Raw genomic sequence first — 262,893 nt, 5'->3', positions numbered from 1 at the left:
AAACTTCAGTATTTTTGCTAATACAGAAAGAAGAACTATCCAGACAGACAGAAAGACAATGTGATACTGCAAGGAAAGAAAGAGGAAGTTGAACTGTCAGAGGAGTCCATCTGGAATGCAGACAGTAATTTAGAAACAGTTTAATCTGTCTCTAAAGCAGAGATTAAAATGAGGAATTGACATTTACTTTCATCAATGTTTTAAGAGAGAACAGAACTTATAAAACAAACCCTGACATCAAATGCCCTCTCTAACCTCTTCTACTGAACATGACAGCAAATGATATTTGAAATCTTTGGCAGAGGGGAGGATTTTCAGTGAACGACGACTTAATTTGGCCCTGTTCGTCACACAAAGCTATCATATGACTTCAGAGGACCATATTTATGGTGTGGTTTGTCATTAGTGTCCCCACTTAAATGCAGCACTCTATATATTCTGAGGTATATCATCTTTTGTGATTAATGGAAGAAAAAAAAAGTCACAGAAGTTAGGACAACAAACCTGCATGTTTCATTTTGAAGTGATCTGTTCCTTTAAGTATTCACACAAGTCGATTTTGGGTGGTTGGTGTACCCAACACTTTAACCCTGTGTATGTATGTGTGTGTGTGTGTGTGTGTGTGTGTGTGTGTGTGTGGATTAGTGGTATTGAGTAGGATGTTTTCTTTTCTTTGTAAGAGTCACCATTATTGGTTGAGCTCCAGCTGATGATGTCACCGGCTGTGATCTTTGCAGCTGGTCAGCAGATTCAGCATAACCAGCCAATGACAGCACAGGTATGTGAGCGGCCCTGGTGATGTCACAGAGGAGACAATGCAAACAGAGGAGGAATCGACCGATCTGATTGGTCGTGAGACTAACTGTGCCTCCACAAGAGAAAACAACCACCCAAGTGTCCTAATCCCGCTGTTTCCCAGAGCTATGTGTGTGTGTGTCCGTGTCCTAGTACAGTGTATACTGCATTGTGATTTTTGTATGATGCCACTCTGATTGCCATTCCATTGCAGTTAAATAAAGAGCAGAAACCATGAAGTGATTTATATTCAACATGAAATCAAAACTGACCTTACAGTTTTTACATTCTTATTAATATTTGAGGTTGTATTGAGGACAATTTATAAGTACAGGTTATCTTGTATTTGTAATCATTCATTAAAACATGACCGTTACTACCATTCAAAGGTCTGGCGACAGTGAGGGTTTTTTAATGTTCTTAAATGAAGTCTCTTATGCTCACCAATGCTGCATTTAATTGACTAAAAATACAGTAAAAACTGTACAATTTTAAAGTATTATTACAATTAAAAAAATATATATATTTTCTGTTTGAATATATTTTAAAATGTAATTTATTCCTGTGATTACAAAGCTGAATTTTCAGCATTATTACTCCAGTGTCACTTTTGATCAATTTAATGTATCCTTGCTGAATAAAAGTAATAATTTCTTAAATAATAATAATAATAAATAATCCTAAAATTTTGGTAGTGTTTTAACCTGTCTCACCTCTAAAAGAACAATACTTTTTGCATGACTTCTCAAATCCTTATTTTTCAACCCCACTTGACAGCATTTTATATATCATATACATAATTGTCCACTTTTCACAATGCAAACGATTCCCAATGTATAAAATTAAGTCTTCTACCATATTATTTTGTGTTAAACATCCTTTTCCTAAAACAGTACAAAAGGCTGCAAGTTTAAAAAACAAAATGAATCAGACATTGTGTCTTACATCATATATAACGAAATAGACATGATAATGACTCATATTATGCCAGTTTTAAATGCTAAGGCTTTGGTGATTGCACAAGTGTGTGTGCGGTGTACTATGGAATTTTATACGTTTTATATTTGGAAACCATTTCCTAAAGTTGCTAATTTCAGACTTGCCTGTGCCAGTCATAGCACAAGAGCTGAAACTTATGGGCACCACATGAGCATGTTATTTTAGAGCGTCTCTATGTGTCACTTCCTCATAGCCCTCTGTCTTCTCTCTCTCACACACACACACACACACACACACACACACACACACACACACACACACACAGTGCTCACCCACAGTAAGCGCAGGCTGGCAACCAACATACACAACTCAAGAAACTTCCCCATTGCTACCGCCATTTTAGTGTGCACACTATGACTGAGTCAAATCATGCAAATACACCCTCAGATAGAGAAAAAGAAAGAGAGGGAGGATGAATGACAGAAAAATTGAGTGATGCTAATCATTGAGGTGAACACACACACAGTCACTCAAAAAGAGAGTGAGTGGGACGTGTTTACTGACAGAGGAAATCCCCTTCACAATATCTCACATCTGTGGCACTAAGCGATGGTGCTGGTGCTACCAGACTTCAGCAGCGCGGCGCAGCGTAGCAGAAGCAGCACTGCAGGCAGAGTTCTACAGCGGAGCCTGTTTTTTGCTGCAAGTTGCATAGTCGGTTGTGCAGAAAATGCACATGCAACACAATATTTTGAAATATAGACTATTATAAGCAATGCAAGATTATTCAAGACTATTTTAAACAATGCAATAATTATTCACCACTCTGCTGAGCAAGTTCTGCAAAAGTTTAGATATGTGAGGTTAAGACTGAACTGACTCTGCAATGAAGAGTTCAGACGTGAGCATACAACGCATGTCATATTTTAAAAAATATTTTACACCAAGACTGCATTTATTTGATTAAAATCAGTAATATTCTGAAATATTATTACAACTTAAAATGAGTAAAGTTTGCAAACAAACTTTGATGCTGTCTTGACAAGGCCTTGTTTGAAACTTTGAAATAACTTTGAAAAGCTTGAAGTTTGAAGATCACTTGAAACCAATAAAATTAATCTTTTTAATGTTATTAACATGTTCTAGCACATTGCTAAAATGTTTAAGCAAGTTGCTAACACAATTTAACATGCTGTTAACATATTGTGACATTAGTATGTAGTTAGTATGATTTAGCACATTGCGGGCATGAATTAACATGTTGCTAGCATGATTTAATGTGCTTCTAGCATGTGTTCACATGTTTCTAACGTGATTTAACACAATGCAGCATGTTTTAACATGTTGCTAACCTGTTTTATGATGATTAGCATGTTTTTACAAGTTTTTAGCATGATTAGTATGTTGCTAACATGTTTTAACACATTGCTAGCATGAATGTTACACATTTTAACATATTGCTAACATGTCTTAACGCATTGTTGACATGATTAACCTGTGGCTAGCATGTTTTAACACATTGTTAGCATTATTAGCACATTGCTAGCATGAATTAACATGCTATTAACACATTTTAACATATTGCTAACATGTCTTAGCATGTTTTAACACATTGTTGACATGATTAACCTGTGGCTAGCATGTTTTAACACATTGTTAGCATTATTAGCACATTGCTAGCATGAATTAACATGCTATTAACACATTTTAACATATTGCTAACATGTCTTAGCATGTTTTAACACATTGTTGACATGATTAACCTGTGGCTAGCATGTTTGAACACATTGTTAGCATTATTAGCACATTGTTAGCATGAATTAACATGCTATTAACACATTTTAACATATTGCTAACATGTCTTAGCATGTTTTAACACATTGTTGACATGATTAACCTGTGGCTAGCATGTTTTAACACATTGTTAGCATTATTAGCACATTGCTAGCATGAATTAACATGCTATTAACACATTTTAACATATTGCTAACATGTCTTAGCATGTTTTAACACATTGTTGACATGATTAACCTGTGGCTAGCATGTTTTAACACATTGTTAGCATTATTAGCACATTGCTAGCATGAATTAACATGCTATTAACACATTTGAACATATTTCTAACGTCTTAGCATGTTTTAACGCATTGTTGGCATGATTAGCCTGTGGCTAGCATGTTTTAACACATTGTTTTATTGTTACTTTTGATCAGTTTAATGCAACTTTGCTGAATAAAAGTATTGATTGCCAATTTTGTACTCCTTGTTTTGCACATTTACTATAGCCTACTATTTATTCTCTTACTTTTTTTATCTGCTACTTACTGTTGCTGTACTTATGGTTTTTGAATATTTTAATTACTATTTTATCTTAATCTAATATATATAATGTACACTCTTGAGTACATTTTACTGCAAGTGGTATACAGTAGTATATACATGTTCTCTTCTTGTCTAGTGTTCATACAGTATGCGTGCTGGTGTTTCTGCAGATGCAGGGCACACTGGCTCTGTTGAACTGTAGTCTCTTTGTTCAGTGTGTCGAGGTAATAATGGATCATTGAATCTCTCTTACGAACATGCTGCTGAATGATTAACTATCAAACCATGGCTGAAAGAGAGACTGTGTTTAACAACAGGTTGAACGTTCAAATATTCATGCAGAGAGAGAGAATGATTTCACTGAACTTGAACTTGTGGGAAGTGAGTTTGTGTGTGTGACTGCGTGGTGAACTTAAACTGAACTTAAACATTACATTTTCCATTCTTATGCTGAACACCTTTTGTGATGAATTGGAACAGTGAATCAGACTCCATTACCATTTAGGGGTAAATAAGGTAGAAATATGTACCTTAAGCTTTTGTACCTTTTCTTCTGAGCATGCAGAAAAGACTCTTTTCTAAACTGTTTCTACAAATTTGGAAGTCCACAATGTCATTGCACAGTGTAGCATTAAGATTTAGGATCTGGATTACTGGAATATTCTAACCCGTTAATTAGAAGGGGTGTTCACATACTTTTGGCCTGCGGATCCTGCCAATACACTATTTTGAATGACATATTTTGATCACTCAACAAGTTGTGTATTTACTTTTGTGGAAATACATCTTTAGTGTTTACACACATCCAAACCAGGAAAGACATCAAAGTTGATTGTTTCATGAGTCACTTTTTCCACATTTCCTGCACTGATTTTAGGAGAACATCTGCAGTGATTTTAAATATGGCGAGATCATGGGTTCGATTCCAAGGGAAAGCAAGAACTGATAAAATGTAAATGTGTACATTGAATGCAATGGATTTTCCTTAAAAACAAATTAAAATTCAGTCTGTTCTTTTTCTTCAAAAAAAAAAAAAGTCCATGCCCTGTTGTACTCAACAACAGAATCCAACAAAAGAATCCAGTAAAATATTTGTTTAGAACTATTTTTGGACTGTTTTAGCTTGTAACGGTGCTTGCTCTGTGCATATTTATCTCCTGATTTAGACAAACTTTTCACTGGAGAAAACAATATTACAGATTATGGACTATGATGTTTTACCTGGAAGCAACGGTTTGAAGTTAAAAGTGTCTTAATGAACTGATGGACTGGAGTGGTGTGGCTTACTTGTGTATTATTGTGATGTTTTTATCAGCTGTTTGGACTCTCATTCTGACGGCACCCATTCAGTGCAGAGGATCCATTGGTGAGCAAGCGATGCAATGCTAGACTTCTCCAAATCTGACGAAGAAACAAACTCATCTACATTTTTGAAGGCCTGAGGGTGAGTAAATTTTAATTTTTGGGTAAACTATTCCTTGAAGGAATTTGTTTTGGACTGACTTTAGAAATATTTGCGGTATTCTAACATTCTAAAATTGAATTCACACCACAGTGTAAGGCTGTAAATATAGTTAAACTGATTCTTGTCTCTCTCTCTAAATATTCCCAAAATGATTATTAACATTTTCTCAGTATACAGAGATTAATTTCAAGTATATTAACTGTGACACTTAACAGTCTTATAATTATCTCTCTCTATAATTGGCCACAGCAGTGAGTATCTAAACCAATTTAAATGAGCGTGTAAATCTTTACGGACACACAGTAAACCTTGCTGATGAAGCTGAGCTGACATTAGTTTCACTGGTACATGAAGCTCCACGCTGACCGCAGCCCACTGCATTATGATGAAGCAGCATTCCAGCGGGTCTCACCCCAGCAACCAGAATCTGCAGCGAGCTGTTAGCTGTTTTTACAAGGGCTCGTAAAGACCCCCACTTCCTGTTTTGAAGCCCTGTGCCGGATCAGAGAGCTATGGCATCCCTCTGATGAATGTATCATAGAATCTAACATTTGTTAACATGGCTGAAAACATCAAAGTCAAGCTTACTGTATGCGCCATGTTTAAAAGTGGAAAAGATGATGACAGTCAGAGTTTTATGGGCTGTCTATGGAAGATCATTTCCACCATGGAATAAGAATAAATAAATAAAACTTTGCAACTTTTTAATTTTAATAAATAAATGCAACTTTTTAATCTCCCAATTCAGCCGTTTGTCCTCACAATTCAGTTATTCAGTTATAAACTTATTAGGTTATATACAGGTTTACCTTTTGAAACATTTTCTGAGAATTCTGACTTTACATCAGTGGTCTCAAACCCAATTCCTGGAGGGCCACAGCTCTGCAGAGTTTCGCTCCAACCAGCTCCAAATCACACCTGCTTGGAAGTTTCTAGTGATCATGAAGACCTTGATTAGCTGGATCAGGTGTGTTTGATTAGGGTTGGAGCTAAACTGTGCAGAGCTGTGGCCCTCCAGGAATTGAGTTTGAGACCAATGCTTTACATCATACAATTATGACTTTTTTCTTCTTCTTGGAATTCTGACTCTACATCTCACAATTATGACTTTTTTTTCTTAGAATCCTGACTCTACATTTTACAATTATGACTGTTTTTTTGCAATTCTGAGTTTACATTTTGTAATTCTGACTTTTTCCTTAGAATTCTGACTCTACATCTCACAATTATTACTTTTTTTTGGAATTCTGACTCTACATCTCACAATTATTACTTTTTTTTTTTTTATTCTGACTCTACATCTCACAATTATGACTCTTTTTTTGTAATTCTGACTTTGCGTCTCACAATTATGACTTTTTGTAATTCTGACTTTGCGTCTCACAATTATGACTTTTTTGTAATTCTGACTTTTTCCTTAGAATTCTGGTTTCACAATTATGACTTTTTCTTGGAATTCTGGTTTCACAATTATGACTTTTTCTTGGAATTCTGACTCTTCATCTCACAATTATAACTTTTTTTCTTGGAATTCTGACTTTGCGTCTCACAATTATGACTATTTTTGGAATTCTGACTCTACATCTCACAATTATGACTATTTTTTTGTATTTCTGACTTTTTCCTTAGAATTCTGGTTTCAAAATTATGACTTTTTCTTGGAATTCTGACTCTACATCTCACAATTATGACTTTTTCTTGGAATTCTGACTCTACATCTCACAATTATGACTTTTTCTTGGAATTCTGACTCTGCATCTCACAATTATGACTTTTTGTTTTGTTATTCTGACTCTACATTTCACAATTATGACTTTTTTTCTTGGAATTCTGACTTTGCATCTCACAATTATGACTATTTTTGGAATTCTGACTACATCTCACAATTTTTACTATTTTTGGAATTCTGACTTTTCCTTAGAATTCTAGTTTCACAATTATGACTTTTTCTTGGAATTCTGACACTACATCTCACAATTATGACTTTTTTCTTGGAATTCTGACTCTACATCTCACAATTATGACTTTTTCTTGGAATTCTGACTCTATATCTGAAAATTATGACTTTTTTCTTAGAATTCTGACTCTACATCTCACAATTTTACTATTTTTGTAATTATGACTTTTTCTTGGAATTCTGACTTTACATCTCACAATTATAACTTTTTTCTTGGAATTCTGACTCTACATCTCACAATTATGACTATTTTTGTAATTATGACTTTTTTGGAATTCTGACTACATCTCACAATTATGACTTTTTCTTGGAATTCTGACTCTACATCTCACAATTATGACTTTTTCTTGGAATTCTGTCTCTACATCTCACAATTATGACTTTTTCTTGGAATTCTGACTCTGCATCTCACAATTATGACTTTTTGTTTTGGAATTCTGACTCTTCATCTCACAATTATAACTTTTTCTTGGAATTCTGACTTTGCGTCTCACAATTATGACTATTTTTGGAATTCTGACTCTACATCTCACAATTATGACTATTTTTGTATTTCTGACTTTTTCCTTAGAATTCTGGTTTCAAAATTATGACTTTTTCTTGGAATTCTGACTCTACATCTCACAATTATGACTTTTTCTTGGAATTCTGACTCTACATCTCACAATTATGACTTTTTCTTGGAATTCTGACTCTGCATCTCACAATTATGACTTTTTGTTTTGTTATTCTGACTCTACATTTCACAATTATGACTTTTTTTCTTGGAATTCTGACTTTGCATCTCACAATTATGACTATTTTTGGAATTCTGACTACATCTCACAATTTTTACTATTTTTGGAATTCTGACTTTTTCCTTAGAATTCTAGTTTCACAATTATGACTTTTTCTTGGAATTCTGACACTACATCTCACAATTATGACATTTTTTCTTGGAATTCTGACTCTACATCTCACAATTATGACTTTTTATCTTGGAATCCTGACTCTATATCTGAAAATTATGGCTTTTTCTTAGAATTCTGACTCTACATCTCACAATTATTACTTTTTTTTGGAATTCTGACTCTACATCTCACAATTATGACTTTTTGTTTTGTTATTCTGACTCTACATTTCACAATTATGACTTTTTATCTTGGAATCCTGACTCTATATCTGAAAATTATGGCTTTTTCTTAGAATTCTGACTCTACATCTCACAATGACGACTTTTTTTTCTTGGAATTCTGACTCTTCATCTCACAATTATAACTTTTTTTCTTGGAATTCTGACTTTGCGTCTCACAATTATGACTATTTTTGGAATTCTGACTCTACATCTCACAATTATGACTATTTTTGGAATTCTGACTTTTTCCTTAGAATTCTGGTTTCACAATTATGACTTTTTCTTGGAATTCTGACTCTACATCTCACAATTATGACTTTTTCTTGGAATTCTGACTCTACATCTCACAATTATGACTTTTTCTTGGAATTCTGTCTCTACATCTCACAATTATGACTTTTTCTTGGAATTCTGACTTTTCCTTAGAATTCTGACTCTACATTTCACAATTATGACTATTTTTGTAATTATGACTTTTTCTTGGAATTCTGACTTTGCATCTCACAATTATGACTATTTTTGGAATTCTGACTACATCTCACAATTTTTACTATTTTTGTAATTATGACTTTTTCCTTAGAATTCTGGTTTCACAATTATGACTTTTTCTTGGAATTCTGACTCTACATCTCACAATTATGACTTTTTTCTTGGAATTTAATACACGAGTTTCACAATTTTAGTTGAATTACTGAAATAAATGAACTTTTCCACAACATTCTAATTCATTGAGCTGCACCTGTAAATACTAATAAATGGTGAGAATTGGTCCTTAAAGTAAAAAAAAAAAAAAAAAAATGTTGCCTAAATATCATCACTCCTTTTGTTTATTTAGTAAAAAGCAATGTGGGAAAACAAGCTTGGATTATTTTTAACTAGATTTTTCCTGTATTTTACTTGCATATTCATTTTGAATCTACTAGCAACTATGGCTGATTGGTTGAAATGATGTTCCTCTGTTTTCATGAACATACACAAACATACAAACCACAACCATCTGTTTCAAAACACTAGGGTATGGTGACAGAACTAAAATAAAACTGACATATACATACAAGATCATTGTGATCTTTATCTTCTCCAGATGTGTACTAACAGTGCTGAAAATATGTTTATTTTGCACTGGAGCTCAGTGAAGCTATAATTCCTTGTCTTTGCCTACATGGATGACTGCAAAGAGAACGTTACCAGATCCCAAAGTCAACATGGGCCCAAATACCACAGAAGAGCCGAAGAGAACGTTTCATTTTCTCTCTATCCACCGCTGGCTTCTTAACAAATGTTTGGGCTGCATTATGTGTGTGGGTAGTAGCCAATCTCAGTATTATACATATCACTGTATTTATGAATTTGCTCTGAAATTTCTTTGCAAATTTGATACAAATATTTGATATAAGAAGCAAAAATAATTATGGAATCTCTTCCACAGCCGGTTTCTTTGGAGGGGCTAATGAAACAACAAGAATATTTAATAATTTATATGCACCAATATAACTCTACATACTCATAAACTCCAATATTTACATACAAATATCTTAATACATTAAAAATGTTACATTGTTGAGTGATGTTGCAAAACAAATTGCTGCGTTTAGAAGCAATTCATTGAAACGGACAGAAATGATTTAATAAAAATATTGTAAATGTTTTTTTTTTTTTTTCATAATTTCCTTTTTCGGCTTAGAGGTCATATCTTGCAATTCAGATTGTTATTTTTATTTTTTTGGCTTAAAATTATGAGTCTATATCTCACAATTTTTTTTACTTGGAATTATGACTTTACATACTGCAATTTTGAACTTTTCTTATGTATAATTATGCGTTTACATCTCAAAATTCATATTTTTCTTCTCACAATTGCAGATTTACATCTTGCAATTCAAACTTTTCTCCTCAGAATTCCAAGTTAACATCTGGCAATTCCTCCCCCAAACTGCTAATTAATATCTCACACTTCTGAGTTCTGACATTTTGAACTCTAACAGCATTTGTGCTGCTGAAGTTTAATATAATGCTTGCAAACTCACAAGACACTCCTAGTGTAATAACACAAACTTTAGCCAGTGTAGAGGACAAAACAAGTGTTAAAGTCATAACAAATATATTGTGAATGTTCAGTCTAGCTCTAGTTGTGTGTGTGTGTGTGTCCGTATGAGAGTTGTAGAGCATCAGACACTCCACTAATCCGGTATAAATTCCCACAATCCCTTTCAGCTGTGTCCTGCCAAGAGCCTCTTCTTCCAGCAGAGCTCTGACCCCGCATTCCCACACCCAACTACACAACTAAATCTCCCTCTTTCCTCTCATTCCCCCATTTTCTTGCCCTCTTTCATTCCCACACCCCCTTTTTTAAAGGGCTCTTTCTCTCTCTCTGAACCTCCTACTGCACTGCACTTTCTCTTTTGCTTACTTTCTTCTTACTTTCCCACCATTCACTCATTTCCAACCTCTGCTCTCTCCATACCTCTCTTGTATTGTTCATATTGCTCTTTCACCCTGCTGAAAAGACCGGCTTAGACCAGAATGAATTCTCATGCTGGTTTTTTAGACCGGCTAGTCTGACTACTGGTATAAACTCTGGTCCACTTTGTAGTTTATTCTAGCCAAGAACCACCCATTTAGACAGGAAGAGATTGACTTAATGACATATACAGTGATCAACCACAATTACTTTTTTTTTTTTTTTTGTGCTGTTTATGTACATTGAATTAAAATTATATTTGGGCCTAAATTTAGGATTTACTGTATGCATTTGAATTGCATATAAAAATATTCATCCTTTTGGATTACATTTTTAACATGAACTAATAAACTTAATGTCATGCATACAAACATTAACAATCAGGTAAAATTTCAGCATTCAAAGAAAAAAAAAAAAGTCATGGCGTAGTTTAATATTATAAAAATGATGTGTAGGCATCTCCACAACATTATGAAAAGTACCACTGTATTTGAAGGATACAACTTGAAGAAAATGTACACGTTTCCTTTTTAAAATGTCAGTGACGTGCCGAGTCTGCAATAAATAGGCTATAGGCCTATCTGTTTCCACTAAAAATAGTGATCAGCAAAACTGCATAAATTTAATTTGATTTGAATTGTTTAAAACAATTTAAATACTATTTGGACAGTGTAAAACAATGAGATCAACTGTTCTAAAATGTTTATCTAATAACTATTTTAAAACTGTTTTGTTTTTATGGATATTTTTATATATTTATTCTAAAACATAACAAGGATATTGGATAACTTTTAGCAATAAAAAATAATGGCATTTATAGTCCACATCTCTGTATATTTTATCTTGTGATGGTGTTAAACATGGTGTCACATGGATGGGAATATGCATGGAAATGATATGCAGATGAGGTTATGCATAGTTAAATTAGGCGTTGCAAGCTCGATATATGGTGATTTCGGGGAGGAGTCGGGGTGGAGATGCACATAGGCACAATCTTCCTCTGACTGGGATTTATGAAGGGATTTTTGCACAGGTTCTGGCTTTTGTGCGTACGTACACTTTTAGGATGAAATATACGGAGAGTTTTATACATGAAGCCCCTGGTTATTGTGTATTTAAAACAAGTTTAGTTTATTAGTACAAGTACAGAAATCTGACCTGTTTCTTACCCGTTTCATTTACTGTATATATGGCTGACAAATATGTATCACATTAATTTATTAGATAAATATTAATTAAAAGAGAAAGATACATATTAGTTAAAACTGGATAATTATTAACATTTTCACCGTTATATATATATATATATATATATATATATTTTTTTTTTTTTTTTTTTGCAATTTAAATACATAAATCTTAAATTTAGTCATACATATTCTTTGAGTGTTGATCTTTTGAGTGATTTTTAAAATCCTGTCATAATTTACCCATCTTTATTTTGATCCAAACCAAAGATAATTTTCCATACAATGAATGAAATTTCATGGAAAAGCTACACAAATCTCAATGCAAGCTCTACACATAGGTGGTCCCCATATTTTATATTATAAAAATAACTTGAAATCATGCACTGATAATATTCCCCTCAACTAAAGCTCTCAAATCTCATTTACAATCACATTTTGATAATAATACAGCACATCAATGCATTCCACTTCTCAAACCTTGTGATCAGCATCATTTTAGTGGAAAAGGGCTTTCTCCAGTTCAAAACAAGAACAGACCCAACTTACAGTCTGCTAAGGCAATATCTTTAACCATATGATTATGCATTAGTAGAACAGAAGAATTCAGTTGCAGTAGCAGTGGAAGTAATGGTGTGATATCGAGTAACTCTCTTCAGATATTTGACCTCACGCATATAGAGCTGTCAAAACATTTATGACTCTCATATTTCCCTGCACTGCATTTGTTTGAGTGTGAAAGCAGCAACACGCTGGCCTTAATCAGCTTCACTTCTGTAAATATAACCCTTACATTCACACTCTCTCTCTCTCACACACGCACACACACACACACGGTTGCTTTTCTATCATAGTGGGGACTTTCCTTCAACTATTGTTGTTATATAAAGCTAATAACATTTTCTATCCCCTAAACATAGCCCTGCACCTAAACCTGATCCTCTCACCTGTTATTGAACAGGTTTAAAATATATTGCAAAGAAATAAAACAATACAAATCTAGCTAGAATAATGTTTGCACAAAATTATTAGGCGGCGCAACTGTTTTTAACATTGGTAATAAGAAATGTTTCTTAGGCAGCAGAATGATTTCTGAAGCATCATGTGACACTGAAGGCTGGAGAAATGATGCTGAAAACTCATCTTTGCATGCAATTTGACAATATATTTAAATAGAAAACAGTAATAACATTTCACAATGTTACTGTTTTTACTCTATTTTACAACTACTTACATTCATTTATGGAGACAAATTAAAATATTCCATAATGCAATATAACAGGAACATTGGTGCCATATCTCATTAAATTATGATTTAACCAGATGTTTGAAAGCTCTGGGTAGTAATAAAGTAGCCATCAACAAAAGTAGCATAACTATCTTAAGTATACCACAAGAGGAAGTTTTATTTCACATCACAAGGTCTAGTGGAAGTCTAAGCACTATTTAAAGGTCAAAACAAAGGTCTTCAGGAAGTTCACAAAAAAAGTTGTCTCATTTCCTCTTGGCTCTGTTTCATCAGCTGGAAGATGAAAGCGCAAGTGCTGATGGTTGCGTTGCGGTTCAGGGTTTGGAACGGTAAGTCAAAGTTTGTTTCCAGAGCGATTATAATACACACTGAGTAGGACTGAACATGTCCTACTGAAGGAATAATTCACCCATGAAAGAAAATTTGTTTACCTACCCTCATGTTGTTCCAAACCTGTATGACTTTCTTCCATGGAACACAAAAGATGCAGCTGCATTTTAAGTGATCATGAAGAAGAATGTCTATTTGCGATTGCATGCATGCATGCAAAAAAAAAAGTGCATTTTTGCGTTGTACAAGATTTGTTGTCATTGGATTTGATGTGCATTGCAACTGAACTCGACATGCCAGTTCATATGCATGAGTAGCGATTCATCAAATGTTGGTCTTTTCCTCACACAAAGCTACAGTAAGACATCTGACACAACCTAGATGTCTAATTTCTAACGAAACATGAAAGTTTTAAATGATATTGGGACATTTTCTAAAATATCTCTGTAAGAACTGCAAACGTTCCATCTATCTATCAATCATCTTTCAAAGACAAATATACAGTACCCAGCATGACTGTACCCTTTAACCGCAGCAGAAAGCAGGGGGGAACCATCTCAAAATGTCATATTCATTGATCTAAGGAGAACGTAAGCCACCGCCACAAAACCCCCTTGAGAACTCAATTCATTCCTCTTCAAATGATTCATTTCAAAATATTCAAACCATGTTTCCCCCACACATGCAGAATGTTCCACGCGTGAATCACCCTGCGAAAATATGCCAGCACTTCACCCGTGACCCCATTTGTCAGACTTTAAAATGCAAACAACGCCACAAACATATTTACAGGGCACTTTAAATCTGACTGCAGCACATTCTCAGCAGTCCGTCTGTCTGAGTGTCTGATTCAAGCAGATAACAAAACACAGCTTATTCACAGCTAAACACAGTTAGGTGACATGTGTTTTCCTGACGGTGAAATGACTCTAGGGGAAGTGAATCGCACTGCATGATGTGTTAATCTGACACTAAACATTTCGTTTTATCTGTCCCTGTAGGAAAGAAAATTCACAAATTAAATCAGACTTTCAGAAGCAAACTCAGCAAAAATGATTGTGACTCCAACAGTAAAAGACTGTAAATATGCTACAGTAAAAACCTTGCCTGAATGGTAAGTTCAGTATAAAACTGTAGATCTAATGGGACTTTTCATGTAATTTTACAATAAAATGCTGTTATATGTACAGTTTTTGGAAGTGAAAACGAACAATTCATCTTAATTTACTGTGAAAATCCGACATTCCCAGAATTCTTCACATTTAATGGTTTTTCATTGAAATAGTTTCTTCTTAGTTTTCATTTATGTACATCAGGATTTTATGTTACACATTATGTTGTTAAATTAATGTTATGAGAATTATTTTAGTGTTGTGGTTTATCATATTTGTGTGTATGATAACATGCACCTTTCATATATTAGCATTTACCTCAGCTTGTGGAAAAGCTACTTGTGATGAACTTTGATTCATCCCATGACTTACTCTTTACAACCTGTGTTTTAAGGTAGTTGTCAGTATATTATAAAGGTAAAAATAGATTTGCAATTTGGTATATTTACATTATTTCTGGTAGTGAAACATTAGTTTATAGTGCAATCCCCAACACAAGTACACTTTACATACTTAGTGTTTCCACAAGGGGCGCTATAGCAAGGCATTAAAGCCTGTCCACCCAAAGAACGATAACTATGAAGATATAATAATAACTATTAGTTATCTAGCAGATGATAACGTTCTGTTTGATAGGGTTTCTGCAGGTTTTATGAAGGTCTTTATTTTGCATCTCAAGCTAATGTATGTTGATTTAAAGGGGTCATATGATGTGATTTCAAGCTTTCCTTTCTCTTTGGAGTGTTACAAGCTGTTCATGCATAAATGAGATCCCTAAAGTTGCAAAGACTAAAGTCTCAAACCCAAAGAGATATTCTTTATAAAAGTTAAGACGTGTATAGTTAATCCTCCTATTTAAGATCTTTTTAAGTCCTTAATTTGTGGAAAGGCAGAAACCCTTACTGGATTCTGATTGGCTGTCAATGTTTTTATCTTTCCTTTAATCGTAATCATTATAGTTATCGTTCCTGGTGTGAATGGGCTTTTACCGTCTAATACAGTTTTCTCTTTCAGCTCAACTCTTGTTAGGGCAGAGCAATAGTTTGAAGAGAAACTAAGCTAAGTTAGTTAAGGTCAATATGGTTAGAGCAACTTCCCAGAATAATCACATCTGCTTTAATAGCACAGACAAAGGGAAACTGGATTATCCCCTTGAGTGCTGAGATTTGTTACCGTCAGACCAGTGCAAGAGCGCTTGCTAGCCATGTTCAAACGGACTAGGCGATGACAGTCTGTATGTTTCATGAACATCGCAAAAACATCTGCCGCATGTCATTCTAACATTCAACAGGGAATGTATTGCAGATGAGCAAAATGATCTTCCAGATGAAAAAGCACACTTGAGATAGATGTAAGCGTATCTTTTCTAGACTCCTCCAGTGGCATTAGGCCAACTCCAACCTTAACGGACCACTGAATCAGCATCTCTGTATGGAAAACCCAAAGGAAGAAAGAAAAACAATTTCCTGTTTCATCCGTCAATCAAACGCTTTACTGCGCCTAGACTCCACCGACGCAGGAATGCATGCCGTGAGCCCAGAGCTGCTAAACACCAGACCTTAGCCAAGCTCTTTAAGAGCGGGTCGACTTCCCCTGGGATGGAGCCAGATGGGAGCATATGGTTAAACACACACATGCACACACGCACACACACACACAGCTGTAATCATATAGCTCCAAAGCATCCAGCATGACTGAGAGGAGTATTAGAAACAGCTGGAGATGCCTGGGCCATGAGAAAGATTGAGAAGGAGAAAAACTGAGAAGGTACAGAAGAATGTTCTCACGCTGGGTGGTACATGTGTGAGAGAGAGACTGGGCTTCAGGTGAAGAATGTATGTGGTTTGAGTTCTCTCCTGTCATATATTCTTCAGTATGCACACAATCACAATCATCTAAGAGATTAGTCACACATACATAGTCATTTGGAATAAAAATCCAAGTAGAAGTTAAGGTAGTTGGAGTAAATGGGAATAAAATCTCACCAAGCAGCAGATGTGAGTCAAAAGTTATCTTTGGTGGTTAAAAGTAAATATTAATTTCCAGTTGATCTGTAACTCTGTTAGGAACTGCAACATAATACATAAAACATCTGTTGCGACTCAAGAATCTTCTAATGAGTTTTAAATCAGCGGAAAATTGACCATCATATGTTTATCTTTAGATTTTAGACTTTTTATTCAACAAACTTAAGATATAAAAGGAATCTGTCTTGCTGCAGATGGACAAACAGTACAAAACAATCATTGTCACTGTCATAATTAAAAAAAGGACAACTAGATAGAAAAATATATATATATTTTTTTGTTTGTTTGTTTATGCTATTATTACATGTTTGTTGGGTTTGTTCAAATACCTTTTTAACATATCTTTAAATAAAAAAAATACATACGAAAAATTAATGGCCAGAAATTTGAACCCTGAATACAATCAGATTAATTTATTTCCAAATAAATAAATAAATAAGTAAATAAATAATAAAAGAAATAAATAACCTTACTGACCCCAAACTTTTGTATATTAGTGTACATTTTTGTATATTTTTTTTTGTACATTTTTTTTTTTTTTTTCCATTTCATTTATTTATCAATCACGACATGTCTATTTTTTTTTTTCAAGAAATGAATACTTTTAATTTACAAGGATGCATTAAATTGATCAAAAATCACAGTTTGCTCAATTTTTACAAAGATTCTGCTGATTTACCTTTGCTATCACAGGAATAAAATACATTTTAAAATACATTCAAATAGAACCTTTTATGCTACAATACTACTAGAATTTTCACAACATTACTGTTTTTACTGTATTTTTGAGCAATTAAAAAGTATTTTAACAACAACAACAACAAAAATAAAATAAAAAATCTTACTGACCCCAAATTTGTGAACAATTTTTAGCTAATGCTGGCAAAACTAGTTATTCTGATTTTTCATTTGTAAAACACCTACATTAAAGTGTTCATATGATGTTGCTAAAACGAACATTATTTGGTGTATTTGGTGTAATGCAATGTGTTTATGCGGTTTAAGGTTCAAAAAACACATTATTTTTGTCAGTCCTCTGTCATGAGTGTCACGTGTTCCCGCCTCTTGTTTCCTTATTTGGTCATGTTCCTGTCCTTGTTCTGTGTGATTATTACTTTATTCGGTTCAGGTGTGTGTAATTATCTGTTATTGTCATGTGTATTTAGTTCCTGCCTGTTTAGTTAGTTTTGGTCTGGTCTACTCGTTATTCCCAGTGTTCCTGTGTGTCTGCCCTGCCCTGCCCTGCCTTGCCTTGTCGTGCCCTGTCTGTTTGGATTCATTAAAGACTGTATTTTGAGTTATCCTCGTCTCCTCGTTCCTCCCTGCTGTGTGCACCGTGACAATTTTCCACATACTGTACATTATTGTTGCTCCTCTATGCCCCCGCCTTTCTGAAACGTGCCGATTTTTACAAAGCTCATTGTTCTGAGAAGTGAGGCATGCTCTGATTGGTCAGCTACCCAGTGCCTTGTGATTGGCCGAATACCTCAAGCGTGAGACGGAAATGTTACGCCCCTTACCATATTGTGATGCTGTGTCCCGGCGCGACAACACAAAAACAATAAAACCCATTACAAACGAGGCATTTATTGCATCCAGTGGGGACATAATTACTGATTATAATGACTCATACTGTCTTTTTACGCATTGCACCGCGTAAACATTACCATTTCTGCATTTGTGATCGGAGAAATGACAAACAACAAGCACTACGTACTCTACACAGCTCAAAACTTGCATTTGAATAGTCAGTGGCAAATTCTTTAAATATGAAAACATACTTACAGGCTGTGAGTCAGAAGCGCCATACTGTCCTTGCAAAGTTGGAATTGCCCCACATTATAGAAACAGCCTTTGAGCACAGCTGGCAGGCTACTCCCAGGTTCAGGAAATAGTTCTCCGTAAAATGTGCTGCACGCACTTGAATATGTGGGTTGAACTGTTCTGGAACAGTGTTGTAAATACAACTTAATCACTGATTTCTAGTTGTGTCCTCTTTTGGAAGCCCAAACAAAGTAGTTTCGCTTTCGCAACGAAACACAGCGTCTCCATGACATGGCACCAGCGGCAGCAACAATACTACAGCGAGAATAAAAGTCTAGCCTTCTTTCTTTGCATATACATTTGGGCGGTGTTTTGAAAATTTCCCCACACCATGACGTAGACATGTGGGGGCATGTTTGAATGAGCCGTTTTAGGGGTGCGTGGCCGAGTCTTCACTTTTATAAAGAATATCTCTTTGGTTTTGATACTTTAGTCTTTGCAACTTCAGGGATCTTATCTATGCACAAACAGCTTGTAACACTCCAAAGAGAAAGGAAAACTTGAAATCACATCATATGACCCCTTTAATTAAAGTGTAACAGGTTACAGCCACATTTGCATAACCCATGGTTAATCTTATCATTTGTGATGTGCTGGTGAACAGTGGTTGCGAATGCAGGAATAGGACATAAAATCTTGAGCTGTATTGATCTTCAGTAGGAGAGAAGAAAGGAACTCTTCAGAAACTTCTCACGTCTGTCAGAGAGCTTTTTGAATGCAAATGTAAGTAGAAAGTTTTTGGTAGTGAAGTTTTCTTGCAAGTAAAGGCTAATGTTTATGTATTTGCTCAGCGTGAAGTCTGTCCAAAAAATTCTTTCAACTTTATCTGTTTTTCTGCACAACAATCTCTTCAGTGGATTACAAACTGTTTCTGAAGAATGAGAGACTGTTTTGAGCCACGGGATTATCTGGAGAGAGTGTTCAAATCATTTTATGACCCACTCAGTCTCTCTCTCTCTCTCTCTCTCTCTCTCTCTATAGTGTGTTGACTGGGATCCGTCCTTGTTTATGCTGGAAGTGAAATCTAGTGACCTTTAACTGGCCTGACCGTCCATGTCCACCGGTGCAGAAGAAATCCGCTCGATAAAATCTGTGCTGTCTGTCACTTTAGGGGTGTGTCTGTAAATGTACAACAGCATGTTTGTCAGTATGCTCTATTATTGCTTTCAATACAGTCATTAAAGCCATCATTTAACAAATTTGGGGTCGATAAGCTTTTTTAATGGTTTTGAAAGATGACACCTGCTCACCAAGACTGCATTTATTTGACCAAATTCAAAATACAAAAATATTTCAAAATAACTGCTTTATATTTGAATATATTGCAAAATGTAATTAATTGCTGTAATCAAAGCAGAATTTTCAGCATCATTACTCCAGTCTTCAGTGCCACATGATCCTTCAGAAATCATTCTAATATGCTTTACTACTCGGGAAACATTTCCTATTATTACTGATGTTAAAACAGCTGTTGTTGTTTTTTTTTTAAATAGAAATAATTTTGTAACATTATAAATGCCATTACAGTCATTTTTGATCACATGAATGCCTCCAAACTGCACTTGACATCTCAATGAAATATTTTAACATGTAACAACATGATTTAAACATTCACAATCTTGGCTACCTTTCACTTTATAAGCATTAAGTTGAAAAATGTTCAAGCCTGATGCATAGCTCACAGAGAATGAATTAGAAAAGCCCACTCAGCTCTGCACCTGTGGACATGTACTGTATGGTGAGGGTTAATCTAACATCACTGAATCATTCAGACCTACACCCACACACCCACACACACACACACTTTGTGCTGATATAGCAGCATCATGATTGAATTATTCTGTTATCGTGTTATTAATCTCACTGAAAGCTTGTAATGATATAAAAAAGCTAATCTAAATCTAAATTATATACTGCTGCCAAAGAGACTGCAGGAGTTAAGCTTTGAAAGAAAGAAAGAAAGAAAGAAAGAAAGCAGCCCTAACAATGGAAACATACAGTGGTCTGGGCATGATTTCCACTCTAAGGGTCAAGGGTCAATCTTAAAGTCTTTTGGAGTTTACTGGAGAACCAGTGTAAATGCAGAGTTATTCAAATCTAAGAGTTTTAAAGATCTGTACAGATAAAATTAATACTGTATATCCTTTTTTTCATCCAGAAGTATACTTATGTTTCCATTCTTCTAACATTCAAGATATTGAATAGATATTCAATATATTCAGGTTTTTTATGAGCTCACATTTGATCAAAGTGAATGTAAGACTTTTAGGGACCCATGGGGAGCCTGGAGAAGGATTAACAACAGTGATAGAGATTCACTGCATTCTGACACACAGAAGAACAGATTGGATACAGTACAGTCTACAGAGAGAGAGAGAGAGAGAGAGAGAGAGAGAGCCATTACAGGAAAACAGGAAATAGCTGCTCCAGTGAAAGGGGGATGTGTGAATGACAGAAGGAAGGAGAGTGAAAGTGTACATTCAACAGATGCTCTTTTCAGAGCGTGCGCTTCTTCAGACCAGAGCTACAGTATGTTTGATGCTCCAGCTGAGATTACAGCCACCTCAGCAGATTCTAACACTAGACGCACCGGACATCTGTCTATCATCTGTCTCTCTATCAATCTATCTATTATCTATCCTTCTATCGATCGAATTCTATCATCTATCTTTCTATCTATCTATCTATCTATCTATCTATCTATCTATCTATCTATCTATCTGTCTGTCATTAATATGTTCTATCTATCTATCTATCTATCTATCTGTCATTAATTTGTTCTATCTACCTATCTATCTATCTATCTATCTATCTATCTATCTATCTATCTATCTATCTATCTATCTATCTATCTATCTATCTATCATCTATCTATCTATCTATCTATCTATCTATCTATCTACCTATCTATCTATCTATCTGTCTGTCATTAATATGTTCTATCTATCTATCTATCTATCTATCTATCTATCTATCTATCTATCTATCTATCTGTCATTAATTTGTTCTATCTACCTATCTATCTATCTATCTATCTATCTATCTATCTATCTATCTATCTATCTATCTATCTATCTATCTATCTATCTATCTATCTATCTATCTATCTATCTATCATTAATTTGTTCTATCTATCTATCTATCTATCTATCTATCTATCTATCTATCCCAGGGTGAATTGCCTGTATTCGTTGTAAGGCCTTCTGCACCGAACCGAGATGCCCGTACCGTGACGGTTCGGTTCGAATACATGTATCGTTCCACCCCTGATTGATTGATAGATAGATAGATAGATAGATAGATAGATAGATAGATGGATAGATGGATAGAACGATAGATAGATAGATGGATAGATGGATAGATGGATGGATGGATGGATGATAGATGGATAGAAAGATAGATGGATGGATGGATGGATGATAGATGGATAGAACGATAGAACGATAGAACGATAGATAGATAGATAGATAGATAGATAGATAGATAGATAGAACAAATTAATGACAAATAGATAATCCAGAAGGGGGCGCCCGCAGTTATGCAACGCTGTTTGATAACCGCCAGCAGATGAACAGCGAATGCCATGAGTTGCGCACAAAGCCCCCAGACAGTGACTATGTGCTGATTCTGAATGCATCTCTCACATAGACTGACAAAGGAGTATACTTTAAAGGCTTGCACACTCAACTGTTTGCAAAATGGAGCTTTAAGCTCGTGTATCCTACCTCTCTCATTTGGCACAAATCCAAATATTCCATAATATGTCCATATTTGCGATGTAACGTATCTGAATGCTAAACTATTATTTATTATGTAAATGATAGGCTTTGTACTTCAGTCGCATTCCAACGGTGACACATAGGCGGGCGCGCTGATGTTTGGTTCACTATTTTATTTTGATAAAGTACCAACTGCACTGTCAATTTAGCAATGCTGGAACTGATGTGTTTTTGTGTGTGTGTGTGCGTGCGCTCCGGTGTGATCACTTCAACTGTTTCCTTATACCAGCAGAATCAACTTTAAACACTTATTGTCTTATTAATAATGCATCAATGTATAAAGGTCTGCTTTTATTTGTGTACACTCACAATGAAAACTAAACGTGCTTTTGTAAAATAAGGAAAACAAATAGGATGTAGCTTTCTGCTATTTGAGTTTCCTTTCTGTGAACAAATTAAGCGTGTCACAAAAATTAACTGAAAAACTCAGCACATGTGTTGAACTGTTTTTTCCCCCTTGTTTATCTGTAAACTAGATCAAATATATTTCAATAATTTATTCCTTGTATGTATATATGTGACCCTGGACCACAAAACCAATCTTAAGTCGCTGGGGTATATTTGTAGCAATAGCCAAAAATACATTGTATGGGTCAAAATTTTCAATTTTTCTTTTATGCCAAAAATCATTAGGATATTAGGATATTAAGTAAAGATCATGTTCCATGAAGATATTTAGTAAATTTCCTACCATAAATATATCAAAACTTAATTTTTGACCAGTAATATGCATTGCTAAGAACTTCATTTGGACAACTTTAAAGGCGATTTTCTCTGTATTTAGATTTTTTGCACCCTCAGATTCCAGATTTTCAAATAGTTGTATCTCGGCCAAATATTGACCAAAGTTTATTTATTCAGCTTTCAGAAGATGTAGAAATCTCAATTTCAAAAAATGTACACTCATTATAATTTATCTATAAGGATTTACATTTGAGATGTTGACATGTTGATATTAAACATGAACAGATTGAATTCTGATGTATGTGTGGGTGGGTGTGAGTTGAAATGTGTTCCAGCAATCCCTGGGTGTGTGTGTTAAGGATGCTTCTTTGACTGTTTTCCAATGAAAAGACGGGGTACGGCACATGTAATCCATCTAAAACCTCTCCATCGCTGTCCAGTGTGTTTATGTGAGTGTGACCCACTGTAAGGGCGTAGACAGACTCACAAATCTGCTTCTGATTAACCCACCACCCCAAAACAGGCTCCAAGCAGGGTGTGTAAGAAGGACGTTTGGGAGTGGGATCGGCCACATTTGGAATTGGTTATGAAAGCGAGAGAGGGGAGAAGAATAAGAATGGAATGGACACTCCGATCCAACAGGTTCTCAGAGGAAATCCAAAGACCTCCGCAGCCAAGAAACCACACTAAATTATAGCAAACTCATACGGATGTGGATATATAATCAGATTAAACGCCTGGAGAAATACGATTGACGATTTAGAAGCAGTTTATGGTAATACAGCGTGCATTTACACTTTATTAAGCAAGCGAGAGCAGGTTTTCTTTACTCGTGACCCATGGAAGATCTTTGTCCTTCTAGCCATTTCAAACACAACCTGGATTTAAGCCGGACCAAAAGCTTTTCCATCTGTGGGAGGGTTTTGTTTCTGCAAGTGTTTGCTGAAATTGGTTGGATTCAGCTTTACTCTGGACCGGAATGACGTGACTTCATTTGAAAAAATCTGAAACTGAGAATTATAATTTCACTCAAGAGAGCACTCCAGAAGATTACAACAACATCCACAGGCTTGCAATAAAAACACTAGTCCATGAAAAAGACTGACTGCTCCTCTCTGTCTAGATCGCTGAAGTGATGATATTTTAAGTGTTTCATTAACCAAATCATCGAACCAAACCGACTTATCAGCACCTGAGACTTATGACATCATCACACGGCTAACGTTAACTGCTAAAAAGAGCAGCTCAATTCAAGCTTACATTTTTACTGAAGTGAAAAAGAGAAGCGTGAAATCAACTAACCTTTAGGGTAAAAAAAGCCAATTAAAGAAAGTGAAAACTATTAAACACGTCACAAGTAATATGCAAATAATGGTGTGGTTAAATATCCTGATATAGCTACTAAATTTAGGACGCATATGCAAAATCAGGCCCATTTCCTTGCATCATTGTGACAGTAGGCAGACCAAAAGAATAACAAAACTCTATTTGCATTTCCAGAAGGAAACAGCAGTGCTCGCAAAGCATAGTGTTAGGTAAGCTGAATTTGGTTCTGATAAAATGAAAAGTAAAAGTTGCATAACAGCTGTTATCATGACATTTGTGTGCACCATGTCTTCTGGGTATGCCAATCAATATATAATGTCACACCATATTTGCAGTGTAAAGGCAGCTATAGATGATTAAAAAGATGTGCTGTTAAAGATGTGAATTCAGTATGCAAATTCTGTCCTCACTGTCAGTTACACTTTTGAATAACTTTTAAACATTATAACAATGTAATTCACTGGGCGATTTTAAACATACATAAAAAATAAAAAATAAATAATAAATTTATATATATATATATATATATATATATATATATATATATATATATGATGCATTGGTTTGTTTAGTACAACTGATAAAATGACTGTTTTTGTTGGTATTTTAATTTATAGTTTAGTTTATATTTTCTGTTTTTACTTTAATATTAAAGTTTTAGTAATTTTGTTGCATTCTTGTAATTTGTATTAGTTTTGTTTTTAAATGTCTATATCAGGGGTCGGCAACCTTTTTGGCTGACGTGCCATTTTTATTTTTTCTGGTTAACCACTGTGCCAATACCACCACAGAATATGCATTCTGTATTTATACAGTACATAAACATTTTTAAATGATACGAGAAAAAAAAAATGTATTTTCATGGAAATAAATAGTTTTTTAAACATTTCAAAAGTTTCTTGAATAACAGGTATACAGTGTGACCGTACTGGACACCACTGTATTGTATGTGTGTGTGAGACAAGGCCAATGCATTAAAACCGTTCAGTTTAATCACCGTTCTATATTAATGCGCTGCTTTAATGGATGCGCGCGCGCACACATACACCACTCGCACACAGAGAACAGAGATCACTATGCGCAAAAAGTAACATTCAGAAGCTCATAAAGTTCTTGTCAGTGCTGCCACGCGACTTTTATTAATCGATGCTGAATCTCAGCAACGAGGGGGTAAAACGCGCTGTTTTTTAAGCAACAAAACTCAGCTTCATTCTTTGTAGAAAGAGACACAGACGCAGACAATTCTCTCTCTCTCTCTCTCTCTCTCTCTGTCTCAAAATGGCCATATTTGAGAAAAAAAACATTCAAGTAGTCTGCATCACTGGATATAGCTGTTGGTCATTTAACATTGCTATCTTAAAACAGTTGACTAATATGAAATGATTTGCAGCTTTATCTTACCTCGCTCTCTTTCAACATTAAACGCTTCGCGCTCAGCATCTGTGAATGGTAAACCCTGCCTACTTTGATTTGATTGGCCATCTCAGTCATTTTGACATTGACGAGCGCCTAGTAGGCTATGTGCAGCGATCACGCGCGCATCTGTAGACTAGCGCAAGTTAATTATCACACGTTAATTATCACACTTTAACAGTATTTATAGCTCCTAACAGGCTATGTGACTATGATAATTTATTACATCAAAATGTACGTCATTATGCAGTTTTCCCTATTGCTAGCGTGCCAGCAATTATCCCTCTGTGTGCCACTGCTGGCACGCGTGCAGTAGGTTGCCGACCCCTGGTCTATATAATATTTATTAATTGTTATTTATTCATTTCAGTTTATGTAATTTCAGTTATTTTAGTACTTAAACTAAATGAATTGGCAAAAAAAATGAAATTTATTTAAGGATTTTTTTTTTTTTTTTTTTTTACTTTTTTTAAGCAAATGTTAGTGAACAATAATAACCCTGATATGATGACAGCATGTGAAATCCAGCAAGAATTCAAATGGTCCTGTTCACTAGTTGATTATATACTAATCTAATATACATAATTGAATCGTCATGCTAATGTCTTGTATTTGACCAGCCAAAATCAAAGTTAATATGCTGAGAATAACCATGCTGGCTCATTTTTTCACAACTGAAAATGAACCTGGGACTTGTATTGCATATTGCGGCAGATTTTAAAGCTACAACATCTTCAAGAGATCTTCAAGACCTTCTGTTTTGTGCCACAAACTCCAAACATGTTCTGATCTGTATATGCTGACAATGGCATAATAATTCAAGACATCAAAAGAATTACGTGCAGAAATTTTCAATAGACGTCTATGAGGATATTGGATCTTCAGCTACATTTCCAATCAGAAAAAGATATTGCTGAAGGTTCATACAGAGGTTGGTGGACATTGCTTGAAAGCACTATGGAGGAGTTACAGTAGAGACATTTGGTTTTGGGTTAGGAAGTTTGAAAAAAAAAAAACACATTTGTACAAAAACAGTAATGATTTATGATAAATTGCTTATGCTTTTCTGATTTGTAAGTCACTTTGGGGAAAAAACGTCTGTTAAATTAATGCAAAAATTAAAGATTTAATTTCAGTGTCTGTTTTTCACAATATTTGTGATCACTGATTTGTTTTAAAAGCTGTTGCAATGTAACACTGTAATATATACAGTACGAATGGATAAAGAGAAGGAGGGAAAGTTGGGGCGTATGAGTATGAAAGCTAGTCTCAGTGTCTCCAGCGTTTGATAAACGGCCCCCAAGACTCGCTGTGTGCAGATGGGTCACAGATGCCTGTGTGTGCGTATGTTTCGCAGCTGGCCGACCCATCCGAACGCCAATGAGGCCAAGCCATGATGAATAGTTGGACTAGTTCAGAGGTCACGATTTCAGCTTCCTGGTATGTGAGCGAGTAGTGTTTCTGTGCGTATGTGTGTGTGGACTCTGCTCCAGAATCCAGTCGCCTGACTTTCAGTATTTCTGTCATCATAAGAAACCCAAGGAGAGTGCTGCGGGATATTCCTACTACTTCATCTTCAACCATAAGGATCTTCCGGTTCCTGATGCTCAGGAAATGACATGTATAAAGAAATAAACTGCAACTGCAGGCTATGCCGTGTTCAGTTATCAGAGAGATTAATATGTGGTTCATTACATTGCACATCTGCATTTTGCAAAATCAGGGTTTTAGGTTTCCAAACAAGTTTCCAAGTTGGAAGTCCGACTTCAAGTGGCGTTTCACTACACTGTTCCAACTAGGAAGTTGTGCATTCCAACTTTCCGAGTTGAATGGAATGTGAATGAGAGTTCCATGCAGGGGAAAAAACCCAATAGATTAAACTACCCTAAAGAGGTTTGCTGGTCTTAGCTAACCACCAGGCTGGTTTTCACTTGTCAGGCTGGTTTAGTTTGATGATTTTAGAGCAGTGAATTTCCACCAGAGGAGCCATGGACTCACTAGGGGGCTTCAGTGCACTTCCAAACGGGCTGCAAGATGACTTAAAATGATTTACAATAAGACAAAACAAGCTTTAAAATAAGCTAAAACAGCTGACATTGTGTTTCTCAGTTTAATTCCCTCAACAACTATCATTTTATATAATAAATCCAGGAATCTCACAGTCTCGAGAAACCTGGATATGTAAGGGAATTTTGATTTCTAGGTCTGTAAAAGTCATAGAAATTAATAAAATCTTTAAAAAGTCATGGAAATTAATAAAAAGTCATGGACATTTTAATAGTTATGTCAAGCCCTAAAATACTTTACTCTGTAGAAATGGCTGAGAAATTTAAAAAAAAAAAAAATAAAAAATAAAAAAACACTGTCACAAATGATTAGAAAAATAATTTAAATTAATTGGCAATTAAAAGTGTAAGGGCTTAAGAACATTCAGCTAATTAAACCTCTGGAATTGTATCAATGTACTACTGCTACTACTAATATCTGTTGTTGTTTTGTTGTTGTTAATATTTTATTTCATTGCATTGCCACTCCTTGTTTTTTGGACATAAAAAAGATAAAACCAGCAGCTTCATCATTACAGCAGAACCAAGTACCAAATACCAAAAGTATTTTGGGGGCTTTTGAATAATTGTCTTTGGAGTCAAAAAGGCTGAGGATGCAGTTTTAAAGGAGGTTTTGGCTTACTGACCAGCTAAATCAGCTTAAACCAGTAAGCCACTTTAGGCCAGTTTAAACAGGGTTAATGTATATGTGTGTGTTGGCAGTGGCCCGAGTTTCATTAATGTCCATTGTGAGTTTAGAGGGCAAAAGTGTATATGAAAGATTTCACGGCTGTCTTCCAGAAAGAATATAGAGTAATGGATCTGACTACTGTCCACAGGGTCCACAGCCATCACACACACTTGCCGTTAAAGCCTGTCCACACCCTGTCACAGGGCCCCTCTGGCCCACAGCCTGGATGTGATTTCCTTTGTGTGCAAGTGTGAGTGAGTGTGTGTGTTTGGCTACTCTTGTGGATGTTATTTCATTTAAATACCTAGTCTCAGACAGAAGGGGCAACAGGGGGTGACATGAGGGGCCCGGGGTGACAGCATGTATGTTTGCATTTGTGGGTGTTACGGCTGGACCATATGACATTATATACTGTGCAGAGGCAGAAATGTGTCAGCCCGCAGTTTTTGCTATATAATTTATAGCTATATTTGCACAGTTATCGTGGGTAAGACTGTACATTATTTATCCATATAATGTACAATATGTGTGTACTGTGTTTGTAAAAAATACCTATCCCAAGCAGTGTTATTTTTGTAGCACTGATATACTATTATAAAATATATATATATTCATATTTTGAATTAATTTTATTTTTATTGTTTTTTAAATGTCTATATACTTTTTCAATTTAATTGTATTTTATTTTATTAGTTATTAAAGTGCCCCTATTATGGATTTTTGAAAATGACCTTTCATGCAGTGTGTAACACAGCTCTAAGTGAATGAAAACATCCTGCAAAATGTTTAATCTGAAAGTGCACCGTGTATAAAATTATTGTCTCTCAAAAGAAAGAGTCGACTCTTGAGTCATTGAAACTAGTCGTTTTTAAAACGAATCCCAAGCGAATATTGCCCGCCCACTTGTGCCGCGCGCAGACCTGGGAAAACTCGATTTTCGCGTTGATCTTAATGAAAATGCAAATTCATTCTTTGCCACTAGGTGCAGCTTTTGGAGCGTTAAAAGCTCACAGACATGCATATTATAAGACAATGAAAGTGTTTTTTGACCGTGCATGCATGTCGACCTGTTGTTGGGGACTCCCAAAATCAAAATATGAACCTTTCAAAACCCATAATAGGGCCACTTTAAATCTATTTTATTAATTTTTTTTATTTATTTTAGTATGTTTTTTTGTTTGTTATTTTAGTACATAAAATAAACAAAATGAACATGAAAAATGCTGCTTTTGCAACTAGCTGGAAAAACTGTCTGAAAACAATAATTATTTCTGCAATTCTGTTTATGACACTAATGGAACAAAAAATACACACTTCACCTTTACTTTGTGCTGTTTTGTTCTAAAACAAGATATTCATTTACAAGAGAATCAAAATGTTTACAAAATGCAGGCCATATTATGGAAAAACCTATTAAATATTCTCTTTTGAAATAGTCTGATAAACAAAAAGCATGCGTCATGGCCCCTTTAAAAAACAATGGGTGAGATAGAGAGAGGGAGAGTGAGAGAGAATAATAAGTTAATGGTGTGTGTCCTGAAAAACTCAATAACATTTACGGACTATTTGATACTGCATCCATTCATCTTCCTAACATAAAATATCTATCTACCACTATAAGGTATGATTATGAGTGATGTATAGTCCTGTTAAATCCATAATGGCCTGCATTACCCCGCCGCCCAAGGGCGACACGCTCAGCTCTGAAATACTACTGCTCTAAAGTGACGCTCAAATACAGACAGATATATTTCACTTCACACTCGTCATTCAGCCTGCAGGCGCTGTAAATTACAGACAGTGAGTGTGTGAGAGAGAAATCTCATTTACAGCTAATCAATGAATTATCTGTCTCTTACAAAAGCATGCTTTCATTATGTAATGAAGCTAAATTTCATAAACCGACTGAGTGTCATTAGTCTAAATACTAGAAAATCAAATGAATCGTATACAGAAATGTAATATATGACACATACTGTCCTGTATCAAAAATGATATCGCCATACGTTACCTGTAAGTCCATATTTAATTTTGTTAAAGATTTAGATTAGATAACACTATGCACTGTTAACTAGTTGCTTATTAGCATGCATATTACTTGCATATTATTAGTACTTATAAAGCACATATTAATGCCTTATTCTGCATGATCATATTCTAGTTCCCTTAACCCTTCTCAAAACCTAAAATGAACAACTACAACAACTACCTTACTTACTACAAACAAGCAGCAATTTAGGAGTTTGTTGAGGAAAAACTCTTAGTTAATAGTGAATATGTGTTCCCCAATATAAAGTATTACCATATTTTTTTTACATAAATACATATGGAATGATTAAGTTATACATAATATGGTATTCAATATATGTATACATCCAACTTCATTAAAACAATTGAAAAAATCTGAATGTTTATGTATGTTTTTAAAAAACATTTTCAAAATATATTTTTCATGTCTTATATTTACCTATATAATAGCAACATGTATTGTCCTTTTAGGATGGATATACGACATACATGTATTACACATACATAAACATAAATATCTGTATGGGCTAGATATTAATATAGGTTAGTATATGAAATATTTCCAATTTCTAATCATATATGCCTTTACTGCATATATGCCAATGTATATCATATATTTCGTTTTTGTACATTTATTACATTTGTGTATGGCACATTCAATACTAGGATGTAGTGGTTGGTTGCCAGGGAATTTCTGTGCCATTGCAAGGGTGTAATATACATTCTGAAAAATAAAGGTTCTTTATTGGCATTGATGAGTCCATGAAGAACCTTTAACATCCATGGAAACTTTCAATTTCACAGAAGGTTCTTTAAAGCGGAAAAGGGTGATTTTTTTGTTGTTGAGATTATTAAAATGCTAGTCACTGAGAAAATAATGGTTCTGAAGAACTGTTCAATGAAAATGGTTCTTCAATGGCACTGCTACAGTATTAAAATGACCTGTACTGTGACCTGAAAGTCATGAGATCATCAGAGGTGAATGGCTGAGAGTAAATCACAGAAACGCTGGTCAGAGCAGCTTCAGTCTGTATGGTCAAATCTAATCGAGTGATGGGCTGAAATGTGACCTATTTCTCTTAGCATGATGATTTCTGCTGGTGTAGTGATTTTGTGAAGATATTTAGGTCACAGTCGGGCTGTGCGTCTGCACTACAGGCAGGGGCTTAGGCTACGCTACAGTAACCTCTACATCCATTTGATATGTAATTGAAAACATACAAATGGATTAACTGCAAAGGATTCGATGCCAGTGAGGGGTAATGGGGGTAAGAGAGAGAGAGAGAGAGAGAGAGTGATAAGAAGATATACATTGGGGGAAAATGCTGACATTTTTCATTGTAAGACTGACTATGAACACTTTTCAGTTTTCAGGAAAACACTAAATATTTACACGATTACACTAATGGTGCAGAATTTACACACTTCAATCTATTTTAACTTAAAAATGTACAACTTAAATTTTTAAGTATAATCAACTTGATTGTACAAGTCATTTCAACTGAAATAACATCAAATCGACTTGAAAAAAAAAATCAAGCTGAATTGCACATACTGTAACTAAGAAAGAGTTGAAATTGCTCAAATTATTTTGGCGATTTATTGTAAAAACAAAAAAAACAAAAAAAAAAAACATAAGTTTCCATACTGATCATATCATTTTTTACAGTGCTGTTTTGTTCTAAAGCAAGATAAATGTATTAATTTACAAAACAATCAGAAGCAGAATCATGATAGCAAGCAAACTAAATCCTTAGCATGAGTTAATGTTAATTAGAATTTATTTAAAAAAAAAAAAAAATAGGATTTTGTTGCAGAGTTAGGTCAGTAGAAGGATAACATTTATTTATTTGTTTATTTACAAAATCCCAAAAAAATCCATTTAATTTCAGGTTTAAATTAAATCAATGTTGTCTCAAACCTTTGCCCCCAACTGAAATTTTTTCATTAGTTAAAACATAAAAACATCCATTAAAATACTGTCTGTATAAACAGCAGAAAGCGACACAATAGATGTCAATACAATAGATTAGAGTGCATTAGACTAATCTGATGTTTACTAATCCTATGCCAATATGTGAGCACGCAAATCTAAAATCAGCCCTAATTCAGAGAGAACCTGTTTAACATGGATGGCTATAACCTTGGGTGTATATGACGCCTAATCTTCACAACAACTTCTATAAAATGTCAGGACCAAATTTATCTGGCTCTAATAAAGGAATAAGCCAGGACTGGTCATGTTTTATAACCTTTTTACCATAGGTTAGGAGTGTTCTTATGCTGCTTTCACAAGCTTGTCAGAAGAATCTACTTCCCATTTCTAGTCGAAATTACACAATGTCACATTCAAGTGCTCTGTGGTAAAAACAACAACAAAAAAAAAAAACAGGAAACTAAGTAGCTAACTTGCTGACAATAAAGGAATTTATATCCAATAATAACTGCATATTTAAAAACTGGCACTACTGAAACTGACCTCTTCTGTATACAAACTCAGAAATATATCTGAAGTGCCCAGTTGTAAGTCAGATATGAAGAGGCCTTCATGTTTAACCATTTATTTTGATCACCTTCAGTAAAAGACTTTATTTATACTGAATCCACTTGTTAAATGATTGCTTGTTCAGAAACTAACCATAAGTCAGATTCACACGTTTTGTTGAGTAAGTAGTTTATCTTCATCAGTGTTTCACCACAACATACACTATGAAAAGTAGTTCAGGCAAATATTTCTTTTTTCATAAACCACTAAAGGAACACTTCTCACAAGAAGTTGAGCTGAAATGATCTGAGAGAGGTGTGATCAAAGCATTAAATAAAGCGACCGAGTTATACCTGCAAACATAGTGCCAAACCTCACGTCAAAACTGCTTACAAAGACACAAACAGACACACAAACTGCATAAACATACAGGCCTTGCTGCACTTGTATTAAAATAAATAAATAAATATAAGTAAATAATTTTATTTAGGGGATATTTTTTGTTTTTTATCAAGGATGCATTAAATTGCTCAAACGTGACAGTAAAGTCATTTATAATGTAACAAAATATTTCTGTTTCAAATAAATGCTATTTTTGAACACTATTCATCAAAGAATCTTGAAAAAAATTATCAAAAATATGATGCTGCACAACTGTTTTCAACATTGCTAATAATCAGCGATGTTTCTTGAGCAGCAAATCAGCATATTAGAATGATTTCTGAAGGATCATGTGACACTGGAGACTGGAGTAATGATGCTGAAAATTCAGCTTTGCATCACAAGAATAAAATACATTATAAAATATATTTAAGTAGAAAAAAGGTTATTTAAAATTGTTTTAATTTTTCAGAATATTCCTTTTTGGATCAAATAAATGCAGCCTTGGTGATCATAAGATAATTCTTTCAAAAAATAAAAAATAAAATCTTACTGACCCTAAACTTCTGAATGGAAGTGTATTTCTTTGTATGAGAACAACCTTTAAGTTGAAAATGTACCCATTATGCCATAATGCTTCCTACATAGGTAGCTCACTAGAAAGTGTGTAAATTCTGAGAGACAGAGGGGAAAAAAAGTTTTGATTTGGAGCAATTAGAAAACACTTTTCACTATTAACAAGTTGCTTATTAGCATGCATATTACTAGCGTATTGGCTGTTTATGAGTACTTATAAAGCACACATTAATGCCTTATTGGCCATATTCTAGATCCCTTAACCCACCTAACATCTACCTTACTTACTATCAAGCGGCAAATTAGGAGTTTGTTGTTTTTTTCCCCCCTGCATTTTTCCTAAATGCAAAGCATGCTGTGGCAAATTCTGCAGATGGCACAGACCCGACTACTTTTACATGCAACACACCTCGCCACACCACCAAGAAATGGAAGAGCTGGTAGAGCCGTTCACACAGGGTCCATTCAAAGACATAGACAGAGAGCAGCAAAAATGACACAGAATGCAACTACTTTTACATCCAAACACAGTAGTGCTCATGGTTAATAATACATTAACAGTAGATCTCACAGAAAAAAAAGAAGCAAAATAAGACCCTTCAGTTTTCATCATTTGTGTAAAAAAATTGATATTTGTTATAGTTCATTGATCATTATTGTTTCATTGACACGTCTGCTTGATGAAATGAACGAGGGAGTGACGCTGAAGCCGTCTGCGTGTTTCATCACAGCATCTGTGACCTAGATTCCTGCTTTTCCCCAGATATCCCTCTCCTTCACTCATTCCTGCCTCCCCCTTCATCCCTCGCTCATAAATGTTTGATTATTTATCCTACAATAGCTGTATGTATGACATAGCACACACTCTGACTCTGTAGTAAAGCAGGAGAGGTGACCGAAAGGAAGGTGTTGCATGTAATCAGATATTGTCATGTCAGGTCTGTCTATCAAGAGACGGTTGCATGAGTTTGTGTTTTAGTTCAGTATAACACTGCTCTGTGTCTCTGTTCTGGGGTTCAGACTTGACAATTTTAGCGCACGAGACTTTGTCATGCCCTGGATGCGGTTGTCATGGTTACAGTGCAGCAGAGACGAGCCTGTCTCCAGGGTTACCCAAGTGGATGCACATGCAGGAACTGAAGGGGAACCAGAAAAGAACTAAAAAAAACAAATAATTTAACACAAATGTGTCTCCGAATCTGTGATTTTCACTCTCTCTCTCTTACACACACACACACACGTACAGCTGTTAATCTCATTCCAGTAAGCAGACTGAACTGGCTCAGGGAGGTAATCTGCAGAAAACCTGCTTTTTGGACACACTGGGACAGCTGGCGTCAAATGCAGCCAATATACACACACACAAGCGCTCTCGTTTTTCTCATCCCTCTTTTTACAGTATATCTCTCTGCCCTCTTTCGAACACAAATACTGTGGAGTGAATTCACTAAACACTTTCTAGTGTGGTATTTCAGAGTGAAATCTTTTTCCATTCACTAACCGCTCACAATCCAAGTCAACCAAGCGATATCTGCTGCCGTGAGTATTTAAATGAAGTCAATATCATGTCAGCGCAAACACACACTCTTTTATATGCTAATTAAACTCTTTGCTTTACAAAAAATTAACATGATGCAAATACAGCCTGTGAAAAGCAAGCAAGCAATACACAAATTAGCATTTTCTACCAATTGTGGCTGCAGTCATACATCAAAACGATGATGAAATGATAGAGATGAGCTGAAAACTGGGCACGTGTCCAAAGCTGTGTGCAGCTGAGAGCACTTTCAGAATTTTAAAGAGCAGATTCAGGTGGCCGCTGTAGTCTGCTGCTGCTGCATCCTCTATAATGTTGTACTCAAAACAGCTCTGTAAGACAGGGAACTGCAGCGTGCAAATTGTATTCAGCACTCATTTTTTGGCCGTTTGTGCCGTTATACGATTTGCATAATTCCTTCAGTGAATCGGCTGCTAAAACAAAGCAGACTTCACATGCAAATAAACATTGCTATCAGCGAATGCAATTCACTGTTAGTGTACGACAGAGAGAGTATAGTGAATAGTGTATAAAAGTGAAAATTGTCCCCAAACTAAAGTTTGACCATATAATTGTCATGACTGACAGACAGATAGATGGATAGCTAAATAGGTTTTCCATTTCAGTGTAACTCATTCATTTTCTCCATCTTCCCCCAAACTCTCTCTCATACACTGTTGCTCTCGCTCGATGGACCAAATCATCCCATTTACACCTCCTGCCCCCTTAGGTTGCCTTGGTAACAGCCTGTGTGGTGCTAGCGACGGATTGGTTGCCGGGGGCAACATGCTTTCCAATCAAACCTGTTACTGGGGTCCTGAGTAACAGCCTCCCCCCCTTCACCCCGACACACGGAGAGAGGGGTGACGGCTGGAAAAGACAAAACCAGAGAACATGCGTTTGGGTGAGAGGAAGAGTGACCATTTAGGGCTCTGTTCCAAAACCAAGCAAACTGTCTTGTTGTCTGCCTTTTAAGGCAACATATCTTAACTGATACAAAACCTCATAAGTGAATGAATTGGAAAGCTCATAACATGATGCGTGAAGTGCAGGAAACTCAACCCACTGAGTTTATGTCGCTAACCTGGCTAAGCTAACAACATAAAACTCAGTTTACACCAAGAATGAAAAATATAAAAGACAACTACAATGATAACTTTATTAACCAACATCCACGCCAACAAGTGAGAATGTTTATTATAAACACACACTCTGCAACTTTAAATGCAGAATGTATTCTAATTGGCTGTCAGTGCTTCTAAAATCAAAATTTTGTCATCATTTAATTACCCTTAAGTGAATGTTGGTAACCAAACAGTAGTCCTTGACTTCCATAGTATTTTCTTCCATACTATGAAAGTCAATGGCTACCGTCAACTGTTCGGATATCAACATTCTTCAAAATACCGTCTTGAAAGAAAGAAATACCGGTTTGGAACGGCTGAACGTTTAATAACAGTCTATTGACCAAAGTGCTGTACAGTTTAAGGCCCACTTACAAAAACAATTACAACCATTAAAAAAGAAAGAAAACACACACACACACACACACACACACACAACAATAAACACACTAATAACACAAAATAGAATAAAATAAAACTCCAAGATGTAATTAAAGTGATCTGTCAAACAGTAATTTACAACACCAAAAGGAATTATTTTAAGTTGCGCCTAAAAACGCCTAATCTGAGGGGGTGAATACACAATGCTGTTTTCAACAAAAAACTAAAAAGTTTGGTAACACTTTATTTTGATAGTCCACATTCTAAACCTACCCTACTGAGAGTTAGTAGACATGTAGTTGCAAATGAATGAGAATTAGTTTACACGTAGTTACAAAGTTACTTATAGTTAGTAGAATGTCTAAAGTGGACTATCAAAATAAAGTGTAACCAAAAGTTTTTATGTGTTTTGGCCATTCATTATTACAAATGTTAGTTAATATTCATGAGCCAAGTGGAAATAGTTTTTAACCTGTCCCCCACATTTCCCCAGTCAGAGCAGAAAACACGAGAAGAGCGTGCAGATTTCACGTGGGCAGTCACAGGAGATGTGAAAAATGACATGCTGAAATGGCTGACAGCACACTGGAACAACTGTTAATCATACTCAGAGACACAGCGCCACCTAGCCACAACAGCAAGACAGAGAGACACACATGTGAGTGAATCACACACACACACACACACACACACACACACACACACACACAGTAGAATGTGCAGCGCTGCACATAGCAGAGCAGAACATTTAGCACTTAGTGGTTAGAGGACCGGTCCAATTAGGAAACATATTTCACAGTCTTTATAGGACTGACAAACACAACATCATTGCTCAGATTCCCATATGCCACATGTGTTACTAACAGCCCAGCGAGAAAATCACACTCACTTATTTACCACTCCACACTGGCTGATTGTTACGTTTGGTGAATTACAACACATCTCATTGTCACATTATTAACTGCAAAAGCATCCCATCTGCTTGGGTGAATCCAACAGAACTGTCAAGAATATATTCCACAACAAATTTTAAAATGAAAAATATATCACTCTTAAACAAAAAGGAAAAATCATTAAATAATTTTGCACTGTGACATTCACATAGTCTCAATACAGCAATGCACAAAAACGTATTCTCATTTTTGTAATGAAAAAAAAGAGATTTTAGAATACTTCAGTAATATCATCATTAAAAGACAATTAATATTCAGTAATATTATGCTGAAAACAGATGTGCTGCTTAGTTGCAAAAGTTTTCAGGAGTATTTAATGAGGAGAAAGTTCAGCATTTATTTGAAATAGAAATCTTGGTAAGAATGTATTAAAGGCTTTATATATATATATATATATATATATATATATATATATATCTCATGAATAATTGTAACCACAGTTATAACAATTATTTATACATTGTTACACCTTCAAAAACTGTAATGCATTAAAACACAACAAACAACCCTTCAAATGATATAATGCATTTTAACGACATTATCAATACCTTTACAATTATACATAATCTTTTGTAACATTCTAAATGTCTTTACTGTCATTTTTGATCAATTTAGTGCATCCTTGCCCAATAATAGTATTAATTTCTTGCAAAACAGTCGTACTTAACCCAAAATGATTATTATATTACATTAATTAATGGTGCAACTATGAATTTATAATAAATAAAGCATTTATTAGAAATAAATCACTGTGTACGTGGCCTGTGTGCCACTAAAGTTTCAAAAAGAAAGACTAACAAAAAAAACTCTAATAATTTAAAATAGCCATACAGCCTAATTTTAATTAGCTGGCAAAGAGCTTGAAGAGAAAAACACACAGAGCTTTTCAACACAATATTTCATTTCCTCTCAATGGAAACCACACACTGAACACACAGCGGCAGGCCAAGAGTCCCGATGAATCACTGTCCATCTCTGTCTCTCTCCTCATGTGAGGATCACTCATTATTAGAGCTGTTATAAACCTAGTGAGCTGCCTACCAAGGCAGCACTTTAAGGGGTTTCTTGACAGGAACAATAATAGGCAACCTAATTAATGTGCTTTCTAAAAAATGAGAAATGATGGATAATTTTACTTAGCCATGGATAAAGTGTGACACGGACACTAACACTCATAAGGAAATGAAAACTGGAAGTGTGTATATGTGTGCAGCTTCACAAATCCAAAATCTGTTCCTCTACAGATAAGCAAAACAACCTCCAACACAACGTTCATCCACTGAAGGAACAAAAGATGAGAGAGACACAAAAAAAGACATGAAAAGAAAGACTAAGATGAAATGGAAATAAACAATGGTTGCTTTTGGAGACGGTACATCAGAGAGAAGAAGACTTGGAAAGAGAGGAAAGGACACAGGCAGAGACACTCTTCATCTGCTGATCGTGTCATGAGGAACGAGTGCAAAGATAAGACCAAAGAATAACAGACGTGCAGATAGAGAGAGAGAGTCAGAGAGAGGGCACGCGTAATGGATAGCAGATGTTAGAGACGCGGTCAGCGGGGAAATCTGCCTTTATGAGCAAATAATTCCATCATTTGTGTGAAAAACACTGCATTTTTCCATCCATCACTTGTGAGTGGCCTTAATGACACAATTAAACATCTCCATGTGTGTGTGTGTGTGTGTGTAGAGGGATCACATATGGAGCAGCTGTGCGGCATCCATTAGCACATTCTGTTATGCCCCAATTAAGTAACTTTTATTCATTTTTCTAAACAACCAATACAACAGCATCAGCATCTGGAGCAGCCAAGAGATTACGTGATGTTTGACCAAAGCACAACATATCAAGTTGATGTTCTCTGGAAAATGTCAACGTTTGAGGTACTGTAAGTTCAACTAAAGTTTAGTCACGTGATCTCAACATGGCGGCCCCCATGATGGAGCAACCCAGCTTTTTCAACATAAACTATAGAGGAAAAAACAACATGTTAGATATAGATATGCTTAGAAACAAAAAAAATAATGTACATTAGTAGGCCAGAGATCAGAAACATCACAGGTTGGCTTTGATGTAACGATCAAAACTACTGTTCAAAAGTCTCTTATGCTCGCCAAGGCTGCATTTATTTGATCAAAAACACAGTAAAAACGGTTATATTGTGAAAAATTATTTAATGTTTTCGATTCTTATATATTTTCAAATGTAATTTATTCCTGTGATGCAAAGTTGAATTTTCAGCATCAGTCTTCAGTGTCACATGATCTTTCAGAAATCATTCTAATATGCGTTTCTTAATGTCAGTGATGAAAACAGTCGGTCAATCCAATGAAATTGCTTGAAACTAGATATTTAATGAGAAATATATGCTGTAATTTTGATAGAGGATTATTTAACACTATTTACTATTAATTACTTGTTTATTAGCATGCATATTACTTGCATATTGGCTGTTTATTAGTACTTATAAAGCACATATTAATGCATGACCATATTCTAGATCCCTTAACTCTACAGTACGGAATATGATATCAATGAGGAAAAAATTATTTGTGATGTTTTTCCTACTTAAAATTTGATACTATAAAAATATCAATAAACAATTTCATTATTTTTTTTTTTTTAAAGTTTGTTGCCTCAAGGTAACATCGTACCACAACGGAAAAATTTAAACATTTGACATTTTCATGCAGAAAAAAGAAATATATTTATTGAAAACATTAATTTCTTTAACCAAACTAGTTTTATGTATTGCACTTCTCATAGTTAATAAAAAGTAACATTTCATATCCGGCTGTTGTTCTCAGGCAACATTGTACCATCGTGGATCACAAGTATAACTAAACTTTCATATATGCTGTCATACCAAAGTATTATAATCAGTGTTGTTTCAAAGTAAAAAATTAAAAATCATAACCTTATATAGTACACTAATATGCACTTTATCCTTACAAGCATGCACATAAACACACAAGCAAATGCATGTAAAATCTCTTACTTCACTAATGACACCTCATTGCTTGTGAAAGCTGAGGAAACAATTAAACTACAAAAAAAAAAAAAAATCATAATATGTGCAGATATAGTATGAGAATTACTATTCTTGCACTTTTCATTGGACAAAATACGGAGTCATGTGACGTGCACATGTCCTGAAAGTGGAAACAAAATGGACCCCTGTGGGTCATGTGACCACTATTTTGTATGTTCATTTATTCTACTTCCCTGAGACAGCATTAATCAATTAAATGAGTGTCTCATTTTATTTAAAAAAAAAAAAAAAAATGTGTTGTGTTGCCTGGAGGCAACATGGTACCACAGAGGGTTAACTCTACCCAGTACCTAAACATAACTACCACAACAACAAATTAGGAGTTTATTGAGGGAAAACTAGTATAAAGTGTTACTGAGGATTATGGAGCTTTTTTTTTTTTTTTTTTAATTTAGCATAACATGTTCCAATAAATCGTGCACAATAAGATGGGGAACATGCATTAAAAAGGAAAATCATTTTAGAAGTATCTTGTTTCCTTCCTCTTTCATTTGTCTCTCGTCCTCTCACTCTGTGGTTTATCTGGCGGGTGAAAAGAGAGAGAATGTGCAGAGCATGCTCAGATTTCACATTTCTTCTGATCGTACATCATATCCAGAGACATGGTTTCATTATCTCAGACTCTCTCTCTCTCTCTTGGAGTGATAGAGCAGATAAACGAGTGCCATGACACAGGGGCTGACATTCCCTGAGGACATACAGACTCAGACGGATGTGTGTGTGGTCTCGGCTCTATTGTGTTATCACAAGAATCAGTCTTTATGAGGCTCAATCATAAGGCATTGTCTGTGATTTTTCACTCTGATTATCTGAGATAATAAACTGTTAGATAGCTACCCTGTTTGGCCGGTCGTTCTGAGAATCAATCATGCATTTATGCTAATGAGTTCTACACATACATTCAGCTCTATAAAATATAGCAGACGAAAAAGTTTTGTTTATTATAAGTGTGTGCAGCAGTTTTGTCGTCTGCCGATTTAAATGCTTGAGTTCTTTAAAGCAGGATGGATTCTGAACAGCTGTCAATATTTCTATTGTTCATCAGCTGCAAAAAAAAAAATATATATATATAAAATAGTTTTGAAATTGATACCATTCCTCTGTGTGATTTTCATTATAGTTGTGGTGTGGACTTCCCTATTTTTACAGTATTAGAATGATTATTAAACTTTAGAGTTAAAGTTATTGCTACAGTTACCATCCTTGGTGTGCACAGGCCTTAACTCTAGGAAAATAGTCTACACGACACTACAATAACATTAAAGACAGAGGAAAGATATCTTTAAGATCATTTTCAGAGCTTTTTTCCAGCTGATGAATGATTTGATGCTTTCAAGTAGGATGGAACTTGATTGGCTGTCAATGTTTTATTGACAGCCAATCAAAGTCCATCCTACTTGAAGGCGTTTGCTGTGATTAGTATGTTCAAAGAATGAATAAACAGAACATGATTGTCCAATGGTGATGCTAGTTATCGTTATACTTTCCTGGTGTGAACAGACATTAAACCTCTTTAATAGAAATGTTCAACCAAAAATGTATATTTTGTCATCGTTTACTCACCATCATGTTGCTCCGATTCCATCTTTTTTCTAAAGTGGTTCAATAAAACCAATAAAGATTCATAGTGATATACACTAAGTGAGACAAAAAACATCATAAAGCACCATTAAAGTATTCCCTATGATAATACTATCATATACTAAAATCTGTATTTGAAATTATTGTCTACCGTTCTGCCACAACTGATTTGCTTTTGTCAAATTTGCAGCATCATGATACGTCACATGATGGGCAAAAACCAACCACATCTAAATAGCTATTTTTAACTAACTGAACACAAGAAGATTCTAAGCAAAGCTGTGAAAATAAGACCCAATGTACCATATTTTCATGAGGAAGTGTTTTAACTGTATTTTGAATTATGCATTGCATTGTGTTGTGTCTTAGGGTTGAAGTAAATGTCCATAAACGGAAAACATAATTCCATGCCAGGACATCAACAGTTTTTTATTTATTGTTATTCTTACAATGCGTGAATGAAACTTTAGTATAACAAATTATAACCAAAAGACGTCTTAAGATGTTTGCTTATACTGTGCTTTAATGATGCTTTTTTGTACTTATCCACTTGTCCAGCTTGGATATCTTCCTAATATCTCATGATGAAAATAATACGGGTTGAAACAACATGGGTGAGTAAATGACAAAGTTTACATATTTGGGTGTACTATCCTTTTAAAGCTCCAGTGAAAGCTTCTGTAGGCACATATTGATCCCAGTGTAAACACATTATAGTGGATGAAGCAGAACTTGATATGTGCAATAATTAAATACTATTTTTCAGAGTGAAACTCCACAATTAACTGTATTCCAGTTCACGGAATTCTCTGATCAGCATAGCTTTGAGGATAAACTTCATCTTTGAGCGTTTCAAAACAGCTTAAACTTCCCAAACACATTCTCATCTTTCAGAGCACTTGGGACACACATAATACCCACAAAATCCTTGAAAATGGTGTCTCTGCCTTCAGGGCTTAAGAGGAGAGGAAAAGAGACTCTTTGTATGCCATTCTTGGCTGATTAGAGGAAACATTCCCAGGATTCCTCAGTGGCAAGCATGGTTCCATCGCCACTGGCAACATTCCTTGCCCCCATTCATGCTTATGGATGAGAAAAGAAGAGATATTGTGAGAAATACACCGATCTGGCACTAATACAGGCTCTGCGATCTATCAATAGACCTTTAAAGTGACAAAAATAGAGAAAAAAGACAGCTTGGAGCGCAGTACAAAAATGCCCAAACAGAGAAGTGTGACAAACTATTGAAGAAATGCTGAATTTCAGAATGTTAAATTAATAAAATATATTCTGATTTGGAACATTTTTATTGAAAGAAAAACTTTCTTACTCCTCTGTGCTGCGTTTCGTGTGCAGCACTCCAAATACAGCAAGCTCAGACATAAAAAAAACAATATGCGGATACTAACATTTTTCCATGAAGAAAAGCATACTAGTAGGCTGAAAAAAAAAAGAAGAAAAAAATCAACATGTTTGAGATGGATTTTTTTAGATAGTAGCTGGATTGTTGCTGTTCTTAATAATAATAATAATAATAAACAGAACTGAAAGTCATTAAAAAAAAATATAGATTTAGTATTTTAAAAAATGGCACTTATTTTAGCTCTCATTTACCAACATTACTAATAATCAGAAATTCCAGCCATGGACCAGCTAGAAAGCTTTAGAAGCTGGCTTTAACTGGATTCTGTCGCCACAGCTACGTGTACAGTTAGGAAATCTTGAGCACAAACAGGTGGCAATAAAAACAGCATCAATATAGCAACAGACTTGTCAGTAAAAAGCTTGTAACTCTATCCATTCCTGACAGAGCAGAGAAAGGGAGGACGCGGCTCGATTCTACAGTTTGTCTCAGGAATACAGATGACGCAAATCAGAATAAAGACGAGGAGCATTGTTTCTATGGTAACCATCCTCCCAGTCTTATCCGGGGCTCTGACTATACTGCCTCCCAGTTTGGAGTTTTTCTCTTCTTTTTTCTCTCTCAATAAAAGAACATGGACCACCTGGAGGGAGACCACACTAGTTAGCAACTGAAGCAGTGAGCTAAAACCAGGGTTCCCACACTTCATTTGTGATTACTGGATAAAGATCTTTTAAAAATAATTTTATAGTGATTGCATTTACAAGAGCAACTGATCTGTTGCTAAAACTTTGAAGGGTCATTTTCTAGCCAATGAAATATTTTACAGCCGAACATATTAGGATATTACCTAGTAGATTTTTAAGAAATGACACAAATTTCAAAAAGTGCAAGAATTACAAGGGTTGCTTGAGGGTTTCAAACTAAAGTTGTAAAAGGTAAATTTGACATCTAAACGGCAACAGGAGCTTAAAACATAATGACATTACATAAGAGTGATGCCAAACCAGTGGAGAAAATCACTGCCCTCCTCAAGCTCTAGAGATCTTCTCTCTGCCAAGCCACACAAACACGGTTCTCTGCTACGTCATCTACCTCACACTGATTACACCTAAAGCAAACATTGGCACAGGCATGGCAGGTAAATTAAACACAAACGATGCCGACCTCTGCATTGCAAACCCAAATGAGACGCCAGCCTAAGTGATGTAGACCGTGTGCCATTGCGCTCAGATCTGAACTACTACGCCAGATGCAAACCATTACACCAAAGTCAGCTTTCTAAATTTGTAAAATACGATAACCGATTCATTTTAAATGTTACTGGGGTATATTAAAGCCTCTTTCAGCACATTTTGGATCTCACAATGGCTTATTATCTTGCTATCTAATATACTTTCGTTTGGCAAAATTCAGGCATTACATGTTTTATTCACAGAGAATAATATATGCAACAAAAATATTGGGATTATTAATATTATTATGAATTATTTTCAATATTGTATGTGTTTCTCTCCATATTTTTTTTCTTTGAACATGTTGCAAAATTATAGAAGCCAAATTCCATCACTTCATAATCATTTTAAAATAAGTCATAACTAAGAGATTAAAAAGACTTGCCAATTATGTCATAATTAATAATAATGGTTTACCAAAATTAATAATTTTTTTTTTGTCATAATTATTACTTTTTACCATAAACTTAAAAACTTAAGATTATGACGTACTATCTCATAGACTTTGTCATCATTTCGACTTTATCCAATAATTATAATTTTCAAAAACCTTTTTTTTTTTTTTTCACTGTAAAAAGTGATAAGTTGACTTAACTTAAAAAAATTGAGGAAACCTGTTGCCTTAAAGTTAAGCAAATAATAATAAAAATAATTTAACACTTTTTACACTTTTTACAGTGTTCTAATACAGAAGAAACAGGCTTCAAAACACTCAAAAGAATGGTTTGTATGTATACTTTTACATAATTCAATATTGAAAAGTGGTGAGATAAATTTCATCAAATTGACTATTTATTATCCAAATATTGTTGGCTCTTTGTCGATTTGCTTTTGTTCTTCTTGTACAAGTCGCTTTGAATACAAGCATCTGCTAAATGCATAAATGTAAACACATTTAACCCAATATCGTACTCTTTATACTACAGTAGATATATTGCTGGCAGGACTGCTTTATGCTATTTTACATCTGAGTATGACAATGGAATGTGAAGTAACGCGAAAATACAGAGAAAGAGCCAAAGTTCTAGTCACTCATATGTCATTGTTCCTCTCAACTCTGATAAACCCAGTGAATACTGAAAAGAACAAACACAGGCCAACATCACCAGCACTCAGACAGAAACACTTCACAAACCTGCTGTTCAAAGCTCACGATCTGAAGAGCGATCAGGTGTGTGTGTGTAAAACAGTGAAGGACTCTTCAAGTTAAAACGCACGAGTGAAAAGCTGAAGACGGCTGAATTAACTGAAAGGGTTTTAGACTGACAGGAAAGTTAAAGAGTGATGAGAAGAGTTCATTAAGAATCTCATTATTTTTAATTGGCTTGGTTAAATGTCTAGGAATGGGATAACGAGCCGCCACGCCTCATCCTGTCTCTCTATTTCAATATCTTTAGAACTCACTACTGTTCAGATACTAAATCACACTTTCTCAAAACACATAAACATTTCTTGAAAGGCTTTTTGATGTCCCTCAAAAATTCTGGTCAGGGTTTGTTGTAAACCTCTAACCTTACATAATAAACTGCAGTTAATTCAACTTGAGCCACAAGTCTGATAGATAATCACCACCTTTATGTTTTTGCACCATAAACCACCTTTATGTTTTTGCACATTAGCCAAAATGTGCCGTATACAACATAACACACTGCTCAGAACAGTATCCCACAATGCAATGCATTCAACTAGAACTATGCAGTGTCCCAACTCACGTACGACCTGCCCTATATAGTATTTGAAATTAGTATTTGTGTCCTAAACTACAGTATGCTGAAATAAGTATTCCAAAGGTACCAGGATGGTCTACTACTAAGTGCAGATTCATGGACACTACAATGGCTAATATGGACCACAACCTACATTTTTGAAGGAAGATTTGGTTCAGAACTACAAACACAAATAAAATGTGTTAAAAAACAAAAACAAACATGGCATACAATTGAGACAGACGATTAGAAAAGTCAGGTTTAGATAAAGGGGTTTTAGGGTTTAATAATCAATATCTAACTGGATGACAAAATATTTATTTCATCTGCAATTACATAGTGAACTTTTATGTTAAGATATGTTATCTCATTAACTTTTAAATGCAGCCTGTTCCAAAACTTGCATGCTACAAGTAGGTGAACTGAGATATAGCTCTAGTGATAGTCAACAGCTATTCTACAACTATCCTTTTTTCTTTACTTTTTTTCAGACTTCCAAGAGTTAAGACACATACATTACATGACATTAGATTAAAAATGCAAAATAACCATTTCTGAGATGACACTGAATTAAACATTCACCATAGTGTGGCCTTGTGACAACAGTGTAGCAGTTTTTAAGTACTGTAGTACTGTACCATACACTACTTTTTAAATGTATAAAGCACACAGTAAGAAGCAAACAGTATGCAATAAAAACACAGAGCCAAACACCGCCATAGAGTATGCAATAAAATAAACCACTCCTTACTAACATCAGTAAGCTGTAAACTGAGAAACTGAGCTGAAATTAAACTCATCAACCAAGCCATAACTTAAAGGGGGAAAATAGATCACTTCCACAAACTACTAAAAAGCTTAACAACTTGTTTATTTTGGGGGGAAATGCTATGCACTGTACCTGCTCTGCATTTAACCAATAGCTTTAACCACAGGTTTGGGTCAAGTCTGCCATCTGCTGTCTCCAAAAGAAACTGCTATGTTTAAACTCTCATTTCAGACTACATTTAAAACGTATTGCAGCCAATGTCTGCTGCATTGATTAAAGCAACTAAAATAAATGAGGCTTATGTTTTAATAATGTGTGCTTAAAGATGTTTCTCCTGAAGGTATATTTAGATCACAAGTCATCGTCTCCCTGTTTCCAGAGAGTCGCAGGTGCCTGCAAGGCAAACCCAGCCTTATGAATATTAATAAGCATTTTGACACACTATTAATACCTTAATTAGATTTTGAATAGTTTAATAGCCACATCAATGCGATATGGGTCTCTTTTTTAAAGTAATCCTCTGGCTAGGCAATTTTTTTAATTGTTCTATGCGTCTGTCTGATGACTTCAGCCGCTGTTTTCATCATCTCTGGAAAAAAACATAGGCTACTTCATCATTTTCATTTGACTATATGTTCTGTTTCTGAATGTACAGGCACATACAGAAACAGAGCACATAGTCAAATGAAAATGTGTTTCACTGCGCTCAGTGTGATTACGTTTCATGTAGTTTGACTATCGGGGTCTTCATCATCATCATCATGTGTTTAGTTTTCATCCTGACAGTTCATTTGGAAAACTCATTATGCTTCTAAGCAACTAGATGTGAAGTCAAGCCTTAAAAAAAACAGTCAGATTTTACATGGTCTCCATTGTAAGGTCGATGTTGCAAAAACACAACACGCAAAATGTTCACATTAATGAAATTTGTCTATTGTTAATAGTGTATCGATGTATGAAGCACAGCTCACAGAAGTCACTTTCAAACAAAGCCTTAAGAAATACCAAACCAAGCAGCTTTCTGTTGGGAAACGAATTTGAGTGACCAGAAACCGTTGCGAAATCTGCGCGGGGAATTCTGTTGAAATGACTGGATTCTCCATGTATTCGTAAATGTGACCACATTTTAAAATAAAATAGCACGGTACTGCAGGAAAATCAAACTTAATTCTGAATGCTTCTTGCGCTGTTTAAAATACATGTCACATTAAACAGTTTACACACTTAAAAAAAAAATAAATAAAATAAAATTTAAAAAACTACTCATGCCATTCCAACCCCATCATAACTTCTGAAAAAAAAAAAATAATAATAATAATTATATATATATATTTTTTATTTATTTATTTATTTTTTACAGGTAGCATAAAAGGGAGTTGCATGCTATATTCAAAGTCTTCTAAGTATGTTCAATATAGCACAATATTGTGGTTTTAAATTTCCAAAAATAAAAAAAAAGGCTAATCAAACAAATCACCAATTTGCATGATATTGCTTTTAATGGTGATGTTCATTGGAAAAATAGAGGACAATATAACTGTAAAAAGTATTGACAGCTTGAGACCCTTTTTTTTTTTTAAATATGTCTATATGATTATGATCAAAGTAAAGGTCTAGAGAAACACTGTAGAGATGCAGCATGCAAGAGATTTATAGATGATATGAGTCAGTCTGGAGGCTGTATTCACCAAAAGATGAGCCTTACCTTAAAATAAATAAAAAAAACACCTGAAATATAGGCCTGCAGTTTAAACCTATATTGATACAAAGTTTTATTTAAGTGTCAAATAAATGGGAACTAAAATGATCTTTATATTACCTAGAGTAAGCCAAGTGACCCATGACCATCTGGATGAAATGCTAAGCACCTATATATCATATTTACAATTTCAGACTATGAGAAGATGAAGACAAGAACAGGGAAATAAAGTGGACAGCACAGGAAGCACAGGTGCATTTAGTCAAAGTTCTTTTTTTTTGTAATTTTTGCATGACATTTTTTTCATTCCACACAACACTGAACAAGGCCATGGAGCATCAGCAGAATGAATGAAGCGTCTCTCCATTTCCATTCTCAATGCTAGAATAACTTGCATAAGATTAAAGGTGTTAGCATTTCAAGAGAAGCTAAACTAAAAAAGAAGCCTATATGCCAAAAAAAAGAAACATAACTTATATATATATTTTTCATGTGAAGGATTATTTTCTAATCCTATAAGAATGATGAACAGCTTAATAGATTACAGCTAATCAGGAGCCCCGGCAGTTAATTTGCATTCTCCCACTGAAATCTCCAAAGAAGAATAACATTAATGTACATACGGCAGGTACAAATGGCATTGCGAGATGACCTCTCCTCATTAACTGATACGTGCTTTCTCTGATCAGTCTTAGTGTTTCACCGCAGGTCATTTTTAGGACAGCCAGAGTAAGACCAGATCACCTCATCACACTTCAGATCACTGCTTGGTGGATACGTGTTTAGCTAGCATGTAAATTTCATTCACAGGAGGTGACCCGCTCACTGGACTGGTTGAATGAGCAGGTGTGGCCGTAGACTAGGAGTTATATATATTAAGCATGGTTCACTTTGGGAACAGCAACGTCTCACGTCGATATCGGACCAGAATTTCCTCCACCAGATTCTCACTCCCAGTTCTCCCAGTCCTCATCTTCCAACTGGTAAAGAAATAAAATAATGAAAACTGAATTTATTACTGCACCTGGTATTGCCATTCCTCTCTGGTGATCACATCACAAATGGACAGCACAAAATCCGAAATGCCTTGTGATCGAACCGCTCAAAAATCATTTGAAGGTGGTCAGACAAGCTTATGACCAAAACTTTTTTTTTTTTTTATAAATAAAACTTTGGTTTTAAATAACACTTAATGAGTAACACCTAGGGCTGCATGATTTGGACAAAAAAAAACAAACAAAAAAAAAACCTAATTGTGAAATTTTGAAAATGTGATTTTATTTTTAGGGCTGCACAAAAAATTTTAGTCTTTATGTTAATATGACTAATAATAATAATTATTATTAATAAATAAAAACTAATTATTAAAATAAGAAATATTATCACTATATATTATATATTATCATAATAACATAATATCAATATAAAATAATAAAAATATTCAAAAATCTAAAACAATAGAATATAATATTTATAACAATATTGTTATTAATCATGTTATAAGCAGCTCAGACTCACAGCGCTTGTAGAGATGGAGCAGCATTTACTTCGAACCAAACTTGGACTGAATCGAGCTGAATAATGACACTATTGTCTTCTGTAGAAATTCTTCATAGCTGAATCTAGTTTGTTCAAAATTGACAAATCTTGCAACATTGACACTTATTGAACACTGAACTGAGTTGAGATAAATATCAACACTGCTGTCTTCAGCAAAGCTACGTATCACTGAACTTTAAACAGTTATTGAACTGAACTGAACTGAACTGTCTGGAGCTGAACAATGACATTTTGTTATTAGAGCTGCTTTACAGCAGAATTTGAATTTGCCTCATATTTGATGAAGTTTGCACGATTGTTTCTGTTCTTTTTCTGTTTTATACCGTGAAGTTGCTTTGAAATAATCTGTATTGTATAAAGCACTATAAAAATAAAGGTCACTTGACTTGTAAATGCTAAAGCATCCTGATGAGTCGCAGAAAACAGATAAGAGACAACCTACTCGCAAGAACTTTGAACTGGCCATGCATAAACATGCACAAGACATCTTAACTCAGAGAAACTAATTCTTTATCTTGGATAAAAGCATCTACCAAATGAATAAAAGAACACAGTCTAGTCACTGTCCAATCACAGCCAGAAAATATCAAGCAAAATAGTATTATTTCTAAACATGGTGTAAAGATCTTCACCATTTCTACTTGATTAACTGTTGTGAAGAACAAACCTCTTCTGTTGCGTCTATTTTAGACAAAGCCATCTGAACCTCCTCTTCTGTCATATCCAGATCAAAATCCTTTTCCCAGTCTTCACTCACATCTGTACTCGAACCTACATGTACACAAAAACACAGTACAGACATAACATCAGAATTCAACACTTCATTCATATCAGATTATATGCTCCGGTTTAAAAGTTAGCATTTATTTGATCAAAAATACAGTAAAAACAGTAACATTGTGAAATATTACTTCAATTTAAAATAACTTTTCTGTTTGAATATACTTTAAAATGTAATTTATTCCTGTGATGCAAAGCTGATTTTTGTGGATTTATTGATGAACAGAACGTTCAAAGGAACAGCATTTATTTAAAATAGAAATCTTTTATAACATTATAAATGTTTAGACAGCCACTTTTGATCAAATGCTATGTTTTGATGTTTAAAAAAATTATTTCTTTATATTATTATTATTATATATTTTATTTATATATATATATATATATAACATTTATTTATTCAAAAATAGTTTCACCTTTCTTGCCGTTATTGGAGGGTGTGGATTTGCCGCTGTCTGAGTTGAGCTCAAACACTCGGAGGTCTTGAGCTACGTCCTCTTTGACGGTCTCTTCACGCTGTGAGGGTCGCTCTTCTGGGAATGTCTCCTGTAGACTGGCCTCTGAGAGTTTCTGAGAGACCTCGTCTGCAGCGGGTGATGGCTGCGTGACTCTGATGGTGACGGAGTCCGCTTGATTCTCGATCTGGGTGGGGAAGCTGACGCTGTCGCTGCTTACGGAGGGAGTGACGTCAGATGCTACGTTGCTGGTGGAAACCACCACTTGAGAGGGTGAGGGGCTTTCAAGGGTGGCCTCTATCGTTACCGAAGGGACACATGCCTCTTCGACAGGTGGTGTGAAATCTAAGCGAGATGAAGACGTGGCTCCGAGAAACTCACCTAGAGAGAGAGAAGAGATAGTAATTAAGGAAAACAAAGGCTCTTGCCTTTTAAGGCAAATAAACAGTAAGGTTAAACTAGTTGGTATGCTTGACGCTTTTCACTAAAAATCCAAATAAACAGCACTAAATTATGCTAATTTTAGCCAAACCTTCTTCATCCTCTTCCTCCCAACCAAGGCTCTCAGAATGATCCGTCTGCTCTGCTCTCTGCTTCAGCGCTACTCTCCTGGCTTCCTCCTACAGACACACACATTTTTAATAAATAAGTTACAAGACGCTGTGCCATTTTATAAATATAATCACATTAAAGGGAGCTGTACAACCCCTTAAAATGCCACTATATATACACAGTAATGACGCCAACTCATTAAAACAAAAACCACATTAATTGGTATCCTCCTAGCACATATAGACCTGGAAATGTTTTACTGACCAGCTTTTGTTATTTACAGAAAGTTTTAGAATGACATAAGGGTGAGTAAATGACAGACTTTTAATTTCTGGATGAACTATTGCTTTAACTCTAACAAACACTTTTTCATGTTTATTCATTTGACTTGATTACTGCGATTTGATCATCAATTATTTTCAAAAATGCACTGAATGCTTCTGTGCTAGAATTCTGTATCTGGTGGATTTTTACAACCGAAAATGGTTATATTTTGGATACGACTTAAATGTCTAACACACCAGATATTATTATAGAAATTACAATAACTTATTAAATCCTATAATCAATACATTGGATGCACAGATGCATTTTTAGGACAATCAGGGGGACTTAGCAAACTGACAGGGTGACTTCAGTTTTATTTTCTTTATTTATCCTCTTTATTTTTTTTATAATTAAACTATGTATTAAATATCAAAAATCAAAAATAAATAAAAAAGAATAAGAATAATAGAAACTACAATACATATTTTTTCCACTCAACAATTGTTGTTTTTGCTGAAGAACTTACAGTTCTTGGAACATCTGGAATAACAAAATTGTAAACAGGCCTTATATAAGGGGTCTTTGATTACTGTATTAGCAATGAGGGACTCAATAAATAAAAATTTGCTTAAAATGTTCTTACCCTCAGTCAAGTCGAGTCAAGTCACCTTTATTTATATAGCGCTTTTAACAATACAGATTGTGTCGAAGCACTTAACAGTATCAAATTAGAGGATAGAGTGTCAGTAATGTATAATGATAAGATTAAACACTCAATTTTAAATTTTCAGTTAAAGGCATTTCATTATTGAATTCAGAGATGTCATTGTCTAGCTCAGTTTAGTTTAAATATTATCTGTGCAATCAAGTCGGCGATAATCGCTAGAAATTAAGTTCCCCCAACTGAGCAAACCAGAGGCCATCCAAGATCAGCTAAGTCTGTTCATCAGAACAGATTTGTTGTGGATTTTTTCGCTTGTAAAAAGTGCTTGATCTGTGACTATTTCTATCCTGATTCAGACAAGATGACTTTTTCAGTGAAGAAGACAATATTATGGAAAGAGGACTCAAATTTTTTTGGTTTGAAGTTAAAAACATCTTAGAAATGGATTTGTTTCTTACAAACATGCAGCTTTTCACTTGACAAGATGTTAATTGATGCACTGGAATTGTGTGGATTACTTGTGGATTATTGTGATATTTTTATCAGCTGTTTGGACTCTCATTCTGACGGCACCCATTCACTGCAGAGAATCCATTGCTGAGCAAGTGATGTAATGCTAAATTTCTCCAAATCTATTCCTAGGAAGAAACAAACTCATCTACATCTTGGATGGCCAGAGGCTGATTAAATTTTCAGCAAATTTTATTTTTTGTGTGAACTGTTCCTTTAAAGTTTAAACAGAACAGCTGCCCTATCCCTAAAGCCAGCAAACCAATTGCATATACATACATGACCAGCAGATGGCGCTACCATGTTAATCTTTAACTAACTTAATGCATGTTTGATAGCACACCTAGAACAAATATGAAACCTCAACAAAAAGTGTTGTGTGGGTAAGTTTCCTGTGACTCATACTGATGTCATTATGTTGTTTGAGCATCTGAGCTGTGTGTGTGTTGAGATAAGCTCATAAGCCTGATTTCAGCCCAAGGGTCAGTATTAGACACAGATCTGCTGTACCTGCTCCAACTGGAACACTTTATAGAAGTACCGCTGCCAGAACTCTGAATGAGCCACTGCTGCCGGCACCTGACATCAACACAAGCAAATTAATTATTTTATTATGTGGAATTACATGCACAGATGAATCGTGGTCAGTAAGGAAGTGCATTAAAGGTTGTCTCATACCATTTTAGTATAAAGAGCTCTTATGGCGGGGCTGTTGACCAGCAGTTCAGAGATGTCGGCTTTCCTCTCTTCCAATGTGAAACTGGACAACCAGGCATCAAACTGCTGTGGAGGGCCTGGAAAGAGAAAAATACATGGAATACACATTAAAACTCTCAAAACACATCCCTGTTTGAGATATAGAGAAAACATGAAGCATTTACACACCGTCAGGCTCATTGCAGTATGTAGCAGGGTCTGCTTGAAGACTGTAGAGTCGAGCCTGAGAGGAAATACAGCAGGCATGCATTTAATTATACATGTAATTATGCAAGTATGTATTTAACCTATTATTTATTTATATATTATTTCTTTAAGCTATGTGGATGTGGCTGACCTTGGTGCTGTCATACACCTCTGTTGTGCCTGCTGGAGTGGCTACCAGCGTGATGACGTCACAGTCGATGGTCTTGTCTGGGGGAGGGACCAAAGTGTCTGTGATCACACCCAGAATATTTGAAATGCCCTTCTTCACCTTTTCCGTGGCCTCTGATGAACTTTCAACCTAAAAAAGCAAAATAGCAAATAAACTATAATTTGTGGCTGGGGTTTGCGTCTACATAAACTAAACTTAAGGAATGATGACTGGCTTTAGCACTGAAGACTAAACAAGGTAAGAAGGTAAGCATTAACATTGTTTTTGTGTGTTGTAAAATTGTTTCCTTACTGCCAGTTTGCTCTTAATGGCATTCGCTGTTGCAACAACGGAGCATGCCGTGTCATGTTGGACCACACTGGAGAATTCTGTCAGGTCCCGTTTGATAAACTCATACGCCTCAGCTGACTGTTGAGACAACCCATCATTTTATGATTAGTATTTATATAAATATTCATTTTATAAACACTTATATTCATTAAAAAAAAAAAAAAAAAATTATATATATATATATATATATATATATATATATATATATATATATATATATATATATATATATATATATATATATTAATTCAAATAAACATGAAATATTCATATAAATATTCACAGAAATAATTTTTAATACAAATAGAGGCAGAGCTGAAACCAAATGGACACAAACATTTCATAAATTATTATTAAGTGTTCACGTAACTATTCATGTAAATATAAATTTTATGAACACTAATACTCATTTTATTCTTAAAAATTATAATCATAAAAATAAATGTTAAATATTCATCCAAATTCATTTTAATACAAATTTAGGCAGGACTGAAACCAAATTTGATGCAGAGTAATGGACACATTACGCGTCAACAAACATTTTTTGCAAAATATTACACGAGAAAACAAATGTACTAATTATGACTACATGCAGCTATCAGTAAAATTATTTGATCTATATTTGGGTTTAGAAATTTTGACTCCACATTAAAAATCTGGGAAGTATTTTCATCTAACTGGAATTCAACATCATTTCAGAATGAAATAAAGGTTATGTCATAAAAAAATAATAATATTATTATGCTAATTAATAATATAATTAATGTGTGAATAAATCATTTTTAATTCAATTTAAGGATGTAAAAAATTTGCATCTAATGGTTTCACAACTTCTACCGCTGCTTGTAAGCACAGATTAATCATTGCTTTTACTTAACACATTCCTGAGAGATTCCTAAAACATTTCAGCATAATCCATATGATATGTCCACACTGGAACTGATCTGGATTATGGTCTGGATTTGTCTCACCTTGTCTTTGACGGCCTGGAAGCTCTGTGTCAGCCAGCCTCCCCACCATCCTCCTTCCCTGCGATCATCAAACATGATTCAAATCATTAGTAACCATCACAAATTATACATACGGGTAACTTATGTTATGTAGTCTCCTTAGAACTCTATAATTTATATAAAAAATAAAAAAATAAAAAAACAAACAAACAAACAAAAAACATATGCCTGTGTTGTAATTTAAGGAAGCATTTATCTTTCTAAAGAACTATCCTCTGGTCAAACTCAGGCACTTAAACTTATTATATATTATAACTTATTTACACAATGTCAAGAAAACCGCATTATATCATCGTGATTTTAAATTCTTAAAAAATATATAAAAACGTTTTTATTAGATTTGATCTACGACATATTTGATGTGATTGTGAATATTAAAAAGTACAGCATAGGAATGATCCATATAATCGATCATCAATAATGTGTGAATAGTCTTATCACTCCAGCTCTGTCCACACTGGCAGTCTAGAACAATCTGTGACATACGAGCTTTATAAATCCTTCATTTCAATATCTGATCATGCCATTGCATCCCTTTACTGTGATATACATGATCTATGTCCTGTTTATGTTATATTACATGGGTTTACATGAATATTAAAATTAATAACGATGGCTGTAACATGTATGTTTTTGTTCATGACTCCGTGATATTTTTGTAAACAAACCCGTCTGACTTCCTCCTTCACATCCGCCAATAAAGCTCATCAATTCAAAAAGGTCACAAACATCTCTTTACTGCGGACATGCGCTCTTTAGAGTTAAATTAATGTTGCTAAATGACAACATGTTATTTATATCGTGCATTAAAACGATAAAGTGAACATTTATGTGATGTAAACTCACCCGTCTGCCATCTTCAGTGCATGACGACATCCGTATAGCCTGAACTCTGACCTCACCAGCGCGTCAAAATAATATTTATAAACACCACGTTAAACAAAGTGACGATAATTTATTAATGATTTTAAGAATTATATAAAGCAGTAACTTGCGCTAAAAAGAGAAAATGTGCATAAAATAGTTAGTTAAAATATGTTTCTTATTACACTGCGTAGTAAGGCAACCGCAAAGGATCAAGATTTGATGAAACGCGAAAACGCCTGTCATTGCACTGACGGCCTGTAGGGGCCGCCAAACAAATAATCAAACACCACAAGTAACTATTTCATGGATTAAATAAATGCTGTAAAGTACACTTGGTAGGCCTATATTATGTGTGTGTCAGAAAGAAAGAAAAAAACATTTTATCTGACCAATATTTGATTTTATATTTCATGAAATTTAAGAACTATAAATAAATATATCACATTTATATACTTGAAAAATGAATAAAAAATGTCTGACTAAATAAATAAGTGCTGTACAGTACTATTGTCATATTTCCTAAAGCTATATTTCTCATCTTTAGAACTAGTTTTAAAATGTATTAAAAAAAATTATCTGACAAACATTTGACTTTATATTTCATGAATTTTAAGAACTTTCAATAAATAAATGTATACAGTATTATAGTGTGTGTGTGTGTGTGTGTGTGCGTGGGTGGGTGGGTGGGTGTACATATATATATATTATATATATAAATAAACAGGATGATGAGAAAAAAAACATTCTAGTTTTTAAAAGATGTACAATAGCTTTAAACTGTTTTCCCTTTTGTTTCTCTTTTTTAAAAGTATGTTGAAATCTTAAATTTACTACAATTTTGGGCTTCATTTGGTAAAAATCAAGATCTTAGTTGGCTGTCACATAGTTTAGAGGACTGGAAAAAAATCATAAATGGCAGAAAGTCTCATGGGAGAGAGTTTGTCTCGTCACTCTGTTACACATAATCAAGAAATGAATTTGCTCATAATGGAATTGACACGAGGAGTTTATCACCTCATTAGAATTCAGAACAGCCCATATGGATTGAGTCCTAATGGGAGTGCTTAACTACACACCTGAGGCCCCGGACCCCTCACATTATATACACACGTGACCCCCGTCTCAGCTGTGTTTTGCTTGTCACTGAGCACTGAGCGGCTGACAGGAAGTGAGGTTTAACAGGATGTCACCGGGTCAGCGTTGCCGTCGGGAGAGCACCGCCTCTCTCTTAATTGAAGCCTCCCTGAGCAATATGTGCATGTGTTCCACAATATGTCCCCCAAATGCTTCCCAATCCCACTAATTGGGACCTTTGGTTCCCTAATTAACTCTGTCAGTCTGAATCTGGGGCCGCAGAAGGCGTTTTCATGTATTGATTAGATGATACCGCTATGTCACATTCAGAACAGATTGCAGAAGTATCATTGGGCACCATAAACACAAGAAGATTTAATGTAACCACTTACAGGCTGGACAGTTCAATCTCAGACAGATTTAATCTGTCTGTTACTATTTTAGTAACAAATACAGTTAATGGGGGAAAGGGTCAATGAAAATTGATAATTCTAAAAGTTCTGTCATTATTTACTTGTGCTTATGTTGTTCCAAACATGTATGATTTCTATATATACAAAAGAATCCAAACAAAACAAAACAAAACAACAAAAATGTTTCTATTCGTCAAACAATCTTGAGAAAAATCTGTCACAGTCTCCATAAAAAAAAATATTTTAAAAATTAATACATTTGTTTTCAACGTTGATAACAATATGAAATGTTTCTAGAGCAGCAAATCAGCTTATCAGAATGATTTCTGAAGGATCATGTGACACTGAAGACTGGAGCAATGATGCTGTAAATTCAGGTTTGCATTACAGGAATAAATTACAGTTTCAAATGTATTTTTAAAAAAACAGTAGTTTTAAATTGCAATAATATTTCACAATTTTCCTGTAGTTGTGAACAAATAAACGCTTTTTTTTTTTTTTTGGCATTTTTTGAATGCATATAGTGCATACTGCGTGCAGCTTTCGTAACCGAAATACTTTTAAGAAAAAACCTTAGAAAAACATTAAAAAAATTCTTAAAGAAAATATATTTATTTATAAAAGTCATTTTAACTTGTAATGGTATTTAACAATTTTACTTAATTTTCTGCTTTTATTTGATCAAAAATACAGTAAAAAAAAAAAAAAAAAAAACATTGAATGCTGTATGCAACATTGTTGAGCATAAGAGACTTCTTTCAAAAACATTGGAAAAAATATAGAAAAATGTAAAGTAGTTATTTTAAATGTAATAATATTTCAAAATATTATAGTTTTTATTGTAATTTTGAACAAATATGCATTTATTTGATTAAAAATACAGTACAAAATGTATTTATATTTCATGAGGCTTGATGAGAACATAAGAGACTTCTTTCAAAAAAAAAAACTATATATATATATATATATATATATATAGTTATTTTAAATTATAATATTTCATTACAATAATTATAATAATGTTTCACAATTTTACTGTTGTTACTGTATTTTTAAACAATTAAATACATTTATTTGATAAATATGGTATGGTAAAGACATTTTAAAAATCTTATTGTAAAAATATATGAATAAAACTGTTATTTTAAGTTACAATAATATTTTACAATATTACTGTTTTTGATTTTTAAAATAAAAAAAAAGTAATATTAGTGCATGGCATGAGAGACTCTTAAAAAAAAAAAAAAAATACTAGAAAACCTACATATGTTCATATGCTTGCCTATGTGTCCCTACCTTTCCCTAACAAGCATTCACATACAGATACATCCCCTGCTGTTATCTCTCTATGGACCGTTACCATCTGCCCCCAATCAGGAAACACCAGCTTTGCACAAGTCAATGTGTCTAATTATCCCTGTGCAGCAGGCCGGGCCACAGCTCCCAGTAATCCCCACAATGTGTTCAGCTTCCCATACCCACCTGTGCCTGGGACCTGGAGGGGGGGCCCCGACTCAGGGGGGCCGCAGGGACACGGGGACCCGCAGAGGGAGCTTCTTCTCCGGGCAGGATGGCAGCTGCCTCCCCCCGCTGGGACGTTCACCAGCTGACTGTGAGCAGGCCCCTGACAGGAGCTCTTTAGCGCTGTCAATGGGCCCATAAATAAGGAGCTAAGGGCCTTTGTGTTGCCGTTGGAGTGTCAGGGCCCTCTGCAGGCCGACCAGGCCGGTTACCGCATCGAGAAAAAAACACAAAAAGAGAGGGGCTGTGTTACGGGCTGCCCCCTGCGCCCTCTCTTTGTGCTCGAAGCGAGTGCTATTGTCTTCCTCCATTTAGGGTGAGAGAGAGAGGGAGGAGAGCAGAGGAGGAGAGGAGACACATCTCTTCATCTCTCCTCTGATCTTTCAGTTGTCTGTCCGGGATTCCTGCGAGGAGAAATGTGTATTTTTCACGCTTGATTTAGCTCTTGAGAAATACAGTCTCAAACTGCGTGCGTGTGTGTATAAAAGGATTTCGCACAAATGAAGATTTCAAGTACAAAACGCACTGGATTGCAGCATTTTGCATCCTGCGCACTAGCACTATTATGAAATACAATCTTAAAAATAAAGGTTCTTTATCGGCATCTATGGTTCAAATAAGAATATTTAACATTCATGCAACCTTTCCATTCCACAAAAGGCTCTTTATATTTTAAAATGTTGGTCACACTAAGAAAAATGGTTCTTTTAAGAACTGTTTACTGAAAGGTTCTTTGGGGAACCAAAAATGCTTCTTCTATAGCATCACTGCAAAAATACCCTTTTGGAACTGTTGTTTTTAAGAGTGTATGCTTCGGTATCAGTAATATAATGTCTAAAAACTGCACTCTTAAAAAAGAAAGGCTATTTATTTGCATTGATGGTTCCATGTAAAACATTTAACATCTATGGAACATTTCCATTCCACAGAAGGTTCTTTATAGTGGAAAAAAGTGCTTTAGATTTTTAAAATGTTCTTCACACTAAGAAAATAGTTTTTTCTATGACATCACTGCAAAAACCAGCTTTATTTTTTAAGAGTGTTGTACCATGGTGTGTTAAAGCAAAGAAGCCACTCAAGGCTGTGTGATTTCACCATGCAAAGAGCATAAAATCCACTCCTTCAATGATGTATTGCTTTGATTATGATAAAACATTAACGTTCCTAACAGCAGAATCTGTGCTATGTGCTTGATAAACACAAAAAATGTTCTCTCAGTTTGTAAAAACTAAAATTGTGTGCATATTAATGCAGTTAAAACGGAAGTCTAAAAAAGCAAAGCTTTCCACTAATAAACATTAAAATACACAGTTTCAAAGGTATCACCAAAAAGCATGCTTTTGTTCCTCTTTTTTAAGACACTTTGGATAAAAGCATCTGCTTAAATGAATAAATGTAAATAAAAGTAAAATAATACTGTACATGTTAATAAAATATTTCTGCTTTATTCTTGCCAAGGAATGCCTTGCTTGACTTCTATGGTGCATGTCTAGTGCATTAGGGTAAACTTGAACTGCAAGATGAGTCAAAATTCTGTTCAGAGGTCACTGACGGCATGCAACTGATGTTGGCTATAGAATTGCACTTGTTTAGAACTCACAACATTCTTTTTAATTCAGAATTTTAGTGCATGGTGAAGCCTTATGCATTTATATTACATGCATAAATTAAACACAGAGTAAATTTAGCATTTTTTACTTAATGAGTGCACACACTACCCTTCAAAATTTAGGGTTGGTAAGATTTTTTCATGTTTAAAGAAATATCTTCTGCTCACCAATGCTGCATTTATTTGATCACATATACAGTAAAAACAGTAATAATGTGAAATATTATTACAGTTTACGATAACTGCTTTCTATTTGAATATATTTTCAAATGTAATTTATTCCTGTGATGCAAAACTTAATTTTCAGAATCATTACTCCAGTCTTCAGTGTCACATGATCTTGAGAAATCATTCTAATTTGCTGATTTGCTGCTTAAGGAACATTTCTTACTATTATCAATATTGTAAATAGTTGTGCTGCTTCATATTTTAGTGGGAACCATGATACGTTTTATTCAGGATTCTTTACTGAATAGAAAGCTTAAAAGAACTGCTTTTATTCGAAATAGTAATCTTTTGAAACATTATAAATCTCTTTACTGTCACTTTTGATCAATTTAATGCATCCTTGTTGAATGAAAGTATCAATTTCTATAAATACAGAAACAGAACAGTGGAATTTGTACATTTTGTCACTTTTACTCTGAGTCCTGGTTTATTTCGGATTCCATTGTGTCCAATATTTCACACCTTCATTTCTAACATTGGTCATATCAGAAGATCCAAAAAGTCAAATGATTTCTCCAGCTAACAAATGATGGTGTGCACAGCTGTCAGAGCCTCTCATGAAAACGACTCCCAGCGAGGACGGCCTGAATATGATCACAGCTTTATTGGACAGTGACAAATCTTCCTGCACTAACATGAAAAGAATCGCTGGCCGTCCCCTGCGTGTGCTGCACAATGCTGACGCGCCAACCTGGCGACAGCTTGCGTCTCTCTCTCTCTGATTGATGGGTGAGAGTAGGCCCCGGGCTCCGAGCGGTCTGGCTGCCTTTCTTTTTCATACATTAACTAGTCTCGGTACAGATGGTTCAGTCCAAAGGCAGCGTTTTATAGCGGGCAGAAATGATGCCCGTGTTTGTTAGCATATGCTAAAAACATAAACATGGTGTGGGCAATATTGCAATAATGGTGCTGGATGAAAACATATGGACTCATTTTATATTCATATATATCATGAAACACATTGACACATACAAACACTGACACATGATTTCAGAACAGATGAGCAGCTGGCATTTTTATTTTTTATTTTAGCACCTCATTATTTCATATTTATATCAGCTTTATTTAAATTAATATGGGTTGAAATATATATTTTTTTATTATATTATTAATTGTATTCATATACTTATTCATATTAGTAATTGTTCTTGAATTATTTAATAGATTTCCAACAATTTCTTTAAGTAAAAAAGTTGTTAAATTTTATTTGAACAAGCAAGTAAATTAAGAACAAATGTCTTACTTGCAATGCCAGTCTGGCAATTTTAAAATAAATAATTTAAAAAGGTTTAACTTTAGTACAAATTTGATCTCCATTGAACTTCACCAGGGAGAAAAAAATAAATAAATAAAAATAATAAAATTATGGGTTAAAAATCTCCTGAGTAAAATGGTTCATTGTTTTCCATAGTAGCAAAGCATACTAGAGTAAATCAAATAAAATAGAATGAATATAACAAATAAAATAAAATAAAAACATTGACATTACAGAATTGTATATATAAAATGTATATATATTTTTTTATCATTCCATCATTATTCATTTTTATCTTTTGTGTAATCTTTAAATATTATTTATAATATATAAAAATTGTAAAATTGTTTTGATTGTGATTAAAAAATGTGTTGAACTTAAGTCAATAGATCTGCAAATATTCCTATATCTAAACTAGTAAAGCATGATGCTTGCAACACCAAGGTCATGGGTTTGAGCTTGAATGCACTTTAAGTCTCTTTTGCTCAAAGTTCCTCTCAAATACTTAACATGAATGCTTTTCCTTAAACTAGCTGCACTTCTTTGAAATATTACAGATTGTTTAAATGATCAAATGAAGACACTGAAAAATCAGGGTATTTTTCATTATAATAATAGACGTTTAATTTAAGAAACAAAACTATACGTTTTCAATTGCCATTTTGCTACAAAGAACATACAAGCACATATGTTCATACAGTGACTATTCAAAAACGCTATATAACAGTACAAAACATTCTTTGATATAAAAATAGCAGCAGCTTGTTAGAAAAGAAATTATGTACAGGACATTTACAAAGTTTACAACACATCTAGAAACACATCCAAATGCTTTCAGTTCTTCTTGAGTCCGTATTTTAACCTTGGCCTACTTCAGCCTGGAGCCTGGGCCTCGCCTGAGTCACTTCCCCATTGAGAGGCTGTGCAGGCTGGCTGTGGAAGCAGGAAGAGGCTGGCAAAGGGAGCAGGGACAAGGCATGCCGGGAAAATGCCTGTAGCCGCTGGAAAGATGCAGAGGGTCCTTCAGCAGGGTGTGAAGAGGTGGAGCAGGGAAACCCAGATACCCAGCCGAGGGTGGAGAATGAGGGGCTTGGGCCACCATAGGTGTTGAGGTGTGCTGGGAAGTGCTGCCCACCAAAGAGTGCAGAGACGGGGCAAGCGAGAGCAGCGGCAACTGGGATGCCGTAGCAGCCGAAGTTGGTTGTAGAACCCGTCTAGCCGAGTGACCCTGACTGCTGGCTCCATAAACATCACCTACTAGCTTCTTCATCTCCTCCAGAGAGCTGGACAGCATGAGGATGTAGTTTCTGGCGAGAAGCAGGGTGGAGATTTTGGACAGCTTGCGTACAGATGGGCCCTGAGCGTAGGGCATCACCTCTCGGAGCCCATCCATGGCCTGGTTGAGGTCATGCATGCGTTTGCGCTCTCGGCTGTTCACTTTAAGTCGTAGATCTTGCAGGTCATCATTGGAGAGATCGGCTCGTGTGCGGTTCTTTCCACCGGATCCGGAGTTCAGTGGTGTTTTTTCAGACCTGGGCTGCCCCGTTTCTCTATCTGCGCAGTAAGCTTGAAACACCTTGTTGGAGAAAAAGCTGGAGTCCACAGCCAGCTCGGGTGAAGAAGACCGACTGCATGTGGAACTTGCATCAGAATCCATCTTAAAGTTGTTTCCACAAAGTCTTGGTTGAGAACTTGCAATCTTCTCAAGAACAATCCACAAAGTTTAAGACGAAGCTTCTTTCTCTGAGAACTCGTATGTCTGCAGAAGGAATGAGTGTGTGCGTGTGTGTGAGAACACTGAGAGGGCTGTATTTATACTCCTCAGCATCACAAAGACACAATGAGACGCATAATGTGACATTAGGCTCAGAGCCAATGACAGAGGGGCCACACTTTCACCCCCACACACCCCTTCCCTGCCCCAATAGCATTGTATACACCCCACCTCCACAAAACACACATATGCACACTGACATACAAACTGCAACAGCTAGGATGCACATGTATGTGAAAAACACTTGGACCTAGCGTTTCTAATGGTTATGGTTCGCATATGATCTAAATGAAGTAAAATATAGTGATGTGATTACAAGTCACATATACTGTATAGGCTTTATTCTTTCTAAAGAATGTGTTAGGATGGTCTGTTAACAGCTTAAGAGCATCATAATGAATCTCAACATAAATTCAGGCCACATTTTACTCTAAAATCCAGTGGGAGGAGAAAAATGTAAATGTCTGCAGAGAATGTAAAATAAATAACAACAATAATAATATATTAATATAATATAATAAAACTACTTTTTGGAGCATGACAAAAAATAATATTATATCATACTTATAATCTGAAAAAATATTTTTTTAATTTTATTAAAAAGTATTTATTTATTCATCATGGGAATATTTGGTAACACTTTAAAATAAGGTCCCATTATTTAACTTTAGTTCATGTATTAACTAAAACTAACTAACAATGAGCAACTCATTTGCTACAGTATTTTATTAACATTTGTTAAAGCTAGGTAATTTTAAGTAAAACTGTTCATTTTTATTTCATGCTAGCTCAGGTGCATTAGATAATATTACCAGACACAACTTTTCATTTTAGTAATGTGTCAGTAAGTCGAAGTAATGTAGTTAGCTTATGTTAAACAACGGAACCTCATTGTAAAGTGTTTGTTATATTGCCTTTATATTATGAATATTTATAATTTTAGGGCATTATTTTTTTCATTATTTAAGAACTATTTTTATATTTATAATATAATTTAAGACAAATTGCTTGTTGTATTCCTCATTTGTAGGTCACTTTGGATAAACGCATCTAATAAATGGTTCAATGTAAATGTAATATGCTGTATTTTTTTTGATAATTAATTAGGATCACCACTGAGAATAACAAAAGTTACCAAATAAATAAATAAATATGTATATATATATATAATATTGCTGAATAAAAATAAAAATGTAATGCCCTAAATTAAATGTGAAAAAAAAAGTTTCTATGTAATCTATACAAACCGTTTATTGGTTTGATATTGAGGTGACCTGGTCATGTTCATTTGCCGAGATATCTATCTGCCTCTCTTTCTCTGTGAGCTTTGTAAACTTGATGGTTTAAGGACAGTCTATGTAGACTTTAACTTGGCAGGCTGAATTCCATTAGACACTATGGAGTGTGAAGTGCCTGTGAAAAGCCCCTGTGGAGAGCAGAGGAGGAGCAGTGAAGAAAGAGAGAGTATTACTATAACACATTACTATACTGTTTTTACTATAACTGCTTTTACAGGAGTCATTAACATCTCCATCACACTCTCAAAACACACACACTGTAACTACACAAAACTACATCACTCACATTATGACCCATGAGCTGCAGAGGAGCCCAATGTGATGTGGTACAGCCAAAGATTTTATTGTTATCTTCAACTAAAACTATTAAACTGTTTTGTTCATTGAAATTAAGCTGGGAAAAAAAGTAATTTACAATTATTAACTGGAAGTAAATTAACTCTAGAACTAAACTAAAACTGAATTAAAAACAAACTAATTAAAAAAATAATAATAATAAAAAAAAAAAAAAAAAAAAATGATGAGCACAAATCAAAATTACAGAAAAATTAAATAATGTTTTAAAACTATAAATATACTAAAATAACACAGCTATTTGTTTTCCCTGTTAAACAAAGCTTACTTAAAGCTGCAGTCCATAACTTTTTTTGTGTTCAAAATGTACAAAATGTATATAATAAGCGAGTACACCATGAATCCATTTTCCAAACTGTGTTTTTGGCTTGTCCTGAATCACTACGGTACACCTTTAATAAGTGTTTATATTCAGACTATTTCGGGTAGGTACCGCTGCGGAGTAACCCGGTAACTTCGTGATTCGTCTAAGACATAAACAGAGAGAAGTAGCTCCGGCAACAATGTTGCTCCGCAAGACACACGCACTTCTGTTTATTAACCGCTACAGTGCCAAAAGTTACGGACTGCAAGCTTTTTAAAAAAAAGTTTTTCACTCAGGTGGCTTTGCTTTTTAAATAACCTGTCTCAGTCTATACCAATGGATTCAGGTTGAAAATTTGCTGAAAAGTCAGCTTTGCGTCACAGGAGTAAATGACATTTTCCAATACATTTAAACAGAAAACTATTATTTTAAATTGTAATAATATTTCCACAATATTACTGTTTTTACAGTATTTATTATTATTATTATTTTTTTTTAATCAAATAAATGCAGCCTTGAGGAGGCTTATTTCAAAAGCAAACTTTTAATAAACTTCAGGCCACTGGAGCTTAGCAGATGTGGTCATTATTATTTGTCATTGTATGGAACAGATTCTTCTAAATTCTAAATCTTCTTTGGAAGGCATGAGAATAAATAAATAATGACCATTTGTGGTTGAACTATCCCTTTAACTACAACACTATAGAAAGCAATGAGTAAAGGCGGAGAAAGCAGAGAGAAAGCATAAGATATAAACCAAAAAGATGCTAGAAAACCAATAAATGAGAGCACCTCAAGCCACTGTGACAGCAGCTGCCTCTCTCTGGGCTGAAGTGTGTGTTGTGTTGTCTTGTCATGAGTGAAGAACATATGGGGTTTTGGCATGTTATAGGCTCAGAGCCAGAAGAACCGCAGATCTTTGACTGGACTAACAGCGTTCATCACTAATGAGAGCAGACCATGAAAAACCCTCTCAGATATCGAACAGCAGTTATGCGTGGATTAATTAGGCATAATGCTGGTAACTATGCAGTTGAAATATTAAGTACTGTTTACAGTTGACGAGTTTGGGGTCAGTACGATTTTAAATTAATTAATACTTTTATGCAGCAAGGATTAAACATGTATCACAGTTTCCACAAAAATATTGGGTATGACAACTGTTTTCAACTTTGTTACTAAGTTTCTTGAGCAGCAAATCGATTTCTGAAGTATCACTGAAGATTGGAGTAACGATGCTGAAAATTCAGCTTTGCATCACAGGAATAAATTACATTTTAAAATATATTACAATAGAAAATAGATATTTTGAATTCTAATAATATTTCAAAATTGTACTGTATTTTTGAACAAATAAATGTATTTATTTAATCGAAAATAAAGTAAAAATATCATGCTGCATGCAATAATAATATTTCACAATGTTACTTTTTACTGCATTTTTGATTAAATAAATGCAGCCTTGAGCATAAGAAATGTTTTTCAAAAACAATAAAAAATATTTCCGACCCCAAACCTTTGAGCAGTAGTGTATATTTAAAAAATATATTAAAAAAAAAAAAAAAAAATATATATATATATATATATATATATATATATGAAATGTGTGTGTGTGTGTGTCCACTCCATATTGTATACTGGTAAAAACTGAATGCTGCATTCAAAATTGTATCCAAAAACACTGTTTTACATAAAACTGAACAATTAAATCATTATGTACTCACACTCATGTTGTTCCACTCATGTACATTTTAATTTACTCAGCTCTTTTCCAATTAACAATAGGCTAATTAATATGGAGATATTGTCCTGTCAAGCTCCAAAAAAGGGATATAAAACATACGAGTGTCCTGTATGGTTTGTGCACTTCATTATATTATGCAAGTCAACTTTTAAATTGTTCACTGATGATCTTGTCATGGTCTTTGACATGCAGTAAAACTGAAATATGGACTGCTTTTAAGATGAGCATGAGTCGTATGTTGCCAATTAAAGATTTTCATGAGAATATGCATGAAAAACATCTCTACCATTCATCTCAAAGTATTCATCAATGGATGATGTGTTCAAATGTCCATCTGTGTGTGTGCTTATGAATACATGAGGGTGTTTAAGAGCTTCATTCTCATTCATGTGTTTACTTTATCCACAGGCCACACAGCAAGAAAATACAGGAGAGAAAGAGGCCGAATGCAAGCTCATGAATGGATGAAAGAGTATCTCTTCGCTCCTCTGCCTCTTTTATGCTTAATCTGTGTGTCTTTAACTTGGAATTAAAGTGTTTGACTTTCCTAAGCTGCTGTTAAAGACCCGTGTGTATGACAGAGAGACGGTGTGTGTGAATTGTCAGTGTTCAGGTGAGCAGAAAATGAGAGCATTATCACAGCCGTATGTGTGTAGTCTCAACAGATCAGTGAGGATTAGAGCTGAGAGCGAACTGAGCTCAAACACACACACACACACACACACACACTCGTTTCAGAGATCTTAAGCTGCTGAGACAGAGAAATCCAGCCTCAATGGTGCTTAGAGACATTCAGTGAACATTCAATCACATCTAATCACCAATAGAGTTACAGTTAAATAAATTATTCTGACTTACCATTACAAAACATATGAGAAAACCTAAAACCTATGCTTTGAATTGAGTTTAATGGTGATTTTTCCTGACTATTCTATACATTTCACAGTTTACAGATTGTTTTAAATAAAGAATATGCCGTTTTAAAACAAGTTATAAATATATTGGTGATTTGCAATTGCTGAGTTATTGTGACAAGAAACACCAAAAACATCTTCATTTAGAAAATTATACACAAGAAGTTAAGAAAAAACATGGAAACCAAAATATCTATGAATATTTATATTTTTTTATTGACCGATCTGTACCTTAAATTGAAAATGAGGACTTTTATAGACGTCATAATAAAGTGACAAGAAGTTTTCAGAATTTTTTATTATTCATTTTAAAACTAATTTGTAAAATCGCTACAAAAGCTCTTCCTGAAAATATTTAAAATAATAACTATAATGCAACAGATAATAATTATGTAACTAAAAACTATTGTAAAAGCACAGATTTAATATTTACAAACAAACAGATAGAACGATAGATAACCAGATAGCTAGATAGATCTATAGATAAAAAAGTGCTGCAAATATATAAAAATATATATATTTAAAGTAATTTTAACAATATTTGCATTTCATTTTTTGACGTTTTATTTATTTTACTTTTTTTTCAGATTATATATTTTAAATATTTATATATTTATATTTATTTATTTAGATTTGAACAACCATTTAGAAATATATAAAGTGAAAACTGTATGATGTAATACAAAGTAATTTTATAAAAGTCTTACAGAAAAGAAGGTAGGAGTTATATAGAAAGAGAGAGAGAGAGTGTGTGTGTGTGTGTGTGTGTAGGTGGGTGGTTGTGCAGCACATTGAGGAGTTAGTGATTTATTAACTTCACCCTCTTGAAACAATGACATTAACTAAACTACATCATGACAAGCACAGTGTGAACGGCCCCGAGCTTTTTATGACCGTTACTAACAAGCCCAATAACTTTCCCTAACAGAGAGAGGGGAGCTAAAGTGTGTCAGCAGGCGTCTGTTATAAAAGCTTCATCTCATTTGTGCTGCTGCAACATCATAAATTACAGCCCAACTAGAACAGTGAAAGAGAAAAGAAGAGAAAAGAAGAGAAGAGGAGAGGGAATGATTTGCCAGAGGCAGAAAACAAGAGAGGGGGTGAACGAGGGAAAGTAGACCTGCTCTTTGATCGCTGTCTGATATCGTGCTGCTTTTATCCTCAAGAGATGCAAAGAATCACTGCTGCAAACCTGGAAGAAAAGAAGAATCACAAATGAGATTATCTTTCATATCTCCGTTGTTACTCTTAAACAGCAATGAGATGAAGTGAAGACTTTTGTCGAAATCTCCAAATGGTTCTCCTGAGAAAAGGATGGCAATAGTCTCACATATGTCTCAAAAGAGATCTTAACATCTCAAACTGTGCTCAGGTTTGGCAAGTTATGAAAGTCTGCTGTCAAAAGTTAGAGATTAACAGCTTTACCTCAAATCGTTTTGTCAAATCCTTAAAGGACCAAATGATCTGAGCTGCTAATAAAATTATGAAAATGTACTCTTACCATATGTCAATTATTGACTTTTTTCCCCCTCCTATATAGAACCAAACAGGATTTTACTAGAACCTTTTAATTTTTTTCCTATATTTTATTTCATTTAATTGAAAGAAATTAATACTTTAATTTACTTAACAAAATATTTATATTTCAAATAAATGCTGTTCTTTCAAACTTTGTAAAGAAAGATAGTTTTTCTGAAAAAAAAAAAGTTTTACTGTTTCCACAAAAAACATGAAGCAGAACAACTGTTTTCAACATTAATGATAAGAAACATTCCTTTTTTCAGCAGCAAATCATATTAGAATGATTTCTGAAGGACCATGTGACACTGAAGACTGGAACTCAAAAATTCAGGTTTGATCAAAGGAACAAATTACATTCTAAAATATATTCAAATAGAAAATGCTTATTTTTAATTGTAATAATATATATTTTTTTTAAATACTGTATTTTTGATCAAATAAATACATCCCTGGTGAACATAAGAGACTTCTTTAGGTAAGGGTAAATTCTGATGTAATATTTGACTTTAGCCTTAGAATTTCTATTATGACAACATTCAAGATAATCATTTGTAAAGTAGCATTATCATTCTCACACCAAATGTCCAAAAGTACACATTTCTATGGTTCACGCACACATGCACACACACTTAGAGACGGCTTAACAAAACATCTGTAACAAATTCTTCTCAGCTGATCTGTGTGTTTAAACATCATGAAGTGGCTTTGAATCCAAATGAAGAGATCAATACACACACACGCACACACACACACACACACACACACACACACACATGCACAGCAGTGCTGGAAACACACAGATGGCCATGCTTACAATGAGTGCAGACTGTGTTAACCTCCAACACACACGCACACAAACACTCGACAGAAGGAGAGAGAGAAAGAAAGGCGCACCACATTATCACCTCTCAAAAAGACTGCATAAACACCCAAATGAGAAATGAAAAAAAAAAAAAACACAAAAAACCCCCAGAGAAAATAAATGTATTTATTTATTTATTTTCAGTAATAATATTATATCCAATAAGTAATAATAAAACAATAATATAATGTATAAAAGAATTTCTAACAAAATAATGTTGATATAATAATAACCTCAATTTTATTAAGAAATATATATATTTTTTTGTACAGAAAACTATTTCATTATTTAAATTAATATATACATAAATAAAAAGCTAGTTAGTCTACAACTAATTCCAAGAATGTAAGCTGAAGCCTTTCAGACCATGAAAAACAATAGATATAAAAAGCATCCAAACTTGTGACTGCTAGTGCATATTTTTCCATCTTGTCATTATCATTGATCATTTTTAATGTGCCTGACGAAACCCTTAAACCTGATGAGTTCACTTTAGTTCTGAAACACAAATCTGAAATTTCTTGAGACTGAATTTACAGTGTAAAATGTCTAGAGTGAAAAAAGAAAAACACTTTTGAGTTTTACGTTTCAATTCATTCACGGTCTGAATAAGAGCTCAGTGTAACTTCATTAAAGTCATATAAGCCAATACGCTCGATTATGTGGCACTAATGAATCTGATCCCCTCAGAAAAGAGCTCACACACACTTCTCTCTGTCTCTCTGTGTCGTTAATCATCCTCAAATGAGACTTCAGTACAGTGGCCACCAACTCAGGCCTCTTTGTGCGCCGTGACCTCTGGGTCAACGACGAGTGACTGAAAGCAGGCCTGTCACTGTCCACGGACAAAGCAAACAGTCCGCACACACTCCACACATGGGCCACTGTAGCCCACGGCAACCACAGGATGGACACATGGCACAAGACCCCTCACAGATGGGACCTGTGTGTGAGGAGGGGGTTGTCATGGTGAAGGAGCACAAGCAAAGGTAACCAGTTAAAAGGCAACTGACGACCACAGATGTAACTAGATGGTGTAAAAGACAGAATTGGGATGAAACCTGTCAAGAACATGCCTGGCTCATAATTCACCAAGAATACAAAAGAACAAAAAACAAGGAATTATATTTTGTTATATAAATGCATAGTCAAATTAGCTTTTTTGCTCTTTTGTTTTGCCATTTTTTTTTTGCCTATTAGTAGTAGAGAACAATAAATGTGTGTGTGTTGGGGGGCATTTACAAACCAGTCATTGACGATCTTTATACAGACAAACTCATTAAATTAAAGCACACACACACACACACACACACACACACACACACACATATACTGTGTATATTCTGCACACATACATGAACATAAATGTTTCTATTATATCAACAAAACCTGTTGTTATATTATTTAAATTGTTAATATATATAAATTTGTATGTATAATGTATATATTACAATTTAAATAATCTGCATTTATTTGATCCAAAATTACAGCAAATTAATAATGTGAAGTAGTTTTACTATTTAAAATAACTACTTTCTATTTGAATATATTTTAAAATGAAATTTATTCCTGTGACCAAAGATAATTTTATTTAGCATAATTACTCCATTTCATTACTCCATCCTTCAGAAATCATTCTAATATGCTGATTTGCTGTTCACGAAACATTGTTATTGTTATTATTATTATAAATATTTAAAACATATTTGAACATATATCAATATTTGAATAGAAAGATCCAAAAATCAGCATTTATCTGAAATAAAAAGCCTTTGTAACATTATACACTATACCATTCAAAAGCTTGAGTCAGTATATATATATATATATATATATATAATTTTATTTATTTTATTTTTTTGGGGGTTATAGAAATTATAACTTTTATTTAGCAAGGATGCTTTAAACTGATCAAAATACATTTGATAAAGACATTTATAATTTTACAAAAGATTAATATTTCAGATAAATGCTGTTCTTCTGAACTGTCTATTCAACAAAGAAACCTGAACAAATTCAGTACTCAACTGTTTTATTCATAATAATAATAATAATAATAATAAAATGTTTTTGAGCAGCATATCGGAATATTAGAAGGATTTCTGTAGGAATCATGTGACTGGAGTAATGATACAAAAAATTCAGCTTTGAAATCACAGGAATAAATTACATTTTAAAATATATTCAAATACAAAATGTTTTCTTAAATACTGTTGCAAAGATATTTCAAAATGTTACTGTTTTACTGCTCTACTTTGGATCAAGTAAATGCAGGCTTTTACTTCTTCAAAAAATATTAAAAATGTTACTGTTCAAAAACTTTTGACTGGTAGTGTATATATAAACAATCATAGAATACATTTTATTTATATTACAGTAATGACATATAAATAACAAACACCACAGAGAATAATTGCAAGAGGGTGTTACAAAAAAAAGAAAAAGGAAAAAAAGAAGAAATTATGGTTAAATCTACATTTCTTTGTATAAAAATGCCATTTTTTAAATGACACATCTGTATTCACCACTGACTTCTACAAATTTTTCAGAAGACATCAGATTTGTTAATGTGAGAGTTATTGACAGTTACTTGAACAATACACCCTAACCTACCCGGACAGCAAGCAGTGTCGGCCCAGATCCGCCCACATCTGGCCCACATCTGGCCCGCATGGATTTCACGTGGGCCAGATGTGGGCGGATCTGGGCCGACACTATGTTGCTGTCTGGGTAAAAATAAAAATATGAATGAAAATAAAATGAATGATAATCTTCAAACTTAAAGGCTAATCTATTTTTATTTTATTTTTTTCATTCCAAGAATTTTGTATGCCGACCTTTCCTTTCCAAGCTAGAAACATCAAATGACAGTTTGATTGATATACATTTACTTGCTTACACATGGAGCAATGATGTCCATCATTATAGCTAATCATTGAAAGTCAATGTAAGATGTTGCCCCGTTCCTTTTCAGTTAAAATCTTACGACAGGGTGAAATAAAGTCTAAAATAAAGCCCGATTATGCTGGTTAAAGTGCTAATGATGAACTCCTGAATGTCTCCGTAGGTCACGCGGTTCACAATACAGCAGCCACATCTGATCAAAGACATCAGAATGAAGCGTGACTGACGTTCACGGGGGAGAGAAAGTCAAGAGATGCTTCAGAAATACCAGTTTCCTCTCCATTTCTGTCTGTTTTGCAATAAAACCAAAGAAATAACTGAAAGTGAATAAGGTCGACAACTCACACAAAGCCAGAGGAAATCTAATGCTCTTGCAAATGCTAATTTTATAGGGCACCAATTAAGGAGAGTTGTTTTATGGCACTTTTTCAAGAAAACAAAACCTGTGCCCCAGCCCCTCCCCGGCGGACCGTGTGGTGTCCAGCCTCTAATTGGACGGCTCCTTCTGTGTCCGCTCACACACACACATTGTGGAAATGAGCCGCTGTCTGTTTGTTGTCCCTTTCACACACAAGACACGTTTATCACTGTCACAGGCTCACTGAGGGTGTGTATGTGTGTGTGTGTGTGTGTGTTTCGGTCCAATCTGTTGTGTTTTAGGATTTTTTTCTGTACATTGTGCTCTTGCACGTGTTGTCCTGGCGTGTGCTGCAGTCATAGATCTCAACGTCTCATTCGGACCTGACAGCTGTGAGTGTATGTGAGTGTGTGTATATGAGTTAAAGTGAAGTGCTGTGGTGATGCCAGGGTGAGATGTTAACTAGACAATGATGTGTAGGTTGCAGGACCTTTAATGTTTAACTAACTTGTGGAGTGTGTCTCTTTGAAGAACTGGAAACATAATGGTTTAAATCATCTTTGACTGGTTTGTAAATGCTTTTGAAAGTCACACGTCCTTGATTACACCATTTAGTGTTCACATTTACTTGGTAATAGGCACAAACACATCAAAAAACAATAAATGCACACACACACACACACACACACATTTTAAAATAACTGTTGAGTAACTGCAAAGATGTAGATGAGTTTGTTTCTTCATCAGATTTAGAGAAATGTAGCATTCTATCACTTGCTCACCAATGGATTCTCTGCAGTGAATGGGTGCCGTCAGAATGAGAGTCCAAACAGCTGATAAAAACATCACAATAATCCACAAAGAATCCATAAGATTCCAGTCTATCAATTAATGACTTGTGAAGTGAGAAGCTGCGTGTTTGTAAGAAACAAATCTATCAAGATGTTTTAAGTACTTCAAACCATTGCTTCAGGCTAAAATATGAGTCCTCTATCCATGATATTGCTTTCTCCAGGGAAAACTTTGCCTTGCCTGAATGAGGAGAAAAATGTGCCCAGATCAAGCACCTAAACATTTTTAAACAAATATGTTGATGGATTTTAATGTGAGAGGACAACAGGAGATGGACTTTTTCACTGAAGGAAGTGTTATTATGGACTCATATTTTGGACAGAAGCGATGGTTTCAAGTTAAAATGCCTTAATGATGGCACTCATCAGCTAATAGGATTAAAGTACCAGCGATGATGTGATAGAGAGGTCACAGAGAGAGGACTGAAGTCATTCATATTCGCATACTCGAGGAAAGTGAGGAACAGGAGCGGTAGAGTGTAGGTGGACCGGCATTGTGATGCGTTCTGTCTCAGCTCCGCCTCCTGCAGATCTCTTTGATGCTGAAGAGTTCAGAACGTTACTGCATCTCCTCAGAGGTCACCGCGCTGTGAACCCCAAAAGCACTCGCTTGGGGGCCCCGCAGGAGCCGGAGGCCAAACTTTTGTTCCTAAAGAAAATAAACATGCCGTCAGGACGAGAACGGGGAAGGTCTTGCAGAGATTAAAACAAATAGAACAGGAAAAGAGTGGGCCCAGGTATTAACATGGGGTCAGATCAGCTTGCAAATGAGATGGGAAAATACACACTGCATAACTGAAGTGTGGATGCATATATAGGCAGAAGAGTTATGTGTGAATTCCCAAACACAGAAAGTATTTAGACACTTGCATCAATGTCTGAATTCCACTGCATTAGAAGATAAAATGTCAAGCAAAACATTTTCTAATAGGAAGTTTGTTGGGTTTAAAATAAAGTAAAAATAAATATACTTTCCAGAATGATACATAACCACACATCTGTGAACATAAATAGCCTACATCCATTAAAATCACTAAAACACCAGTTGTTTGGTTAACACTGAGAAAATGCTTTCGGGGGACAAACTGTGTGTATATGTATTTTCTCAACTATAAGGAGGAAGAATAATGTGTAAAATTAATTGGTAATCTATCTGCAACTTTACACAGCTTTGTGTAACTATATTTAACAAATAGCATCTCATCGGCAATACAGAGGTATTAAGAACTCTAATGACTTATATTAAACACTGCGATGACTTATAGTCTATACATGATTTTTTTTTTTTTCTTATTTACCATTCTACTGATTTCGAAAAAGTTTCCAAAGAAAAAAAAGAAATGTAGCTCACCTTTAGACACAACACTCATCATGTTCTGCCCTCTAGTGGTAGTCTGATGTACTGCATCAATCTGTGTCACAGAGAAACTAAAGCAACTAAGAACAAAATTATGAACAAAATCTATGTTTTTGTTTGCATTGCATGCATATGTCATAAAAACAAATCAACCGAACAGGGTGGGAATAATGGTTAGCCTTTCCTCACTGACTGATTGCGAGTCAGTTTACTTATATGATAACATGAGTTTACAGCAAGTGTTAACTTATAGATAACTTGAAATATCATTAAACCAATTTATGTAGCCAAATACAATATATTGTTCTACTGACAAACCAAGAAACACCACAAAGCATCGCACAACTGCTAATGTCAACTGCTCACTAAATGCTCACTAAAGTTTGTACTGTTGTTTTCCCTCCAATATGACGTCACTTCCTGGAGGATGGCGTGGAGTTTGTCAGATTTCAGATTTATTTACCTGCTTGTGTAAGTTTTTGGAATAACAAGTTTAGTGATATAGAATGGGAAGATTTCTGGCTTCTCTGACAACATTTTTTTTATTTCTAATGAAGTTGTTAAAGACTCTATTAAAATTATTCATAATTACCCAGCAAATTATAAACTTGCTAAATTCTATAATAGTATTTCCCCCAAGTTGTTAAAACCAAATTTGTAACTTTTCAAAGAAACTTCCTTCCATTTTTATTTTCAAGAAATATAGAAATTATTTTTTTATTCTTTAATAAATTCTAAAAATTCTAAAACTATCAGAATATAAAGTAATACTGAAGACACAGAGGAAAAAAAAAAAAAAAACTTGATTAAAAACTAGAGCAATATTCAAGATGTCACAGACCAGTCAGGCCCTTCACTCCACCAATCACAACGTTCCACATCTCCGGAGTTCTAAATCACACACACCTGCACCTGATCACTTCCTCATCAGCACCCACTACAAAAGCTCATCACACACACACTTCACTGTCCGATCTCGTCATTGCTACGTGGACTCAGACATCACGAAACGGAGAAGACTATATCCTTCCAAAATTCTAAGACTACTTACCTTGTTTGACTTACCTCCTGTGTTCCTCCTCCTTGTGTTACCCTCTCTCTGTAGAGCCCCCAGCACGAAGTGTGTGTGTGTGTGTGTGTGTGTCACTCCCTGGATTCAGCCTGTCTCGTCTACCTGTATTCCTGGAGAAAGAGAAGAGTTATCACCGTCGTATCATCCCTACAAGTATTGCTGTTCACAAGACATCTACTCACCTCTCAAGACTACTAGATTCACCTGTGTGCTAAGCCTGTATTAAATAAACCACCTTATACTCACCCATCACCATTGTGTCCGAGTCCGTCCATAACAGAAGATCGGACCGACACCGTCACTACAGGATGAGCACGCTGGACCCCTTTCAAGAGCTGGTGGATACTCTCAAGAAGTTGCTATCGCAACCGCCCGCACCAACGGCACCACCAGCTCCACCACCACCACAATCACCACCTAACACCACAACGAGCACTCCTTCACCGATCGTTTTCGCCAGTCCTGTGGCCAGACCAGCGCCCTTCTCTGGTTCGGCGGAGGAATGCGATGGCTTCATTCTCTAAAGTACCTTGAACATAAACCTTCACCCACACGTTTTCACCACAGATCAATCAAAAATTGCATACATCGTTACTTCGCTCACCGGTCCTGCTCTGAAATGGGCAGAGACCATTCTGAACCAGGCTGGACCCGCTACCCACAGCTTCAACAATTTCATTCATCACTTCAAAGAAGTGTTTAGCGTATCGCCTGGAGATTCCACTGTTGGTGAACAACTGTATCAACTCCGTCAAGGTACCAACACCATTCATCAATACGCCTTACAATTCCGAACCCTGGCAGCCGCCAGTAGTTGGAACGAACCTTCACTCATCACAGCTTTCCGACAAGGACTTAACCCTAGCCTCCGCCTCCACCTCAGTGCCTACGACGATAACTACGGTTTGGAAAAGTTTATCCAACTCGCTTTTCGTTGTTCTAATTGCATCCAGTCCTGTTCTCCGGATCCTGCCATCGCCATCGCTACACCTCCTCCTCGCCGACTAGAGAAGGATGACCCTCCAGAACCCATACAAACTAATGCTACCCGTTTACCACTAACAGAATGACAACGACGTATTTCTCAAAGATTGTGCCTCTACTGCGGAGACGATGGACACAGAGTGTTGCAGTGCCCCTTACGACCACAACGGGTCTTGGTGAGTTCTGTCCTCACTCCACTTCCCAAACTTAAGCCCCTCTCCAATCGTGCTTTGCTGACTGCCTGCTCTGATGTATTTACAGTCACCGTCCTCCTCGACTCTGGTCCCGCGGGGAACTTCATCTCGGAGAAACTCATCCAACAGCTCCGCATCCCCACTTTCGACACCCCGAAAAGTTACGAGGCACAATCCATAACGGGCCAATCACTCACTAAGAAGACTATACATCTATGCACCGAGCCAGTTCAACTACAGATTGGTCAACTACACAGGGAAGATCTTCAATTGCTGGTTCTGGAGGGTTCGACAGTGGACATCATTTTGGGTCGACCGTGGCTGGTGCAGCACGATCCACATCTGTCTTGGAGGACAGGAGAGGTCCTAAAGTGGGGTGAGAAATGCTTCCCTCGCTGTTTTCCCAACTTACCTCAACCAAGGCAACAAGAGAGACCTCAAATAACTATTGGCACCACATCCATAGAAAGTCCTCAAGAAAACCTATCAGTCGACATCCCTTCATGCTACTCCCACTTTAGTGACGTCTTCTGTCCGAAGAGGGCTGCCCAGCTACCCCCACATCGGCCATGGGACTGTGCGATCGATCTCCTTCCGGGTGAGCCAGTACCACAAGGGAAAATTTATCCACCTTCACCACCAGAGCAAAAGGCCATGGAGGAGTATATTGAGGAGGCATTACACCAAGGATACATCGTGCCATCTACCTCCCCTGCTGCTTCCAGCTTTTTCTTCGTGGCAAAGAAGGACGGCGGCCTACGCCCCTGCATTGATTACCGTAAGCTCAACGAAATCAGTCAAGTTCCGGTCTCCCCTTCCCCTTGTTCCAGCAGCCCTTGAACAACTGCGCGGCGCCACCATCTTCACAAAATTGGACCTCCGCAGCACCTACAACCTCATCCGCATACGAAAGGGAGATGAGTGGAAGACTGCCTTCATCACCCCTACCGGTCACTACGAATACCGGGTAATGCCATATGGGCTTGTCAACGCCCCTTCAGTCTTCCAGGGGTTTATGCATGAGGTGCTCCGGGAGTTCCTAAATCGCTTCGTTATAGTATACATAGACGACATCCTCATCTACTCCCGGAGCCTGGCCGACCATCGCCACCACGTTGCGGAGGTCCTTCACAAACTCCATCAGTTTCACCTCTATCTCAAAGCCGAAAAATGCACCTTCCACCAACCCTCAGTACACTTCCTCAGGTACATCATAGACCATCATGGCGTCCGCATGGACAAGGGGAAGGTGGAAGCAGTCACATCCTGGCCAGTCCCCACCAACATTAAAAACTTCAAAGATTCCTTGGATTTTCAAACTTCTATCGTCGATTCATTCCCAACTATAGTACCACCACCAGTCCACTCACCGACCTGCTCAAAGGAAAAACCAAGATTCTCACCTGGAACCCGAAAGCCCAAAAGGCTTTTGAAGATCTCAAACAAGCATTCACCAACGCACCACTCCTTACTCACCCAGACCCCGAAACACCGTTCATTGTGGAAGTAGACGCATCCACCACAGGCGTAGGAGCCGTCCTCTCTCAGCAGCAGGGGAAGCCTCCCAAACTCCATCCATGCGCCTATTTCTCCAAAAAACTCAGCCCGGCGGAACGGAATTATGATATCGGGAATCGGGAGTTATTGGCGGTTAAGCTAGCCCTTGAGGAGTGGAGGCACTGGTTGGAAGGGGCAAAACACCCCTTCCTGGTCCTTACTGACCACAAAAACCTGCAGTACATCCGAGAAGCCAAACGACTCAATCCCAGACAGGCCAGATGGGCATTATTCTTCACTCGTTTCCAATTCACGATCTCCTACCGACCCGGAACCAAGAATATTAAGGCTGACGCCCTATCCAGGATTCATACTCCCGAAGATGATGATCTGGAACCCGAAAATATCCTCCCAACAACCATCATCACCAGTCCGATACAGTGGACCTCTCCATTAATTCACTCCACCCACGCATCACTTGGTACTGGCCACCCAGGGGCCAACGCAACTCTCTCGCTGCTACGAGACCGCTTCTGGTGGCCCAACATGGCCAGGGACGTCAGAAGGTTTGGGCGAGACTGTGCCATCTCCAAGAGTTCCCGTCATCTCCCAGCAGGCAAACTACATCCATTACCTATACCTCAACGTCCGTGGTCACACCTAGGAGTTGATTTCATCACCGACTTACCACCATCCAATGGAAATACATGCATACTAGTCATCATAGACCGATTCTCCAAGTCCTGTCGTCTCATTCCCCTCACCGGTCTCCCAACAGCTCTCCAAACAGCTGAACTCCTGTTCAATCATGTATTTCGATATTTTGGCATCCCCGAAGACATAGTATCCGATAGAGGTCCCCAATTCATCTCCCGAGTCTGGAAAGCCTTCTCCCTCCTAGGTGTGACCATCAGTCTATCATCCGGTTATCATACACAGTCCAATGGGAAGACCGAGCGCAAAATCAAGGAGATAGGGCGATTCCTGAGAACCTTCTGCCACAGCCGCCAGAACTCCTGGAACCAGTTCATAGGCTGGGCCGAGTACGCCCAAAACTCTTTACGACAACAATCCACTGGACTTACCCCATTCCAGTGCGTACTTGGTTTCCAGCCTCCCCTGTTTCCCTGGTCAGGTGAACCATCCAACGTCCCTTCCATCGATCACTGGTTCCGGGAGAGCGAGAGAGTCTGGGACGCAGCACACCATCAACTCCAACAGGCAGTGCGCAGACAAAGAGTGACAGCCGACGCCCACAGATCAGAGAACCCAAACTACCAACCAGGGGAAAAGGTCTGGCTGTCAACCAGGGACATCCGTCTGCGCCTGCCCTGTAAGAAACTTAGTCCCAGATTCGTTGGCCCCTTCACCATATTGGAACGTATCAACCCTGTCACATACAAACTCGAATTACCACATCACTACAGAATTCACCCCACGTTCCATGTCTCACTACTAAAACCCTTCTCTCCACCTCTCACCACAGGGCCTGACTTGGATGAAGAAACCCCTCTCCCACAAATCCTAGACGAAGGTGCGGTGTATCAAGTTAAGGAGATCCTGGAATCCCTGCGTCGTGGTGGTAGATTGGAATACCTCGTGGACTGGGAGGGCTATGGCCCTGAGGAACGCTCTTGGGTAGCCAGAGATGACATCTTAGACCCAACTCTACTCGAGGAGTTCCATGCCGCCAACCCAGATCGCCCAGCACCCCGAGGCAGGGGAAGACCACCACGACGCCGAGGTCGGCCCTCAGGAGCGGGCCGTGGAGAGGGGGGTACTGTCACAGACCATTCAGGCCCTTCACTCCACCAATCACAACGTTCCACATCTCCGGAGTTCTAAATCACACACACCTGCACCTGATCACTTCCTCATCAGCACCCACTACAAAAGCTCATCACACACACACTTCACTGTCCGATCTCGTCATTGCTACATGGACTCAGACATCCCAACATCCCGAAACGGAGAAGACTATATCCTTCCAAAATTCTAAGACTACTTACCTTATTTGACTTACCTCCTGTGTTCCTCCTCCTTGTATCACCCTCTCTCTGTAGAGCCCCCAGCACGAAGTGTGTGTGTGTGTGTGTCACTCCCTGGATTCAGCCTGTCTCGTCTACCTGTATTCCTGGAGAAAGAGAAGAGTTATCACCGTCGTATCATCCCTACAAGTATTGCTGTTCACAAGACATCTACTCACCTCTCAAGACTACTAGATTCACCTGTGTGCTAAACCTGTATTAAATAAACCACCCATCACCATTGTGTCCGAGTCCGTCCATAACACAAGAGACTTCATGTTTTGTTTTAAATATTTTGATGAGAGAGAGAAATGAAGAAACACCTGGTATGGCAACATAATATACATTAAATAAATCTAACATGAAATGATTTTCACCTTTAAAAACTTTAGTTTAATATTATACCTTATCTGTTAGGGCATATGTGATGGGGACATTGTTGTATTATAAATGACCCCATACATTTTAAAAAAGCAAGGGACAAACAAATTGAGACATACAGAGCCTTTAGAATTACAGGAAGCCTGAAGGACAGGAGGAGAGGAAGAGGAAATGAAGAGACTCTTCAGAATCACACAGCGACGTCTGCATGTATTATTGAAGCATGTGCAACACTCAGAGACACAGTTACATAAGAGCTGTGGCCAGCATACTCAGCGCTGCTTCCAAGGATCTTCTCAAGCTGCACTTTGGTATTTAGATGACAAAGAAATAATGAAGTGGAAAGAGCCACGCAGCTCTCGCTCCTCACGCTCTCCTGGATTATTACATTTTGACAGTTTGATTATTAAATCCTGTTATTAATCTCGCTGGATGTTTGTCTGCATGTGTTTTGGTTTGTGTTTATTTATGCTTATGTTGCTGTTATTAATATTTTCTCTTTTCCACTGTTTGCATAGCTTATTAATATTAATATCCTTCTTTCTATGCCCTATGCTTTATGACAAAGAAATACATAATACACATTATAGTATTATTGTCGTCTTATTTTCCAACTTTATACCTTCTAACAAATGATTTGATTTGATTTAATTTAATTTAATTTAATTTTTTTTGTGTGTGTGTGTGTTTTTGGTGACTCTGAAATTAGACCTTTCTCATTTTAACTTTATAATTAATTACTATTTCTTGCCAACATTTACATACGTAAGTTTTATTTTCAAGAAAGACATTGATTTATATTTGAATTTTTTAAAGAATTCTAAAAAATTCTAAAAACTAACAGAATGTAGTGACACACTTGCATATCTTATTAATATTAATTTACATTTACATTTAGTCATTTAACAGACACTTTTATCCAAAGCAACTTACAAATGAGGACAATGGAAGCAATCAAAATCAACAAAAGAGCAATGATGTGCAAGTGCTATAACAAGTGTATGTTAGCTTAACGCAGAACATGTAGCAAGGTCTTTTTTTTTTTTTTTATTATATAATAAATAAAAAGAAACCAGACAGAATAGAAAAAGAATAGAGCAAGCTAGTGTTAGAGGCCTTTTTTGCTTTTATTAATTGTATAATAAATAATAATAAAACAAATAGATAGAATACAAAATATTAGAACAGCTAGTGTTCGTTGTTTTTTTTTTTTTTTTTTTTAAGAATAGAATTAGAATATTAATATTAGTATCATTATTGTCTTATTTTCCAACTTTACACATTTAATAAATTATTTAATTAATTTAACCCTCATAATAAAACCTATTTTAATTATTTTATTTTATTTTATTATGAATGACTATTCTTTTGTTTATTTATTTACTCTATTTGCATTATTTTACTTTTATTTTACTATTTGTACTTCATTGGCAATGGAAATGTACAGTTTATTTCATGCACAGTAATGCACAGTATATTGAAAACATACACAGTCCCTCATTAAGATATTTAAATAAATGCAAGAGTTAATGATGGATTTTCTATTATTATTTTGCATTATGAACGGTGCGTGACCAGCAGCTTGATGTATAAGTTATGTTCAGTCCTCCTGCATTCAACATTCAGATGTTATGTAACATAAGGGAAACATTTGAGTGTATTTACTTATTCATGCGGCTGCCTGAACAATTCTAGAGCTGAGAGAAAGAGAGAGAGAGAGAGAGAGAGAGAGAGAGGAGTTGCTAGAGAATTCTGGACGGTTGCTAGGCCCAAGTCCATCTTCAAGGCTCTTTGATATTGTGGTCTCCAGATATGGCTTGGGTTCCTCTATGACCCAAAAAGTTGAAGTTATAGTGATTCTCGCCTTAACAAACAGCACTGATAAACATAATAACAGTCAGGAAACTCTTCAAAGCTCCAGAACACAAAACATCTGAATCTTCAGCACATTTCTGTAATGGCGCTTTTCTTCCTGAAGGCTGATCAGAGTGAAAACATGAAATCTGTCTTAAAAACAAAACTCAAGGCTTGTTTGAAGGAGGGATGTCGTCAAAAGCTCCTGTGAGGACAAACGAGACACATCAAAACTGTGTTTGCTGACAGATGAAGTTCATTATTTCACAGATGCTGTTCTGACTGTATGAGCGATGATCAAACCAGAGGATCAAAGTCTGTTTGTCATCAAACAACAGAAGGAGGCCATGAGATCAGAAAAGGAAAGAGCTGAAAGTGTTCAGCTGTTGAGAATTGCTAGAATGTTTTTGACCTTTTCGGTGCACAACAAATAACCCAACAGCATAAAATATGAAATAGAGGCAAGTGGTCATATATATATATTTTTTTATTTATTTGGGGGCTTAAAATCTGTTGAACATAACAGCCAATTGAACACAGGTTGACCTGTGGGGCAAGCTGTCACAACAAGAACTGTTTAATGATTATGATTTGAGAAGAATACTTTTCACTGTTCTCCAACACTGTTCAGAATATATTTTTAAAAATCATTTTCATTTAACACCATTATGTTAGGTTTCCCATTTAAACAATTGCATTGTGTTAAACTGACTTGAAACAGTTGCGTTTTGGTTCAACTCAATATTTTCATTTTGAAAGAATATAAATGATTTTACTTGTGTAACTAGGAAGTGGATTTCCCCTTCCCATCATGCTTTGCATAGGGCTGGATAAAGAGAGTAAATCTTGAAATAAAATAAAATTTTAGGCATTTTTATTAAGATTATAACATTGGGAGACTTGTTAATGTTTAATGCTCTTTTATGTTTGTATTTAAAAGACTTTCTGGTATGTTAGTGTTTTTGGGGGTTACCATTGTGGCAAAGGGTAGAGCATGTGCTTGGGTTGAGGATCTGCAAACATGAATCAAAGTTGTTTTAATAATAAAAACAACTACATTTATCATGACGCAAATGTATCAAAACCTTATGCTATGCCTAGCAAGTTGGCTAATGCCTAAAGTTAAGTAAATTCAATATATATATTTTTTTGAGTGTAGAATGATGTCTGCCCAATAATTTATTTTCCAGTTAAATATTTTAGCTTGAGTTCAACAAGCATAATTTTTTTTCGTTTAAACTATATTTAATCAAATTGAGTTGGTCCAACTCAATTACATTTCATCACATTAATTAGTTTTTTATGAGTTGGGGCTACACATATTTATTGGCTACACATATTTATTAAATTTATTTATGTTTCTGTTATACTGTTATTAATGTTTTCTCATTTCCAGTATGAGAAAGAGAAAGCATTATGCTCATTATTATTGTCTTATGCCGCATGTTTACTTTACATTTATATGCAATACCTTCTTTAGACAATGTAATCTACCTAATAAAATCAATTAAAGTTAATTGTAATTTTTAATTTGATAATTTTTATAATTTGTTTGTTAATATTTTATTTATTTTTTTACATTTTATAATTTATTATTGTATTTTAAACAGTTTATTTGCATTATTTTACTTTTATTTTATTTTTTGCGCTTTGTTGGCAATAAAAATGTACAGTTTATTTCATGCCAATAATGCACAGAGTATTGAAGACATATGGAGGTCCCCATTGAAAGCTCAAATATTGAAATTAAATGCAATTATAATGCATTCATTATAAACTCAAAAGACTCATAAGAATTCCACCATTCTACCCCAGGAAATTAAGATACATTCACAGTTTGACTCATGGGGCAAGTTGTGAGAACGCACAGGTTCACAGTGAGAACCTGCTGTTTAATGATACTGATTTAAGAATATCTTAGATTTAAGAATAGATAGAAGAATATCTCTTTGTGTGTTTGTTTTAAATACTATTTAAAGTGCAAACAAGCAACATATCTGTTTTTAAAATGCATTTGAGACCATTTAATGACTTTTAAGATAAATGTGATCAGTAAAAATAAATTATGAGAAACACAACAGTTCAGGAAACACAGAATATAGAAATGGTAACATTGAAAAACATCAAATGCTTGCTTTAACTTATAGTTAATGAGACATAACCTTTGTGACAACTTGCCCCTGTCTCCCCTGCATTGCCATGCATAAGTGTTTAATTTTGAATTCAGCTTTGATTATTAAATATATATGTGAGAGATCTGAGGCAGCGATCGATCCTCTTCCCAGAGTATGAAGGGAGTAAGTCAGCAGTCACTCTGTGCTGAAGTACTGTATGATTTATCACAGTCAGACGGCCCGCAGGGTCTCCGTGGAGACGGTTGCCGGTAATTGTACAACACTGCGGGTGGTCCGGGCTCCCAGGGGAAGCATGGATGTTCAGGGAAACAATGTAACTTATTATGATTCACCTACTAACAGAAACTAGGACACACTGCAGAACAGCACACCTGCAAACAGCACAGGGTCCGTTACAGATCGGCCTCTCTGATGGAGAGATTTAGCAGTATTATATGGATGCACTATATTTAAACATTACTTCTCATTTTCTGTGTTCAAAGCCTTGGACCTTAAAGTGCAAGTTTGTTTGTTTGGTTGGTTATTTAGCGCAAAGATCATGATTTGGGTGGAACACTTAATAGAATATGGTTTTATGTGGATAGAAAAAAAATAATAATATTAAAATGTATGTATTCAGTTGAAATTTACTTTTTTTATTACTAAATTAATAATAATAATAATAATAATAAGTTTAATTTGTATAGCCCCTTTCCCAAGCTCAAGGACACTTCACAATGACAAAAACAATATAAGCAATCAGTACACACATAGATGGACAGTAGACATTTGCCAAGTCCAGGACATGCGATTGCAGTTGCAAACCATAGTAATAAGATAGTCAAGTACAGCAAACAATCAGATACAGCATTAAACCATAACAGTTTAAGAAGAAATAGATAATGACTGATAATATTGGTTGAACAGATACGTTTTGAGTTTGGACTTAAATTCGTGCAGGTTGGTTAAAGACCGGAGACACAGAGGCAATGAGTTCCAAAATTTAGGAGCCATAACAGAGAAAGATCTCCCTCCCATAGATGAAAGGCGAGATCTTGGAACACAAAGAAGTTCCCCTCCAGATGATCAAAGTAGAAGAGAAGGAGTATATGGAGAAAGTAGGTCAGAGAGATAAGTAGGTGCAAGACCGTGAAGTGAATTAAAGGTAAACAGAAGAATTTTATAAATCATACGAGAGGACACGGGTAGCCAGTGGAGGTTAAAAAGAATAGGAGTGATATGAGCAGACCGTTTGGTGTACCTTAACATTCTTGCAACAGAGTTTTGAATATATTGCAAACGGGAGATGGAGTGTGCTGGTAATCCAGAAAAAAAAAACTGTGTTACAGTAGTCAAGGCGAGATGTGATAAATGCATGTACTAGTGATTCAGCATCTTTTGGGCTCATGAAGGAACGGAGTTTGGCAATACGTCGAAGTTGGGAAATAAAATGCAGTTTTGGAGAGTTTGCTAATATAAGCATCTAGATTTTGTGAAGAGTCAAGAATGATACCTAAGTTTTTGACGGTGGCAGATGGAAAAGTTGATGTAGCTTCAAGGTCAATTTTAGGGGGGTTAGTTATGTTTTTTGTTACAGTTGGGGGACCGACAAGTAAAACTTCTGTTTTTGTCAAATTCAAGCTGAGAGAGTTGGAGTTTCTAAGCCAGGCTTCTAACTCGTTGACACATGTCAATAGAGTAGTAGTCTGGTGAATAGAGTCAGGTCGGCAAGAAGTATATATTATAATAACCCTTACTAAAGCAGTTTCAGTACTGTGTTGCGAACGAAAACCTGACTGAAATATCAAAGTGTTTGTTGTGAGCTAGAAATGACTGCAACTGAGTGGCAACAACCTTTTCCATGATTTTAGAAACAAATGGTAGGTTGGATAATTAGCGTAGTCAGCTGGGTCCAGAGTTGGCTTTTTAAGAATAGGAGTGATTAAGAGTGATGAAGAGTTTTGAGTGAAACTGGAACAGTAGCAGAAATAAGAGACATGTTTATGTGGCAATAAGTGGTCAGGTAGGGGAAGTTACCAATAATAATAAGAATCCTATAATCGACTACACCAGGACAGAACAGCCCCATATGAGGGCATACAGGTTCGTAAGACAGGGTGAGCATAAGAATATAAACAAGAATCACTTTATTCAAACAATTAATAGAAATGCAGTCAGTCAATACAATACATCACAAGGTCTCAAATCACATCACAAACGCAATACCAGTAACATACCAAAAAAAAAAAAGGGAGACAATCTAGTAAAGAGCAGATTAAAAGATTAAAAAATACTTCTGAGAAAGCAGTTCATGCTTATAAGTCTAGGTGTCCAAAGAAGATGGGTGAGAAATACTGGAAATACCATGTTCAGCTCTTAAAGTGACAGTTCTTCGAGAGGCCAATAGCATTAGTTCAGTTCAGCATGTGTCACTGCAGCTGGTTCGCTCTCATTTGTCTATGAGCTTGTTTTTGCATTACAATTTCGGGTTGCTGGTGCTGCTGAGAGGTTTGTGTTTGTAGCTCCGTGTACCTTCGCTTTTTATTGAATCTCTACTTTACTTTCAATCCCTTTTGTCTAAAGTGATAATATATAACTTAATTCCGACCATATTTCTGGTGTTATCTTTCAAACTAATCTAACTAATTTGATCGTTCTCCTTTAAAACCGCGAGTGCAGCTTGTTAGCCCGTTAGCTTGTCACTCGTGGTTCCATTTGCATTCTATTCGCGCCTATTATTATTTTATTTTTCCTCGCTCCGTTTTCATGAGCTCATCAAACAACAGTGGTAAGTGGTAAGTTAAGTTGGTATCATTCATCAATCACGGTGAGTAATGGCTTCTTCTCCTGCTATTGTTGTTTGCACTGTTTGCCACATGTATAGTTTATCTGTCTCTGTCAGCAGCGAGGGATTCACATGTGATAAATGCAGGGAAATAGTTAGGCTGACAGAGAAGGTTTTAGAACTAGAGACACGCATCCAAACTTTAGTTGAGGATAGTAAGAATGTGAGGGCTGTAGATACTGCTTTGGATGCGACTAGCTCAGGAGTCCTGTACATTGTTCGGTTTCGGTTGAGCCCGTGCAGCAGGGCAACTGGGTGACAGTGAGGCGGCATAGTCGCGGGTCAAAACACCACTCTTCCGTTCGATCAGAACATCAAACAGGTTCTCCCCACTCGGTGACGCACCCACCGAGAAACCTGATGAAAGTGCTCTAGTTATTGGCGATTCTATTGTACGGAACGTGAAAATAGAGACACCAGCCACCATAGTCCATTGTTTACCAGGAGCCAGAGCGCCTGACATCTTGGCAAATTTAAAAGTGCTGACTAATGCTAAACGTAAATTCAGTAAGATTGTTATCCACGTCGGCGCTAATGATGTTCGACCGCCAGTCGGAGATCACCAAAAATAATGTTAAAGAGGTGTGTGAACTTGCAAGTACGATGTCAGACACTGTAATATGCTCTGGTCCGCTCCCTGCTTACCGGGTGATGAGATTCATAGCAGACTGTCGTCACTTAATGGCTGGATGTCTAAGTGGTGCCCGCAAAATAACATAGGCTTTATAGACAATTGGAAGAATTTTTGGGGCAGACCTGACCTGTTGAAAAGAGATGGTGTTCATCCCTCTTGGGGTGGTGCCGCTCTTCTCTCTAGAAATATGGCACATAGTCTTAGAGTTTGTACTTGACTAACTGGAGCCCAGGTCAGGAAGCAGACAGACTGGCTAAACCGATCGTCTGCTAGCCGCCTCACGCCACCAAAGTCAGTTAACTCTCAGCACATAGAAACTTTTTCACCTAGATATCACACTATAGAGACTGTGTCTGTTCCCCGAACTAGAAAATACAGAAAACATCCAAACCAAAGTAATAGTAACAATTTAATTGATGTTCAACAAATAAAAAAACGATATAATACAGATAAACACATGATAAAGCTTGGCTTATTAAATATTAGATCCCTTTCTTCAAAAGCACTTTTTGTAAATGATATGTTCACTGACCATAAACTAGATGTGCTTTGTCTGACAGAAACCTGGCTAAAACAAGATGATTACATTACTTTAAACGAGTCTACACCCCAAGATTACTGTTACAAACATGAACCGCGTCCAAAAGGTAAAGGGGGAGGTGTTGCTACAATTTATAGAAATATTTTCAGTATCTCTCAGAGGTTGGGTTTCAAGTATAATTCGTTCGAAGTAATGGTGCTTCATATAACGTTATCCAAAGAAACAAGTGTTAATGATAAATCCCCTGTGATGTTTGTACTGGCTACTGTATACAGGCCACCAGGGCACCATACAGACTTTATTAAAGAATTTTCTGATCTTCTATCAGAGTTAGTGCTGACTGCAGATAAAGTCCTAATCGTTGGTGATTTTAATATCCATGTTGATAATGACAGAGATTCGTTGGGATCAGCATTTATAGACATTCTAAACTCAATTGGTGTTAAACAACACGTGTCAGGACCTACTCATTGTCGAAATCATACTCTAGATTTAATACTGTCACATGGAATTGATGTCAGTGGCGTTGAAATTTTGCAGCAGAGCGATGATATCTCAGATCATTATCTAGTCTCCTGTATATTCCATATAGCTAAAGCTGTAAAGCCAACTTCTTGTTACAAATATGGTAGAACCATTACCTCTACCACAAAAGACTGCTTTATAAATAATCTTCCTGACTTATCTCAGTTCCTCAGCATATCCAATAGCTCAGAACAACTTGATGATGTAACAGGAACTATGGACTCTCTCTTTTCTAGCACTTTAGATGCGGTTGCTCCTTTACGCTTAAGGAAGATTAAGGATAAGAGTCCAACACCGTGGTATAATGAGCACACTCGCGCCTAAAGAGAGCAGCCGGAAAATGGAGCGCAGCTGGAGGAAAACTAAATTAGAGGTATTTCGTTTAGCTTGGCGGAAAGTACCCTATCCTACAGAAAAGCATTAAAACTGCTAGATCTGATTACTTTTCGTCTCTTCTAGAAGAAAACAAACATAACCCCGATATTTATTCAATACAGTAACTAAATTAACGAAAAATCAAGCATCAACAGGTGTTGGCATTTCCCAAGAGCATAGCAGTAATGACTTTATGAACTACTTCACTTCCAAGATCGATACTATCAGAGATAAAATTGTATCCTGCAGCCGTCAGCTACAGTATCGCATCAGATAGCGCACTATAGACCCCCTGAGGAACAATTCCACACATTCTCTACTGTAGGAGAGGAAGAATTGTATAAACTTGTTAAATCATCTAAACCAACAACATGTATGTTAGACCCGATTCCATCTAAACTACTAAAAGAGCTGCTTCCAGAAGTCATAGATCCTCTTTTGGCTATTATTAATTCATCATTGTCATTAGGATATGTCCCCAAAACCTTCAAATTGGCTGTTATTAAGCCTCTCATTAAAAACCACAACTTGACCCCAAAGATCTAGTTAATTACAGACCGATCTCAAATCTCCCTTTTCTGTCAAAGATACTAGAAAAGGTAGTATCCTCACAATTATATTCCTTCCTAGAGAAAAATGATATCTGTGAGGAATTCCAGTCAGGATTTAGATCGTATCATAGTACTGAGACTGCTCTCATTAGAGTTACAAATGACCTGCTTCTATCATCTGATTGTGGTTGTATCTCTTTATTAGTTCTACTGGATCTTAGCGCTGCGTTCGACACTATCGACCACGACATTCTTTTGAATAGACTACAAAACTTTGTTGGCATTAGTGGAAGTGCCTTAGCATGGTTCAAATCGTACTTATCTGACCGCCATCAGTTCGTAGCAGTGAATGAAGAGGTATCATATCGATCACAAGTGCAGTATGGAGTACCTCAAGGCTCAGTACTAGGGCCGTTACTTTTCACGCTCTATATGTTACCCTTGGGAGATATTATCAGGAGACATGGTGTTAGCTTTCACTGTTATGCTGATGATACTCAGCTCTATATTTCTTCGCGGCCTGGTGAAACACACCAAATTGAGAAACTAACGGAATGCATAGTCGATATAAAAACTGGATGACGAGTAATTTTTACTGCTAAATTCTGAAAAACAGAGGTGTTAATTATCGGACCTAAAAGCCCACATGTAACCTAGAACATTATCTAACACTTGACGGCTGCTCTGTCAATTCTTCTTCATCAGTCAGGAACCTAGGTGTGCTGTTCGATAGCAATCTGTCATTTGAAAGCCATGTTTCTAGCATCTGTAAAACTGCATTTTTCATCTCAAAAGCATATCTAAATTGCGACCAATGCTCTCAACGTCAAATGCAGAAATGTTAATTCATGCGTTTATGACCTCAAGGTTAGACTATTGTAATGCTTTATTGGGTGGTTGTTCTGCACGCTTGATCAACAAACTACAGTTGGTCCAAAATGCAGCAGCTAGAGTCCTTACTAGAACCAGGAAATATGACCATATTAGCCCGGTTCTGTCAACACTGCACTGGCTCCCTATCAAGCATCGGATAGATTTTAAAATCTTGTTAATTACTTATAAAGCCCTGAATGGTTTAGCTCCTCAGTACTTGAGCGAGCTCTTATCGCATTATAGTCCTCCACGTCCGCTGCGTTCTCAAAACTCTGGCCGTTTGATAATACCTAGAATATCAAAATCGACTGCGGGCGGCAGATCCTTTTCCTATTTAGCACCCAAACTCTGGAACAGTCTACCTAACACTGTTCGGGAGGCAGACACACTCTGTCAGTTTAAATCTAGATTAAAGACCCATCTCTTTAGCCTGGCTTACACATAACACATTAATACGCTTCTATTATTCAAATCCGTTAAAGGATTGTTAGGCTGCATTAATTAGATCAACCGGAACCGGGAACACTCCCCATAACACACGATGTACTCGTTACATCGTAAGTTGAATGGCATCTGCGCTAATGTTTGTCTGTTTCTTTCCTAGTCTGTTTCTCGGTCCGTGTCCGATCAGATGGTGGGTCGGCGCCGGAGGTGGCGTCTGCGGCCCTGATCGTCGGCGGAGACCAGGACGCCCGGATGACCCCAGAGATATATCCCCAGATATATCAACCAAAAATAACAAAATAACTAAAATATAATAAAATACCTAACTACATAATACTACTATTGTTAGAAATTGCAACAAAATTAAAATAGAAATATAAACTTTTGAACTGCGGGTTTCGTCTGGTCAGAGGAGAACTGGCCCCGACTGAGCCTGGTTTCTCCCAAGGTTTTTCTCCATTATGTCTCAGAGGAGTTTTGGTTCCTTGCCGCTGTCGCCTCTGGCTTGCTCAGTTGGGGACACTTAATTTCTAGCGATTATCGCCGATTTGATTGCACAGATACTATTTAAACTAAACTGAGCTAGACAATGACATCTCTGAATTCAATAATGAAATGCCTTTAACTGAAAATTGAGTGTTTAATCTTATCATTATACATTACTGACACTCTATCCTCCAATTTGATACTGTTAAGTGCTTTGACACAATCTGTATTGTAAAAGCGCTATATAAATAAAAGTGACTTGACTTGACTTAAAGAGGGAGGTGGCCAACAGAGGCCCTCAAATTTCTACCCCACACTCAATACCCACAACACACACTCTTGTGAAAAAGGCAAAATGTTAAGCACAGCACTCCATGTGGACACACCAGTGCAGGGTACCATGGCCAACCCCTCCCACTTTGAAGACCTAAATCCACACACAAAACAATACAAAAGACGCACACAAATCAAAAGTCAAATTCAATAACAGTTTACACAGAAACACCAAAGCACAAACAAACAGCCACTAGCACGGAGGAGGGGAATACAATGGCAAAGAGCAGCCAGATTACAGAAATTTAGCCTGCCAGTTAACTCACACGCAGACCAGCGCAATCCAGTGCCAGTGCTTCAAACAGAAATAAAACATAACAGAATGGACCCAGGTGAATTCCAGACAAAACTGTTAAAACTCCACAAAGACAAAACAGAGCAGCAGTGCAGTCAGTTACTCGACGGTCGTTAGGCTTCAATTAAGATGACTGGAAACCCCTAGACGTGCAATCAACCTGCCGGACATTGAACAGAAAAAGTTACTTATAAAACTTGTTAAAATAAACAATAAACTACATACAACTTAAATGACTAACCAATCATAGTGAAGTACGAACACTGATTGGTTCACCTGGTTGGATGACACCAGCCAATCATATCGGGGCTATACCTCACTCTGATTTACAAGATGTGAAATAGAACCAGAAATAGCATAGGTACAGTGTTTCACAAGGAATGTAGGTGCAGGGTCAACACGGCAAGAAGAAGAGTTGGATTTCAGTATTATTTCATTAATTAAGGTGGGGTTTGTCAAGGAAAAGCTATCAAGCAATTGAATAGGCAGAGCTCACAAGTAGGAGTGGTCAATTCTGCACCAAATGTCCCACATAAAGCATCCAGCTTACCCTGGAAAATTACCCAGTCTTCAGTGTGATCCTTCAGAAATCATTCTGATATTCTGTATATATTCAGTATATATAATATACTGATTTGCTGCTCAAGAAATGTTTGTTATTATTATCAGTGCTGAAAATTGCTTAATATTTTTGTGGAAACCATTATAACAGTTTTTTCAGGATTCTTTAATCAACAGAATGTTAAAAGGAGGAGCATTTAATTGAAATTGAAAAATTTTAAAATAACATTTTAAATGTGTTTACTGTCACTTTTGATCAATTTAATGCACCCTTGCAGATTAAAAAAAAAGCACCCCAAACTTTTTAGCGACAGATATATCACAGATGCTACAAAATATTAATGTTCTTTAGCCAAACGCATGGTTTGAAATTATGTAGGGTTGTATTTTTGTATTTCTTTTTCTACTTTTTATTTTTTATTTTTAGCTCAGCTAGATTTAAAATATATATATATATATATATATATATATATATATATATATATATATTGCATTAGTGTGTTTAAGCAGTCAGATTGTAACTGCTTTTCCTAAATGATGACTGCCAAAGAGTCCTCATAATAACCTCTGAAACTGCTTGTTGAAAATCAGGACATCAGGAACACCGTGGTCAACTGCTTCAACTGGGATACTAATTATCCTATGTTTCTTATACTATTCTTTCAGTAAGAAAATTGTGCTACAAACCTAAGGAACCTATAGAAAATTCAATGCAACATTACTTGAATTATGCATTAATTTTACCCTCTTTTAGTTTTTTCTTTATTTAAATATACATCTTCACATTGCATGTTTAAGCAGCACAGCTAATGTGTAAAGTAGAGTTGAGCACCCAAGGCTTCATCAATGAGCTCAAATCTTTTCAATACAGACAACCAAATGCAATATTAATATGGAGCAAAAACAGCATAAAGCACTTATTTTCACAATTCCTATTCCAGAAGTAAACAAAAACAACAACAAAAAAAAAAACCTTCATTTTGATTTAATAAAGTTATGTTAGATAATGAGATCACTCTGCAATGTTCTGATGCTTAAAAGTGCACATCAATTTGTACTCAGTTTGTGGAAAGCGATTCTAGCTTTTTCTTTCTGTTTCTTTATGTATGTCTTTCTTTTTCATTGTCTCCTTCACACTCTTTCTATCCGTCTCTCACACAGCCCTCCTGGGATGCAAAAAATGCTAATAAGTGTGTCAGATAAACAAACAATGAGAAATGGTCGTCCCATGGCCTCTCTGTCCCTCAGCTTTGATCTCTATGTGCTGTATTGTTCACTCAGGCCTGTTGTTCTCCTGAAAGCCTCTATGAAGCCACAGGCTTTTCACATCCAGTTTGTCGTGTATCAAAAGCATGACAATCGACTACAGGAATAGAGAATGAACAGATCAGATAGATTCACGATCAGCTTTTGAATATGGGTTAGAAAGTGCAAATAGCCAGTCCGACTTTCTAAACAGTGTAAACATGTTTCTTGCCCACATAATGATGACTTCTCAAACCCACTTAGTTATTTAATATTTGATGTAATAATTATTTAATTTATACAATAATAATTAAATTCTCATTCCTGGTCAGTTATTTAATAATTCATACTTAACTAATTTATACAATAATAATTGAATTGTCATCCCATATTTTATATAATTTAATATAATTTACATATTTTACAATAATGTTTCATTATTTTATATAATAAATCTTTTATTTATAAAATAAATTTTATTATTTTATATAACAACACATATTATTTTATATAATATTTTATATATTTCAGTTTTGTAATAATGATTTATTTTTTGCATAATAATAATAACAATAATGATATACAATAATCATTTAATTGTCAACCCTGGCTCTTTTTATTTTACATAATAATTATTTAATTTATAAAATAATAATTTAATTGTTGACCCTGGCCCATTTGCTTTTTAAATATATATTTTATATAATAATTATTCAATTAAGACAATAATGATGTAATTGTTGACTCAACTAAATATTTAATATTTTATTTAGTAATTATTTAATTTAGAATAATGATTTAATATTTTATATAATAATTAATTTAAACAATAATCATTTAATTGTTTGCCAATTTTATATATATATATATATATATATATATATAACAATTATTTAATTTATATAATAATTATATAGATTTTTTTTTAAATAAAACAAGAATAATAATATAGCCTATTTTAAATTACCCCACATAATCTGATCACTATCAGAATTTTTTCAGTGACCATGTCTAACAGTTATGTGGGAGGGAAAAGTGAAATGTGAAAAAGACGATACAATAAAAAGAATGCAAAAATCCACATGTATTCTTCTAAACCTCTTTGTGGTTACAAAGAAGCTGCTTTATTAACAAAGAACAAAACTATAACACTGGGTGTTTATGATAATTCAGTCAATGAATTTTAATTGCACTAGCTGTGGATGCTTTTGGTAACCATGACATCACAACAAGGAGAGAGAAAATGTTTTTATGCAAATTTCAAATGTATGTTAATGGTTTACCTAAATTTAAATGGTAAGTTTCAATTTAAAATCATAGGGATGACATTGTACAGAGCTGTAAAGAGCAACATTGACACAAATAGACACACACAAACATCCACCATCTATACAGCCTCCGAAACAACAAAACAACTTCATCAGCAGCTTTTGTTGGTGTTGACCCCGAGAGTTAATGAGATGGTCCAATCCATCTAAACCTGCTTCTCCTACAAAACATACCAAGTGTAAAAAGCTGCTTCAGTCCTGCTACATTAATTAGCTCCAGCCTGAAAGCAGCCTGTCTTTGACCATTCATTCTTCAGACATTTCCTGAATCACCCACACAAGCTTTTAGGCCGTCCGTAAATAAATGCAGCCCTTCTACACAAGATTAATCTGCAATGTTCCCTCCTTCACAAAACTAAAACAAGATCACTAAGCAAAATGTGGAACTAAACAAGTCTCTCTCGCTGTGTCTTCCTGCCCATTTATATCTCGAATCACATTTCAGCTGAGTAGGGTTTTTTGTTTGTTTGTTTTGTTTTTTAACTGTATATAAATTTGTGCAATGATACAGTCTTGTTTTGGTGCAAAAGTTCATAATGCATTGAAACTGATTTGCATTTTCAATACAAAATCAGATGATCAGATCAGTAAACACTGGATCCAATTCATACCTGTTATTAGTTTGATCAAATCACCCAAGAGAAATTTAGCGAAATCTACTCGCTAAGAAAAAACACACAAATTGAATGGATGTTTGTACCATAAGTGTTCTTTCAGGGCCAGTAACAAACTCAAAAATGCACAAGGAAAAATCCAGGTATCCAGGCAACAAAACACAAGATGCCGAACACTACTGAAAATTGGAAGATTATTTAAAGGACTAGTTCACCAAAAAATGGAATTTGCTGAAAAGTTTGTTTCTTCATGGGAACAGATTTGGAGAAATGTAGCATTCCATCACTTGCTCACCAATGGATCCTCTGCAGTGAATGGGTGCCGTCAGAATGAGAGTCCATGCAGCTGATAAAAACACCACAATAATCCACAAGTAATCCACACCACTCCAGTCCATCAATTAAGCCAAAAGCTGCTTGGCCTTCTGGAAGAAGATTCAGAAGCATTAAATGCTCATCTAATAGATATAAATTCACTTTTGTTCCAGAGGCTATTCGTTTTTGCAATTCAAAGTTTTAGTAATGTTTTTATTTTTATTTTATTGTTTATTTACGGAATTTATTATGAAGCATGTTGGGCTGTGTTTTTACTTATTTATATTTTTGTATTGTCTATGTGATATCTTATGTTTGTATTAAGTTTGTTATATGATGCTACTACCCTACTTTAACTGTCCCATGTGGGATTAAAAAGTTGTTAACTTTAACATTTTTAAGAAACAAATCCATCATTAAGACATTTTTAACTTCAAACCTTGGCTTCCGGCTAAGATGAATCTTATATCCATAATACTGCTTTCTCCAATGAAAAAGTGGTCTCATCTGAATCAGGAGGGAAATGCACAGATCAAGCACTGTTAACAAGCAAAAACAGTTCTAAACCAATGTTGATGGATTTTGATATGAGAGGACAACAGGGAATGGACTTTATCACTGTGACTGTAACTTCATCATTATGAACTCATATTTTAGCCAGAAGTGATGGTTTAAAGTTAATTTATTATTTTTTTTTTTTAAACATGTAGCATTTCACTTCACAAGACTAACTGATGGACTGGAGTGGTATGGATTACTTGTGGATTATTGTGATGTTTTTTTTTTTCAGCTGTTTGGACTCTCATTTTGACGGCACCCATTCACTGCAGAGGATCCATTGGTGAGCAAGTGATACGATGCTATATTTCTTTAAATCTTTTTTGATGATGAAACAAACTCATCTACATTTTGTTTGGCCTGAGGGTTAGTAAACTGTCAGCAAATTTCATTTTTGGGTGAACTATTCCTGTAAGAGAAAATTGTGACACAACTGTAGTAGTGGGTGGATAAAACCTTTAACAGAATGCTTCAAAATGATGTTGTAAAAGCACCACACAAAAAGAAAGTCAGTAGAGTGTAGAGTCCTTAGACTCTTCCTAACCCCATCCTTTTATTTCCATATATACAGTTTCTCTTCCATAAATCTATTACACAAGCAAGAAGAAGAGAAAATCAGAGGTGAGGGATGAGTACTCCTCCTCTCCAGTGTAATCCTGCTCTCTTGAATGAAAAAGCTGTATGCTCATCACACTTCACATACTGAAGGATTATCACACTGAGAGAGAGAGAGAGGAAGTTTCTATTTTACAAATACAACCAATGCCTAAATCAAACCTACACCCTTGAATACAGCATACCATCTTTTAAAAGTATTCATATTATAGGGTAACACTGAAATCTCCTCGTCTCTCTTCAATAAGGCAAATTCAAATATTATATTACAGTTATCTTTCACAAAAGTGATACACTTAGATTCCATGGCCAAACAAAACAAGTGTTGGGCAAAATTACTTCTGCATGCTGGTACATTGCACAAAAGCCCTGTGAAAGTGAAAAGAGAAGCATTCCAGAAAAGCAAAGCAATTTTCTCTTCTCATTGTACAATGAGCAAAATCTCTCCTTGGTATCTATTATTTATTTATTTTATAGCAATTCAATACAGATGACTCTCGTGCATCATTCTGCAGAACAACACAATTATTTTACATTTATGAATTGCAAATACTTTTATCTAAAGCAATTTACATTGCATTCAAAGCATACATATGATTAATTAGGAATCAAACCCATGATTTTGGTGCTGCATATTTTTATGTTCAGTTTTAAGATTGTCTTAGTGCTGGTGCAGACGGTGCCAGGTTAAACTAGACTGCAGTTAATAAGGCACTGGTTTTGGTGCTGAAATACAGCAGTATTTGTGTATTTCATCCGTCTGGCTACTAGAGGATGAATTAATTCTCTACAGTAATATGGCGCAATGAAGACAGAAACTAAGGTACCTATTAAATTGTGAGGTGTTTTGCATGTCTTCAACACAGTAACTGTCTTAAAATGTTGCTATTTATACTGTATGTGGTCTGGGTTTTTCTTCTTTCCTCTTCCTGCTAGTTTCAGTCTAAAGAACAAAAGGTTTAAGACAAATTTGCATAATTGGTTCCTGGGCACCAAACCAGAGGTCTGCAAGCATCATGGGGGATTCTAATTTTGCTAATATTTTAAGACCATATTAACGGTTTGGGGGTGATGGGGAAAAGTACATGGTAGGATATTTGAATAATATGAAAAAAGGGTCTGACAGAACCTATTCATGCTCTAAATTTCAAGTATTTTTTTTTTCTTAAAACTCTCAAACATTTAAAAATAAACACTAAAAAAATTGGTGTAAAAACAACTTTCAGTAAATTTGACAAAGAATCAATAAGTAGACACTGAACTAAATTTTTGAACTTGAACTTGAAATTTTAAAGTAGAAAGACTGTAAAATTGTAAAACATACTTCAGTATTCGTTGTTTTAATTACAACTTTGAAAACAAGAACCTAAAACCTCCACAAAGATCCACAACAGTATAGACAGTACAGACAGTATATTTAGTATCATTGCGATACTATTATATTTTTTGTTAATATTTAGAATTAGATTTTATTTGTATATTTTCATTACATTTTTACATTTTAAAGTTTTAGTAATTTTGTTGTGTTTTTTGGCATTTTTTAAAATACGTTTATTTAGTTTTATTAAGTATTCAGTTTTAGTTTGTTTAGTTTAAGTTATTTTAATACTTCAACTACTTTAAATGAAAATGAGAACAATGGCAACAAGCTGAAATAAAATAACTCAAGTTAACGTTTTTTTGTATCTAATTTTACATAATGTTTATTTCAAGTAATGAAAACAAAAACAATTTATGCTTTTGGTTTTAGTTAACAACAGTAATAACCCTTATCCACAAAACCATATAGAAGGAGATACACGAAGAAAGGAAGGGAGTTTAGGATCATGAGAATGCAAAAGAGAGATTCGCGATCCAAATATAGAAACAGCAACTGTATCCACCTGAGGTAGTGACATTAAATGATTAATATGCTAAATGATTAATAAGGTCAGTTCTGTATCACAGGTACAGTGTTGAGCAGAAACTCTCCTCTTACTGTTCACGACTCTTTGGCACACGATGGCACTTTTAATGTTTCCTCCCACTGCGAGAGTTTAACAGAAGCTTACGTAATTGTTTCTGTGAGATTTGAGAGCGGGATGGGAACCCCTGCGGGCTGAACATTCCCCATCCAGCTTCACTAGATCTTTGCATCTCTTTCATCTCTTTTTAATAGCAGCAGGAGAGCCGGGATGAACGCTAACAGGAGACACGGGTCTGGAGTGTTTGCACGGCAGGATAAGAAGTTGAGAAAGTAAAAATGAGTTGAGAAAGAGCAAAGCCATGGCTTGAGACATAAATGGTTGTGTATAAACATTAATGGAACTAAAAGCATTACAGTCTAATGATAAATAATGCTCCGATAGTTGTAATGAGTCATTTAGCAAATGCTTTTATCTAAAGCAGCCGTGATTCCAGAAGTGTTTTTCACTTTCTCCACAGGGATACAAACCAAACTAATCAGCTCAGAGATAAATCCCAAACTTTGTTGTGAAGCAAAATATATTGCAGAAAATTTTGAGAAAACAATTAAGGGACTGAGTTGTTGATCTCTTTTACAAGGCAATTAACAACAGTATGCATCCCATAAAGCCTAAAGTATTGCAAATTACATTCAAAATACTACTAATAATAAAAAGGTACAAAATAAACCTAACGACTTCTAGAAATGTAATGTATGTCTTAAATATAATACAGTTTATTGCAAAATATAAATGTTAATACTTAATTACCATTAACATGTATCTGGTCCATTATAATCCTATACTGACTTCCAGATATGTATTATATGTACAACATACAATACTTTATTGTGAAATAAAAAATATGAATGTTAATTGTAAATTAATATGAATTAAAAATATTGAGGACAGTGAGGAAAAAATATTTCTTAAAAAGTCCCTGTCTCAGATATTTCATAAAAAATAAAAAAGAACTACTAGTATAGGAAATAGCTACTATTATGCCATCAAAATAAGTAAATTCTATATATAATTTATTTAAAATAGTACATTTATATTAGTAAATGAATATAATTAGAATATACTGTCCTCTTTTTTCAGAAATATTTAATTTTATTTTTAATCAAATGTTTCCATAATAGACAATCTTTGGATTTAAATAATGCATATCCACTTAAAATGAATTTGCATAAAATTGACATCACTATTACAAACATGGAACTCAAGAAAAACAAATACTTTTTTTCCTGAGGTTTTGGAACAGAGAGTCGGTGTGTGCATTGTATATTTTTATATCTTATGTCTTATTGCTGATGGCTTGTGGTTGTTAAACATAATGGCCACCAAAATATCTACCGGAATGAAGAACCTCATGAAAGGGAAAGAACCAGAGCTATAAAGGAAAAACACGACATGAATGCACCATAACGATGATCGATGACAGACTAACTGACAGAAGATGAATGGAGGACACATGACCCTTCAGAAACCAGCAGGATCCAAGTGTATCAGTACGCAAACGGACCATCACGGTGGAGAGAATCAGAGAAAAAGAAATACTTTAGTCTCTGTATTATCTGCTTCCTATTTAAAATGGCTAGAAACTTCATGGTGATTTATTACAAAAAAAGTGCTTTGTTTTCATTGCAACTTTTGCTTTTTTCATTCTGTTCCTCACTTGGTTCATTAACAGTGTGCTATAATGAAGCAGCCCATGAGAACCGCTGAGTGGTAGTGACCTTCTTATAGAACGTTCTGGAATGCTCCAGCGATCACGTTAAGCTCTCTTTTAATGGACCTGTCTACATGCAATCCCTGATTCATTTAGAGAAGTGGATCAGATGTTGAATGTTTGAAATGAGTACAGGAGGGACTCTGAAGGTGACTTAAGTGCAAACACTTGAGCAATTATAAAGTATTTTTTTGGTTTGTCAGCAAATTCGTTTCCCTGAACATGATTATGCTGCACAATAAAGTACCTTGTTTTGGCAGCATTGCATGTATCCTTCATGGAGAAGAAATTAATGCACTGAAAAAAGCTCTGAGTTTTTTTCACAGCTTGTTGCAATACATTAATGTCAAGCAAAATTGCAGACGAAGCAAGAAAAATTTTGATTTATTAATAGAATTTGTTCTATATCTATTTTATCCAATAAAAAGTCAAAGAAAGTATCAACAAAATGTGTCGAAATTGGTAGTATATAATGATATGGAATAGTTCACCCAAAAATGAAAATTTGCTGAAAATGTACTCAGCCTCAGGCCATGCAAGATGTAGATGAGTTTGTTTCTTCATGGGAATAGATTTGGAGAAATATAGCATTACATCACTTGCTCACCAATTGATCATCCGCAGTGAATGGGTGCCGTCAGAATTTGTAAGAAACAAATCCATGAAGATGTTTTTCACTTCAAACTGTTGCAGCTTAAACAAACATCCAGTTGTCTTGTCTGAATCAGGAAATAAATCTACACAGATCAATCACTGTTTACAAATGAAACAATTTCTAAACAAATATGTCTGTGTGATTTTGTTGTGAGAGGACGATAGGGGATAGGCTTTTTCACTGGAGGAAGTGTTATTATGGATTTTGGACTCGTATTTTGGCCAGAAGCAACATTTTGAAGTTAAAATACCTTAATGATGGATTTGTTTCTTACAAACACGCAGCTTTTCAATTCACATGATATTAATTGATGGACTGGAGTGGTGTGTATTATTGTGATGTTTTGCTGTTTGGACTCTCTGCTGTTCTGACGGCACCCATTCACTGCAGAGGATCCACTGGTGAGCAAGTGATGTAATGCTAAATTTCTCCAAATCTGTTCTGATGAAGAAACAAGCTCATCTACATATTGGATGGTCTGAGGGTGAGGCTTATTTTTGGATAAACTATTCCTTTAACGTGATCTACCTCAAGCAGTTAGTGTAAAAGTGTAGAAATGACTGAAATGACACACTTCTTTTCTGTGAAACTGAATATTCTGTGATTCTCTGTTTGATTTTCACAGATGTTTGAGGTCTAATGGGTTTTGAAGGCTCATGTGTGCTTCGTTTGGGTTACATAATAAAATGACACAAACTCATGCTCATTCTCTCATATCTCTCAGTGAAATGAGACCTGAATTTACCCTCAGCGCACATTTGCATCTTTCTGCAGAATATTTCAATTCCAAATCATAAATAACCAGCAATATGCAACATGAATGAATACATAAATAAAACCAAGGAATATATAAAATAATACAATCAAATATGCTAAAACGTCTGATTTTAAAGATTTTTACATAACTGAGTTTATACACACAAACATACATGCACACTCACTTAAGCAAATACACAAAACTTTGCATCTCATAAATCCATAAGCTATTGGATTGCCCTATTCCAGAATCTCATTTGGATTCACTTACATAAGAAATTCATGAGGAATACATATGAGATATTGATAGCAGGGAGCAATTATGCCATGAAAAATATCAGTGGCATAAACATAGGCATGTCCAAGGAGTTCACTGTTATTAAAACAGTAAAATATTTAAATCTATTAAAATAAAAAAATAAAAAAGATCACATTTGTCATACCACAAAATATTTGGCATGCCTTTTTTTATTTTTAATACTTTTTTTCAAATATATTTTATGCATATGTTTTATTTTTGATCCTGACTTTCAGTATTAGACTATGAACACCTATGAAAAAATTATTACAGTAAATACCATAAATATTAAAAAGATAAAGGAAGTATGATGTCAGCACTTCTGTGGACTTCCTGTTACCTCTGCAAAGCATGACACTACAACTCTGGCTCAAGCATCCTGCCCTCACAGATACACACGGATGCACACACTCATCTGTTCATGCAAACACACTCACACACACACACACACATACTTGAATTTGTGGTTTACGGGGACTCTCCATAGGCGTAATGGTTTTTATATGTACAAACCGTATTTTATATTGCCCTACACCAACCCTACACCTAAACCTACCCCTTACAGGAAACTACTGGCAATTTTTTAATTTCATAAAACACCGTTTAGTATGGTTTTTAAGCGTTTTGTTTTATGGGGACACAGGAAGTGTATACCAGTACACACACACACTGTTTTGGAAGCATGGAGTAAGAGACTCACTGTTCCTGATGTCGTGAGCCATGAAGTCATGAGTTCAGGTGCCCAGAATCACACTGGGGACAGTGAGAGGTCGCCGGGTACGAGGAGAATCGCTCTGGCTCGTTATATAACAACTCAAAGTACTGATATAATGGAGAGTGAGAGACACACAAGAGATTCACTGTTTCCTTTGTTTCTGAACCCTGCGGAAGCCAGAAAAAACTTTTTAAACTTTATTCAATTAATTTGACCTGAAATTGATGCATTTGCATTTATTGAATAGTGCAAATATATATTATAATGTATAAAAAATGGTTTAATTAAAATGTTTATGCGTCTGAATCTGAATATATTGCATCAGAATAAATGATTCTGAGGTTTGACAAATCAATGTTTAAAAATTAATATAAATATTCCGTTTAGTCTCTCAATTAAAATGAGGAATTATGAGCTGATGCTATTTTACTATCATTGATTACTATTATAGTTTTTATTCATACTTTAAATTTGTTGCTTGTTTCATTTGAATTTTAGTTTTAGTATTATATAAAACTTCTTTTATTTTGAAGTATTAGTAATTTTTTGGTGTACATTTGTGATTTTTTTTATTAATTTTTTTATATCATCCTTTTTCTTTAAATTATACATTTTTATTGCAGTTTTAGTTTGCTATTTTAGTACACTAAGTTAAACTAAATGGCAATGTAAAATGTTACAGATATTATATTTTATTTCAGTTATTGTATTTCAAGTACCTATTTTTTTTTTTTTTTATATAGTTTTACTATAATAAACCTGAAAAGAGCAGCATACACAAAAATAATTCCGTACAAATGAATTAGTAACATTTGGTGTACATATTAACTTTCTAAAAAAAATATTTCATGCCATCTGCTCCAACAGGATCTAATTTAATAAATAAAAACAAAATACTGTGATACTGAATATTTAGGATGTTCAGTAAAGGTAAGCAAGCTCTGAAGAAAAGCTGCCCACTTGTGCAGTCTATCACTTGGAGGCAAATACAGACTGATTTAATTTCTCAAGCTCTTGTGTAAGAAAGGAGTGTGGAAGAATCTCTCGCAGGCTGACATTTCCATAGAGAAGATGTCCAAGTCTCTCATCTTTATGTGTGTTTCTGCGTGTATCTATACTGGTGCTGGAGTGTCAGAGCAAACACCAGTGAATGACTTCAGTAATGAGATTATACTGCGCTTGTCAGTCATCATCATCAGGCCTCGTGCTGAAGAAGAGCTAGACTGGATATTGTCTGTGAAATAATCAGTACTTATTACTTTTGGATGGACTAAATCACAAAGTCTGTACATGTATTTTCCATTCACAAAGACTGCTGCTGCACCATTATTTAAATTAATTGTTGGAAAAATGAGTACTTACATGCTAAGCATCAACTTGAAGACAAACTGCATCAGAAAACAGTGAGAAATTATTGTTCCTTCTGCAGAAATGCTGAAAGGCAAGTAGTCACAAGAAGCACTCATTTAAACAGAGAGCAGACAATCATAAGAAAAGAAACATTTTCTGGAGTTATTTCACACTGAAGAAAGCTATAATGGTAGATCCATTATAGAACGAATACAAGCAACCCAACTTGATTTAATTCTTGGGCAAAATGAAGAATGAAATGAAACAAAATGAAATGAAATGAATAAATTTATTTTATATTTTTCAGATTATGGTAGAATCACTGACGTCACTTACATGCCCTAGAACAGGGATGGGCAAATTCGGTCCGGTGTCCTGCAGAGTTTAGGTCTAACCCTAATCAAACACACCTGAAGAAGCTAAACAGTATCTTCAAGATCACTAGAAAGTTACAGGAAGGTGTGTTTGATTAGGGTTGGAGCTAAACTCTGCAGTACACTGGCCCTCCAGGACCGAAGTTGCCCATCCCTGCCCTAGAATATCCAAGAATATTGCATATTTTAATATTAATGTGGAATTGTGCATGAATATGAATAACCATAAAATGTTAGTGCATGTAAATGTGGTCAATGTATGTATGTCAAAAGGGTTGAAAATAATTTAACTAAAATTAGACTAAAAAATAACATGTATAAAATTAATAAAATAAAAAATGCATTAAATGAAATTAAATACATGTAGATAATACAATAAATTAAAATCACAAATATTAATATAAAATGAAGAATAAAATAAAATAAATAAACATATCACCAGATCAAACTGAAAAAAAGTACGATTGCCAAAAACTAAATCGAAATTGAGACAGAGGCATCCAAATGATAAAGATAAAGGGCGAGTGTGCATATGAGAGAGAGAGAGAGAAAGAGAGAGAGAGAGAGACGCCACAGACTCACCGCACACTCCTTCAGTCAGTTTTTTTTTTTTTTTTTTTAGCTTCTTCAGTCTAGCAGGTGTGAAGATAGCCGTATGAACAACCGTAAAAACAAAAGAGGCTTCGTTTCAGTGTCTCCATCTCAACTTCCGCTGTGCAGAACAATGCAGGCGTCGCGCGGGGCTGATGCGGGGCTGATGTGGAGCTGTCCGCGGTGCTGAACCGCCGCTGTCCGCGGTGCTGAAATCGAGCGCTTCGGTCCCACAGTGACATTCATCGACGTGAATGTAAGATCAGCGGAGGGCATTCGCATCTAGCCTGCGTGGAAAGGATGAGGAGAGTTTTCATGCCCACACCGCTGCTCATATTGGGCTGTTTCGGAGCGTCGTGGGTCTTGGTTGGTAAGTTTACAAGATTGCATTACATCGATGCTAATGGAGCATTTATGGGGACTGTTGAACATCCTTTTAATTGTGACATCCGATGAGGCATTACGAGATAGTTGTGGTCACATGTGGCATGTGTAATGATGTGATGTCTGAACCTTTGTGGAGAGCCTGGTAAAATATAAAGCATGACATTTATTTGGTTAGAGCCAAAAGCAGATACCATGCTTGAAGTAAAGCAGCTGAACCGAAATATTATGGCAATTATACACACCTGTTGCATCATAACACACACACAGTCACTGGAATGCAGTGCATCATAAATCTCTACTAGATCGCATGAATTCAATTACATTATTGACTGCAAACAGCAGACATTGTACCATGTGTGTAAGATATTTGAAATTATGAGTTTAGTAATATTTAATATTTAGCTATGATATACATATTTTTACTATTTTTTTGATAGTTTAAATCAGATTATTTAGCACAAAAATGAAAATCAAAACATATAATTAAATTAAATAAATAATAAATAAACTATATAATATAATAATAAATTAAATTAAAACTTATTTAAATTAAATATTAAATCAATTCTTAAATTAAATAAAAAATAAAATAAAACAAAATTTGGCATAAAAATCTCATCAAAATGGAATTACAGAAAGACAAAAACTGATTCTTTAGTGATTTTGTCCTGCATAAACCTGTCACCTAATTTAAGCACAACATCAAAAAGAAGCTTCTTCTAATGCAGACGATGCCTGCGAAACAATAAATCCAAACTGCAGCCGACACATTAATGTATGGGGCTATAAATTTTACATCTTAATGCACCATATTCAAGCCCTAGTAAAGACGGAAAAGCCATGAATCAGGATGTAAACAGGCTTCTGGCAGCTGCAACCGTCAGATCCTTGATGCTTTTAGAGGCTCCAGTGACAAGAGAAACTCAAAGGTTGAGCTTTTAGTAGAAAATGTGCATGATTTTACTTTAGGGACGAGCATTAAACACTGAAATGAAACTCTGGCACAGAAGATGAAGAGTGAGTTGGAGAGAGAAATATGCAAAAATAAACCCCAAAGCACGTGGCTGAACAAATCAGGTCAGCATAGTAAAAATAATATGATGTGAAGAACAGCTTCAAGGAATAGTTCACCCAAAAATGCAAGTTATGTCATTATTTATTCATGCCATCATTTTTTATTATATATATATATATATATATATATATTTATTTTATATATATTTTTTATTTCTTGTAACACAAAAGGAGAATTTGTGTGTGAATCTTTTCTGTACAATAAAGAGTTAATGGCTTTCAAGCTCCATAAAAGGGAACAAAAACCACTAAAGCTCTAGTCCATATGGCTTGTGCAATCTATTCTGAAGTCATATGACAGCTTTGGGTGAGATATACAGACTGAAAGAGAGTCATTACTTACATACTTTATCTTTATATGGTGTTTTGTTTACTCAGTGTAAATCTGTCATAAATGTGGACACTTTCATTTCAAACACATTCCCATTCACTTCCTCTTTGTTTCCATAGCAACCGACACAAACCTACAGTATGGAGCTTTTCATTTGTGTATTTTGTTATGAAGCAAATACTATATCTCCCTTTTTATCTTTACAAACACACACTAGTTATTATTGAGTTATTGTTGTTGACTAAAACTAAAACAAAAACGTTTTACATTATTGGTAACACTTATTCACTGTTAACTACGACTTTTCCCTCAATAAATTCCTAATTTGCTGCTTATTAATAGTTTGTAAGTTGTTAAGTTTAGGTATTGGGTAGGATTGGGGATGTAGAATAAGGTCATGTAGAATAAAGCATTAATATGTGCTTAATTACTACTAATAACTGGCTAATAGTCTAGTAATATGCATGCTAATAAGCAACTAGTTAAGAGACCCTAAGATGAAGTGTTACCAAAATATTTTGGTTAATTGAAATAAAGCTGAAATAAATTAAAATATACATATTAAATGAAAAACAAACTAAACAAAATTAGATATGTTTACTTGGTAGCTAACTGAAATAAATTTAAAGCAGTAAAATTACAAACTGGAAATAAATATTAAAACTAAATCTACAACTAAAAAATAAATAAATCAATAAATGAAAAATAAATTTAAATAGTAATATTTTTGTGACTCCTGTGTACAGATCTTGCTTCCATTGAAGCCCGAGATCAGTGTTGCTATTGTTAAAAAAATTGCTTTCAGTAATTGAAATAAAATATACATTTTAGATAAAAACAAAAACAAAAAAACTTTTAAAACTTACAAATCTAACTGAATAACTATAGGTTTACTAAAACCAAAAGTGAAATAAAAATAAACTGAACTTAAATAGTAAAAGTAAAAAAGAGAGAGAAAATAACTAAAAATTAAACTGAAATTAAAATGATCACTAAAAATATAAAAACTGAAATCTAATTAAAACTATAATGGTAGATAAATATCACTAAAATAACACTGAAACTAAAACATTGTCTTTTCTCATAAAGAGCAAAGAATTCTTGGGTCCCATTACAGTATATTTTTCCATTGCCTGCCAACTGTAAATAGTCTACAGCTAATGAACAGTATTGTTTTGTGTCATGAACATCCCTTACCTGTGATAAATTCATGGAACTGCTTCATGAGGCTAATTGCTTTGTGTTAAGGTGAGATTATAGTCAAAATCTCCAGAGGAACATTCAGTCAAAGCCTTCCTTCATTTTGTTTTGTCTTTAGTACAATCATCTTGAACTGTTTTTCTTGACTGAGTCATTCTTTATTTTCAGTCTCAACTGATTTTGTCTGAGATTAAATTAAAAAACTTTATACTTTAAAAAATTAAAATATATACAGTATAACATCAGTGTGTGGCATAGCTGATCATTCATGCTATTTTATATTTTAACAAAAGAAAAATAATCAAATTGAAGTGCTAAAAATAATGTTTTGTAATGAATTAAATACAGATATTTGAACAACAGTGTGAATGGAGTTAAGTGTACATGTTTATGTACAGTATTTCTGCCCGTCTTCTACATCTATGTGGGATGCTTCATTTATAATTCAACAGCATGTGAATGTTATTGCTCCCTGAATGCCTTTCTACAGCCTATAGAGAAATCTATTTACCGCAGGCGTCAAGCAGAGGATACTAAATGTCTAAGCGAGATATTTTGCCTGAAACATACAGTACTCTACAGATGCTTCAGCTATGCAAGCCTGATTTTATGCGTCATCTACATGTGTCAGAGCACAATCTAGAAGACAAATGCATGAATGCATTCTGCAGTGGGCGCTATAGCATGCATTAGCATAAACTGTCATTTGCCCGGCCATTTTTCATAGTTTGAAGAGAATCATAGTACAAGAGAAAGTCGCACAACCGTTTAGGGAATTCGAACGAGTCTTTTGAGCCTTAAATGCACACAATAACATAAGTAACACTTCTAAACACTAAAAATAACAACTTTCTGTTGTTTGAGACTGATTTGTGAGTCTCTCGTTCATAAGAGTCAGACTACACTGATCATGCTGTATGAAGTTATTGCGCTCGGTATAGTGAGGACTAAATAGGGATGATTTTCCACGTCTAAAAATTACAAAATTTTCAAGTGTTCTCAATTATTTTATAAAAGGATTTTAAAAATTGTGTTTTTTTGTTTTTTTTTGCTTACTATTGCCAACACTTCAGGATGAATAAATGTGTGAATGTCAATCACTTCAGAGACCCACGCATAAAATATGATTGCAATAAATGTTCACATACTAAGATTCTCTGCTCTCACTGTAGCAATACTACAACCAGTTTGTTCATCACATGACATGTAGGCAAGGAGGAGCTTATATGCATGAAAATTTTATCTGGGGCACCATAAATTGTACCGAACTCTGCTGGTGGGCAAGTTTCTCACATGTCATCCCTCTAAAGGCTTCATAACCACATCCTCTTACATCTAGAAACAGAGTTTACATATAATGTGTGTGAAAAAGTGAATCCTAAACAGTAGAGACGAGAAACAACAGCACTCGTTCAGCAAACCTGAGAACACTTGAACACACATGCACCTACACATTATAATTACTGGTCAACCTGAAGCAAATTTATTGAAAGAATAGAAATAGTACAAAAATGTTCTCTTCTGAAAACCATTTGGACAAAGTGTAAAAGTCTTATTTTAACTATCAAGTCCCTAATCCCCAACTAAAAAAGAAAGAGATTATCTGCATGAACCGACTGGATTCCTCTGTCTTTCCCAGACAGTTTGGCTGCTCCAGTTAATGTGTCCATTAGAGATCTGAAGGGCAGCTCTGCTGTGGTGACATGGGACATCCCAGACGGGGAGCCAGTCATTGGATTTGCCATCACACAACAGGTAACCGGAACATAGAGAGACAGGAGGGAGAGAAAGGTCACATACTCAGAACTCTCACAGCATGCATATATTTGTATGTTCATTTGAAATCATCTGGTTTAAGAGAAAAGTGAAGAGAAGTCTTTTGGTTAAATATTGTTTTATCTATCCATAACAGAAAAAAGACGTTCGCATGCTGCGCTTTATCCAGGAAGTGAACACTACCACGCGGAGCTGTGCATTGTGGGATCTGGAGGCAGATACGGACTATATAGTGCATGTTCAGTCTATCAGTATAAGCGGGCCAAGTCCCCTCAGTGAACCGCTGCAGTTCAAAACCCCCAAAGAAGCTGAAACACAGGCATCTAAGAGCAAAGGTACGGCAGAATCTTCTTAATTTTTTCAGCATGAATTAAATAATTAATATTCAATGTTTGACACGTCACTAATAGCATGATTGTATTTTTCACAGACGAAGTGACCATGGAAGAAGTGGGTCAGAACGCTCAGCTCCGAGCAGGAGAGATCATCATCATCGTGGTGGTTCTGATCATGTGGGCAGGTGAGAGTGAGGAGCACAAAACAGGCTGCTGTCCACATTCAGAACGTTCAGATTAACTGCAAATATCACTTATTGGATGGTTAATTGAACAGCATATTGCACATCTACAGTGTTCATGTCATTTTTGTCTCTTTCAGGAGTGATCGCGCTCTTCTGCCGTCAGTACGACATCATCAAAGACAACGAGCCCAACAATAACAAGGACAAAGCCAAGAACTCGTCCGAGTGCAGCACCCCTGAGCATCCATCAGGCGGGCTGCTGCGCAGTAAGGTATAACCGCTGCCCAGCGAAAGGCCAGACCACACTAGGCAGGTACAATCGTCCCGAATTGTAACTCAGACCAAACTCCACTGACATTTCAGTTCATGTTTCATAAGACAGTATAAACATCACGTTAGTAAAACATAAATAAAGTCTTGATTTTCTTGGACTATAAATATTTACCTCCAATTATGCATTTCACATTTGATTTCAACTTTCATTAAAGTACGTTTAATATTTTTAATTATTTTTATTTATTTTTTATATTTTACTTTTTCATTTAAAATTTTAAGTTGTAGTAATTATGTTGTTGTTGTTTTTCTTTTCTTTTTTTCAAAATGTCTATATTGTTTTTACTCAGTTTTAGCTTTAGTTATTTTAATACATAAACTAAATACACTTTTTGTACACGTTTTGTGATGAACTTTTTATTTTTATTTTTTCCAAATCAACAAAACAACATCCACTCAAACAAACAACAGGGAGGGGGGAAAACAGACTGTAACGGAGCCGACGAGACGTGAGGCGTACAGATCCATGTGCAAGCTTTTATTTAGAAACATAGTCAAACACAGGCAGGGTCAAACATCAGCAAACAGGTATGGCACAGGCAAGACAAAAGAGCAGTCCTAAACGGGCTTGAGTCAGACGACAGCAAACGTAATCCAGAGGGCTTGACAAAAGGGGCAATCTGTAAACGTGAGCATAAATCCAGGTGAGGAGCAAACACAGTCCGAAACAGCAAGCAAAGGGTTAATCCAAGATACGTGGCAAGAATCAGGAACCAGGAAAACAGGCAAGGCAAGACTATCCCTGCGTCCCAATGTTCATACTATCCATTCTAAATAGTATGTGAAATTACAATAAGTGTGTCCCAAAGCATAGTATGTTGAAAAGAGTATTTCAGGTCGATTTTTGAAGTGTGGATCCGTGCACACTCTAATGGCTAAAATTGCCCACAATCCATTGCGTTTTGGCGAAGTATTCGGTCCAGAACTACAAATACGTATAAACACGTTAGAAAAAGTACAAACGTGGCAGATGTGCGCGGTCTACCTAATGGTAGAGGGTTTTACAAAAAGGGGTTTGAGTTACTAATAATCAACATTTAGCCTGGTAAAAAACATTTATTTAAGGTTATCCGTGTTATATTTCATCTGCAACAGCCATGTGAACTTTGTAAACATCTATTTGGTCGTTAACTTTTAAATGCATCATTATGCAGAAAATACAGAGTTCTTTCAGAGAGTTCTCGCCATGAAAGAGAACAGACTGGCAGCTACTTTTTTCTCTCCAATACCGTATGAAATGAAATGTGGAGGATGTTAACAGTGACAAGATGATTGACAGGCCAGTTTACAGTGACGGGTGCGTGTAACAGATGCGACAGAGCGGTCCATTTAAGACGCAGTTGTGTGACGTGATAGTATGTCCCAAAGCTTGCCTACTCTTGCCTACTCAAAAGTGTGTACTTTTTCTTCACCAAAAGAGTACATACTTTAAGGGCATAGTATAAGTAGGCACATTGGGACGCATATGACTAGACTATGAAAACTAGAGCAGGCTCCATAAAGTAGCTATCAGCTACTGATAAACACTAAACAATACTCAGCGATCTGACTGAGGAAGTCCATGGCTTAAGTAAGGCATGTGATGGGAATCAGCTGTGTGATCAGTGCAATCAGCTATGTGTCATCAATGCAATGGATGATGGGAATTGCAGTCCGGGGTGACGTGCAACAGTTAGTGTACTGCAAAAGTCAATGTGGTGAGTGAGTGACCTCTGGTGGTGAGTGAACGGAAGTTCATAGACCGGATTCGTGACACAGACACACCATCAATAATTTATAGTAAAAAGGACAAAACAGAATTCACATGAGTCCATAGATTGACAACAATTGGACATTCCCAAAACATGTGGAGAAAAGTACCTGCTGATACAATGTTACAGATATGACAGTTATAGGGTGATTGCAGTTTCATTTTAAACCTCTTGTAAGGAGTTATGAATGCTCTATGGATGACTTTGAAATGAATAAGACGATGAGCCAAGTTTTTAGAAGTTAAAAGATTAGACCACACCCTCTCCAAAATCTGTTAATTCACGATTCCAGATAGATTTAATAGAAAAATACTTTGCAGTGTGATCATTAAGTTTACTATATATTAAAGAAACAGATGGCCAACCAGAGGGTGGTGTGATCCAATCCCATATAGGATGAGAGGAAATAGGGGATGCCCAGGGAACTCCATAGGCCTTGAGAGCAGAACGTAACTGAAAAAAGACAAAATATGATGATGCTGGTAAACAAAACTTAGTTCTTAGTTCTTGAAGTGAGCAGAGTTCCTGGTTATCATATAAGTCACCACATGTGTTTATGCCCAATGTAGACCAAGAGGGCTGGACAAATGACCGATTTCAACATAAAAAATTAAAGTTGTGCCATAAGGGTGTGTTGTTACAAAATTTGAAAGGTCCTCCCATCAGACGTTCCACCCTTTTTAGAAAAAAAAAAAGAAGTCCTTAGATGTAGTATTCTGGATTCTCCAAAGATCGATTACATTAAGTTCAGTGATAAATGTATTCAATAACTTAGAGGATGGGTTAGCTGTAGTATCAGGGTGAGATTTATCCAGTGCAGGATTAAAAACAGCATTAAAATCACCACCCATCACTAAAGGACAATCAATCTGCTCAAGTAATATATTGGAAATATTTGTGAAAAATGCACTGTCTGCCTCATTCGGGCAGTAAATGGAGACCAGTGCTAACCTGTCATTATGTATTTTACAGTGTATAAAAACAAATCTACCTTCATCATCATTCCCGGTATGTTCAATAGTTAAATGTAACTTCCTATCGACTAAGATAAGCACCCCTTAGTTTTACTAGGAGCACAAGAGAAGGCTGCCAGCTTGTAATACTTGTTTTGAAAACGTGCCACATCGCATTGTTTTAAATGAGACTCTTGAATCTTTGAATTTTTTCTTTATTGGCGATTGTTCACTCTCTCTTTTCCGGCTGTCCTTGACTGCTGGGGTACTCATAGTGAGCTAAATGTGAGCTAAAATTTTACTGACAGGATATACAGTATACAATTTCTGACAAAGTGAGCAGAGCGAAGGACTATGCGTGCATTGCCGCCGAAGGGTCACGTCATCCCCTAACTAAATACACTTTAACTAAAATATAAAATAATTTAATAATATTAGTTAACTGCACAAGTTAACATGATTTTTTTCACTAATTCACAAATGAATAATTTTCATTAATTCACTAACATTAACTACAACAACCCTAATGCAACTATATTTTAATAAACATAAAAGTGGCTAAATTGCAGGTAATATTAAGGTAAGAAGAGGGTAATATTGGGTAAATACTAGTATAATATAATATAATAATACACTGAACTACTGTATATTTTGTATGTACATTTTGTATTTTTGTTTTGTTTTTAACACTGTTAGATTTATTAATTAATTATACTTTTTTTAATTAACAACTGTCGGGGCTTTACTATACATTACGGGATTGTATTCTCTGAGAACGATACATGTGATGCTGCTCAAAACAGTTATCATAGAAGCTGGTTTAATAATGTTGCCTACCTTCTGAAACAGCCTTCGCATCCTTTATTTTTCATTACTCCACTTATTACACCATGTTCTCTGCTGATCGCTCCAGGCCGCCCTCCAATCCTCTCACTAACATTAGACATCTGCTTCCACTCTCCGCAGTTCCCCAAGAACAACAACAATAACCGAACGCCATCTGTGAACATTATCAAAGTGTGACAGGATGGTTTCTGTCTCGATGGATTCCACTTTTACCACACGGATACAGAAAGGCCGTATGTGCTCATCCTCAAAACAGGAATATTGGAAGTTTCCTGAAAACAGCTGGAATAATCCATAGCGAGCATCTGAAAGAGAGGCCAGAAAGGTGAAGTTTCATGCAGACCCTCTCTGGCTCCAGCAGTCTGGAGATAAGTCCAAATCTGTGGCTGTTCACGACAGGAGAAAGAAAGAAATGCAGGGGGGAAAAGACCCTTCTCACTTCTCTTTATCACTTTACAAACAACTGGTGTCGGCAAGGAGATCTGCACCCATTTAAAATCCTCGCTTTTAAATTTGAAAACTCTTGAGCTCTGCTCCTTTATCTGGTTTTCTCTTTTACCCTTTTGCAAACGGCATGATCCACATTTCTCTCAATGGTGGTGAAGGCTTATATAATAAATCTGTAGTAAGCCACTAAATGCAGGACATACATTTCTAGCTGTCAATTTTGCTAACATTCCTATTCTACAAAAACATTACGTATGAACATTAAAAACATCAATTTTTTTGGGGGGGGGGGGTTATGCAAGCATTAACGGAACATTCCATTTTAGAATTTTGCAAACATGGGAACGTTACTTTGAATGTTCTCTGAACATTCTGGAACAAGTATAGTAACATTCAAAAAAAAAAAAATGTTAGATGAATGTTCCACTAAAACTATTTTTACAACAATATTAAAGACCACATAACCCTGAATGAATGTTCTACTAAAGTGACTGGATAAACATTTGGCTAATGTTCTGGCAAGGTTCTCTCAGTGTTCTGAGAATGTTCCTTGTTAGCTGGGTTGGAGTTCAAACGTCTGAAACCACATTCAAAACCTGGGATTTAAAATAACAGTTAAGTACATAAGGTTTAAGGATTTTGAAAAATTTAAAATAAACAAAGGCTATTAAAGTAAATGAGAAATATTTAAAATTCTACACAAATTTGTGAAATTATTCATGTGATTGTTAAGTACACATGGTCAGATTAGTTCCATTGAAGCTCAAGATCAGTGTTGCTATTGTTAACTAAAACTAAACTGTTAAAACAATTGTCGGTTAATGAAATAAAGCTGAATTAAAAAAACTTAAATTTAAAATACAAAAAACAAAAACACAAACCTGAAATAAGTGTAGATCCTAAAAAGATAAGTAAAGCTATGTATATAGAGTTTTTTTTTTTTTTATTATAAATATGACAACAAGCACTTAAATATCTAAAAAGTAAACTGACATTAAAATGAAAGCTAAAAACTTAAAAATAAATCTAATTCAAAATATAAATAAATACTACAATAGTATATACAGTATATAAAGTCAAAAGTGTACACACACCTTGCAGAATCTGCAAAATGTTATTTTACCAAAATAAGAGGGATCATACAAAATGCATGTTATTGTTTATTTAGTATTGACCTGAATAAAATATTTCACACAAAATATGTTTACATATAGTCCACAAGAGAAAAAAGTTTAATTTATAAAAATGACCCTGTTCAAAAGTTTACATACACTTGATTCTTAATACTGTGTTGTTGTGAAAACTTTAGAACAGAATGAAGATGTGCACATTTTTTATTATTTTGCCTAAATATGATAATGTTTTATTTAGTACTGCCCTTCAGAAGCTACAGAAGATACTTACATGTTTCCCAGAAGACAAAATAAGTTAAATTTACCCTGATGAAAAGTTTTCACTTTTGACTCCAACTGTGTAAGTAAAATAAAACTGCTTTTTGGAACACGATATTGAAAACAAACAAATTTAAAAAATATATGGATATATATATATATATATATATATATATATATATATATATATATATATATAAACAAAGTGGTCTCAAACTTTTGGACCCCACTGTATAATATGGGATTTTGCAGCAGTTAGAAAATTGACTAATAAACCTGAATATGAATATCTGACATCACCAGGATCTTCCAAGACTTCATCAAGTGTTCCCTTTTCATTCAAATGGCTTGTTCCCTCTCAAGGAGAAAAGCATTCATCCAGAGAATAGGTGGCTTATTTTAGACTGGTTTAAATGATTTGATAGAGAGATGAAAGAATGTTGTGGAATGATTTTACTGACAGCTCTCATTCCAGCATAGAGAGAAGACTTTTATTTATATTTCTGGTTGTGTTGTTGTTGTTGTTTACACCTACAGAGATACTTGACAAAAAAAAAAAAACACTGGTATAATAAACCAGCAGTGCTGTGGGAGATCGTTTAAAACTGTAAGCCACTCTAATTTATTTAAAAGATAGGAATTTAGAAAAAGATAGTTACACTATTTAACTTGTTGATTTGTATGTCAACAAACCAGAATACACTAATTTGTATAACCAAGCTGAAAACATGAACGGCAACATTTAACAAAATATTTCACTATTTAAAAAAAGGACTTAAAATGCCATACAGGAGCTCAAACCAGTCAATTTTTTTCTAATCTTAACCGATTTACTAAAATAAATCAGACGCTGTAATGTTAGGGGAGCATGTTTGATTATTACTGTACTGGATGATAATGTGACATAATGGGTTTTTCATACTGCCTTGCTACTACTAAATAAAGTACCTTGTTTTTGGATAAGCTGTTAAAACTGAGCTACACTCCAAAAATATTTAGGTTTAAATGTAAGATTCGTGCTTTTGAATTGCATAGAAAATTTCTGTCCATTTTGATTACATAGTTTTAACATCAACAAACTAATAAACTTGCATATACATTGTCAGTCATACATAAAAACAGGTCAGTTTTCTGTAATAGTACTAATAAACTGACTGCATTTTAAATACATTATGATTATGTATCATCAATAAATGAATTGATGATACATAAATTTGTTGAAATAAATTTGTTTAAAGTGCCCCTATTATGGGTTATGAAAGGTTCATATTTTGGTTTTGGGAGTCCCCAACAACAGGTTGACATGCATGAAAGGTCTAAAAACACTTTCATTGTCTTATAATATGCATTTATTTTTACCTTATTTGCTCAACGACTCCCAAACGATTCGCTCAACGATTCATTTTTCCAAACCCCTCCTTTGCGTGACGCTAGTCTGCGGTGATTAGTCGATTTCATTTAAAGCAGTGTTTGTGAGCTTTTAACGCTCCAAAAGCAGCACCTAGTGGCAAAGAATGAATTTGCATTTTCATTCAGACCAACATTAAAATCAAGTTTTCCCAGGTCTGCGCCAACAAGTGGGCGGGCAATATGCTAATGTTTCATGTTGACATCAACATGAAAGAGCTTGTGATTCGTTTTAAAAACGACTCGTTTCAATGATTCAGAGTCAACTCTTTCTTTTGAGAGTCAATAACTTTATTCACGGTGCACTTTCAAATTTAAAACTTTGCAGGATGTTTTCATTCACTTAGAGCTGTGTTACACACTGCATGAAAGGTCATTTTCAAAAAACCACAATAGGGGCACTTTAAGTCATGCATTTTGCAACTACTGTAGAAATATTTTAATGATGTTCATATTTTTTTACTAATTATATTTTCACAATGAACTAATTTATGCTAATTCTAAGCAGTTTGAATAAATATGTTTAGAAAATGAGGATTTTAATAAAAAAATATGCAAATAGTTAATAATAAAAGTTTTTTGAGTGCAGAAATTGTACTCGTTTCATTTATGTATGACTGACAAATATGCATCACATTAAGTTTTTAAGTTTGTTTATGTTAAAATGGTGTAATCCAAATAGATGGCAATTATATGCAATTCAAGAACATAAATATGAAATTCGGGCCTGAAAAAAAAAAGAAGATTAAATGACAAAAAGCATTTCTAACTCCCCAACACTATCAGATACTACAATGCTATTATACTTAAGAGTGGTTGTGTATATTTCATTATTTAGTATATAGTGTTTATTCTTTAACAAAAGGAATTGTAGTAGAACTGAGTAATTTAATCATTCTAATAGTGCTTCTGTTAGTTCGACATGTTCTCATTATGACGGCAAGCCTGGTTTCAATTATTTTAAATGGTGTGAGAGAATTTTGTGGTTGTCTGTAAGACAAGATGAATGATAGAGGACAGTTTCAGTATTCTCTGGACTGCCGATCAGAGAACTTTTCTTGAGTGCTAATATCATGTTTCTCTAAAGGACATTCCCCTGTGCTTTCTCAATATCATCTCTGAGGAAGACTATCCTCCTCTCTAAACAAGGGCTGAACATGCTTCACATCAGCAATAATAACCAATGGGGATTCTGACCGGCCTCCAGGATTGCACTTAAACCGGCGGGACCGTCAACAGTGGTCGATAACAATATAGGAATTGCAGAACTGAAGTCACTGTAACTATGTTCTCAATTTTATTGTGTGCTTTTACCACACTATCCTGAACGCATTGACTGTCATTAAATCTGATGAATGGAATTGAAAAATCTTTTTGTGTTGTTACTGCCACACTTCATAAAGCTGATGACAGTTAATTAAATCAATATTCCCATCCTAAACTCACACTAATGGGTTAATCAACCTTTAAATGTTTTGCTTATAACCGTCTCTGCATATTGAAGGAATAGTTCACTCAAAGCTGAAAATCTGTGGAAAATTAACTCACCCTCAGGCCATCAGATGTAGATGAGTTTGTTTCTTCATGGGAACAGATTTGGAGAAATTTAGCATTGCATCCCTTGCTTACCAATGGATCCTCTGCAGTGAATGTGTGCCGTCAGAATGAGAGTCCAAACAGCTGATAAAAACATCACAATAAATCCACACGATTCCAGTCCATCAATTAGTTTTAAGAAACAAATCCATCAAGGCATTTTTAATTTCAAAACTGCACATTTCTCTCCTGATTTGGAGTTTTTTTTTTTTTTTTTTTTAAGGTTAAAGCAATATTATGGATAGAGGACTCGTTAAAAATGACTTGATGAATTTGTTGATTTATCAGCTGTTTGGACTCTCATTCTGACAGCACCAATTCACTGCAGAGGATTCACTGGTAAACAAGTGATTTAGTGCTACATTTCCCCAATGGACTTCAATGGAATGAGGGTGGGTACATTTTAAGCACATGTTTACTTTTTGGGTGAACTATTCCTTTAAACTGGAAATAGAGATCAAGCATTTTGAACATTGAAAAAAAAAAAAAAACACACTTTATGAGACAGCGCCCTCTTCTGGCATGCATCCTATCCCTAAAAAAAATACATGCAACATCAGATCAGACAATCAAATGTGTCATAATTTTGCCAGGATACCTAACCCACAGTATTTTATTTTTTTTCTCAATCACTAAATAACGGTATAGACTGCTTTTTTTTATTTATTTATTTGACTGTACTGTATATCCAGGTGCTTTCCAGAAACACTTATTAGAGAAAAAGTGAGGCTTCTTAAATAGAAATATTTACAACACATTCTTATTTTCACAAGTGTTTTTATTCCACTTAACAGTCGTCCTGATGACAGTGTGCATTTAAAAAAAAAAAAAAACATGGACAATTCACTCAATGAATTTAGTGAAAATTATGTTTTATAAAGGTGAGTAAAACAAACATCTAAAATTACATTTTATGTTAAATGTGAAGAATGTTTTTTTCTGCACTACTAATGGCACCAAACAGAATTGTAATCTGTGCATTTAAGATGTCAAAAACATTGTCTCAGCCAATGGCGTGAGTTTCAGGTAGGCCTACTCGTTCAGTCAAGCAATGGTTGAAATTATTGAAAATGAAGCATTATTTTTGCAGTTCTTTCTGGTGCTGCTAATGATGCATCATTATAAACTTCACCTTTAAACAAATTCTGCTCTTATAATCAAATCTTTCCTAAACTCAAATCTAATAAATATACATTTACATTTAGCTAAATATACAAATACATTTAGCTAAAACTGCTTCTAGGTCTGCTCTTTGACAATCGTGATGAGAATACGATCATAAAAGCAGAAACTGCCAAAAGTACATAAATGGATTATGAATTCTGTGTAAATTAATTAGATATCACAGTTTAGATGTTTGGAGATACTTTTCTGGCCCTGAGACAGCGAATCTCACAGTCCTCCTGAGTGTTGAACCTGTTGCTGTTCCCGTCACAGCCTCCGTACCAGAACTGGACACATTGGCCACTGCTGACGTCGTAGTACCATTTCACTGAGTAGTTTGAGCAAGTTCCTGCGTCGAGTTTGAGCTGGCAAATGTCTATGAGCAGAAAGAAAATAAAGAAATAAAGGTTTTAAGTTACACACAGTGATGATCAGGCTGATCAGTTTGAGGCAATTTAAAAACAGTCACACTTTTAATACTTGCATATTTTACCATGCATACTTTTACCATGCATACCATGCAGTTCAGCAATAATGTTACACTTGACTTGCAAGATGGTTTAAGTGAATAAGGGATGCTCATCATATGTTTACTTCTTTGTAAAAAAAAAATTGAAAAATATTTTATGGTTTGGTTTAGGTTATGGAAAATATAATTATCTTTGAAAACGGTGGTAAGTCTATGGCATATCCGTCAAGTAAATGTATCTTTTACCCTTGAAACTGGAATCATCCTCTGGAAGATTTTCAGACTCTGTGAGAGAAATTTGAACAAATCTTAAAACTCTGTACGGGTAAATGGCCTACATAAAACAACCCATACTTTAAATCCATTAAAAAAAATTTAAGGAATTTAGTGCATTTTAAATGGCTAAATTCCTATATGTAAGAGAAAAAATAATGCATAATGTATGAACAAAAAAACAATAATAATAATAATAATAACTTAACCCTCATCTTATGTTCTGGTCATTTTGGCCTGGAGAGGTTTTTCTTTTCCCCAAAAAGGTTAGTTAATGTTCTCGCATTGCACTAAAACCTACTGACTTCACTCACACAGGGTATAACAACCCTGTGGATAATTGTAATACAGTACCTTTTATTAAATTGTTTTTCGCTACCTTGTTACACTTGCTGTGTTCCTGGCCAAAAATTGCCGGTCTACAAAAAATTGCTTGTTAATCTCTCATTATGCTATATTATTAGCAAATATTGGATTTACTCTTTCTATCATTGTTAGTTTCTTTCAATTTGCACAGATTATGTTTCTTTTTAAAACTGACTGATTGTATGCCTCATTGATCTGAGATTATCCACAAATAATGCATTTTTTCACTCAAAAACTGAGATGCATAAACTGAGATCAATGGGGTCTATTATAAGACCAGTGCTAATTCAAAGAAAACAAGTTAAAGGCTGTTCATTTTTGACTGGGAATACCAAGTTAGGTAAAGGATTTTCAGCACAACACAAGGGTTAAATAAAAAGTAAATAATCAGAATTTACATCAATAAAAAATGGATTAGGAACAGTCTAAATATCAGGCTGTAACGAAGTTTGGTAAATTTACCTGTAGACACACATTCCCTAAAGCACTCGTCCTCTGTCAAGAATCGGTTTTCATTTCCTCCACAACCACTGTACCAGAAGTGCATGCATTTCTTAGTCTGCTGGCTGTAGTACCATCTGGACATATACGATCCACACACACGGCCAGAATCTTTCTCAAGGAAGCATCGTGCTGTTGGAAACAAAAAGTACATTCCAGTAGTTCCCTACGGCACTGAATACTGAACTCTGTCAGAGAAACGGTGTAAAAACAGCTTGTGCATTTTTAATATGAGTGAGGATACATCCACAGTACTGCATCAGAGATATATTCAACTTTAAAAAATGGTAGAGCAGCTATATGAGGGATGTAATTGGGCAGTGAGATTTGGATTCACCACCTTTAGTCTTCGGGGGCTCGGTTTGATCCTCTTTGTGCTCTCCTGTAAATTGTTCAGTGTCATCAGGTTGACTGGCTTCAGTGATTGGTTCTGTGTTTTGCTCATCAGAAACATCTTCATAATCTTCCAGAGGCTCCTCTGTTTCAGTGAGCTCTTCGGTGGGCGCTTCAGTGTGCAGAATATCTCTGAAACACAGTTAGAAGGATTTGTTTCATTAAAATCACAGAACGTGTCCTGTACAGCTAATAAGTGTTGTAGTGAACAGCGGTCAAGATGGCAAAACTCCTTTCCACACAATGTATGGAAAGTTATATTTTGATGTGATGAGGCTCTGTGGACAACAAAGGAATGACTTTTGCCTTAAGATAAACAACACTACCTCTTATGGAGCGGGGGTTAACATTAACCTACAGTAACCCCCGCTCAGGAACCGCTTTGTTCTCCCTCACTCTTATCAAACTGTGAATGATCATAAATCCCCCTCACAGGAGAAACAAGTTTTGCCATGTGGCCAAAGCCACAAAGGAAAAACACATCTTCACATTCACATAAAATGGACACAAAATCGACTAAACCTTCTTCATATCAATTTACAGAACTGTATATACTTTATGAGTACTGTGTGTGATACAACAAGGTATGCAACATTACCTATTAAGGTATATACTGTATATATGAATGCAGGGGAGATTCATACAACCGAGATACAACTATTTGAAAATTTGGAATCTGAGGTGTGCAATAAAAATCTAAATATTGAAAAAATTGCCTTTAAAGTTGTCCAAATTAAGTCCTTAGCAATGCATATTACAAATCAAAAATTAAGTTTTTATATTTTACGGTAGTAAATTTACAAAATATCTTCATAGAACATGATCTTTACTTAATATCCTAATGAGTTTTGGCATAATTTGTGGCATAAAAGAAAAATCGATCATTTCGACCCACACAGGATAATTTTGGCTATTGCTACAAATATAACAGTGCGACTTAAGACTGGTTTTGTGCTTCAGGGTCACAAATAAGGTTTACCTTATTACTTCCAAGTGCTTCAGTTTATCTTTCCATAAGATAGTGTCCATAGTAACATCCAACTCAGTCACTTGCATTGATCAATCTTTGCACTTTATCCATTCATTGTATCCATTTAGTAGTTATTAGTTACTCTTGTCTATTCCTTTGTTAATAAAACCCCTTTTATTACACCTGTGTCTTCCTTGTGTTGATAATACAGTAAAAAAGTCTCTACAAGTAAACCATATCTAACAAATCCTACAACTTCCTTTAATTTAAATGTAATTCTTATTTATTCAACAATCTTCCATGATTGTTCTTTATTGTCAAGGTGGAATTGCTTGACTGGTGCCACGTAAAATAGTATGACTTCAATTAAATATTAATATTTAAGCCCAAAGCCATTACATTGGTGGTGCCACTTAAATCTAAAATCACTACATTTAGTGGTGACCGTGTGAGGCTAACATCTGATTTCACTGCATTTTTGGTATCACTACAGTGTTCAATATTTCAGCATCTGTTTGTATTTCAATGTGCAAATAAAAACAAAACATGGTTAATGAAGCCCAGGTTTACTGCATAAACAAGAATTCTTATGTTTTGATTAATCAGGTTAGCAAGAAACAACAGTAAGTACAGATACAAGTGGCTACATATTGGGCCAAGCACGGTGTACATTTTTGGCATGGTGCAAAGATAACAAGGTAAATTTTTTAGACCACCCTAAAACCTTTATATTATTGAACCCAGAGCTTAACTGACTGTCACACCACACAAAAGCAAGCTAAGGAAATGCTTCTGCTGCTACAACCCAATGGTTTAGAAAATACACAACCCATGCGCTAACCTTTGTGAGTTTGTGTCTAACGATTGTGGATGGTAAATCTCATTACCTCTCTGTGGTTTGCTGTCCAGATTTAACAGGTCTCAACACAAAACTACGACAGTCACGAGGCTGTATTGATGACTGGGGTAAGATTCCTCCTGCAAAACAACAGCAGATATACACCAGGTTATTCACATGAACTAAAATAAAAATAAAACCATTAAAAACATTTTTTATCACTTAAAATAAATGTTAACTGAAATAAAATAATGTAATTTAGTAAGCAGCTCCATCGCAGTGGCCTTATGCAAACACAATCATGAATATTTCTTACTGTGGAGCATATGCAGGAAAGCGTGAGCGAAGCGTGTGCTGTAATCTCTGTTATCCAGGAATACCAGGTGCTGCTCCAGATGAGAGCTGGTGAGCTGCTCCATCCGGGTCCAGTCGAATCTCTGTCCCGCCATGAGGATAAACATAACGACATTCTGGCACTTACACAATCTAGATAAATAATCAAGATGAGCTTTGCTGTGCTCAGAGTCTTCACCAAAAACAGCCATGACCATTCGTTTGCTTCGTGGTCTTTCTGCTTTCAGGATAACGTTAGTAATCAGCCACTCCAAAGCAGGCTCAGGATGGGATGTCCCGCCCACTTTCTTCACTGTATTAGTAATATGCCTCTTCATAATACTGCGATCTTTAAATTGAGTGAAGCTGAACTCCTCGTTGATGTAAGAGGAGCCATAAATGGAGCTCTGCTGGTAGACGGACACTCTGGTTTTCCCGTCAGCTCTGCTCGGCTCGCTGCTCACACCGATCTTGTCCAACAGAGATAGCAGGAGCTCCTTCGCATTTACATACTGTTGAGTGTTCAGGTTATCAGACCCATCCAGCAGCACAGACAGGTCCAAATCCATCTGCAGGGGCGGAGGCCGCAGAATTACACCACACACTGGGTCTGGGTTGCAACGATCTGGGAAGAGAATAAAAACGCTTGGCTTGTAATTAAAGACACCCATGATCCAAAACCTGCCCGCATTAGGCTGCACCCTAACAGAAATGGAGATGTGTGTCAAACAAAAAGAGCTACTCACTGGGACTTCGCTGAGACAACACTAATAAAAATACAATAATAATAATAATAATGCACACAAACATTGGTCAAAACATGCATTTTGGGAAGTTGGCATGATGAGGTTGCTAATATGACAAAACTAAGTACAAAAAAATAAGAATAAAATAAATGTATTTTGGGGGAATTTAGAATCAAATTTTCTATAACTTCATCCACCATCATAGACTGATTTGTCATGAGCTTGTTGCAATGCATTATGGGACTGACTTCTCATTGGGAAGCTGGCTTGCTGACATTGCTTAGATAATCACATTATACCTACCTGGTCTCATGGCATTTACGTACCTGGGTGCACTTTTTAGCGTGACATGAAATACGTACCAATTAGGGGTGTCCCCGACTAAGGATTTTCATAGTCGAATCGGAATTTTCGAATCTTGCCGATAGTCGACTGATAGTCGAATCATATGTTTGGGGGCGGGGCAAAATACATTACCAAGATTCAAGCGACATTCGACAGCAGTGGCGGTTTTAGGCATGGGCGAACGGGGCAGCCGCCCAGGGCGGCATTTTTTCATGACACGTGGGGGGCGGCACAAGCACTTGGAAAAAAAATCATCTCTGACGCTAAGCGGTTTTCTATTATCTATCATATTATCTATCATATAACTGTGCGGGAATTGGCAAATTGGCGCCCCTGCTTGTTGAGAAGGTACCGAGCACAGAAGCTGTGTGAGAAGTGGAACGGGAGGGGTGCGGCCGCGGGGACAGTTCACCTCTCCCAAATTAGTGGGACAAGTGGGCTAAAGTCAGTCACACCCAGGGGCGCGGGAAGTGTTTTTTCATGTGGGCAACTGTTTAATTGTTGGGAATATAAAAAAAAAAATCGGAGTGTCTATTTAAGTGCAAATAGCTATGTTGCTGGCAGAGGCTATTTACATTAACTCCACCCACAAATGTATGATTGGGATAGTCAAATATGCAAAAGACGGTTACTAGGTGTCAGATTCAGTGGTGCAGATGGTAAAATTTGCATTACACTTCTTTCGACACGATCGACCGGGGTTCGAATCTGCCTTTTGGCGAACTTTTTTTCTCCCTTTTTAAATTTCAAATCACATCACATCAGAAAAGCATTTATTTTTTAATAAAAATGAAGGAAATAATCAAAGAGTTGAACATAAAGTATCGGGTAGGGTTAGGGTAGGTGTAGAGAGGGCTTTTGTCCCAATAAGGTGGCATCCATTTAATAATTAGAAATAAAATTAAAAAATTACACTCAATAAGTTATTGCATACTATTTTATAATGTATTACAATGCAGAAGTGCACATAATTACCACTATTTTTGCAATAAGTAATGTTTTTCGCCATGTTTTTATTTTATTTTAACATAGAATAAATAGAATCTAAAGCTATTTGCACTGTGTAAATAACATATCACTAAAGAATACTGCTATTTTCACTTTGTGGTTTAGTCTTGGTCATGAGTGAAAGTGCTGGGGGATGGGAAATCTGTTGATTGTCGAGTGCCAAATAAACACAGAGTGTTTATTATGTATACAGAGTATATTTATTTAAGTTCTGATAACTTATACTGTTTTGTGCAGAATTGTGTTTTTCATGTTGAAGGATTTGTGCAATTGAGAAATATAAGCTTGTCTTACACTTATATTGTTATAGTAAAACTGTTTGTGCAAAATTTTTTAGCAAAAAAAACTAAAAAAAAAAAAATTCTCGAATGGGGGGGGGGGATGGGCGCTCAGAGGGGGTCTCGCCCGGGGAGTAATTCAATGTAGAACCGCCACTGTTCGACAGTCATAATTACTGATGTTAACACGCAGGGAAAATGTGTAATGGACACCTCGCAGATACAAACGGAGTGAATAATGTGTTTTGTTTTGATTAAAAGATAGTTAACATCAAACGTCAGGCAAACCCTAAGAATTCACGACATTTTTTACAATAGTGCTCTCATTATAACGTTATGTATATGACAGTTATTAATGTTCTGCATTTCTGTTTTGAGCTGCGCGCGCTGAATGACCAGTAGAATGAAGCATTTGATAGAAGGTTTTTAAATCAATGGGATTTAACTCATTTATCTCATATAAAATACGCTTGGTCTTAACCAAGATGGCGGCGCAAGTACATCGCGAGGCTCTGGGTCTCTCCAGATTTTGCAATTTTGCGGTATTTTTCTTACTCATCTCGGGCCTGTTCGTGCAGAACAGTTGTGCCTTTACATCGTACACCCGTTGTGAGCTTTTGGATATCGGTTTGCGAATTTCCGACACTTTTATGGACAATCTTCGACTCCTTCCTGAGATCGCTAGGACACCCGAGGCTATGCACCCTACCCGGCCGGGCGGAAGTGCTCGGTGCTCGCAGGCGGCGTCGAGATCGTAAACAAAGGCGGGGGAAGCGCGGAGGACTAAGAGCTAAGCTAAGGCTAACACCACACCGGCTCTCTTTACCCAGCATTTTCCTTGCCAATGTACGGTCGCTAGTGAACAAAATGGAGGAGATTCGACTCAGCATCACACACAGCAAGAAACTTTTGAACTGTAACGTCCTAATCTTCACGGAAACCTGGTTAAACAGCGGAATACCGGACACCGCTATTGAGCTAGCGAGACGCCACACACCGGGCGGATAGAACATTAGATGGCTCCGGTAAGACCAGAGGTGGTGGATTGTGCATTTACATTAACAAAGCTTGGTGCACAAACTCTGCTATTGTTGGGAGTCATTGTTCAGCTAACCTTGAGTTTCTCATGGTTAAATGTAGACCGTTTATCTACCGCGGAGTTCACTTCCACCATTATAACTGCAGCCTATATTCTCCCGGATGCTGATGCCAAGCTTGCTATGAAAGAACTTCACGCAGCCATCAGTAAACAACAGACTGATCACCCGGAAGCGGCTTTTATTGTTGCAGGTGACTTTAATCACTCAAACTTAAAGTCAGTGCTACCCAAGTTTCACCAGCATGTTTCCTGTCACACCAGAGGAAACAAAACCTTAGACCATGTTTACCCAAACATGGCTGGAGCTTACGTTGCGACACCCCTCCCCCACCTGGGACAGTCAGATCACCTTTCTTTGTTCCTCACCCCCAAATATGCACCCCTCATCAACCGTGTGAAGCCATCAGCGAAGACCATCAAGGTGTGGCCTGCGGGGGCAGATTACACACTCCAGGAAAGGTTTCTACACACAGACTGGAGTATGTTTGCTTCTCAAGCCACCAGTGGCGCTCACACAGACATTGACTCTTACACCTCCTCTGTATTGGATCATATCAATATCACCATTGACAGTGTTACAACCCAGAAACAGATCACCACATATCCAAATCAGAAGCCTTGGATGAACAAGGAAGTGCGACTCCTGTTGAAGTCACGCAACACTGCCTTCAGATCAGGAGATGCACAAGCCTACAGCACATCCAGAGCAAACCTGAAGAGGGGCATCAAAAAGGCCAAGCACTGCTACAAGCTAAAGATAGAGGGACACTTTTCCAACTCTGACCCTCGACGCATGTGGCAGGGCATTCAGGCCATCAGTGACTACAAACCCACCCACTCCACCCCCGCAGCCACTGATGTCAACTTCCTGAACGAGCTAAATTACTTTTATGCTCGCTTTGAAAGAGACAACAGAGAAACTGCCACCAAGCTCAATCCCTCAGCTGACCACCCACCAATCATACTCTCCTCCACAGATGTCTGCAAGGCACTGAGCCAGATCAGCGCGCACAAGGCTGCTGGACCAGACAACATCCCTGGTCGTGTTCTCAGGGCATGTGCGGAGCAGCTCGCTGGGGTTTTTACAGACATTTTCAACCTGTCTCTTGCCCAAGCAGCCGTACCAACATGCTTTAAATGCACTTCCATTGTGCCAGTGCCAAAACACTCTAGTCCGAGGTAGGGGTCGACCGATTATCGGCCTGGCCGATTATCGGCGCCGATATCAAGCATTTTTATGATTAGCGGTATCGGTCATTTTCAAAACCGATGTGCCGATGAAATTAATTTAATTTTGAAACGCGCTATTTGGCTCTGATGCAGCCTGTCAGAACTCACCACTCTGTGGCCTCGAGCAGTCTCCGCCCACCGCGCATCTGATTTGTTGGGAGTCACGAGTCAGACCAATCAATGTGGAAGACTAAGGTACTCTTCACACTGAAAGCGCTTGCTACAGTTTCAGTGATCATCACGCATCAGTTGTCTCTCAAAGGCAGCAGCAGAGCAGACGTTGCTCAAGTTGAAATAAATCACAATCCACTACACTGAAGTTACAAAACCTCAAAATAATCTATTTATGGTTCCCGCGATGGGAAAACGCAGACGGAATCGCGGAATCCAGTCATATAAAGGGAATTTACTGTATAACGCGGAGTCACGGAGTTCGTCAAAGTTTGGATGAATTAATCAAAAGTAGGTCACACTTAAATCGACTCGCGCTATGGACTAGTATCTGTAAATATTAAGCTGCAAAAAGACTTATTTAAATATGAATTCTGCATGTTCTGCGTGTCTCTGTATATGTGAATGGCACAGACGCGCGGTTTTGATTATACACACACACTGAAGTGCGCGACGCTCGCGGTGTTTTCAGCATCTGCCGTCTCACTAAATGAGGACATAAATACATGAACAACATCCCCAGAACTGCTCTGAGAGTTACTTCATGAGCATTTGACCGTTTCATTTGAGTAAAACGATCGTCATATCATATACATAGGCTATACAGAAACTTAAGAGGTCCTCATGGCAAGCCGTCAAAATAAAAGTTCGGTTTATCTACTAATACTACTACAACAACAACTTTTGTTTAAAAGAATAATCACACAATACGCTATTTGTTCCATGTTTTAATTTGAATGGTAAACCCATTTGTTTACCAAAAAATTTAGTTTTACACTCATTTGATTAAAGGATAACTGAAATTAATGTTTTATGGCTTCATTTGCACTGCACTGTAAATTAAAACTACTCGAAATTACTGTCACACAGGCCAAGATTAGGACAACATAAATTGTGACATTTCAATAGGCTATTGAACCAAGTGTGCCTATAACAGGCTATTAGTGTTATAGTTTAATTAAAATAGTTGCAGTCTTCTTCACAATTTCTACAATGGATCTATGAAGACAATTAAATTATTTACACTTATTATATTATAATTATGAGAGGTTATGCTATTACACATACATTTCTAACATGTAAATTATTGAAGCCAAATACTTACATTTCCCCAAGCTGTTTAGCTATAGTACAGTATTCATAGGCTTAATCATGAAGCATGCAGTGGCCCCACTTTTAACTCTCTTTATATTACCCTTATTGTTGATGGATGCATGGAGGATGACAAGAGTAAGAAGTGCAATCAGCACCAGGGAAGGCAGTTTTTGTCAGAGCCCTTGTTATTCTTAATTTTGACATTAATTTTAATTTTTACATCAAACATAATATATCGGTTAAAAATATCGGTTATCGGTCCACTTGGTCCGTAATAATCGGTATCGGCATCGGCCCTGAAAAACGCATATCGGTCGACCCCTAGTCCGAGGTGCCCTAATGACTACCGCCCTGTAGCACTCACACCCATCGTCATGAAGTGCTTTGAGCGGCTGGTCCTGGAACACCTAAAAGACTCTCTACCATCCACATTGGACTCACACCAGTTTGCCTACCGTAGCAATAGGAGCACAGAGGATGCAGTTTCCATGGCACTGCACTCTGTGCTCACTCACCTGGACAATAAGAACACTTATGCACGTATGCTGTTTGTTGACTTCAGCTCAGCATTCAACACTGTCATCCCAACCAAGTTAATAGCCAAACTTGGAGACCTGGGCATCAATACCTCAATGTGTAACTGGATTTTGGACTTCCTGACCAACAGACCCCAGAATGTTCGATCAGGATTCACCTGCTCCACATCCATCACACTTAACACTGGTGTACCACAGGGCTGTGTGCTAAGCCCGTTTCTCTACTCCCTCTTCACCTCCGACTGCAAGCCTGTGTATGGATCTAATTCCATCGTCAAGTTTGCAGACGACACCACGGTGATTGGCCTCATCAGTAACAACGATGAGACTGCCTATAGGGAGGAGATCCAGCACCTGGCCACATGGTGCACTGAAAATAACCTGCTCCTCAACACCACCAAAACGAAGGAGCTCATCGTGGACTTCAGGAAGGAGTCAAGAGGCACACACGACACCATCCACATCAATGGAATGGCTGTTGAGCGTGTCTCCAGTTTCAAGTTCCTGGGGATCCACATCTCGGCGGACATGTTGTGGAAAACCAACACCTCCAGCCTGGTCAAGAAGGCTCACCAGCGCCTCTTCTTTCTGAGGACACTGAGGAAGAATCAGCTCTCCTCTGCTATACTGGTGAACTTCTATCGCTGCGCAATAGAAAGCATCCTGACCAACTGTGTCCAGTTGATTATGTGCCCAGCGCATCACAGGGACTCCACTACCTGCCATCGAACACATCCAGAGGAAACGCTGTCTGCATCGAGCTCGCAGCATCCTTAAGGACTCCTCTCACCCAGCCCACAGACTGTTTTCTCTCCTGCCCTCCGGCAGGCGTTTCAGGTGCCTCCGGACCAGGACCAGCAGATTAAAGAACAGTTTCTTCCCCAGAGCTGTCTCTTTACTGAACTCTAACCCCCGTTGATCCACTCCCTCATATATTATTAACTCTTCTCTCCTACCTCACATCTGCCTTATTTGCACTACTGAATGTAAATTTTATTACAGTAACAACTGTTTACTTTTGTATCTTGCACTACCATACCTAAATTGGACTATGCTCATTTGCACTGCCGACTGTTGTTACATTATCAATGCTTACATTAACATTTTGCACCGTATGTCTAATTGTAATACGCAATCACTTCCACTGCACTTTTACACCTTGTTTATAGTAATAGTCATCTGTATATATATTATATTGATAGTACATATCACCTGTAAATTCTGCTTATAGTAATAGCCATCTGTATATTTATTCACTATACATATTCACCTGTAAATTCTGTATATTTATTCACTATACATATTCACCTGTAAATTTCTGTATATTTATTCACTATACATATTCACCTGTAAATTCTGTTTATATTAATAACCATCTTTCTATATATATTTATACATATATTCAGTACATATCCTTGTCCTGCACTTATTCAACCATTGTATATACTGCACTTGCTGCTATTGCACTTCTGGTTAGACCTAAACTGCATTTCGTTGCCCTGTACCTGTACTTGTGTAATGACAATAAAGTTGAATCTAATCTAATCTAATCTAATCTTCATTATTTATACAACATAATTATATAATAATGCTAATATAGCAACTTATAGGCTATATGCACAAAACGCCCCGATGCATGAACGTGTCTGCTTGGCTCTGAACTCCTTTTGAGGACGCGTTCTTGACGCAACAACGTGCAGAAACACGGGAACTAAATTCACAGCGTTTTATTATAATAGTGTTCTCATTATAATGTTATGTGTATATGACAGTCCCAGGCATAGTCATTAATATTCTGCATAGTTGTTTGTCCTGCTCGCGCTGCGCACTGAAGAGATAATCACTGTTCAATAAAGCGCTTTACTGCAGCGACTCAACCAAATGCATCTTATATGAGATAAATAGGCTAATATATACACGATATAAACCGGTTGAAATGTTTTGAAATCACTTGTATCCTACCTGATCGAAAAAAATCCAGTCTTTCACTCTGCATCAGTTTGAGTCTTGTTAAAGTTTTAAATCCTTGCCGCCAAGATGCTCCTCTGTCCGTCACGGATTATGGAAAGTGAAACTTAAATCTATAGGGGTGGTTGGCACGTTAAAATATTTATTTAAAGCTTTTTTCTTTTCAGACTTATTTACAGCATTATCATAATAGGCTGTATATTAACTTATTGGGAGAAAACCGGTAGTTCTATGTGAAATCAGACATTTGAGCACCCCCATATAGCCAAAATGGCAGGATCATAACACCCCGCGAATATTCGACTGTGAGATTGGGAGTCGAATCGGGCTCCTCGAATCGAAGCATCGAATCGTCGACTATTCGGGATCACCCCTAGTACCAATAAGTACATATCACTGCAGTTTCCAAAATAAATGAACACTTTCACACAAATTTAAAAAGTTGCGATTAATAAAGCGTAATTTTCGCACAATTACTTGAAGAATATCATGGTATGACTTCAAAACAATATTAATATGCTGGGAGATTTGAAAACTGATGCTTTCGAAAGTTAGCGTCGCACACATCCAGCTTCATATCTATGGGTTTTCAAAGATGATAAGTTTGCTCGGTAGCTCATGGAGTATGGAAACGGACTTAGGAGACGAGAAGCACCGGTTCGAATCCCGTGTAACTACGGTTCGACAAAGCAGTTAAAATCTGCTTAAAAGGAAGTTCAAATAGCACAGTTGCATCAGCTGATATGTTTTTATATCAGTTTTGCATTTGTCAACAGTGTCGGGTAGGTTTAGGGCTGGATTTGGTGTAGGGCATATTTCCAACACGATAGAGCATTAACCTTTAGCGACAGTCCACGGATATTTGAATTCTGAACCGCAGCAATACGTATCTGAAGCGACGTAATAAAAAAACAGCAATATGTACCAATATCTGCGTAATAAAAATGTGCCAGGGTTCTCATATTGAACCTGTGTTTTATGTTTTAAACGGTGTCCCACAAAAAGTGTGCAGAGGTACATATTTTTATGAGACCAGGTTGCTACCAATACTCTAATAATCATAAAATGAAAAATGCACACTAATATTGGTCATATATTGGTCAAATATGCACTTTTTGGATCTACAATAAACATTTCTTTCACTTTGTACACCATTATAGATGGATTTTTATGGAGTTTGTTGCAATGTATTATAGGATTGACTTCTCATTGAGAGACTGGCATGCTGACCTTGCCAGATAATGGAAAGATACTCTAATAAGCATAAAAATAAATAATGCACACAAATATTGGTCAATTCTTAGTTTTTTACGTAAATGTGGTAGACGGGCATGTTTGACCATGGTACTCATATCTTTCGTGTTGCACATAACACTACATTCTAAAATGCATTTCTAAAAAAACTCCGCATTTCTAGACCTTGATTTTGTTTTTGTTTTTTTTCCCCCACGGTCCTGTGTCTTGTGTTTTTAAACATGAAAAACACATTCTATGTAAATGTTCCCTTGAAATTTGAATAAAATTGGGTATTTTTAGAAGTAGCATAATGCTGCTTACATTTTGGACATTTTACACTTTGCATCAGAAGCGTGCTTACTGCAAGACTACTGAAAATGCTTCCTACTGTACACAAGTTTTGGAACAGAGCCTTAATTTTTATTCATTTAAATGTTTAGATGCTCAAAGAAGTGAAAAGGATCAAATGTGAATGTCTGCACTGGAGCTTACCAAAACAAATGATGCACCGTTTAATGCGATTTACTCCTCTGCCATCAACAACAATGTAGCTTCCTGTGTCATCAACCTGAGACAGACATTTGAGGAAGAAATGACTCTTTTTCAAAGCTGAGAGAATTAGCACATTATCTGGAAAACCAGTTCTTGAATGAATGTGTAAATTGTCCACAAATTTCAAAAATTCACCCCTCACAAAACACTGGTTCTTGTATATTTGTTTATTAATTTTTTTTAATTAAATTTCAAAGTACTTTCAACTAACAAAAAGTGTGTATTATTATTCTTTGTCATCACAGTCAGTAATGCTGACTGAAATTAATTTCAAAATTGATTAACTGAGGTGAACTGAATCAACACTGAACTGACTGAACAACAATATTGTTTTCTGTAGAGCTGCATATAGCTAAATCATACTCATATTGATGAACTGAATTTAATCAACATTGAACTGACTTGAACTGAATAAGAAGAGGAGACTACTGGCTATTGTAAAGGTGATTTATAGCTAGATTAAGCTTGTTTTATAATTGATGAAATTTGCATGATTATTGATCTGAACTGAATCACTGAACTGACATGAGCTGTTGAACTTTGCAACACTGACATTGTTATTGAACTGAACTGAATTCACATTAAACCAAACTGAGTTGAATAATGACACTATTATCTGTTTTGTCCTACTTTACAGTTGAAATTGCATTTGAAGAACAACATCAACGCTGCTATGTTTATTATTATCCTGTTTATTACTGAGGAGTAATATAAATAAATATGAATGTAGGTGACTTGCAATTTTTGCATATGCAAATTGATAATTTTCATATCTACCTGCATTGCTCGGCTCACATCATCAGCAGGATTTAAGGCGATCACTCCGAGGCCAATGTCTGCAGCCTTGAACTCCAGCATGGCTGTTGCTAGGCTCGATTCATTCGTCGATGGCCCGTTTGTGAAGAACACGGCCACTTTCCTCATAAGCCTGCTCTTTCGGACTCGTTTGAAGACGTTCCGGGCCACGAAGCTCATGACTTGTCCGATGTCTCTGGGTTTTGTGGTTTCTTTTAGAGCGACTGATTCTATCGCTTCCTTAAGGGTATTCTTCTTAAGGTGGTCTGTGAAACGGATCAGATTCCGGGTCTCGTTGCTGTAGGAGATCACAGACACTCGCGCTCCCCATGGACAATTAGTCTCAGCAATGAAAATGTCTTCCAATAAGGACAGAGCAGCAGAACGCATTCGCTTGAACGCTTGAGAAATCACACCCGCAGACATGTCCAATGCTATCACCAGGTCTGTGGGGTAAACTGGACACCGGCTACCATTATCTAAAAGCATTTTGAAAAAGAAAAAAAAAACAATAATACAATTTACTATTTGCTGAAAGTTACAGATAAATGAGGCACTGAAATGTTAAAATATAAAGCAAAGCATACCAGAGCAGCAAGCTGTGGAAACAAAATGAAAGATAAATTTAGATACATTTCAAATGATTTCAAGGTTTAACATAGGGTAAATGGCACACATAAGGAATTATAAAGAGAGAAATAAAATAATTTAATGAGGTAATACTAACGACTAGAAATTACTAGCAGTCATTCTGCCTTCCATTCTTTGGATATTAGGCGCTCTGAACTTACGACAGTTTTTGCGAATGTATTCGACCAGGTCACATTCCTTGACGTTCAGAAGCAGAAAAGAAGGACAGAAGTAAAACGATCAAACCTCTGGAACCAATGAGTAATTTAATACTGTTTAAAGATAATGTATATCAACCAACAGGCATCAGACTGATTCCAGGAGGTCCTTTTTCACCCTAAAAATAAAATTTAAAAAGTACATAAACAAACAATAAATAAATAAGAACAGAAACATCTCAGTACACCTTATTTACATTTGCTTAACCCTCTGGGCCTCTTCATTTTTGGGTCACACTTGCTACATGGTCAAAAGTGACTTGAAATGTAACTTTTATTTTTTTTTTTCACGAAAAAATAAAATTATTAAAATAAAAATAAAATATAAGTAAAATATTTTTGTCCAATAATATTTTTTGATTATTATTTAGAATTTTGAGAGGATTTTATGATACTAATATTTATACAAATCTTATGAAATTTGTTATACTATTTTTTCCACGGTAGTGTTACTTTATTTTTCAAAACTTTAACATATTCAAACCATGTCCATGTTTTTTTTTTTTTTTTCGTATGTTCATATACCTAATTTGACAAAAGTCACCAAGAGTTATCGCACTTCAATGAAGCCAAAAAGTTTTAAAAATTCAAAATGTAATTTTTCGTTTAGTTCTGAAGAGGCTCAGAGGGTTAAATTGACAATGGTATATGATGTATATATATATATATATATATATATATATATATATATATATATATATATATACACACTACATCATAGATCATAGATATATAAATATTTATCTAAAAAGTAAGAAAGTGTTTGCAGATGACTGACCCTGTGTCCGTCCATCCCATCCTCTCCTGGAGCACCTGGAGGACCTTGGTGACCAGTGTTTCCCTGATTACATCAATACATAATACAACATAACTGCATACATTTCAAACAAGTATCCTGCAAATATACCTTCTCTGTAATGTTAAGAAAATAATATAATTTAAAAACGCATGACTGTTTTGGTGGACATCAACTTCAAAAGGTAAATAAACAAGCAAAAAGTGAATTAAATAAAAGTGTACCGGTTTTCCTTGATAACCTTTATGTCCTTTACTTCCACTGGATCCTTTGGTACCATCCTCACCCTATTATCATAATCACTGATATGAATAATGTTACATATTGTTATATTAATTTAAAATTATTATTATTATTATTATTAACAGTTACATAATTACATAAAATGCCTAGTGATGAGCTACAACAGATGTTTAACTAGCTTTAACACACCTGCAAACCATGGAGGCCAAAGTATCCAATGTTTCCCTAAAAGCAATTTTATTCTGTTAGTTGAATATCCATAAACATACACAACGGAGAGAAAACAAGTTACTGTATTTTCCAGAAACGAATGTTTGCACTTTGCTCATGGTTCTTGTGCTTGAATTTGTTGTAATATAAATCATAGTATGTTTGTGTACATATAGCACAGGTACCTTGTGTCCTTTGGGCCCAGAAGGTCCATACTCATCTCTTCCATCTTGGCCCTGTTTGTATAAAGTCATGAATTAAACTGGAAAGTCACACAAAACTATTTCATGTGGTTTAAAAGGGCATTTTAACATTTTCAAGTCAACAATGCACAAATGCAACAACTGACCGGAGGCCCTGTGAATCCCTCTCGTCCCAGCGATCCCTTCGATCCTGGGTCACCCGGAGGACCCTAAACACGTGCAGGCACAGTGTGAAAACAGGAGCACATGAATGGGTGCCATCAGAATGAGAGTCCAAAACGCTGATAAAAACATCACAATAATCCACACCACTCCAGTCCATCAATTAATGTCTTGTGAAGTGAAAAGCTGCGTTTTTGTAAGAAACAAATGCATCATTAAGATGTTTTAACTTTAAACTGTTGTTTCCGTTGCTAAAATACAAATCCTCTATCCATAATATACTGCTTTCAATTATTATTGTCTTGTCTGAAACAGGAAAGACTGGCATAAGCGAAAACGGTCCAAAACAGTTCGAAACAAATATTACTTGTGGATTATTGTGATGTTTTTATCAGCTGTTTGGATTCTCATTCTGACGGCACCCATTCACTGCAGAGGATCCATTGGTGAGCAAGTGATGCAGTGCTAAATCACTCCAAACTTCGATGTATCAGTCTTACATACCCTTGGCCCTCTGGGTCCTCGACCTCCCTTTAAACCTTCAGTTCCAGGTGAGCCAAAGGGACCCTATGAAAACACACATGGTTCTCTCAACAGTCACTGCATTGTGCTTTCTGTGTTTTATATCATAAGTTTTGTGCTCTAAGGGTAAAAAAAATAAATAAATAAAAATGAACATGCAACTGGTTTAAACAATTGAAAACAAACCTGAATTCCAGGTACACCTGGAGGACCATTGTCTCCTTGAGACCCTTTTGGGCCTGGTGGTCCCTGAACAGACCAAAAATAAATTGATCAGGGAAGTATAACCGTTCATAGAATCAAACACTAACATCAGAAACCTGTTATCTGCGTGTTTCTTTTTAAATTAGGGTGAAAAGTTCCAGTTCTCACCACTTGTCCAGGGTAACCAGGAGGTCCTGGCTGTCCAGCTTCTCCTTTTAAATTTGAAGATGCACCCTATACAGATACACACATTTACCATTACCACATTACTACAGCAGAACAGACCAGAATAGATTATAATAGAAAAGAACAAAACAGACAATAGAATGTTATTTAAAACAGAATAGACTTTTAACAGTTCAGAGATGAATGGTATGGTTACAAAAGAACAGAACAGATTACAAAAATATAATAGCACATAATAATAATAATAATAATAATAACAGTATAGTTAGAATTAAGAGTAGATTAAAACATGCAAGATTAGAAAAGAATGCTATAGAATAGAACAGAACTGAAAGAACAGAATCTTTGTATATTTTTTATGCTACATTACCGGCAATCCTGGTCGGCCTTTACTTCCTGGAGCACCCTACAAAAATATAGAAGTTATCTGAAAGATAAAACTTCATGAAGGATGAAAAAAGGATATCCAGGCAATAGATGTTAAATACCCCACACAGAAGGTCAGATGTCAAGAACATCATAATACGAAACATTATCACACATACCGTTCAAACATTTGGGATCAGTAAGATATTTTAATGTTTTTGAAGTCTCTATGGTCAAAAATACAGTAAAAACTGTAATATTGTGAAATATTATTAGAATTTAAAATAACAGTTTTCTATTTTAATACATTGTAAAACAATTTATTCTTGTGATGGAAAGCTGAGTTTTCAGCATCATTACTCCAGTCTTCAGTGTCACGTGACCCTTCAGAAATCATTCTAATATGCTGATTTGGCGAGAAACCTTTTTTATTATTATCACAGCTGATAATAGTTACGCTGCTTAATGAAAGTGTGGAAACCACGATACAGTGACTTTTTTCACGATGCTTTGATGAACAGAAAGCTTGAAGAACATAATTTATTAGAAATATAAATCTTTCGCAGCATTATAAATGTTTTGTCATTTTTGATCAATTGAATGTGTCCTTGTTAAATAAAACTTCTTAAAAAAAAAAAGAAGCTCAGTGAACTTCAGTGTATCTGTCTGTAACACATGCACATTTTAAAATGCAATATGATATTGTGTACAAATGTTTAAGCATGATTATTAAACTATTTCAGGATGGAGTGACACTGAACAGTACAGAAACTGCATTTTCAAACAAAAGTACTCGTGCGTAGAGTTTGGGTACTAATATGGACTTTTAAAGTACAAACATGTACCTTTAAGCATTTGTACTTTAGTGTACCATCCCAGTGATAGCTTTGCATCTTTTGTTTAGTTTTTTCCTGAGAGTGTTCTTCCAGTTAGAAGCTAGCTACTACAGTACTAGTACAGGTAATACTCACAGGATCACCATTATCTCCATGTCTGCCTGGGGGTCCAATAGGCCCCTGGTCACCCTGACAACAAAACACAGTCATAACACACTTTTACTGATACTGGTTACACATTCTTGTAACACGGTGAAAAAAAATGTGGTTCTAAATCTGAGATGTTTCTGATATTTGGTCACTTGATTCTCTTTTATTAGAAGTTCTTCATTTGGAATTGTTCTCAATAAAAGTCAAAGCAAGAGCCAAAAAGGAAAGATAAATTATGAAGGGGAGCAGCAACAATTGTGTCTATGTCAAATTGCACAAATGTGTTAGTCGTGTTAAAATTAACAATGTTAAACACACAGTATATAATTAATCAAGTGTTAAGAGCTAACTTTGACAGCCTACAAAACCCAAAGTCACACGGGAGAATTTTGAAGTGGTATGTATACATAATAACAGAGGAAAAATGTAATTACACAACATTTGACTAATGACACATCACTACTGAAATAGAAACATTATGTCACTCTTACACAAACAAATCGAGTGAACATTTTCCAGAAGGAGTGTAAAAAAAAAAGACCCTCACCGGGAGCCCAGTATCTCCCCCCTCTCCTTTTGGACCTGGAACAGTGTTGTCTATTCCTGGTGAACCCTGTTAACACAAACAGAGAATCACATGCAGACAAATCAAGTCAGCTTGTTTAGATGGTAAAAAACAACTACTGTAAACGCAGAGGAAGACCTACAGGATCTCCTCTCACTCCACTGTGTCCCTTAGGTCCAGGTCTGCCTTTGAAACCCTTCACACCCTAAAAGACAGAAATAACAGTAAGGAAGCCACTGGATTGTTTTAAGTAAGCAGACAGATGTGATCAAACGCATGTGTGATAACGTAGTTACAGCACTGCCCGGGTCTCCTTTAAGTCCTGGAAGCCCATTTAGGCCATCATCACCCTGCAAACAACAGAAACAGAGAACAGTGAATCAAATGACTCGGTGAATCATTTAGTGAATCATTTAGTCACCTATGTTTCATAGGTCACTTATATTGGGTTTAATGTATTGCAGTTTACAAGGCAGCACTTCACTGATACTCCCCAACTATTTATATTACTTGATCACACTTATGATTACGGATATTTCAAGTATGAACTACTATGTAATGACTTACATAGAAAGAGAGAATGTTATACTTTATAGAAGGTTTAACTATGTATAATGAAATTTAGGATTTTAATTCAGATATTTTCAAAATCAGATGTCAATGGTTGCATTTTCATGCAACTTTTTCATGCACAAAATAAAACAACAAAAAAACAGAAAACAAGACTAAAACTGATTTGCATAGAACAAAAGCCCTAATTCCATTTAGATATCGTCGCAAATCTATATCTCTGTTCATTGTATATTTCTCAGTATATTGCATGTTTTATTGTTCTAGAATTTACAACATATTGGTTTGCTACCTTAACTCTGTAATTTCTACTCCAACAGAATAAATAAACTTTACACTGCTTTTTGAAAAAATTCTAATATTTATATCTAATTAACATATTATTTTACTATAGTACATGGAAATGTAAGTGTAGAAAAGGGCAGAGGAGAGAAATGAAGATGATACCTGTTCTCCATCCACTGCATCCAGCCCCTCCTCCCCATGTTCTCCCTGTCAGACAGAGGTCAAAAGGGTCACACACACTTATAGTCTGTTTAGGGAAGTAATCAACAACCACTGAACACAAAAACTTGTACTTGCACTTGTTTTTGACTCTAAAAAATGTAAACGCAGATGGAAAAACTGCCTCATGAAAAAATTCTTAATGAGAATCTGAATGTTAGCGATTTTTCCCCTCACATTCTGTTATTGCAAAAAAAAAAAAAAAAAAAACATCTATGAAAATAGTCTTAATATCTCATGCAATTTTGCTTCTCATGTAAATTTGACTTGTAACATGTTTAGTTTCATTTTTTTTTTTTTTTTTTAAACAAGACCGATACAAATTAAAAACCTTTACATTGTTTTTGAGGTGTAAATTGTAGAAAACAGCAGAACAAACAATTATTAAAGCACTTTAAAAAATAATGTTAGTCTTTTTCAGTGTATATTTTTGTCTGAACAATAACTGTTTAAGTGGGAGCAAAGTAGTGCTAACAGCCTGTAAATAGAATAATAACTTGTTACTCACTTTATTTCCAGTGTAGCCTTTCTGGCCCTATTAAAATGAGATTTAAAAACAATTCCTTTATTCAGCACAGCTGTAAAACATAATCTCATCTGGTTTAAATGTCCTCATATACAGGAACATTAAACACCGACATAAACATCCTAGTCATGCAGTTAGTAAAAGTAATCAAATCAGTCACACTTAAATGTGCTTGCAACAAATAACAAAATATTACACCATTTTATTTTTATATTAACAATTTTATTCATTGATTCATCATTTTTGATGATTACTTCTTTAGAGTAGGAAGAGAAAAAATACCAGTTTAAAGTTCTATTTACAAGTGGTGTATGAAGATATACTGTACTATCTTGCATACTAAGATAAATCCAAAAATTCCAAGCAGAACATTGCACTGATGCAAACGACAACAAGAGATGCATCTCCAATGATAATCGTATGTTACATTACCTTCATTCCTCTGTTTCCAGGGCAACCGTTAAGTCCCTGAGGTCCATCCAGCCCTGGTGGTCCTCGCTCTCCCTGCCAGAAACAAGACGGAAAAAAGACTGTTTATCCATTGCATATACAACTTACATGCTCTATAAAACATGTGTATTCTGTCATATATTCAGTATGATCAGTGACATATTGCTACAGATGAGGACTCGGGGCAAATGTTATCAGCTATACATTGTCCTGTGAATTATTACAGCTGAAATTTCTGAATTGAACTTTTAACAGGCAAAAACATTGGATTACACTTTATTTTGATAGTCCACTTTAGCCATTCTACTAACTATAAGTAACTACATGTCAACTAATTCTCAATAATTTGCAACTACATGTCTACTAACTCTCAGAGTGGACTGTTAGGTTACATTTAGGGTTAGTAGAATGAGTTGACATATACAGTATCTCACAAAAGTGAGTACACCACTCACAATTCAGCAATCATTTTAGTATATCTTTTCAAGGGACAATACTCTAAAAATGTAAACGCAGATGGAAAAACTGCCTCATGAAAAAATTCTTAATGAGAATCTGAATGTTAGCGATTTTTCCCTCACATTCTGTTATTGCAAAAAAAAAAAAAAAAAAAACATCTATGAAAATAGTCTTAATATCTCATGCAATTTTGCTTCTCATGTAAATTTGACTTGTAACATGTTTAGTTTCATTTTTTTTTTTTTTAAACAAGACCGATACAAATTAAAAACCTTTACATTGTTTTTGAGGTGTAAATTGTAGAAAACAGCAGAACAAACAATTATTAAAGCACTTTAAAAATAATGTTAGTCTTTTTCAGTGTATATTTTTGTCTGAACAATAACTGTTTAAGTGGGAGCAAAGTAGTGCTAACAGCCTGTAAATAGAATAATAACTTGTTACTCACTTTATTTCCAGTGTAGCCTTTCTGGCCCTATTAAAATGAGATTTAAAAACAATTCCTTTATTCAGCACAGCTGTAAAACATAATCTCATCTGGTTTAAATGTCCTCATATACAGGAACATTAAACACCGACATAAACATCCTAGTCATGCAGTTAGTAAAAGTAATCAAATCAGTCACACTTAAATGTGCTTGCAACAAATAACAAAATATTACACCATTTTATTTTTATATTAACAATTTTATTCATTGATTCATCATTTTTGATGATTACTTCTTTAGAGTAGGAAGAGAAAAATACCAGTTTAAAGTTCTATTTACAAGTGGTGTATGAAGATATACTGTACTATCTTGCATACTAAGATAAATCCAAAAATTCCAAGCAGAACATTGCACTGATGCAACGACAACAAGAGATGCATCTCCAATGATAATCGTATGTTACATTACCTTCATTCCTCTGTTTCCAGGGCAACCGTTAAGTCCCTGAGGTCCATCCAGCCCTGGTGGTCCTCGCTCTCCCTGCCAGAAACAAGACGGAAAAAAGACTGTTTATCCATTGCATATACAACTTACATGCTCTATAAAACATGTGTATTCTGTCATATATTCAGTATGATCAGTGACATATTGCTACAGATGAGGACTCGGGGCAAATGTTATCAGCTATACATTGTCCTGTGAATTATTACAGCTGAAATTTCTGAATTGAACTTTTAACAGGCAAAAACATTGGATTACACTTTATTTTGATAGTCCACTTTAGCCATTCTACTAACTATAAGTAACTACATGTCAACTAATTCTCAATAATTTGCAACTACATGTCTACTAACTCTCAGAGTGGACTGTTAGGTTACATTTAGGGTTAGTAGAATGAGTTGACATATACAGTATCTCACAAAAGTGAGTACACCACTCACAATTCAGCAATCATTTTAGTATATCTTTTCAAGGGACAATACTATAGAAATGAAACTTGGATATATTTTAGAGTAGTCAATGTGCAACTTGTATAGCAGTAAAGATTTTCTGTCCTCTGAAAATAATTCAACACACAGCCATTATTGTCAAAAAAGCTGGCAACAAAAGTGAGTACACCCTACGTGAAAACAGCTACACGTCGTTTAACCATGTAAAGCTACATGTCCTATTCATCATGTTCATGTTTTTGTCTGCTTGACAGGACCATACAAATTTGTGTATCTTGTTTTAGAGCAGTTAAAATTTGGTGCTTTGAGTACAATTCTCTCATACGGACCACTAGATGTTCAACATGGCACCTCATGCAAAGAACTCTCTGAGGATTTGAGAATTAGAATTGTTGCTCTCCACAAAGATGGCCTAAGCTATAAGAAGATCAGTAACAACCTGAAACTGAGTTACAGTACAGTGGCCAGGGTCATACAGAGGTTTTCCAAGACGGGTTTCACTCGGAACAGGTCTCGCAAGGGTCGATCAAAGAAGTTAGGTCCTCGTGCTGTGCTTCAGGTGCAGAAGCTGGCTTCCAAAAACAGATGCATGAGTGCTGCCAGCATTGCTTTAGAGGTTGCAGAAGTGGAAGGTCAGCTTGTCAGTGTTCAGACCATACACCGCACACTGCAACAAGTCAGTTCTGAAGCTGGCTCACAAAAAGCCTGCAAACAGTTTGCTGAAGACAACCTGTCCAAGAGCATGAATTACTGGAACCATGTCCTGTGGTCTGATGAGACTAAGATAAACTTGTTTGGCTCAGATGGTGTCCAGCATATGTGGTGACGCCCTGATGAGGAGTACCAAGAAAACTGTGTCTTGCCTACAGTCAAGCATGGTGGTGGTAGCATTATAGTGTGGTGCTGCATGAGTGCTGCTGGTTCTGGGGAGCTGCGGTTCATTGAGGGAAACATGGATTCCAACATGTACTGTGACATTCTGAAGCAGAAGATGATGCCCTCCCTTCAGAAACTGGGCCGAATGGCAGTTTTCCAACATAATAACGACCCCAAACACACCACCAAGACGACAACTGATGAAGCTGAAGGTGAAAGTGATGGAGTGGCCAAGTATGTCTCCAGACCTGAACCCTATTGAGCACATGTCGGGCATCCTCAAGGGGAAGATGGAGAAGCACCATGTGTCTAACATCCAGCAGCTCCGTGAAGAGGATGCCAGCAACAACCTGCGCAGCTCTGGTGAACTCCAAGCTCAGGAGGATTAAGGCAGTGCTAGATAACAATGGTGCCCCTACAAAATATTGACACTTGGGACACAGTTTTGACATGTTCACTTAGGGTGTACTCATTTTTGTTGCCAGTTCTTTGGACAATAATGGCTATATGCTGAGTTATATTTAAAGGACAGTAAATTTGTACTTCTATACAAGCTGCACATTGACTACTCTAAAATATATCCAAGTTTCATTTGTGTAGTATTGTCCCTTGAGAAGATATACTAACATTTTTGCTGAAATGTGACTCACTTTTGTGAGATACTGTACTTGCAAAGTTTCTCATAGCCAGTATGTTGTATGTTGTGGACCCATCAAAATAAAGTGTTAGAAGAAATTAAGCAGACAGTCTACTAATACTCGAATGACTGCTAGTTGACATGTAGTCACAAAGTTACTTACTGTTAGTAGAATGTCTAAAGTGTACTATCGAAATAAAGTGTTACAAAACATTGTTTTATCAGGCAATGGTCAATCTGAAATTTTGGGCTATTTGGATTTTCATGAAATGTTTCAGACTCGTAGAAAGAAAACACAAAATAAACTTTTAAGTGCCTATTGCCTATCTATTGGTATCTATCTGGCATTTCAATTTCAGTACCTATCCTTAAAGGCCCTTTTCTCAAAATGTGTTCTCAAAAAGTAGCACTTACATACACCAGACTTTCCTATCTATATTCTGAGATTTTTTTTACAGAAGAGTTTGTATATATAAAATATATAATAATGCAGTGACAAAAAAATTGATATCCAAAATCTCTTCTGTATAAACATTTGACTCTAATATGTCAGCATAATAGTCAGATTCATTCTGTTCTTGAAATGTTGCTTATTATTATTGCTTTGCTTATTTAAACATAACATTTCATATTTTTTATCCTATTCACTTAGGGTGTCTCATCTTTAGTACATGTAATGTGAAGGTCATGTGACATCATGTGACATCAGAAATCAGGCTGACAGTTTCACTTACCATACTGCCTTCATCTCCCGGAAATCCAGGATGACCCTTCCGACCAGTGAAGCCCTAAATAATAAAAGAAAACAGGAATGCTGACACATAAAACCTGCATAGGCATAGGCAGAATTTCTTGAAGACATCGCTGCCACGTTCCTGACGCGAAAACTGTTCAAAAAAATTCAAGCAGCCTTCTAACTAAGACACCTCATTTTAGTCAAATTGCATTTATCACATTTAGTCACAATGCATTTACCATTCACATAAGGACATAATGCATCAAGCTCACTGAGAAAAAAATCATCCAAGATAAACATAGTGATGGAAATTATGTAAAACCACACTTATTTTCAACATTATCAGAATTGAGGGGCTCTGACCTTCTGATTCGGGTTTCCAGGGAGTCCTCGTGGTCCAGGTATACCGGCGCATGAACAAGGTACATCACAGCATATCCTCAGTGCCACTGTTTCCTGAGGCGAGAGAAAGGCGCACAATGAGTGAAACGGTTTGTATTTTGTTGCTGAAGCCATGGATCTAATCGAATTTTAGGGTATTTTACCGCAACTGTATCCGTCACTTGGCAGAAGCTTGAAAAATTTGAAAAGTGACATTCCTGAAAACTATAAACACATCTACAAGCTACAGAATAAGGTAACACTTTATTTTAAGGTGCCCATAATACAGAGTAATTACCTAGTTAAGTACTTAGTAGTAGCTGTTGTACTTACATGAAACAAAATGTACTTACCATGTAACTAAGTTATGGAACAGCCTGTACTTACAGTTTGTAATTATGTAGATGTAATAGGCAGCTACTGTTACACATATGTAACAGACCGAGTCTGTTACACAGCTACTTATGTAACCAAAAGATTGTTACATATGTGTTGCAGACTTTATACAACGTAATTATAAATGTAAGTACACAGACATAATCTACTTAAGTGTAGTTCATGTGTATCTATACTGTACACCTTTTCCAGCAGCACCTTAGTTTCATTTAACCCACCAGTACACAGCTTAAATACATGCAATACATTTCTAATTACATTAAAATTTCAGAATATTACACAGGCATAAGCTACTTAAAATAAAGTGTATCAAGATTGTACTTAAGTGTACAAGTAGCTGTGTAACAGACTCGGTCTGCCTATTACATCTACATAATTACAAACTGTAATTACAGGCTGTTCCATAACTTAGTTATATGCTATGTACATTTTGTTTCATGTAAGTACAACGGCACTTAGAGGCTTTTGCATCTGAATTCTTCATATATGTATATATATATATATATATAGCTGACAACACTATTTTATCTTAACAAGTTAAAGGGAAGTAGCTAATAGCCTCCATTTAAAATACACAAAAATACAATCAATACAAGATTTCTTTCAGAACAGCTAATGTTGAGCTATTGATGCAACTTGTGCAGAAGGCATAAAAAATAAGCCTGGCAAGAACTGCAAACTGCTACTTTGCTTATTATGAGTGAACAGTGTCTTTAAGCATTGTTTTGATACTTACAATCTGTTTCGTGAGAGCGTTGCCTAAATTTATCATGTTGATGGTCAGTGGCTGCATGTAGCCGAAACCTCTGCCAAATTCCAGCTGGTGAACGTCCATTATTCCCTCCAAAGACACAATCAGAAATGCACTGACTCCTGGTTTACACAGAAATAAGCACACATGGGTTTAGCAAAGAGTGACTGTAGAGGAAATGGTTCAGGGGCATAGTTTTTCTTAAATTTTTGTGGAAGAAAGTCCCACAAAAAGCAGGGAAAACATGGGACAAGTAAACATGGGAGCTATTTATATAAAATTGTTAAAAGGTAGTGTTTCCAAATGAACAAATAAAAAGAACAAAACCTATATGCAATTAAGTCCTTTTACAATATATATTAAAGTTTTGCACACAACTGATTTTTAGGTGGATCAATTTTTAAATACGTTACTTTGGACTATTAAAAAGGAAGGTATAATCCGAAAACAATGATGCATGAATGCAATTAGTCATGTGATATTGTACCCACAGATATCTATGGTTGTACCAGCATTGTTGTGCATTCATAGTGTTTTTTAAATTATACTTTGCACACTCTTAATATTACATTACAAATATGACAGAAACATAACAGAAAATATACTCCTTGTTTTTCGGCAAAACACGACATTTGAATATTTTGCTAATAAAATGATAACTTTTCTATGTCTAGTCTCTCGGTATATCTTAGTGAGCATATGCAGCAAGGTGATTGAAGCATTTTCAGACATTTCAATGTGGGCTAATAACTTTTGGAAACCGCCTGATAGCGCTAGTGTGGAGAAAATGAAAACACCGTTTTTAAATACATCCCAATTAATGTGGATGTAGCCAAAGACATCCCTTACCATTTTTCTTAAGTCTCTCTGAACTTGCCATCAAATGCTGAATGCTGTCATCCAATCCGTCTGTGAAGATGATCAAAACCTAGACACAAACAAATGTCAAGTGCATAGTGTTTCTGTAAACAATAGTTCAACTATATTTCTTGTGAAAGCATGTCAGTAAAACATCACAAATGTAAAATCATTTGAAAATAACATCAGCAGAGGTGCTCTTGTTTAATTAAGGGAACATTAACAAAGAATGTAATATATTGTTGACAAAAATATTCCCACCTTTGCCTTGGCTTTTGAGGAGACAAACATTTCGCTGAAGGGATCTAACAGAAACTTGTTGAAAGCCAGGGGTGCCGTAGGTCGCAATAACATCACTTTCTTGACCATGTCCTTATTGTACTTCTCAAAGCCAAAATGCTCCAGAACACTCCCATCTTGTCCAGACACAAGCCTATAGCCAAATTTAGTTGAAATATTTTTCTTTTCAATGCAGTATACATGATCCATCTTGGAGATAAGTTCGATGGCTGCAGTAACCAACGGTTCCACTTGAGGCCTCAACAGAGTTTGCGTGATTGTTCGTCTGGACACGTCAAAACCAAAGGCAATGTCGATTTCGCAGTCTGTTCAAACAAAACAATGGGTCACAATCTTCAAGAAAGGGTAAAGACAAAATATTATACATCATTATCAATAATGCAAATGCATACATATAATACAGTGGAAATCAAAATTAGAGAACATCCAAGGTCTCTGCTTAGTCCTATTTGATGTTATCCTAACAGGAGTAAAAGGGCAGTTTTTTAAGCATATTTCATAAATGAATTGTATTCTGAAGAACAGTATAAAAAAACTAAATTAGATATTTAAAAAAGTTCACAAGATTTGATCAAAATTAGAGAACAATCTAATTTTAGTGTTAATCTAATTTTAGCTTTTTAGTGTTAATCTGATCTCCTTAATTACTTTATATGACAAATCCTATTCAACTGGCACCATTCCTCTAATTTTCACTGAGATTGCAAGATGGCAGACCGTTCTAAGGTGACTGAAACCCTGCAACGGGAGGCTGAGAAGAGAAGAGAAGAGAAGCTGGTCATTCCAAAACTGTGATTTCTAAAATAGTGCAACTTTACAATGATATTAATTCATTCTAGTCCCCCAAAAAGGCTGGTCGTCCACATAAGACAAATGCATGAGAGGACAGGATAATCACCTTTGCTGATGAGCATGTTGTGTGGAGACAGGAGAACTGGACCAAAGTTCATTTTAGTGATGAGAGCAAATTTAATTTATTTGGGTCAGATGGGAAACATTATGTTCTGTGTCAAACTGGAGAAAGACTGAAGCCCCGAGTACCTAAAGAAGTCAATGAAAGGTGAAGGAGGAAGTGTCCTTCTTGAAGTTAAGAACATTGAAATAAAGAAATGAGTTCTGATCTAAACCCGATTGAAAATCTCTGGAAAATCCTTGGAAACAAAGTTATGGCTACGAAACCCACTACAATTACCGAACTGTGGAAGAGACTGGAAGAAGAGTGGACCAAGATTACACCAGAGCAGTGTGAGAAACTAGAGATATCCTGTGGGCCACAAATGTGCAGGGGCCTCTACACGTCCTACTAATTTGTGACAGCTGTAACCCTCCAAAATTTTAGTTGCAATCTTTTATTGTGCTAGAGTAATTACTGTTCTCTAATTTTGATCACTGTTTTTTTCCACAAAATAAAGGTTTTTGTTGAAATGCCTTGGTTATTTTGTCAAACATGTTAGTATAACAGAGGTATACAGTTAATATTCTTTCAAATTTTGAGTGATGGAAAAAAAAAAGATGTTTCTGACACATCTTATGGATATGAATGTTTTGCCTATTCAGGGCACAGAAAATTATGGATGTACATTTTGATCAATTGAGTTTAATCAGTTAGCCAGCATCAGACTTCACCAGATTTTAAAGCTGCTTTAAAAAAAGAAATGTTTTTTTTTATTATTATTCTAAAAAAAATAAGCAAAAGACAAATGCTGAAATAAAACATGTAAATTAACAGATAGCTTTAGTCCAAGAAATCGTAAAGTTCAGTTGCTCAAAGACAAGACAAGATACTGCACTGTTTACATGTGCATGGTCATATGTTCAATGCATTCATCGGTCTGGTGTCAGAAATTTGTAGAAGTTTAGAACAACTCTTACTTTAGGTCTTTGAGTTCTGAAAGTTATGGTATGTTTCATTGAAAAAAATTTACTTTCATGTAAAAATTAAATGAAATTTAAATTGAATGATTTCTTATCAAATTTACTTTCCATTTATTTTACTGTTGAGCTTTCTCATCAGGCAGCAGTTCATAAGGTACATAATAAATAAAGTCATTTGGAGGCAGGTGGCAGATCATCAGGCTTAGGAACAGAGTTAAAAAAACGAGTCACTTACCACATGGGGCATCTTGTTGCTTCTCTTTACAAAGAAAATGTAACACTTTCTTTACGGTTGTCTTCAGTTCAAGGCCTTCGAAAGTCTCAATAAGGACACGATCAGCTGATCCGGCTATTTCAAGCAGCTCAGATTTCTTTATTTCATTGCCAACCCCAATAACAGTTATTGCAATGTTCTTGTTTCTGAGATAAGTTAATGCATTCAAGTCTTTCAGATCATTAGCATATCCATCTGTGATCAGCAGAAGATTCTGAGCGACTCCTTCGTCTATTCTGGATCCATTCTCTTTTGTGAAATAGTATCTAATATTTCTCAGGGCGTCCCAAGTACGTGTGCCCTCCTTTAGTTGTACAGTTTTGTTTATAGCTTTCTCCACTTCTGCAAAACTAGTGTAGTCATTCAGGTAAAATTCCTTCTGGAATTTACTGCTGAACTGGGCAACACCCACTCGCCATTTGTCTTGAGCAATATCCAGCTCTTTCACAATGTCAATCATGGTTTGTTTGAGAGTATTCCAACTTGGATCCATAATAGAGTCTGATCCATCAATTAAAAAAACAAGGTCTGATACCTCCATCTCACAAACTAGAAAGAGAAACAAAAATACATTAGGACTACATTAATGGACAGTTCTGGGAAGCAGCATAGATTGGCTGGCCACAAGCTTCTCATTATTTAGGGGCTATGTACACCTGGAAACTTTAGATCACACATTTTTACTGATAGTTTGATAGTTCAGTAGGTGGTCTAAGACACATACTGTACAAGATGCGACCTGCATAAGCAATCCACACCTGGACAAGCAATCATGGAAGAAGCAACCACGAGACACAAACAACAAGCATCATACGGGGTTGAAGAGTTTTGAATTTAATTATATTGCCATATATCATGGGAATAGATCAGAATTATATCAGTTTTTTATTTTTTGTGAGGTATAATTGGAAATCAGTCTGATCTATCAAGATGCATGAAGTGACAAAGCAGAAACAGCCCCTTAAAGTCAACTTACTCTATTGAAAATGTAGTTACTGACAAAATGTAGTGGTCAACATATTTTTAAATATATGTAATTTATTTGATATCATTTAATCAGAAGATATATTCACATAGATCTTTGAGTTCACGTCCAGAAAAATGTATAGCTGTAAGTGTTTAATGAGAAGAATAAGATTTACTTGGTTTATTAAGGTTGCAGAGCTCTTGGGTGATCCGTTTTTGTAGTTCAGGCAGATCTTGGTAGGTGTCTGCATAGTGCACTCTTCCTTTCATTCCCACCATCTCCTTTAGCTGTTGTTTATCGGCATCTTGGGTACCAATAGCAAAAAAGTTGACCTCTGAATTTGCCAGTGATTCAGGCCATGTTGACAGACCACTTAAGTCATTAACCTTGCCGTCTGTTATCAGGAATAGCACTTGGGGAACATTCTTTGCTCGTCGCCCACCATATGTTTCACCAAAGAATGAGAGAGCATAGTTCAGGGCTCGGGCTGTGTTTCTGCTTCCTCCTGAAGCTTTGAGGTTTGAGATAGCCCAGAGAATATCAGTTTGACTGTAGTACTGATTTAGTGTGAACTCCAAACGAGGGTTATTAGAGTAGGTGACGGTGCCAAATCGTACCCGTTTTTCTCCAACCAAAGATTTGCTCACTGTATATTTCATTAAGTTTACCATTTCCTGAAAACCATCTTTATTGGCACTTCCAGAGGCGTCAACAAGGAAGATTATGTCAATCAGTTCCGATGTCTTGCATTCTGGAAAGATATATGATCATAATTTTAGAAGTCATTCAGAAGTCAGAAAAGTCACTTTGGCAAGCGACAAACACACTTTCGGTAATACTGGGTAAGTAAGTTGGGTAAGTTACTCTGACAATGTAATTAAATGGATTACTGATTACTCCTTTTAAAAGTAATCACTGTTCTGATTACTTTATTTCAAAAGTAATTAGTTACATGACTAGTTATGCTACTTTTTTCTGTGGCTACATCCATGAAATTTAAATGAAATCCCAGCATAAACGCTCCAGATAAATATTTGTTATTAAAGCATCAACATTCCCAAAACACTGTTATTTAGGCTGCTGCAAATAGCGCTGCTTTTATAATCTCTAAAAATATGACATCTCAGTTCATTGTAATCTAACAAAGCTCTGTTATAACTAGAGATGTTCCGATACCCTTTTTCCCTTCCTGATACGATTCCGATACCTAGGCTCAGGGTATCGGCCGATACCGAGTGCTGATCCGATACCTGGGTGTGTATCTGGTTATACTGCTGTACTACTAGACCTGTATGAATTGATACAATTATTTTATGGTGTGCTTCACCATATGCTGTATATATATATATATATATATATATAGATAGATAGATAGATAGATAGATAGATAGATAGATAGATAGATAGATAGATAGATATAGTCTGGCAAGTAAACAAAAAAATATAATGTTTGTAAAATGGCACATCTATTTAAATATCTAAAAGTACACTCTTAATCAGTCAGTCAAGCATTATAAATGTATTATGATAATCGAGTATTATTTAATGATATAACTTTAGCAATTAGAATTAAAACATGGTAACCATGTATGAATAGTCATTTTAACGGAACTGGTGGTGGTGCTTTTTTGGTCATTCAAGTGTTTCTGTAAAATATGGGAGGAAAACTATCAATAATACTGATAAGATAGGTGAGCGCCAGCCAATGAGATTGTCGTTTGCGTATTAGCTCCGCCTACTACCGAAGAACCCGGCAGTTCTTAAAAGCTGAAGAATTCCAAAGGAACTTTGACAGGATAATACAACAAAGAGAGAGAGAGAGAGTCTTACATGTAGCGCGTCAATTCTGCATGGCATGTAAACGATATTCTCTCTCTTTGCGTGTGAGAAAAAAGAAAGCGACGGTGAGTTGTGCACTTCACACTAGAGCTTACGGTATGTCAAATACAGGTGCGCTGCGCATTCATTCAGATGAACTGAAAAATAGCACAGATCGCTTGACGGAGAGTAAAACTCTGAAGCCTCAGTCAGAGTGTTCGGCGAGTGAAAATATATCTGTGCTAAACTTATACATAACCTCCAACCAGGCCCGGATTAACACAGTGTAGTGCCCTAGGGTGACCACATTTAAAGTGCCCCCCACCCCCCTAAACAATATATAATAAGAACAGGTAGAATAAAAAGAATAAGTTACCAATCAAAAGAAATCAGTATTAACAAAATTAGTTTCCACTACAAAGGTGGCACAGAAGAACACAAAAGTGGCATTTAGGTGGCATGGATGTTTTAAATTCATAACAATGTTGTGAGATTAATGTTTTAAATATAAATTTTGAATACAGACCTATTGTTTGATTGAAAGGATTTAAATAACTGAAATGACACTTTAAAAATAAAAATAAAACTGCCAGCAGGTGGGGTAAGTCACTGATTTTATCACCAAATCATTCATTCAATTGATTTATTTGAATGGCTGATTCATTCAGGAACAAAGCAAGTGTCTTTATGAATGGGTAATTGAATCATTGACTCACTAGATTCATTTAAAATGCAGCTTCATTCATAAACGCAACACCGCTTGGAGATGCGCATCGGCTCAGCTGTGACTGTTTGAAACTATTTTCGTTAAAGAAATAGAGCAAAATCAGGCAATATTGTTAAAGTCATACAATGTATGTCACTTAATATTAACTTGTTGTTTATTGAACTGTTGTATTCATTTAATATCACATTTGCAAACTCCTTAATAACCTTTAAAAGCTATTACTCACTTTAGTTCATCGCGATCTCACAAAACTCCATTATAATCAATGAAACTCTCTGCACTGCACAACAAATCTCTTATTTACACCCTGTCTACACTTTGTTTGTTATAACGAGAGGATTTGTGAGCTTGCATAACTCAGCAATGAACAAAACTCCAGTTACTCCAAATACAATATGCTGATCAGGTTAGTCGCACAGGTGCTCCTAAATATTTTTTGATAGTCTCACGCAGTACTTTTCAGTCGCAAATGTGACTAAAATGGTCGCATTGTAGTGCCCTGGCTATGTGTTATGATATTTTCTCTTTTTTTAATTTACGCTTCGCACAACCGCGATGCTGCCTATCCACTCTGATGGAGAGGGCAAATATATGACCTGACCCAATCTTAATTCTTAATTCTTTATATATTGTATCATTAACTGTTCATTTTGTATGTATCTGCATCTCTTCCAGCAAAATAATATATTTACAAAATATGAAAAATATTCATTATCTTATATAAGTCATTATCTTAATCACTTGATGCCCCCCTATTGGCTGGTGCCCCAGGGCACTCGCCCAATCCCGTCTATGGATAATCCGGCCCTGCCTCCAACTCACACACTGGCGAGTAAAATCTGAGCATTTATTAGCCAGTGGCTAATATTATATACCATTTAGTCGCCCAGGGTGAAGATTTAGTCACGAGTGATTTACAGGCAGTGGCGGTTCTACATTGAATTACTCCCCGGGCGAGACCCCCCTCTGAGCGCCCCCCCCATCCGAGAAAAAAAATTGTAGGTTTTTTGGCTAAAAAATTTTGCACAAACAGTTTTACTATAACAATATAAGTGTACGACAAGCTTATATTTCTCAATTGCACAAATCCTTCAACATGAAAAACACAATTCTGCACAAAACAGTATAAGTTATCAGAACTTAAATAAATATACTCCATATACATAATAAACACTGTGTTTATTTGGCACTCGACAATCAACAGATTTCCCATCCCCCAACACTGTCACTCACGACCAGAAGTCAAGACTAAACCACAAAGTGAAAATAGCAGTATTCTTTAGTGATATGTTATTTACACAGTGCAGATAGCTTTAGATTATATTTATTCTATGTTAAAATAAAATAAAAACATGGCGAAAAACATTATTAGAGAAAACATTACTTATTGCAAAAATAGTGGTAATTATCTGCACTTCTGCATTGTAATACAGTATAAAATAGTATGCAATAACTTATTGAGTGTAATTTTTTAATTTTATTTCTAATTATTAAATGGATGCCACCTTATTGGGACAAAAGCCCTCTCTACACCTACCCTAACCCTACCCGATACTTTGTTCAACTTTTGATTATTTCCTTCATTTTTATTAAAAATAAATGCTTTTCTGATGTGATTTGAAATTTAAAAAGCGAGAAAAAAAGTTCGCCAAAAGGCAGATTCGAACCCTGGTCGATCGTGTCGAAAGAAGTGTATTGCAAACTTTACCATCTGCACCACTGAATCTGACAACTAGTAACCGTCTTTTGCATATTTGACTATCCCAATCATACATTTGTGGGTGGAGTTAATGTAAATAGCCTCTGCCAGCAACATAGCTATTTGCACTTAAATAGACACTCCGATTTTTTTTTTTTTATATTCCCAACAATTAAACAGTTGCCCACATAAAAACACAAAAAACAGGCGGTGCTACAGCACCCTCCGCACCCCCACTTCCCGCGCCCCTGGGTGTGACTGACTTTAGCCCACTTGTCCCACTAATTTGGGAGAGGTGAACTGTCCGCCGCGGCCGCACCCCCTCCCCGTTCCACTTCTCACACAGCTTCTGTGCTCGGTACCTTCTCAACAAGCAGGGGCGCCAATTTGCCAATTCCCCGCACAGTTATATGATAGATAATATGATAGATAATAGAAAACCGCTTAGCGGCGCAGATGATTTTTTTTTTCCAAGTGCTTGTGCCGCCCCCCACGTGTCATGAAAAAATGCCGCCCTGGGCGGCTGCCCCGTTCGCCCATGCCTAAAACCGCCACTGTTTACAGGCAATGTGCTACCACCTTTGTATTTCTTCTTCGCTGCTCGAAGAAGAATTGATTTCCGATTTGCAGCGTTAAGCAAATCTAGCGCGCATAACTATAGGTCTTGTTTAAAAATGGTATCGGATCGGTACATGGGTTCAAGTACTCGCCAATACCGATGCCAGAATTTTTTGTGGTATCGGTGGAATTTCCGATATCGGAATCGGAACAACCCTAGTTATAACACAATAAATATATGCATTATGAATCTTTCGTATGTCTACAATTCGTGTGTTATTATAATGAGAAATATCCCAGAAATCAACATTGCTCCAAGGCAGCAAACGTGTTATAGCCTAAACAGAAACTGCCTATGCTTGCGCCTGTTAATTGTTTTTTTAATTTTATATTAATTCTTGTTGCTTTTGTGCAATAGATGAATAACAATTTATTTGTATTAGATATTTTATGTTTAGATATATCTATTTTGCGGGAGTCCAGTGAATCATTTTATTCTCCGGCATCCCGCATCCCGCATACACACACACACACACACACACACACGAGTCTCTACCCGCCCGCACCAGCACTCGCCCATCTTTTCCCGCACAGCACTCGCGTCGGGTCTCGCGGGTGTTAGTTTTTGAACAGTAAGATTTTAATGTTTTTTAAAGAAGTCTCTTCTGCTCACCAAGCCTGCATTTATTTAAACCAAAGTACAGCAAAAACGGTAATATTTTGAAAACTTTTACTATTTCAAATAACTGATTTGATTTCTATTTGAATATGTTTTAAAATGTATTTATTTCTGTGATCAAAGCTGAATTTTCAGCATGATTACTCCAGTCTTCAGTGTCCTTCAGAAATCATTCTAATATGCTGATTTGCTGCTGAAGAAACATTTATTATTACTATTATTATTATTATTATTATCAATATTTAAAACAGTTGAGTACATTTTTTCAGGATTCTTTGATGAATAGAAATATGGAGTCAGTATGAGCAGATGGATCCTTATGCTTTCGAATCGCTCTCGCGGTACTTTGATGTCAAACACTGATCATTCTAAGCAGCGCCGCTTCAAGTCGAACACGCATTAGGTGTTATAAGCTCCATATATGGTGATTTCTGGGAGCAGATGGGGTGGAGATGCACGTAGGCTACGCACGATCTTCCCCTGACTGGGATTTATAAAGGCATTTTTGCGCATGTTCTGGTGTAAGCATGCTTTTATAAATCTGAAAACTTTTGTGCGTACGCACAATACAGCTTTTGTGCGTACGTACACTTTTAGGATGAAATCTAGTTTTATACATGAGGCCCCAGGTCCAGACCCCACCATCCGGCATGTGATTCGCAGATTAATTTGCCAATTTACACGTTCAACCTATTTAAAACCACAAGAAGAAGAAGAAAAAAAGGAACGGAACTCAATTAGTTATTGAGTTATATTAGTTATAGTATTACAAGCATAGAGACGTGTTTCAGACAGCGCGGCATACCGATTTGATTCCTCTTTCATGTATCCCTGCATTTAAGATATGCATGGGGGTTTGCGGTTACGTCGCAATACTGGAAATATTTCTGTTTTAAACCATGAAGGCGAGCCAATGGATATCACACAAGCAACGTGCAAACTTTGCGCAATAGTTGTGCCGGTGAACTTCTTAACTTCAGTCGTACAGGAAGTGAAAGTAAAAAAACGGACAAAGTTTTCTAACGCTGCATTAACAGTGCATATTCTCTCAGAGACGAATCTACTTCAACATGTGCTGATAACAGTATAAATGATTGGAGACCCCTGATCTAGATTATAAAGCACTGCATTCTGTCAGCAATGTAACGCGGCAGAAACGTATTGAGACCTTGACTTGTAACTATACTCTAATTACTATTTTGAAAATTATAACGCGTTAAATTACTCCGTTATTAAAAAAAGTAATCAAATTACAATAACGCGTTACTAAGTAATTCGTTACTGCCCAACACTGAATACACATGAACTGACAAGCATTTAGTGGATGTATACATTAAAAATGTGTTGTCCTTCTCTTTTTGACAAAACTGCCATGCATAAATGTCTACATGCTCTAGCTGGTTAGATTCAGATGGTCTCAGGGGACTTTGGAAATGGAACATATATTGAGTGTGTCAATACCTTTGGGAGCATTTTCATGGAAAAGAAAGACTTATAAATCTGTACACTTTTTGGAGTACACTAGCATGTAGATGCCCTCAAAGGTAACAGACGTTGAGTAAAAGCCAAAAAACATTTATTTATTTTTTTTCCAAGGAATTTAACACATACTTACAGAAGTTACTGACATGATGTGATTTCTCCTAAAAATCAAATTTGGTTTACATACCTGTGTTGCAGATCTTGAGAAGGACATCATTGCTTAATTCTTTTAGGGATGCAACTGCGTCTTCGAAGAACACTCCATCATGGGATCCAGCAATGGCAAGCATCTGAGATCTGTTTGCATGTCTCATACCAATGGCATTAATGTTGATGGAACTGTCTCTCAAGTTTTTAGCAGGCTCGGCTACATCATCCCTACTCTCTCCATCCGTAAGAACTATCAAGAACTTTAGAGCATCGGATCGTCCTCCTTTAGAAATTTCAAACGACTGTAATACTTCTTTAAGTGCTTTTCCAGTATTAGTTTTTCCATTCATCTGTTTGATATTTTTAATTTCCTGTAATAAAACAGCTTTATCATCAAATGTATTTAAGGAAAACTCCTCATTTGGGTCTGTGCCGTACTGAACAACCGCAACACGCTCCTTGTCCGACCTAATTGCAAACTTTTCTATCACAAGCTCCATTATGTCCTTCATATTTTCAAAGTCCTTAGCACTAACACTTTCTGATCCATCAAGCAGGAAGACGATGTCTGCAAAAAGACCTTCACAACCTAAAAATAAGAAATTTATAAAGTGAACACTCCTTCAGTGAAATGAACCTTTGCAACAAATTCTATTTAGGCCAAGAAAAAAAAAAAATCAAGAATCAACTGGATTCATTTATCTGCATTCACTATTATTTTATCACCCATTCAATTAAAAATTGTGCAAATCAGGTAACAGTGAAAACATTAAGTATAAATATATGCCATTAATTGAATTTCTCACCTTCAAAGGAGCATATTTCTGTGATGATGTCTTTCTTGATTTCATCAAGGAAATCATAGTTTTTCACATAAAATGTTTTTTGTGGGCTGCCAGATATTAATTCCAGCTCTGGCACAGATGCATCTTTCACACCAATAGCATAAATATTGACATTCTGTTCTGTTCTCAGAAGTTTAGCAGGGACTTCTACCGACTCTTCTGTCCCTCTTGACTCGCCATCAGTGATGACAATCAAGATCTTATGAACCTTTTCCCCACGTGTTCGTACTGCTTCTTCGAAGAGCGGGATCATTTCTCTCAACCCCAGATCAGTCCTGGTGCCCCCTCCCTCCATTCTGAGGGCATTCACTGCCTTTTCAATATCAGCTTTTGTGTTATAGTCATGTAATCGGAAAACTGTGGTTGCACGGCTTGCAAACTTCACCAACCCAAAGCGTACGTGGTTATTTCCAACCTCGAATGCTTCAAGCCATTTCTTAGTAAAGTTCTTCATATCATCAAATTCTTCATAGGATATACTTCCTGATTCATCCAGAAGAAAGTATATGTCGGCTTTCATTGTTTTCTTGCAATCTGCAGTGGAGTGAAAGAAGATTTAGAGCATTCAGATAAGAAATTAGGATTTTTTTTTTTATTATCACTGTGCTTTTAGGGACAGTAATTTAAAAGAAAATAAGTAAAAACATCTTACCAACCTTGTAACACAAAGCTCTGTGAGGCTCTAGGTATGATGGAAGCTGTGATTTCATTGCAAAGTGTTTTGGTTAAAATATTTGAAAGTGAATTTAGTTTATCAAAGCCTTCCACGTTGAATACAAACTTCTTATGTGGGTAGGATGCAATCTCTCTCAAGTCATCCTCCTCGGTGTCTTTGATACCAAGCGCAAATACAGTAACGCCAGATCTCCGCAATGCTGCTGCAGCATTGGCCACATTATCTGTTGACTTTCCATCAGTGATAACAACAGCAACCTGCTGAACATGCTGATCTCTTCTGCTGCCTCTTGCTTTGGTGAACACATGCTCTTTGGCAAACTTGAGAGCAGCTCCGGTGTATGTTTTACCACGTCCATATGGCATGCTGCTGATGTAGCGCAGGATGTCAGACTTATCCTTGAAGGTGTTGAAGTACACATCGGCTCGAGGGAAGTCACTATAGAGGACCACAGCTATTTTAATTTTTCCCTCACCCACATCGAGACCTCCGATGGTGTTCTCGAGAAAGTCGCGCACAAGTTGGAAGTTTTTGGATCTGATACTGCTGGACTGATCAACAATAAAAGCGATATCTGCCATCACGTCAAACATGCACTCTGTCAAAAAGACATGAGAACTTTACAAACCAGATTCTTTTAGATTATGTACTACATAACAGATTTTCAAATCACTATTAAAACTCTAAACAAAGGGGAAAAAGTTAATATAACTGTTAATGGGTTTTATGAAAAGAATAAAAGATTATGCATGCACTCACCCCTTGCAACTGCAGCATCTTCCCATGCGTCAATAGCAGACTTAATTTTCAGTTGCACTTGTGGCATGTTACCTACTAACTTGTAGCTGTGTGGTTGACTAGAGATGTACTTCATCTCATCTGCATCAGCTTTGTTCAAGCCAACAGCAAAAACTGTCACTGCATCATTTTTGATTGTGCGGGATGCTTGGACGACACCATCGGCAGATTCTCCTGCTGAAATGACTAAAAGAAACTGCTTAAATCCTTCAGAAACACGGCTTCCGTTGACACTAGTAAAGAAATGTTTATGAGCATATTCAATTGCATTGCCAACTCTACGATCCCCTGTAGGCCTCAGTGTCAGGTTGCGAATAGATGACACTATCTCATTCTTGGTCTTATCAGTATTTAGCAGAAACTCCTCTTTGACATTTTCACTGAACTGAGCCAAGCCGACACGATTAAAATCCTTTCTCACATTGAGCTGTGTGACCAGTCTTGATAGAAAATTCTTTGTTTGCTGCTCTTGTCTAGATGCTGAACTATCAACCAATATGAAGAGATCAGCAAATTTTGGCACAAAAGCTAAAGAGAATGGAAACAAAGGAAAATAATTATTTGCATCTAAACAATAAATCAATTAACTGTCCCATACCAGAGTGCAGCCAACAGCAGATAGTAGTTTATTGTGATGGGACTCAAAGCTAGTACATTTGAGGAAAGTTTTTGTTTTGTTTTCATTCATTTTAAGGTGTCTAAATTCAAGAATCACATAGTATAGTCACAAATAGTAAAACATACCAAATAAAATCTGTTACCTTCTGACTGGAGCGTAAAACACACTTTGTTGCGTAGACTCTCTTTTAGACCTTGCAGTTCTTGATAACTGTCGATACTGAATAAGAACTCTTCATGTGGGATATTAGCAATGGCACGCAGTTTTTCCATATTGCCCGTTCCCACCCGGATGACAAAGATGAAAACTCCCAAGTTTCGTAGTCTCTGGGAAGGTTCCTCCACATCATCATTTGATTCTCCATCTGTGATGACTATCGCAATGCCAGGAACATTCTTTCTGGGCAGACTAAAGTAATTCTCACGGATAAAAGTCAGGGCCTGACCAGTGTTGGTGCCTCCTCTACGGTAGATGAGACGATTCAACTTTTGGTGAAGGTCTTTCTTATCTGAATAGGCACCAAGCAGGAACTCTTGGTACGGTCTATCACTGAACTGGGCAAGTCCCACTCTCACCTTATCGGGTCTAAGATTAAAACTATCCACAAAAGCATGGAGGAACTTCCTCACTTCTTCAAAATCACTGTCTCCAATGCTACCAGAGGAGTCCACAAGGAGCACAATGTCTGCCTGAGCAGTTTCGTTGCAGCCTAGGGCAAATGGAAGAATTTTAGTTAGAACTTTGACCACTTGATTCTGTGTTTGTACTAATAGAATAATACAAAGATCATTTAATGGCGTAATCAGTATTTGCTGCAAATGTGCCACCTTCATTATGTTGGCTTAACCTGAGAATCCACAATATTTTTTAAATGTCAGCCTGTTCTGACTGAACCTGCTCTGTCTTTTCTACCTAATCAGACTGAACTTTCTAAATAAAAATCTCTTACAATTCCATGAATAACTTCTGATCTGTATCTTTCAAGTTATGTGTATCAAAATCAACACAGTCCTTCAGGCTGTTCTGACGTAGTATGCTTTATTTCTGAAAAAATAAATAGACTTGCACATGGCAGATTACCAAAAATCCCCAAAAAACCCAATTTACATTGACGGAATACTCTGAACCTTGCTTGGAATGTTTTTTGATTTTATACAAATACGATATTCAAACTATATAACCTTCGAACTTCAGCTCAACCCTAAAAATGTTTTAACCACCCAATCAAGGCTTTGTCAAACTAATATTCCAAGTTAAAAAAAAAATACCTTGAATATAAGTCAATAGAGAGCTTAAGGGGTTTGTTTCAACTGGCTACTGATCTCTCATCAAGTTCTCTCACTCAAAATAATCCAGTAAAGCTGTGACCCAGAAGCATGGCACTATCAAATTTCATGCACATAATTAAAAGTTTTGTAACGTAATATGTTACCTCGTGACATCTGGATGACCTCTTTGCGCGTTTCTTCTACAGTGGTACACACCTCCTGGATTACACTCTGAGAGATTCCCTGCAGAGCTGCAAAGTCTGATACACTGTAGACGTGCTGATCGTACGGCTCGCTCGCGATCTGTCTCAGTAAAGTCTCATTCGCATCTTTGATTCCTATGGCGAATATTTTGATTCCCCTTTGCCTCAGCTCCTGAGCCTGTGACTCAACCTCATCTTGCGAATCACCATCTGTGATAACAATGGCAATCTGAGGAACATTCTGCTGTGCTCGACTTCCGGCTTTTTCAACAAAGTGTTGTTTCAGCATGAACTCCAAACCCTGGCCGGTAAACGTCCCGCCAGTTTTATAACGCAGATTTTGGATATAACTGAGAATTTCCTCTTTGTTCTGGTAAGTGTTGAGGGAAAACTCAGTACGCGGTGTGTCACTGTACTGGACCAGACCGATCCTAATCTTGTCAGGAGCAACATCAAAGTTCTCTACGAGTGAGGAGAGGAATTCACGGACTTCTTGGAAGTTTTTTTGCCCGATACTGCCAGAGCCATCCACCAGGAATACAATGTCAGCCACAGTCTCATGTGTACACTCTGAGAGAAGGAAACCAGATATTTTCAATTGCATCAACAATCAGAATTTAAAATAAATTGGTCCCACTTTGTATTGTGTCCCTAATACCTGTGTACTAACATAGTAATTCGATGTGTACATAGTATGTAACCACAGTGTAAGTTCACATTGGTACATAGTATCTACAGCTCTAATGTTTGTGTGACTACACATATGTAACAACCCACTGAATGGTATGTGTAAGTACAAATGTGTAACAGGACTAACAGCACTTTTTGGTAAAGAAAGTGTTACACTTTATATTGGATTTATCATGTAATTACTCTGATGTTACACAGCAGCGGCCAGTAAGTTAGGCTTTACATATAAATTGTGGTTGGTGTCCAGGAAGTCATGGCCTAATGGTTAGAGAGTCGGACTCATAACCCATAGTAGCCTCACCCTTGAGCAAGGCACCGAACCCCCAACTGCTCCCCGGGTGCCGCAGCATAAATGGCTGCCCACTGCTCTGGGTGTGTGTTCACGGTGTGTGTGTGTTCATTGCTGTGTGTGTGTGCACTTAGGATGGGTTAAATGCAGAGCACAAATGCCGAGTATGGTTAACCGTACTTGGCCACATGGTCACGTCACTTTCAGAATGTTACACTTTATATTAAGTGGACAGTTCCTGAGGAGTTACCATGTACATACACTGGTATTACAGTGGTGCACCACCAATCCAACTCCTCCCACTTTACATATCCCTGAACCTACCCATCTCCACTCCCTGGATCCCATTTCCACCCCTAAACCTACCCATTTCCACCCCTGGATCAAATGGTTCCAATTACTCTTATACATATTGTTGTTACAAAATGTAGTTATATAATTCCTGTTACACGAGTACCACAAGTAAAACAACAGTGTTGTTACCAATGTCCTGTTAAACATTTGTACTTACACAAACCATCCTGAGGGTTGTTACATGTGTGTAGTTACAGAAATATTACAGCTGTAGATACTATGTATCAATGTGTACTTATACTGTGGTTACATACTACGTACACATCTAGTTACTAAGTAAGTACACATGTATTAGGGACACAATATAAAGTGGGACCAATAAATTTACTATTAATCTCATCTAGTAAATCCTGACCCTACCAATGTTTTGGCCACTGCTGACAAGAAAACACAATGACAGAACAAGGAAGCCAAGTAATCCCCAATCTTTTTCCATGCTTGAGTTCCTTGTTCCCTGAAAAAAGCAACGAATGAGGTTACAATTGTCTGCACAACTTGCATTATGAAATAGAATTGCAAATATAATATGCATGGAAAAAAAAAATTACACACTTCAGCTTTATGAAATATATAGGTTAGTAGGGATGTCGTCGTACAAGTCAAAAGAGACCCACTTTCCCACTGATCTCTCCTGATTTATATGAAAATAACAAACATAATGTTTATAAAGATAGTCAGGTTGAGATGTGAGTGTTACTGTTTTTGTGTACTGGCATACAACCACTTACTCTTGTGTCATTACCACACAAAGGCCGTGTCCCAAATGGCACACTTCATGTTTATTTGTGTAAACAACAGCCATCAGGTCAGCCAAACCACAAGTCAGATCAAACTTTATCAAATGCACACCAGTACAGCATGCATGCATGCAGCAGCATTTGCCGGAATTACATTTCAGTCATACATATTTCTTACACTGCACACAAATGTAGCAACCAACAAACCCCAGAAGGCCAAGACTCCAAATCTATACATATATTTAACACATCTTCAGTCAAAAATATGTCATGTATGCATGTCATGTTTCTTATATAAACATTTCAAGCATGACCTAAAACAAATCCACCGTTGTCTGATTGTTTATGTGGGACAGCACCAAGAGGGTTCTCCTCTTAAGGGCTAATGTTTGTGGTTCTCCTTAGTCTCTGAATTACTCTTACCTCCTCAGAACATCTGCCAACAGTTAAGAAAAATATTTATTTGAGATGAACATCCAGACCAGCAGACAAAGAACAGTTGGACATCTCCAGCAGAGCGGCAAAATTACAGGACAGATGGAATGTTTAGAAGCATCACTCACTTTCAGGTTCTTCAGGGTTTCAGGTTTACATTATATGTGCAAATTACTGAATGTAAGTGTAACTAAATAATAAACTACTAGAAAATGATTTTTACAAAGTATGTTAGCAGCATTGGGAAAATGATTCACTTTTCTTTAACATGCATCAGCATTTTGTACAAGGACACAAGCACCATCTTGTTTCTATCTTTAGTTAAAAAGTTGTGCCAAGAGCTAATACTGTGTATTAATTTTCAACCAATATAATTTATATAAATTTGTCTTGAAATGTTGTAACCAAACACTCACATTTTCAAATGCTATTCAACTGTCAAGTTTCACACGAAAACATTAATTTAAACTAATATTTCTAATTCATATTCATCCCAAGCCAATAACAATAAAGCAAGCAGAGCTCCTAGAGATTTGAAATGCAGCTTGTGTTCTTAGTTTTAGCAAGGATTGTCAGACATCTCTATTTTCCTTTCCTGATGTGTTTAAAAACAGGCCAGAGTCTATGAAAATACTGGCTAGTGAACATGACACTCATGATAGATATGAATCAGAAAAAAAGACCTGAATTAAACTCATGAATAAAATCTATGCTTAAGAGTGATTTAAAAGTATTTGTTTTTGTTTATAAAACAAACCTGAAAAACACAGTCATCTTTTCTATAAAGTATTTCTTATAAAAATTTGAGGCATTCTTATGATTTTAAAAAATACTGTAAATCATAGTGTCATCATGCCTTTGCATGGACTACACTATGACTGCCCAAGTGCAAAAACCTCTGAATATAATCTAAATATAATAAAGGAAGAGAGCAAAGAGGTGAACTTACGCAGAGCCCAGGCATGGATGAGACGAGTCTAACCCGAAGACTCTGAATGAGAAACTAAAAATCAGAAACTCTTCATTGAAACTCATCAAGCCACTCCTCAACACCACAATTTCCATTTTAGGAGAAGATGACTTCCAAAACATGTGTATACAGACCCACACATGCAAGATAGATTTATAAATTGTTTATATTCGCGTTAAAAAGCTTGAATGCAACACTGTAAATCCCAACAAGTTAGGGTAACTCAAAAGTTTGAGGAAACCGATTGCCTTAAAACATTTAAGTTTTTTAAAACTAATAGTGATGAGTACTCTGAACTTATTTCAGTTGAGTTCACTAAAATAAGATATACATTGCAGTTAAGTAATTAAGTGATTAATTAAGTGCTGATTGAGCATTAGTGATGAACACCTGCTGTTAACAAACAGAATCACTGACAGAAAGAGAAACACAAGAACAACAACTGACTTTAGACACATGCTTAGATGAAATCAACTGAAATAAAATACATTAAATCTCAAGATCTGATTAAACAACCCCACAAACAGCATCACCAGCTCCAATTATTAATAACCAGACTGACTTTATTTCTGTCAGACATCTACAGAAGATCTTATTGAGAATTAACTAAGGTTTAGATGTTGATTTATTTTCATTTGAAGTAACCATGTTAGAGATCAGTGTCTGCTTTAGTTGGGCTCTTGAGCCTTGACTTCTGTGTTAGTTGTTTGTTTTTTTTTCTCTCAGGCTGTTGTAACCATGTGTTCTTTGAGCGTATTTGTTACAACTCAAAAGCCCAGAGGAAATGATCAGTAGTTGGTTGTTATATATTTATAATGACAATCATCTATTAGTGAACTGATCTCATTGAGAATAAACACAACTCATTGTGTGTCTAATTGATTATAGTAAAAGTGATTGTAAGAGCCAGTGGTTCTGTGACAGTCAGTTAATATAAAGGACTTTCTAAACAGTTTGTCCACAAAGTTTTAATTTACGGAAGCAATTAGACTCACACAGACATCAAGAATCAGCTTATGAACCTCAACAATGGTGACCATTAAAAAAATATAATAATTATTTTGCAATGCATGCTGGGTACTAGCATAGTACAAAACTCATCCATGGCTCCCAGCATGCATTGCTGCATGATTTAAAAAAAAATAAAAAATGTAATGGTCACCATTGTTGAGGTTCATAAGCTGATTATTGATGTCTGTGTGAGTCTTATTACTGCCATAGATAAAAACTTTTTGTGGACAAACTGTTTGGAAAGTCCTTTATATTAACTGACTGTGACAGAACCAGTGGTTTTTAGAATCTCAATGAGATCAACTCACTAATAGATGATTGCCATTATTAATATACAACAATCAACTACTGATCATTTCCTCTGGGCTTTTGAGTTGTAACAAACATGCTCAAAGAACACATGGTTACAACAGCTAGAGAAAAAGAGGAAACAAAACAACTAACACAGAAGCCAAGGCTCAAGAGCCCAACTAAAGCAGACACTGATCTCTAACATGGTTCAAATCAACATCTAAACCTTAGTTAATTCTCAGTAAGATCTTCTGTAGATGTCTGACAGAAATAAAGTCAGTCTGGTTATTAATAAGTGGAGCTGGTGATGCTGTTTGTGGGGTTATTTAATCAGATCTTGAGATTGAATGTATTTTATTTCAGTTGATTTCATCTAAGCATGTGTCTAAAGTCAGTTGTTCTTGTGTTTCTGTCTCTTTCTGTCAGTGATTCTGTTTGTTAACAGCAGGTGTTCATCACTAATGCTCAATCAGCACTTAATTAATCACTTAATTACTTAACTGCAATGTATATCTTATTTTAGTGAACTCAACTGAAATAAGTTCAGTGCACTCATAATTGTTAGATTTAAAAACTTAAATGTTTTAAGGCAACAAGTTTCATCAAACGGTTTGAGTTAACCTAACTTGGGTTTTTAAAGCAAACAGTTTACTCAAACGGTTTGAGTTACCATGACTTGTTGGGCATATATCTTATTTAGTGAACTCAACTGAAATAAGTACAGAGCACTCATAACTATTAGTTTTAAAAAACTTAAATGTTTTAAGACAATAAGTTTCATCAAATGGTTTGAGTTAACCTAACTTGTCAGGTTTTTAAGGCAATCGGTTTACTCAAACGGTTTGAGTTACCCTAACTGTTGGGTTTTACAGTGAATGTGTTTACGTTCCACTTTTGGATTATTGCAGATGTTTACAGCTTGCTTCCTTAAATTCTTAATTTAATTTAGTGCATAAAATGAAAATTATTAAATAATATCTCACCCTCATGTTGTTCCACACCTTCAAGTGGTTGTTTTCTCTATTGAATATAATTCACAATAAAAGCATTATAAAAGCGATTGTGCTAAATTTCCAACTAATAAATTCTAAACTTATGTGATAGCTTTAAGACACAAGCATACTTTAAGTCACTATTACCTGAAAATGTAATATCATTCACATTCAAATTGGCACTCTAGAATCAATTAAGGCATTTGTGAGAAACAATGGCATTTGGTGTCAAAGACATGAAACCTGGTGTTGATAATCACAAAAAACATTATTAATGATTGAACACCAATTATAATTGAGCAGCAAATCAGCATATTATAATTATTCATGAGGACCCATGTGACACTGATGACACAAGTAATGTCTGCTAATAATCAGCTTTGCTTGACAGAAATAAATTACATTTTAAAATATGTTCAAATAGAAAACAGTTCTTTTAAATTGCAATAATATTTCATAATATTCCTGTTTTTACTGTATTTGTGATTAAATAAACCCATAGGAAAGAAAAAATCAAAAGTGAGATTTCTTTAACATCTCAAATACAGTATCTCACAAAAGTGAGTACACCCCTCACATTTCAGCAATCATTTTAGTATATCTTTTCAAGGGACAATACTATAGAAATGAAACTTGATATATTTTAGAGTAGTCAATGTGCAACTTGTATAGCAGAAAAGATTTACTGTCCTCTGAAAATAACTCAACACACAGCCATTATTGTCAAAAAAGCTGGCAACAAAAGTGAGTACACCCTACGTGAAAACAGCTACACGTTGTTTAACCATGCAAAGCCACATGTCCTATTCATCTTGTTCATGTTTTTGTCTGCTTGACAGGACCATACAAATTTGTGTATCTTGTTTTAGAGCAGTTAAAATTTGGTGCTTTGAGTACAATTCTCTCATACGGACCACTGGATGTTCAACATGGCACCTCATGCAAAGAACTCTCTGAGGATTTGAGAATTAGAATTGTTGCTCTCCACAAAGATGGCCGAGGCTATAAGAAGATCAGTAACAACCTGAAACTGAGTTACAGTACAGTGGCCAGGGTCATACAGAGGTTTTCCAAGACGGGTTCCACTCGGAACAGGCCTCGCAAGGGTCGATCAAAGAAGTTAGGTCCTCGTGCTGTGCTTCAGGTGCAGAAGCTGGCTTCCAAAAACAGATGCATGAGTGCTGCCAGCATTGCTTTAGAGGTTGCAGAAGTGGAAGGTCAGCTTGTCAGTGTTCAGACCATACACCGCACACTGCAACAAGTCAGTTTGCATGGCCGTCGTCCCAGAAGGAAGCCTCTTCTGAAGCTGGCTCACAAAAAAGCCTGCAAACAATTTGCTGAAGACAACCTGTCCAAGAGCATGAATTACTGGAACCATGTCCTGTGGTCTGATGAGTCTAAGGTAAACTTGTTTGGCTCAGATGGTGTCCAGCGTGTGTGGTGACGCCCTGGTGAGGAGTACCAAGAAAATTGTCTCTTGCCTACAGTCAAGCATGGTGGTGGTAGTATTATGGCCTGGGCTGCATGAGTGCTGCTGGTACTGGGGAGCTGCGTTAAAAATATTTTGAATTGAGAAAGAATTGAGAATTGAGCTTATTCAGACGCAGAACGTCTTTACGAGCACAACTTCACTTCAGTTATGTCGTCGTAGTTATGTCGTCAGTTAAGTCATGAAGTCACAAAAAAAGGTGCCTTAAAACTGTGCATGCAAGTATTTATTTTTTATGAGTCACGTGTAAAGCAGTCAGATCCGCAGCGGTTCAGTTTTGAAAGTAGAAGCCAAAATAACCTAATAACCAGTGATGTCTGTTAATCAAAGAACAAAAGAAAAAAAGAGGAAATCAGTAACTTCTGTAGTTTTAATCTTTATCTCTATTTAATTTAAAATTTAGTGTTTGATAACTTTATTAAATTAGGCTATATTTTCACATAATTTATTTATGTGAAGATTGTTTTAAGTTATAATTGATAGCTCTCAATTATACTGTAATACTGAATGGCTAGTCCATGGTTAAATAGTAGGGGGAGAAATCATAGAGACATCAGTTGTTGTCAGTGATACTTGCCTTCAGTCATAATAAAAGATGGCATTAAACAAACATTAAAAATATACTGTCTTTATGTTGTTTCTACATTAATTTGAAGATTGAATGTGAAATTATTGCAATATAAAGGTATAATTAAATACTTTAACCCTCTGATGCATAGTGGTCACTACAGTGGACAGCTATTTGGAAGCCATTTTGAACCATTTAGGATGTAGCATCATGTCCCAACCAACAGCTGGTGAACCCCCAAACTGTTGTCTACAATTGCATTTAATTGTTGTATTTTCATCTTTTTTTTTTTTTGGTTTTGAGATATTGCAAAATATATTCAAGATGGCGGCAGGAAAAGGGGATGCACCTTGGTGTTAAATAATTTTATTCTCAGAAAAACAGACAGGTACAAAAAATATTTTTCAGTTAAATAGGATGTCAGAAATAGATTCATCCAGATTTTAACAATATTTGTCTTGTACATTTTTTTCTGTGACAGAAAATATATCGGTCCACTACAGTGGATGTCATGCAGCATTATTTGTATGTTTTATTAAAATTATTATATAATTTACACTTGAATGGTTTTATTGAACAGAAATATTAAATAGTCTTCAGATTTGATCATTTATTTAGATGCTTACAGTCTATATTTATTTAAGTGTAGGCATGTATACAAGTATACTGTATGAGTGCAGATATATGTGTGCATGATTGCGTTCGAGTGTGTGGTGGGAGGGTGTGTTTGCTTGTGTGTGTTTGTATTTGTGCTCACCTGTATGAATAGCCCACCACCCCTACCCTCCCCCCACACTGCCCCACACAGCCCTGTCCCATAGACACACACTCTTACGTTTTGTTTGTTACACTTCACATTTCTGTGCCGTCATGACATAGCTTGTTCTTACTGAATGTTCTTATGTGTATGCAAACCATTTGCACATAGTAAATATTTTAAAAAACATGTTTTTTTAAGACCACACATGTAGTTCTATTGATTCACTTTTCATACCTTTGGTACATGGTGTCCACTACAGTGGACATATATGTAACTCCCTTAAAATATAATATATTGAAAAAAAAAAAAATTTTCACTTATTTAAAAGTATGTAATAAAATATATATTACTTTGTGATTTAATAATTCATACGTCAGAGGGTTAATGTTAGGTGGGATTCATCGCGATTAATTTCAGAAAAATGTGCGATTAATTAGTTAATTTTTTAATCGATTATATTGTTAAGGGGCTGACGAGACGTGAGACGTGCGGATCCATATGCGAGCTTTTAATGAGCAGAGACGTGGTCATAACAGGCAGGGTCGAACAGTGGCAAACACAGGGCTTGACATTAAGCATTCTCATGTGGTTGTCCTTCGGACAAGTAAATTTGTCATTTACTTGTCCGAGTATAAAAGTTACTTGCCCGGAGAGAAAAAATTAAGTTAAATTGAGTTATAAATATAATTATTTATTGTAGTTATACAAAACACATTTAGTTTATTTAGATTTTTCTTTTTAAATGAAATAATGAACAAAATAATAAAGTGTGATAATACTATTATATTTTAAAATAAAAAGTTAGAATTAAATACAAATACAATTATTTTATAGTAAACTTAAAAATAAAATGCTAATATTTACTTATATATATATATATATATATATATATATATATATATATATATATATATAAAATTTTCATTTTCAAACTTAAATTTAAAAGTTTTAATTAGTTAAATTTAATCAGTCAATTAGTATAATAAGACATTTGGGCTGTTACCAAACAAATGAAATCAGTATCAACAAAATTCATCTTTGCAATGCAGAAGAAACAGAAGCTGCATCTGAAGTGGGATATATTTACACACTGTTAATGCAGCTCTGAGGGACATGGAATGCTTTAACCTGCAGTTACAAATGAATAAATAATGTTTTGATACATAAAACGTTGAATACTGATATTTGAAATTATTATTATTTTTTTTTTAAATACTCTAAATGTTAAATTAAAACCACCAGTAGGTGGCATCAAGTCACTGTTAATAAGTGAGTCATTGCGACTGAACCGAATCATTTAACCGGTTGATTCATTCAGGCACAAAACACCGTCATGTTGCTCAGAGACGCAAAACAGCACTGTGGCTGTGTTTGGAGTTATTTTTGTTGGTGAAGAGAGCAAAAACAGGCAATATGGTGTCTAAAACGTAAGTCTCTTAATGTTAACTTCTTGTTTACTGAACTGTTATCACATTTGTAATCATGATGATTTTTGAAGCAAAAAAAAAAAAAAACGGTGTTCAATCTTCGTGTGATATTAACTATATGAAATGATATAAATGCATACATTTTCCTCCCCCATGTCTTGAATTTTCTGATCATTCTTCATGCATTGTAATTGTAATACTGAATCATGCAGTGAAAGAATGCACGTGAGCTAGTCTAACCTAGACGACTTTACGTAATTATGCGTGCACTCCTTGCTTGATTCTTGCAATATACTCGTTTAAACAACAATTACAAAATTATCGCAAACGATATATAATCGCACACCCCTATAACAAAGGCTATATCACAAATAAAGGCAGTTATTATTGTTTTTGGTATTGACTTTTTCAAGTTAATTCCTCTTTCCTCTTTCACTTGCCCGTCCAAAACATTCACTTGTCCCGGACAAGCGGACAAGCGTTAATGTCGAGCCCTGAAACAGGTATAACGTGGGCGAGACCAAGAGTAAACAAACACAAGCGTGGGTCAAGGATCGGCGAACAGTATCAAAAGGGCTTGACAAGAGAGGTAATCAAAAACGTAAGCGAGAGTCCAGGCAGGGGAAAACACAATCCGAAAAAGGCAAGACTAGGGAAACTAACAAGGCTCTGTAGGGCAGCGATAATGCATACAATACTCGGCTCAAATTGAGAAAAAGTCCAAGGATTATAAAGAGTGTCTGATTGGATACAGCTGTGTGCGCGTGATCAGGTGAGCGTGTGATTAGTGAGATGGCTGATGGGAAATGCAGTCCATTGTGATGTGTGGTGTGAAAGTCAATATGATGGCAGGGCGACCTCTTGTGGCAGTCGGACAGAAGGGCATGCCCAGGATTCTTAACATTTTATATATATATATATATATATATATATATATATAGTCTGTGTGTGTATATATATACATATACATACATGTAAATGTTTTCAAAATATATACTGTATGTCTGTGTCTTTATATATACATAATAAATATGCACAGCACACATACATATATTATGTACACAAAAACTTTTTTGGATGCGATTAATCGTGATTAATCGTTGCCCAGCACTAAGTTAAAATTAAACACTAAACTAGTAACCCTTGTTATTCTGAAATGTTTAATGCTATTAAATGATAGTTTTAGTATTTACAATAAAAGTTTAATGTTTCTCCTAAAATAAAACTGGAGACATCTTAAGACAAAGCTGATATCTCAACGAGACGTATAAGAGAATTACCCTTTAAAAGGCTAAGTATCCTGAGCGTAGAGTAACCTCTGTAAGAGCCCTAGCCTTGTGGGCAGTACTTTCCTGCTCCTGTTCAATTCTCACCTGTTGCAATCGTTTCCTGTCTCGACTACTGTCCTGACCATTAAAGGTGAAAAACCCCAGTGCAGTCAAAAATAAAAAACAACCTCTGAGCAGTAAAACATTTTCATAATGGAGTCTTGCAAGAGATTACAGCAAGAAAATAATGAGATCTCCCAAGTTTCTCTCCCATTGTCATTTTGGATTCCTTTCTTTCAGAACTTTCTCATGTCTCAGTTGTGTCTACTTTTATTTCTCGTAAGGATTTTTAGGGGAAACATCTGAGACACCGTTGAGACTAAAATGAGAAATACATGAGAATCTCATCTAAGTCTCCCGAGGTTAGAATGAGCAACCACTTAGCAGTAAAACATTCCTATAATGTAGTCTTGATAGAGATTGCAGCGAGACAATAAAGAGATATTCTATGTTTGTTTGCACCACATTCTCAGTTTTGACTCTTTTGTTCTCAAATATTTCTCATGTCTCATTTGTGTCTAGGAATTTTAGGAGAAACATCTGAAATGCTGTTGATACTAAAGTGAGTAAAAAAATAAACCATGCTAAGTGCTAAGCCATGTTTTTGTGCCATCTAGTGGTTTAGATGAAAATAATATCAAAGGCGCCTTTAGCCCCGTTGTACCATATTATTTATATTGTTAGTTCTCAAGAGATGGGTCACCAAGTATATTCTGATAGGGTCAAATCAATATTTTACTTTTGTTTAGTTTTGGGAAAAGAACAGTTGTGATCCACTGTTTTTGACACATATTCTACAAACCTGAACAATTTCATAAACCAGAGGAATTTCAGTAGGCATTTTATTACTTGACATGTTGTATTTAATTTAAGATTTTTTTCATTTAAGAAATTTGCTGTTATTTACTCATCCAAGATGTAGAATATTAAAGATGATTTTTAGCTGAATCCAAGATATATTTTCTGTCACAGAAAAAAAAAGAAAATTTGTTAAAATCTGGATGAAAGTATTTCTGACATCCTATTAAGCTGAAAAATATATATATTTTTTGTACCTGTCTGGTTTTCTGAGAATAAAAGGTTTTAACACTTATTCCTGAGGTAACTGGTGCATCTCCTCTTCCCTCCGCCTTTTTGAATATATTATGCAATGTCTCAAAACAAACAAGATACAAAGACAACAATTAAATGGAATCATAGACAACACTTTGGGGTTCGCCTGAGGTAGTTGGGACATTGCTACAACTTAAATGGTTCAAAATTGCTTCCAAATATCTGTCCACTGTAGTGGACACCATGCATGAAAGGGTTAGTCATTACAAGCGATGATTTTAGTTGTTTATACCTGACAGGCATCATTTCTTCTATTTCCAATAGCCTATTCGTTCTGAGCTTAAGGAGCAACATAATCTGACTTAAGAACTGTATTACTATGTTAATTAAAATAAATTAAAAGATTATTTTACATTTTCCCACAGCCATAATTATTTTTACTAGCCAAGAAACTGTACATATATTTTTAGCCCAAAATAAATTACATTATATAGGCTACGTTTTTTACATTGAAAATGAGTGACAAACAGTACACACCACAGACCGCTCCCATCATCACGTTCGTCTCTCAGTGAAACTGGACCTGTCAAGTAGTCAAAGAGACTACACCCAGGTCATACGAAGTGTTAACAGAACATGGAAAAGTAATGAGGAGGAAACTAAGACACCTGCTGAAAGTACCTCAGAAAGAATTGAAAATCATGGAAAGTAACACACAAGACCTGACAACTGTAAAGCAGAATGAACAACTCGAAATGAAAGACAGACATAAGCTAGCAGTAATTAAAAAAAATAAAATAAAATAAATAAATAATAATAATAATCAAATTAAATTTAAAAAACGAGGACGTAGTAACAGGTAGAACGTTTTAAGAGATCAAAGAGACTGATAGAAGAAATGTGATAATGTGTATTAAGTAGTGGTGAAATTTTGTATTCTTTTTTTTTTTTTAAAGAAAATATATTCAAAATATATATAATTTTAAATTTTAAATTTGTGTGGGAAATCCAAAAAGTGAGAAATACAATAATTTATTTTTGATTATCTAGTTAGGAAGTCGGGTATTGTTAGTGTATGGAGTTATAAAGTATCAACTGTTAAAAGAAAAAAGGGGAGATGTATTAGTATGTGCTTTTGTATTAAGTGACCTCTAGATGGCAGTAAGAAATAAGTTCCAGTCTTGTGTGAAGGAGGGCCAGTTGAAATCAGGAGACACCCCTGTCACATCCATGCTGATATAGAGTGATATCATGTGGCTACAAGTCTGATATTGCGGGGGGTCGTAAGTGAGGGAAAAGGGTGACTGAGTACACAGGGCATGTAAGGGACCCTGGCTGCCCTGCCCTTGAAGATCCTAAACTACTTTGATTATTGGGAAAATTGAGTTTATACCGTGGGTGTGCCTGCATGCAATATTCTGATCCTCGCTATTTTAACACGCTTCAGAAGACCCACACGTCTATGTCGACGCCTCCCCATAGGCACAGCATGTATGCAAATTAGGATGATTTGATTGGTTGTTTGGGAACAATGCCAAAATTGGTTGTGAGGGAGAGACTGTCTGATGCAGGTCTCGAATCGAATCTCACTACAGTGACTGCGCTGGAGCAACATCCTTGCTGTAACAGATCAGCATTCGAAATGAATAAATTAATAACACGTCATTATGTTTTATTCATTTTTTTTTTCAGCGAATATGTTAGTGAAATAATTATTAAATACATGCCCTTGTGTTTTTTTGTTGTTGTAACTATCCTATAGATAAACCATTTATAACCATATACCACTTTACAATAAGGTTTATTTATAAGTGCAGAGAACAGATATAGACGCAATAGATGGAAAAAGAGTTTTCTCGTGCTAATAATAAGCAGCTGTATTTGTGTGGAAAAATATCACATATTGCTTTAAAATTATAATAATGATCATTGTGATGACAGTGCATGAATAATGACACAGCATATGTGAACAGTAGGCTGTTTTTATTTGAGTTCTGTGAGATGACGAATATTAAACCTAGGAACTTTTTGTTGCGGTTACAGACTATTTTATTACAGCGGAAAGAAGGTATTTAGTGATTTTACTTAATGAAAGTACTCAGTAGCATATACTGTAATAGTGGCATTAATACATATTTTTTTGGTTTTAATATTTTGTGTAGTGTGGTAACCATTTTGTAAAAGCAATAAGGTACTCGAGGCCGTGCTGTATTGTGAATAAGTCATCGCTGAAGGGCTTGCAGTGACTCCGCTTTGTGCCGTGCCTAACAATGCACTTCAGGCGTGACTTAATCACAATACAGCATTGCCACTCGTACTGTAACTTATTGCATATATATATATATATATATACAGTCGTGGCCACAATTATTGACGCACTTGATAATTATGAACAAAGAAGCCTATGAAAATAAATCTGCATTGTTAATCCTTTTGATCTTTTTATTAGGGAAAACAGTAATTTCACAATTAGATTTACCCCCCTGATAGCACACGTACATCTCTGAGACGTCTATTTGACGTCTGCATTTACATCTGCAAGACGTATTTTTTAGGGTGTTTGCTCATCTGCAATACGTCTATAGGACGTCTCCTTTTAGATGTCAAATAGACGTCTATTAGATGTCTTTAAGATGTTTATGATTTAGAATGTATGTAAAACTGACATCTTACAGACGTCTGTCAGACGTTTATAGACAGCAGATGCTTTCCAGATCAAGAGATCTTTAACAGACATCTTGCAGACGTACGTGTGCTATCTGGGCCACATTTAAATTCTTATTATCCAATGAAAGATTATATTTGTGTAATCGTTTAAAATAAAAGCTCAAAGATTAATGATGCAGATTTATTTCCACAAATTTCTTTGTTCATATTTACACCAAGGGTGCCAATAATTCTGACCACGACTGTATCACAGTTTAGATGTTTGGAGATACTTTTCTGGCCCTGAGACAGCGAATCTCACAGTCCTCCTGAGTGTTGAACCTGTTGCTGTTCCCGTCACAGCCTCCGTACCAGAACTGGACACATTGGCCACTGCTGACGTCGTAGTACCATTTCACTGAGTAGTTTGAGCAAGTTCCTGCGTCGAGTTTGAGCTGGCAAATGTCTATGAGCAGAAAGAAAATAAAGAAATGAAGGTTTTAAGTTACACACAGTGATGATCAGGCTGATCAGTTTGAGGCAATTTAAAAAAGTCACACTTTTGACACTTGCATATTTTTTTAGTGTTAAAAAGTTTTAGTGAATCAGGCATGCTCCTCATATCTGCATTTGGTTTAGGTTTAGAAAGCATAATTGGCTTTATATAAAAACAGTGGTAGTCTATGGCATATCTGTCAAGTAAATGTATCTTTTACCCTTGAAACTGGAATCACCCGCTGGAAGATGTTTAGATTCTGTGGGAGAAATTTCAACAATCTCAAACCTCTGTACTGGTAAATAACCTATATAAAGCAACCAATATATCCATTAAAAATATATGTATTAAGTAAATTAGTATAAATGGTTGAAGTCCTATATTATAATACATTAAGTATTTTATAAAACGGTTACCACACAATACAAATATTAAAACCAAAAAAAATGTATTAATGCAACTATTATATGCTACTAATTTATAATGCATTAAATATTAATATATATATATATATATATATATAAACATATTAGCATAATAATAATAATTATTATTATTATTATAAATGAACCCTCATATTATTAAATATTGGATTCAATATTTTAATTAGCACAGGTTATGTATTTCAGTGATTTGAGCTTATGCACTGCACAATGTTTTTGAATGAACATTGCCAAAATTATTCATAATGTTTTGTTTTTGTTTTACCATTCAAAAACATTCAAGTTGACCAAAAAACTGAACCCAAGATTTTTTAGTATAATAAGAGATTTACAACCAATTATTTAAAGGCTTTTCATTTTTGACTGCAAGGGAACATCAAATTAGGTAAAGGATTTTCTGCACAGCACAAGGGTTAAATAAAAAAGGAAATGATCAGGAAAAAAAATATTGTTAAGCAATTTGGTAAATTTACCTGTAGACACACATTCCCTAAAGCACTCGTCCTCTGTCAAGAATCGGTTTTCATTTCCTCCACAACCACTGTACCAGAAGTGCATGCATTTCTTAGTCTGCTGGCTGTAGTACCATCTGGACATATACGATCCACACACACGGCCAGAATCTTTCTCAAGGAAGCATCGTGCTGTTGGAAACAAACAGTAAATTCTATGGCTGTGAATCTTTGGGTAAAGAGTGAACTGATTCCATTCATGATTCATAGGGTTTTTATTCGATTCGAGAACGATTTTTGCAAATTCAGAATGATTCAATTCGAGATGATTCAGAATTAAATTTAATGTGATTCGATTAACAATTGGATTATGCATTATTTAAGTGCATTCATAGGATCATTTAAATGATTCCCCTAATTCTTTATATGTGACCCTAGACGACAAAACCAGTCTTAAGTGTCAATTTTTCGAAATTGAGATTTATACATGTTCTGAAAGCTGAATAAATAAGCTTTCCATTGATGTATGGTTTGTTAGAATCGGACAATATTTGGCTGAGATACAACTATTTGACAATCTGGATTCAGAGGGTGCAAAAAAAATCTAAATATTGAGAAAATCGCCTTTAAAGTTGTCCAAATGAAGTTCTTAGCAATGTATATTACTAATCAAAAATTAAGTTTTGATACAATTACGGTAAGAAATTTACAAAATATCTTCATGGAACATCTTTACTTAATATCCTAATGATTTGTGGCATAAAAGAAAAATCGATCATTTTGACCCATAAAATGTATTTTTGGCTATTGCTACAAATAAACCCCAGCGACTTAAGACTGGTTTTGTGCTCCAGGGTCACATATGCTTAGTCAGGGGGCAAATTATATGGCAGCATTTATGGAGTCAGAAAATGAGGGGGAAAAAACCCTATGGCATGGCATATGGCACATGTCGAAATTTACCCTAGTAAAAAAGTATTATATTTAAAATACATTTATTTAAAACTAAGAAAAGTTCAAATCTACTAACAACAATATTTTAAAAAAAAAATATCGAAAAGTAAAACTACTTTACTTGAGCAGTACTGGCCACAAGTACTAAGGAGAGATCACACATTGGTTGGTCAAAAAATATGTCCGTAAGAGCTACGTACGGAGTGGTAAACAGTGGTGTGCGTGAACGAGAGATGCGAGGACATGAACAATGCTGTTCAAGGTCTCCATTTATTCATGCTTGTAATTTAATGTGTATATATTTTAATGCATTGAATTGCTATAGAAATCGCAATTCATTAGATTCTTGGCATTTTAAATTGATTACTGTCTGAAATCCACGATTCACAATTCAAATATGCATATGCATCATCAAGGTTCGTAATTGATGCATCAAGAAAACAAGTGAATCTTTACACCCCTAGTACACTCCACTAATTCCCTGTGGCGCTGAATACTGAACTCTGTCAAAGAAACAGCATAAAAACAGCTTGTGCATTTTTTATGTGAGTGAGGATACAGTGCTGCGTCAGAGATATGAGATATGCAGCTAAATCAAGGGTAAATTGTCCAGTAAGGTCTGGATTCACCACCTTTAGTTTTCGGGGGCTTGGTTGTGTCCTCTTTGTGCTCTCCTGTAAATCGTTCAGTGCCATCAAGTTGACTGGTTTCAGTGACTGGTTCTGTGTTTTGCTCATCATAAACATCTTCATATCCTTCCTCATTTTCCTCAAGAGGTTCCACTGTTGTGATAATCTCGTTGATGGGTAGAATATATCTGAAACACAGTTAGACTGTCAACAAGGTAAAATATTTAGACCCTAAAACCTTTGAATTATTGAGCCCACAGCTTAACCGACTGTCACACCACCAACAGCATACACAAGAAAAAGAAAATGCTTCTGCTCCTACAGCCAAATGGTTTGGAAAATACACAACCTGTGCACTAACCTTTGTGATTTTATGTATAACAATTGTGGATGGTAAATCACTTTACCTCTCTGTGGTTTGTGGTCCAGATTCAAGCCTCAGCACAAAACTACGACAATCATGAGGTTGTACTGATGACCAGGGTAAGATTCCTCCTGTAAAACAAAAAATTTTAACCATAAAAAAATAAAAATTTTATTACTTAAAATATATGTTTAAACTTTAACAAGTATATTTAACAAGTTGTTTTAGTTTACCTTGAAGTATTAAAATTACCTGAAACTAAAACTGAAATAAAAATGTATAAAAACTATGTGGACTTTAAGTTAAGGACACTAAGTGCAAACAGCATATTTTCTTAGCGATAGATACTATTTACACTAAGTGCAAATAGCGATGGATTTACACCAAGTGAAAATAGCAGTATTTTTTAACGATACGCTATTTACACTAAGTGCAAATAGTGGCAATTATCTGCACCTCAGTATTGTAGTACATTATAAAACAGTACGTGATAATATTTTGAGTGTAAATTATAGTTTTAATTCAAATTAAGCTATTAAATGGATGCCACCAATAAAGCCCTCCCTATACCTATACCCTAACCGATACTTTATTTTCAACTTTTTGATTATTTCCTTCATTTTTATTGAAAATAAATGCCTTTCGAACTCAGTGAGCACACGTCTTACCATTTACGCCACTGAAACTGATGCTAAACGAGCGTCTTTTTTGCATTGTTGACTATCCCAATCACACGTTGGTGGGCGGAGTTAGTGTAAATAGCCTTTGCCAACAAGGCGGGCTATTTGCACTTAGTGTAAATAGACACTCCGTTAAAGTAATACACAACAAAATTACAAAAACGTTAGCTAAAATTAAATGAAAAAAAAAAAAAAGAAAAGAAAAAAAAACTTGATATGATGGAAGTAGTGACAAAAGTATAATACTTATTAGATTTATTTTCAAAAACATGACAAAAAAAGACATTAAAACTACAAAAACAGAACAAAATTACTTATCTAAATTGCAACTGATTAAAGACAATGTTCGCATCTGTTAATTTTCAGAAGATGAGGAAAGTAGATGATATAGAGAGTTTTTGGACTATTGTTCACATAAAACATTAAAGGGGTCATCGGATGCCCATTTGATATAAGTTGATATGATTCTTTAGGGTCTTAATGAAAAGTCTATAACATACTTCGGTTAACATTTCTCAATGGTAGTGTAAAAAACACCTTACCCTGTCAAAATCAGCTCTGTTTTCATCAAGCCATTATAGTCCATTTTGCTTTAAATGCTAATGAGCTCTGCTGACCCCGCCCCTCTCTTCCATGGAGTGACAAGCAGACTGTATACTCACTTCTTCTGTAGGTGAGGCTGGATCACGAATGATTCGTGCGAACAAATACGCATTTATGTAGATCGGGGATCATAGAATTCCCTTCAAACACAATGGCGGACAGCTCTCAGCTCACTCAGGGCGGGTCTAAGGTAAGACGGTCTTGTCAATCAACTATCGTGGGAGTGGTCTGTGCAGAAATACATCATTCTGACAGGAATTTCAGAACAGCCTGATTTGAGAAAGGGGATTTTAAAATAGGGATTAAAAAAAAAAAAAACACTGGGTGGATTTTTATCATTATAGGATGGATGTGTACACACATTTCCAACACACTTTTATGTTCAAAAAACTTGTAAAGTGAATTTTGCATCCGGTGACCCCTTTAAAAATGACAAAAACACAAAATGACTAAAATTTTGAAAGCAAATTGAAAATAAAACTATAATAAAATAATAAATAATAAGATTGTTGCTTAAATACTACTTAAATAGTGACAAAATACTACAGCATGTTTCTTTGAGATATTAAAGGGATAGTTCACCCAAAAATGAAACTTCTGTCATTAATTACTCGCCCTCATGTTGTTCCAAACCCGTAAGACCTTCATTTATCTTCGGAACACAAATTAAGATATTTTTGATGAAATCCAAGAGCTCTCTGACCCTCCATAGAGAGCAATGTTCCCAGACCCAGAAACGTAGAAAGGACATTGATAAAACAGTCCATGTGACATCAGTGGTTCAATTGTAATTTTACGAAGCTATGAGAATACTTTTTGAGTGCAAAGAAAACAAAAACAATGACTTTATTCAACAATTCTTCTCCTCCAAATGACGTCTTCCGGCTTCATCAAGAGTACCTCTGCATGTAAACAATGCATGTGCGTCATGCTGCTGACGTAGAACATTCATGCGCTGAGCCTTGTTTACATGCAGAGAAAAGCAATGCGCATACGTCATAGTTCTCTCCATAATGGCGAAATATGTGATTTGGAGGAGAATGAGTTGTTACATAAAGTTGTTGTTTTTGTTTTGTTTGTGCACAAAAAGTATTCTCGTAGCTTTGTAAAATTATGGTTGAACCAATGAGGTCACATGGACTATTTTATCGATGTCCTTAGTATGTTTCTGACCCTGGGAACATTTCAGTTACATTGCTCTCTATGGAGGATTCCATCAAAAATATCTTAATTTGTGTTCAGAAGATGAACGAAGGTCTTACAGGTTTGGAACGACATGAGGGTGAGTAATTAATGACAGAATCTTCATTTTTGGGTGAGCTATCCCTTTAACTAACATTTCTGTTGCAAATAATGAAAGAGGATGTTGGCATCTGTTAATTTTCAGAGGAAAAAGTCTGCAAGTTTACACAATAGACCAGGTTAGTAAGCAGTTATATTGCAGCGGCCTTATGCAAACACAATCATGAATATTTCTTACTGTGGAGCATATGCAGGAAAGCGTGAGCGAAGCGTGTGCTGTAATCTCTGTTATCCAGGAATACCAGGTGCTGCTCCAGACGAGAGCTGGTGAGCTGCTCCATCCGGGTCCAGTCGAATCTCTGTCCCGCCATGAGGATAAACATAACGACATTCTGGCACTTACACAATCTAGATAAATAATCAAGATGAGCTTTGCTGTGCTCAGAGTCTTCACCAAAAACAGCCATGACCATTCGTTTGCTTCGTGGTCTTTCTGCTTTCAGGATAACGTTAGTAATCAGCCACTCCAAAGCAGGCTCAGGATGGGATGTCCCGCCCACTTTCTTCACTGTATTAGTAATATGCCTCTTCATAATACTGCGATCTTTAAATTGAGTGAAGCTGAACTCCTCGTTGATGTAAGAGGAGCCATAAATGGAGCTCTGCTGGTAGACGGACACTCTGGTTTTCCCGTCAGCTCTGCTCGGCTCGCTGCTCACACCGATCTTGTCCAACAGAGATAGCAGGAGCTCCTTCGCATTTACATACTGTTGAGTGTTCAGGTTATCAGACCCATCCAGCAGCACAGACAGGTCCAAATCCATCTGCAGGGGCGGAGGCCGCAGAATTACACCACACACTGGGTCTGGGTTGCAACGATCTGGGAAGAGAGAATAAAAACGCTTGGCTTGTAATTAAAGACACCCATGATCCAAAACCTGCCTGCATTAGGCTGCACTCTAACAGAAATGAAACCTCATAAATGACTGATTTGGAACACTCTAGATAGGCAGCAACTCTGTGTGTCAAACAAAAAGAGCTCCTCACTCTGACCTCGCTAATTTAACACTAATAAAAATATAATATTAATGCACACAAACATTGGTCAAAACATGCATTTTTTTTACAAGCAACATTTACAATCAAGATAGAAGTTAAGATTCTCTAACTTCACCACCATAAATGACATTTTATTGAGCTTGCTGCAATGCACAATTTTAATTTTCATTGGGAAGTTGGCATGCTGAGTTGCTAATATAATGACATGAACTCTAACAAGCATAAATAAAAATAATACACACAAATAATGGTCAAAACATGCTTTTTTGAGGATTTAGAATCAACATTTATGTAACTTCATTCACCATCATAAATGGACGTATAATGAGCTTGTTGCAGTGCATTATGGGATTGACTTTTCATTGGGAGGTTGGCTTGCTGACATTGCTAAGATAATGACATAAAGCATACAATTAATAATGCACACAAATACTGGTCAAAATAGGCCTTTTATTTAGGTTTTACAATAAAGATATCAACGTTTGTCCATTATAGATGGATTTTTACTGCCTCATTGGGAAGTTGGCATGCTGCACTCTAGCAAGCATTAAAATAAGTAGTGCACACAAATATCTGTTACAACATGTTTTTTATTTTATTTATTTATTTTTATAATCAACATTTCTCTAACTTTGTCCAGCACCATCAAAGATGGATATTTATGGAGCTTGTTGGAATGCATTATGGCTGGGATTTACTTTCTGCCTTAAGGGTCATTCACATAGAAAGCATTTCTCACAGAGCCTTCACTGCTTAACAAATTTAAATGTTTAGATGCTCAAAGAGGTGAAAAGAATCAAATGTGAATGTCTGCACTGGAGCTTACCAAAACAAACGATGCACTGTTTAATGCGATTTACTCCTCTGCCATCAACAACAATGTAGCTTCCTGTGTCATCAACCTGAGACAGACATTTGAGACAGACATTCAAAGCTAGCAAAATTATCAGAAAAACCAGTTTGTAAATGGATGTGTAGAACTTGATGGCATTCCAATTCTATGGAAATCTGAGGACACAGAAATCTGCAGGAAGTTCCATAGATTCCATAAATTTCAAACAAATTTTAATTTGATTATGCTTTCAGCTACCTAAAAGAGGGTAGTACTCATTCTGTCATCACTAATGATGATTCAAATTAGTTTCATAATTGATGAACTGATCTAAAGTTAACTGAATCAACACTGAACTGACTTGAGCTGAAAAAAGAGACTACTACCGACTTTTGTAGAGTTTCTTTATAGTTGGATTAAGCTTGTTTATAATTGATGAAATCTGCATGATTACTGAGCTGAACTGAATCATCACTGAACTGACATGAGCTGAATAATGACACTATTATCCACTATAGAGCTGCTATGTGGTTGAACTGAGTTTTTCTTAACTGATGAATTTTGTAGCATTGAACCTAACTAAATCCATATTAAACCAAACTGAGTTGAATAATGACACTATTGTCTGTTTTGTGCTACTTTACAGCTTAAACCTTACAAAATTAATGCTGTTATTTTCCTGCCTGTTTATTGCTGTGGAGTAATATAAATAAATATAAATGTACATAACTTGCATTTTTTGCAAATCTATTATTTTCACCTGCATTGCTCGGCTCACATCATCAGCAGGATTTAAGGCGATCACTCCGAGGCCAATGTCTGCAGCCTTGAACTCCAGCATGGCTGTTGCTAGGCTCGATTCATCCCTCGATGGCCCGTTTGTGAAGAACAAGGCCACTTTCCTCATAAGCCTGCCATTTCGGACTCGTTTGAAGACGTTCCGGGCCACGAAGCTCATGGCTTGTCCGATGTCTCTGGTTTTTGTGGTTCTTTCTAGAGCAACTGATTTTACCGCTTCCTGAAGGGTATTCTTCTTAAGGTGGTCTGTGAAACGGATCAGATTCCGGGTCTTGCTGCTGTAGGAGATCACAGACACTCGCGCTCCCCATGGACAATTACTCTCAGCAATGAAAATGTCTTCCAATAAGGACAGAGCAGCAGAACGCATTCGCTCGAACGCTTGAGGAATCACACCCGCAGACATGTCCAATGCTATCACCAGGTCTGTGGGGTAAACTGGACACCGGCTACCATTATCTAAAAGCATTTTGAAAAAGAAAAAAAAAAAAAACAATAATAAAATGTACTATTCGCAAAAAGTTACTAATAAATGAGGCACTGAAATGTTAAAAGTATAAAGCAAAGCATACCAGAGCAGCAAGCTGTGGAAACAAAATAAAAGAGAAAATTTAGATGCATTCCAAATGATTTTAAAGTTTAAAAAGGAAATGACTATGGGATCATGAAGAGAAAAAATAAAAAAATGTAATAAGATAATGCTAACTACTAGAAATCACTAGCAGTCATTCTGCCTGGCATTTTTTGGATATTAGGTGCTCTGAACTTACGACAGTTTTTGCGAATGTATTCGATCAGGTCACATTCCTTGACATTAAGAAGCAGAAAAGAAGGACAGAAGGAAATCAGTCAAACGTTTGGAACTGATGAGTAATGTAAAGATAACACATAGTAATATCAACCTACAGGCATTGGACTGATTCCAGGAGGTCCTTTTTCACCCTAAAAATAAAATAAAATTAAATAAACCATTTAATAAATACATAAGCAATTAAGTAAAGAAAAAAAAACAGAAACATCTTTGTACCTGATTTACATTTGCTTAAACTGACAAGGTTTTGTGACGTATATACATTAAAATTAAATAAAAGCAATCACAATTTTTAATCAAATCAATTACATGATGTGCTAATTAATCAATTTTATTAGTCACACATCAATTTTGGCTGAGAAATTACTCCACAAAAGATCATTTAAAGTCATTATTGTGTTAGATGAGAAAAGCATTTAATAGATATTACAAAAGAGTAGCTTCAGAAAGAAATATTTTGATTCAACATTGCATAAATAATGATAAAAATGGGTATCAAAGGTTTTTTTTTTTTTTTTGCATATAACTGCATTCTCATACGCTACATCACGCAGTCAGTCGTCATCCTACATCATGCTCGTCAGCAACTGCATGCAGTGTAAGATGACATAGAGGTCTGGGTGGGAGGGGTACACTAAATGCATCAATTTTAATATAATTATTTGCTTAAATTTGTAAGAAAGTTTTGCAAATGACTGACCCTGTGTCCGTCCATCCCATTCTCTCCTGGAGTACCTGGAGAACCTTGGTTACCAGTATTTCCCTGATTACATCAATACATAATACAACATAACTGCATAAATTTCCTGCAAACATACAGAACTGTCTATATATTGTTAAGTAAATTAATGTCATATAAAAACATGATTGTTTTGTTGGACATTAACTATTCAGAAGGTTAATAAATAAGCAAAAGGTAAATCAGATGAAAGCGTACCGGTTTTCCTCGATAACCTTTATGTCCTTTACTTCCACTGGATCCTTTGGTACCATCCTCACCCTATTATTATAAATCACTGATATTAATAATGTTACATAATGTTATATAAATTTAAAATTATTATTATTAAAATTTACACAATTATATAAAACACATAATGATGAGCTGCAACAGATGTTTAACTAGCTTTAACACACCTGCAAACCATGGAGGCCAAAGTATCCAATGTTTCCCTAAAAGCAACTTTATTCTGTTAGTTGAATATCCATAAACATACACAAAGGAGAGAAAACAAGTTACTGTATTTTCCAGAAAAGAATGTTTGCGCTTTGCTCATGTTTTGTTTGCTTGATGTTATTGCAGTTGCTTTGGAATATAAGTCATCATAGCATGTTTCAGATGATTAACAAAACACAACTTATAAATACAATAAATAGAAAAATTGAAACCTTTTATAATACTGTATATGATTTGTGAAATAGAAATAGCAGATGTTCAGAAGCAATTTCTCTTAGAATCTCTCAGATTTTTCAGTAAATTTGTTTATAGCACAGGTACCTTGTGTCCTTTGGGCCCAGAAGGTCCATACTCGTCTCTTCCATCTTGACCCTGTTTGCATAAAGTCATGCATTAAACTGGAAAGTCGCACAAAACTATAGTAGTCAACATTTGAAGTGGATCAAAAAAGTTGTCCTACGACAATAACTCATTTTGGTTTTAGGTTTTAGGACAACTTTGATGAAAGGTTTTGATCCACTTCAAATGTTGACTAGTGTATTTAATATGGTTTAAATGATTTAAACATTTTCAAGTAAACAATGCACAAATGCAACAACTGACTGGAAGCCCTTCGAATCCCTCTCGTCCCGGCGTTCCCTTGGGTCCTGTGTCACCAGGTGGACCCTAAACACAAGCAGGCACAGTGTGAAAAGAGGAGCGTAGAATTGATGTACAACATACAGCTGCCGCACTATTACATAACATACAGTACTGAAGACCAACCAGGTATTAATGGAATAGTTAATTCAAAAATGAAAATTTGCTGCAAAATTTACTCTCTCTCCATCCAAGATGTAGTTGAGTTTGTTTTTCATCGAAAAATTTTTAGCATTGCATCACTTGCTCACTTGCTATTTGGAGTCTCATTCTGACGGCACCCATTCACCGCAGAGGTCTGATGAGCTTGAGTAAATTTTCAGCAAATTTTCATGTTTTTAGTGAATTTTTCTTTTGATTTGAGTAAATGAAAGCCAGTCAGACCTGTAATGTTTTTTGGTATTCAGATATGAAGTGAACTTACCACTCAGAAAGGTTATGTTTTTTCATTATTCCATTAATTCAGGTCAGTTCGAATTACTGGCTATTTGTGTTTATGGTAAAAGTTTAAGAAATCAATTTTTCACAGAATCAGGAGTGAAAGAAGTAAGGAAGAAGAAAACTTTGATGCATCAGTCTTACATACCCTTGGCCCTCTTGGTCCTCGGCCTCCCTTTGAACCTTCAGTTCCAGGTGAGCCAAAGGGACCCTATGAAAACACACATGGTTCTCTCAACAGTCATTGTATTATTCTCTCTGTGCTCTATATCATATGTTTTGTACATGACCATGCAACTAGTTTAAACAACTGAATACACACCTGAATCCCATGTACACCTGGAGGACCACTGCCTCCTTGAGACCCTTTTGGGCCTGGTTGTCCCTGAAAAGACAAAAAAAAGATGATGAGTGAGGTATAAGAGTTCATACGACTTTTAAAATCTGCGCAGATTTTAAAACGCTAGACATCATACACTTACCAATTTTGTAAACAGTCACAAAGGAAAAACTGGGCGTCATACACTAAACGACTGAGGATCACACACTACTAGACTTTAAAGTCATTCCGATCACTACAAACTCACACAGAAGCATGTGCCTTGTTGCTAAGAGACATGTGACAAATGAAAACAATGTGTGTTCTAAAATCGGCAGAAAATATTAAACAAGTTTGATATCCTCGAATGAATGGAATCATAGTCTGTAGCTAAAGAACGTGAGTCTGTGAAAATCATACACTACATGATTTTCTATGAAATCTGTCAACTCAAATCTGCAGTCTGCCTCTGACTGTTGGCAACTACACTGTAAAAAAAAAAAAAAAAAGTTAAGCCAACTTAAAATTTTAAGGCAACCAGCTTCAGCAGATTTTTGAGTTTTCTCAACTTGTCGTTTTAAGTTTATACAACAAAAATTTGAGAATCTCCCACAAAAATAAGTTGAGCAAACTCAAAAATCTGCTGAAGCTGGTTGCCTTAAAATTTTAAGGTGGATCAACTTTTTTTTTTTTTTTACAGTGTAGCATCAGCTTCTCCAGACTGTAAATCTGGGGAAAATCAGGGCAAAAGTTGTGTAGTATATTTTTAGCCTTAACATTAGAAATCTCTTATCTGCGTGTTTCTTTTTAAATAAGGGTGAAAAGTTCCAGTTCTCACCACTTGTCCAGGGTAACCAGGAGGCCCTTGCTGTCCAGCGTCTCCTTTTTCATTTGAAGATGCACCCTATACAGATACACACATTTACCATTACCACATTACTACAGCAGAACAGAATAGATTACACATTATAATAAATGACACTTACAACAACAATAACAATAATAATAATATAATTTATATTTGAATAGTATATTAGAATTGAAATTAATTATAAAATAACAGAACAGATTTAATATAATAAAAAACACAATGATAATAATTATTATTATTCTTTTTATTAATTAGAATACGTTAGAATTAAGAGTAGATTAGAACAGACAATATTAGAAAAGAATGAAATAGAATAAATTAAAATACAACAAAGTAGACTAGAACAGAAATGAACGGAACATATTTCTATGTATATATTTCAAGCTACATTACCGGCAATCCTGGAATGCCTTTTCTTCCTGGAGCACCCTACAAAACACACTGAGAAGTTATCTGAAGGATAAAACTTCATAACTCTTATTTAATTCATTTTTTTCTCTGCTGATGAAGGATATCCAAGATTTATCACACCAAAGTACAGATACAAATCACGACCATTATGGTACAACACACTAAAACAGGAACTATTCAAAAGTTGGGATCAGTAAGATTTTAATGTTTTTGAAGTCTCTTGTGCTCACCACAGCTGCATTCATTTGATCAAAAATACAGTGAAAAACAGTAATACTAGCCTAGATGTTGTCGCTTTGACAGAAAGGATTCTACCTGTGACCCAGAACAAGTTTTTAATCCCTTCTCACTGTCGGACACCAACGTCTTCATCATGGAGGTGTGAATCCTTGCAATCCAGTGTGTGTCAGGATGGCTCTGGTAAACTCTAAATCTCTTGTAAATTTTTTCATCACCTCAAGCAAACTGGATTTTTTTTTGTGACTGAGACATGGTTGAGTATGGGGGATACAAGCCCCTTTTCTTAACTTGTGCCCTCAGATTGTTCTTTTCTGAACTGCCTAGATTCTATGGCAGGGGCGGTGGGCTTGCATCTGTTTTTAAAAGCAGTTTTTGTTGCCGATCTTTAAAGACTGAATTGTTTTCGAGTTTTGAAGTTCTCTTGTTTCAGCTAAATATGGATCAGTTAGCCTCGCTGTGGTCTATCGTCTTCCAAATCCTAATAAATCATTTTTTAAATGAGTTTGCAAACTTCTTAGGAGACATTGTTCCTAAGTATGATTGGCTTTTGATTGTAGGGGACTTTAATATTCACATATGTTGTGAATTAAACTCCTTGCCAAAGATTTTACTAATATGACTGACTTTGTGCTGATGTATTTTTTTCTTTGATCTCTAAAGCCTTGATTTGAGTTTTTCTGATCATATGCCTGATACATTCACCTGCTCTCTGCCAAATCAAGTTTAAAAAACTACGAGGGTTTCACATCAGATTCAGAAACTTTTAGTCCATCTGCTCTTTTCAAGGAGGCTTGTCCCTTTCAAATTTCTTTCATGTTGATGAACATCTTATGTTGTTCAATTCCATCAGTGATGACATTGAATTCTGTGGCTCCACTAAGAGAAAAACAGTAAAATTCTAAAGCTGAACCTTGGTTAACCAACACCACACTTGTACTTAGACGGGTTTGTCTTAGAGCTGAACGAAAATGGAAAAAAGACAAATTACTAGTGTTTCTTTTTAAATATTACGTCCCGCATTAGATACCAAAAATCAGTTAAAGTTACAAAATCTCACCACTTCGCTGACATTATAGTCATTTTTACATTACTGTTACTTTTAATTCACTTCAAGCTATTATCAAGCAGCTTAAACCTACCACATGTCTGCAAGACATTATTCTGACACGTTTTTTGCTGCAGGTCTTTGATGTTGTTGGGCCTAGCATTTCAGCTATAATGAATAAGTCCCTTTTCACAGGTGTTGTTCCCAAATACAGTGGGGCAAAAAAGTATTTAGTCAGCCACCAATTGTGCAAGTTCTCCTACTTAAAAAGATGAGAGAGGCCTGTAATTTTCATCATAGGTATACCTCAACTATGAGAGACAAAATGAGAAAAAAAAATCCAGAAAATCACATTGTAGGATTTTTAAAGAATTTATTTGCAAATTATGGTGGAAAATAAGTATTTGGTCAATAACAATTTCATCTCAATACTTTGTTATATACCCTTTGTTGGCAATGACAGAGGTCAAACGTTTTCTGTAAGTCTTCACACACTGTTGCTGGTATTTTGGCCCATTCCTCCATGCAGATCTCCTCTAGAGCAGTAATGTTTTGGGGCTGTCGCTGGGCAACACGGACTTTCAACTCCCTCCAAAGATTTTCGATGGGGTTGAGATCTGGAGACTGGCTAGGCCACTCCGGGACCTTGAAATGCTTCTTACGAAGCCACTCTTTCGTTGCCCGGGCGGTGTGTTTGGGATCATTGTCATGCTGAAAGACCCAGCCACGTTTCATCTTCAATGCCCTTGCTGATGGAAGGAGGTTTTCACTCAAAATCTCATGATACATGGCCCGATTCATTCTTTCGTTTACACGGATCAGTCGTCCTGGTCCCTATGCAGAAAAACAGCCCCAAAGCTGTCCACCCCCATGCTTCACAGTAGGTATGGTGTTCTTTGGATGCAACTCAGCATTCTTTCTCCTCCAAACACGACAAGTTGAGTTTTTACCAAAAAGTTCTATTTTGGTTTCATCTGACCATATGACATTCTCCCAATCCTCTTCTGGATCATCCAAATGCTCTCTAGCAAACTTCAGACGGGCCGGACATGTACTGGCTTAAGCAGGGGGACACGTCTGGCACTGCAGGATTTGAGTCCCTGGCGGCGCAGTGTGTTACTGATGGTAGCCTTTGTTACTTTGGTCCCAGCTTGCTTACCTATTGCAGATTCAGTCTTCCCAGCCTGGTGCAGGTCTACAATTTTGTTTCTGGTGTCCTTTGACAGCTCTTTGGTCTTGGCCATGGTGGAGTTTGGAGTTGGACTGTTTGAGGTTGTGGACAGGTGTCTTTTATACTGATAACGAGTTCAAACAGATGCCATTAATACAGGTAACGAGTGGAGGACAGAGGAGCCTCTTAAAGAAGAAGTTACAGGTCTGTGAGAGCCAGAAATCTTGCTTGTTTGTAGGTGACCAAATACTTATTTTACCGAGGAATTTACCAATTAATTCTTTAAAAATCATACAATGTGATTTTCTGGATTTTTTTTTTCTCATTTTGTCTCTCATAGTTGAGGTATACCTATGATGAAAATTACAGGCCTCTCTCATCTTTTTAAGTGGGAGAACTTGCACAATTGGTGGCTGACTAAATACTTTTTTGCCCCACTGTACCTAACCATTAAATCCTTGCTTAAAAAAAAAAATTAATAAATAAAAATAATCTTGACCCAACCATCCTCTCCAATTATAGACCTGTATAACTTCTTTTATTTCTAAATTATTAGAGAAAGTTGTTTTGGAGCAACTGCAGAGTTTTCCGGAGCTAAATAGCATTTTTGAAGAATTCCAATCTGGGTTTAGAAAATATCACAGTGCTGAGTCAGCTTTATTTAAAGTTTTTAATGAAATTTTGTTGACTGTTGATTTAGGAGATTCTGTGGTACTCTTACTCTTAGACTTGTGTGCGGGTGAAGGTTGTGCTCTTAATTGGTTTAAGTCCTATCTGAATGATATAACTTTTTCTGTTTGTCTTGATGGGTTTTCATCTTCTGTTTTGGATTATGAAGTCCTTCAGGGCTCCATTCTGGCCCCTGTTTTGTTCTCGCAGTATATGCTTCCTTTAGGTACTGTTCTTTCTAAACATGGGGTGTCATTTTACTTTTACACTGATGACACAAATTTATTAAAGAAAGGCTTAAGTTCGTTATCAGCATGCTTTTCTGATATTGATTCCTGGTTTCTTAAAATTTTTGGCATCTTAACAAGAGAAAAACTGAGGTTATTGTGTTTGGGCCCACAGGTGTATCAGGAGCTTTTGAAGGCGACCCGGGAGACTTGGTCCCCTATGTAAAACTTCCTGTGAAAAACTTGGGTGTTATTTTTGACTCTGCCCTCAAATTTGATAAACAGATAAATGCTGTATTTAAATCTTTTCTTTTTTTTTCAATTAAGATCATTGTCTAAGTTTCTTAACATTTGCAGAGTTTGAGAGAGTGATTCATGCGTTCATTTAATCTAGACTTGACTATTGTAATTCTCTTTGTATTGACTGTATTTAATTTTAGTCATCTTCAGATGGTTTAAAATGCATCAGCCAGACTTTTGACTTGAAATTGAATCATATTTCCCCAATATTACACTCTTTGCACTGGCTGCCGATTTGTTAAAGAACTGATTTCAAAATTTAGTTTTTTGTTTATAAAGCACTGAATGGATTAGCTCCAAAATATCTTTCTGATCTTTTGAATCTAAATGACTTCTAGATCATTAAGGTCATCTCAACAAAGATTGCTGATGGTTCTGAGATCTAGTCGAGTGGTGGCCGAGCTTTTTCTATCAACAAAGACTCAATAAGATAATATATGTTTACTTGAATATTGCACTATAAAATAATGTTTACTGGAGCATTGCACTACTAACTCTTTTGAACTATGCGCTGCTTCCCACAAAATCTCTCTTCTGAACAATTTAATGTAAAAAAATATATTTCCTGCACAATTTCATGTACAAATATCTCTTTAGCACTATTTCATGTACAGTATTTATGTAAAGTTCTTGTACAGTCTCAGTTTGTGTATGTGTAGTCAACTAGGTATAGTAGTTATAGTATTTATAGTATATGTATAGTCAGATGGTTAAACTGTTGTATAGCCCTATTGTGTTTTTTGTTTTTTTTCCCCATATTTGCATTGCTGTATGTGTATCTCATGTCTAACTAGTATGTAGCACCGTGGTCCTGCGAGACACGACATTTCGTTCCACTATATGTCCACACATGTAGCAGAATGACAATAAAGCTCAACTTGAACTTGAACTTGAACTTGAAAATTAGGGAATAGTCTCCCTTTATCCATAAGATTAATCTGAATATAAAAATAAATTACAACCGGTAATACTCACAGGATCACCATTATCTCCAGGACTGCCTGGGGGTCCAATAAGGCCCTGGTCACCCTGACAACAAAACACAGTCATAACACACTTTTACTGATACTGGTCACACATCGGATAATTTTGTTATCACAGAGAAAAATAGGGTTATAAATCTGATATGTTTCTCTTATTTGGTCACTTGATTCTCTTTCTTTAAAGTTCTTAATCAGGTATTTTTCATCAAAACAGTTAAAGTGAGAATAATTGGTGACATTAGCCAAAGAGAATGTCGTTTCAGATGGGAAGCAGTAACAAGTGTGTCTGTGTCAACTGCACAAATGTGTCAGTGGTGTTTAAATTAACAACATTAAACATACAGTACATCATTAATCACAACTGTAAATGTGTTACCTTTGAGAGAAAAAAAAACAAAGTCGCATGAGAGGATTTTACCACAGTTTGTACACATAATAACCAAAGACAAATGTAATTTACAACATCTGATTTATGACACATTGCTACTGAAACAAAAACACTCCGACACTATAGAGTTAACATTTTTCAGAAAAGTGTAAACAAGGAGGCTTACGGGGAGCCCAGTATCTCCTCTGTTGCCTTTTGGACCTAGAATTGTGCTGTCTATTCCTGGTGCACCCTGTTAGCGTAAACAGAGAATCGTATACAGACAAATCAAGTCAGGCTGTTAAGACTCCAAAAAACAGCTACTTAAACACAGAGGAAGACCTACAGGATCTCCTCTCACTCCGCGGTGTCCCTTAGGTCCAGGACTGCCTTTGAAACCCTTCACACCCTAAAAGACAGAAATAGTACTGTGACAAAGCCACTGGGTTGTTTTTAATTGTTTCCTGCTTATATTAACAGTGATACTGTGATAAGTAAACTGCTGTGATCGAACAAAACAGGCGTTTATGATGTGTGTGTAATAACGTAGTTACAGCACTGCCCAGGTCTCCTTTAGGTCCTGGAAGCCCATTTAGACCAGCATCACCCTGCACACAACAGAAACATAATACAGTGAATCAATTAAATAGCTCAATAACTAATTTAATTGCAATGCGGTGCTCAACTGAGCAGTTTCATAGGTCACCTATACTGGGTTTAATTTATTGCAGTGTTTGGAAGCCAGCACTTTAATGATATTCCTCAATTTTATACTACATGGTATGGAAGGTATAACTTTATATTTAATGAAATTTAGGATTTTAATTCTGAGATTTTCAAAATCAGACATGACAGTAGTTGTATTTTCACGCATATTTGAATTGTGTGTATGCGTATTATTAACTTTTTTGCATCCAAATAAGTGTCTGTTACCAAAAGTGATTGCTTATGTGTTGATTTACATGCACAAAAACAGAAAACAAGACTCAAACTGATTTATACAGAACGAATGCCTGATTTTCATCTAGATATCAATCTTTTTTTCTGTACATTTTATATTTCTCTGTTTTTAATATATTTATTTTATATTTCAATATAGTACAATCATTTTCGTTTATAATACTGTGACTGTAAGTGTAGAAAAGAGGCAGAGGAGAGCAATAAAGATGTGACCTGATCCCCATTCACTCCATCCAGCCCATCCTCCCCATGTTCTCCCTGTCAGACAGAGGTCAAAAGGGTCACACACATTCATGTTTATGGAAGTAATCAACAACCACTGAACAAATAAAACTTGTATGACCCTAAAATAACATCTGCAGCTTGGAAAAAGCAGACCAAAACCTGCCTAATGAAAACAGTTAACTTAAGTGCAAAAAAAAAAAACATCATTATTCTTAATGAGAATCTGTTAGCACCTTTTAAGTACAAATTTTCACATATTTTAACCTGTTGATGTGTAAAGCAAGTAAAAAATAATTGCAAAAAAATTGTAAGTCTTAATATCTCACGCAATTTTGCATCTAACGTAAATTTGAATTGTAACGTTTATTTTTTAAAACGAGACAAAGATACAAGTTTTTAAAAAAATTGTTTACATTGTTTATGAGGTGTAAATTGTGGCTGTAAAGAAAACCTATAGTGTATGGGTCATTCCACGAAAACTGTGCCTGTTGTGTCCCTAAGAAATAATGAAACATAGTACTATGTATTCTTTCATCAATGTTACATCAAATTAAAGTCAATTAAATATTATTTTAAATAATTTAAATAGCATTTATGCTGATAAGGGTAAGGTTTTAGGCCTGTCCCTCACTATGATTTGTCTTTTCAGTAGGATTTTTAATTGGCAAAATTAGGGCAAAATTATATAAAAATCACATTTGCATATTGTTCTAAATACAGTCTCATTGTTAAGCAATGTTTTTGGCATTAATATACAATTTCTATAAAATATAAATCATTTTATTGGTGTCCCCTGATATCATGTCAGCCCTGTTACCCTCATCAACAACCCTTGTAAAATAATGGTGCATTCAAGTTACATCACTTCTAGGAGCTTACATCATCTCTTTTCCAACACTTAAAACATAAGCATGTTTCTCTCACTCCTCTAGAATGCTCTATTTTTGATGATTTATGAGGTTTGACTGAGGGGGGAACATCATGCAGTGTCAATACTGGTACCACTATTAAAATGTAAATTTAAATAATTATTTATTACATTTAATATAATCAATTTCTACAAGTAAAATCATTTCAAAGTGTACAATGTGCTTTTGTGAACTTGACTATTGAAATCGTCAAACCTGTTACTGTCAGCCCTGTTACTTTTCAGAGTAGGAGGTCTTGACATGTGGGTAACAGGGATGACAGATTAGGTGTTACCTTGTTTTTAAAGATTGTCAGTGTAAAATGCAAACATGTTTAAAGGTCACCCTGGGTGTATTATTGAGCTAATGCCTATATCATTCAGAGTGGGTGGCATATGGGCATCAGTTACATTTTTTGTTACTATTGTTGTATTGTTACTATTGTTGTTTTTAATGACCAGGGTCAGATGATCCGTCTCAATAAAAAAAAAAAGGTTTATTCCATTGTCAATAATCCATCCATGTAAATGTATTTACAAACAAGAGCAGCAAGGTGACTGCAGACCCTCATCATCTTGCAACGTTCAAGAGAGTGAATCCAAATTTCAGCATCAAGACCAATTTCTCAGAAAGACCAAGATCTGATAAGCTTCCTTGCCTAATAATTCAACCAGATCAGTATATTTGAAGTTCTGTGAGGGGACACAGACAAACAAATGGAACGCATTATCTAATTACAATAACCTTAAAACATTAGATATCTTAGAAATGCAATGTGGTAAATCAACAATGAACTGACGGTGACTGAAAAATTGATTGTTTACTATTGTTATACAACTATGCCAAGTAAGTGCAAAACAATATAATGCAATTTAAAATGGTAAACCTTTACAGTATTATGTAAACAAATATCTGCAGTGTGCTCAAGTATGTGTGTACTGTCATCCCTGTTACTCTGGTCAGTCCTGTGACTATGAAGCCAATCCTGTTACTGTCATTAATTTCATAAAAATTGTAAAAAATTATATTTGATACAGCCTTCCAAGTTTTTCCATTGTAACATTAACTATATTTTATTTTGGAAAAAAGCTCTTTTTTTAATATCCCTCTTATAAAAATATATATTTTTCTTAATTGACATGTGGTCACCCTCCAAAATTATAATGTTCTTGGTCATCTAAAGGACAAATATAAAAAATATTTTTAAAAATCCAAAATCTGAAACAATCCCAGTGAAAAGAGGGACTAAAATGCTGCTCGTATATGTGAGAACTATCACATAGTTCTAATTAAACTATAGTATATAGTTACGCTGTGTTGGTAACAGGGTTGATAAAAAAATACCAAAACATGAGATATAAAAATAGTAGTAAAATAATAAATTGCATAGTCTTAGATACACAATACAGTTTCACAATTTACATTTTAAGGTATCTTCGTTTCATGGATATTTTAAAAATGTTGATTAAACTTTTTATATTTTTTTATTTTTCCGAGTGGAAAAGGCACCAATTTTGTGGAATTACCCATATATTTCTCTCCGAACAGTAACTGTTTAAGCGGGAGCAATAATAGTGCTAACAGCCAGTAAATAGAATAATAACTTCTTACTCACTTTTTTTCCAGTGTAGCCTCTCTGGCCCTATTAAAATAAGATTTAAAATCATTTATTTTATTAAGAACAGCTGTAAAACAATCTCATTTGGTTTAACTGTCTTCATGTAGAGAAACATTAAACACTGACATAAATATATCCTAGTCATGCAGTTAGTAATAATCATGCAGGTAGCATATACAGCAGGGGCCCCCAAACTTTTTTCTGTGAAGGCCACATAATTTTTCCTTTCTCTAATGGGGGGCCGGGTCGGTCTGAACAGAAAATTACATGGGCCGGAGTGACTAGTATTACTGTGGAGAATTTATTATGATTTTAAATGTATTTATTATGCCTCCTAATGCTAGAATAGTTTATTATTTTGTTATGCACCATACAGACAAATGATAATTACTTTTCAAGAGATATATAGCCTATTAAAAGAGCATTATTATCATCATAATGACATTTATTTTTCATATTTAGTGCAAATGAAATCAAAACATTTAATTACTTAGGCATATTAATTAGGGTGAACTGTGGGGCTTGCTTCTAGCTGGTGAGAAGTCCAATGTCAGGTTCCATCCAAGAGGTGAATCAGACAGTGGACTTGTAACGGGGGGTGAGACCACTTTCCTCCATTTCTCTATTCATGCATCCTATAAGCCCCCTCGATGCGCCAACCATACTAGGAGCCCCGTCAGTAGTGATGCTGACCAGCCTAGACCAGTCTAGACCCAGCTCTTCCATTGTTTAGCACACTTTACCAAAAATATTCTCCCCTGTCATAGTGCCTTTTAAGACTTTGTAGGGCTACCAGCTCCTCGGACACTTCAAAGTTTGAATTAACTCCGCGAAGAAAACTTTGCAGCTGTGCCGTGTCCTGCACGTCATTGCTCTCATCCAGTGCTAATGCAAAATATTCTAATTCTTTCACTTTCTCCTGCAGCTGGGCATATACATTATCGCCCATTTCTTCAATTTGTCTGGTGATTGTACTTGCAAACAGACTCACCGCATTTAAGACGTCTTTCTTATCGGGGCACACCTCCTCCACAACAGCATTCTTACCATGGGTGTAGTTTTGGTTTGAACATTGGGGGGGTTGAAGTGGACCCCGGGTCATGCTCCCTCTTAAGGTTTATTTATTTGTTTGTTTACTTAAATGTGTATTTTTGTAAAATGGTCTTTTGTGCTATCCACCACACATGCAAAGTTGGTTGATTGTGTAACTGCAATAAAGTAATAGGCTAGTTAACAATTACTTGTTTACATAGGATATATAATGTATTTTATATTATTTAGACACTTGGGCTATAGTTTGACAGAATGTTCTAATTCAACACGCAATGGGAAGTCAATCTAACTTAACATTTTCTTATATTGATATTGTTTATTTCTTACTCCTTAACAGTTCATCAGGCTTTTAATGATTTAATCTATGCCATCATTGGAACATCTGAAGGCCAGGTTTTTCCATCACCCATTGGCTCTTGATTCTGACTTGTACTTGCTCTTATGAAAAAGTACCATAGTTCTTACTGTAGCATTTGTTATAATAAGGCTAGCCTATTAATCATTACCAGGCCAATAATTACTTTTTTATTAATCTATATTGCTGTTATGAGAAACAACAGCCTTCAGAAACAATAGCTACAACATGCCACAGTTGTAATATAAATCTATAGGGAAAAATCCATTCCCATAACAGATATCTATTATAAATTCTACCTGGTCTCATGGCATTTACGTACCTGGGTGCACTTTTTAGCGTGACATGAAATACATACCAATAAGTACATATCACTGCAGTTTCACACAAATTTACAGAGTTGCGATTAATAAAGCGTAATTTTCGCACAATTACTTGAAGAATATCATGCTATGACTTCAAAACAATATTAATATGCTGGGAGATTTGAAAACTGATGCTTTTGAACGTTAGCATCACACACATCCAGCTTCATATCTATGGGTTTTCATAGACGACAAGTTCGTTCGGTAATTCACGGAGTACGGAGATGGATTTAGGAGACGAGAAGCACCGGTTCGAATCCCGTGCAACTACGGTTCGACAAAGCAGTTCAAATCTGCGTAAAAGGAAGTTCAAATGACACAGTTGCATCAGCTAATACGTTTTTATATCAGTTTTGCATTTGTTAACACTATCGGGTAGGTTTATGGCTGGCTTTGGTGTAGGGCATATTTCCAACACAATAGAGCATTAACCTTTAGCGATAGTCCCCGGATATTTGAATTCTGAACCGCAGCAATACGTATCTGAAGCAACGTAATAAAAAAACAGCAATACGTACCAATATCTACGTAATAAAAACGTGTCAGGGTTCACATATTGAACCTGTGTTTTAGCGCCACCAGTGGACACTTGCTAGTTTTGGTTATGATGGGGGGGGGGGGGGTGTACTTGCTAGTTTTGGTTATTGGGGGGTTACCACCCACCACAAACTACGCCCCTGATTCTTACATTTATTGACAAACTCACCGTCACTTAATGGCTTACAGCTGGTTGCAATCAGTTTAGCTTCCTGAAAGCTGGCTCGAACGATGACTGGTTCAACTGGTTTTGGCGTACAAACGTATTCTGCTGATCTGATAGTACACTTTTTAGCTTCCACACTTTGTCTGCTCTCATTTGGCCTTGCAAGCTAGCATACTTTTCTCTGTGGCGGGTTTCATAGTGTCAGTGCAGACTGTATTCTTTGCACACAGAAACGGTTTCTTGACAGATGAGACAAACAGCCGCTTCTTTGCACATGTCACTTTTGGTTAAATAACCTTTCCCAACCATTTCAAGTTTCAAGTTTCAATTTATTTATATAGCACATATAAAACAGCCACATGGCTGACCAAAGTGCTGTACAGAAATTCAAAATAATATAAATAATATAAAAATCAGCACAACTAAACAATTAAAACAGGGTCTCGCCCCAATAATAAAATAAGTAAATATTGTAATAACACAAAAGAAACAGTATAAACCCTTAGAGGACTAAGCAAAACCAAGTAGAAAATTATTTATAAGCCAAAGAAAACAGATATGTTTTTAGAAGAGATTTAAAAGTGGACAGAGAAGGGGCAAGTCTAATCTCTAAAGGGAGGTTATTCCACAACCGCGGCCCAACCACTGAAAAAGCTCGATTCCCTCTGCGTTTGAGTCTGGATTGTGAGACTAAAAGAAGATTCTGATTACGGGAGCTTAAACATCTGGAGGGAGTGTATGGGTACAGCAATTCAGATAAATAAATAGGGGCTAGATCATGTAAAGAATTATATACAAATAAAACTTGAATTATATAGAGCTTACTTGAAACCAAGGGGTACCCAGAACACACTGCTCAACCGGCAACAATGGCGGCCAGATCATCCAGAGAGTCCCATAAATTTAAGTATTTTCGGCCTAAATAATTGATTTAAAAATTAAGACAGTCTTGTTTTGTGCTCTACACAGTCCTGTACATATATATTTGCAACCATGTTCTTAATTAAAACGTTTTTAAAAATCGCTAGTTTGCTACGCTAATGTTACATTGCTGATTTGCACAACAGACTAGTCTTGAATGGACTCCATGCATGTCTACAGTTTTAACTAAACTCCATTAGCAGCGAATTTCGTTTGATATCAGTGCATAACACTACTTGCTTTGGAGACATCGATACGTGCTTTACCGTCCTGTATCACACAGGGACGCCGGAGGAAACCCAGCAGCTGATCCACTTTCGGGCTGAAAACGAGCAGACGTTTCTTAAATCAAAATATGCTGCAAAGCAACTGTGGGAGTGAGTCATGCGTTCAGACGGCATCTTGGAAGTTTTGTGATCAACACTTGTCGCCTCTGGTGACGTAGCAGCCAGCTAGCGACAATGTATGATGATGTAACCGTAACCAAGTGGTGTCTCATTTCATAGGGGTATGTTTTCACCCCTAGCACTTACCACTCGCTTTCGAGGGACAAGGGCTAGGGGTAAGACGAAGGGGTAGGGGAAGGGGAAGGGGTAAGACAGAGAAATGGGATTCACCCTAAGCTGGTTACCTGAGAATTGTCAGAGGGCCCTAAAACAATCACCTCAGTCTTATCTTCATTTAAGGATAAAACATTTTGGGCTAGCCAAAATTTAACTTCATCTAAGCATCTTAGTAAAGAAATAAATGCGGAAGGATCATTTCTCTTGATAGGTAGGTAAGGGTGCATTTGACCATTTTGTTATCTCTTTGAATTTTCTCGCTGGCTCGTGCATCACCTGTTTGATCGCGATGGTACATTATGTTGAACGTACCATTCTGTTCGTGTTTTTAAAAAAAAACAATTAGGCTACATTAATAAATAAGGGAAATTTTAGTTTGAAAGCTAACCTTAATTATTAAATACAGACATAATATAGGTAAAACATATATTTAAAATAAAATTTTCAAATTATGTCTCTGGCATTGTCCAGAGGGCCGGTACAAATGTGGGGGCGGGCCACATTTGGTCTGCGGGCCGTAGTTTGGGGACCCCTGATATACAGTATCTATCCCTAAAAAAATTACTTCTGTCACAGTTAATGTTGAATGTGTTTGAAACGCTGTTTGATTCGTTGATTAATCTTATTTTATCTCCAATGATAATCGAATGTTACATTACCTTTATTCCTCTGTTTCCAGGGCAACCTTTATGTCCCGTAGTTCCATTCTGTCCTGGTGATCCTGGCTCTCCCTGCCAGAAACAAGATGGGAGATTGTTTCCTGTCCTATTTAACATCAGACACATTGCTACAGATTGTCTTTGGGAAAATTACACTTTTAAGTGTTTATTGCACTTCATCTATTTGTCTGTAGATTTCAATCTCAACACATATCTTTAAAATCCCTTTTCCCAAAATAACTTTCCATCTATATTCTGACTGTTTTTACAGAAGGGTTTGTTCAAACATAATTTGCCTTTTTTTATACAAATACTTATTTTATAAAAACATGGTGATATTTTGTCTGGCTGCTGACAGTATTTTCTGATTTATGGAGTGATAAAGAGAAAATCTGCTCTGTAAAAACCTTTGAATATAATATGTAAACAAAATGAAACAATGAATTTTGAATCAGTGTTCAAATCTGGACAGAGGAAAATCCTAAAATCAGATTTCAGTTCTGGAAATGTATGCAAATTATTGCATATTCAATTAGATATTAGATACACACAATCTCGTTTGAATATTTAAACATAACGTTTCATAAAACTTTTGCAATTCTTAATGTAATCAATCAACAGAGGAAGTATGGTGACATCTATTAGTTCATTTTTTTTTTACCATATTAACCTGTGATGTCTTGCCTTAAATGGTTAGTTCACCCAAAAATTAAAATTCTGTCATTAAATCCTCACCCTCATATCGTTCCAAACCCGTAAGACCTTCATTCACCTTCGGAAAACAAATTAAGATATTTTTGGAGCTCTCTGACCCTCCGAAGACAGCAATGCAAATGCAATGTTCCCAGGTCCAGAGACGCAGAAAGGACATCGGTAATATAGTCCATGTGACATCAGGGGTTCAACCGTAATTTTACAAAGCTACGAGAAGAATTGCTGAATAAATTATGTTTTTATTGTTTACTTTGTGCACAAAAAGTATTCTCGTAGCTTCGTAAAATTACGGTTGAATCACTTCTGTCAGACAGACAGCTCTCAGATTTGGTCAAAAATATCTTAATTTGTGTTCTGAAGATGAACAAAGGTCTTAAGGGTTTGGAACGACATGAGGATGAGTAATTAATGACAGAATTTAAATTTTTGGGTGAACTAACCCTTTACACACATGTAAGCTGAACAGTTTCACTTACCATATTACCTTCATCTCCTGGAAATCCAGGATGACCCTTCTGACCAGTACGGCCCTAAATGAAAGAAAAACAGGGATGCTGACACATAAAACCTGAAATTCTATAAGGCATCATTGTTGTGGTTGTTAACCAGTTCATCATTGTTATTATCTGTTGTAGTAATACTGTCGTGAATCATGCTGATGCTCATGCTTCACAGTTGTACCGTATTCCGTTCTGTCACCTCTGAAGTTCCTTGAGTAAACTAGCATTCACCTGAAGCTCCGTTGTTACGTGTTTTTGTTGAACACAACAATCATAGCAATGTTCCTCATGTGAAGGCCATTCAAAAATCATGCTGCCTTTTACATTTACATTTAATCATTTAGATTAGCAGAAGCTTTTATCCAAAGCGACAAACAAATGAGGACAATGGAAACAATCAAAATCAACAAAAGAGCAATATGCAAGTGTTATAACAAGTCTCAGTTAACCTAACACAGTACACATAGCAAGGTTTTTTTAAAATTATATAATAAATAAAAAGAAAACATATAATAGAAAAAGAATAGAGCAAGCTAGTGTCAGAGGCCTTTTTTTTTTTTTTTGCTTTTGTTAACTGTATAATAAATAGAAAACAAACTGTGTTTTTTTGTTGTTGTTGTTTTAAGAAAAGAGACTTTAGAGAGTGCTAGAGTTAGAGGGTCAAATAAAGATGGAAGAGATGTGTTCTCATCTGCTCGGATTGAGTTGGGCAGGTCATTCCACCAGGAGGGAACATTTAAGATACTTTTAAGAGACCCTATTTTAGTTCAATTCTAAAATAGCAATGCATTTATCATTGGTATAACAACAAAATGTGTCAAGCTTAGTGAGAAAAAAAAAATCCATCCAAAAGAAACAAAGAGAGAAAGAATAGTAAATCCACAATATTTATTTTCTACATTATCAGAATTGAGGGGCTTTGACCTTTTGCCCTGCACTTCCAGGGGGTCCTCGTGCTCCAGGAACACCGGTGCATGAACAATACACATCACAGCATATCCTCAATGCCACTGTTTCCTGAGGCGAGAGAAAGGCGCACAATGAATGAAACTGTTTGTTTTTTTGTTGCTGAAGTCACAGGCCATGTATCCAGTCGAATTTTAGGGTATTTTACTACAAATGTATCTGTCACTTGGTAGTATCTTGAAAAATTAAACAGGTGACATTCCTGAAAACTATAAACACAAAAAGTTACAATCCAGACTACTTTAAATATTTGTCCAGCTGCAATGGTTTGTGTCGACCACAATATGTTTTGTGTGGTGATATATAATCTGCCAAGAGCATCTGGAGATCAAAGATGTTCATAATATTAATGTTAATAAACATCAATATTTGATGATTGTACGATAAACAATTTTGTGTGCAATTTAAATGTGGCTTATGAAGAACAAGAAAAATTATTTATTTATTTAATGAGAAAATACAAAATAAAGCTTACAACGCTATTTTATCAAGGGAAATAGCCATGAAAAGCACAAAATAAAATGTTAGTTTCAATACAAGATTTCTTTCAGAACAGCTGCTATTGAACTGTTATATATGTTGCGCAATTTACGTAGATGGTGTAAAAAAAAAAAACACTGCAAACTGCTGCTTTGTTTATTTGAAGTAAACAGCACCTTTAAGCATTGTTTTGCTACTTACAACCTGGTTCATAAGAGCGTTGCCTAAATTTAGCATGCTGACAGTCAGTGGTGTCATGTAGCCAAAACCTCTGCCAAATTCCAGCTGTTGAACGTCCATTATTCCCTCCAAAGACACAATCAACAGTGCGCTGACTCCTAGTTTGCATATTAGAAATAAGCATGAAAGTTTGTAGTTCAGTCGGATTTGTCAAAAGCAAGCAAGTTAAATAATGCACAAGTTACTAAAGTTACTTGACGGTAAAAAGAGAGAGCGAGTGAGTGCGCGCACTTCTGTCACATGATCTTGAATGCTGTTCACTCACTTAGCACACACATCATTTGGATTAAAACTAAATCATAAATATAAAACAAACCAAAATTATAGAGGCAATTACTAACAATATTTATTTTAAACGTCAAGCATACACAACTTTATTTAAAGCGAAAGTGAAGCTAGCAGCCTGTGTGAAATAGCTAGACAATACTGTACATTTGTCTCTCATTTTGCACCAATAAAAAAATATGTGCGCACGCTGTGCATGTTCTGCTTGCTTGACGCTAATTGCTTTATATGAGTGGCTTTGGAAGTCACAGCACGTTTCAAACGTGACTTAAATTTCAGAAAATATGTTCATTGCTGTTACAAGATTTATGTATTTCGAATGGATCTCTGCATTATTACAGGAGAATATCTTGTGATTACAGTACTGATCCACTGCAATGGAACTAAAGATGAAATAGCCTACAAGAGAGCAATAAAATTAACAATGAAAGTAACAAAAGCTTTTACAATACATTTTAGTGGAATTAATTAAGTGTGGAAATAACTGAAGAAAATATCTATTTGCCAAATAAACTGAGCCAGCTAACATTATTTATATTCTTTTGGTTTCTGGACCCAGTATTTTTTTTTAAATTACAGATGTTATGAAAATACAGGTATCAGTTCTTAGTATCAAAGTACCAAAAACAAAAGTATTAGTATCTGCCTCATTCTGGAAAAAGTGGTATTGGTGCATCCCTATCTATGGTTTTACAATTGACACCCAATGGCTGTTCTGCAGCAAAACACAACAATTGCGCATTTGAATAAATGGAATAGCATTTTTGATTGTGACCTGGATGCCCCAGCAAGTGGTCTAATCTCTTGGTATACCTCAGAGAGCTTACATTTTGCCTATATGCAGTAAGTGGATTTAAGCATTTTCAGACATTTCAATGTGAGCAAACAACTTTTAGAAACCACTTGAAAACACTAGAGTGGACAAAACAAAAACACAATTTTCAAATATATCCAGATTAGACATCACTTACCACTTTCCTTAAGTCTCTCTGAATTTGTCATTAAACGCTGAATGTTATCATCAAGCCCATCTGTAAAGATTATCAAAACCTAGACACAAACATACGATTAAATGCCAGGGAATTGTGAATACTGTTTTCTGAGTACCATGAAGTACCAAAAAAATAAAAATAAATAAATAAATTCTATTGTCATTTACAGCCTGTTATAAATCCTGCTGCATAATAGGAAATTAGCATTTTTTTAATTTATATTTTTTTCCAATGATACTCTTACTGATCCAATTTCATCTTAAAGCATCATTTTGGGTAAAATATCATGGCAAACAAGCAAGTGTATAGTATTTAATTGTTTGCGAAAATGATAATTCAAAATTTCTTATGAAAGCGTGTCAGTAAAACCTCATAAAAACATTAAAAATCATGTAAAATCATTTGAAAATAGCATCAGCAGAGGTGCTCTCAAAAACCTTCTAACCTTTGCTTTAACACTGGAGGAGGCAAACATTTCTCTAAAGGAATCTAACAGAAATTCATTGAAAGCCAGGGGTGCCGTAGGTCGCAATAACATCACTTTCTTGACCACATCCTCCTTGTACTTCTCAAATCCAAAATTTTCCAGAACACTCCCATCTTGTCCAGACACAAGCCTGTAGCCAAATCTAGTTGCAATATTTTCCTTTTTAATGCAGCATAGATCACCCATCATAGAGATATGGTGTATGGCTGCAGTAACCGAAAGTTCCACTTGAGATCTCAACAGAGTTTCCGTGATTGTTCGTCTGGACACATCAAACCCAAAGGCAATGTCAATTTCGCAGTCTGTTCAAACAAAACAATGGATCACAATCTTCAAGAAAGGGTAAAGACAAAATATTATAGATCTATGAAAAGATAGGGCTATTCCAGACTATTTTCAAAAGGAATAGCAAGTTTCATTTTCAATTGTGTTTTCCATATGCGAACGCATTAATTGTCACATAATTGTAAACGCAGAGTAAAAGTAGCAGCATTTTCACTATGGTCACATGCATCAATCGGAGTATAAACAGTGAGAGATCTTGAGACAGATGAAAGCGTTTGGTTAATGGTGAATATTGACATACAGTATTGTGCATACCATTGTTTCTCTCGTTGTTAGCAGGGGATAATCGCTGCATTTGGGGTAAAAACTATTAATTTGTTTATTGTATAAGGTGCTAAAGAATATAAGGAGATTAGGGTTGCACTGTCTGTTCATTCACACGCACCTATCAGACTGGTAGCTGCCTTTAGCAATGCCTTATTACCTCCATTGTTTTAAGCCAGAGGTGCCCAACCCTGTTCCTGGAGATCTACCTTCCTGCAGAGTTCAGTTCCAACCCTGATCAAACACACCTGTCTTTAATTATCAAGTGCTCCTTCAGATCCTAATTAGTTGGTTCAGTTGTGTTTGATCAGGGCTGGAGCTGAACTCTGCAGGAAGGTAGATCTCCAGGAATAGGGTTGGGCACCCCTGTTTTAAGCATTCACTTCCCAATACAAACACGCCCCATAGTATAGTCCCACCCCTGACATTGACTTACAGGTTTTCGTGTAAGGGATCAGAAATTCAGAAATGCTAAAGGAATTGCAATTCCATTCGAGTTTTGGCAGGTTACATGCGTGACGCAGAGTGAAAAAGCAGATGCAGGCCCGCTTCTACAGCGGTGCTAGAGGGTGCCAAGCACCCTCAAACAAAATCAACAGCACCATCAGTTAAAGCTGTAATAATGGCATTTCATTGTAGATTTGGCAAACTATCCAGTGCTGTATGGTTTGCGGAGATTGGTTTCTATCTCAACATGTTTTGCAGTTTTGAGCAATAGCCAATCACAGACATATCTGTTAATTTCTTGTGTGCAACAGTCAATCAGAGGCATTTAAGAATCCACTCAACTCTCAAATCGTCAGAGTTTTTGCAGGTGTTGTGTTCAGTACGAATCATCTCATTATAAAAACTGTAGGCACAGTGTAAATAAGAGATTCATTGTGCAGCGTAGAGACCTTCATTGATGATAACGTAACTTTGTGAGATCGCAATGAACTAAGATGAGTGACAGCTTTTTAGTAATTATAAACAGAGTGCTCTTTTTGGAATAGCAATAGACGGCACTAAAACCTTTATATAGCCTATATTAAGGTTAAAGCACCCTTACTAATTTAAGAAGCACCCTCAGTGATTTGATTCTGGAGCCGGGGCTGAGCAGACGTGGTAATTAATATTGCTAATTATTGCTATGACATGCTTATAACTTGTAAGACATAGGAAATCCTCTCCACCAATAAGCTGGTGTGTGGTGGGCGTTCTGGCGCACTATGGCTGCCGTCGCATCATCCAGGTGGATGCTACACACTGGTGATGGATGAGGAGACCCCCCACACTGTAAAGCGCTTTGAGTGCCTAGAAAAGCGCTATATAAATGTAAGGAATTATTATTATTATTATTAAATACAGCTGCAAATGGACTTTGCTTTTCCATTTGAAATTTGGTAGTCATTGTGCGTTCACGAAAGTGAAAACGTAAACGGTAATGCAAGATTTGCAATTCTTTTTGTAAATAGTCTGGAATATCGTTCCATATATATACACATCGTTATCATTAATGCAAATGCATACATATTATATATGTACACTCCTCAGTATATTACCATGTTAAATTATTTTTATTTTATTTTTTTGTAAGGGATTCCCAAAGTCACTTAATCTTCTACTATCTACAGGTGATTAAAAAAGAGATTAATCTAATGGATATTATATTGTCTTTTTAGGGCATAGAAATTTAGTTTTTCCTGGCTAAAATGAATTTAAAAATTGTGAAAATTGTCATTGTACATTTGGTGGATTGATTTTAATCAACTAGCAGGCATCAGACCTCTCCTCGCCTGCTTTTTTTAATAGTTGTTTTTAAACAACGGTAATTGGAGCCTTTCTAAAAAAATATAAAGAAAAAGACAAATGCTGAAATAAAATGCGTAAATTAAATGATGGCTTTAGTCAAAGAAATAGTTAAAATCGGTTAATTAGTTAACATCTACATCCCTAGTGAAAATCGAAGACAAGACTGAAGATATGGCACTGTTTACATGTGCATGGTCATATGTTCAATGCATTTAACTGAGGTTTAGAACAAATCTTACTGGACTTGGGACTTTGAGCTCTGAAAGTTATGGTATATTTTGTCAAAAAATGTTACTTTCATTTAAACATTAAGAAAAAAATTGAATTAAAAGATTTCCCATCAAATTTACTTCTACTTACATCTTACATCTACTTATTGCTCTGTTCCAAAACCTGTTGAGCTTCCTCATCAGGCAGCAGGTCACAAGATATATAATACATAGCCATTTGGAGGCAGGCGGCAGATCATCAGGTTTAGGAATAGAGCTTACATGTAGAGTATTTGGTATCTAAAATAATGAAATTATGAATACTATAATAAATCAGTTCCCTTTCGATACTACACTCGTACTGCATCGCTAGATGCTTATGGGGAAAACGTACTCGGTTACTGTCGTAACCTCGGTTCCCTGAGATACGGAACGAGTACGGAGTCTTGATAAAGACGCATATGGGAAAAAGCCTTTTTTCTCCTGAACTGAAGTCTTATTCAATCACGCAGTGAAACTGCACGACTATTGGTTTGTGCAGTGTGTAAAAAACGAACCAATGGGTTGGCAGCGGAGCTGCACGAGCCTATGGCGACAAAGCCCGCCAGATCCCGCCAGAATGGGCGGGGCCATCTGGCTATATAAGTGGCCGTTTCGCCATAGGATCCTCAGGTTACTTCGACTGAAGCGACGACTGAGTCGTGCAGCTACCTGGCACAGCAAAGTACGCAGTACTCGTTCCGTATCTCAGGGAACCGAGTTTACGTCAGAAACCGAGTACGTTCCCTGTCGATACTCCACTCGTACTGCGTCTTGATAAAGACGCATATGGGAACTCAATTCAATCACGCCGTGCTAAGGTAGAGGAACGACTGCATAATATACCTCCATAAGCATTTTTTAATGCCCACAGGGAAGTGCAATAGTATACTCCAAGCTAAAGCAAGCTAAACTCATAGAGGATTCAGCCTCTTGGCTCCCCTTAGAAAACGGACAACTGAGTTGCCTCTGCCTACTGATTGGCCTGCTATAGGGGCGTGAAATTGACATGACCTGCGGAATCAGGGCGATCGGGGGGAATGCATAAAAGGAGGAGGTTCAACCTTCGAATAATAAGTTGGGCAGTGAGAGCTGTCTTTGGAGGCAAAAAGATCTACTTCTGCCCTGCCAAAGATCTTCCAAATCATCCAAACCATCCGCGGATGGAGCATCCACTCCTCTGAGGGGACATTGCTCAGAGATAATATATCTGCTCCTTGGTTCAATCTGCCCGGCAAGTGTGCTGCTCTCAGCGAGCGCAGATTGTGCTGATCCCACTCCAGAAGGCACTCTACCAGAATGAAGAGATGCTTCGAGGAGAGACCTCCCTGGTGATTTATAAAGGACACCACGGACATGTTGTCTGAGCGAATCAGCACATGGCGTCCTATTAGGTCTGGCAGAAAAAACTGGCAGGCTCGACATACTGCTAGCATTTCCAAGCAGTTGATGTGGAAGCCGTTCTCCGTTTTCGACCAATGGCCAAAGGTCGGTTTGCCTTCGCACAGCGCCCCCCCAACCTGTGTTGGAGGTGTCTGTCATGACAACTTTCCTGTTGCAGACCATTCCCATGGCCACGCCCCTCTCCATCCATCGTGGGTTCTTCCAGGGGGCCAGGGCTGTCACACAGGCCTGGCTCACCCTGATATGCAGGCGTCCGTGATGCCATGCGTAGGGTGGAACCTGTGGTTTCAACCAATGTTGGAAGGGCCACATGCAAAGCAGGCCCAGCTGTAACACTGGCGATGCTGCGGCCATGAGGCTCAGCATTCTCTGAAACGCTTTGAGGGGGCGAGCAGTGCCGTTTTTGAAGGAGCAAGTTTCTGAATGGCCAGAGTGCATTCTGGTGCTACCTTAGCTCTCATCTGTGCTGAGTCTAGAACTGTTCCCAGGAATGACACCCGTTGGCTGGGAGACAGTGCGCTCTTGGCGAAATTGACCCTGAGCCCCAGGCACTCTAAGTGGCTGAGGAGGAGGGCCCTGTGTTAAAGTAGCTCCACCTCTAACTGGGCCAGAATGAGCCAGTCGTCGAGGTAGTTGAGAATGCGGATTCCCATCTGTCTTAGAGGGGAAAGAGCCATGCACTTCGTAAAACTGTGATGGGGGCTATCTGGATGTGAAAGTATGCGACTTTCAAGTACAGAGAAAAGAACCAGTCCCCTGTGCGAATCTGCAAGAGGATCTGCTTCAGCGTGATCATCCTGAACGACCTCTTCATGAGGGCGTGATTCAGGCATCTGAGATCGAGGATGGGCCTGAGGCCGCCATCCTTTTTGGGGACGAGGAAGTAACGGCTGTAAAAGCCTGACTCGCTCTGAGCTGGAGGAGCCCTTTCTATGGCTCCTTTTTCCAACAGCGTCATCACCTCTGAGCGTAGAACGCGAGCGTTCTCGCTCTGCACCGAGGTGGAGACCACACCGCTGAAGCGCGGGGGTCTTCCAACGCTATCTTGGGTCGGGGGCCCTGGCGCTTCGGAAAGGGGTGGCGTCTGGCTGAGCGGGAACGCCCTCGCGTCTGCTGAGTCCTGGCAGGCTGAGGGGCAGGAACGACAAGTGCAGGCTTCGCTGAGTCGGCGCAGGTTTAGGGCGACTAGGAGTAGCTGCGGAGCTGGAGCGCTTTGGCAGGAAGTGTCGCATGGCCTGTGACGCCTTCTGCACCTCTGTGAAGGCTCAGACCCGTCTATGGCAGAGAGGAGTTTGGCCTGATAGACCTGTAGAACCGCCATTGAATGAAGCGCCGATGCCGCCTGTCCAGCTGAAGCGTAGGAGCGTCCAGTGAGCGCTGAAGTGGTCCTGCATGGCTTGGACGGGTGGGCGGCCTTCTACCAATGGCAGTGGGTGGGCAGAGGTAGGCAGCCACTGACTCATCTAGTTGAGGCATCTTCTCGTACCCCTTTTCTTCAGCGCCGTCAATTGTAGTGAGGGTGGATGAAGTGGAAGTACGGAGGTGAGCAGAGTAGGGGGAAGGCGAAAATCTCGTGAGCTCGTCGTGAACATCAGGGAAGAACAGCAAGGGTCGCTGGCGAGGGGCCTGGCGGCGCCCCGGAAGGAACCACTCGTCGAGACGGCTGCGAGGGGCGGAGTCACTCTCTGAAAAGAAAGCGATCCACAAGCGCAGAGAGGCGAGATTGATGTTCTCACAATGAGAACAATCAGAGCCAGCGAGCGCTGCATCTGCATGGGATTTCCCCAAACAGGAAACGCACTCGCTGTGGCCGTCATCGGCGTGCAGGGGAGACCTGCATGAGCTGCAGTAACAGCACAGCATTTGTAACAACGCCGATTTGCTCTTTTAGAATGCGTGAGATTCGCCGGATGGTGGCAGCGAACAGGACCGGAACTGCCGCAATGCTGGAGCGTGAGAAAAGGCGGCGAATCAGCCGAGCAGTTCGAGGTCGCTGGGTTCAGCTGCGAGGCTTGTCAACGGCGAGCAGGCTTCTGGGATCAGCGAAGGCAAAGTCATCGTCCCTGAAGGCAAAGTCATCGTCCCTGAAGGAGAAGAAATCTGAGGATTTTTTACACACTGCACAAACCAATAGTCGTGCAGTTTCACTGCGTGATTGAATAAGACTTCAGTTCAGGACAAAAAAGGCTTTTTCCCATATACATCTTTATCAAGATGCGGTAGGAGTGGAGTATCGACAGGAAACTCCTTTTTCTCTGATGACTGAAGCAGAGCTGCACGAGCCTATGGAAAGGAAGCCCGCCAGAGCCTGCCAGAATGGGCGGAGCCATCTGGCTATATAAGCGGGCATTGCACCATAGGATCTCAGATCAATTCTCCTTCAGCGACGACGATCTTCTCTTCGCTGATCCATGGGACTTGAAGCCGCTCGCCGTTGACACGCCTTGCTGCGGACAGAAGCTGACTCACCTGCACCTTTCTGCTGTTCCTGCCCACTCTTCGAGCCGCCTTCAGCATCCGGCGCAGATACCAGCTCGTCCCCTGCCATCCGGCGAGCTAAAATAGCAAATTTCTCAGTGGCGTTGTTGCAAATGCCACGCTGTCGTTGCAGCTCATGCAGGACCGCACTGCACGGTGACGCTGTCCACTCAGAGTACGTTTCCTGTCTGGGTAAACCCCACGCAGAAGCCGCTCTGACTAAGATGGAATGTTCACACTGCGTGAACATGAGTCTCGCCTCTCTGCTCCAGAGATGTTCACAAGTCTTTAACCTGGAGTCCTGAAGTCTGAAGTCTTTGTCGCTGGAGTCTGAGTCAAGTCTCGAGTCTTTGGTCACAAGTCTGAGTCGAGTTTCAAGTCACTTAATGGCTCGCTAAAAAATCCCATTCAGAATCATCATGTATTGAAATCTTCATATTTACAAAGCTGTTTTATAGGCTATAGACAAAATGTATGATCTATGATCTGCTTTGTAAAAAAAAAAAAAGAGGTGTTAAGCCTACTGTTTTCTGTAATCAAATTCTATAATAAGAGTCCAATCTACCATGACACATAAGTAAATATTTGACACAGATATTACAAAACCATACAAATAAATTATTTCTTTATGATATAAGTCAGGGGTATTCAATTAAAGTTCCAAGAGGCGTGGCCTCTATATTTTCTTCCAAGCAAAGGTCCGAACAAAACAAATAAATATATAAATTTTTACATGTATTGTATTTTTATATTTAGATACATGAGAGGCCATGTGAAATAAAAAAAAAAATGCTGTTTCTGTTCAGAGTTTTCCTCCTGAAATCTATACATAAAAGCAGTATCTAGCCTACTAAAACAGTGTAGCTACAATAATCAAAAAGTTCTCATCTTGAGCAGAACGATAACTAACAGTTTCAACGTTTAAGTTCCATCCTAGCCATCTAACAACAATTTCTCCAATTATAATTAGGCCTATATATTTTTTTTTAAATGTTCTTCAGAACATTTAAAAGATCAGAAACATCTTGTCACATCTGGTTTGAATAGTCAGAGTCATAGGTAATAGATAGATATATAGTAAGAAAAATAACTATATTTGCAGCATTGTTTTTTTCTGCTGTGTTTTAGTGAAAGTAATCTATAATTTTGCAGCTCACCGTGTTTCTGTTGTTGTTTAATAACCGCACCATCTGCAGCTCTTTAACTTGGCGCCGGCGCACGTCCGGAAAGAGAGAGAAAGCACACAGAGCTGAAAGGGCTTGAATAAAGCGTGTTTGGCTTTAGATAAAAATACTAGAGGATATAGCGCTGAAAGATATTTACCATAAATGACCCTGAGCACATGTTATGTGATCTGCTCTGCTATTTTGACGCGCTGCTCACTTAAAATGGTGCTGCTGTCACGGCTCACTGTCTGGATGGATGCCGGTGTGCGGATGCGGTCCGCCTTTTGAAAATGAGTTATATAAATATTTAAGGTTAGAAGACTGGAGTTGCTTTTAAAATATTCACAAGTCCTTTTCCTCGAGTCGAGTCAAGTCTGAAGTCATTTCAGGTCAAGTCTGAAGTCTATAAAAATGCGACTCGAGTCTGAGTCACTAACTCGAGTGCCCATTTCTCGTGATCGCGGCACGCTCCCTACTCGGCTCGCCTTCACACGTCCGCTTCATCTGCGCTCTCCTCAGTCGACAACGCTGAAGAAAAGGTCTAGTAAAAGCTGACTCCTCTGGATGAGTCAGTAGCTGCGCACCTCTGCCCGCCCATTGCCATTGGATGGAAAGCAAAGGTCACTTGCCCCTCCAGACTGTGCAGGACAATGTCTGCCCTCGCTGGACGAGCTTACTCCTCTGTCAGGCAGGCGGCCTCAGCTCTGCAATCCATGGCCGTGCTCCAGGTCTTTCAGGCCAAACTCCTCCAAGCAATGGATGAGTCCGGACCCGATCTTGCAACTTTCAGAGAGCTGCACAGTGCAACAGACCTGGCCCTTCGAGCTGCAAAGGTGACAGCACAGGCCATCGGGTGGTCAATGGCCAGCTTAGTGGTGCTGGAGCGCCACCTGTGGCTAAACCTCACTGAGATCAAGGAGGCTGAAAACGTCCCGCTCCTTGACTCTCCGGTCAGTGTATTTGTTATAAAACTGGTTGTGAATACTGGGCCCATTCTAAAAGCGCAAACACAAATAGCCGCTGTTAGAGTGAGAAAAATAAAACACAAACATTTTCAAAAAGAGAGAACTTTTCCCCTCATGGCGTTCTGCTACTCAAACCAATCCAACCCCTCGCCACACGGGCCAAGGCCTGGCAGGCCATCCCCGGAGTGTCAGATTGGGTTTTGGGGATTATAAAACGAGGTTACTCACTTGAGTTCACTTGAAGACCCTGCGGTAAGATCCCATCTTACCGCAGAGCAAGGACGCTCACGTCCTGCGCTCCGAGGTGATGGCTTTACTGGCAAAAGAAGCCGTAGAGATGATCGTGCCAGCTCAGAGAGAGTTAGGCTTCTACAGCTGCTAGTTTCCTCGTCCCCAAAAAGGATGACGGCCTCCGGCCCATCCTTGATCTCAGGCACCTGAACTGCGCCCTCATGAAACAGATCCTCTCGCAAATATGCCCAGGGGACTGGTTCTTTTCTCTGGATCTGAAAGACGCTTACTTTCACATCCAGGTAGCCCCCCATCACAGACGATTCTTGAGATTCGCTTTCGAGGGGGTGGCATATCAATACACGGTCCTGCTCTTCGGACTGTCCCTGTCCCAGCTCACTGTCTCCCAGCCAACGAACCTCGTTCCGGGAGCACTCTTCACTGGTGCTACAGCTGGGCCTGCTTCGCGTGAGGCCCCTTCAGTACTGGCTGAAACCGCAAGTTCCGCCCCATGCATGGTGTCACGGACACTTTCGTGTCAGGTTGAGCCAGGCCTGCGTGGCAGCTCTGGCCCCTTGGAAAGACCCCCAGTGGTTCAAGCAGGGCGTGATCATGGGCATTATTTACAGAAGGAAGGTGGTCTCGACAGATGCTTCCAACACAGGTTGGGGAGCTCTGTGCGAGGGCAAACCGGCCTTCAGCTCCTGGTCAGACACAGAAGGTTGGCTACACATCAACTGCCTTGAGATGACGGCAGTATGTCGAGCCCTTCAGACATTCTTACCAGACCTGAAGGGACACCACATGCTAGTCCGCTCAGACAGCATGACAGTGGTGTCTTATATAAATCGCCAAGGTGGGCTCGCCTTTTCGAGATGGTAAAACGCCTCTTGGAGTGGGCGCATCTCAACCTGCGGTCATTGAGGGCAGCACATGTGCCTGGCGTATTGAACCAAGGAGCAGACATGCTATCTCGGAGCAACATCCCCTCAGAGGAGTGGATGCTCCACCCACAGACGATTCAGAAAATCTGGGAGATCTTTGGCAAGGCAGAGGTCGACCTCTTCCCCTCAAAAGACAACTCTCACTGCCCAATTTACTTTTCAAAGTACGAGGATGAGTTGGTCCATGATTGGGACCTCCTCTCTCAAGCGAACAGGACGATGTGGCACCCCCAACCCGAGTTGTGGGCTCTGCACCTCTGGGCTCTCGACGGGAATCAATAGATCTTCCAGAGAGTGTCCAAAATACTATATCACAGGCTACAGCCCCATCCACGAGACGCCTCTATGCCCTTAAATGGTCGGTCTTCTCCGCCTGGTGCACAACCCGTGGCGAAGACTCAACTTCCTGTGACATATCGGTGATATTGTCCTTACTACAAGAGCTGTTGGATAAGGGCCACTCCCCTTCCATGCTCAAGATCTATGTGGCAGGTATAGCAGCTTTCCACGCTCCTATAGCCGGACAGTCTGTGGGCAAGAACAAGCTAGTTGTTAGTTTCCTGAGGGGGTCCAGGAAGCTCAATCCGCCTCGGCCCCCTACAGTCCCTATGTGGGACCTGCCCACGGTCCTGAGAGCCCTCAAGGGTTCCTTCTTCGAGCCACTACAGTCTGCGGATCTAAAATCCCTATCGTTAAAAACTGCCCTCCTACTGGCGTTAGCATCGATTAAACGAGTAGGTGACTTGTAGGTGCTCTCGGTGAGCCCTGCCTGCCTTGAATTTGGGCCTAATGACTCCAAGGTCGTCCAAGACATGGATACGATCCTAAAGTGCTCTACACCCCGTTTAGAGCACAGATTATCACTCTCTCTGTGCTTCCTCCTTCCGCGGAAGACCAGAAGTTAAACCTTTTCTGCCCTGTCAGGGCAGTGGGAATTTACATTGAGCGTTCCACCCCATTCAGGCAGTCGGAACAACTCTTTGTATGCTTTGGAGGCCGCACTAAAGGGTCCCCAGTGACAAAGTAGAGAATTTCTCAATGGTTAGTTGACGCTATTGCGCTAGCATACGCCTCCTTGGGCCATAGGACTTAGAGCCCATTCCACTCAGGGCATGGCCTCATCTTGGGCATAGTCTAGCAGTGTGTCCATGGAAGACATTTGTGTCTAGCACATTTGTGTCCGGCAGCTGGCTGGGCCTCGCAGTCCACATTCGCCAGGTTCTATAACTTGGACGTTCCGGCTTTACAGGCTCAGATCCTATCTGCTTAAAGGGGCACGTGCCCGCTTAAGGCGAGTATATTCCTTGTACACTCTTGGCCCTTTCAGAAGTGCTGAGGCTATACAAAATTATTTGGAACGATTGTCAGAGGCCTCGGTGAGTTCAGCCCTCTTGCCTCCTGCGGGGCTCACCCTGCTTATATTTGGTCCCTCTGAGCATTATTTGCTCAAGGCCAGTTCATGCCAGCCATTCCTCTTTCAAGGCACGGCGTGATTGTATTGGTTCCCCATAACCGTCTAGCGACGCAGTATGAGTGTAGCATTGAAAAGGAACGTAATCTGTTACTAACATAACCTCAGTTCCCTGAGATATGGGAATGAGTACTGCGTTGCCGGCCGTGCCATGATGCTGCACAACTCAATGTCGTCGCTTCAATCGAATTTGACCTGAGATCCTATGGCGCAATGCCCGCTTATATAGCCAGATGGCTCCACCCATTCTGGCGGGCTTCCTTGCCATAGGCTCATGCAGCTCCGCTGCCGAGCCATTGGTTCAATTTTAATTCACTGCATGAACTAATGGCTGTGCAGTTTCACTGCATGATTGTAAAGGCTTCAGTCATCAGAGGAAAAATGAGTTTTTTTCCCATAAGCAACTAGCGACGCAGTACTTGTTCCTGTATCTCAGGGAACCGAGGTTACGTTAGTAACCGAGTATGTTACTTACCATGTGGGGGTGATGGTTCTGGTCTTGTGTCTGTACAGAGTACATGTAACACTTTCCTTGTGGTAGTATTCAGTTTAAGGCCTTCAAAAGTTTCCATAAGGACCCGATCAGGTGATCCAGCTATTTCACGCAGCTCAGATTTCTTTATATCATCGCCAACCCCAATAACAGTTATTATTATGTTCTTGTTTTTGAGATAACTTAATGCGTTCAAGTCCTTTGAATCATGAGCATATCCATCTGTGATCAGCAAGAGATTCTGAAAGACTCCTTCATCTATTCTGGATCCATTCTCTCTTGTGAAATAGTATCTAATATTTCTCAGGGCGTCCCAAGTACCTGTGCCCTGCTTTCGTTGTGCAATGTCATTCATAGCTTTCTCCACTTCTGCAAAACTATTGTAGTTGTTCAGGTGAAATTCATCCAGGAATTTATCACTAAACTGGGCAACACCCACTCGCCATTTGTCTTGAGCAATATCAATCTCTTTCACAATGTCAATCATAGTTTTTTTGAGAGTATTCCAACTTGAATCCTTAATCGACTCTGATCCATCAATTAAAAAAACAAGGTCTGCTACCTCCATCTCACAAACTAGAAAGAGAAACAAAAAAAACATTAGGACTACATTAATGGACAGTTCTGGAAAGCAACATTAAAGTGCAACATTAAGTGAATGAAAAGTTTTAAATCTAAAAAGTGCACCGTGTATAAAATTATTGTCTCTCAAAAGAAAGAGTCGACTCTGAATCATTGAAACGAGTCATTTTTAAGATGAATCCCAAGCCGTTTCATGTTGAGGTCAACATGAAACATTAGCATATTGCCTGCCCACTTGTTGCGTGCACAGACCTGGGAAAACGTCTTAGGTTACGTATGTAACCCCAGTTCCTCGAGGGAACGAGACGCTGCGTCCAAGAACGCTAGGGGAACGCCTCCAGCGTGACCACGCTCTGATACAAATGTAATCTGTCCAAAGGATGGGCGAGACGTCACGGGCGGGTGACGTAACGGCCAGGAGGCATAAAAGCACGTGCGGTGGAACCGGCGTCAGCTTCAGGAATGAAGCAACCGCTCGTAGGGATGCCGGAAGTATGGCCTTGAGATGCAGCGTCTCGTTCCCTCGAGGAACTGGGGTTACATACGTAACCTAAGACGTTCCTCTTCAGGAACTCGAGCTGCGTCCAAGAACGCTAGGGGAACGAGATCCCCACGCCGCCAGACTGACAAATCCCTGCCTAGTGTGGATGGAGCACAGCTAGGGCGAGAGAAAAAAGGCCACAGGTGGCTAGGTGAGCGGGGCCTGCGTCCCGAGGCCAACTTCTGAAGAGTGAGTCTTGATCCCCAAGAGGGAGAGCAGAGGACTCGAGGCTATGGAATAGCATCCTGATCCACCACATAGCAAACGCCTGGCCGGAGGCCTCAGCCTCTGGAGGAAACATGTACTAGGGGTGTCTACCCACTGAAGGTCACCGAGAAGGCGCGGTAGGCCGGTATAGCCGCCACGTAAACCCTCAGGGTGGAGTGGGTTAACCCTGCGGAGGAACAGGCCCGCACGAACTCCAGAACTGTACCAGTCGGAAAAAGTTCCACTTCAAGGCGTATAGTTTCCTCGCTGAGGAGCTCTGGATTGGAGGAAGGTCTCAACAACCTCGGTTGGGAGACCGGAAGTTATGGGCTGTGCCCCTCAGGGCCACACCCACAACTTCCAAAGCTCCGGGCGGGGTGACAGACCCCGCCAGAGAGGAGATCCTCCTGACGGAATCTCCCATGGAGAGCCGTCGAGGAGAGAAATCAGGTCCGAGAACCATACTCGGCCCGGCCAGAACGGTGCTACCAGAAGTAGACTGACCTCGTGCCAGCGCACTCTCGCCAGAACTTCCGGGAGCAGAGCGATCGGGGAAAAATGTACAGACGAAGCCTTGGCCACGTCTGTACCATGGCATCCAGCCTCAGGGTGAAGCATCCATTCCCCGGGCCTCAGCCCCTGCCTTGACGGGATGTCTGCTCCCACACTGAGATGCCCAGGCATGTGAACTGCTCTCAGCGAGAGGAGTTTGTCCTGGGACCACCCAAGGATCTGGTACGCCAGCCTGTGCAGGGGGCGTGAACGCAGACCTCCTCGGTGGTTGATGTAAGAGACCACCGCAGTGTTTTCGGTGCTATCGCACCAACACCGGCGATCTCTAGGTCTGGGAGAAAGTGTTTCTGTGAAACAGGCAGTTGAAGTGCCACATGAGACGGCGAGTACTCCACAGACTGCGGGCAGGGTGAGGGACACGTCCGTCGCTAGCGTACGCAGCAACACGGAGCTCCCAACACCAGGCCCTGAGACAAGAACCAAGGATGTCTCCACATGTCTAAGGCACGTAGGCACCACCACGTGACCTTGATCATGTGAAGCGGTTTTCCCCTTGGGGAGAACCCCTTGGTCTTGAGCCACCACTGTTGAGTGACTGGCCTTCTTTCACTCTCCTGACTGCTGTGAGGATTGACTCGATCCGAGCAGGGGACACACGTGCCTGCATCGTGGTCGAATCCCACACCACACCAAGATAAGTGGTTCTCTGTAATGGAGAAAGCACACTCTTCTTGGTGTTCAGTCTTAACCCCAACACTTTCATGTGAGCACGAACAACATCTCATCAACCAAAGTGGATATGCGGATGCCTTGTAGCCGCAAAGGTGAGTGTTAGGCCGAAGGGAAGAACCCGATATTGGTGAGCTTCGCCCTCGAAAGCAAACCTCAGGAACTCCCTGTGAGTGAGTGGGAAGGATGGAGATATGGAAGTATGCGTCTTTTAGATCGATCGCGACAAACCCGTCCTCGGACCTGATCTGAGACACGACCTGTTTGAGCATCTTGAACTTCAGTCTGCTGACTGAGTGGTTCAACTGATGCAGATCTAAAATGGGACGCCAACCCTTCATCCTTCTTGGGAACTATGAAGTACCGGCTGTAGAACCCGGAATCTCTTTCGTAAGGAGGGACCACCTCGATGGCCTCCTCTCTCAAGAGAGTACTCTACTTCTCGTTCCATTACCAGAACCTGCTCGGGGCCCACCAGAGTGGGATTCAACCCGTTGAAACGAGGCGGAGGAGAACCAAACTGGATTCCGTAGCCTCTTTCTACAGTATGCAGGTCCCATGGAGACACATTTGGCAGTAGTTTTCACGCTGCCAAATAGTCTATTAAGGGAACCAGTTTCTCAAGACTGGCCTCTGGTATAACCAGGGCGGCTAGCTCGGTGTCCTGGAACGGCACGCCGGCAGGAGACGGCCAAACTAGCTGCTCTAGAAACCCCTGAAGGGGGTGGCGAGCATCTCAGCTCCGCTACGTTTCCGGGCAGAAGAAACTGAGATGTGTGCTCGCTGGAGATCGCTGCGCCCTGGAACACCGACGTGGCAGGGTTGGCAGAAAGATCTCCTGAGGGCACTGAGGAGAGACGGGCACCGTGTACCCCGGTGTACGCCGCTCTTCCCCAGAGGGGCCTGCCCTCATAAGTTCTGGGCCATGGGCACCAGGACTGCCTCAGCCGAAGTCTCCTATTGAAGCGACTGTCCTCAGACTCGCGTCATCTTCAAGGAAGACTAGACTGGTAGAACCAGAGCCTGCAATGCAGGACCCAATGAGACACGCTTGGCAGGGGCTCCCACACCGCCAGGTGCCTACTAAGGGAACCAGTCTCTGGAGACTGGCATCTGGTATAATCAAAGCGGCTAGTTCGGTATCCTGAACGGCACACCGGCAGGAGAAAGCCAAACTAGCTGCTCTAGAGACCCCGAAGGGTGGCGAGCATTACAGCTCCGCTACGTTTCCGGGCGGAAGAAACTGAGATGTATGCTCGCTGGAGATCGCTGCGCCCTGGAACACTGTACGTGGCAGGGTTGGCAGACCGATCTCCTGAGGGCACTGAGGAGAGACGGGCACCGTGTATGCCGCTCTTCCCCAGAGGGCCGGCCCTCAGAAGTCCTGGGCCATAGGCAGCAGGATGTTTTAGCCAAAGACTATCCAGCGAGTGACGGTCCGCAGATCCGCCTTCTGCTAGAAGGCCTCAGCCCGAGCGCCACTCTGACTCCAACATACTGGGAGTACGAGAAGTGACGCTCCCTATAGGAGGAGCTGGAACACGGTTGGGGCTGCTCCGCCCAGCAGCCCCTGCTGACCACATCAACCTCCTCAGAGGAAGAGAAGTAAAACATAGTGCTCTCACTCGAGAAAATCCCAAGTTTTCTTAGGCTCCTTACACATACACATCTAACTTCTCCTAGTTAGATGAAATAGATCATTTAATTCCTCAAAATTAAATGGAGAAAAACAACCAGACAAGTAAACACGGTCTGATATGAAAGGATTCATGAAACGAACCAGAATGACATAATGCACGCGCAACGCGCGCTGCAACAGTGAGCTCTCACTCAAAGGGGGAAGAACCGCACCGCGGGCTTCCAGCCCCGAGCGAGAGCGCTAGATCTGGGGATTGCAGGTGGAGAGAGGGCGAACCCGTCTCCAACCCGTCCGCCAGATCTATGTGCGATCCCCGCGATCTCATTCGCCGCCGTGCCTCAGCAGCGGCGGACCGGTTTCTTTTTAACCGCGAGATCATACGGCGGGGAGAAGCACGATCAGCCCCTTTTTTTCGAGCTGACAGCGCGAACTCCGTTCCTAAGCAGGGACACTGCTATAATGACAACCTCGTTCATAATAAGCTTGTGCAAACACTGCGATTTTACAAAGCTCATCGACACCATTCACCACGTCTACCTCCTCGGAGAAAGACAGGCGGAGCGTCGCGCCCTCTCTCTCTGGGGGGAAGTACCCGCGGGGCTTCCGAACCCAGAGAGCGGGCGCTGGATCTGATGGGAAGGAAGAAGATAGGGGCTCGCCCGTCTTCATTCCCTCCACCTGATCCATCTGCGATCCCCGCGAGCGCAGCCGCTGCTCCGCCTCGGCGAAAGCGGGCCGGCAACGCAAGGAACGCATGTGAAAGCTCCCTCCTCAAAGAGAGCCCTCTGAGAGTAAGCATACGCAGCGACAAACGCCACAGCGGGCAGTCAGCTCCCTCGAGAGCTGACTCTGCGTGCTCTGCTCTCAAGCAGACCACACACGGACTGTTAGTGAAAAACACAGCCTGTAATGCGATCTGCTCTCGCCCAAGTGCTAGTTTCTCTGCACTTTAGACATTGTGGAGCTTATTTCAAGTGACAAACAACACTAAATAAGACTCACAACACAGATCGACAGACACACAGAGTAGCGGTAGCTGAATGACAAAAGCTGACGCCGGTTCCACCGCACGTGCTTTTATGCCTCCTGGCCGTTACGTCACCCGCCCGTGACGTCTCGCCCATCCTTTGGACAGATTACATTTGTATCAGAGCGTGGTCACGCTGGAGGCGTTCCCCTAGCGTTCTTGGACGCAGCTCGAGTTCCTGAAGAGGAACCTGATTTTCGCGTTGGTCTGAATGAAAATGCAAATTCATTCTTTGCCAATAGGTGCTGCTTTTGGAGCGTTAAAAATAGCTGTTTCCCCGGTAACAGCTGTACACAAAGCAGCACTGTGCTCACAAACGCTGCTTTAAATGAAATCGACCAATCGAACCAATCGCCGCAGATTAGCATCACGCAAAGGAGGGGTTTGGAAAAATGAATCATTGCGCGAATCGTTTGGGAGTCGTTGAGCAAATAAGGTAAAAGTAAATGCATGTTATAAGAAAATGAAAGTGTTTTTTGACCTTCCATGCATGTCAACCTGTTGTTGGGGACTCCAAAACCAAAAATTAACCTTTCATAACCCATAATAGGGGCACTTTAAGTCTGTGAAACTGGGGGAAGTGTTTAGTGATAAGAATTAGACTTACTTGGTTTGGTAAGATCACAGAGCTCTTGGGTGATCCGTTTTTGTAGTCCACGCAGATCCTGGTAGGTGTCTGCATAGTGCACTCTTCCTTTATTTCCCACCACCTCCTTTAGCTGTTGTTTATCGGCATCTTGGGTACCAATAGCAAAAAAGTAGACCTCTGAATCTGCCAGTGATTCAGGCCATGTTGCCAGACCACTTAAGTCATTAACCTTGCCGTCTGTTATCAGGAATAGCACTTGGGAAACATTCTTTGCTCGTCGCCCACCGTGTGTATCACCAAAGTAGGAGAGTGTATAGTTCAGGGCTTGAGCCGTGTTTCTGCTTCCTCTTGAAGCTTTGAGGTTTGAGATAGCCCAGAGAATATCAGTTTGACTGTAGTACTGATTTAGTGTGAACTCCAAATGAGGGTTATTAGAGTAGGTGACGGCACCAAATCTTACCCGTTTTTCTCCAACCACAGATTTGCTTACCGTATATTCCATTAAGTTTATAATTTCCTGAAAACCATCTTTACTGGGACTTCCAGCAGTGTCAACAAGGAAGATTATGTCAACCAGTTCTGGTGTCTTGCATTCTGGAAAGATACATGATCATAATGTAAGAAGTCATTTAGAAAATCCACCTATGCTTTTATTTGAAGTGGTTATTACTTATTACAATGCAAACGAAAGCTGACAAGCATTTATGACATGACAAGCAGACATACACATGTGTAGGACAGGGCTATTCAATTGGCAGCCTGTCAGTCCTGGGGGAAGAGTATGCACGCCTCAAATTGTTTTTGCACAAATTAGTTTGTCCACAAGGTGGCCACACTGGCCCCGGCCCTTGTTTCACAGCCGAAAAAGAAAAGGAAGACACTCAACAACAATAATCTACCGGAGAACGCAATATCAATAGACGGCAGTGTTGACAAGCGCTCATGTGAGGGGGGTTAAGAGATATACGCAACTTGTTTAAATGAGATTAAAGACAGTGTTATCTGTCATAACTTCTGGCAAGAAATAGCATAGACTGGATGAAGATGATTATCAAATGGAGTATAGTTTGAAATGCTGAGCATTCAGCTGTCCGCAAATGCTGAGCTTCACTGCTTCACCCAGCAAACACAGAACATTCCCCTAACTTTAGTTTTTGGTTCCCGTTTGGTTATTTTTTTGGGAACCAAATACTAACGTTAGGGGAAGGTTTTTTTTGTTTGTTTTTTTTGTTGTTGTTTATTTTTTGTAACCATAAAATATTGTACCCAGAATGTTGCATGGTGATTTTTATTAAATAACCTAAAAATAACTTACAGAAAATGTTCCCTAATGGTTAGTTTTAGTTTTTTTTTTTTTTGCAACCATAAAATAGCGTTCCCAGAACATTGCAGGGTGGTTATTTTTAAAATAACCTAAAAATAAAATAACAGAGTGTTCCCTACTGGTTATTTTTATAACCCTGTAAAACTATCTTTCCAATGAAAACATTGTAGATGTTTTTGTGTAATGACCTATACAGAGCACTGAAATTTATTTAATGCAGCATTTATTAAAATACAGAAATGAGATAAATCAAAACACGTTTGAAATTATAGTATTAAGTCAGGGTTAAGCATAGAGTGATAACAGAAATCATAATTTCGTGGGTTTGTTTCATCTTCATTTACTGATCTGCACGCGCTGCTCCAGCCGCGCTCGCGGAATTGAAAAATTAACAATCATTTAATTTTACTGGCTGACTGACTCGCTCGTTTATCGATCTATTTATTGAATGCAGTGGTGGGCCGTCACGGCCAGCAAAGCCTTTTCTGCTGGCCTAAACACTATCAGAATCACTGATTTAGTTTTCATATATTTTTCCATGAATGTGTATTAAGTTATTTACAATAGTCTATTCTCTTCATTTCATACCTTTTCTCTGTTGCGCTCGTTGTGATGCTTCCAGTAGTGTATGTTTTCATTAGAGCTTTTATCCAATCATATTTCAGCAATCGTGTTGCCAGGGTCAAAGAAATCTGCCTAAGGCCCTCAGAATCAACAGTGCAGGCATCTGTAGCCTTAAATCAATGGCAATAAAACCATTGCTTTAACCAGATTTTGAGTTGGCAGCACCAGGACCATCTAGCAGGCTTACAATAACGTCTGCTTTTTCTCGTCCTTTGATTGGATGCTCAGAGAGCGTACTAGTCAAAGCTAGCAAACAGCATTACTGTAAAACATTTTTGTTTTCACAGTATTATTACGGTTTCTCAGTTTCTTACCGTATATGATGTGTACAGTGGGTTATTTTAGATTTTCAGTGCATTCTGAAAAATATTCGCCTTCTGTAAATAAAAAATACTAAAGTACTAAATGACCGCGAAAAACAACCACACACCTCCTCGGCACCGGCTCTGTGAAAGACTCATCATGAGTCTCTTTTTTATTACTTTATGCGTTGTATTCTGATGTTATTTGCAAGATATAAAGCCACGTTTACGTTTCCATAAGAATAGAAGTTTCCCGAGTCGAGCTGTGTTAACTGGTCTTTTCCTCCCGACTGCAACGCTGCTGGCAGAGGCAGACTGGCGGGGAGAAAAAAACAGCGTCGGTGTGAAGATGAGATTCCTAGGGGTACGTTAAAACACATGTATACGCTTTTCTTCATTGTCTTGTATGAATGTTACTTGCTCACTTTCCTGGTAAAGCTGTGCTAACATAGTATTTTCCTCCCACAGCGAGCTGGCAGACAGTCAGGGAGACTCGTGAAGACGAAAAGCAGTAAGAGTTTGTTCAAATGTTAGGTCAACTTTAAAACACATGTAATCGCCTTATTTGTTTTATATCAATGTTATCTGTAAGGTATAAATACGTTTGAGTTAATAAATGTCTGTATAGAGATTACGTGACCCTTAGGCGGCAATGCACGCATAGTCCTTCGCTCTGCTCACTTTGTCAGAAATTGTATATATCCTGTCAGTAAATTTTTAACCACTCTTTATTTAACTCATTATGAGTACCCCAGCAGTCAAGGACAGCCGGAAAAGAGAGTGTGGACAATCGCCAATAAAGAAAAAATTAAAAGATTCCACCATCTCCAGAGAGGATCTCGATGCTGCTATAGCTAATGGTATCAAGCTAGCGCTTAAAGAGCAAAAAACTACTCTCTATTCTGTAGTGGCTTCGACTGTAAGATAGACTCTGTACTGACCCCAGCATTCCGTGATCTACATTTGGATATACAAACGACCAACGATTTTGTAAAAGAGCTAAAAGCAGAAGTTGAAAAGCTAGCCATCGCAGCGAAACCATTCAAGCAGCTGCACGTGAGGATAGTAGGACAGTCATAAACTTAAGAAATCAGCTGGAGCAACTCACCGAAAAAATTACGAACATTGAAGATAGGAGCAGGAGAAATAACGTGCGACTGGTGGGGTTGCCTGAGGGGGCGGAAGGCTCCGATGCAGCTGGTTTCCTCAGAGCTAATCTTTCCAAGTGGATCCCTTCCCTGAAAGGCCGTGATATCGAGATTGACCGGGCCCATCGCATGTATGACAGAAGGAAAAACTCTGATCGGCCATGTACTCTCATCTTCTGTGTACTAAGATTGCATGACAGATCGGCGATCCTGAAAGGTGCTCGGCAGGCATATCCGCTGAAGTATAACAATGCAGGACAATGTCACGCTACTATTTTTTCCCGACTTTAGTCCAGCCACAACTACCAAGAGAAAGAGCTTTAATCCAGTCTTGAAGAAGATGACAGCACTTGGTCTCCAGCCCTTCCTCACCTATCCGGCGGTAATTAAACTACGGCACAAAGGTGAGCAGATGATGTTCGACTCTCCTCAAAAGGCAGAGGATTTTGTTACTTCACTGTCACTGAAGACGTATTCTGCAGTGCTACAAAGCAGCGGGAAGACGTCGGCTACCATCTCCATCCTCTCAGCTCAATGAGGGAAAATTAAGGATGAGGTCTGTGGTGATCCTAACTGCCCTGAAGAGGTCAATACCAAGGTGGCCATGGACACTTGTTAATTTCTTTTTGTAATCTTGCCCCTGCCCTGCACGTTCGTCCGCTAATTGTTAAATAATAATGATTTATTTATTTTCTTTATTTTTATTAATTATTATTATTCTTCTTTGGGCTGATGGAGAGCAGGTTCAATCACTACGCTTTTGGCTCTCTGGGCCTTTGAGGACATGTCTTGCGTTGAAGTGGACTGGTCACGCATCAACATTTGTTTCTGTTGTTTATGCAGACCTACACTCTCTGTAATGTGCGGTCTGCTTTGGTTTTTATACACAGTTGTTTGTCGTTCCTTGTTTTTGCTTTTTTTCTATGCCCTTCAACAGACATCAATAATTTTACTGATTCTGCTTTTCTTTTAAAATGACTATGCATCTAGGTGGATTGGTATCCAGTATACATACAAAATGTTTACATGTCACTGGCAGTATGGCATTGCTTTTGTTTCTCTTCACTTAGACAGAATCTTGGCATGGCGAGCACACAATGCATGTTCTGAATATCTTATCATTGAATGTGAATGGCCTAAATTCTCCTATTAAGTGTACCCGGATATTAGAATATTTACACCGTTAATCGATTTCCTGTGCCCTGATACAAGAGTCTCAGTTAAAACAATGCGATGTGGCACGTTGTCAAAACAAGTATTACAAACTGGCAGCCTTCTCTTGTGCCCCTAATAAAACTAAGGGGGTGCTTATCTTAGTCGATAGGAAGTTACATTTAACTATTAAACATAACAGGAATGATGATGAAGGTAGATTTGTTTTTATACGCTGTAAAATACATAATGACAGGTTAGCACTGGTCTCGATTTACTGCCCGAATGAGGCAGACAGTGCATTTTTCACGAATATTTCCAATATATTACTTGAGCAAATTGATTGTCCTTTAGTGATGGGTGGTGATTTTAATGCTGTTTTAAATCCTGCACTGAATAAATCTCACCCTGGTACTACAGCTAACCCATCCTCTAAGTTATTGAATACATTTATCACTGAACTTAATGTAATCGATCTTTGGAGAATCCAGAATACTACATCTAAGGACTTCTTTTTTTTTCTAAAAAGGGTGGAACGTCTGATGGGAGGACCTTTCAAATTTTGTAACAACACACCCTTATGGCACAACTTTAATTTTTTATGTTGAAATTGGCCATTTGTCCAGCCCTCTTGGTCTACATTGGGCATAAACACATGCGGTGACTTCTATGATAACCAGGGACTCTGATCGCTTCAAGAACTAAGAACTAAGTTTTGTTTACCAGCATCATATTTTGTCTTTTTTCAGTTACGTTCTGCTCTCAAGGCCTAAGGAATTCCCTGGGCATCCCCTATTTCCTCTCATCCTATATGGGATTGGATCGCACTACCCTGGTCGGCCATCTGTTTCTTTAATATATAGTATACTTAATGATCACACTGCATAGTCTCTTTCTATTAAATCTATCTGGAATCGTGAATTAACCGATTTTGATTTATCAGTCGACTGGGAGAGGATGTGGTCTAATCTAATCTTAACTTCTAAAAACTTGTCTCATCGTCTTATCCGTTTCAAAGTCATCCATTGAGCATTGACATAGAGTGTCAGTAATGTATAATGATAAGATTAAACACTCAATTTTCTCAATTTTCAGTTAAAGGCATTTCATTATTGAATTCAGAGATGTCATTGTCTAGCTCAGTTTAGTTTAAATAGTATCTGTGCAACCAAATCGACGATAATTGCTAGAAATTAAGTGTCCCCAACTGAGCAAGCCAGAGGCGACAGCGGCAAGGAACCAAAACTCCCTCTGTGACAGAATGGAGAAAAAAACCTTGGGATTGAAACCTTGGCCATGTCAGATTGCACATGAGGATCCTCATGTGGATTCTGTTTAGTCCTTTTTGCTGCAAATTGAAATTGTTGATAGTGTGCCTGTTAGTTCCCCCTCCCTGTTGTTTGTTTGTGTGGATGTTGTTTTGTTGATTTAAAATAAATAAATAAAAAGATAATCACAAAAAAATAAATGTCTGTATAAAACATCGGGTGGACTACATTTGTGTCATTTTGTTAAGTTAATGCTTCAGCTAGAGATGATGCATTGTGCAGGTGTGGCAACTTGTTGAATTGTGTTAATTGGGTTTTTAGCTTTAGTAATAGCATTCATCCTCGCTACATGAGATATCTGCCTGTGATTACACACCATTTTCTCACTAGGTGAAAAATACATCACAGAGCAAAGAGGAAACTGACAACACACTGACAGACAAGACAGAGCAGGTTACCTCTGGTATGAAACAAGGTGTCAGGACTCTCAGCTTTCAGATTTTGGCATTTTTAAAATAATTCAATACTTTTAGATTTTGCTGTATTTGGCTGAGCAGTAGTTTGGGTGGCTCGCCAATGTACTAGATTTCTCTAATATATAAATAAGTAAGCTTTACCAAAGTTCTTGTGGGGAGAAGAATTTATTGAGGGTAGCAGATCTTCAGCAGTGATGTTAACAGGTCATCCTTCAAACAATCTTAACCCTTGTAAGAGTCCTAGCTTCTGCCAAAGTTCTCCATAGCTTCTCCCTGAGTTCTGTCTGTGAGACAGAACTTTATACCTGAAGACAAAAGGGCTACACAAACGACAGCTACTGTTAAGACCTCCTGCTGGATATCCTGTAATCTACAAGAAGTTCCTGAGGAGTACTGTTCTTTTGTTATTCTAAATGTATGGACCATTTGACTCACAGACAGTTCCTGTTGATTGCATCTAGGGCACAGTCACAATGTAAATGCATCTGACTAAAGATACACATAATCTTTCAATACCCACTTTGATCATTTTTGATCACAAAACATAATTTTCAGTAATCATGAATACAGCATGCTGCATACAGGCTCCATTACTTAAGATGACAGAATAAGAGTTCATGGTGAAGTTTGCATTCTTTTGAATGCCTAAGTCCTTTTTTTTATTTTGGTGTTGCAGTCTTGTGGAGGTGGCGGATGTCGTTGTGTTCTGTGGATGTTCAGGCATGTTCTTCTAGGTGGCCAGTGCAGTGCAGTCTAAGCGTTGGATGTCTTTGCTCATCCTCTGGAATGCTGGAACACCTGCAATCACACACAAGAGAAAGGGGAAACGTATCTTTCCAAAGAAAAGATTTTAAACAAATTATGCCTAATTGCCAATAAAACTGTCCCTATTTAATATTGGCAGGGCACTACAATGATTATCAGTGGTGTTATGTTTAGGTCTTCGTCCTCAGGTGACAAGCTAGAGCCTAAAAACCCTAGTCCCACCATATCTGGACTCTGAAAAACACTACTGCCATCTATCCCTTGTCTCTAGGCAAATTCACATCAGTCCACTCGTCATTTATCTGCACCTTAACTGCTGCATTAGTTCCAAAAAGTTCCTCAAGTGGGCTTTCCACCTGAATTCCTGTGGTGACCTTTGAGTGTTTTGAATCTCTACCCATTTGTTGAGCACTATACCATAGGCCCCCTTTGGAGGCACCAAAACTTGATTCTTGGCATTGTGTACTGCCAGGCTGAGTCTTTCGTCAGTTTGGACAAGGCTGTCAAATGTTAGATTTTCATTGGACATGGGCTGGCTTGTGACATGTTCAAAAGGGCATAGTCTCCTTGTAGTTTCCTTGAGGTTTCCCTCACTGCATTGGTTGTCATTATGCAGTTCAACTCCATTTTCCATCAGTGATGATTCTTCTTTACGCTCTTCATTTTGCATTTGTTTACTGTCCTGCTGTCTGTCTTGCTCAAGTTGTCTTTATGCCGCTTTACCTGCACCTCTCTCCTTTACGGCATGTCTTTGTCAAGATCTTCATTTTCATTCATACCAGAATATTCCAGCCAAGTTTGTCTGAAGTGCCCTTCAAATTCTGCAACACTTTCTCGTCTTCTGCATGCAAGAGGTAATTTTAGCCCAATTAACCTCTGCAGGTTTCTGTTCAAACAAGAAGGTTTTTACAGCTTCCCATCCAGCCTCAATATTTTCTTGAGACTCACCAATCCTTCTTTCAACATTTTCTGTTAGTGTCTTTTGGCCAGTGTCTCTTAAGTTCACATTGACAATCATCACACTGTCTAGTAGATGTAAAGTGTAGATCTTGTGCAAGCGCTGAAGAAATTGCCAAACTTTCCATGGTTGCTTGTATACATCTGGCAGTTCTTTTGTTCATTTGTCAACTTGCTCTGGAGTAGCTTGCTGATATGTTCTGTATGGAACATATTTCTTTACCACCTTTTTAACAGTGCGAGTTCATTGATCACCATTCTCACACTCCTCATATGCCTCTTCATTGTCAAGTTCAGTCTGTCTCTTCTTGACAATTACAGGAGCAAGTCTAACATTCATGCTGTCCTTTTGTTATTCCAGCATGTTTGTTGATGTCTTTCTTTGTCTTTCTTTACATTCAGCAATTGTTCAGCCAGTGCTTGAACCTTTGCTTTCTCTGATTTGTTCTCGCGTTGTAATTTGTCAGTCTCACACTTCTGCAGATGTTGCATAATTTGTTTGACCAAAATCACAGACAATCCATCTTTACTGGTGTTTGCCCATAAGCGCTGTGTCTTTCCATAAGCCCTTTTAATGTCCAGCAAGGCCCATTGTCCACTCTCTGAGTGCTTAATGCTGTACCACTGGCACATGTCATCATGGCACTTCCTCAGTCCCAGCCTTTTGTCAAAATATATATTCAGACTGTCCAACATCTGATCAGTGGTGACATTTGGAGGTTCTGTCCCATGCCTCACTGTTGTTGGTCTCAGCGCAGAGCCATAACTAGAGGTGTAACGATTCATCGATATGGATCAATACATCGAAACGATGTATCGATGCTACACGTAAAATATCGATTTCTGTAGTATAAATAGGCACCTTTATTTTGGCACTGTCCACATTTTCACATGTCTGTCTATGCATTACTGACAACGTGTGCATTCTAGTTCAAACTCACGTATCAAGCCTCGATATGAGGACTGCCCGAAGGCATAAGGTGAACATAAAAGACTCTCGGGATTATTGGCAGAACAGTCCAGCGCTGTGTGAGAAGTTTTCTGCGCACATCTGAAGCACACGCACACAGACAGCTGCATCTACACCGTGTATGCGAATACCAAATTGAGCTCTCTTTCGCTTTTTTGTCCATGGATGAATAAATACAGACAAAATTACATCAAAATGCGCGTTTTGGTGAATATCCTAGTAAACACAGTCGGTTAGGCATATGTCTTAACATAAACAGTTGAGAAAGAAAATGCACGTGTATCAGTATATTAATAGTTTTATATGAATTATATTAATTCAATGTTTTATTAAATATTTAAAAAAATAGTTCCCATAATAAAATATGTAAAATATATTAATTAATTAATTATTCATTTAAAATTAATGTAAATTAATTTATGGATTTATGTATAATTATTTGAATGTAATGAAAAACCTGAAAAGCACTGTTTATTAAACTTGTGTCTTTGTTCTATTGTATTTATTTTCTGCTATTGCTTGTAATTTGGTTATCTGTAGAAAAGATTTTTAGCACTGAGCCCATAGTAGCAGCCAGATTTTTTTTTCCAATTGTTTATTTTCTTTATTATTTAAAAAAAAAGAAAGAAAAGTGTATAGGCCTATTTTTTGTTGTTGTTGCGAATGTCCCAATTGAAGTACAGGATGTGAAAATTTCAGATAAATGTTCATGTTATATTTTTTGGTTGCATTTTTGAGTTAATAAAAATGTAGATGGTTCTTTACAATATGTATATAATATCATAATTTCGAAATATCGATCGATATACTCCTGTGTCAAATTGAATTGTAATCGTATCGTAGAATTTTTTGAGGTATCTGCAAATATCGTATCGCTGGGTATGAAAATCGATATCATATCGTATCGTGACAAACCATCCGATTTACACCCCTAGCCATAACAATTGTTTTGTGCAGACTCAGCCATGGTAAGTACAGGAAAAGTGCCCTCAGGGGTGTAAAAACAACAAAAGGTGTTAGAGCCGTTAAAGGTGCTTATTCTGATTTAAATTCACAGCAGTCTGTTAAGGCCTTTTCACACTAAGTGCAATGCAAAAAAGCGAGGCAAATTGCTGACGAACGTTGCTTTCACACCGAACACGAAACGATTGTTCACCTTCTGCTAATTCACACCAACACGCTAGGTGGCGCCGACCAAAAATGCATTTTTCCTCAGATATGTATCTTATATATGGATTTAATATCCTCTACTGCTCAATATAAAGCATTAAATTAATCAAGCTAAATAAAGTTTGGTTCTACGCCAGAAACACAAACTATCTATAATGCTTTTCAAGAAACATCTTGAAATATAAATAGAAGTAGGCCTACAATTAGCATCAAGCTACATTTGAAAATGTATGTGATTATTAATGTTTTTGCTTAAAACCCACCTTAAACCGTCACAGAGTGCTTGAAATAACTTCCGATTGTGATCTATAGTTGATTTTGATTCTATAATAGGCAGACATGCACTCTTTGTATGTTTAATAATGCCACACTGCTTATAGTCATAAACATTCAAATTTTCGCGGTCAGTATGAAAAGCCCTTAAGACTGACCATTTCAGTTATACAAGACAAATCAATGCTACATTAAAAACAAAACATTTACATTCAGGCTAAATTCTTTGTTTGATTTCTGAAAAATCCTGAATGATAAGACTATCATTTATTTTGCTTCCAAATTTGTCCCTTAGACAATTTACTTTAGATCTTTCTGTATCTTTCAACAGAAGGTAAACAAACTGATAGTTGCATGGCTTTTCCAAGTTAGAACAATTCATTCAAACTAAAATAGTGGCTACTGAATTAGCACCCAGTCAAGAATTCCCAATTCTTGCAGCAACATCAGTCTCAATGCTATCTATGGCTCCTACAGATTCTGGACGAATGGACCAAAATGTTGTTTTTCTTGAACAATTCCTACTGACAAAAAGAGAAAGGGCCAAGCTTCTGCTTGTTCTTTAAGTGTTCTTTTAGAGAGCTTATAAGTTTCACTCACCAAATTAGGATCTTTGAGAAAGGATCCAGTTGATTCAAATAACGCAGTCTGTTGATCTTCAACTTAAAAACTGTTGAATTTCCAAAACTCTTTTGTTCACTTTTTCTTTTCAATCTCTACTGGCTGGCTCGCCAAATTGTTAGATTTTGCTGTATTTGGCTGAGCTGTAGTTTGGGTGGCTCACCGATGTACTAGATTTCACTAATACATAAATGGGGAGAAGAATTTATTGAAGGTAGCAATGTAGTAGATCTTCAGCAGCAATGTTAGCAAGTCATCCTTCAAACAATCTTAACCCTTGTAAGAGTCATAGCTTCATCCAAAGTTCTCCATAGCTTCTCCCTGAGGTCTGTCTGTGAGACAGAACTTTATACCTGAAGACAAAAGGGCTACACAAACAACAGATACTGTACAAGTGTACAATATACTGATACAGATGTACAAGAAGTTCCTGAGGAGTACTGTTCTTTTGTTATTCTAAATGTATAGACCATTTGGTTCACACCTTTACAGACAGTTCCTGTTGATTGCATCTAGGGCACAGTCACAATGTAAATGCATCTGATTAAAGATACACATAATCTTTCAATGCCGTTTTGTTGCTCTTTAATGTGTTGTGACAGATCACTGTATTGCCTCAGTTCAAACACGTGAACTGATCATCTTTTCATATTTATGTAAAACGAAATGAACATGAATAAACATCAGAAAGTATTTTATTTCAACGGCGGAACACACCATTTTTCAAGTTTAAGTCCACCAAAGTTAATCTCCTCTCCTGTCTGATTTGTGGTTAAGGCTAGGAGGGATACAGCTGCTGCTACTAGGCATGCACATTTACATATTTTTCCAAGCCGATAATATAATGTGAAACCTATGAAAATGGTTTTAAAAAGCACACGACGCCATAGTTTCATCATTTTAGAGTGTCGCAGTGACCGTCTTTTTGCAGTAAAGAACTTGTCATAGTTTAATGAGTGGGAAGATGACATGAAGCGACGCGAGGTTAGCTGCATTGAAAACAGATGAGTGCACATGTGCATATACAGCTCCCGATCGAGGCAAAGTTCATGGGATTTTGTCCACAGAATGATAAGCACACATTTTAACATATTTTATTATTTAACACTTAGTATTTAACTTAAGCACTGCAAGCCATGCATACAGAGCCGGACATGACAGATTTTCTGGTATGCAAAACAAGTACTTTAAAGATTTGCTGATTGATTGCTTCAGTCTGTTGTGCTGCTGAGAGGTTTGTGATTGTAGCTCCGTGTACCTTTGCTTTTTATTGAATCTCTACCTTACTTTCACTCCCTTTTGTCTAAAGTGATAATATATAACTTCATTCCCACCATATTTCTGGTGTTATCTTTCAAACTAATCTAACTAATTTGATCGTCCGCTTTTAAAACCGAGAGTGCAGCTTGTTAGCCCGTTAGCTTGTCACTCGTGGTCCCATTTGCATTTCTATTCGCGCCTATTATTATTTCTTTTGTTTTCCTCGCTCCGTTTTTCACGAGCTCATCAAACAACAGTGGTAAGTTAATTTGGTATCATTCATCAATCACAGTGAGTAATGGCTTCTTCTCCTGCTATTAATGATAAATCCCCTGTGATGTTTGTACTGGCTACTGTATACAGGCCACCAGGGCACCATACAGACTTTATTAAAGAATTTTCTGATCTTCTATCGGAGTTAGTGCTGACTGCAGATAAAGTCCTAATCGTTGGTGATTTTAATATCCATGTTGATAATGAAAAAGATTCGTTGGGATCAGCATTTATAGACATTCTAAACTCTATTGGTGTTAAACAACATGTCAGGACCTACTCATTGTCGAAATCATACTCTAGATTTAATACTGTCACATGGAATTGATGTCAGTGGCATTGAAATTTGGCACCAGAGCGATGATATCTCAGATCATTATCTAGAGTCCTGTATATTCCATATAGCTAAAGCTGTAAAGCCAACTCCTTGTTACAAATATGGTAGAACCATTACCTCTACCACAAAAGACTGCTTTATACATAATCTTCCTGACTTATCTCAGTTCCTCAGCATGTCCAATAGCTCAGAACAACTTGATGATGTAACAGGAACTATGGAATCTCTCTTTTCTAGCACTTTAGATGCGGTTGCTCCTTTACGCTTAAGGAAGATTAAGGATAAGAGTCCAACACCGTGGTATAATGAGCACACTCGCGCCCCAAAGAGAGTAGCCCGGAAAATGGAGCGCAGCTGGAGGAAAACTAAATTAGAGGTATTTCGTTTAGCTTGGCGGGAAAGTACCCTATCCTACAGAAAAGCATTAAAAACTGCTAGATCTGATTACTTTTTGTCTCTTCTAGAAGAAAACAAACATAACCCTCGGTATTTATTCAATACAGTGACTAAATTAACGAAAAATAAAGCATCAACAGGTGTTGACATTTCCCAAGAGCATAGCAGTAATGACTTTATGAACTACTTCACTTCCAAGATCGATACCATCAGAGATAAAATTGTATCCTTGCAGCCGTCAGCTACAGTATCGCATCAGATAGCGCACTATAGATCCCCTGAGGAACAATTCCACTCATTCTCTACTGTAGGAGAGGAATAATTGTATAAACTTGTTAAATCATCTAAACCAACAACATGTATGTTAGACCCAATTCCATCTAAACTACTAAAAGAGCTGCTTCCAGAAGTCATAGATCCTCTTTTGGCTATTATTAATTCATCATTGTCATTAGGATATGTCCCCAAAACCTTCAAATTGGCTGTCATTAAGCCTCTCATTAAAAAAACACAACTTGACCCCAAAGATCTAGTTAATTACAGACCGATCTCAAATCTCCCTTTTCTGTCAAAGATACTAGAAAAGGTAGTATCCTCACAATTATATTCCTTCCTAGAAAAAAATGAATCTGTGAGGAATTCCAGTCAGGATTTAGATCATATAATAGTACTGAAACTGCTCTCATTAGAGTTACAAATGACCTGCTTCTATCATCTGATCGTGGTTGTATCTCTTTATTAGTTCTACTGGATCTTAGCGCTGCGTTCGACACTATCGACCACAACATTATTTTGAATAGACTACAAAACTTTGTTGGCATTAGTGGAAGTGCCTTAGCATGGTTCAAATCGTACTTATCTGACCACCATCAGTTTGTAGCAGTGAATGAAGAGGTATCATATCGATCACAAGTGCAGTATGGAGTACCTCAAGGCTCAGTACTAGGGCCGTTACTTTTCACGCTTTACATGTTACCCTTGGGAGATATTATCAGGAGACATGGTGTTAGCTTTCACTGTTATGCTGATGATACTCAGCTCTATATTTCTTCGAGGCCCGGTGAAACACACCAAATTGAGAAACTAACGGAATGCATATCCCATAGCGAATTAAAATACAATAAAACTAAAAAATATAACAAAATAACTAAAAATATAATGAAATGCCTAACTACATAATACTACTATTGTTAGAAATTGCAACAAAATTAAAATAGAAATATAAACTTTTGAACTGTGGGTTTCGTCTGGTCAGAGGAGAACTGGCCCCCGACTGAGCCTGGTTTCTCCCAAGGTTTTTTTTTTTTCTCCATTCTGTCACAGAGGGAGTTTTGGTTCCTTGCCGCTGTCGCCTCTGGCTTGCTCAGTTGGGGACACTTAATTTCTAGTGATTATCGCCGATTTGATTGCACAGATACTATTTAAACTAAACTGAGCTAGACAATGACATCTCTGAATTCAATAATGAAATGCCTTTAACTGAAAATTGAGTGTTTAATCTTATCATTATACATTACTGATACTCTATCCTCCAATTTGATACTGTTAAGTGCTTTGACACAATCCGTATTGTTAAAAGCGCTATATAAATAAAGGTGACTTGACTTAAAGGAATTCCTTAGCTTATTGCCTTTAATGTGGCAGCCAACAACAGCACAGCTTAACCCTCCGCACATTTAGTTATATTGAAAAAGTTTCAATTCTATCGACCTTTTTTACCCCTTTTTAACATGGATTTCTATAGAGACCAGCTGTAGCTGTCAGGCAAGATGGTGGATAGCAACGGCAGTACATAATATCCGTATTCTGATTGGTCAGATTGCCTGTCAGTGAAGCTCCCTGTGAATGGTCAATTATGTCAAAATGCTGGCTTTTGGCGAGTGACTTCGTAAATGCGGTCTTAAATGAGTTATAAAGTCCTAAATGACCGTAAAGAGTTGGGAGAAAACTGAATGCATGTCAGATCCACGTCATGTGCATCAGGTTTTAAAGAGACAGTGCTGCTTTTAAAGTGAAACCTGATGAAGTCTGTCATTGATGGAAATCAAAGAACAAAAGAAAAAGATAAATCACTCTACTGCTCTAGTCGCCAATTAACTTTTGTAGTTTTAATAAAGATTAATTCACATTCATTTTATAGTTTATACATATACAATTTATAGTTTATGTGAGGATTGTTTTAAGATCACCTAAAGATCAATAAAGTTGTCATATTTTTCAGAGCCTATTAAGTGTTAAAAATAATGGCTTTCAATTATACTGTAATGTTGAATGTGCTGTAATTAATGGCTAAAATTGAGGGAAAATGCATTTAATAGAGATATCAGTAACACTATTGGTCTCAATGATAATGGCCTTCATTAATAGTAGGCTACTTAGTAAAAAGATGTCATTAAACCATATTTAAAATATAGCATATTTATGTTGTTTCTACATTAATTTGGAGGTTTAATGTGAAATTATGATCATATAAATATATTAATGTGGTTAATCGTGATTATCGTGAATATGTGCAATTAATTAGTCACTTTTTTCAATCGATTGACAGCACTAATGTTAACCTTTTATAGATGTTATTGTTGGTAATATTAGTTCATTTTACAGATAAATATGCTTTTCAATTTAATTTCTAAATTTATAGGCTCCCCCAAAAAGAGATTGGGATGAGCCCCCACCCACTCGGCCCCCTTCAAATTTTCAATTTGATAATCTGGCCCTTGAATGAAGGTAATTGAATAGTAATAGTAGGACATTCAAATCATTAATGGCAAATCAACCATGAGCCATAAATGTCTACATGCTATTGCTGGTCAAATTCAGATGGTCTCAGGAGATTTTGGAAATGGAGTGGATATGGAGCACGAGATGAGTACTTTGTGTGCATTTTCATGGAGAAGAAAGACGGTTATAAATGTGTGCACTTTAAGGAGTTCACCAGCATGTAGATGCCCTCAAACGTAACAGACATTGACTAAAAGCCACAAAACATTTTTTCCCAAGGGATTTAACATCAACTGACAAGATGTGATCATCTCAAAATCTCAGATTTGGTTTACATACCTGTGTTGCAGATCTTGAGAAGGACATCATTGCTTAATTCTTTTGGGGATGCAACAGCATCTTCAAAGAACACTCCATCATGGGATCCAGCAATGGCAAGAATCTGAGATCTGTTTGCATGTCTCATACCAATGGCATTAATGTTGATGGAACTGTCTCTCAAGATTTTAGCAGGCTCGGCTACATCATCCCTACTCTCTCCATCCGTAAGAACTATCAAAAACTTTAGAGCATCGGATCGTCCTCCTTTAGAAATGTAAAAAGACTGCAATACTTCTGTAAGTGCTTTTCCAGTATACGTTTTTCCATTCATCTGTTTGATATTTTTAATTTCCTGTAATAATACAACTTTATCATCAAATGTATTTAAGGAAAACTCCTCATTTGGGTCTGTGCCGTACTGAACAACCGCAACACGCTCCTTGTCCGGTCCAATTGCAAATTTACCAATCACAAGCTCTAATATGTGCTTCATATTTTCAAAGTCCTTAGCACTAACACTTTCTGATCCATCAAGAAGGAAGACAAAATCTGCAAAAAGACCTTCACAACCTAAAAATAAGAAATTCATAAAGTGAACACTCCTGTGAAAGAAATCTTGAAATAAATTCTATTTAGGCCAACAGAAAAAAAAAAAAAAAAATCAAGAAGAATACCGACAGTCATTTATCTGCATGCGCTATTATTTCATCACCCATTCAGTTAAAAAATAATTGTGCAAATCAGGTAACAGTTCAAACATACAGTATAAACATATGCAAATTAGCTGAATATCTCACCTTCAAATGAGCATATTTCTGTAATGATGTCTTTCTTGATTTCATCAAGGAAATAATAGTTTTTCACATAAAATGTTCTTTGTGGGCTGCCAGATATTAATTCCAGCTCTGGCACAGATGCATCTTTCACACCAATAGCATGAATATTGACATTCTGTTCTGTTCTCAGAAGTTTAGCAGGGACTTCTACCGACTCTTCTGTCCCTCTTGACTCGCCATCAGTGATGACAATCAGGATCTTATGAACCTTTTCCCCACGTGTTCGTACTGCTTCTTCGAAGAGCGGGATCATTTTTCTCAACCCCAGATCAGTCCTGGTGCCCCCTCCCTCCATTCTGAGGGCATTCAATGCTTTTTCAATAGCAGCTTTTGTGTTATAGTCATGTAATCGGAAAATTGTGGTTGCACGGCTTGCAAACTTCACCAACCCAAAGCGTACGTGGTTATTTCCAACCTCGAATGCTTCAAGCCATTTCTTAATAAAGTTCTTCATGTCATCAAATTCTTCATAGGATATACTTCCTGATTCATCCAGAAGAAAGTATATGTCGGCTTTCATTGTTTTCTTGCAATCTGCAGTGGAGTGAAAGAAGATTTAGAGCATTCAGATAAGAAATTAAGATTTTTTTTTATTTATTTTTTTTTATCTTCACTGTGCTTTTAGGGCCAGTAATTAATTTAAAAGAAAATAAGTAAAAACATCTTACCAACCTTGTAACACAAAGCTCTGTAAGGCTCTAGGTATGATGGAAGCTGTGATTTCATTGCAAAGTGTTTTGGTTAAAATATTTGAAAGTGAATTTAGTTTATCAAAGCCTTCCACGTTGAATACAAACTTCTTATGTGGGTAGGATGCAATCTCTCTCAAGTCATCCTCCTCGGTGTCTTTGATACCAAGCGCAAATACAGTGACGCCAGATCTCCGCAATGCTGCTGCAGCACTGGCCACGTTATCTGTTGACTTTCCATCAGTGATAACAACAGCAACCTGCTGAACATGCTGATCTCTTCTGCTGCCTCTTGCTTTGGTGAACACACGTTCTTTGGCAAACTTGAGAGCAGCTCCGGTGTATGTTTTACCACGTCCATATGGCATGCTGCTGATGTAGCGCAGGATGTCAGACTTATCCTTGAAGGTGTTGAAGTACACATCGGCTCGAGGAAAGTCACTATAGAGGACCACAGCTATTTTAATTTTTCCGTCACCCACATCGAGACCTCTGATGGTGTTCTTGAGAAAGTAGCGTAAAAGTTGGATGTTTTTGGATCTGATACTGCTGGACTGATCAACAATAAAAGCGATATCTGCCATCACGTCAAACATGCACTCTGTCAAAAAGACATGAGAACTTTAAAAACCAGAGTCTTTTGGATTATGTACTACATAATAGTATTTACTAGTATCTACACAAAGGAGAAAATTAGTACAGTTTATAGGTTTTATAGCAAGAATAAAAGATTATGCATGCACTCACCCCTTCCAACTGCAGCATCTTCCCATGCGTCAATGGAAGACTTAATTTTCTGTTGCACTTGTGGGATGTTACCTACTCCTAACTGTATGTAGCTGTGTGGTTGACTAGAGATGTACTTCATCTCATCTGCATCAGCTTTGTTCAAGCCAACGGCAAAAACTGTCACTGCATCATTTTTGATTGTGCGGGATGCTTGGACGACTCCATCGGCAGATTCTCCTGCTGAAATGACTAAAAGAAACTGCTTAAATCCTTCAGAAACACGGCTTCCGTTGGCACTAGTGAAGAAATTTTTATGAGCATATTCAATTGCATTGCCAACTCTACGATCCCCTGTAGGCCTCAGTGTCAGTCTGCGAATAGTTGACACTATCGCATTCTTGGTCTTATCAGTATTTAGCAGGAACTCCTCTTTGACATTTTCACTGAACTGAGCCAAGCCGACACGATTAAAATCCTTTCCCACGTTGAGCTGTGTGACCAGTCTTGAAAGAAAATTATTTATTGTTTGCTGCTCTTGTCTAGATGCTGAACTATCAACCAATATGAAGAGATCAGCAAATTTTGGTTCAAAAGCTGAAGAGAATGGAATCAAAGGAATAGACTTACTTCTAAGAATTGCATCTAAACAATAATTTGTATGATGAGACTCAAAGCTGATACATTTAAGGTAAGGTAATACACATTGTATTTATTTTAAGGTTTATATTCAACAATCCAATAAAGACCCAAAAAAGGAAAGCATAAAATCTGTTACCTTCTGACTGAAGTATCGCAGTAAAGCACACTTTGTTGCGTAGACTCTCTTTTAGACCTTGCAGTTCTTGATAACTGTCGATACTGAATAAGAAATCTTTATGTGGGATATTAGCAATGGCACGCAGTTTTTCTATTTTGCCCGTTCCCACCCGGATGACAAAGATGAAAACTCCCAAGTTTCGTAGTCTCTGGGAAGGTTCCTCCACATCATCATTTGATTCTCCATCTGTGATGACTATCGCAATGCCAGGAACATTCTTTCTGGCCAGACTAAAGTAATTCTCACGGATAAAAGTCAGGGCCTGACCAGTGTTGGTGCCTCCTCTACGGTAGATGAGACGATTCAACTTTTGGTGAAGGTCTTTCTTATCTGAATAGGCACCAAGCAGGAACTCTTGGTACGGTCTATCACTGAACTGGGCAAGTCCCACTCTCACCTTGTCAGGTCTAAGATTAAAACTGTCCACAAAAGCATGGAGGAACTTCTTCACTTCTTCAAAATCACGCGCTCCAATGCTACCAGACGAGTCCACAAGGAGCACAATGTCTGCTTCAGCAGTATCGTTGCATGCTAGGGCAAATGGAAGAATTTTATTAGAACTTTGACCACTTGATTCTTAATTCTTATGTTTGTACATATAATAATACAAAGATAATTTAAAGGGTGTGCTGCAAATGTGCCACTGTCATTATGATGCCTTAACCTGAGACATTTTTTAATGTAAGCCTGTTCTGACTCTACCTAACGAGTGTGACTTTTCTATAGAAAAATCTCTTACAATTGACCCTTCGCAAAAACTCACCCTCCTTAGGTACTGTCGCTATATCTGACAAGCCATGCCGCTCTCACTCTACATATCATGTTCTCATGCAGTGAAAAATAGACAGCGGCGCAAAGAGGGAATTGACAACTCGCCGACAGACAAGACAGAGCAGTTTACTTCTGGTATGAAACGAGGTCTGAGCTTTCAAATTTTGTAATTTTTTCAAGAAATTCAAACAATAAATACCATTTTGTGGCTCTTTAATGTGTTGTGACAGATCACTGAAGCGCCTCAGTTCAAGTGGAACATGAATGGATCATCTTTTCATATTTACTTAAAATATGGAATAAACATGAATGAACATCAGAACTTATTTTATTTCAACCGTGGAAAGATGTCAATACATAAAATTTTTCAAGTTTAAATCCACCAAAGTTAATCTACTCTCCTGTCTAAATTGGTATTTGGACAAAATGGCAGATACGGCATTATGACTGGTCAGATTGCCTGCAAAGGGTTAATTCTCATGAAAAACTTCTAATCTGTAGCTTTCAAGTTATGTGGGGAAGTCGTGGCCTAATGGTTAGAGAGTCGGACTCGTAATCCAAAGGTTGGATGGGTTAAATGCAGAGCACAAATTCCGAGTATGGGTCACCATACTTGGCCGTATGTCACTTCACTTCACTTCATGTGCATCAAAATCAGCACAGTCTTTCAGGTTGCTCTCACATAGTATGCTGTATTTCTAAAAATGATTAGACGTGCACATGGCAGATTATCAAAAATCTCTCAAAAACAATTTGAATTGACAGAATGTTCTGAATCTTGCTTGGAATGTTTTTGATTTGATACAAATATTTAAACTATATAACCTTTGAACTTCAAACTTACCCTCAAAATGTCAAACAAATATTCAAAGCATCAAAAATATAAATTTTATGAGTTTAAGGTTTGGAACTGGCTACTGATCTCTTATCAGGTTCTCTCTCGCTTAAAAATGTCCAGTAAAGCTGTGACCCAGAGAAGCACTCCACTACAAGAGTTCATGTACATAATTGATAGTTTAAGTAATATGTTACCTCTTGACATCTGGATGGCATCTTTGTGTGTTTCTTCTACAGTGGTACACACCTCCTGGATTACACTCTGAGAGATTCCCTGCAGAGCTGAAAAGTCTGATACGCTGTAGACGTGCTGATCGTACGGCTCGCTCGCGATCTGTCTCAGTAAAGTCTCATTCACATCTTTGATTCCTATGGCAAATATTTTGATTCCCCTTTGCCTCAGCTCCTGAGCCTGTGACTCAACCTCATCTTGAGAATCACCATCTGTGATAACAATGGCAATCTGAGGAACATTCTGCTGTGCTCGACTTCCGGCTTTTTCAACAAAGTGTTGTTTCAGCATGAACTCCAAACCCTGGCCGGTAAACGTCCCACCAGTTTTATAACGCAGATTTTGTATGTACCTTAGAATGTCCTGTTTGTTCTGGTAAGTGTTGAGCAAAAATTCAGTATGCTGTGTGTCACTGTACTGGACCAGACCGATCCTGATCTTGTCAGCGGCAACTTCTAAGTTCTCTATAAGCAAGGAAACAAATTCACGAATATGTTGGAAGTTTTCCAGCCCGATACTGGCAGAGCCATCCACCAAGAATACAATGTCAGCCATGGTCTCCTGTGTACACACTGAGAGAAGTAAAACAGAGACTTTTAATTTTATCAACACAAGACCAAACTGAATATACTGTAAATGTACTGAATCATCTCTCTCCTTACCAATGTTTTGGCCATTGCTGACAAGAAAACATAATGAGAGAACAAGGAAACCAAGTAATCCCCACTCCTTCCCCATGCTTGAGTTCCCTGTTTCTGAAAGAAAAAGCAACCAACGAGGTTGAAAGACTCTGCACAGCTTGTATCACCAAACAGAATTGCAAACGCAATATGCATGTTAAAAATAAAGAAAAGAGACTGAGATCTTCCCATTTTCCCACTGATCTTTCCTGTTTTGTATGAAAAAGTGGTGCACGGATGGCCAAACGACAAACCGTCATCTAGCCATGTGTCATCTGCAGCTCATTGATGCCAGAGTGGAGTGGAGACTATCCGTGCATTGTTCACAGCGCAAAAAATTCAGTGTACAGCAGACAAGTCAAGTTGTGATAATGAACTGGACCACATGGAGATGCCAAAAATTCCCTAAACCAACCACCTTGAGCTGATTTCTACATACTACTACAGTACACAGATCCATTCACAATTACTAAACACAGCAACATACACATAATAAATTAAAGCATTATCCTGAAGGTGTAGAAACAACGTGAATGTACAGAAATGTGTCTGTGCATCAATACAATGTATTATCTGTGCAGGGGCGTAGCCATCATTTGACAGAAATGTCGAATGTAATAATACCTTTTTTTGGTCTAATTGACAGGTTTTATTTTTATTATCTCTTACTTAATTGGCTAAGAAATCAAATACACTGATGGACTGATGAACATTTGTCTCAAGGTCTGCATTTAAAGTCACACTAGAGGTGTTCAGCTGGGATAAGGACTTTGCTTTCTGCAGACCAGTCAAGTTCTTCCACACCGATTGAACAGAGGCACTGTAATGTTAAAATAGAAAAGGATCCTGTCCAAGCTGCTGCTATAAAATTTGAAGCACACAATTCCCTAGAATATCATTATATGCTTAAACATTAAGATTTGTACTTATGGACATTACTAAAGTAGTCAACTTACAATTTTATTTTGTTAATATATATCTTAATATAGACAAAAATGTACAGTACTTTGCTCAATTGTATGACAATCTCAACAAAAAGCAGAATGCCTGAATATCTGTTAACATATAACATGACAATTATAATTGAACTCAATTATAGGAATTATTTAATTCAATTTTACATTTTATAAGCAAAGACTTAGTGTACTGGATAGCATTTCATAAATAGCATAAATATTTTTATGATAACATAAACCCTATTTTGATATTATTTATTTATGTATTTTATTTATTTACTAACTTTTTTATTTTATTTTTTTCCTTACATTTTCAAATGCTACTCAACAAGCACCATTTTTAATGCATTTTTACAGCATTGCACATTATAACCAATAACACACGATGCTGTTGAACATATGAATGCAGTGGGCCAATTAGAGGTGTTCAGATGAGTCATTGCTGAAACATCAGTGTTTTGTTCAGTGTGAGCGCTCGCTGACTGAATTCCGGACTCTCGCAAATTCTCTCATCATAAAAAACAAAGTTCAGATGTACATACAATGTAAGTAAGAAATTAATTTCACAGTGTAGACAGCTTAATTGATTAAAACGATAGTTTTGTTTTTTGAGAGTGCCTAAACTCACGATAGATCGAAGTTCGCTCGCTTTCTGTATATAATTTATTCGTTGTTTGAATAACTGTAGAAATGAAAAGGTTATAATTAACAACATATTTTTATGAAATTGTTATTATGTTAAATACAAATTCAGTCCTATTAAAATATGTTATTAGCCTCTGTACTCAGTACTTGCCTAAAAACATGAGTTTATAATATTTGTAGTTAATAGATAACACATAGGCTACTTTTAGACTTAACCTGGAGTTGGTTCACCCTCCGTCTATGAGCAAGCTAATAATAATAACGGAAGCAGAGCTCATACAGACTTGAAATGCAGCTTTAAATGTGTTAAGGATTGTCAGCCAGCTCTATGCTTCTCTCCTATAATGTTTAAAATCAGACCAGAGTCTATGAAAATACTGGCTAGTGAACATGACATTCATGACATATCTGAATCCAGAAAAAAAGAGACTTGAATAGAACGCATGAATAAATTCTATGCTAAAGATTGCTTTAATAGTTTATAAAACACACCTGAAAAAGCCAGTCATCTTTTCTGTGAAGTATTACTTCAAGTATTATCATGCTTCTGCATGGATTATACTGCAATTAACTTAGTGCAAACAGCTCTGAATATAATCTAAATATAATAAAGGAAGAGACTAAAGAGGTGAACTTACATACAGCCCAGGCACTGATGGGAAGTGTCCAGCCCGAAAACTCTGAATGAGAAACTAAAAATCTGAAGCAGTTCACAGAAACTTATCAAGCCACTCCTCAACACCACAATTTCCTTTTTAGCATGTACGAAACATGCAGATCCACACATGAATGACAGATTTGTTTAAATGACAGACTTGTATAATTTGTTTAGCTTCGCCATTAAAAAGCTTGAATATAATTTGTTCACATTTCACTTTTGGATTATTACATATGTTTACAGCTTTGTGTTTGCTACGTCCTAAATTTCTTAGTTAATTTAATTTAGTTCACCGAAAATGAAAATTCTGTCATAATTACTTCATTCACCATCATTCCACACATGTAAGTGGTTGTTTCTATGGAATAAGCTCTAAAATGCACAAAAACCCCATTAAAGTAGTCCACATGCTTCTGTGCTAAATTTCCAAATCATCTGAACTCTTTAAAACTTTAAAACACAGACTGACTTCAAGTCGCTCTTCATTGAAAATGTAATGTCAGGGAAGATGGTGAGCCTTTACATCTTGTGCTTTGGATACTCCAGTAATAAAACTGGACAATGTGAGTCACATAGCGAATAGAATCCTCAAAAGATGGATCAATACCAACTGTTCATGATTCAACTTCATCAGAACATGGAAGTACCACACTTTGTATTTTGTGGATGTTTGCAGATCGCCTTTCTGAATGTGCTTGTTAGCATGCAACACGGCTAATGTGGCTAAACTGACTGTATGCAGAGACTAGAGTTTTGTCTATTTATGTTTATTTATTTTTAAGAAGCAATAAATGTGCATTTATGAATTATACAGATGGTAAGCATTTTCGGTTAAAAAACAAAACAAAAAAACAACAGCTCTGGGGCCCGTTTTAATAAGAGGTTAAAACTTGAAATCTGAGTTGACTTACCCTGGAATGGGAAACTCTGTTTCAGAATAGCTGAATTGAGTTCAGTCAATTCTGAGTATGTTGACTCTGAGTTAAGTGCGTGCACCATGACTTTAAAAAGTCATGATCGATGGAGCTCAGAAATTACAATTCACCAAGTCAATATGTAACTAAGTTCCCGCCTCAATAAAATGCAAGTGCATACAGCACGCCGACATTAAAACACTATCTTTATGAGCAGTAAGTGTTGTCTCACATTAGGAGTTCTTTGAGGAATCAGACATGTGTGTTTAGACATAGGTCGGATGTCCAGATATTGGATATGTGTCTGATTAAAATCTACATTTGGAAGTGGCCCAGACTGGATGCTAAGAAATCGGATCTCATGTGGATTTTTTTTTTTTTTACACGTGTGCAACAAATTCCGATCTGTGTCAGATGTGAACAAAAAAATCTGTGTTTTTGTGCCAGTGCAAATACAGCCTAATTCTTAATCACTGTTATATTATCAGAGGTGAAAACTGGCAGAACGGTAAGTTTTTAAATTAATATTAATTTTTATGGTACCCCACAGGCCAAAAAAAAAAAAAAAAGGACACGTGGAGAATAAATGAAGTATAAAAACATAATTCAATCAAGTAAAGCTTTATGCATAAAAGGTTAATGGGTGTAAGCTACATGATTTAAACATTGGACATATTAAATAAATATCATTCAGTGTCTATTTCAGTGTGCAGCAGCTTTTCCCAAATAGTCTAATGCTGTTTTCACATAGTTAAATGTTCTCTAATCCAAACAGTTTTTTTTCTCTAATCCAAACTATTTCTTATTTAGAGTAATGAAATTAACATTTGACTTCTACTCAGCCAACAGCAAAATAATGAAGAGCAGATGAAGAGGAGATGGCCACCATACAAAGTATTGGAAGAATATTATAATCCAACAAGATAAAGAATAACTGTTGCTTTTGTATTTGTAGGAATTAAAAATTACCAAATAAATTGTGAATCATTTGTGTTTATTTAACAGCTGTGATGGTAGTTATGGCATATCTTGTACTACCCTTCCATCTGCCATCCTTCCATTCCATACAGTAATCAGTTTAATTTTCGGAAGCTGCAATGATGCATGCCATGAATGCATCCAACCACATTGGAAATCTAATTATTAGGTTACTTTCAGAGGTTGCAGCCATGTTACCAAGTCAACATCATTTATCAGATTAGCCTAGTTTAAACGGATTTCCACACCACTGACCTGCAGTCCTGTGAAACTTTTTTTTTTTTTTTTAAGTTGCTGGTGTGTTCACATTGCACGATGAATCGCCGACATGTCCAGATATTTAGCATGCCAAATATTTAATGGCCGTCGGCAACTCTCTCAGATCGTTTCTTTGATAATGAGTGAATATCAGGGCTAAAATCGTGCAGTGTGAACTCGGCATAACTCACCCAAACTTGTCAACAAGTCTACTTTACGTGAATGTGAGCTCCTTAGCAAGTAGTTGTGAATCACAGGTGTTTAGATGACTGCAGCTGGCAATGAGGCCGAAACCAGCACATTCAGTGCAAGAAGACTTTAAATTTTAATTTAATTTGTTTAATTTTTATTTATTTATTGCTTGCAATTTTGAGGTGCTCAGTTTTATTTTGGTTTTAGAAAATAAACGTGATTGCTCTCCTCACAAATTAACTCTTTATTGTTTGTGTTACATGTTCTCTGTGCCTTAGACTTTTATGTCACTTCCTGTCTCGCGTGGTGTTTGTTGTCAGTTTGTATCTTATCTTGTTCAGCTTGTTAGCCTCCTGTATATATATATATATATATATATATATATATATATATATATATATATTAGGGTGTCCCTGACTAAGGATTTTCAAATCTTGCCAATAGTCGACTGATAGTCGAATCATATGTTTGGGGCGGGGGGCAAAATACATTACCAAGAGTCAAGTCAGACATTCAACAGTCATAAATACTGACATTAAGACACAGGGACAATGTGTAATGGACGCCTCGCAAATAATGTTTTATTATTTGATTAAAAGATAGTTAACATTAAACATCAGCGAAACACTAAGAATTCACAACATTTTTTTTTTTTTTTACAATAGTGCTCTCATTATAACGTTATGTAGGCTATATGGAAGTAGTTATTAATGTTCTGCATTTCTGTTTTGAGCTGCGCTCGCTGAAGATGACCAGTAGGTTGAAGCATATGATAGCAGGTTTTTAATCAATGGGATTTAACTAATTTATCTCATATAGAATAAGCTTCGTTATTTATATAACATAACGCTCTGAAGAGATAATCACCGTAGTAGCCTACTGCAATGAAGCGCTTTGCTGCAGTGTAACTCAACCAAATGCATGTTATACGAGAGAAATAATATATACACAATATATATATAAACCGGCTGAAATGTTTTGAAATCACTTCAGATCGAAAAAATCCAGTCTTTCACTCTGTCTGTGTCAGCTTGAGTCTTGTTAAAGGTATAAATCCCTGCCGCAAAGATGCTCCTCTGTCAGTCACGGATCATGGAAAGTGAAACTTAAATCTATAGGGGTGGTTGGATTTATTCACGCACGTTAAAATATTTATTTAAAGCTTCTTTCTTTTCAGATTCTTATTTACAGCATTGTCTTAACAGGCTGTATATTAACTTATTCAGAGAAAACCGGTAGTTGGATGTGAAATCAGACATTTGAGCACCCCCATATAGCCAAAATGGCATGATCATAACACCCCGCGAATATTCAACTGTGAGATTGGGAGTCGAATCAGGCTTCTCCTATCGAAGCATCGAATCATCGACTATTCAGGGTCACCCCAAATATATATATATATATAGCCCTAGTGTTTCTTTAGTTCTTTGCGAGTTGTTAAATGTAATGGTTGTCTGTTTGCCTGTCATTGTGTTCTTTGTTCCCTTTGGTTTTTGGCTTATTGTTTGTTCTAGTTTTTCCATGAAATACCTGTACACAGATCCTTGCCTCTGCCTGTTTTCCCCAGCTTCTCCACAACATTACAGTTTTTGACTGGCATGTCTCTTTGACTAGTGCATCTTTGAGTCTATATTTAGTATAAGTAAAATACTTAAGTACTGTTAAAATCAGATACTTTTACTTTTACTCAAGTTGTTTTGGAATTGGTGACTTGTAACTTGTAGTGGAGTAATTTTCACTGTAAGGTATCTGTACTTTTACTGGTTTTCCAGTACTCTTTACACCTCTGTGCATCCCTGATGTTATATAGGCTACGTTCACACTGTCAGTTTTTGGGATTGACAACCGCATTTTCTTTACAGATGTGAGTCTCGAAATGACGCATTCACACAGCAACTTACAGTAGTGTCTTGAATACTGTATGAACATGCAACGGGTGTCAAGCATAGATATATAGGGTAGAATGGGGGAAAATGCCCCCCTACTGTTTTTCCCAAAATAGATAAAGTTAGACACATGTTTGTGCAGAAGAGCAGGGGCCAGTAGCATAAACTTAGCCATGTTAAGACTGTGTCTAAAGAAGTAGTTTGATCAACAAGCAGTTACCAAAGGGGTAATCAGTCTTACTTTTTAAATACAAATAAGACCAATCTACCTTTTCATAACTGATTTTAAAAAGTTATGGCCAGTCTTTAAGAAAAAAATTAGATGACTAACTTTTTAAGACTAGTCTAAACGGTTTATGCAACCGGCCCCAGCTCTCTCACACTGTATGACGTGACAGACAACTAGTAGTCCAGTCCTGTTATGTTCACACAGCGTGTGTGTTCTGAGAATGCGGTTGTGAGCCCTGAAAATTAACAGGTGTGAGTTCGGTTAGAGAATGTGATTGTCACGCCCGTAAATAACCATACTGTGTGAACATAACCGTATTAAGGACTCAATACAGGACTGGCAAATAGGGTTGCCACCTTCAGCAATAACCCTGCTAAAAAAAAACAATAGAAGCCCAATAGAAACCATCACAGAAATCCCAATGGTTTCCATTAAAATAACATTATAAAACATTAGCTTTTTACAGTAAAACCATTACAAAATTCCTTTTTGTAGTGTGTTTTGGGCACCAATAGAATCCATCACATACCAGTAGACACCCTTATAGTTTCCATTAAAACCAATACAATTCCCATTATAACCATTAAAACCATTACATTTTCTATTGTGTTTTGGGCAGGGTTCTATTGTTTTTTCAGCAGGGAAGGGACACCCACTCACAATGAACACAAATAATCAGTGAGGAACTCATATCTCAACAATAAACGATGAGAAAACATGTATGTGAACTTGCAACAAGAACACATTAATATTGTCATTTTAAATTTGATTATTTATAATTATTCATTATTATTAGTCTTTTTTTGACAGTTCTGCAGCTGTTACCTGGATGGGATGATTTTTTTTTTTTTTTTTTTTATAATTCATTTGCTTAAATTAGGACTACATTATTATGTAATTATTTGTCCCATTTTTTATCTAAATAATTTAGCGTTTTTGCACTTTTTAAAATGCCAAATTGTATATGACAGGCCTATATGATTATTTATTATGTATATATTTATGATTAATATAAATGATAAATTAATACATAGGGTCAATAATTATAATCTATTAATTCATCTGTCTGATGGTCTAACATTAATTGTAATCCATTAATTCTTCTGTCTAATAATGTCTAAAAATATAATAATTATGTCTACCAAGCTCTGATAATGTATGGAAAATTATATTACGGGACTATCCACATTTAAAACAATAGGCCTATACCTTTAGAAGCACGGATGTGTATGTCACTTTAAAGGTATAGTTCACACAAAAATGAAAATTCTGTCATAATAGTTGTTCTAAACCTGCATAAAGTTCTTTCTTCTGTTGAACACAAAAGAAGATAATTTTCAGGATGTGGGTAACCAAACAGCTGCTGGTCCTCAGTAACTTCCATAGAGAAAAAATCCTATCAGACCAGAAACTGTTTGGTTTTCTTCAAAGTATTTTCTTTTATGTTCAACGGAAGAAAGACGTTATTACAGGCTTGGAGCAACTTGTGGGTGTGTAAACAATACCAAAATTTTCCTATCCC

General features: G+C 36.8%; 5 protein-coding genes and 1 long non-coding RNA gene across 6 annotated transcripts; 1 reads left to right on the top strand and 5 right to left on the bottom strand.

Annotated features, from left to right (window-relative positions):
- Positions 1-10,024: 10,024 nt before the first annotated feature.
- LOC131552652 (uncharacterized) lies at positions 10,025-21,750 on the bottom strand. Its single transcript, XR_009274028.1, has 2 exons — positions 21,685-21,750; positions 10,025-21,505 (listed from the first exon to the last, which is right to left on the bottom strand). It is a non-coding gene; the product is annotated as an uncharacterized LOC131552652 (long non-coding RNA).
- Positions 21,751-49,369: 27,619 nt separating this feature from the next.
- Positions 49,370-57,735, bottom strand: bsdc1 (BSD domain containing 1). Its single transcript, XM_058796863.1, has 11 exons — positions 57,660-57,735; positions 56,775-56,832; positions 55,765-55,881; positions 55,435-55,602; positions 55,266-55,320; positions 55,059-55,174; positions 54,891-54,959; positions 52,920-53,007; positions 52,349-52,768; positions 51,820-51,923; positions 49,370-50,572 (listed from the first exon to the last, which is right to left on the bottom strand). The coding sequence occupies exons 1-11, from the start codon at positions 57,668-57,670 to the stop codon at positions 50,540-50,542; spliced, it is 1,239 nt and encodes a 412-aa protein (XP_058652846.1). The 5' UTR covers positions 57,671-57,735; the 3' UTR covers positions 49,370-50,539.
- Positions 57,736-64,681: 6,946 nt separating this feature from the next.
- olig4 (oligodendrocyte transcription factor 4) lies at positions 64,682-65,477 on the bottom strand. Its single transcript, XM_058796319.1, has one exon. The coding sequence runs from the start codon at positions 65,435-65,437 to the stop codon at positions 64,682-64,684; it is 756 nt and encodes a 251-aa protein (XP_058652302.1). The 5' UTR covers positions 65,438-65,477.
- A 44,272-nt stretch (positions 65,478-109,749) lies between these two features.
- On the top strand, positions 109,750-116,030 carry fndc5a (fibronectin type III domain containing 5a). Its single transcript, XM_058796221.1, has 6 exons — positions 109,750-110,066; positions 114,328-114,443; positions 114,601-114,799; positions 114,895-114,984; positions 115,122-115,297; positions 115,733-116,030. Exons 1-5 carry the CDS (start codon positions 109,997-109,999, stop codon positions 115,259-115,261), a joined length of 615 nt encoding a protein of 204 aa, XP_058652204.1. The 5' UTR covers positions 109,750-109,996; the 3' UTR covers positions 115,262-115,297; positions 115,733-116,030.
- Positions 116,031-124,495: 8,465 nt separating this feature from the next.
- Positions 124,496-172,556, bottom strand: LOC131551937 (collagen alpha-3(VI) chain-like). The gene is made up of 42 exons (XM_058795194.1): positions 172,280-172,556; positions 170,519-170,612; positions 168,787-169,395; positions 167,497-168,063; positions 166,697-167,263; positions 165,918-166,535; positions 165,223-165,795; positions 164,454-165,005; positions 157,479-158,054; positions 156,298-156,885; positions 154,149-154,492; positions 153,879-153,957; positions 153,015-153,151; positions 151,865-151,957; positions 151,500-151,553; positions 148,771-148,842; positions 148,323-148,349; positions 146,383-146,427; positions 145,662-145,715; positions 145,508-145,570; positions 145,348-145,413; positions 144,786-144,839; positions 143,819-143,854; positions 143,431-143,496; positions 143,245-143,307; positions 143,041-143,103; positions 142,521-142,583; positions 142,357-142,407; positions 142,151-142,186; positions 141,943-142,005; positions 141,701-141,763; positions 141,006-141,041; positions 140,815-140,902; positions 140,662-140,673; positions 140,057-140,553; positions 139,220-139,295; positions 128,999-129,640; positions 128,732-128,822; positions 126,822-127,006; positions 126,443-126,613; positions 125,588-125,626; positions 124,496-125,248 (listed from the first exon to the last, which is right to left on the bottom strand). Exons 1-42 carry the CDS (start codon positions 172,292-172,294, stop codon positions 125,058-125,060), a joined length of 8,379 nt encoding a protein of 2,792 aa, XP_058651177.1. The 5' UTR covers positions 172,295-172,556; the 3' UTR covers positions 124,496-125,057.
- A 10,627-nt stretch (positions 172,557-183,183) lies between these two features.
- LOC131551936 (collagen alpha-6(VI) chain-like) lies at positions 183,184-256,934 on the bottom strand. The gene is made up of 42 exons (XM_058795193.1): positions 256,895-256,934; positions 254,638-254,730; positions 253,939-254,547; positions 252,094-252,666; positions 251,337-251,912; positions 250,573-251,190; positions 249,862-250,434; positions 249,083-249,634; positions 232,725-233,300; positions 226,862-227,455; positions 215,038-215,381; positions 214,572-214,650; positions 213,277-213,413; positions 212,554-212,646; positions 211,606-211,659; positions 210,416-210,487; positions 205,794-205,820; positions 203,259-203,303; positions 202,640-202,693; positions 202,432-202,494; positions 202,273-202,338; positions 201,711-201,764; positions 197,066-197,101; positions 196,640-196,705; positions 195,805-195,867; positions 195,631-195,693; positions 195,009-195,071; positions 194,727-194,777; positions 194,366-194,401; positions 194,166-194,228; positions 193,929-193,991; positions 193,324-193,359; positions 193,188-193,224; positions 192,990-193,001; positions 192,380-192,876; positions 191,614-191,689; positions 189,967-190,608; positions 187,247-187,334; positions 186,843-187,027; positions 185,278-185,448; positions 184,582-184,620; positions 183,184-184,331 (listed from the first exon to the last, which is right to left on the bottom strand). The coding sequence occupies exons 2-42, from the start codon at positions 254,711-254,713 to the stop codon at positions 184,141-184,143; spliced, it is 8,313 nt and encodes a 2,770-aa protein (XP_058651176.1). The 5' UTR covers positions 254,714-254,730; positions 256,895-256,934; the 3' UTR covers positions 183,184-184,140.
- Between the last annotated feature and the right edge of the window lie 5,959 nt (positions 256,935-262,893).

This window comes from Onychostoma macrolepis, chromosome 13, assembly GCF_012432095.1.
Source record: "Onychostoma macrolepis isolate SWU-2019 chromosome 13, ASM1243209v1, whole genome shotgun sequence".
Taxonomy (NCBI): Eukaryota; Metazoa; Chordata; class Actinopteri; order Cypriniformes; family Cyprinidae; genus Onychostoma; species Onychostoma macrolepis.
This window is presented reverse-complemented; position numbering and strand designations above follow the sequence as displayed.

Coding starts and splice junctions, on each gene's coding strand:
- bsdc1 (XM_058796863.1), bottom strand. Junction 51,924..52,348: donor CTCCAATAACGGCAAGAAAG/GTGAAACTATTT, acceptor GTGTACATGTAG/GTTCGAGTACAGATGTGAGT. Junction 50,573..51,819: donor AAATAGACGCAACAGAAGAG/GTTTGTTCTTCA, acceptor TTTCTTTACCAG/TTGGAAGATGAGGACTGGGA.
- olig4 (XM_058796319.1), bottom strand. CDS start 65,437: ATGGATTCTGATGCAAGTTCCACATGCAGTCGGTCTTCTTCACCCGAG.
- fndc5a (XM_058796221.1), top strand. CDS start 109,997: ATGAGGAGAGTTTTCATGCCCACACCGCTGCTCATATTGGGCTGTTTC. Junction 110,067..114,327: donor AGCGTCGTGGGTCTTGGTTG/GTAAGTTTACAA, acceptor TGTCTTTCCCAG/ACAGTTTGGCTGCTCCAGTT. Junction 114,444..114,600: donor GATTTGCCATCACACAACAG/GTAACCGGAACA, acceptor TATCCATAACAG/AAAAAAGACGTTCGCATGCT.
- LOC131551937 (XM_058795194.1), bottom strand. Junction 142,187..142,356: donor CTGGGCCCAAAGGACACAAG/GTACCTGTGCTA, acceptor AATTGCTTTTAG/GGAAACATTGGATACTTTGG. Junction 128,823..128,998: donor TTTCCTGCATATGCTCCACA/GTAAGAAATATT, acceptor GTTGTTTTGCAG/GAGGAATCTTACCCCAGTCA.
- LOC131551936 (XM_058795193.1), bottom strand. CDS start 254,713: ATGGGGAAGGAGTGGGGATTACTTGGTTTCCTTGTTCTCTCATTATGT. Junction 212,647..213,276: donor ACGCTCTTATGAACCAGGTT/GTAAGTAGCAAA, acceptor CTCTCGCCTCAG/GAAACAGTGGCATTGAGGAT. Junction 201,765..202,272: donor GAGGAGATACTGGGCTCCCC/GTAAGCCTCCTT, acceptor TTTTGTTGTCAG/GGTGACCAGGGCCTTATTGG.